Consider the following 276375-nt stretch of genomic DNA (forward strand, 5'->3'; position numbering starts at 1 on the left):
AAATAGTCTTTTCTCTTGCTAGAGGCTCACCAAAAGTAACAGGATTATATCAAAGTGCTATGAGGCAATTAATCTGAATCCCTGCGAAAAAACATAATCTTAAAGATTGACATAACCTTCAAAATATTGTACATGAAAAAAACCACCTACCCTTGATTTTCATTTGCTTCATTCATATACAATTATTCATCAATTATTAACAGCCTTATCCATATAAGTCTACGCAAAAGTACCACTGAATTAAGTGGATTTACTCTTCCACATATATAGATTTTAACCTCTCAATACAATGCAAACCAATGATTTGAAAACTGGTAAAATCAAACATTGTTTTTAAAATTATTTGTTGAAAACATTTCTATACTACTTTTTGTTGAAATATATATCAGAATGATTTACTATTAAAAATTACAAATATAACAATAAACTAAAACAAAGCAGTAAAAACATACAGTAATACATTTTATTAAATAAACACTGATAACCAGTAACATAATAGAAAAATGTAAAAATTGTAGAAAAAAAGTCACAATGGCAATAAGCACATTATCAGGTGGCTTTGAAGAATAAGAATTCAAGGCCTGGCATTGTAAGACAGTAAGATGGCTCCAAACTTATTGGGAAGGGATGTCAAAGTTAGGGTGGTATCACCCATGAAAAAGCCTGATTCCAAATAGCCACTAACTGCATGTTCTCTGAAGATGACCTTAAATTATGGGTTGGAAAATATAGCAAGAAAACAAAACACAGCTTTCCTTCCAAGACTGTGGTCCAAAGCCATTAGGGCACAATAGGATGGGAACACAAAGCGATCACAACACAAATCCTGCAATTTAAGTACTTATATTCAGATATCAGAGCTCGAGTACACATGGGCAAAGTACACACTGTGACGTCATGTTCACATCTTCCCATCACTGTGATTTGCTTCACACAAGCCCGACCCTGATTGCTTTATATGTTATGCAAACCCAGAAACTGTCATCCGTTCAATAAATAAGCTGTATGTCAGGATGAGTGAAAACACGGCCGTTTTCAAGAAAACGTGAACATCTTAATTATTTCTTCTTCCTTCTGTTATACTGCCAGTCCTGTCCTGAGAGCAATCCTGGACTAGGAACTGCTGTACTTCTACCAATACGGTGTGTCTCAGTAGCTTTTTTTTTTACAATACACAATATTTCTCCCAACACAACAATGTGGATTCAAAATGAATCAGGCCGTCCTTTCTGCAGACAAACGGTCCTTCCGAGCGTGCAATTACGGTTGCCCTGCCAATTGTCAATTGCTAATCACAATCACAGAGACGGCAGCAATGCTCGGCAGCAATGCACAAAACTCCGCCACAGCCTCAGGGCAGTTGGAGGGTGGGGAAGCCCGATACATCTGGAAGAGGTCAGGTTGGGAAGAATATGAGAATAAGCCCACTCGTTGGAAAAACTAGGATCTTCTGAGGTGTTAATCCGTCATTTTTTCTAGCTAATTTCCAAATTCAGAGCCCGAAGGGCGCGAAGCAAACCAATTGCCGGCCTCACTGTGAGTAAAGGGAGCGAGGCGGGGTCGAGGAGGCGGCCGTCGTCTGGAGTGAAAGAGCGCATGCGTCTTCCCAGTCCGCTCAATCATGGCTGCTTTGCGGGCGGTTCCTGGCTTCCTTCTCTCGAGAGTTCTGCTGAGAGGTTGCCGCTCGTTTAGCAGCAGCGGCCCCCGGACCCGTCCCGTCACCGTGCCCGAGCGTATCGAAGAGAAGCGTCGCGCTGCGTTGCTCGGAGGCGGCCAAGCTCGCATAGACGCGCAGCACAAGCGGGTGAGCGAGCGCCTCCTTTCCCCTTCGCTGCAGGCGAGCGAAGCCCTTGCGTGGCCAGTGGCAGCTGGCTGCTCCTTGGCGTGCCGTGTCAGTGATTTCCGAGGCAATGTCTGGCCAGGGCTCAGAGGATGCCACTTGGGGGATCATTGAAAAGTCATGATCCATAGTCGTCCCTCCCACCCACCGACCCCGCCGCAATTCCTCCTGCCATCCAGCCGAGGTAGAAAAGAATCCGACGGCTTCGATCGCCGCAGCCGCGGACTTCTCCACCGCGGTGTCAGGGTCTTCTCTCTCGTTTCTTTCTATTTAATGAAAACTGCAGATGCCAGAAAGCAGATCGCCCCCGTCTATTCCTTCGCTGCAGTTACCAGTTTGTGGAGCTAGTGTGGGAAGGTCAGGAAGAGGTCTAAAGAGGCCACCTTCCACCTTTCTCATGCTGTGTTTACAAAATTCCAATCTCTAAATCTAGCAGTTATTGAGGTGTTTGTAATCTTAACCGAATAGAGCTTCAGTTATCCATCAGACTTCATCTTTCCTTTCTCAGAATTAATGCAACACAGACAACCGATAGCTTGCTTGGTAAGGCTAGAGAGAATCTTCTGAACACCCTGTATTATGCTTCTAGTTTATTTTGGAACAGGAGGTATATATTGTTGGAAGTGCAATAAAAATTAAATTTAATTAGTTACATATTGTAATGGCTACTAACATTATTGACTTTTAACAGTTTTTCATGCAAGACACATAAGATTATTTAATCATTTTAGCCAAACAAAATCTTGTTGATTGAAGAAAAAAACTTTCTGACTAACAGGTGCTGGTCACAGACTGGCTTTTGTGATCAGATGTGTCTGGCAGATCATTCCTTGAGATAGAATGGATGTATGTAACACTAAACTATGATTTGCCCCTACCTACATAAACACCTTTTGGGCCTTCCTGTTTCCTCAACTCCTGGTGTTCTCCTCTTTTTTGAACGTGAATGAGAAGTACCTGAGTAAGGCAAAGTGTGTTTACTACTCTTAGTGCGCAAGTACTTAATTTGTCATCTCTTTTCTTCTCTCTTTCTCCTGTGAGGGATGCAAAAGGACAGAAGCTGTAGGATTTTCCATACCGGCCTAAACTTATTGCAAATGAAGCTGGCTAAAGAAAAATGCCTGTCCAAATGTTAACTTCTTCCTCTTCTTTGATCATAATAACATTGTAACTTTCTATCTGGGTTATTCTTACTATGTCCCCAGATCAATAGATGTCCTGCTTCTTTACTTTTGTCATCTGTGCTGGAAGAACACACACCAATTGCTTTTCTTTGTGTGGGAGGTTCTTTGAGGAGATGTGGTACTCATTGACATTTTGTACAGGCCCTTTTTATTGTGGGTTCACATTTTTCTGTCTGATGCATCCATTGATAGGTAAACAAACAAACAAAAGAACCTCCAATAATTTTACTGTTGTCATTAGCTAGAAAGAAAACAAGCAAAATTTGTGTTAATTTCACCTGGTCAAAATAAAAAAAAAAACTTGATTTCACTGTTCCATCAGTGAACATGTAATAAATAAATCTGGCCCTAAATTCTGACAGACTTTGATTCTTTTTCTACCAAACTAATAATTAGCCGGTGGGAATGAAAATAACAAAAAACAACTGGGAGCAAAGATGAAGAAGAGAAGTAAGTGGGAAAAAACTTGAAAGGTTCACTTTAAACACTCCACCTATTACATAAAGAAAAAGAAATCACGTTACTAGTCAAGGTCTCTTCAGAAGGGCACAGCAGCCTGTGAAAAATTGCAGTGAAAGGCACTGACCAGTGATTGGAGGGGAGGAGTCATTCCTGCTGTAGCATACAATAGCCTGTTAGAATGGAAGTGCTTGCCTACAGCAAAATGAAGTGCAATGTATGAAATGCACAGCAATCTTGGAGAGGTACAAACTGTGTGTACCAGGAAAAGACAGATGGAAATTGCTTTTTTCGTGGATTTGGGATGATTAGAGAATGACACAATGCATTTCTGGTTTTGAGAAATGAATGGGGCAACTTGGTTGTGCAAATTAGCACTCTATCCAGTGTTTCCAGTGTTTCCAAATATTGATTTTAAAAAATGTCCTTTAAAATATTGGTTTTTTAAAAAAATGTTCTTACCTGAGAAAAGGAAAAAAAAGGAAGTCACTATCTTCAAGATATGGCAAAGGAGTCTAGGATGTTGCCAATAATTGCTGTTCCTGGTACAACACCTTTACTGTGCTAGATCTTTTTTTTTAAATTGTTCAGAAAGATTAAGTCAATTTTTCTTTGAATTACTTTTAACTTTAACAGACTACATAGACACCTAAATGTTATATCTTGGCAATAGCAACTGGCTTTGCATTCCACCTTCTGGGATGCTTCTTTAAACCTTTTAAGTCAGGCCTATAACTCTGGGATTTCTTGATGGATTGCCATCCCAATCCAACCCTATTTGGATTTTCAAGATCAGTCAGAGTTGGTTAGGTGCCACCATCCACTGTAATATGGAGCTTGCAAGAGGATGGGAAGATGTGAAGATGTAGTCTTTGCATTAATTTCAATTTTGACTGTACCATCTGTTTTCTTCCAGTATATTTAAAGAAACTATATGAGTTGTCTGACTGGATATTAACCAATGTGGAGGGCAGCCAATGATTTGCCATGTGTCTAGTATGTCATGAATGGATCAGCATAAGAACAGATTAAAATACTTTGCACACATTCTTTCTGTATTCCTTAGATTTAGTCTGCCACATAATGCATTATGTGATATAGCAATAGCAATAGTACTTAATATACTGCTTCATAGTGCTTTACAGCTCTTAAAATTAGTGAGATTTCTTATTTTGGCTGGCTTTTTGTACTTAACCATTCTATTGTATCATGTGAGAAAAGTAACTATCATGTTTTTTACAGAACAAATTGAATGAGACTTTAAATTGAGGGTCGCTATTGAGTGCATATTTGTTTTTTTTTTCCCATATTTTTTTATTATTAACATATAAAAAAAAATTAACATACATAACATACATGAATCATAATATATAATATATAGCAATACAGAATACAAACAATCAACGAGTGCTCCCCCACCCCTCGGGATCATTCCTGCTTCCAGAATCTTAAGGCTTCTTCTGGTGGTGGTATCCCTCTTCCTCCAGAAAACACATATATTAGGAACTGTTTCCAGATTCCATTGAATTCGTTTACCTTCATTATGCCCCTCCTTACTTTAATATTGCAAGTCAATTTCTCATTTATGGCAATATCCCATACTTCCTTGTACCATTCTTCTAAACTATAAACCCCTTGTGTCTTCCAGTTCCTAGAAATCATTAACCTTGCTGCGGTCAACAAATTTATTATCAATTCTTTAGTCTCTTTTTTACATTTTATATCTTCCAATAGTGAAAGTAATGCTACCTTTGGTGCCTCTTCTACCTTTATTCCTACAATTTCTTCTATCTCCTTAAACACCATCTTCCACAATTTTTGCACAAATTTACAATCCCACCACATATGTAAATACGTTCCTTTTTCCCCACAACCTCTCCAACAGTTATCTGAATAGTGCTGATTCATATTGCTTAATCTAACCGGAGTTAAGTACCACCTCCATACCATTTTGTAGTAATTCTCTTTTATTCTTACTGACATATTTCTCAACACTCTTTGTTGCCAAATTTTGTCCCAACTCTGTTGCCCTATTTGTATCTTCAAATCGGTTTCCCATATCATCTTTCCTAAATTTCCCCTCTCCTCTTCCTCCAACAATATTTTATGATTCCGCTCATTAAGCCTTTTATCCCTTTATTTTCTTCCTTTACAGTTTGATTTTTTTCAATTAATTCCTCAAACCTCGTTAACTCTCTACACTCTCCATTTTCTCTTATCCAATTTTTAGTCCATTGTTCCACTTGGCTATAATATAACCAAGACAACCGTTTTCCTCCTAGAACCTCTTCCAATTCCCCACGTATCCTCATTCTTCCTAACCATTCCCTTAATTTCATTTTATTTTTCTCTTTTAGAATTTCATTGTCTTTATTCTTCAAATTCCCTGGGAACTTTTCCAAAATTACTACCAGTGATAATGGAGAGTTCTTCAGAAGCAACCTCCCTTTATATTTACTCCAAATTTCCCAATGAAACTTCAGGAGAGGGTTGCTTATGTTCTCAGCCCATTTCTTTCCACCTTCCATAAAAAATATATTTTCCAACTTCCATTCTAATTTGGTTTTAATTTTAGATTTATCTTCCAACCATTCCAATTCCCCTATTCCTAAAATTGCCTCTATAACATGTCTAAGCCTGTTAGCAACATAATATAATTTAATATTTGAGAGTCCTAAACCCCCTTTTTTTTGGCTTAGATACCACTTATTTTTATTTATCCTCGCTTTCTTATTCCCATTACAATAGTTGTTCAGTATATTCTGCCAACTCTTTAACTCTAATTCTGATATTTTTATTGGTAGCATCCTAAAAGCAAAATTGATCTTTGCTTAAATCTTCATTTTTACTAAGGCAGTTCTTCCAAACCATGATAAATTCAACCTTTTATATTTATTCAAACTTTCCAAAATCTCCTTCTTTAAGCTGCCTAGATTTTCCTTTTCTAACTTCTCCAAATTTTTTGTAATTCTAACTCCCAGGTATTTAATATGATCTTTAATTCTCATTTCGCTTTGCTTCCCTTCCCAATCCTTCTCTTCCCTTTTAGTGTAATTAAACAGCATCAACTCAGATTTTGACCAATTTATTCTTAATCCAATTATTTCTTCAAATTCTTTTAGATGCCATCCAATTCTTTCCATCTTATCCACTATATTCTTAACTGTTAACAATGTATCATCAGAAACATATTTAGTTTTATTTTACCTATCCCTTCTATCTCCCCATCATCTCTTAATGCATTGGCCAATAGTTCCATAACCAATACAAATAGGACAGGTGAGAATGGGCACCCTTGCCTCGTTCCTCTGGCGAATTGTATCTTGTCTGTAACTCCATCATTCACTACCACTAAGGCAGAATTCCGAGAGTATAATTGATCTATTACACCTTTAAATTTATTTCCAAATCCCATTCTGTCTATTACCATCTTTAATGCTTGCCAACTCACACAATCGAAGGCCTTAAAGATATCTAACGCTAATATCCCCGCTTTAAGCTTTAGATTTTTGATCTCGTGAATTACATTTAACACTCTTCCAACCAAATTATGCATTTGACGGCCCATTACAAATCCACATTGATCTTCCCTTATATAATTACCTATAAAATTATTCATTCTTCTTGCTAAAATAGTTGAAAAATTTTTTGCATCTTGATTTATTAATGATATTGGTCTGTACGAGTCAGGGAGCGTCGGATCCTTATCTGGTTTAAGTATTAATATTATTAACGACTGCTCCTATGATTCTGGAATCTTTTCCCCTTCTAATATTGCATTATACAGCTTTAATAATTTCGGTACTAATAATGTTTTAAATGTTTTATAGAATTCTGTTCCTAATCCGTCTACCCCAGGTGATTTACCCACCTTTAAACTTTCAATTACTTCTGCATTTTCCCTTTGCGATATACTCCTTTCCATTAATTCTTTATGCTCCGTTTCCACAGCCCTTTTTATATATTTCCCAATATAAGCTTCCATTCTATCCTTCTTAACCTCCTTACCCTTGTACAACTCTTGATAAAATTCCTGGAATATTTTTAACTTTCCTTTCATTGTACTACAATAATTCCCCAATTTATCTTTCACTATACCTATTCAATTTTTAGCTTTCTCCTTTTGTGTGAGCCTGGCAAGCATCTTAGAATTTTTATTGCTATTTTCAAAAAATTCTCTTTTCATATATATTAAATTATTCTGAACTTCCTCTAAATTTTTATTCTCTAATTCTTTTTTTTTAGCTTGTAATTCTATTAATTTCTGTTTATTTCTTGTATGCCAGTACTCTTTTTCCAATTTCTTAATCTGTTCCTCTAATTTTTCCCGTAATGCAGTTTCTTGCCTTTTAACACTACAGGCTTCCCTAATACATATTCCCCGTGTCACCGCCTTCATGGTGTCCCACACCATTCTCGTTGCTATTTCTCCTTTTTCATTAATTTTTCACAATTCTGATATCTCCTTTTGCATTTTCTCAACCACTTTCTCATTTTTAAGAATCCTTGTAGTCACCTTCCATCTAACCACTTCTCTATAGTCTTTTTTTACCATAAAGTCTAAACTAACCACTGCATGATCTGTTACTTTAATTACTCCCACTTCCATTCTAGTCAGCTTAGTTGCCATATCCCTAGAAACAAAAACATAATCAATTCTAGAATAGGATTTATAGGTTGGGGAATAATATGTGAAACCGGGTTCCCCACCTTTAAGAAAATGCCACCCATCCACATAATCTTTTTCTTTTATTAATTTATTTAAAATGGTGATATTATTCCTCCTTTCAGCACTTGTGGGATTGGTCCTGTCCAATCTATTATTCATAACCATATTAAAATCTCCACCTAAAATAACATGTCCTTCTTTAAATTCTTTTATTACTTTAAACAATTCTAAAAAAAATTCTCTATGTCCCGCATTTGGGGCATAAACATTAACCAACGTATATTTTGTACTTTCAATTTGACCTTTAATCATAATAAATCTACCCTGCCCATCTTTTTTTATACTCTCCATAATAAATCCAGTTCTTTTAGAAATCAATATGGCCACCCCATTTTTTTTTTTAAGTCCCCAGTGACTTTTCATAATGGAGCGACCACTTCAGACGCACTTCATTTACTCCCTCCTTATCCTGGTGAGTTTCCTGCAAGAAAATGATGTCAGATCTTTCCTTGTTTAACAATTGTTCGATTCTTCTCCTTTTCACTACTGCCCCCAAACCTTTGACATTGAGTGTTGTAATTATTATAGTTTTATCCATATTCAGCACATACAAATTCTTTGCGATCCCTTGTGCACTTTAACTGAAACCAGCATATAAGAAAACACAGATACTATGCTTAGCTTTTGAGTTTTCAATCTGGAAAACATTTATATAAATATGCTGTTATGTTAAGAACAAGGCTGTTTAATGATTTTTCTTGTTTTTTAGGGAAAGTTGACAGCCAGAGAACGTGTGCTATTGTTATTGGACCCTGACAGTTTTGTAGAATATGACATGTTTGTGGAACACAGATGTTCAGATTTTGGAATGGAGTCTGAGAAAAACAAGGTATTGAATATTTTGTTTGTTTGTTTGTTTAAATTCCAGGACTCTTTGTGAGTGGGAAACAATGGTTGATTTAGTGCCCTGATTCTGATCTCTTTGCAAATGGAGCTATCTCCTTTCTCTATGCATTTGAAATAATTCTCTAGATATTTGATAGATTTAATGAGAGATATTTAGAAGAATAATTTTTCCCACCACTAAACATTCTGTTTTACTCATTCCATAATTTGCTGGGTTCATAATAAAATAGAACTGTTAAAGCATCAAGGTATAGTATATACTGTACATTATATAGTTGCTTACTTTGGTTTACATAAGTTATGTCAGTTTATGAATTATACTTCGTTTTGTTTTGCAGTATCCTGGGGACAGTGTGGTTACTGGCCAGGGTAGAATAAATGGCAGACTGACTTATGTCTTCAGTCAGGTATTATTGTTTGATTTATGAATTATGAATATATTGAAGTGTTGTTTTTGTGATTTCTCCATTTTGACCAGTAAAGTATTGCTTTTGCACCAAATGTACTGCTTTTACTCCCACATTTTATGCAGAATGCTATAAAAAGAAATAATCTTACAAATTCAGCTATTTAGGGTTTGATCTAGCTCTGTCTAATGGAATTAGCATGTCTCTTCCGTCTAAACATATTTACATATAGGCTATTTTGATATTTGTATTTTAAAACATTTTATTTTGATCTTAATTTTTTAGGACTTTACTGTGTTTGGGGGAAGTTTATCTGGCGCACATGCTCAAAAGATCTGCAAGGTAAGTTTATAGGCAGTGCAGGTGGTCTGTCAAAGATTTCAGTCAGTTGCTATATAGTTTAAATATATAAGCATTCTAACATCATTATATAAATATTTTTGGTCATCCTTCGCAGATTACAGTAATTCAGCTGTTAAAACTGTGGGTGTTCCACTTATGGGATGTGTGCTGAGTAGCTCTTTTGTTGGGTGGGAGAGACGAATCAAAGACCTTTTGGTTTTTTTTAAAGGTTTGAAAAAATCATTTTAATTTATGTATGGTTGTGATCCTGTGATCTTTTATTTTACTATACTATGTAGTGCTTATTAATAGTTTAGCAAAGCATGACATTAAAACGCAAAGTAAAAATATCACTATTGAATTAATTCAATATATATAACCCTTTTTTCTGTCCCATCCCTGGTAAAATAAGCGCTTAAATTTGATAAAATTACTGTCAAAACACATTTTTTGTAGTTTTTGTTGTGGTGAGGTTTGCTGCTTTCCTCATTGCTTAAGATAAGTGGAATGGAAAGTGCTCAATGCAGATGTACTAGATTAAACTATGATGTCAAAATTATTTTTTCTTATAAACTCTGCAGAGAGTAAGATTGAAGGAAAAAAAATCCTGTAATAATGAATCATAGATATATGTTTATTTCTAATATTAGTTAATACATATTAATTATAACTGTCTTGATTGCTTACATTATAGAACTCCCAATGCCTAGTAAGTATTCAGATATGTAGAAATATATGTATTACATGTCAAAAGCTAACTGAATATTTAAAAAATTATGAATCTCTTTTGACTCAAGCTTGAATATATCCACATAATATTCTTGGCAACATAGATGCAGTAGCACAGGTTAGTAATGTAGAAGTTGGACAAGTTCTTGTTCAACCATGAAATTCACCAAATGACTTTGAGGAAGGCAAGTCACTATGTCTCAGTGCAGCCTATTTTACAGGACTGCTGTGAGGATAATCTGAGATAGAGTTCTGTGTGTATTGCCTTGCTTTCCTAGAGCTGGGATATAAAGTAATAACTCATGTTACCAGGTGTTCATGAAAGATGGACAAACCAGTAGTTAATAAGAAAGAGAGACTCAACTTAGATTCTCATTATAAACAAAAGGTTATTTTACACAAAGATTGACTGTCTAATTCGATAAGCTATGTGGATGATTTATCTACATTGTCTGTAGTGATATACCACTCATGTGCTTGCTTTCCCAGATTATGGATCAGGCTGTTATGGTTGGTGCTCCTGTTATTGGGCTGAATGATTCAGGAGGGGCCCGTATTCAAGAAGGAGTGGAATCCTTGGCTGGTTATGCTGACATTTTTCTAGTGAGAAATCTTTCGGTTAAATACGTGATGACCCAACAAATGATTATATGTATAGTATTTTCATCTTATAGTTTAGTAACCACTTTAAATATTTGGAAAAAAGGCACTTAAAGGAAACATCATTGATTCAGTCTTTCCTTTCCTGCTGTTTTCAGGTTTTATGCAAAAAGGAGGGGTTGATGTCATGATCCAGGGACAAGATGAAAATCTTCTTTCTCTTCGTGATTTACTATTAGGGAGAGGTAAGCAGCTTAATGTCTTCCAAATGTTTTGTGCTACAACTCCCATAATAATTTACTGTTGCCTGTAGCACTTGGCACTTATGGTGGTTCAAAACATCTGCAGGCATCAAGTTGCCTATCTTTGTGTTACAAAGTTTCAAGTGGCATTGTTAGAAGTGACAAAAGAGGTCTCCTGAAATAAGTACGTTACTTAAGCATTCATCTAGTTTAGAGAAAGTTATAAAATATTCTTGGTGATATTATCTCACTCAGTTGTTTTTGATAATACTGTTAAAAAATCCCTCCCCCTTCATCAATATTTTATTTATATGTGAGAATATATTTACATTTATTTTTTCTTTATCATTTTTAAAAGACAAAAAGAAAACAAGAAAAGGAAAAAATAAGATAGAAATACAATATCAGGTGGACAAAGAAATGATTGAAATTATATAGTGCTCAATATATTGTTGATGGAAAATTAACCATAATGCAGGGTACATTAAATTATTTTTACAACAAGAAAAAGGATTTTTGAATCTCTGGGTTGAGTGCCAAAGTAAAACTCTTGTTATTTTGTTATTTTTCACTGTTTTACTAAGAATAGAAAAAAAAAAGTAGAATGAAGAAAAACTATAAAAACAGGAAAACATTTAATTTCTAATTTCCCCTTTGTTGTATTCTGTCCGATGTACAATATTTATAAACAATTTTTTTTGTTTTAGTTCTTTGGTCAATATTTGGTGAATATGGATTGATACTTAATGCGTTTTCACTGTTTCCTTTTATTTGTATTCTTCTCCTTATAATTAAGTGCCCAGCAAGAAGGAAATGGCTACAACCATCATCATTCACGTATAAGCCAGGCCAGAAAAAAGAAAAAAGTATGAATGAATGACTGAATCAAATATCAGTGACAGATGCATTCTTTTCCTTACTGGAAAAACTATCAGGAGGCAAAGGGGCAGAAGAGCTACAAGGCTTTTCATTTGCATCTGTCTATAGCAGCTGTCAGATGTAGCATCTATTATGCATGAAGCAGTCAGGATATGTAGAAGCTTGTTGAGTGGCAACGACACAAACTGGCTCATAAGTGTGGATTCTTAAAATAGGGTATGAGAAATTATGATCATGCTTAGCGATTGAATCAAAAGTCCAAATAGATCTGGTTTATTTTCTTTCTATAGAATTCATCTTCCTATACACTCACTCTTTTATCTCTACTTGTTTATTGTAATATTGTTAAAATCTAATAATATGATTTTCTGCAATATGAATTTCAGAAAGATGGTTGGCAAATATAAAAGATAGTTGGAAGCTGTGTAACATAAAGATATAAAAGACAATTTCTTTTACAGAGAAATGTTTTATGTTCTGGAGTAGTGCCACAGATTTCTCTTATAATGGGTCCTTGTGCAGGAGGTGCTGTCTACTCTCCTGCTTTAACAGATTTCACATTTATGGTTAAGGTAAGGATGCAGTGTTAATTGCCATTAGCTGTATTCTAAAACATATTAAGCTGTGAGCTTCAGTAAACATATTGAAGCTTGATTCTTAAGAGATATAATCAGGATTCTGCTGTTCAAGTTGGCTGATGGAGACTTCTAGGCAAATCATGCTGAATATGAATGAATAGGAGAACTATAAAATGAAACAAGCTTGGCTTTTTACGTTTTAAAATCAAGGAAAACTAGAAACAGGAGACTGAGTTTTAGTCCTATCTTAAACATGAAAGTCGGGTGGGTGACTTGAGTCATTTACTCTCAGCCTAAACCACATAATCTTTCTTCTCTGTTTCCAGGGTTGTTAAAGGAAAATAGAAGAAGGAAGGAGTATGATTGCCACCTTGAGTTGCTTATAAAGTAAAAATAGTAGGAGAATTGGAAGCCATACTTAATGATTTTTTACTGGCTATGGGTTGCAGTGTGCAGAATGATGTAGTCCAGTGCTCCATGACCTACAAATAGTTGGGGCCAGGATTCTTGCTGCAGAAATATTCTTATTTCATTTATTTAACTGTATGAAATGTACATTCACTTACACCAAAACTATTATTTATAAAATGAAGGGAAACAAAAATCAGTAGCACAGAGGTAGGGCACAGATTACCCACCTATATTGTGTGGCATGAAAAGGATACCAGTGTTCCCTGGGTCGTTTCCTAGGGCAGCAGAACAGAAAAAAGATGAGGCTGCAGACTGAATGGGCCTAATTTTGTTCAAAAGCTATCAGTTCTCACTAGCGCCTCTAAGTACCCAGCATAAACAAAATATTTTAGGCTGCAACTGTAAGGCATTCAGCTTCACATACTGTATTCTTACTGTAATCTTTCTTTTTAGTGCTATGACGCATTTGCTCAGAACTATAAATTGCCATTGATCAGAAATTATAGGAAGGATGTTCAAATTCAGAACTTACCTAAAATCTTATCTAAAATTTATTTTATACTTTTTTGTAGTTTTCAAATATTTTGAGAACTTTTTGTTAAAAATTAGAGATAATGTAAACTTACGTGTTATTTGAATACACATTATTTTTTCCATTAAGTTTTCCTTTTTTGTAGATACTTGGAATATTGGATTTTGCACCTCATTCTTTTCCATTTGTTTTTTCTAGGATACATCCTATCTATTTATAACTGGTCCTGATGTAGTCAAATCAGTTACCAATGAAGATGTAACTCAGGAACAACTTGGGGGTGCGAAGACACATACTGCAGTATCAGGTCAGAATTGGCTAATTTATTTACCATTACTAATTCTGTGGTGTTATGACATTATAAATTCATGAGTTTTGGAAAAATAAATTTATTCAGGATAAACTAAGATTAAGTGAAGATTCTTCAGAATGTTTGCTTATTTTTTTTTTATTTGGGCCACTGTATGAATTTTGCTTTGATTATGTATTCATGAATTGCTGCCTTATATGGAAGGGAAGTCCACTTTTTTCTCTGTACCATGTCTGCATTCGTAATTTTTTAGCTATTTATCTTATACTATTGAATGGCATCCTTTACTAGTTAAAAAGTAATTTTCAAGTTTCCCATTTTCCATGAGGGAGAGGATTCCTGTTCTTCAATAATGATAAATATTAAAGTTTCTTTTCATTTTTTGTTCTTTATGAATAGAGAGTAGTTAAAAAAGGAGAATTCAAAGCATAGGAAAGTTTTTTCTCTGTGTTGGAGAATCCATTTGAAGCATTTAGAATATTCCTGAAGGTATCCTTTTATTAGACAATAATAATATTCATTTATCATGTAATTCATGCTACAACATCCAACCCGTGCCTTCTAGGTTCTGACAAAAGTCATTTGGTTGGAATTCTAGAAAACTTATTCAAACATTTTTGAAGCGGTTGAAGAATCTTTGAAGTTATTTATTTATTTATTTATTTATTTATTTATTTATTTATAAAATTTGTATGCCACCCTATCTCCAAGGACTCAGGGCGGTTCATAACAACAATCGACCAAGCAGCTGTTAAAATCAACAAATATACACAAAAATATGAAAAGTTTTAAAAATTTTAAAATATACTACCCCATCAGTCCAGGCTGGGGGACATAAATAGCCAGGTTTTCAATTCATGGCGGAAGGTGTGAAGGTCAGGGGCCAACCGGAGCCCCAAGGGAAGTTGATTCCAAAGGGTGGGGGCGCTCACAGAGAAAGCTCTACCCCTGGGGGTCGCCAGCCAACATTGTCTAGCCGACGGCACCCTGAGTAGGCCCTCTCTGTGAGAACGCACCGGGCGATGGGAAGTTGACACTGGTTTGCTTTCAAAATTTGTCAAAAGAAATCGTGTTTCATGTTTTAGATTCATTTTGGTTGCACATTGCTCTTTGGTCATTGCAGGTATTTTTAAAATAGTATTGTAATTGGTTTTTTTTTAATTTGAATTTTGTTCTTTTTCTTTGTTACAGGGGTTGCACATTGTGCTTTTGAAAATGACATAGATGCTTTGCTCAATCTTAGGGAATTTTTTAATTTCCTACCACTTAGTAACAAGGAGTCAGCTCCTGTCAGAGAATGCCATGACCCTAGGTAAGTAAGTACATTTTGCATGTAAAAATATTCTGACACTCAGAGAAGTGTTGTTTCTTTATTCATTTTGAGAATGACATTTTTAGGCAGCCCCATTATCTTAAGTGGTGGGATGAATAACTGCCAGATATTGTAGGAACTGTTCCAAAGGGATGATGGCCATAAAGCTAAAAAGTAAAAATTCAAATTCTTATTTTTACAGCAATAGAACAGTGTGTTTATCACATTGTTGCTGATATGATGTGCCTAACTACTTTATTTTTTCTTAATTCTAGGCTTTTGTTGATAGTTGTTTTTTTAGTTGATTTTGTTGGAGAGTTATTAATTGTTAGATAATGGTTGGAAATATAAATATCCAGATTCTCAGTAATATTGGGAGGATGAGTATGTACTAATTTAATATTCCACATTCAGTTTTGTGGAATGATAGATGAATAGTTAACTTAATCCTCTCAATAGTACAAATCAATGATTAAATTTATTGAAATTATCCTTGATTATACTTATGAATTACAGGAATACTTTTTTCTCATAGTATATTGTAAATGTTTTTTCATTCCATTTCTTTAAAGTAACCGCTTGGTACATGAGTTGGATGCAATTGTCCCAATGGAATCAACCAAAGCTTATGACATGTTGGATATTGTACATGCGGTAAGATTTATGCATCATGTGGCAGTAGTGTGGAAAAGGGATATGGCCTTTCTTTTTTTTTTTGGCATTTTCAAATGATTTGGTAGTATAAATTATAGCTGATACTGTGTGATATAAATAAAATATGCTTCTGTCTTTATTTTACTGCATGTATAATATATAGCAAAGGCTATATTAAAGTGCATATGAAGATTTCCATGATATTTCCATGATATTTAAATGATATCGTACTAAAATGAACATACCCTTTTGAGGGGTGGAATCTAGGGCTGTGTGTTGATCTTTCTTCAACATTTTTTTTTAAATTAAAACATTTTTATGTAACTGAAGAGAACATGCTTGAGGCATGGTTATTGAGAAAGGGATGGGAGAACTTTTTGTTTCTCTCTTAGAACAATTAAACTAGGAATCATCCTTTAATGCTGATTGGAGAGAAATTTACAAGACAAAACACTGCCTGACACAGCATAGAGTGGCTTCCAAGCTTGCCTGGCAATAAGTGGATCCTGTTGACTTTCAGTCAGTCAATTGTATCTCATAATTTGTCCTCTTTGAAATTATTCCCCTTTGTTTAATTGTTATTTCTGGACTGCATAAACATCCAAATAATAAGCCTGTTTCTAAAAACTGCTTTCTCTGTGTCCTTGACTGATCTAGGCTCTTATATCTACTGATAGGTAGAATGGCAAGTTTGATACCAATGAAACTGTATTTATCAATGTCTTTGAATCTCTGCCCAAGTGTGAGGAACAAGTTATTTTACAAAAGCTATATAGACTTATGGGAACTTTGCTAGCAGTTGTTGGCACAACTGAACCACTTTGACTTTGTATCACCTAAAACTTTGTGTCATCTTTTCCCATGAGATGAGTTGAATGGAATAATCCATGTTACGGAATGTCTTAAATCTTGTTGGGCCCACCTGTACTGTGCCTTATTCTTCAATTTTGGATGTTCCTATATAAATACATTGGGCTACTTTCCAAATTCAAAGGGCATCAAACTCTACAATAATTGAGACAGTTCCATTTGTAAGCTCGTGCGTCTTTCAGATCTGTCACTGCAAAGGAAATTCCTGATATAGCATTACCTGCCATAATTGGAGATCCCAAAGGTTTTACCAGATTATTAGTTTATTTATCACATGTAAAAACCAATAAATATATAAATCATTATAAAATATTTTAAAAATCATCATTAAAAAACTTTTAAAATCTGAAATATACAAACTGCACAGATAGTGTAAATATCTACTACAATGGAGCCATATATGAATGTCTCCAGTTCTCTGACATCCCACGGCCTGAAGACCTAGTTGGGGTTCTAGGTATCATCTTCTAAGATAATAATTCAGGGTCCATTCTTTCTTGCAATAATTCTGGCTGTAAAATGAAGAATTTAATTGTGTCCATTTTGGAATATAGTAGCATTATAGGGGGTTTTTTGATCCAAGAAATGTGGGCTATAGATGACATATTTCTAGCTGAGTAATTTCACTATATATTTGAAGCATTACTCGGTGTAAAAAATGGAAGCATAATGATCGCCACAAAATTTAAATTTAACAATTCCACAATTCCATTTTTTCCTCTGCTTCCTATTCAGATTTGCTAAAGCTCACTTTTATTCTTTGAATAGTCCCTCAAAAATTCATGAAATTTGGTGTTGGAGAAGACTCCTGAGAATATCATGGAATGGTCAAGAAAGCAAACAAATGGATCCTAGAAAAATCAGTCCAGAATTCTCAAGGTTGCAAGTCACAAGGATCAAATTATTGCATTTTGGACACATTATGTGAAGACTTAGCTCTCTTGAGAAGTCTATAATACTGGGGAAGGTGGAAAGAAAAGGAAAAAAGGATCACCAGCAGTAAGGTGAATGAACTCAATCATAGTGATAGTGGAAAATCTAAAAGACTACTGGTAGTTGAAGACAAATTAGCGGGTGCTAAGAGCTTTGATAACACTTAATCATCTATCATATTTATCAAAATACAACTCTATTAGTATGGAGGAACAAGGTAATTTCAACACACTGCTGTTTTTCAGTGTTTGAAAAATTACAGGAATTTTAAATTGCTAGAAATATTTTAAAATAGAGATGATTAAATACATTTTGAAATCATTATCAAAGTAATAGCTGCCAAAAATTTAAGGATCTTTATAAATGTTTGCTTGTAGTAATGTATAGAGGAACACTGAGAACAGAATATTGAAAAATATTTTTAAAATCTTGGTTTTTTTTTTATTCTGATATCAAGAAAAGCACATTTCATTATTTTGCTGAATTATTTGAATCTAATTTATGCAGGTTGTTGATGAGAGGGAATTCTTTGAAATTATGCCTTCCTATGCCAGAAACCTGATTGTTGGATTTGCTAGAATGAATGGAAGAACTGTTGGGATAGTTGGTAACCAGCCTAAAGTAGCTTCAGGTATGATTCTGGCAGCTCTGTTTCTAAGAAATGAAATTAGAAAACTTCCAATTTCTGCAAGCTGGATGGGAAATTGTTCCCAAAATATGTTGGGAGTTGTGCTCAGTCCCTATTCTTTCTTTCTATAGGCAAGGAGTCAAGATGGGATTTTATTTAACCAGTTCTTTTTTTAAAAAAATTGATAATGTTAACTTCCATCAGATTTTCATTAGTTGTGTTTTAACTGTCTTGAATTTCTTCTAACATGAATTACCCTTAAAATAATCATCACCCAAGTTTTTTTTGGCATAGCTCATGGTTGGTTCAATATTTTCCATATGATTGTTTAGCATACAGAAATTGCTTTATATCTTCATTTAATGATCTTTTCTAAATACTCTTGATATTTGATATTTATATTAATGTAATATTGAATTATAGGTAGTCCTGATTTAGTGACTATAGTTGAGACCAGCAACTCAGTGATTTAGTAAAATAGCAACTGTGCTTACGACCTTACTCCAGCTTCCTTTGCTTGTGAAGATTGTAAATGCAACCTAATAGCCTAGTTACTTTTTCATTACTGTCATAACTGTGAAAATTGCTAAAAAGGCAGATGCTAAATGAGGACTACCAATATATTAATAATTGAAGCAGAAAAATACTGACACTTTGGCACAAATGTTTAGAGTATTTGAGTTTCCTAACAAATTATTTTATTCATACACTATGAATAGTAATAGCTAGCGGCTTCTTCTGACCAATATATTTTATTGGTTTAACTTTGGTAGCAAAGAATGTGTGTTCAGAACCCAGACATTGATAAACCTAATTATTTGGAAATGAATTATATTAGGGTCAACATTTCAGTCATTTCATCTGAATACATAGTAATGGCTAAAACTGCCAACAAAAACATGAATAAACTTACAAAGCTGAACTAGAACCAGAAAGCTAACTAAATATCTGATAGCAGGAAATATTGATATTTAGCATTAATAATACTGAGTCCATTGAAGTTGGGCAGCTATAACAAATTTGAATAAATGAATGTATAATTAAAATTCCTAGATAAAAATAGCACAGTACATATACCGCTTCACAGTGCTTTACAGCCCTCTAAGTGGTTTACAGATTCAGCATATTACCCCCAACAACCTGGGTCCTTATTTTACCAACCTCGGAAGAATGGAAGGCTGAGTCAACCTTGAGCCTGGTGAGATTTGAACTATCAAATTGCCGGCAGTCAGCAGTAGCAGCTTGCAGTACTGCATTCTAACCATTGCGCCACCGCTGATTAGTGGTTCAAAGATCAATACTACTTAGTGTTTGGTACTGAAATAGAGGATATTTGTTTACATGTTATACACCTAAAATTTAACAGGCTGTGTGTAGAAGTTTGTTTATTCAAATAGTTATTGTAAAAAGTGTGTATGCTACTCAGCAAATTCATTGCTTAAGCATTTTTGTAAACAAGCAGACAATTTTGTGCCATGATCACTGACATATGGCATTTTTAAAATACTCTGAAATGATATTTTACAATATTTCCCTTCTTTTTTGAAAATTAGGCTGCTTGGACATAAATTCTTCTGTGAAAGGAGCCCGTTTTGTTCGCTTCTGTGATGCTTTCAACATTCCTATAATCACATTTGTAGATGTGCCTGGATTTTTACCAGGTAAATTGTTCTGCATCTCCCTTGTTATCTAATTGATTTAATTGAAAGTCTTATATTTAAGAAATAGATTTACCTTCTCTTGTAATTGCGGAGATAAACACATATTTTAAAATTTATAAGCAACATATTGATTCTTTGCTGGAGCAATGTGAAATTTTCTACGTTCGTAATACAAAAGGATTTGCCTCTTTATTCTTCTGAACTGCTTTTTTTCATTATTTCATAAAGAAATAATTAATTTAATATTTATTATATGTCAAAGATTTATCTGTATACTATATTTCTATGAAGGCCTTATATGCAGAATTCTGTTCTAATTTTATAAACTAGTAAAGAATGAACACCTGCATATAACTTTTCATTTTATTATTGACATGTTTTTGCTAAGGCAGAAGAAGAGACTGGACTGCCTTTTTATGAGGCAGTGGAAATAGATATTTTTGTTATGGGGAGGGCCTTTATTTAATCAATTTTGGTAGAGGAAAAGGCCCCAGTGGATGTAGAGGACTAAGGTGAGTGGAACAAAGACATGCCCATAGCTAAGGTCAAATGTTGCTGACTGTCCTGGCTGGAAGTTTGAATACTGGAGAGGGAATGGGCAAGAAAGACCAGAATAAAAACAATTAAGAAAGCTCTTAAAATAATTCTGGATGGGAGAGTTCTCTTCCTCACCAGTGTACAGTGTACAGGAAGGAATTCTCCTATGTAAATATCCAGAATTATTTAATAAAGCCTTGCTAATTGCTTTTATTTTTGTGTCTCTCATCCAATTCTTCACCAGAATCCTAATCTATATTGTAACCAGCAACTCTTAAGAATTTCTGGTAGGATACTTTACTATATTCTGCAAAAAATAATTCAGGAGGGCAGCAGGTCGCCCATCCCAGAATTTTAATAACAATATTTATTGAACATGTCACTGTTGAATCCTATATTAAAAGAGCTGCCCAAAAAACTTCCTTTTCAGTGTAGATCTGTTAATCTTATGTAAAAGTATGGAAATGCAATTATGCATTCCATTTATGTTATAGTAACTTTAATAATAGCTGTGACTTCAATTCCTGTTGTTTTTAGGGACTGCTCAGGAATATGGGGGAATTATACGTCATGGTGCAAAGTTGCTTTTTGCTTTTGCAGAAGCAACTGTACCAAAAATCACTGTTATCACGAGGAAGGTAGGTTATTTATATATTTGACTGCTCAACTCACTATAAGGCTGGGTGTTACAGAGGTTAACATAACCACGGCAGGTGGTTCTTTGGTTATCTGTCTACTTGCATATATTATTGTTGTGCCCAGTAGAGTTTTATTAGAACATTCTAGAGGTGACCTCTTAGGCAGGATCTGGAATAGTCACCCCTCACTGCACGTTCTGAAATCTACAGTACTTCAGTTCCTTCACATGACATCATGGTCCATCTCCAAGACAGTACACTAGGCCTGTATGGTGAATAAGAACTTACGAATGAATAAATAATTTCTGGAAGTATGACAGAAAAGTTCTTACAAAAGGCTATTGTGGTAGGAAGAGAGAGATCAGAGGTGAATAAACTGAGAAGTGTCTGATAGTTGTTGAAAACATTCATTTAAATCCTGATGCTACAATGGTAAAAATAAGAACAAATAAAAAGCTGGCTCTGGGATATATGCTGCAAGGAATAGAAGATTGACAAAATAAGACTACCAAAATATTTAACTGTAAAACCAGCATTTACTTATTCCTATCTGTCATGTACAGAAACTAGTATATTCTGCTGTTATAAAAACACTTAACCTATCTCAAAAATATCTACATTAGAAAAAATGTTCCTTGTGGCCTTTCTATTTCAAGGTTCTATTGTGTCAAACAGTGCACTGGGATACAAAACTTCTGCTTCCTAGTTATAATTCAAGGGTTTCATGCAACAGGATCTTTATATCATCTTAAGCCTATTAAATATTTCACTATTGACTTAATTACTAATGCAGCCACTGTCCTGAGTATTGTTCTGTATAGTGCTTCCTTGCTTCATACTTTATGTCAAATGTATTGGGTACCTTGTATAATGATATTTGTGAATAGAGGAATGGAAGATGAATGCATTTCAGAAAATTGGGGTAAATGAGAGAAATTAATAATATTTGAATAGGTATTAGTGAAAATAGTCTCATATTATTTATGTATGTGTTCATTATTTATTTGTACCTGCCATAAAACATAAGGGTTGAATCATGGCAGTTTGTGACTGTTACCCTATTTCTTGTTCTAGGCTTATGGTGGGGCCTATGATGTCATGAGTTCAAAGCATCTACGAGGAGATGCAAATTATGCTTGGCCAACGGCAGAGGTAGCAGTAATGGGCGCTAAGGTAGATATGTTTCCCTGCAGCCTTACAGCAAATTGTCTTTCTTCCCTTTCCCACTTAGACAACTTATCTACTTTGCATGTGGGAATTGTTCCTGCTGAAGATTTCAAGAAGCTGAATTTTAGCAATTTTATATTATTGTCTGTTTTCTTAGGGAGCTGTCCAGATCATTTTTAGAGGAAAGGGGGCACATGCAGAAGCAGAATACGTAGAAAAGTTTGCAAATCCATTTCCCGCTGCAATCCGAGGTATGTGTCTTTAAGAATTTTACTGAAAATTTGAAATTTATTTCAAATTTATTAACCATCTTTTTCTTTAGCGAACAAGACCTAGTTCTTATAATGGTTGCTTTTCAACTACCTTTTCTTAGCTTAACATTTATCATTTGACAATCCTCTATTGAAGGCTTGTAATGGCTTCTCCTTTCTTAATAATAATCCTTTCAATATTACATCTGGATGCAGAAATCCTAGGGAACTTAACTACCAGCAATATTTCCTTCTGGGACTGACCTATATTAGTTATTCCATGTGTCACAGGATGTTGGGCATCTATAACATCCATTGTGCTTTTGCTGAACTCTAGCTATGTCTGCCTTGGCAGCCTTATTATGCAGAAATAATGCTGATATTGCTTTTTAGTTCTGACTGGAGAATACTGGACATCTCCAAATGTTCACTGAATTCAGACATTTTTCTAGAATGTGCCAAATGAACCCCTGATACTGCCTAATTAATTGGAACTCTTAATTAATGCTTACTTGCTTTATTGTAGACACAGACCAGAATTCAACAAGTTAACATTATATGAAACAAATTAGAGTTTGGTAATGCAATCAGAGCGAATAGAGACAGATCATACTGGTCTGATAATAGCAGCTAAATATAGTCAGTCAATATTGCCTTGGTAGTTGTTAAGTAAGGAGTTGTAAGGTAGAACCTTATGCTTTCAAAAAAATATAATATGACCAGCCATTTATTTATTTATTTTATTTATTTATTAATTTAATTTGTATACTGCCCTTCTCCCAAAGGGACTCAGGGCGGTGAACAGCCAAAATTAAAATACATACATAGCCATGGGCTATGTATTCAACAGAACCTCCTCCCCAGAGGCATAATCTTAGCCCACGAGCAATTTTTACACCTTCCTTCAAGAGCTGTTGTAGGGAGAACAGTGTTAATTAATACTCTGGTTTATATGCTGCTTCAATATTGGATGTATAAATTAGTCAGCATATGGACTTTCATACAGACTTTCCTAAAGTCCATGACTAGAGGATATTCAGAAATTTGATTTAGTAATGTGTTCATAGATCATAAGTACCATAACAATTATGCACTTATAAGGTATAATGGTTACTGACTCCAGAGTCTGCTTAAACTGATCTGTCAGTAAAACAGATGATACAGCCCAAATTGAATTGGGATTTCAAACCTCCTAGAGGTTTGAAAAAGTTGTATGTATTTATAAAGAAAAACCTGTTTTCAATGTTGCTCTTTCAGATATGGAGAGAAAAGAAAGTGAATAGTTTAAACAATCTCTCTTCCAGTTACAGGAAGTAATTATCCAGTTATATTTTTAGGGAGGAAATGATAAGTCCTATGCCTGCATATTAGTTAATTAAAATTTAAAAAAAAAATTAAAAATTAAAATTCCAGGCACATCAAACCATTTTCTTATGACACTCAGTATCAAATAATCGAGGAATAACCTTTTTTCTCCCCCAGTTATAAAGATATTCTTTATATTTATTAGTCCATAATTATGAAGGATTGATCCCTGTAGATTAAGATCAAAAGTCTGTAGACATATATACTTAAAACCGCAACTGAAATAAACTATTCTGAAATGTGTTAACAGGATTTATAGATGACATCATTCAACCTTCAACAACCCGACTTCGCATTTGCCGTGATTTGGAAGTGCTGGCAAGCAAACAACAATCCAATCCTTGGAAAAAGCATGCCAACATGCCACTCTGAATCTGCTTCAAGTTAACTTAAATTTGATGGAAGGAAATTGGTGCACTCCTGCCATATTTATTGATTCAAATTTTGTGATATTTTAGGTGGGCAAAAATCTATTTAGAATGAGGTGCTATAAGATTTTAGTCCATTAGAAGGGCTTATATTTAAGTTGTTTCGTATTCACAAATTCATTAACACAGAAGTATATTGTGAAATAAAACATAGTACTTTTAAGTAAAATATCAGGAATTATTCTAAGGGTGATTGAAAAAAATAATTGTGAAAAGCAGGATATGAATTAGAAAGAAAACACTGGTCTTGCATTCATCACAGGCTTTTAAAGTATATGGTACTATGCGACATAAACCTCCAATTGGTAGCAAAACACTTAGCCCTGCTGAATGTAGTGTGTCGCAAACATTGTGATTAAATACATTATAGTTAATTTACATTTCTCAAGATTCCTATGCAGTACAGTCATTCTGAAATTATGTGTGTGTTCAGTTTGAAGGGGTCTATCATATTCATCGAAAGTTTTTCAAAAAGCAAAACTCTTGAAAAAACGTTTGAAAAAACTTTGAAAAATGCCAACAGATGACCTCACTCAGTGATTATACATGTATGTTAAATGGAATCAAGAAAAAAGCTGAAGCTTGTGGCAGCCTGCAAAACAAAAGCCTAGGGCTGAATCTCTACTTGCCTTCTCAACAACAAAGGAAACTGGATATGGAGGAAGAGAAACACTAGACACCATGCCTCTTGCTCCCAACCTCCTCAAAGTCCAAAAACATACCATGATTGATGGGGGTGAGCCACAGAAAACACCAGATTTTGAGCCGTCTGTGACAAAGACTAATGACAATATCTCCCAAGTCCAAATCCCATCACGATTGCATGGAGACAAAAACCAGGCCTAATGTATGATCTTTTTGTGAGTCAGTCTGTCAACAATCTCAGACAGGTCTATGGTTGCCATGAACTCCCGAACTACCCTCAACTCCAGGCAAAGCAAAGGCAGGGTGAAGTTCCCCATAAGCCTGAAGAATACCACTAAGAAGCCTGCCAGAGTCCAGCAGTTCAGACAGGGAAGCTGCTGCATAACAAGAAGGCTGGTACACAAGTGACTATCTCATCAGATTCCAATGGCCCAATTTTACAAATAGTGTGTCATCCCTGGAAGCCACCATCTCAAGATGTTATTATGTTCAAGAATGGATAGAACAGGATCTCTTAAGGCAACAAGATCTGTTCAAAAAAAGAATAGTACCAAGCAAAGTGCTTTGCACACACAAAAGATAAAGCCCACTATTACAGTAATTGTTTCCAACATTTTCTTTAAGCATTAGAAGTACAGTAAATGTCCATTATAAACATTTTAGAGAAAAGCTATACAAATGGGTATTTACTACGGCTATCTAAGAGAGGTTTTTTTTTTTACACATAGTGAATTAATCAAAGGTGTGTGTGAATATTTTAATGCTCCTGACCATTTCCACATATGGGGTGAAAATGCAACAATTTTGCTTCTATGTGATGTAAAGCACCTTCGTATGTATATAACTATGGCATTTTTAAGGCCCAGCTGATCAATTTACGAACCAACTAAAACATCATGTAAGAATGGAATGAGTTCTCACAAATAATTGAGAACGCAACACAGTATCCCAAAGCCAACACATCTGTTAAAAAGTCTGCATTTTATGCAGATGAAAAATGTATTCCAGAATATGAAATGTATTAAATGTATTTTATTTTTTCATAAAATACTAGTATTGCCACATATGTTTTGATGAAAACAGGATAATTAAACCACCTGCAAGTACAGCGATCTCATTCAAGGTGCATTAAACTAATCTTAGAAAAAATCAACAGCTAACAGGGAATCTCTATCGATTGGTGGCCATATTTACAACTGCAATCAAGATACAAGAAAGACATGGAAGAATACGGAATTGACACGGAACCAAAACAATTAGATAAAATTGTTGATAGGCCCTGAAGGAAAGTTAATATCCAAAATATACAATTATCTATTAGAATTTGATAGAATAGAGGAGGTGGTGAAAGAACCAATGATTGCATGGGCTAAAAACATAGGGCATGATATAGATTTAGACAATTGGGAAAGAATTTGGAACAAAAATTACACTATAACAAAATCTGCTGCTGACAAGGAAAATCAGTACAAAATGCTCTACTGCTGGCACTTAGCCCCAGCAAGGCTGGCTAAAATGTATTTGAATCTAAGCCCAAAATGTTGGAAATGTAACCATCGTCAAGGTACTTTTTTTTCATGCTTGGTGGCTATGTCTTGAAGCGGAAAAGTTCTGGACTAAGATACAAGGATGGATACAAGAGCTAATAAAATGTCAAAATAGAATTAAACCCGGAAACATTTCTCCTGGGAATACTTAAAACAAAATTTGATAGAAAGATAAGATATTTGATTCTACATATATTAACAGTGGCAAGAATTGTGTTCGCGCAATACTGGAAGGAACACAATACACCACCAGAGGGATTGATCATTCAGAAGATATATGAATGTGCCAAAATGGGTAAACTGACTCTAGAATTAAAAGAAAAAGATGATTCGGAATTTTATGCGATTTGGGAAAAATGGTACATCTGGATAGATAATAGAAATAAAAATTGGAAATATACATAAGGCTATTGAGATTAGATACTGAATGTATATAAATGTATATATTGTATGGAATGTTGATCTGAAGTATATGAAATTGACACAGACTGTTGATTATGTATTAGAGTTGTCTAAAAGAAAATTGTAATAAAAATATTTCAAAAAAAAAATAATAATCAACAGCTGGGATGCCAAAACAATATTAAAAGAACAGAACAATTCAGGCTGATGCAGGTAGAGATTGTCATTCCAATCAGATCACAATTATAATTCCAGGACAAAAAATAGTAACTTTGTACTTTACTAATACTTACTGAATCAACTGAGATTCACTCATCAAAATATCAAAGATTACATTTTCATGATACACCTAGCCATTGCTGCACCAGATTTCAAGGCTCACATAATATGCCAGGCTAAAATATGCTAGGTTAATTTATGGTTCAGTATATCCTGTGAAGACGAAATCTTATTAGTGTATAGGACAGAACTGCTACAAAAGTGATGTAAGAGCTTACAAAGCCTTTCTGAAGTCTAATACAAATTGCTCCACTTTTAATCAGCTGGAAGAGATCGGCAGAGACAGCAGAAATGTCATGAAAGTCTGAATTTTTTGTTCATTTAATTGTCCAAATTGTATACTTCTTTATTCAATTCATATTTTACTTTTCTGCCCTGAATCAGACTTAAGGTATTGGTAATAGAAAATGTAATTTTACCACCTTCTCAAAATAAATCTGTTATGTTTTGTTTATTCACTCTTCCCTATACTGGTAATTTCAAGAGATGTTGGACTTAAACCAAGAATTCCCACCCAGCAAATACTTATTCTCACTGATTTGTACTTTTGCAGAATTCAAAATTTTCATTACTTTTTGCCATTATATATATTAATACCAAAATTTGAATACAATTAAAGCACACTATCCATATTTTAAATCTTGTGTGCAGTTAGTGCAGAACCATCTGACATATATCATTAAAAACAGATAAAACAAAATATATTCTTTCTTCTTCCAAACTGATCCTATTTTCCCCAAAATAAGACATCCCCTGATAATAAGCCCAATCAGGCTTTTGAGCACATGGCAATAAGGCCAAAAGCTTATTTCAGGGTTCAAAAAAATGTAAGAGGGGGTCTTATTTTTGGGGAAACACGGTAAGCGATTGCCCATTGTTTTTCAATGTATTTCTTATGGATTGAAAATAGAACTAAGAAAATAATATAAAATTTTCAGCCAAAGAATTACAAAGGCAGACTTTTTCAACGGAAAATATAATAACTCTTATCTACCTTTCATCATTGCTGAGAACATTATTTTCAGCCTTTAAACTAAATTCTTTCTGAGCCTTGTAAAAGTTATATTGACTCAGCCTTTTTATAATCCAATTTGAACATGTTCATATGAAGGAGAGAATCTAGATAAGTTTCTTATTTCTCTTACAGACAAAAATATAATTAAACTTTTAGTTTCTTAAGATTCTAAATTAACAGTTGGCACTGACAATGAATATTCATTCAACAATAATTTTTCTAACCTTGTATCCTCCAGATATGGACAAAACTAGAATTTCCAATCAGCATGATGTACTTTCAAGTATTTTTTCTGTAAATCTATAGAATTTGCAATTTTGGCAAAACTCCTGAACTAGGGCAGTGGAATGTCAGATCTTTAGGACACGGCAGAACTAAAGAATAATTACAGAATACTAGAACCCTTTTGTAAAAATACATGAATCTTACACCATAAAAGCGAGAAGTTTGTTCCTCTAGTGAAAATGTCAATTTCCTGAAAAGCTAGATCACACTGATGTCTCAATTCATGGACTATCACTGTGGTCCTAGAAAACCAAAACCAAGAGCTGGAAAGTTGGTGGTTCATATGGATGTACAGATAGCCAAGTTACAGGTAAGCAGTTTATTATTTTCATCAAGATTTCTCTGCATCAAAAATATGGGAGAGTAAATAGAGTGAGGAAAAGGAGTTCAATTAAGATATCATGAACAATAAGGCAGCATTCCTAAACTCTGCATTTAGTTTGAACATCTAGTTGGTTTTAGTTTACAAAATGGCAGTATCAGGATAGGGGATAACCCCAATGAATGCAGTCAACATAACTGTTGCTCTAGTGCTGTGATGGCGAACCTATGGCATGTGTGCCATGCAGAGTCCTTTCTGTGGGCACACCAGCCGTCGCTCCAGCCGAGCTCCAGTGCACATGTGCATGCACCTCCCGCCAGCCAGAGGGTCTGCTGTGCATGTGGAGGACATGTGCACGCATGCGCAGGGACACGTGCACACATTGCATTTTGGGGGTTTGAGTGTGCTCCCCCTCCCGCACCCCGTTTTGGGCCTGGAAGCCTTCTGCACCAACCTGGAAGCCAAACCGGGGCTCTGGGGCGCCGCACAAGGCCCCCAGCACCACATTTTGGCTTCCAGGTTGGTGCAGGCCCAAAATGGGCCATGGGGGGCCTCATGTGGTGTCCCCGTTTGGCTTCTAGGCTGGTACAGGAGGCTTCTGGAAGCCTCCTGCACCAACCTGGAAGCCAGAACGGGGCACGGGGTGTGTGACGCATGCGTGGGGGGGCAGGGTGCATGCATAGAGGATGCACATGCATGGGGTGGGGGCGCATGTGTGGGGGCAGGCATTTTGGGGGTTTAGGCACGCCCGCACTTTGGGCACTTGGCACCAAAAAGGTTAACCATCACTGCTCTAATGGAACAGGCATGAACATGGATGGTACTCGGAACTATGCAGATAAAACAATGTAACAATAGTAATAGTAGCAACAATCTAATGAGTAACATAGTAACAGGGAGTCCATAATAACACCTCTTAAGCCTGTCCTGGCTAACATGGAAATCGGAAACTAGGCTATGTTAGTACAAACTAGAATATAAAAATAAGAATGTGGCTATAAGATAACCTTGCCTTCATGCCATGATATAGAGTGAGCCATTTCTAAAGCTACATAATTCACTATCACATCATATAAATATAAAGGTGTTAAAATTACCACTTTCGAAGATAAAAAAATAGAACAAAACGTTACCTGAGGATTTGAAAGATGTGGCATTAGCACAACAGAAAAGCTCCACCAAGCAGCAATTTTTGTTCAATTATACACACAATCATTTGTACAAAAAAAATCATTTTTTAAAAAAGTTGACAATTCTAAAATCAAATCAATTGACTATGATGAAACTGGTACTTTTCTTTTAATGGCAGAGAGGCCATTTGCTGTACAAAAATGGGATTGGATAGATACAATGCTGGCTGAATCAAGGTATAAATATGGGATGGGAGGAATTATACTTGGCAACAGTACGCATGAAGAATATCTACAGATAGTGGAAAATCAGCTGAACATGAACCAAACTTCTGATGGCCTGCTATTCTTCTCCCACTCCCTCAAAAAAGGAAATACAACCCCAGGCACTATCAACAAAAATATAATGAAAAGCATGAAAATCACTCTTCTATATGCTGCATCAGAATCTTCCAAGAACATTGTATCCAGTTTGGGGTACCATAAAGTCCATAAACAAGCCACAGTACCTTTACAGGAAAATAATTATTATAACCTAACTCTGAGGGTGGTCAAAAGTTAAATACCAAAAGATAAAAATGTAGTCGATCATTCAATCAAAAATTAATAAAGGGAATGAACCAAATAACTTAAAAGATGGAATAAATATGGAAAACTCTGGAAGAACAATGGTCTACTTATTACCTAAAAGGGATTTCTTACAATGTTACTATATGATCTGGCTTTTAATAAGGAAATACTTCCTGTGAAAACTGAGCTACAGAATGTTCCAGAGCAATAGTATGCCCAAATTCCACATCTGTGATACAGAGGGATCATAAACATTTTTTGTTTTCACTGAAAAAGAAAACAATATTATATTTTCCTAGAAATGGGCATGCAGTAACATAAGTAATCATGACAAGTGCAATGAATCCAGCTTTTCAAGCTTCACTATAAGATTTTTTTTAAATGGAAGGCAAACGGAGGAGAAAGCACTAGTTTGAAATGCTTTTGTGGAAAGGACTCTACTGGACATATGATTTTGAGGAGTTTATTAAAGGAAAAGTGAAGCATCAGTTTTAAATTGTACAAAAGGAAAAAAACCCTCATGTTGTAAATGTACAATTTACAGAATTACTAGCAAAACCAATCAAGGAGACACATTTAAAAAAACCCTACTGACTGAAAACTAAACTGGAAACCCATTGGAGGTAACTTGCTTGCAAACAGCTTTTGTTTCACAGAATTCTGTAATGATCAATGACATTTCAGTTTTTCATCTTAAGGGTGATGGGGCGCAAGACTTGCCTATGTTGGGTTCAAACCAAGGACAGCATGATTCTGCCCATCAAACTGAAGGGCTACTTGCAATAATTTTTACCACTTTTTCAAGAGAACTTGTACTTTGTCCTGAAGCACCAGCCCAGTGACGTTAGCAACTTTAAAATTTCTAAACAGCTACATTAAAGGAATGGCTGAATTAGTGGGTCAAATGTTTTTGGTAATCATAATTTTGAGACAAGTACAAATATTAGAGGTAAAAGTCTCAACTGCTAAATGAAAGTAGCATTATTTGATCTTAAAACTTTAAGTTTTAACAGATATGCATTAAATATAATTTAAATTCATTAAAGGACCTTTTAAAAAGAGAGAAGACTACAGTTGTTTTGCACTTGTTATATAAAAGCACTTCTACAGTGGATGTATCAAATATGAGTTAAGGTCAGCTTCTGAGTTTCTTACATTCAAATTCCCCCAAAAGAGGAAAAAAGAGATTATTAGTCTGGCCTCATTTTAACAGATGTTCTTATTAGCTGGAGCTACGCTCACAAGAAGTGAAGAAAAAATCCTTTAACTACATTACCAGCTACCAGGAAGAATTGTAATATTTAAGCAGAATAAAAGACCAGATCACTGAACACCATGGAAAATTTCTTAGAACAATGATTCAGCTTATTACTTTTTGGATTGAACTGCTTAAAGATCATATAGTAATTACTCTTAATAATGCACAGTTAACACTGAGACTGTAGCTGTATTCCATTGTAAGCTTAAAACGTCACCATCTAAATACAATTTCTATGCAGCACATACAATAAATCTAATTGGCAAAATTAATTTACAAAAATAGCACAAAAGGATATTTACGGCATGGAAAGATAAACACTTCTCTATGGTACAGTTAAAATTGCTTTGAAAATGTAAGTGTCCTGTCCCGCTCCTGTCCCACCCGCACCCCCACTTTTCCCTTTGTGATTTATGCTTCATAAGAAAGTTGCTGCTTTTGTACCTCAGGTCTGATGAGGAGTGAAATAGGTAGTAGAAACAGCAAATAGATTACTGTAGAACCACTGGTTTATTTTACTGAGAATATTTTATTTGCTGGTATAAGTTGCTAAAAATGCACAGAACAAGTACCAATAGAAAATGTGCTGTTTGTGTGTTCCCCTAGTGCTATATAAAATGAATGTTACACAGCATCTGTTGGAAAAGTGGCTTCATGGACATCTCTTATTTTTATGCCCCATTATAAATAAAAATAAATCTTCTCAGAAGTATAAAATCTGTTTTTTTTTTCTTTTCAGAATCTGACTTTTTGGCAGAGATGCACACATCTGACTTCTAACATCTTTTGTAAGACTGTTCCGCTCTCAATGGTCAGAGAAGATCTAGAAGTGTACCATACTGCTAGTCATATTCAGTGTGTTTAACAACACTTCTCCAACCAGGATGGCTTGCTGATTAGCATCGCTGCTGGTCAATGGCTGACAGGCATAAATTTAATAAAAATGGCTAGCTTCTAAAACATAAAAAGGCAAATGTTAAAACATTTTGAAGTTGTACAGCAGAAAAATAAAGTTAAAAAGTTTTGTTTTCATTCAATGTTTTCTGAAAACATATGTAGAACTGTATAGTCTTAATTTAAAAGCTTCTCCCTATCCAAGAAAAAAACTTGTATTAGGACTGTCAAGGACAGAGAAAATAAATGATTTGTAGGTCAGCCTTTCTGAGTTGACTGATTGGCCAATATTTGTTTCATTCAGAAGCTCCTCTTCTCTGTCATTACAAAAAGGAAATGACCTTAATCATTTGGTTAAAAATCAAACCAAATCACATCAAAATGTGGTTTTAATATTAGCTATCACAGTATATAGGCCTTGAGCTCTAAAGAACAGAGTTCCAAATTTGTATAATGTCTTCACCAGATTTTAGAACATTGGCATTCCAAATCCCTAGAAAATACAATGGAAAATAAAGTTAGGCTGTAGAAAATTATTCATTAAATCACAAATAATATTGTTCAAAAGCTTACTGAATCATCTTCAATGATAGCTGCAGAATCAAAAAAATCTGGCCTCAATTCAGCTCTTTCCCGTCGGTTCCTTGAAGGAGGCTGTAAAGAAAGTCTTTGTCAGTTGAGTTTAGGCATATACATTTATATTTGTACCAATCCTTTATACAGATCATTTTAAACTAAAAAAGATGAAAGAAGTTGTGAGAATTCAAACCCATGATTTTATATTATAAGCTTTAAAGGTTCCAAGGCTGAAATAACAACATGAAAAACACCTATCTATATATTGGTTGACAGGCCCATAAGAAAATAATTGTTTCAATAATTATTTCTCACCCACTTCACATTATAGCAGGATACTTAGACAGTGCTATTTATATGATTTTAAGTTTTTTAGTTTTAGTGGTAGCCACATTTTTAACAAAAAAAAAAAATTGTAATGATAAAATTACTGACCAAATCAATAACCATGGTATCTTCGAATTCTTCATTCATATCCTCGAGCTGACCTCGGGAAGACATCATTACATCTTCAAAGATGGGCTCAGCATCATCCTCCATGAGACCCCGCCTTGTTGGGAGACAGGAGAAATACAAAAAGATGAATAATGAATAACAAAGTCTGACATACCAGATTTATTTACTTATTTACTTATGCTAAGGGAAATTCCTTTCTCTCCTTCCTTTTATGCTGGTTTTCAAATCTGCTAAAGAGGGTCTTTGACTCCCTGAAAAAGAATTAGCATGGGAAGATGTATAGAAGGAAAATAGACAGCTCATCCATCAGTCATGTTTATTCTGCTGAGAAACTACTGAACATAATACTCTTGAATATTTTTAAATATATCAGTAGATATTGACTGAAGGACATTTATTTATTTATTTATTTATTTATTTATTTATTTATTTATTTATTTATTTATTTATTTATTTATTTATTTATTTTTATTATTATACTGCCCTTCTCCCGAAGGACTCGGGGTGGTGAACAGCCAGCAGAAAAAATACAGAAAATACAAAAATTAAAACAATATTAAAAACCAATTAAATTAATTTGGCCCACAGTTAAAACACCCCCATACTAAAAACCCATAATTTAGCAATTTAAAATTAAAACAATTTAAAAATATGGTCAGGTCAGCCCAGCTTGATGAAACAAAAACGTCTTTAAGGCATTACATTTACATTTACATTTTATTAAATTTGTATACCGCCCTACTCCCGAAGGACTCAGGGCGGTGAACAGCTATAAAATAAAACATATAGATACAAAATTTAAAATAGAGATAAAACTAATTAAATAAATTTGGCTGAACCATTTTAAAACCCCAATAAATTAAAACCAAATTTAAAATTTCCATTTAAAAAGAGGAAAAATTTAGGTCAGGCCAGCTTGATGAAATAGGAACGTCTTAAGCGCGCGACGGAAGGTACGCAGATCCGGAATCCTCCGTATCTCTGGGGGGAGCTCGTTCCAGATCATAGGTGCCCCTACAGAGAATGCTCTCCCCCTGGGGGCCGCCAGTCGACATTGTTTGGCCGACGGCACTCGGAGGAGCCCCTCTCTATGGGAGCGTACTGGTCGGTGGGAGGCTATTGGTGGCAGCAGGCGGTCTCGTAAATAGCCAGGTCCTAAGCCATGGAGTGCTCTGAAAGTGATGACCAAAACCTTGAAGCGCACTCGGAAGACCACCGGGAGCCAGTGCAGCTCGCGCAGGAGAGGCGTTACATGGGAGCGCCACGTCGCTCCCATCACCACCCGCGCGGCCGCACTCTGCGCCAGTTGGAGCCTCCAAGTGCTCCTCAAGGGGAGCCCCATGTAGAGAGCATTACAATAGTCCAAACGGGAGGTGACGAGGGCATGAGTGACCGTGCGTAACGAGTCCCGATCCAGAAAGGGACGCAACTGGCGGATCAGGCGGACCTGATGAAAAATCCTCCCGGTCACGGCCGTCAAGTGCTCTTCTAAAGACAGCCGTGAATCCAGGAGGACACCCAAGTTGCGAGCCCTTTCCGTGGGGGCCAATGCTTCGCCCCCAATAGTCAGCGATGGCACCAGCTGACTATATCGGGACGTCGGAAAACACAGCCACTTGGTCTTGGATGGGTTGAGCCTGAGCCTGTTTCTCCCCATCCAGATCCGTACGGCCTCCAGGCAGTGAGACATCACTTCAAGGGCATCGTTGGGGTAGTCTGGGGTGGAGATGTACAGCTGGGTGTCGTCAGCGTACTGATGGTACTCCACCCCAAAACCACGGATGATCTCGCCCAGTGGCTTCACATAAATGTTGAACAAAAGGGGCGAGAGGACCGATCCTTGTGGCACCCCACATATAAGGGGCCTCGGGGTCGACCTCTGCCCCCCTGTCAACACAGACTGCGACCGGTCGGAGAGAAAGGAGGAAAACCACCGTAATACAGTGCCTCCCACCCCCAACTCTTCCAACCAGTGCAGCTTGATACCATGGTCGATGGTATCAAAAGGCATGGCGGAAAGTGTGCAGATCTGGGATCCGCCATATCTCCGGGGGCAACTCGTTCCAGAGGGTCGGTGCCCCCACAGAGAAGGCTCTCCCCCTGGGGGCTGCCAGCCGACATTGTTTGGTCGACGGAACCCTGAGGAGCCCCTCTCTGTGGGAGCGTACTGGTCGGTGGGAGGCTACTGGCGGCAGAAGGCGGTCTCGTAAATACCTGGGCCCTAAGCCATATTGGAAAGCTTGGTTTTTGTTTTTGTTTTTTTTGCTTTAATTTAATTGTTACTGTCACTGTCCCCATAAGCTACTTTTAGTTTAGTGGTTACGGTTCTGGATTTTAAACTGGGAGACTACTCTATTTTCTCCCAGAATAGCCTCTTACTGTGGAGGAAATAATGGACCCAAAAAGTTTTACTTGTATGAAAGATCAAAAACACACTCCCTCACTTGGCCTTTAAATATAGTACCTAAATTCCTAGGGAAATTAGTTATTTAGCTTCATGAATTTCTCAGCTACAAATTTCTAATGAGAGTTAGAATTGTTCAGATTCTTGGAGCTGTAAAGGCTTATTCTTAATTCTGCTTATGTCACATTCAAAACACTTAGGGGATTTTTAAAAAAATTGGTTTGGGGGTGGTGGTCTTGTTCTGAACTCAGAACACAGTTCCCATTATAGGCATATCCTAACTTAGAAATTCTATTTTCAGTGCAATTTAGACTTGCTTTGATATTTAAAATTTGTTTTAAGTAAATACTTTATATTATAAATACTTTGTATTTTTATATTTTAAACTTTATATGTATAAATATTCAAATATTTGTAAATATTTGTAATAATATTTAGACAAATATTTTGTTCCACAAGATGCAGATATTTCATAATTTTGGCTAGCGTGCTCCAGAATCAAGGTATTAAAGACAATCCGAAATATATGTTGTTTCATACAGTACAAATTAGAGAAATATTTATCCATTAATTGTTAAAATAATAAGACACTTAAATGTATTCCTGGCTCCTACTGAATACTTACACTGTATGTCTCACACCACTTCTTCCTTTCATGTAGTTCATTCCCGTCCTGTCCTTTCGACTTAAATCTTCCAATTTCTGCTGACCCAACCAAGATATTTGCATCTGAGGACTTAAGAGTAAATTTAGAAAATCATAATATGAAGATTTAATTTTAACATTATTTTAATGTTACCTCACAATGAAAAACTATTTAGTTGTTTCAGAATAGGATCAGGGATCTTATACTTACATCCTTATGCTTGTAACTCATTGAATAAACTAAACAAACAAACTAAACAAATCACTATATTGTTTTAATTATTTGAGAGTAAGTAGGGAGGATAACCACATGTAAGTGCTCCTTTGGGATAACAGACTGGTTATAGTAATGTAATGAGCTAAGTGTAAATACTGAAATCTGCTAATTTTTATCATCACTAAATATTAAGTAATTTGTCTGAATTTGACATCTGAGAATTGGTTATAGTTTTTTAAAAGATCATCTGTGAATATAGAGATACTGTATACAGTATTTGCACCTGTGCAATATCTTCTTTGGAAAATTCTACAGTTTAAGGACTGTTTTCGCAGGATTTCTGCTGCCATGTAATATACATAAAGACATAAAGGCTTACTCCTCATGTCATTGACCATCTTTGGTGGTAGTTCCTTTGACCACTGTCATGGATCTACTACCCCCAGGCCCCTCTCCAAATGTGATTTCAGAGGAAGAGGGAAAGCTTGACTCTGCAGAGGAAATTGTGGAGCCGAGTATTGGTCAGGATTGGGATTCAGAGAATGCTAGCCTAATAAAGCAGCCTCAGCTGGGTTGATCGGATGAGCAATAGGCTAAGGTTGAGTGAGGTGAGCCACAGCTGCAACAAGTTGGCAAGGAAGCTCCTCCTCCTGATCCAAGGACACATAGAGCAGAGAGGAGACAAATACAATACTGGTCAACTAGACTACTCATGGAGAGACAACCTCATCTCTCATGAAGGGCTGCACTGGCATTGCCTACTCATAAAAGCACTGGCTGTCCAAATGCTTAACTGTAGGATCAAAAAACCGCAGAAACCTCTTAACTGGTGCATGAAAAGTAGCACTGTTCTCATAATATTAGTCCTGATAATAATAAAATAAGGTTTTCATAATGCTTATGGAGATGAAGAATGAAAAAACATGAATCCCACATGAGCAAGCACAGCAAATAAGAACTGTTTCCATGCAAGCATTCTGTGTGGATGGCTTTCTGATCAAAATAAACATTTGTTTTATTTTATCCCAATGCCATTAGATTTTCTTGGCAGACAGGTTGAATGTAGTGAGATCTGGATAACAAAATTAGAATAAAATTTGGCTCAATAAGAGATTGGGAATAACTGGGAGATGCTGGTAATGATGTTGGGACAGACCTACTATAGAAGTAAACCAAGGTAGGCATGGCCACTGTGAAGAATGAGGATATGCACTTCAATCAGTTTTGATATTGTATAATTAGAAGAAAAAATGGAAGCAGTGCCTTTCCACTTCTACAGAAATACATCTGGTAGAGAACGTATACCATAAACATCTCTACTGTAACACTTCATGCAATGGTGATTATGTGGTGATTAATGGGATAGTTATGATCCAGGAATTCCTAGGGATATGGATCAACACCGGGCCGCGGCATGCCAGAAACCAGGCCATGCAAACAAGCAAAACCCGATCCGTGGGATGCAGGCAGCATGTGAAACAAAAAAACCCTCTCTCCTGTCCCTGCTGCCCAAAATGTTGGGGGCTGCTGCACTAAATATTCTGCTTGTAAACATACAAATCTATCTATGTAGCAGTGGTTTAAACTTTTGTATTGTATGTAGAGGACAATCTGTGTTTTCATTAAAGAAACCCTCAACCTCAAATAGAAGAGCTTCGCACTAGCCTCTTGATTTAATCATGAAGATTGGAACTACATGTCTCCAAAGAGTTATGATTACTGATATCCTCTGACTTTCATGCCTGTCAGTATTAATTTGTTGCTTTGCCACTGCAGGCCTAAGGCATAAATATATAGCCAATTTCTCTGCTATCATCTAGCAACTATAGAAAAAGTAATCAATTTTTCCCTGGGGAAGTGCTGGTAGTCAGCCAATTACAATTAGTAATTTTTATCTGTGCAGTATGTCAATCTCATTATCCCCATTCTATCGCCTCCTTATTTACAGACACTATGTGTGAGATTTTCTTGGGATTTTGCTAGCTCCATAATACTGGAATTTGCTATCAGATGGAGGACCAAATATTTACACTGATCCCTAACATGATGAAAAGTTTCAATGACACAGAGATGGTTCATTAAATATTAGTCAACTTAAAAGTGCAGGCATGATAAGCGTATAAGGCAAGATCCTGCAGTTCCTGATTATCTATAGCCAAGCATATTAGCTAGTTGAACTCCTATCTTCACTTACTGGAGAAGCTGTAAAGGAACCTTTTGAAACAAAGTATGAAATGTCAGATTCATAATACCTCTCACTGAAGAATTTCTAGGAATTGGTACCAGTAGCTAGGTGAGAAATATCCTTATGGGGACAGGGAATTAAGATAGCTGTGAGCATATATAGAAAAATCTGTCTTTGGTTCACCTTTAGAATGCACTCTAGAATACAGGTGACATATGGAAGACATATGGTCTTATCCTAGTCTGGGCCTCCTCTGTTGGGTGGGAGACTAATGTAGTAGAGAAAGAAATTTGGCAACTATGATATCAATAGATAGCACTGATTGGTTGTTGTTGTTAAGTTGTGTCCAACTCTTCAGCTCCCGTGTCTTCCCCTGTCTCCTGGAATTAATTACAATGGAAATGTTTCTTTTCTTGTAGTGGTCTTAAAGGTGGCAATAGGTACCAGTAGCTAGAAGGGGATGTTTTCAACTATGGGTGCCTCTGGAAAATGAAATGATATCTAATTGCTCTAGTTTTATTTTTAAAATAGCAGTCCCCAACATTTCTAGGCTGTTGCCTGGGGGTTGGGGACCCCGTTTTAAAACATTCTGAACTTCACAGAATGACTGCATTTGAATAATTACACTTTCCTAAATCTAAGATATTTTTGTTGAAATCTTAATTTCAGCAGTATTTTAATATTAATTTCCTATTATTGAAGAAATATTTCATTGGTACATACTTGTTTAAAAAATCTTGTTCAGATCCAGGTTCTGACTCATGCTCTGGTATTTGCTCTCCAATTTGTCGAGTGTTTTCTCTCAACACTGTTGATGTGAGCTGAGGTGTTTGTAGAGCACCTGGGGTCTGGATGGTGTCATTTCTATTCAGCCACGAGCCTTCAAGATTCTCATCTGATATATAACAATAAATTATTATAGTAAGCAATTTTGTACAATTATGTGGTTAACAGTATATAGATTGGAACAGATTTTTTTTTTAAAAAAGTCAAACTCTAATTTTCTATTTAATTTAACATTAAGATGAATTTATGTAGCAACTTTTCCAGATTTTATTCCAATAAACACATCAACCTTAATTTATTATTGGTTAATTAATAAAGCAAGCAACTAATGAAATGCAATTCCAACAGGAAAAAGCTTATTAAATATAATGCAGCATACACACATACACACACTGCATTCAGAAAGTATTCAGACCCCCTTCACTTCTGTTAATTTTTTTTGTTGCAGCCTGATTCTATAGTAGTTGAAATTCATTTTTTTCCTCATTAATCTACACTCAGTACCCATTATGACAAAGTGAAAACAGAATTTTAGATATAGGGTGTGTGTGTCTGAATACTTTCTGAATGCACTGTAGGTGTGGGTATTATATATGTGTGTGTGTGTGTATATGTGTGTGTGTGTATGCCTAAATCCATAATTAGAAAATAATCTCCCAACAAAATAAATGAGAGTTAATGTGAGGGAAGAGAAACTGGAAGTTGCTTGGACAAACTGAAGAATGTGGAGTAACACTAGAGGGAAGTACGGTGGTTGGTGGAATATTAGAGAATGTGGAAGCGAATACAACAGGATGACAGCTGAAAAAATAATGAAAGAATGATATTATACGGCAAAAGAAAAATGTGGAATGATTTTATTGGAAATGAATGAAGAAGGCTGAAGAAGAGTTCCAGCAAATGAAAAAGAATTAAAAATAAAACTATGGAAGAGAAGAATTAGTTTATTATGCATGCCTGAAAAAATATTTAGCAGAATTCTAACTGAAAGCACGTTGAAGATACATAGCAAATGCAGCAAGTAATTGAGAAATGTAAATGTGAGAAGCAAAGTTTATTGTATATTTCTTCATTTTACAAAAATATGAAAAAGTGAAAAGATCTGAATTATGCAAAGCTTTGAATTATATTCATGCTTTGCATGAATATGGAATTGAAATTTGGTTGCTTATGTAAAAATGCAGTGTATCATGGACATACATCATGTTTTAAAGTAAATATAATGCTTAATGAATAGTTCAGCAGGAAGCATTAAAAGAAAGATCTTGGGGCTGTTTAATATATTTTGGAATAAATATTTAAGAAATATTTGTGATGACATCAGACCATTTTAGTTGGAGATGTGAATATGGGTGCATTTCTGCATGCAGATGCTGCTCCCTTGTATGAGAATCTGAATGATTTGTATTGAATGTTAAAACATATTTTACTTAAAGAGTGAATAATTGATGTAAGTAGATTAATTTGTGTACCTTTGTAAAATTTTTATAAAGCATGGGAAAATGTATGCAGAAATGTTGTGCAATGAGCTCTGTGGATGGTAATATGTAGCATATTGTCTGTTGTGAAGAATAAATACATCTGACAGCTGTAATTAGGGGGACCTTTTGTCAGGTTCGCCTGATTCGCCAGTTGCGGCCCTTTCTTGATCGGGATTCCCTGTGCACAGTCACTCATGCCCTCGTCACCTCTCGCCTTGACTACTGCAACGCTCTCTACATGGGGCTCCCCTTGAAGAAAACCCAGAGGCTCCAACTGGTCCAGAATGCAGCAGCGCGGGTAGTGATGGGAGCAGCATGGCACTCCCATGTAACACCGCTCCTGCGCGAGCTGCACTGGCTCCCAGTGGTCTTCTGGGTGCGCTTCAAGGTGTTGGTTATCACCTTTAAAGCGCTCCATGGCATCGGGCCTAGCTATCTTCGAGACCACCTGCTGCTACCGATGACCTCCCATCGTCCCGTGCGCTCCCACAGAGAGGGCCTCCTCAGGGTGCCATCAGCCAATCAATGTAGGCTGGTGACTCCCAGGGGGAGGGCCTTCTCTGTGGGGGCACCTACCCTCTGGAATCAGTTGCCCCCAGAGATAAGGAGAATCCAAGACCTTAGTGCCTTCCGCCGTGCCCTTAAAACCCACTTTTTCCAGCAAGCCGGGCTGGCTTAAGAAGAAATTTTAAATGTTTTAATTGGTTTGTATTTTTAATTTTGGGCCAAATTTATATATTTTAATTGTTTTTAATATTTGTATTTCATGTTTTTTCATTCTGGCTGTACACCGCCCTGAGTCCTCAGGGAGAAGGGCGGTATATAAATTTAAAAATAAAAATAAAAAATAAATAAATATTATTTAAAATAAATAAACACTGTTGGATAAAAAAGCATATTTCTGCCCACCTTGGAATGCTGAAAGAAGCATTGGTATTATAGGAGAAAAATAACTGCAATAGAAATGGGTTAATTAAAAACTATGTGAGGTCAAGAAGAGTTAAGATCTCAAAATAATAATAATAATAATAATAATAATAATAATAATAATAATAATAATCAGGCAATGAATGAATGTTAATTGAATAATAAAATGGGTTTGGTTACATGGGTTGAAGAGATTAGGATCAAATTGGGAAATCCAAAAATTCCAGACATGGCTAGATAGAATTTATAAGATACTCAAAAGAGAAAAAAGTGAAATGTTTTAAGCACAGAAAGCAATATATGAGTCTGTATGCATGTGGTAGAAACAAACATGGTTTTTTCAAGGCTAGAAATGAATGAAGAATAAACGTTATTGGTAGTAAATTACTTGCACTTAGGTTTTCTTTTCCAATTTTAATTGTTTTTACTGCTTACTCCTTTTCCATATTCTGCATTACACTTTATGCTAAAAGGCAATATCCTAATGTATCTTCTGCATAATTTAACTGCAAAGAACTACTAAGATCACAAATCTGTCTATAGTCCTTGACTTGCAACCATTTGTTTAGTGACTGTTCAAAACTCTTAACGGCACTAAAAAAAATTAATCGTGACACATTTACCACCGTTGCAGCATCTCCATGGTCACATGATGAAAATTCAGGCACTTGGCAACTCGCTCGTATTTATGATGATGCGACCGTCTAACAAGCAAAGTCAATGGGGAAGCCAGATTCACTTTACAACTATGTTACTAGCTTAACAGCTGCAATGATTCACTTAACAACTGTGGCAAGAAAGGTCATAAATTGGTGCAAAACTCATGTAACAACCATCTCATTTAGCAACAGAAATTTTGGGCTTGATTGTGGTCATGAGTCAAGGACTACCTGTATTGTTTTATTTCTGTCCGAGAAAAGCATTAATGAAATAATATTTCACTCTGTTGTTAAGATACACTGGTTCAAAAACAAATGTTAGCTTAATTTTCAGAAACTATTTGAACCAAATAAAATCATGAATAAGTCATTTTATTTAACATTCTGACTACAATACATAATCTTTAAAGGCACATTTACCTTCAACTCTTTTCTTATGAAGAGGAGGTCGACCTTTCTTATTTCGGACAGAAGAAGTTTTGCTACTGCTGCTTCCACTATTCACGGACATCCTATCGTCCTCACCACCTGTCACTAATGAATTTCTATAGGAAATCAATGGAAGCCATACATCTTCCCTCCTTTCCATCATTTGTTCTGTTAGGAATTTCTCCAAATATGTGTGACTGGGTAGGAAAAGAGAAAGAGAGAAGAGTATAAACAAATGACTAAAATAGCTAGCTATAGCTACAATGTAACTTCTATTTTAAATAGTTATTAGTTCCTTGCATTAGGATTATCTATAATCTATACTCCTGATTTAAGAGTTAGATCTGCTCTGATTTTCTAGGGGGCTAGAAATATAACTCAATTATTTGTGGATAAAAATATATTCATCAGACACTACATACATGCTATTTATTTTCAAGGCTAACATTATAGCAGCTTAACGAAACATATTAATTTACATAAGAATTGATTGAATAAAACTATTAAATCTAAATGATCAAGAAATATGAAATTAAATGGACATGTACGTATTAAAAGATGTATTCCAGAAGAACACTCTAAAGCCTTCAGAACACAATTGCAAATGACTCTATTTCAAGACCACAGAAGTGAAAGCTCAGATTTTTTAAAAAAGTCCTCCAGGTCTTTTTTTAACTCAACAAATTAAAATAGGATAACAGTATGAGAAAATAACTTCACACATATTGCACTGTATGCTCTCATAGTATAAAATGAATTTAGATCAGTAAATAGTGGTACGATATAACAAGGAATATCACATATATTTCTATTTTTGGGGGAGGGGAGGGAATGAAAAATAAATTGCAGAAATTTTACATCTATAACATGAGTAACATGAAAAATGATCTGGAAAGTACAGTCACAGAGTGATTTTATATACTTTCTTTTCCCATATGTCTGGATAAATTATAACAATAGAAATTATAACAAGCATAATTATTTTCTTCTAACATATAGTTTTATATGTCTCTAGATTTATTTATTATATTTATATGGCTGCCCATCTCACAAATGAGTCTGGCCAGTGTACAACAGATTTATTGAATGCTACAAGGCTTGACAAAGCCATAGGTGAAAATGCTTTTTTTTAAAAAAAAATATTTTCTGTCTAAGCAGCTACAAATGATTTTGTTTTCTTTGTAATATTTTTTTGTAGCAACTATTTTTAACACAAAATATACAGCACACATAACAGGCTAAATATAAGGAAAATTCATAATGTAAAATTTGATCTACAAAGACAGAGTCATGGAGGGGAAAAGATGGCATGTTTTTCTTATGCTAATAACCCCATATCTTAAGTTCTTTAGCAAAAGGGTTTTTTTCTTGCCAATAGACTTGTTGGGAAGACGGCTTTTCTCCCAATTTAAAAGACAATCCTCGATGCCAATTTAAAAGACAATCCTCAATGCCAACACTTTCTTAAATAAATTTATAAAAATTGTAATTACTGTAGATGTACAATTAAACCAGACTTTTTACTTCGCATATCATTTATCAATAAAGTTGCTTACAATCAGCAAAATGTATTACTTACACAGTTTTCTTGTCCTGTCGTAATAATTTAGATGAAAATTCACTAAGTACTTCCAGGAAAGCAAGGTTAGGAGGTGGATATTCCTGTCCTTTTTGATTTTGATATTTAAATGCAAATTCTATGCCATCTCTGTAATAAGATATTAAGAACTAAATAACTGTGTCAAATGTTGTAAACTCTATACAAACTTCAAATAAAATACCAGGTGCAGTGAAAAAGGAAGGATGATTCAATGCATCACTATCCATATTCAATATAACATCCTAACATGCTACTACAAAGTTCAGGAAAGTTTCAACAACTGAATGGATTTTTAATTATATGTCAAAAAGTTAAGATTTAATGAAAAATTATTGATTTATCAGCAACCAAACAAACAAATGGCTGTCTTCAATATTAGAAATGTGGTGTGACCACAGATTTACAATCCTGGATTAAGTATCTGTGCTAGGTTTCACTTGATGAACTGGTTTTCCATAGATCTAAATGGACAGACTATTCAACATTATTTTTTGTAATCATGGTTAAATTACATGTTTAAATATCAGGGGGAAATTATTTTCACTAAATGTAATATATATTTTCATTGTATCCTCTTCCTCTTCCTGTTTTTGGTTTTTTCTTTTTAAATTTTTTTTTATAATTTTTCTTTTTAAATATTAAAACAATTTTAAAGCATTTATTACTTACACTAGAGGTCATACACATGTGATAAATAATATCCAGTGATTGCTATTTATGAATCATTTCTTCAAATTGCTTAGAACAATATACAATACAGAATGATGTTTAGAAAATGTGACTAATATTTAAACAATAAACTTTTATAACTATTTATTACAAAAGCCTAATTATTCTCTTAAGCACCAATGCAATCCCTCCCCTCTCTCACTCACACACTTAATAACACAACGTGTAGTGTTACTGGGCATATTTATACCCTATTTTAAAAAAGGCATTACTTGACTTCAACATATTCCTTGCCACTCACTTGTGTAACGTGGCTACGGCTTCTCTTGTCTTTATCTGGTCCAGACCAAAGGTAAGAGCAAAACGACGGGCCAGCTCCTTAATACCACTGACATGGGCAGATGTCCTGTCCAAGTTAGGACCTTGCTCTTGAACAAGCTCATTAAATAGCTGCAGAAAGAACTGAAAGTTCAAATCTTTACAGATATAGTGGCACATTCTATATCAATATTTAGGGCTTAGAACTGTGGTTTCCAACAGATCTTAGAAAAAAAACAAATGAATAATGGAAACTATCTGATAAACTTACCATATATATATATATATATATATATATATATATATATATATATATATATATATATATATATATATATATATATATATACATATATATATATATATATATATACATATATATATATATATATATATATATATATATATATATATATATATAAATTTTCTTATATGTATATGTATAGTCTACCCTTTTATGTGGAGATTAGTATGCAGGGCAGACTATTATAATGTTTGATTGCATTAATAACAATGTGTGATTTTTAGATTTTTCTTAATTAAGAGGCTTTCAGGTATTCCCTCAACATCATTTGTAAAATATGGACCTACATTTCAGTAAATGTTTATTAACAAGACTTGGATTGCCTTTGTTTTGTTAAAGAAGCCTCTCCGCCTTTTTTCTGATTCAGTTATACTCAGCAATGGGATTCAGTCATACTACCAAGTAACGGTTACTTGGTAGTAACTAGTATTTCCATCTTTCTCCCAAAGAGTAGTAATAACACTATTTGTAATATCGTTTTTCTCAATCTTCTTTAAAAAAAGAAAAAAAACGGGGAATCTTATCTAAGCTTGCAATGCAACAAGTTTTTAACTCATAACACTGACCCAAGTACTATATAATAAAATTATTTAAATTCGATAGTAAATATGCATCCTGAAGCTAATAGTTGGAGCACACTGTTTTTCTATTTTAACTGTATTGTATGAATTGTACAGCCTTTTTGTTCACATATATTTTGTCAAAATAAATCTATGATTAATTAAATTAATGTATTCCGAATGAGAATAAAGTGATTAAGATCCTGGGCTAGCATTGGAGAGATCCAGGTTATAGTTTAGTTCTAGGTGATACTGGGCCAGTCATTCTTAGTACAGCCTACCTCATAGAGTGGTTGTTATGGAGAAAAATAGCAGAATGTTGCCTTGAGCTCCTATAAGGAAGGGGGTGCTATAAATTAACAAATAAATAAAATATTTTTATGATGTAGTCCTGAACTGATCAAAATGACAATTTTTAATTGTTCTAGATTATTCAAATCAGAAATTCTGTAATAGTTTATAAATATTCATATTAAACTTTATCCTATGGTCACATGATAGCAACAGAATATATGAAGAAAGTTATTTGTATACAAGACACATTTAAGAATTAGTGGGGGCTAAATATTTTTACCTGCTGTAAACTGAGAATGAGAGTTTTTGCACATTGAATTTTATCGATTTGTCTTGTTTTACTCAATGTCTCCTTAATGATATCTCCATAGTCATTGTAGTACTAAAAGCAAGAAAAGAGCATATTTTAATTAACAATGCATTTAATTTTTATTGACTATCTTTTTCATAATCAATCTTTGATGTGAGGTTTTAGATTATTTTATCTAATAAACCATCCCTCCTACACTAGAATTAATAAATGCTAATTTTGAATAGTATTAAGCTGAATAGTTTTATACTGCCAACTGAATTTCTCTTTGTACAAAAGGAGAAGATTTTATGTATATAGAAAACCTCTATTTCATTATACTTCCATGCAAAGACCTAGGATCCAACCCGAAGTCAAGATAACTGCCATGCAGAAATAGTATGGTGGAATGCTAGTGTTAAAAAATAATGATCACTAACATAAAGAAATAAATCCAGTTACACCCAGTAGTACCTTAGTTAAGGGCCCAGGTTTGAAACTACCGCTGGCACAAAGCCAGCTGGGCAACTTTGGACCAATTATTCTTTTTCAACCCTAAGAAGAAGGCAATGGCAAATCATTTCTGATGATCTTGCCAGAAAAAGATTTGTTTAGGCAATTGTCAGGAATGAGGATCGACTCCAAGGCACAAAACAAGAATCATAAAGTAATATTTTTCATTTGTAGTGTTACAGAAATAATTCAATTGTAAATATTTTGGACAAAGTACTCAAGAACATTTAATAGGGAAAACATTATTCACTGGGAAAGAGTTAAAATTATAGACATATTTATAATGGAAGTTTTGCATTGGAAACTTTTCAATGATTCCTTCCTACTTAGTGCAGTTTTGAATACTTTATTTTATTTTGTTTGAGAGTATCTCTTCAACTCCAGCCAGAGTTAAGTAAATGGAGGATCATTTAAAAATGTATGCCTGACTTTTCATCAAAATGAAGTTAGCCTTAGATATATCCATATATTTTGGCAAACCTGATTTATTAGGACAAAGTAACAGAGCACAGAAACATACCTTCATGTAATGCTTGAAGATATCAGCTGCCGCATGCATGTCTACAATATCATAAATTATAAGTTTGCTAAAGGCAGCCAAAAGATTCCTTCTCTTGTGTAAAGCTTCAATTTTATTAGCTTCATCTTCTTCATCTCCCTCTAAACAATAAATGAAATAAAATAAAATATAGTTGCTTTTTAATGTCATTATTTCTCATTTACCTAATTGATACATTCTACAGTTCTCTAAAATATGATGGGATAGTTATGTTGTGATAGTTGTCAACTAGCAACAAGAGAAAGTTGCTAAAAATACCATACTGAAGTGTTCCTGGCCAAGATTTGATTGGCAGAATTTTTTCTAGATACTCAATTACATTTAGTCTCCCTGCCCCCTTTGCTCCTGAAACTACAGATAGTCCTCGAGGTACGAACCTAATGGAGCCTGTCCATAAGGTATGTAAGTAAAAAAATGCATTAAATGAATCAGACTCAATTTTACGATTTTTTAAAATTAAATTCATTATTATGAATTTAGCCATTATTATCATTAAATGGCTTGTTAAATGAATGAAGATCTGATTTACTATTTCCTCTGATTCATTAATTGATCACTGTTATGGTTAACAGAACTTTCCTGCCACCATCTAACGGCTGTTTCCAGTGCCGCAGAGGAACTAAATTGCCTCCAAGCAGGCTCGCAGAGCTCTCAGTTTGCAGTTGCTTTTTTAAAAAAACCATTTCCTGCTAGTCAAATTTCTTTAGACAGCTATCCAGAGTGGGATGAGGCGGTAGTTTACCCAACTCTCCATTTGCAGTTGCTTAAAAAAAAAAAAACTACTTGCCACTAATTAGCTTAAGAGTTTCCAGCCAGGCACCCAGAGGGAGATGGGGGAAGGATTTACATAACTCTTGGCTTGCAACAGTAACAAATGGGAGGGACCTTGAGGTCATCTAGTCTAACCCACTGCTTTCACAAGAGAGTATTTCTGATAAATGCCTATCCAGTCTCTTCTTATCTTCCAGTGATGGGGCACACACAACTTCTGGACGCAATTTAAATTTAAAACCTACAAATTACAATAATATACACTATCTCCAAAATAAAAGCAAGGAAACAGAATGTTATAGAATGCTTTATGTAGATGCTAGCTAGTATTTCTACAAGCAGTTTCCAGGCAAATGCAAACAAACTTTATCTTTGCAAAGTACTGTACTTACAACACAATTGTTTGCAAAATATAGTACTTAAAAAGCAAAGCAGTTCCCAAAGTGTTTACAAACAATACAGTGCTATAAAATAACAAAAAAAGAATACTTAAAAATACTTACAGAAGCAATTCTAGCACTCAATTCTAGCACTAGACCTTAAGCACACACAGCACCCCCCCCCAAAAAAAAACAAAACAAAACCAAACTCGCACTGCCTGCAAAAATCACGAGATCTTGTTTGGCTGTGACCAGGGACAAAAAAAGAAAAAACCTGCTGGCTTCAGGAAATTTTATGTCATAACCAGGGGTGGGTTCTACTTACCTTTACTACAGGTTCGCATCGTGCTCTCTCTCTCTTTCTGCGCATGCGCAAAAGCTTCTGTGCATGCGCAGATCACTTCTGATGAAGTCCAGGTCAGTGGGCGGAGCCTCCCACCAGTTTTACTACCGGTTCTTGCGAACCGGCCCGAACCAGGGGCAACCCACCACTGGTCATAACCCTGAACGGCACAGTCAAGTCAGAGTTAAAAATGACAACCAGCAGTGTCATTTTTGCAGCAGTGACTGAATGCAAGTCACATGGCTACAGAGGCCTCTTTTTCATTGCAGTTTTGAATTTCTAATGTAAGTACCCTTTCTGAACAAACTTCTTGTGAAAATTCACAAATGAACCTTCGTATCTGGGGGATTATCTGTACCAACTAGTCTTCTTTAGTTACTAGCTATACTTGGGTTTCACAGTGTGTTGGGGAGGGATAAGAGAGATGTTACCATTGACTGTTATTTTTTTCTCCTAAACATTTATTATCTTTCAGAAATGCTATGAACTTACTTTAACTGTTTTACTGTTTCTCTTTTTGTGCATGAGATAGTATCATTTGAAGAGATCAGCTTATTATTGCTATTTGTATTACAGTTGATCACTCAATCGAGAGATGTTTGGCATTTTTATCCACCTATCAAGTCTCCTTTCTAAGGACCTGGGTTAGGCAAATGTTGTTGTCTGAAGGTATTAAAGGTATAGTCACAGGACCGTAAGATGTTCCAAGCAAAGCTGCCTTCTGCAATTGTTGGAGATTTTGGGACTATTTATAAGTACACATCAAAATAACTAATACTTGCCCATGCTCTGGTTCTCATCATCCTGGTCAATGAAGACATGGTCCATTACAAAGCTAAGGAGTTCAGTCTGGAGACCTGAATCTGGATTAAACACCAAAGGTTGAAGACCTTCTCTGCCTCCACTCATCAGCTGATGGCTAAAAATCATCAAGAGATCACAGAGCAGCATAAAAGCCTGAAATACAAAAACAATTTAATCAATTATGTTACACATGTCAAAAATGTTCAGGTATATAACATTCTAATGTAAACCTGTATGTGTTTATGTTTTTACCATTTAAGAATTTTAGGAACTTATGGATAATTTTTAATAATTGTGCATAATTGAACTCTACTCTGTTAGGTGCAGACAGCTGGACTGGTGAGGCTGGGTGTCAGGAGGTCCAGAGTATCACAGCATTTTCAAATAGCTTCTGGAATGTCAGAGAGGCAAAGCTATTTGTTGGTTTGGAGGAGGTGAGAGTTGGTTTGATCTAAAGTTGCTGCTTTTGTTGGAGCAGCAGAAGCTTTGGGTGAGGCAGCCTTGTAAGTGGCTTACTGGTTGTTTGGTGATGGCCACAACTCTGCCTGTCATCTTCTGAGGATTCTTTTGCAATGCAGCAGCAGCAATTCTGGCCTGTTTCTCCTAGGCAGCAATTACAGTGACAATGATAGTGAGGACTGGGCTATAACTGCATTTCTGGGTTGTTATTATATCATATTAATATTATGTATAGCTAAAAGTCTGTAGAGATTCTCAGTCATCCAGGTAATGGTTGTCCCGATAATGGATGACTGAGAATTTCTACAGACTTTTAGCTATACAATTTGGGATGAACACCCTTTGAATGGTGTGGGAGTAGGAATGGATTTCCAGAGGAAAAATTGCAGATTACAGGAACCAGGAGCACTACTCAGGTGACCCTGAGGACACAGATAAATGTGCTTCAGTGACCCTCTAAAAGGATGCAGATTACCAGCTGTCTGCAAAGAATATAAATCCTTCCATTCCCCACTATCCTGTCAGAGCTGAAGAAGCTTCTTGAATGAGAAGCAAAACGTCTTCAAAAGAAAAAACAAGAAAGTCCAGTTGCCTCCTGAAAAAGCACCTTTGGGACAACCATGACCTGGATGACCGAGAATCTCTACAGACTTTTTTTGTTCTTGTTTTTTTCCCTCAAAAATGCTTAATAAAAACATAAATTTTATTTTATTTTATAAGGGCCGCAATGGCACAGTGATTAGAATGCAGTATTGCAGGTTACTTCTGCTGCTCAGCGGCTGCCAGCAGTTTGGCAGATTGAATCTCATCGGGCTCAAGGTTGACTCAGTCTTCCATCCTTCCGTGGTCGGTAAAATAAGGACCCAGATTGTTGGGGGCAATATGACTCTGTAAACCACTTAGAGAGGGCTGTAAAGCACTATGAAGCGGTATATAAGTCTAAGTGCTATTGCTATTGCTAGAATTTAAAAAAATAGAGATACTGATGGTGCAATTATTAAATTAAAGGATCTTGACCTATATGTTACATCCTGCAATTATTTCCAGGAATAATTCTTTAAGTAGTCTGGACCAAAATTAAAATCGGTAAAAGATAAATTACTGAATTCATTACATTCTAATCAGCTTTTTGGGATTCCTCTTCCTTTCTCAGAAAGGTCACTGGGACCAAGAAATGTCTAGGAAAAGCAGCAAGTCTATTTGCTTTTTTATACTTTTTATATACCGTCATCCAATAACAACAACAACAACAAAAAAGCAATACAGTATATTCTGGAAATGAATCTGTATCTCTTTAAAGAGTTCATTTCTATCTTAGCTCATAATTGTAATAAAGATGAAATACAAAAACAAAAGCATTTACATCTTTTCTTCCTCATAATCTTTTCTCCATGTGTTTTCAAATAGATATCGTAGGCAGTTATTACAACCTCTATGGCAGCACTCATGCAATAGTATTTTAAAATCAGTTTATTACTATTCTTAATGAAGAACATTTTTATAACTAAGAGAAACATTTCAGCAAGTATACTTGTAGGGGTAAATTTATAAAAAATATAAGCAAAGTTTTAAAAAGTATGGTGAGTAAATTACTCAAGTTTTAATATCAGAAATGTTTAAAATCACAAATCTCATCCAGCAAAGTATATACGCAAACATTATATTATGTACTCAAAAGAGTGCTTATGGAAGTTAAGGGGAAAGTAAATGATCTCTACCCTGCAATCAGAAAGAGATATAGTATTAGTAGTTATTAGCAAAAAGTTTCAATTAAATTTTTGTTTGCATATTTCATTGGTAATAGAAACCAGAAGTAAAATATAGGAAAACTAATATGAAAACATAATTAGAAATAAACTCTGGAACTTTATTGACTTCCAATAACTAGCCAGACCTCAATTTTAATTCAGAATGAAACCATATTAATTATGTGGCTAATTACATGTAGCCTTCATAAAAGGCTCCCAGAATAGGCAAAATTAAATTAGAAGAAATATTAAGTATACAAACCATCTAAATTGATCAAGAAGGCTTAGTATTTAATTTTTGTAGGAAATAAGATATATAACAGTTTGTAAAATATTGTCATATTTTATGTATTTAATTGATTTCTGTTACCTGTTCTTTTACTGGAGTGTTGACATTTGACAGACACTGTTGGCAGACAGCCAGAAATGATTTGACTGTTTTCCTTAATACCAATAAATCTTCCTAGAGGAAACATATGAACAATTATCTGGTTTTCAGTATCAGTCAACATTTTCAGGAATAGACAGAGAGAAAAAGTACTGTGTAATAATAGCTGCAGATGGCGCCTCTAAATTGGCTCACAATATCACAATTTAAATAATAAAATCCAAGAATAAAATAGACCCGCAGTAAGCAGATTTGGAAAGTGATGGGACAGAGTTGCTGCAATACACAGTTTTAAAGTTGTGTTTCAGTGCCTAACAAGGGAATATTTAAGAGATTTTTTTTCCTATTATGAAATGATAATACCAAGCGAAAGAAAATACCAAGAAAAAATAAAATAAAATAGACACATAAACCTAAACAATATACTATTAATATAAATCACCCCAATAAATCACTTATTCATATAATCAATAACAATTTATCAAAATATACATTAAAATGTCTATTCTTATAGGACATAAAAGAGATACCATGCCCAAAAAGAAATATATTATGCCCATTTTTAATTAGTAGAAAATAATTTCAAAACTAGAAACATTAAACATTTCTGAATCAAGACTATGATATCTGGTTAACAGTACTTTTCCAACCTCTCAATAAAACTCCCTTGTCGAATCTATATGCCCAATATAAACAACCTTCCTCAAAAAGAGTCATTAACAACTTGAAAAGTCTATCTATATATTTATCAATATATCTTACAATATAATTCCAAAATGAAACCAAAACCAGACATGACCAAATCATATTATTCAATGAACAGGTAGTACTCAACTAATAGTAATTGTTCAAAGTTACGATGGTGCTGAAAAAAATCGACTTATGACTGATCCCCAAAGTTATGGCTATTGCAGTGCCCCCCATACTCATGTAATCAAAACTTGGGCACTTGGCAGCCTGCCTATACTATCTTCCCCCTTCTCTGCTCTTTCTGGTGCCCTACCAGAAAACATCAAAAGGGGAGGGGGGGGAGAAGTAAACATACAGGTAGCCCTCAACTTACAGTCATTCATTTATTGACTGTTTAAAGTTGCAACAGCATTGAAAAAAAATGACTTATAACCAGTGTTCACAACTACAGCCATTATAGTGATCCTCCAATCACATGATCTGGGTGGTTGGAAACTAGCTCTCATTTGCAATAGTAGCAGCGTCCTAGGGTCACATGACTGCCATTTTCAATCTTTTCAGCTGGCTTTTGACAAGCTACATCAATAGGGAAGTCAGCAGGGAGGGTCACAAGTCATGATCATGTGATGTCTCACTTAATGACAACTGTGGCTAAAAGGTCATAAAATCAGGTATGGTCAATGACTGCACCACTTAACAAATTTTCTGGTCCCAATTGTGATCACACATCAAGGACTACTTACTTTTCAACAATATCTAGAAAAGCAGTATTAGCATTTAAGAAAACAGAATGGATTTTGCGAGTATAAAATAATAAGGAAAAACAATGTATCTGGAAAAAAAGTTTTCCATAATTTGTGGGAGTCAAGCATTTTTCTACATATTTTTATTCACATAAAGATATAATTTCAAAATCCATACACTAAAAATGTGATTCTGCCATGGCAATTGTTTTTCATTTCCAGAGAGTTAGACCACAAGGAAACATGTGATATAAGAACTTCAGCTAATGAATCATGTACATATTACTAAAGTTTAACAATAAAATGTTTTTCAAATGATTATTCTTCTATTCTAGTTATGTTAATTATATATACAAATGTATATATGCAGGTTGGATGAAGAAAAATAAATAACTATTCCCACTGGATGTAAGTGGGAACCAAGATATTCAGATAAGAAGCTAGACATGAGGGATGCAATGTTACAGCAGACTTAGGTGGAAATACATTAATACTTGTTAAAATGCAAGAAAAATCCCAGCTCAAATTATATAGAATTACTATTCTATATAATTGCAGCCATGACCCTTGAAAGCTCTAGTGAAAAACATGTAACCTATGCTTAGGGGGGTCATTGAAAAGCAAAATGTATTACAGGTAGTCCTTGACTTATGACCACATTTGAGACCAATGTTTCTATTGCTAAGCAACATGGTTATTAAGTAAGTCACTGCAGTTATTAAGTGAATCATGCAGTCGTTAAGTGAATCCAACTTCCCTCATTCACTTTGCTTTTTGGAAGCTGGCTTGGAAGGTCGCAAATGGCCACGTGATCCCGGAATGCTGCAACTGTCGTAAAATACATGCTGGTTGCCAAATTTCATCATGTGACCATGGGAAAGCTGCAACAGTTCCAAGTGCAAGAATTGGTCTTAAGTCACTTTTTTCAGTGCTGTTGTAACTTTGAACAGTTGACTGCAAATTGGGCATTACCTGTATACAGTAAATATTCTCTTGTTGATGCCAGAAGTAGGGCATTTATGAAAGAATGTAGGACAATCAACTCAACTATCTCCCAGTGTTAGAAGTACTGTGATCCATAGTATCTTACTTTTGAAGGAGATCCTTCTGTAATTTTTACCAGCTGCCAGAGAATTGAATAATGGGAACACTGAAGAGCCTGAACCACTATCTGAAACAAAATTCACAGCAGACAAATAAGTATGAAATTTGTACAGTTTGCAGCAATTATGTACTATTGTTTGCAAACAACGTATTTAGAGGATTTTAAGACTCTGCAAAGGATCAGTTTATTAATTCTTGAGATGGAGGACAAATAATAGCTACAATCAATTGAAATTTTAATTGCATGGTTTAAAGCCAGGAAAGCTCAAATACAGTCTAAGCATCTCAAATTAAAAATGTATGGTATGGTTTAAAGTAGCTCGTTCCAAACTTCAAACTATTTATTTCGATAGCATGCATCTAATTTGTTACAGCACAATAAAATGAAACATGAAAATTATGTTTTGCTTAACAGCATGACAATTTCTCTTTACTTTTATTTTTCTCCTTATTTTTTAAACTTAAAAAAAAAATCTTTAAAAATAAAAGGAGACAAGAAATCTTATCAGGTGCCAAGGGAACTGTGTGTAAGCACCAAGTTGCTAATGAAAATTACACTGTTTTCCATGGATTAAAATAGCCACATTTCTATTTAGCAATAAAGCCAATATGAAGCACTATGGGCCACACCTTATCATTTAGCCTAACCAGTGGTGGGTTTCAAATTTTTTTACTACCGGTTCTGTGGGCATGGCTTGGTGGGCGTGGCATGGCTTGGTAGGCATGGCAGGGGAAGGATACTGTAAAATCTCCATTCCCTCCCCAGTCCAGGGGGAGGTTACTGCAAAATCCCCATTTCTTCCCGATCAGCTGGGACTTGGGAGGCAGAGAATAGATGGGGGCGGGGCCAGTCAGAATTTTTACTACTGGTTCTCTGAACTACTCAAAATTTCCACTACTGGTTCTCCAGAACTGGTCAGAACCTGCTGAAACCCATCTCTGAGCCTAACCCACTCATAAAATCATTGTGAAGGTAAAATTATGGGAGAGATAAAGAACTTTATACTTTTGCAGTCCTCAAATGAAGATAGGATATGAATGTAAGGAACATTAATTAAAAACATCTCGCCTTTATTACTTTTATAAATAACTCAAAGCAGTGAACATACCTAAGACTCCTTCCTCCTCCTATTTTCCTCACAATAACCCTGTGAAGTGGTTTGGGCTGAGACAGAGAGAGAGAGAGAGAGTGGGTGGCTCAAAGTCACCCAGCTGGCTTTTATGCCTAATGTAGGACTAGAACGCACAGTCTCCTGGTTTCTAGCCTGGTGCCTTAATCGCTTAAGTCCAACTCAATTTAATGAACTTTTGGTAACCACGAAATTCATTCATTCATTCATTCATTCATTCATTCATTCATTCATTCATCTGCCCAGTCATCTCAATTGTCAAAGCAACTTTAATAGTATTGTAGTACTATTAAAATAAGATTAAAAAGAGGAAAAGCAGCAGTATATATATAAAAAATCACATATACAGCTTTACTGGGGAACAGCCAAATCCATTTCATATTGTATTATATGAATACAGCAGTACACGTTACTTATTATTTACCTGTTCTGGCATAGCTCCATGTTCAATTCCAGTCCTCAATAACCTGTAGCAGTTACTGAACAAATCCCATTTTGTAAGGTCATGAGCGCTTTGAGAGAAATTAAAAATGCATTAAACAAACAAACAAACAAACATATATAGCAAAGATTGAACAAATGCAATAATAAAATCACTGTTATAATTAGGAGTTTAAGTACAACATATAAACTATATGATTTCTTAAACTATGGAATTCCTTCCTACATCTTGCATAAAGTAGCTGTTTTTTATATAGATAGATAGAGATAGATAGATATAGACACACACACATTCTAAGTTTATCTCTATCTATCTATTCTAACAATAGAAACCTTCCAATCTTGCTTAATTTTTTGCTTATTTTTTCATGGTAGTATAAATGACTGACCATTTTAAAATAACTATAAAACTTCATAAAGCCACATACTTGTGAAATGATGTTAATCTCTTTAAAGTAGAAAGAACATTGTATACATCATCATCATCAGCTTCTTCTCCCTGGAAATAGAACAAACTGGATCATAGGCTGAGCAATTTATATATTACACTTATGTTTAAGAGTGTAGATTCCTACCTATGTATAGTAATGGCTGTTGAGAATTTGTATCAATTTGTATTTCAGAAACTAAACTCAAAAGAGTTTACAAAATCTCAAACTGATTCTCAAATCCAGGCCTTGCTGGAGAAGTGGCCTAGCATGACACCTTGCCATTTTTAAAAATTTCGCCAAAGTTACCATTTCTAAATATTCCAATATCCTACTATTACACAGATCCTAATGATCAACAGGATTTTTGAACTACATGTCTCATATATACATACCTTCAGGATTCAGCACTGAACCCTAAGTAAAGTTCTCCTATGTATTGTTACATGACTGATCAATTTAAATATAGATCAAATCTGCCTAATACAAGTATGCATGAAAAAACTGTATGTGCTTGATAGGAATTAAGAAATCAGATCATATATGACAATACATATATGACTAGCTAATACTCCTAGAAAATAAATTCTCATTTCATTCTAAGGTGCACAAATTAACTCTTTCTGATTTTGAAAAAGAAAAGAAAATAACGTAATTTGTATCAAGTGTGGAGTAACCTCAGGAAATATTGAAATATTGAAGAAAATAATAAATTGAATATTAATACTAAAATAGAATAGAACAGAATAACAGAGTTGGAAGGGATCTTGGAGGTTTTCTAGTCCAATCCCCTGCTTAGGCAGGAAACCCTACACCACTTGAGACAAATGGTTATCCAATCTCTTCTTAAAAACTTCCAGTGTTGGAGCATTCACAAGCTCTGGAGGCAAGTTGTTCCACTGATTAATTGTTTTAAAATGGAGAATCACTGATTAAAATTGATTTAAAAAAAGAAATATGGGCTTGTTTGGAAGATTATGTATATTATTGGAGATAAATTGTAATTGTAACGTAATACTTTTACATTCTTTGTTCACTTATAAAATCGATATATAAAGGGCTAAATTATACAAACAATTTAGTATTGGTATTATTCCTATCTACTCAGGAGTAGATAATTACAAAATGTATTTAAAGGTTAATTGAATTCTAATTCTGAAATAAAAGTTTGTGTTACATGAATCTTTCTCTCTCCAAATAAAGGGGTTCTATGTACAAGTAGCCTTCATTTAATGACCATTCATTTAGCAACTGTTCAAAGTTACAATGGTGCTGAAAAAAATGACTTATGACTGGACTTCACACTTAATGACTGTTGCACATCCCCAGTTACATGATCGTGATTTGGGCACTTGGTAACCATTATACATTTATGATAGTCACAGCATCCTACAGTCATGTGACTGCTATTTGCAATCTTCTCAGCTGGCTTCTGAGAAGTGAACTCAACAGGGAAGCCTAACGGTTGCAAGTAGTGGTCATATAATGTCTCTTATAACATGGGTGATTCGCTTAACAACTGCAGCAAAAAAAAGGTTTTAAAATCAGATGCAGTCTGTGATACCAAACTTAAAAACAGCAATAGCAATAGCACTTATATACTGCTTCAAAGTGCTTTACAGCCCTCTCTAAGCGGTTTATAGAGTCAGCATATTGCCCCCAACAATTTGGGTCCTCATTTTACCCACCTCGGGAGGATGGAAGGCTGAGTCAACCGTGAGCCTGGTGAGATCTGAACTGCCAAATTGCAGGCAGCTGGCAGTCAGCAGAAGCAGCTTGCAGTACTGCACTCTAACCACTGCGCCAACGTGGCTCATATCACTGCTTAACGACAATTTTTCCTGTCCTGTCAAACTATCCAAATTTGAAACAATGCATCTATTAGAAGTATGGTCAGAGTTCTTGACTATACAGAAGACTTCTCTTCCACTTTCAAACTTAATGGAAGCAATAACTGTGTGAGGAACTAATTTTCTTATATCACCTCACTTTAGAATCACAATATCATTAATAGCAATAGCACTTAGACTTATATATCACTTCATAGTGCTTTACAACACTCTGAACAGTTTACAGTCAGTATATTGCCTCCAACAATCTGGGTCCTCATTTTACCAATCTGGGTCCTCGTTTCGGAAGGATGGAAGGCTGAGTCAACCTTGAGCCGGTCAGGATCAAACTCCTGGCAATGGGCAGTGTTAGCCTGAAATACTGCTTTCTAATCACTGTGCCATCACGGCCAACTGTTAGGAACTAATTTCCTTGCATCACTTCACTTTATAATCACAATATCTTTAAACAGAAAAAGATCTTTCTATTGTTCTCTGTGGTAAACATATTCATGTGGTTTTCCACCCACCTCTGTCTAGGCCTCTTATATACCACCAATACAATAGAAATTTAGTTCTCATTTGATGTTCTGGGATGCAAACAAAAAAAAATTAAACAATTAAAATAATGTTCTGGTACTAACGTGTAGGCAGATATTTTATTCTAGGGAAAACAGGATACAAGCAAACCTCATTTAATAGATCCTCCACAGAATGGTTGAACCGATCTACAAATTCATCAATGAGCTGGCTGTGAGCTATGTCAACCCTGTTCTGAATGGTATATTCTTCACTGCACAGAATGCTGTATGTTTTACTGCAGGCTTCAAGAACATCTGATTCCACATGCTTCTCTACAACAAATTTAATCTGTTTCAACAAAGCATCCAAATGCTGTGGAACAAAGAGAAATTTTGGTCATTTCTTGAATTTTCTAACTTAAACATGACAACAGAGCACAGAAATATAAAATTCAAAATAATTACAAAACCTTCAACATATATTGATGCCAGGAAACACACACACACACACACACACACACACACACACACACACACACACACAATGTGATGACAGGAAACATAACAATTGTGCTTTTAGTTCAGATTCTTCATATTGCCATGTAATTTATATTCACAATAAAACTCGAACTCCTTTATATATTTATAAAATTGAATCTATTTAAATAAATACTGTATTAAATTATTCCAAGGAGTCAGAAGACTGGAAGAATAATGACATAGCACATAGCACCATGTGTATGGTACATGTGTCTCTGTGTGTCCGTTCAGTTGCGTCTAATTCTTTGTGACTGCCTGGACAAATCCCTTCAATTGTCAGATTATTTTTCCATTTTGGTGTACTATACCTTCTCCATTCTTCCTGTACTGTAAATTTCTAAGTCAAAATATTGAGGAATTTGAAGAAGATTTGCCACCTTCTCTGCATCAGCAGAATACTAGCAATAGAAAAAAATGAAAATTAATATACAAATTAGAAAAAGAATCATACAACTATTATTACTGAATCACATTCTATTGACATACCTTTGATAGGAGCATCGGAAGTGCAATAATAAAGTGTTCTGTTAGCTTGTTCCGGTCATCTATCTGAGTTTTTCTTTCTTTTGCTGTTAAAACCTGAAAAATAGGGGGACTATCACATCATAAACAACTGTAATATAAATATTGTCAATCAAGATATAAATTGTGGCTTTTTTATATAGCAGCCTAATTAATCTGCAAATTAATATGCTGGTTTTTAATAGGCACTACTATTATAACCCAAATTGAAAGAAAAATTTTCTCACTGACGATGCTGCAATAAGAAAGAATATAAGTAGTCCTCAGTTAATGACAATAATTGGACTGGCAACTCCATCACTAAATGACATCATAAAATGTGACATCACGTGACCACACTATGTTATGATGGCAGTTCTGGTGGCAGTTATTAAGCAAATCCTATGCAGCTGTTAAGTGTGATGTCAGGTTATCGCCATTTGTGACCTTCTGCCAGTTTCGCCATTGAATTTACTTGATGGAATCCAGCAGTGAAGTTTACAAATGGCAATCACATGACCATGGGATACTACATCTATCATAATTGTGAGCCAATTGCCAAGCTCCCAAATTATGATAGCATGACTTGGGATTCTGCTATAGAGGCAACTTTGAGAACTAGTCATAAACCTCCTTATTAACATTGTTGTTACTTTGAACAGTCATTGAATAAATGGTTATTAGCCAAGGACTACCTGTACAGTTATTTAAGTACAAAGCAGTGGTGGGTTGCTCCCGGTTCGCATCGGTTCGCAAGAACTGGTAGTAAAAATTTGTAGTAGTTCAGAGAACTGGTAATAACATTGGCTGGCCACACCCCCGAACCAGTCCATGGCCTGGTCGCCGCTCGCTTACCCCGCCCACCTCATCAGAGGCTTTTTTTTTTTTTTTAACTTTTAAAAGCATTTTTTCTACAACCTCTTCGGCCGAAAAAATGCTTTTAAAAGTAAAAAAAAAAAAAAAGCCTCTGATGATCGCGCGGCTCAGCTGGGATCGTCAGAGGCTTTTAAAAGCATTTTTTTCTGCAACTTCTTCGGCCGAAGAGGTTGTAGGAAAAAAATGCTTTTAAAAGCCTCTGGCAATACCAGCTGAGTTGCCTGATCATCAGAGGCTTCTAAAAGCATTTTTTTCTGCAACCTCTTTAAAAAAAAAAAAAAAAAGTTGACCACGCCCACTCAGTCACATTACCCCCAACTAGCCACGCCCACAGAACCGGTAGTAAAAAATTTTTAGAACCCACCCCTGGTACAAAGTATTTAACATATTTGACAGATTTTCTAGCATCTTAAGCCATTTTGTTATAAAAATGTGTGCCTCCCAAAAGTCCTTTGAGTATATCTCCAAATGTTTGAGATGTGCACCTCCACATCCTCATTATGAGTGCTCATCAAGGCAAACATTTTATGTTCTGAACATGATTACAAAAATATCTGAATTGTCACTGTTCTAGAAAACAATCCAAATAATTTGCATTTTATAAAAAAGTCCTTACAAAATAGAATATTGAACTCAAATATCATTTGTGATAAATGTTTTCCAATCACTTTTTCCCTATTGAGGTATTATTAAAAATCACTGAAAAAACATGCATACAAAAAGTCCAAGAGAAAAGTAACAAAAAAACCTTACTCTCTTGCCAGTTCCTCTGCCCACTGGAGGGTGTGCTTCTGCAGCTTGTCGAATTGTACATACCATTAACTCTATAAGTGCACTTTCCTGACGATCAGACATCGCTACAGAGATAAAGAATATAGATGGACTAATGAAATGTGGCAACTAATCTATGCAAATAATACTACAATTTTTGGCTCAATATTTTAAACAACAAATCACTTTATCTTCTAAAACCTGTAGCAGTAATAGTAGTAGCCATATCACTGAAAATAAGAAAACCACGTTTTTTTTAAAGTGTTTGTTCCAAGTCACTAAAGCACTGAATACATTGACTTCACATTTATGACTGTCATGATTTCATCATGATTTGGGTGCTTGGCAACTGGATGTATTTACAATAGTTGCATTATCCCTGGGACACATGATCATCACTTGCAACCTTCTCAGCCAGCTTCCGACAAGGAAACTCAATGGAGAAAGCCAGATTTCACTTAACAACCCTGTGATTCGCTTATCCATGACGAAAGGTTTAAGACTTGCACACAGTCATGTGATGACTTTACAGGGTAAAATGCTATCTATGAATTGTTTTATTAATTAATTAATTTTATCTGAGTTACACAAAATGTACATATTGCTGATATATTTTTTCACATGCCCATAATGTTTGACAGAAGTTTTTTCCAAAATGCTTATCTCTTATGTAAATATTAAAATTCTTTGTAAAACAATGATTATTTCTTTTAACTTTAACTTATCATTCAATGGAATTTATCAGAGACTTTTCAATAACGCTGCAGACCAGATCTTAACATGCCATCTAGCCACTGAAATGTTATCCATTTATTTCCACTGCTTAGCAATGACTAATTGGGCTAAGTAAACTGAATACATTTTGTAGTTAATTTATCAATGGCTTACCACTATAGTTTTTTAAAAATACTTTAGTCCAAGCTGACTAAATTAAATTGAAATCTCAAGTGCTCTTCCAATATTTTAAAGATTTTTAAAAGAGTCTATTTTATTTGGTTTTATTTAAGTTTCTATGTAATATGTACAAATTTTTTATGAGTCTTATATTTATTTTATTTATAATTAAATTTGTTTGCTGCCCATCTCACTTTGAAGTGACTCTGAAAGGCTTACAACATTAAAAGTAATAAAACCTTAAAAGATAAATACAAGGGATCATATCTATTGCAAGATAACTCTACTTATATATATATAATATTGAAGTGGTTACTTTGATTTTAAATAATATGAACTTACATCATTCTTCAACTTCTGATAAGATGACAATGTGCTAAAATGTCGTGCAATCCTACAAAGAAGTATCTCCCTTTTTCCTTTTCTCCTTCAATCGAACACACTCCGCTCAGAGGTCAAACTCTCATTCTTGGCTCAGCTTTTGGTAGAGCTACTCTAGGGGGTCTACCTGAGGTGTAGAGTGAGAAATTATCCACCTTCCCTTTTCAGATATAGATTTTATTGGCTGAAACTCCAATTTAAATATGAAATACACAACAAGGGCTTTCAAATTCTGAAATTCCATATGCTGTGTGAGATATGACAGTTTAGAGATTCTGGTGACATTATAAGTAATAAACTGCCATATTTCAGAATACGCTGATAAAAAGTTTGTAAGTTAAAAGGCTGCAGTTTTAGTTGCCCAAGATATAACAAAAATTCCCTTTTCTATAATAATAATCATAAACAATGGCAAAATGCTTTAAGGACCTGTTTAAGTTAAATGCTAAATTAAATGCTAAAACAGCTTAGTGTAAACTTTTAAGATATAAATACTTACAATATTTGAAACCTGATGTAACTGGATTTCTGCTGAAGTTTTATACTGATAAAATACAAAATATAAGTAGCCAGGAATGTAAAAGCTTTGCAATGTGAGGGAAAGAATCTTATACTACTGACTTTCAAAGTGTTTCTTTTTGATATTCTCGGTCCCCCTCGTCCCAATTATATGATAGCCTCAATGCTGCTTGCCTTTAGAAAACCCATTAAGATTTGGCTTTTTCTTCTGGCATTTGGGTTTAATTGAGTAGAATTTGTTTCTGGTTGTTTTAATTAATTTTATAATTAATTAAATTTTGGTTTACCATTTTATATATTAGAAGAGTTTTTTTTAAAAAAAGATAATGTATGGTTATTTTTTTGCTAATGTTTATTTTTGTTGTTGTACGCTGTCCAGAGTCACATTGATTGATTTGGATGGATGCCGGTAAATGCAATAAATACATGAATGTGGATTTGAATATTAGTAAAAAGCTAAATTCTGACTAAGACTCTTAAGTTAATTACAATTACTTTCCATCGTTGATTTTAATGGGACCAAAACATTATAAACTGAAAGCAGAGATTAAATAAGCAGTCCACTACATTTCACTGCCTTAAATGGAAGAGACTAGACAGTGCTATGTTGTTTTAATCAAATAAGTAAACCTGATGAGTACCTTCTTCCCCTTGGACAGGTTCTTCTAGTAGCAATTCTGTCATGCATTCCCAGTCTTTTAACAATTCTTGAGAGCTTTCCCATAAACTGTCCACCAAATAAGCAGCATGTTCATGTAACTAAAAATTAAAAGCAAGCAAAATTCTTTATAGACATGTTCACAGACCTACTTGTAGTATTATTTGCAGCATTATGTAAGAATATGTAAAAAAAAAATGGGAAGGAATTTGAGTCTTATTCAGAGAGGGTAAAATGTTGAGCTGTTACAGAAAAGATATTTGAGTCTTGGGAAGGTACAAAACATTAAAAACGAAGTCAAAGCGACTCTGCCTTGGTTGGATTAGTTGTAAATTAAAATGGAGAGAGGCTCGGACACAGTGGTGAAATCTAAAATTTGTTACTACCGGTTCTGTGGGTGTGGCTTGGTGGTGGGGGGTAATGTGACTGGGTGGGCATGGCCAATTTTTTTTTTTACTTTTAAAACAATTTTTTCTACAACCTCTTCAGCGAAGAGATTGTAAAAAAATGCTTTCAAAAGGCTCTGACGATCCCAGCAGAGACTTTTTTTCTTTTAAATGCTTCTGATGATCAGGCAACTCAGCTTGGATCGTCAGAGGCATTTAAAAGAAAAAAAAGGGTTTTTTTCTTTTCAATGTGTCTGACGATCCAAGCTGAGCCACGCGATCATCACAGGCTTTTTAAAAAAACTTTTCGGCCAAAGAGGTTGTAGAAAAAATGCTTTTAAAAGTAAAAAAAAAAAAAAAAGCCTCTGATGATTGTGCGGCTCAGCTGGGCATGGGGGTGGGGGCAGGGATTTTTGCTACCAGTTCTCCAAACCACCCGCCTCCATCGCTACCGGATCGGGCGATCTGGTCCTAACTGGGAGCATTTCACCCCTGCTCTGACATCTTTTCAAGATTCTATTATTGTTCCGTAACCACATTAAAATACATTTCAAGTATCATTCTCAAGCTTACTAACAAGTTCAGTTTGATCTTCATCTCTTTGTAGACTGATAGTACAATTTTAATTTCAGATTGTCTCAGTTTTGCAAAATATACAATACTCCACTTTCAGATGAAATACAAATCTACTTAGTTTTCAATCCATGAAGAGATTTCTTTTCTTTAAAAAATGTGGTAATTAATTTAAATGGTCATTACAATACAAATTAAAGATTATATTTTTGAATAATTTAGCAGTTGTAATATAGTACTATAATCATATCCTAAGATAATTTTAAAAAATATTCATATCTGCTACCTTCGTGATTTAGCACCTTATCATATTTTGTAACCGCATAAATTTAAGTCAGATATCTGAAAATGCATTTGATGCTGCACTAAAGAATCGTGGGTAATGTAATACCAGAAAGTGAATTCAATTTATTGGCATATAATAAAAGGCTGTAAAAAGTAACAGAAAAACATATTCAGTTTTAAAGTCGCTTTTTAATTAGTAGGACATGCATTATATCAGAAAAAAATACAGATTTAATTGTAAAAAATCTAAAGAAAGATCATTTCCTCTCTTGCTTTCTATACAGTATTTAACATGATCTTGCATAACCCTGTTAACACACATGCATAGTTCTAATTTATATTTTTTTTCCAATAGCATTATAATTAATAAGGTGACTTACTATATTTCAGTGGTCTGTTCAAGTTTGTAATATGTTCATTATAAAAAACTTGTTTATTTCAAGTTACAAAGTATGAAAAGTCTTAAGATTATTTAAGATTTAAAACCAAGTTGCAAACAAAAAGTTTTATTTAAACATTTTCACTTGTAGTTTAAACTTATAGTTTAAAATGATGTTATTTTATAATAATGAAATTAAACTGGTGACTTCCAATATTTGTAGTAATTCTGGAGATCAAAATATACTCAGATTTTACCATAAGGCTTATTCTCTGATAACAGATTTTTAGCCACAATAAATAGATTTAAATAGAACTAGAAATAAATGGGAATAGGAATAGGAATAGGAATAGGAATGGGAATGGGAATGGGGATGGGGATGGGGATGAGGAGAAGAGAAGAGAAGAGAAGAGAAGAGAAGAGAAGAGAAGAGAAGAGAAGAGAAGAGAAGAGAAGAGAAGAGAAGATACTGGCCAAGTGTGATGGGACACACAAGGAATTTGTCTAAAATAATGCTAATTGAAAAAAGTTGTTAAAACTGATCAGTTTAAATAAAATTGAACATAAATTAATTTTACCTCACTTTCAAGAAAGAAAAGAACCAGCATCCTAATCAGATTTCCATTTGGACTATTCCGTCCTCTCCTCTTGGCTAGTGCTTCCTCTGCTTGAGGATCGTGCCGACTAAATAGTCTATAAAAAGAGAACACCTTTTATTTTAATATTTTTTGTCCATTTTTAATGCAATGCTCTAGCAACAAATGTATTTCTTCATTTGAGTCAACAAAGGGAGGTATTTGCTAGCACATAAAGATTTTTCTCCAGTCAAATAAAGATAATATGCAAATATCACCCAAACCACACTTTTTTTTTTTTTTTTTTTGGCTTATGGAACTTAAAATGTGGAACACTACTCATGGTTAAAATTACAAATGATGAGAATCTTAATACTGCTCTGCTAATTCCCCATAAAAGACACTTTATAAAAGTAATATAAAAAAGATGTGCAAAGAAGAGAAAGAAAGACTTGGTGAAAAATTGAAAAATAATTTATAAATACTCCATCTGGAATATTAAAATGGTGGTCCAGTTTGAAATTGTAAATATTTTAATGATATTTTACAGAAGGAAATATAAAACAAAATGTGAAGATCAAGATGAAGATAGACGTAATACTTCTTGGTCTATCAGAATGTTAAGTTTACAGAATATAAAATGTGACTTATATCACTTATTGGCTATAAGCAATATCACAGCCTTCCTTTGGGAGAAAATTCAAAGTAAAACACAAGGGAAATTAACAAACTCTTTGGGTTTAGTTGGGTTTTTTTTTTTTTTTTTGGCTTTCAACAGCCTTTTGAAAAGTGTTCTAATACATCCTGACTAACATTAATGGGTATTCTTGGGTTCATCCTATGGCAAACAGATTAGATGTATGTTTATCTTATCAAATGTGGAATTGTAATAATACAAATGTGACAGGGTAAAGACTAAAATACTAAAACTATTTTGGTTCTTCCCAGGACTATGCCTCATTATTCTTTATTTCATTATCTCATTATTCTTGGGTCATTGAGATATTTTCTGAACTTAATCCTCTGAACTATATATAAAATAAAGAGTCCCTTGGGAGTTGGGCGGCATAGAAATGCAACAAAATAAATAAATAAATAAATAAATAAACTGGAAGTGGTTTCTAGTGGTCTAGACATTCTTTTCTGAACCACCACCACATCTGAAACCATATTATACCATATTCCCACTCAGAAACCCTGAATAATGAAATAATTCACAATAGTAAAGAGTAATTTATAAAATAAAGATCACATTCCAAACTTTTAGAGTCCTTTATTTAGAATGTTGTTCCTATAGATTAAAACAAGGTAAATCAGTGAATAAAATATGACAAATTTGCACAGACATATTATATGTGCAAACACAAATCAGCCATCAATAGGCAGAATGCGAGGAGATCTTTAATCATTCATTGTTGGTTTAATTGACGGGTCCTTACTCTATAAACTAACAAAGATGAACAATTTGTAAATCCATAAAAGGTTGCTGAAGAGTACAGAAAATCAGCATTCAATGATTCAAATCTGCCAGTGAAAAGTATATGATCATGATAATCACCATCACCCACATCACTACTACATCATCATCACAGAGCAGTTAACAGATATGATTAATGAGGATTATAAGTAATCCTGGTTTGGTGATCACAATTGGGACAGGCAACTTGGTTGTTCAACAAATGGGTACTAATTGAACTGACTCTGCTTATGATCTTACTTTATCTTTTTTAAACTTTCCAGGATTGTAGATGTAAGGATTAGTTACAAAGTTACTTTTTAAATCACATAACTGTGAATAGTTGTTAAAGGAGGATTAACTGTAATGTTTTTATTCTGGGATTCATAACTAGCATTTCAAATAGCAAGCATTCCACTTGTCATAATCTGTAGTATAAAGGTACATTAAAAATGCTGTGGAACTGTTAGTAGTTAATAATGGTTTTTTTAACCAATAATAAATAAGTAACAAAATGATATCTTTTATATCTTTGCTTTCTTATGTTTTGTTCATATGGGGAAAGTGTTGCAAATTGTGATTCTAATTTCCCAATTTATAAATGATAAATACAAACAAATGTTTTGCTGAATGGATATGTTGTCCCAGATCAAAGACTTTAAAAAAAGTCCTCTGAATTCACCATACTAAAAAAAGATGTTGGAAAAAGTTCAGAGAAGAGCAACTAAGATGATCAAAGGCTTGGAGACTATAACATATGAACGACTGCAGGATTTGGGTTTGGCTAGTCTAAAGAAAAGAAGAATTAGGGGCAACATGATAGTAGTATTCCAGTATTTGAGAGGCTGCCACAAAGAAGAGGGGGTCAAATTATTTTACAAAGCACCAGAGGGTAGGCAAGAAACAATGGTTGGAAACTAACCAAAGAGAGAAGCAACCTGGACTTAAGGAGAAACTTCCTAACAGTGAGGACAATTAACCAGTGGAATAGCTTGCCTTCAGAAATCGTGGGCACTCCATCACTGGAGGTTTTTAAGAAGAAACTAGACAGTCACTTATCTGAAATAGTATAGGTTCTCCTGGTTAAGCAGGGGGCTGGACTAGAAGACCTCCGAAGTCCCTTCCAGCTCTATTCTATTCTATTCTATTCTATTCTATTCTATTCTATTCTATTCTATTCTATTCTATTCTATTCTATTCTATTCTACTCTACTCTACTCTACTCTACTCTACTCTACTCTACTCTACTCTACTCACTGCTCTTGGAAATCTGTAACCAATTCAGAGACTGGAATATCTTTATTATTACAGTAGTGGAAACCATATTGTGTATCAATTGCAATTTCTAGCCAGCCATTTGTGAAGCAAGTTACTATCATCTCAGCATTTATTGATATGGCACAGTTGCTCTTAACAGAGTCTCATAGTCTGGATATCACCACAAATGGTGCTGCATCCTAGTTAGGGTAAATAACCTGAATTAATCCATTTTGGGCTGAGTCCAGGACAACTCTCAATTCTAGATCTGCTTTTCAGAAAGAGGGCAATTCTATCCAGGGCTATCACTGGGACTGTTAATGAGTCAAGGGAGTTCAACTGTGCATATAAAGGGTCTCACTCAAAACTAACTATTTAATACGAAGCAACATCTATATATTGCATCTCTAAGGTGATATGTCAAACAAAAACTAACCTGAAAACAAACAGCTTTAAACAATGGTTAGCCACTGAAACATTAATATTCAGACAGTGAATACAGGCTTACTTTTTGTGAAGGAATTCCCCTGCTGCTACAGCAACAGGCCGATGTGCCGAATATACCAAATGATAAACATTCTCACAGTCTTCATTGGACAAAGCTTCTTCACTTCCACTGAATGAAGAAATAACACATTAAGTTCAAGAAAACTATTCAATGTTACCATCCTTGTTAAGTTACCCTGAGAATAAATAGTATCTTCAAAATTAAAGTAGGCCTCATGAAAAATTGACAGGCTTTAGTCCAGGTTTTTATATGGACAGCAGGCATTGAAATATGCCATGCATATTACACTAAAAGTATATTCCAAGCAAAAATTATTATGAGACCATAATACTTTATTTATCCATATGTAAATCCAAGTATACAATCAAAGATACTCATTAATCCAAAATGATCATGAAAGATGCTCTTCTATTAATGAAAGAGCATTGAAGCCTGTGCAGGTTCTCATTACTAGAAAGAAAAGAACTGATTTTCATCAATTTTCTATTACTTCCAGAGTCCTTCAAACTATTTCCCATATTACTTAGTTTGCGAGAGATTTTTAGGGCTGTTATAGGATGCATGTCCATCTAAAATTGTTCTTCCCTGAAGCAGGAATTAGGCACATCATTTCCATGAACTGAGCTCTGTTCAAGCATTGTCTGGATCCAGAGTACTTCAGAGTATATTTTTACAAAATGAACCCGAGTTTGCTTTCCTAAATAAATATTGTTCTATGAAGAGAACATTCTGTATGCCATTTATATGCAAGTGAACCGGAAGTATCCAATGAATTCAGAAAATAAATCTGTCTGACCTGAGACTAAAATTTTAAACTACATCAAAATATATGCTGTAACTAACATCTCATTTTAGTTTTAAATTAAGATCATGTAATATATATATTTGTGATGTGGGTTACCAACATAAAACACTCCTTAAACCTGTCTAGTGATGAACATCCATGAATGAACAAAGCTCATATAGAACCTGGGGTTATTATTCCAATATCAAGCCTCAACAAGGGAAAAATTGTTATGAATTGCAGATATCATAGCAAATAATTTTGAAAACTAATGAAAAACTAATTTTATCTTAACACCTTTCTCTAAAGTATGAAGTTGTAAAAAGCTGATGGGAGTAAAGTACAGCAGAGGTACAAAAACCTCTGGGGTAGTCTCCCAAATTTGATCTACCATAATTGAAGGGTGGCCTGTAGACACAATTATGTCGAGTACCATAAATTGAATTAACTTTTCCAGTCAGTACTACTCAACTAAATGAGTGTAAAAAAACCTAAATACTAGAGGCTTTGCCCAACTTTGGTTTGATTATGAACGATGAGACTAGGAAGGAATTAATCACTGCTTTAAAAAATACAAAGTCAGTATCACGTAATTTTGCCTTCTTGGTGTAAGAATACAGGTTTGTTTTCACATCTGAACACACAACTCCTCCATCCCTTCTCCCCCACCAGCCTTTCTTTCTCTTCTTTTTTTACAACAGCAACCGACTTAAAAATATGTTGTTAAACAACTTAGGCATGGCAAAGCTCAAGGCAATTACTTTTATCAATATTGAAATTATTTGGGGTAACCTAGATTGATGGATTTTTGTCCTATCTCCTTACTTATATTTACAGACAATAAGGCACTGATTCCAAAGGAGAGTTCCAATGTTTAAAAAAGATAACTAAATAGTTTCCTTAGCAAATTGCATGCTAACCATTTTCATAATAAACTGTCCAATTGGGTTGAATCAGAAAACAGGCAAGCAGGTTCTAGTGCCCAGTCTTAGATCACTTTTATTTTTTTAGCATCTGACAAAAAATATACTTTTAGGCCAGGATCTGTACTACCAGCAGCTTTTATTGATTTCAGATTTGCTTTTGACTATCTTTTAGATAAAAATTACAGCAGATATGTCAGGCAAGGATGCATCTTGGTGGCAATACGGTTCTATCTATATTATGATCAAGATTGAATAATCAAGCTCTGATCTTTCAAAATTGAAGGACAGACCAAGCCTTTGGTGAGAAAGTGAGACCCTTCCCTCAATTCCATCTGTATATCATACTTGGCCATATTTTTTCTTTTTTCTTTTCCTTTCATTTTATTCTTAATGGAACTATAATTTGATTGTTGTGAATCAATGAGAGTTGGTTAGAGTACAAGTTTTATTATGATGGTTGGATGCATACTCAGCCAGATGTTTATAGACTGGATTTGGCATTTTTATCCACCTATTGAGTCCTCCCCAAAGAACTGGGATAAGCAGATCTTGTTGTTTAACAATAAAGGTATTGTTTCAGGATATAAGATATACCAAGTAAAGCTGCCTTTTACAATTGATTTACACTAGTGGCCAAAATTGTGGAAAACTTTTGGGAAAAATGTATTTTTGAGGTTTGATGACTAATAATATCACTTTTTTTGGGAGTAGTACCATAAAATTAGATATCAATGGAAAGATAATTTAATCAAGAATGTAATACTTTTTAACCTTTGTTTGAGAGATAAAAGTGGCTTTTTAATGGAATTCTAGATTTTAGGCCAAATTCCTGCAGTCTGCGTCGAACAGTCCTCGCACTCAACTTCACATTGCATTGCACCATTTCATCTTGTACACACCCAGATGATTTTCTTCTGTCACATAGGCACAGTCTCTTAATTCTTCTATCATCACTTGCTCTTGTGCACCTTTTCCTGCCTTTACCAGTGTGGTTTTGTAGTGACTGAGTCTCCTTATACCTCTTCAAAAACTTAGAAATGCCACCTTTGGTTAAATTTCCACCAATTTTTCTTCTAATTTCTTTATAACTGTAGCCTTGCTCACTTAATCATACTATTTTACATCGCTTTCTGGGCGATCAGTCAACTCTTTGCACCATTACTTTAATTTTATTACGTTTTACAAGTTCACTAAATGAAAGAACACAAAAAAACGCAACCAACTTGATAGTGATCACATAACATACTGACAAATGCCCTCTTCTCAGCTTCAATATATGACATCAATAAATCCTATATGATCTGATTGGCTCATTGCCAAAACAAGATGACACCTGATTGGCTCTCTAAACACTCATGCTCATTGGCTACAATCAGATGAAGGAAAGCTGCCTGATATCAACCTAAGCAAGTTGTGCTTCCTTTTTTCTGGTTATTTGGCTATAGCTTTTCATAGAATACAGATAATTGAACAAACTTTGTTGAATTACATTCTTGATTAAATTATCTTTCCACTGATATATAATTTTATGATACTACTAAAAGAAAGTGGTTATTAAACCTCAAAAATACACTTTTCCCAAAAGGTTTCCACAATTTTGGCCACTACTGTATAGTGATTTTGTCAGTGTCAATGGTGTTCAAGTGGTGCTCCAGTTGTTTTGGGATTGCACTCAAGGTGCCTATTCTTATTGGTACTACCTTTGCTTTCTTTTGCTACAGTCATTCTATTTCTATTTACAGGTCTTTACATTCTATTGTCTTCTCCAGTTCTTTCTCCTACTCTGGAGTCACCAGGTACTGCCATGTCTATTATCCAGATTTTTTGTCTTTCTTATCAATAATTGTTAAGTCTAGGGTGTTAAGTGTCAAGTGCCTGTCTATTCTGTTCTGTTCTATTCAAAAATCCCAGAGCACTTTACTGTCTTCATTTTCTATTGCTCTATTTTGTGGTCCCACAGTTCTTGCTTGAAGGCAAGTGGCATTTCTTGCAATACCCAATGCACCACTGTTGCTACTTTGTTATACTGTTATTTATATTCAGTCTGTGCTTGCAGCAGATATGTAGGTGGTCCACTGTTTATTTAGCTTCTGTTGCAGAGGAGGCATTTCTATTCTTCGTTTGGCCTTTCTTGTCAGCTAGATTGGTATGGAATACTCTCTGGTATTCGGTAAACTTTCATCATTACTAGCTTCAGTGCATTTTCTTTACTGTATCTTTCATATATTCTTCCAATTGCCTTTTCTCTTCAACTGTCTGGTGCTCTTGAAACATTACATGCCCATCTATTTTCCTTGGTAAGTAGAGTCTGTCAGTATTGCTGCAAAGATGAAAGGAATGATTCATTGTCATTATTTTTCTGGTCTTCCTATCCAGGACTTTTACTTCTGCTTCAGTCCAGTCCATTATTCCAGATGTATATTTAATGATCGGAATTTCTCAGGTGTTAATCACCTTGATGGTATTTCTGTCATTGGGTTCAGACTTTGAGATCTTCTTCACTCTTCTATGTATTCACTACTTACCTTCTTCTTAAGTATGTTTTATGTGGTCAGCCTGAAGGATGCCCAGGTATTTGTAATAATATTCTTCATTCAGATTATTGATGTTATGTTTATATGGTATAATGATTCCCTTCTGGCAAGCACCAAAGCCAGAAATCAGCGAGATCTGTTTTGCTTGTTCCTGTGGCTGGGCAGCCTGGCTATGGTTGGTTTGGCTCTCAGGCTGGTGAAGAACCTGTGGGTGAAGCCAAATGAATCACTCTGGAAAGGGGAGTGGGGAGCAAAGAGAAGCTGTCTGGATGGCCCTGGTCACCATCTGTCAGCCTCTGACCTTCGCACCACTGGGCCTGCTCCCCAAAATGCTTGTGTTACTGGGCCAACTTCAGACCCTGGGGCAGTTTAGTGAGGACAGTGTTCCTTCACCACTGCTGAGGCGCGCACCACCCTTTGTATTGAAATAGGAGCTGGAACACTGTTAAAGCCTGGGGCCCCTCTTACAACACTTGAAGACCAGTAGCTGTTCTCATCTTCAGCTCCAGCATTTCAGGAGGGCTGCTTCTCCACCACACAATTGGGACATCATCTCCCAGCCCCTCTTAGCAAAAGGCTGCCCTCCTTCAGGTGGTTAAATCATACAACGGCGAGGGTAGCAGCAGTTGGGGCGGATCACGGTGGCAGTTCCCCGCAGCCCCAGCGTTCCAGGCAGAAGAGGCCACTCTGGAAGGACGAGGCCAGGGACAGTGGGAAGGCCTCTTCCAACTGGAGCCTGGTGTGATGAAGATGTATTCTGCCCACCCACTCACTTCATTCTGCACACTCTGCTCACCCGCTTACTCACCATATCCCATGTGTTCTGCTCTCCCTCCAGCCGCCCAAGTGGTTCATCCTCTCTCTACACCTCTGCCCTCCCGCTTGCTCGGCTCTGCATCCAGTCATCCATGCAGTCCATCTTCTCACTGCACCCCCTTGCGCTTTGCCCACCCACTTGCTTGCCGCACCCTGCACATGTTGTCACCTGCTTGCTCTCCCAGCTCTCCCTCTGGCCACTTGCTGCAAGCTGTCCCCGTGGCAAATTGGTGTGTCAAGTTGTCCTGTGGCAAGTTGGAAGCAGAGAGCTGGCAGCAGCAGATTGGCCATGGCAAGTTGTCCCATTCTGTGGTGGCATATATGTTTAAACTAAACTCCATTGCAACATCTTGGCTGCATATTTGGACACTGTTGAGAAGTGATTCCATTTCAATGGTGTTTTTTTCCATTCGGCTTCAAATTTGTTCATGTAAATGTCATGGGATAGTATGGCAGATATTTTTGATATTTGCCATGGCCTGACTTATTCAATATTCTTGAACAGGAATATAACAAATGAATCAATACAATGACAAATACTGTAGTAGTGGTGATTTAATTTTAACCTCCAGTTATCACCATTGACCAGCAAATGTGTCTTCCATTGTGTTCCAGGTCAGAGGATATGATATGGTGTCTTACTTTTTTTTAACGTCAGAAAAAAATGAAGAAAAGCTGATTGGTTTTCTTCAGCATTGCACATGATGTGTAATAGAGCTAAATGCAGATGTGCTGCTGTGGTAGATTAAAGGGATCTAAGGAGAATAGTAGACTGCCCCCCTCCCATTAAGCATAGATACTTGACAAATGGTTCCTCATTAGAAATTGGAAGTCAGGGTTATGTCCAAAATGAATACAAGTTTATTTCATGCTACCTCTAAACAATAATCTGAACTACTATTGGGCAAGGCAAATTGGCAGTATATAAGAGTCAACGGAATTCAAGGAGGGCTGGACGTAGATCTCCTATGGGCATGAAGAAACTCTAACTGATGATGCACTTGACCTCTCACTCAAGCTCAGCCTGGTCATGTCCCACACTCAACTTTAAAGTATTTTGCTAATGCTTCTCTGCATGCACATCATACATTTGTATAAAATACAGGTGTCAGGAAGAAGAATTAAGGTTGCATTCTCACTAAGCAAAGCATGTGGAATCACAGAATAGAGTAGGGAAAGTGTCAGGAATATGAATATGAATATATAATATATATGCAAAAAATTAAAACCTTGGGTGTTTTCCCACGTCATGTTAAATAAGTTAGTTAAAATGTTTAAAATTCTGGTTAAAATCCTAGCTTAAAATCTTCCAAAAATCCTTACAGAGCACTCTGCAAGGTCCTCTAAAACCTTAGCTAAAATCCTACCAGTACCTTAAAAGTTTTTTCTTTCTAGCAACGTTTCGACAGGCTCACAACCCTGTCATCTTCAGGCTCTTGTTTAGTTTAGAAGCTATGGGTGTGTTGCGAGGTCGGAGCTGTCGCTTTTCTATGTTTGCTGCTGCTGACGTATGCTGGTTAGCCTGTAACTCTGTGTCCTGATTGGAGGACAGCAGTTTTTCTTCTTGCTTCCTCATCCTGGCTGTTTGGCTACGTGTTACAGGCCTAGCTTTCTCAGGTTCTCTATTATTATCTGTCTGCTGTAGAGGGGAAAGGATTCTGGTAGGCATCCCAGCACCCTTGATTGTTAGTTGAGATCTCAGCCTGTCTTCTGGCTCAATCCTCTCTCTCTCCCTATTGCTAGCCACCTTCTGCAAAGAGGGAAGAATTCTGGCAGGCCTTACAACACCACTGGTTGCTTGTTGGAATCTCTGCCTCTCTTCTGATGTTAACACGCGAGTTTCTCTCAGTGCAGGTCCCCAAATACTTGATAACCTAGAGGCGTCGTCTCGTCTGTTCATATTCTGCGGCCTCTTTTCAATTTCGATGGCCTCCCTGATTATTCTTTTGTTGAGATGTTCCTCTTTCGCCACTGTTCTGGTTTTATTAAAATCAATATTGTGTCCCGTGGCCTTCATGTGTTGTACCAAAGAAGAAGTTTGCTCTTCTTTCCTCACTGCATTTTTATGTTCTTCTAAACGTACACTTATTCGTCTATTTGTCTGTCCAATATAAGATGACTGACAGGAGGTACATGGCACTTCGTATATCCCCTGGTTTTCCAACTCAATTTTATCCTTAGGGTTTCTCACCATCATCGATATTTTTCTATATGTACGGGAACACTGTTTTTATTTTTTGTTTCTGTAATATCTTACTAATTTTGTCGGTGGTCCCTTTTATATAGGGCAGGATGGCAGTTCCCATATTCTGTTCTTCTTCTTGGGTTTTGCTCTGTCCTACTGTCCCTTGCTGGATTATAGTTCTAATTCTATTTTCGTGGAACCCATTTTCCATTAATACTTCTGTGAGGGTCTTAAGCTCTGTTTGTACATGTGCCTCATCTGCTAGACGTTTAGTTCTAGTGATTAAAGTTTTTGCCACTGAACTTATTTGTGAGGGATGATGGTGTGAGTGTGCGTTCAGGTAACGATTTGTATGTGGCTTCTTTTGGTAAACACTGTGTCCTGATGGCACCCTAGGACACAGTGTTTAACAAAAGAAGCCACATACAAATCGTTACCTGAACGCACACTCACACCATCATTCCTCACAAATAATTTTAATTTTTTGCATATACACGCCCGCGAAAACTTAAGAAGACACACATATATATATATAGCCCCTACGAAGAAGTAAGAAAATTGATATATATATATATATATATATATATATATATATATATATATATATATATGTTTATGTAAGTTTATAATATATATATATATATGTTTTATTAGTTTTTTATTTTTAAATATACATCAATATCAATACATGAACAGTGTGGCCCCTGGGTATAATTCATTTTGATACAAATATTAATAATGATAATCATAATAATTATATTAATCAAACATATAATCCTAGTATTAATATACATGGTTTTTTAAAAGTAATTATTCAATATTTCAATATTCCATTTTAATGCCAATAAGGTTGTAAGAATACTTATTTATTTATTTATTTATTTATTTATTTATTTATTTATTTATTTATTTATTTATTTATTTATTTATTAATTATATTTCTATACCGCCTTTCTCCCGTAGGACTCAAGGCGGTGTACAGTCAAGAAAAATATAGACACAAAACATCATAAAATTGCTAATTAAAATTATTACTTAGTTTGGTCAATTAAATAAAACCCAGAATTAGATAACATTTAAAAAATTATTCACATGTTCGTATGTTTAGCCCCGCCTGTTGGAACATCAGGGTCTTGAGGGCACGGCGGAAAGCACGGAGATCAGGGATATTCCGTATCTCCGGGGGCAGTTCATTCCAAAGGGTTGGAGCCCCCACAGAGAAGGCCCTCTCCCTGGGAGTCGCCAGTCGACATAATTTGACTGACAGTACCCTGAGTAGTCCCTCCCTGTGAGAATGAACTGGTCGGTGGGAGGCTATTGGTGGCAAAAGACGGTCTCGTAGGTACCCAGGTCCTAAGCCATGGAGCGCTTTAAAGGTGATAACTAACACCTTGAATCGCACCCGGAAGACCACCGGGAGCCAGTGCAGCTCGTGTAGGAGAGGTGTTACATGGGCGTAACGAGCTGCGCCCATAATCACCCACACAGCTACGTTCTGGACCAGTTGGAGCCTCCGGGTGCTTTTCAAGGGGAGCCCCATGTAGAGAGCATTACAGTAGTCCATACGGGAGGTAACTAGGGCATGAGTGACCGTGCGCAAGGCGTCCCGATCCAGAAAGGGACGCAACTGGCGGATCAGGCGAACCTGATAAAAGGCACCCCTGGCCACGGCCGTCAAATGATCTTCCAAAGATAACCGTGAATCCAGGAGGACACCCAAGTTGCGGGCCCTCTCTGTGGGGAGCAAGATCTCATCCCCTATTGTCAGTGATGGTACCAGCTGACTATACCGGGACGCCGGAAGCCACAGCCACTCGGTCTTAGAGGGGTTGAGTCTGACCTTGTTTCTCCCCATCCAGATCCGCACGGCCTCCAGGCAACGGGACATCACAGCAAGGGCATCATTGGGGTGGTCTGGGGTGGAGATGTATAGCTGTGTGTCATCAGCATACTGATGAACACTCACCCCAAAACCACGGATGATCTCGCCTAGCGGTTTTACATAAATGTTGAACAGAAGGGGTGAGAGGACTGACCCTTGCGGCACCCCACAAATAAGGTGCCTCGAGGTCGACCTCTGCCCCCCTGCCAACACAAACTGCAAACGGTCAGAGAGGAAGGAGGAGAACCACCGAAGCACGGTGCCCCCTGTTCCTAACCCCTCCAGCCGGTGCAGTAAGATATCATGGTCGATGGTATCAAAAGCCGCTGAGAGATCTAATAGGACCAGGATAGAGGAGCAACCTCTGTCCCGAGCCCTCCAGAGATCATCCACCAATGCGACCAATGCCGTTTCCGTGCTGTATCGTGACCTGAAGCCCGACTGGAACGGATCCAGATAGACAACTTCATCCAGGTATCGGGGTAGTTGTTGCGCCACCACACTCTCAACAACCTTCACAACAAAGCGAAGATTGGAGACTGGACGATAATTTGATAATATAGCCGGGTCCAGGGAAGGCTTCTTGAGGAGGGACTTCACAATCGCCTCTTTCAAGGTGGCGGGAAAGACACCCTCACTCAGAGAAGCATTTATAATCCCCTGGAGCCAGCCTCGTGTAACCTCCCGGGAGGCCAGTACCAACCAAGAGGGACACGGGTCCAATAAACATGTGGCAGCGTTAAGCTTGCCCAGAATCCTGTCCATGTCCTCAGGAGCCAAAGAGTCAAACTCTTCCCAGATAACGCTCTCAAGACCTGCCCCCATCTCCTCCCCTGGATCTACCCAATCGGAGTCCAGGCCTTCCCGAATCTGAGCGACTTTATCATGCAGGAATTGTACAAAATCCTCAGCTCGACCCTTTAAGGGATCTTCCCGTACCCCCACCTGAAGTAGGGAGCGGGTCACCCTAAGTAGCGCAGCTGGGCGGTTCTCTGCAGATGCAATAAGAGTGGAGAAGTAGCTAGACTTCACCGCTCTTATCGCCACTAGGTAGGTCTTAATATAAGATCTCACCTGTGTTCGGTCAGATTCAGATCGGCTTGTCCTCCAATCGCTCTCCGGGCGTCTTTTCCAACGCTTCATCTCTCTCAGCTCCTCGGAAAACCAAGGAGCTAGACGAGATCGGCATCGGGTCAGAGGCCCCAAAGGCACAACGCGGTCCAAGGCCCCAGTAGCCGCCCTGTACCAGGCAACCACCAGGTCCTCAGTCGAGTTGTGAGCCAGAGTCTCAGGAAGTGGCCCAAGCTCCATCAGGAGCCTTTCGGGGTCCATCAGGCGCCTGGGACGGAACCATTTGGTTGGTTCCGTCTCCCTGCGGTGGGTGGAAGTGACTTGAAAGTCCATGTGAAGGAGAGAATGATCAGACCATGACAAGGGCTTGATGTCTATATCCCCTATTCTTAGATCATTCAGCCACTGATCAGAGACAAAAATCAAGTCCAGAGTGTGATTCCCCAAGTGGGTGGGGCCTTGAACTACCTGGGACAGGTCCATGGCCGTCATGGAAGCCATGAACTCCCGAGCCGTCTCCGACATCTCACCAGCGGATGGCAGGTTAAAATCCCCCATAACAATAAGTCTGGGGGTTTCCACCGCCACCCCGGCTATAATGTCGAGCAGCTCAGGCAGGACCGTTGTTACGTGGCAGGGAGCCAGGTACGCAATCAGTAGGCCCATCTGAATCCCCCGACCCCACTTCACAAAGAGGGACTCACATCCGGCTATCTGAGGTAATGCCATCCTTCCCCCTCTAATCTTTTCCATCAAATTATTACTTATATTCTATTATATAAAAAGAAAAAAATATATCTGCTAATATTCCTCCTATTTCTTATTTCTACCTCTATTCTAACTTCTAATCAGATCACTATTGCTAATCCTAATATTAATACACATGTTTATATAAGGCATAGCCCTTCATTATTTAGTTGTTCAAAGTCACAATACGCCATTCAAGTACCCTTTTTCAACCTCCAATCTTTCCATCTAACTATTGCTTCATATGAAGGTTTGTATTCTTATTTCTATCTCTATTCAAATTTCTAATCAGACAAGCATTATATTAGAATATATATATAACTCCATCATCTCTCGCCCGTTTTAATACTTCAATTCTTATTCGTTTTTTGGCTTGCCTCCTATACTCCTCTCTTGGATCTTTATCTCTATCAATATCTCTATCTTCACCATTCAGACTGAATATTTCTCTCACCTCTATCCTCCTAAACTGCCAGGTCTCAAGAATATCCTTTGAAAAGTATACTCCCGGTTATCCAATTCCATTTTTAAATCTCTTAAAGTGTTTTTCCCTTGGTTTATTTCATCAATCATTATTATCTTTATCATCTTCTTCCCATCTTCTTGCTTTGTTTGCTGGTTTGCTGTCTTTCTGCTATCTCCTCTCTTTCCTGGACTCTTTGACCTTTGTTCACCACCAGTTGTAGCATATTTTCTATTTTCCCATATATGCCTTGCATTAGGTACTTTATCTCTCTGATTCTTTTCCATAGTACCCCTAATCTTTGAAACATCAACGCCATTTCTCTTGAAATCTCACTCCTTTTCCCCCTGATGGAGCATCTTAATTTAATAAGTCCTGCTCTTACTCAAGTCCAAAAGCAATATATTCCAATCCAATGTTACTCCTCAGAAAGTTCAGTAATCATAGTCCTTTATATCTCAGGATTATTAATCAATTCCATTTAAGTAGTCCAGGAAGCTTCTGCAGGTCAAAAATAACTTTGCTTTACTTAAAAAGTCTTCCTTATTCTCATAATAGAGTCTCCAGTAATCATAAAGTAACTAGTTATAGAATAGTAAGTGTCACCACAATCCTCCAAATGAATGTTATTTATTTCTCTCATCAAAAAGTTTTTTCTAAACTTGTAGGGATCTGGTATATTCCATTCACCAGTAGATGGCACTGGTATATTCCATTCACCAGCTTAGGTTTTAGCATTGTTTCAAGTCTTATAGATTTAATTAATCCAAATTTAGTTCAGTTTATGGAAGCAAAGTCAAGTAAATTCAAATAGATAGTCCAGCATTTTTAATGCCTTTCCAAAACAACGCCTGCCCAATTTAAAAGTCCAATTTTCTGTTTTAAAGGGTATTTAGCTTTTGTTCCCTTAGTTCCTTTCTTTTGGGTCTAGGATTTTTCTCTCTATGGTAGTTCACCACTTTAAAAAATAGTTCTAGGCGTTTCTTTTCCTGGATTTTCCTTTCTTATTTTCTTTAAAGTTAGGGCCTAAATAAAAAGGAATCTTCTCACCCAGCTCCAATCACTGTTCATCTGCACTTCTCCTGCACGTTTCTGTTGCCTCAGCTGTCCCAGCTTTGTGGCAGCCACGATGGCTGCTTCTTCTCGTTGAGGGAGAGGGAAGAAGCCCTAAGTCCAGCAGGAGAGTGCTGCTCTCCCTGAACTACAGGGCGCCCCTCTTTTCTTCATCACCTCTACAGGGTGGCTTTAGCTCCTTTTGGAGCCCTCCAACAGGAAGAACTCGGCATGGGAACGCGGAGACTTGCTCATGTCCGATACCGCTGTAACGTCAGCCGGAATCCTGGGAATATATATATATATATATATATATATATATATATATATATATATATATATATATATTCCTAATGTTCTCAGTGATCCTTAGTTATGCTAAAAAGTGGTATCTAAAGGCTAAATGAGCAAATAGAATTGAAAAATTAGTGTAGTACAAATATAATTCAAGAAGTGCATCAATGTGTAAATAAAGCAATGAACCATCTTTGGTCACATGATGGAGAATGTACTGTTAGCATAAAATATTGCTGCTGAATGGAAATTCTACTATGTTAAAACATACTTACTGAAGTATAAGTGTGACTAACCGAATGGCTTCTACTGCAACATCATATTCTTTATCAAGTGTCATTGATACAATGCGATCCTGAAATGATAGAATGTAACATGTTTCCAGAAGAAATTGGAATCATAATATACACACATTTAATAAGCAACTTCTTCCAAAACAATGCATGAAATATTCCTATATAATGTATTACATGAAATAATGCTTAAAAAAACTCTTATATATGGCAGAAGAAATAAAAAACATCATAGGTGATGTCCACATAACCCAGGGGTCTGCAACCTTAAACACAAAAAGCTATTTGGACCCGTTTCCCACAGAAAAGAAAACACCGGGAGCCACAAAAACCTTCCTGTGCCTGACTATTTCTTGAGCAGCCACAAAACTAGCATATGTAGTTGAATTAAACATTCTGTTTTCTTCTGAAATTTTTCTTTTCTTGGATTTATCCATGGTTATTGAGCTTTTCAACCGGGGGTTGAAAAGCTCAATAAATCACGTGCTGGCTGGTGTCACACACCGGTGGTTGTGACGCATATTTTGAATGACAGGGAGCTGCAGCAGAGGGGTGAAAGAGCCACATGCGGCTCCAGAGCCACAGGTGTATGTTACTCAGTATTCAGTATGAAATTATTCAAAAATAAATACAATATATCCTATAAACTTTCTGTGTAGATTTTACATAATGATCTTAGCAAGTGGTGAAGAACCCCTTGTCTAATAATCACATGGAATATATTTTCTCTACAGATATATTTCACAAATAGTCAGGCCCCTGTTTTTAAGTTGGTCTTTTAATTTTAATAATTAAATTAATACAGATTTGTTTTAATTATATTACATTACATTAGATTTTAATTTGCAATGTATTATGCTTTAGCTCCAAACCTGAAAGAATGCTTAGGGGTTATTGCATGTATGTACCTGGCTGACTTGTGGGCACCTCCCTAAATAAACTTAATCGTTTCTTGGTTTTACATAATTGCCACTCAATTCCAGGAAAATAAATATATAAATTGGTTCCATCAATTCACCAATGTATGCTACAAAACACTCTTATTATATTATGTCAATGTCTATTTAACTCCAAAATGTATTTTTTTAGATTTCAGATCCCTACTTTTTATTGTGTTGATTTTTTAATTAATTCTTATATATATTGCTGTTGTCACTATGTCATCTGGGGATGTAAAATACACATGGTAGTACTAATATTATAATTTTATATCACTTTTAAAAAACAGAATGTTTTAAAAGATAACATATACTTTATAAATTTAACATTAATTTTTTTCTAATACAAATAAAGTAAGCAGTTAAAATCACTCTATGTAAATTTAGAATATAATCCCACATTAATCAGGAAGAGCCTGTAGTACAGTGGACTAAAGCACTGTTATTAACAGATTAACATCTGATGCTTGCAATTACTGCAAATTCAAATCTCACCAGGCTCAAGGTTGACTCAGCCTTCCATCCTTTCAAAGGTAGGTGAAATGAGGACCCAGATTGTGGGGGCAATAAACTGACTTTGTATAAATATACAAAAGTATGAAGGCTATTGCTTAATGCATTGTAAGCCGCCCTGAGTCTCCGGAGAATGGCGGCATATAAATTAAAGCAAAAAAAAAAAAAAAATCAAGTTAATTAGAATTTGTCTTTTAACTCTATGTAAAAACAGATAACAAGGGCTTTGTAGTTACTGCTCTCCCCCTTAAAATTGGACATTTTACAGATTTTCTTGTCAAATATATGAACAAAATCTCTTTGAACTAAACAGTTTTAGTTATAGTGAAAGAAAAAATTAAATTAATATAGTTCTTTAAAAGTAATGAGCTGTGTTTTTGAACAAAGTAGCCATTTGCTTTATGCCATAGTACTATAGATATAAATAGATATAAAAAGGTTAGGACAGAAGTCCAGGTCATGGTTGTCCCAAAGGTGGTTTTTTCAAGAGGCAACTGGACTTTCTTGTTTTTCTTTGAAGACGAATCCTTCCATTCCCTACCATCCAGTCAGAGCTGAAGAAGCTTCTTGGATGAGAAGCAAAACGTCTTCAAAGAAAAACCAGAAAGTCTAGTTGCCTCTTGAAAAAAGCACGCTTTGGGAAAAATGTAAGTTTAAACCACATCTGAAACAAATTATAGTGTGGAATATGTCTATAGTAATGCTAATTCTAGCCCTACTATGGAAATGTTAGGTTGTATGAGGATTCTTCCAAAACTTACTAAAATGAACCTTTTCTCTGTGGAATAATGTTTTTCACATATTCAATGCAAGTATAACTTTATAAATTTTATAAATTTTCATGGTCCTGAATCATTATAGAGGACAGAAATTCATAAATCGGTGGGAAACAAATACAAATGCTTACATAGGATCCACAAAATTACTTATGAAGAGGCTCCTGTCTCCACAAGTTCAAATAAAAGAATCTGCACAATTTCAGATAAGGGGTTGATTTAGTTGCTCAATGCAAATGAATCCTTTTGCAGATGGCTGACTCATTTAAATGTTGTTACACCCAATTGTGTGGGAACTACTCATAGAAGAGGTTTATATGGTGTGGGTAATGTTTACATTTAAAACTGTGGTCTAACCTGAAAAATGAAGAAAACCTAGAAATCACCATCTATATACTAAAGGAACAGGAGAAATATTGGCATGACATAAACCGGAGATTTTTCCCAGTCCAATCACACTGTCTAAACCAACTTATTCTCCCAATAAAGAGACTGGTTCCTATTGGTTGAAATGAAAAGCACCCGGGTATTCTGATCATTATATAATGGGAAGAACACACACAAATGGGATATAGAGTATTAAACATAAATAGGATTACTCAATAAACGATCATCTAAACAGGTGATTTCTGATTGTACAGATAGTGATTAAGAAATAGCAATTCCATGAAGGATGCATATTCAGTGTCCGATGATTCAGTGAAAAATCAATCTCTGTCCATCTGGTTGGGTCATTTAAATTATATGCCTAGCTGCCATTCAGAGAAAAGAAGCTTTCATGCAGCTAGAAATGTTACAGTTCAATTTTGAGAATGTGGTAATAAAAACTGTTGTGCAAAGATTATAGGTGAAACAGTGAAGTGTTCTGAAGGTAACTTCACATGCTGTAAATCAGAGTTCCACAACCTTTCTGGGTTGGCAGCCCAGAGCAGGGGTGGGGGGGCCACTCATCCTCCCCGGTTGTGAATAGGCCATGGCCCGGTAGTGGGCTGCAGCCCACAGGTTGGGGACCCCTGCTGTAGATGGTTTGTTAGAGTTAATGACCCAAACAAACAAACTAAAAGGTAGGAAACGACAGGCCAAAAACATTTAAAGAAAGCACAATCTCAACTGATCACATCTTCTATACAACTACTAATTTATTTTTCAGACTTGTGCCTGAATACTCCCAACAAACCCAGACAGAGTTTAGTTTATGTCATTGTAGCAATTCATATGTATACATTTGATCACTGATAATTATTATTTATATAGTTCATAAGCTTTAGAAATCTATCAATATATCAAAGAAATTTTCTCAAAGAAAACATATTCCACATTTGCAGCATAGCACATTATACTATGTATTAGTCAAAAAATATTGGTTATATTTTAAAAGATTTACTGCCATAAAAGGTTCTTTTCAGCAACCAGAATGATCATTTATATTTAAGTTAACTTCTTAGCATTTTATAACTCTTACCCTTACCTTAAATCTATTTGTAAATAGCTCCAATTTGGGGAACAATTCTCTGTTGGTATACAAACTTTGCAAAGCTTTCAGACATTTCAACCTCACTTCACCTTGCTAAATTAAAAAAAAATATTAAAATTTACTTTGTATAATAAAATACAGTAGAAAAGCATGTATCAGCATTTTAATAAATTATTTTCAGTAATATTTTGTAACACAAAATTATCTTTTTTATTTATTAGTTGTCTTTTTATTAAATATTTGGAATGATTTGCAACAGTAGAACACAAGCCTTTACAGTGACAGTATGTGTCTGAAAATAATGACATCACCAATAACAATTTTGGCTTGGATTCAGAAAAGGTTTTGTTCCCACTACACTGGCTTTCAAATTTTTATATTTTAATATAAACAAATAAACCTCTGAACAAAATTTTCCTTGCATGCACCCTGTCAGCTGCTAGAGTCATAATTTTAAAACAAGAAGGATAAGTAATAGGGATAAAAAGGCAGCAATGTTACTTTCCAAATAGCTGATTTGGTATAGTATGATAAGCTACTTATTTTGGATGAATAGAAATAAAGTCCCCTTTCTGATTTTGGATTTAAAAAGAAGACAAAATCTTCAAGGGAACCCCCCCCCACCCCCCAAGATCTGAATCCTCTAGGAAAAGTGATTTGACACACAGAGATAGTACTGTCCAAATTGTCTGCTGATCAAGATTTAGAACTTTAATTGGACTATAAATAACCTCAGCAGAAAGCAACATCATAGGTTTTCAGATCAGTACTATAATCTAAAAGAAAAATATTATTTAAGTTCTTTCAAAAAGCATTATACCTTTTATAGAGAATAAATTATAAACAAGTACAAATTTTAGTTGCACTCGCAATTAAATATTTGTTTCTGTTTATCAAGGACTGTTGTAACACACTGCTAACTACAGACAGGAATAATCTAGTTCCTTTCAATGTAGCAACATTGATATTTTGTTTAAATAGGATGAACAGATATACACAAAATGCATTACTTCAGTTGTATGAAGATGTTTTCATATATTGAATAAGGGAGAAAAAAAGTAGACGGAAGAATTTGCAGCAGACATAAGCTTATCAATAATGGTTATATATAAATGAACCAAAAATGGATTTGATAGACTATATCGCTGAAAAAGTGAGAAAGCAATATTCTCTTTCACATCAAAAATTAAAATAGCATTATTTACAGAAATGCAGCACTTACTCTGTCATGAAGTGTCCAACCAACATATTTTAAATAACTATCATTCAGGAAGGCATCACTGTACATTTTCATCCACACTCCAATTTCTTCAATACAAACAGCTCTAATCTCAGCAATAGCATCACTATATAAAAAAAAGGGTGAAAATGTATTTTTAGTTTTGTGCATAGAATTACAGTAATGTGATGCTTATTTTTTTCTTAGCATTTTTCTCCTTTAAATGATACTGGTATTTGTCCTTTATTGTCTCTAATGCTAATCAGCAAGGACGATTTGAAACTAGTTATTTCATGTAGGTGATTTAAAGCATTCAAGAATGAAGAATTTACAGTTCTATAAAGTACTTGTACCCTTTCCTCGAATGCACAGCAGGCAATCCATAAGTCCCATGTCAGAGCATTTTTTTAAAAAAATCCATCTTTTCCATGACGTTTTAAGCATATCCCTTAGTCTCCATATCCTGCTTTCGCAGGAGCCGTATACATAATACTCCCTGCTCAAACTTTCTCCACAATAGCAACTTTGGGGGGGAAGGGGCGTCCTGGGTTAAGAGGAAATGATTGGCCCAAAGCCATCATGATGTTTCCATGACAATAGGTGGATTTGAACCTGGGCCTCCCTGACTGTAATCCAACAATTTAAAATACAATTTTAACTATTTTACTACACAGTCTCATAAAATGTCAATGCCTGGAGTTTTTATTCCATCTATTTGATAAATTTTAAGCAGGACAGGGGAAATATTATTTTTAATTGCTAATAAGGATTCACAATGTCTTTTTACTCTTACCGGTATCTATGGACAAATATTCCTTTGAAAATGGAATTCATCATATTTTCAATTTCATCCTGATTCTCTTGCAACTGAAATACAATTAAATATGCTTACTTTAATTCTTTTATTTACACACATAAATAAATTACTGCCCTGGGGCACATCAACACAGTTAATAACATTTTTTCATAATCAAGACTGACTATAAACATGAAATACTTATTATTCATCACCTTGTAGGAAGTTAGCACCCACCCCTCTCCTAGAAGAATGAAATATTCTAGGAAATATTAAAAAGGTAGAATATTATACCTCCCTGGATGAGAAAAGGAGAAACATGCTCTTGGAAAAGCAGCCCCCACCTTTGTTAATAACCCCAGAATGACTGGTGCCAATCTATCTACAAGACAAAAGACTGGGCCATCTTATTTACAAAAGACCTTCAGCTCCAGGGTGATAGGATTAGCCCTCACTCAAGATCCAAACCAGGACAAAGCCATTAAGCCATAATAGAATTGCCCAAAGCCCCTTCATTACATCACCCAGCAAGATTCAACCAAGCCTGGGACTCAAGACAACCTACAAAACTACCCCTGCATGGCCCCATGGGAGTCTGACAACCAATCAGAATACGTTTCTTTCACAGGAACAGGAAGCAAGTTCAAAGCTCAAGAGAGGGTATAAAGCTCTCTCTCTCTCTCACCCACCCACACACACCCATGTGCTCAATTGCCCAGGACCTCAAACCATGTCCTGTCCACCATTAAACCATCTTTCCAAACAGCTTCCATGTTTCCAGTGTCTTTCTCCCTACTTGGAACTTGAAGACCCAGATGGACATTTTTTCCAACAACCTAAATGTCACGGCTACAGTAGATTAAATTCATTTTTAAAAGTATTTTATTGAAAATGTTAATTACAATAGTAAAAGAAAATATGAGCTAACTTCAAAAAGAAGAGAGAGTAAAGGAAAAAGAATAAAAGCTATATAGAAAGAAAAAGAAAAGAAAAGAAAAAAGAAATATTTAAAAAAGTTACTTTCAATTTTCATCATAAATACAAACTTATAATTCATCTCTCCCTTATAAAGTATATATTTTCCCCGTGACCCATATTTTATCCATATGCAAGTCTAAAAATCATCGTGCCCAACTCTGAATTATCTATGGTATTTTGGCTACTTACATCTTTTTTTCTGTCTGCATCTATCACTTGCCCTCTTCCCCACCCCTCCCAGTAAAAAATAATCAGTGATCCAAATCAATAATTTTGAAATAATTACCTCTATAGCTTATTTATAAGACAATTTTAAATATTCAAAGAAATTTTAAGATTCAAAAGAGTATAAAACTTCAAACAAAAAACTTAATTAAATATTATTTTAAAGAAAATGTAAGTATATTTCACTACAAAAAGATAAATAGCTTTAGTTTAATCTATCAGAATTGGAAATGCATTATTTTGTATATGGCATTTTATAATATTGCCACACTAAAAGTCAAGTGTTATGTGAAATGTTAATAGCATTGTATTTTATGGCTGTTGAACCTGCCTTCTATTGAATTTGTGAAATGGAATTTTTTAGATGATAGATACAATGCTTTTTCTGTTAAATTTGCAGATTAAAGATCTTCCATTTCATAACATTTTTTATTCCAGATCACAAAAAAAAACCCTTTCTTCCATATATGACAGAAAACATTCCATTTTCATGGAAACCAAACTTTTGTGAGTGTGTGGCCCATTTTCAGTAGAACTCCCAGTGGGGAAAGAAAATCACCAATGCCAGCTTGCTCTTCTTTCAATTTTTGGCTAGAAACTAAATACAATATTGAGTAGAGTTAAATAACTGATTAATAATTGGGGCAATATCTCAAAATGGAAAAAGAGATACTTAGATCCTACCTAATTACATCATTATACTATTTGTCATTTGATTGATAAATAGTTACCTATATCCTAGATAACTTGATAGAATATTTAAATTAATTTGAGAAATGCATTAAGGGACCATTTCCGTTCTACAATCTCACTCAAATGAATCTATCTGACACAATCTTGCATTCCATTGATGTCATATTGTGTAGTATTTGAAAGGTCAGCTCATGGGTTGTAAACTGATTGTGTGTTTTTTTCCCCCCCTCCCGTTCAATAGTGCCTACTTCTTGGAGACTGCCAGGACAAGTTCCTGCAGTTGGACCTCATGAATTTTGCAAATCCATAAGTGATTTGTCTTACGGCTCAGAGAAACTTCTTGCCTGAGGCCTCCCTACTGGATTTGTGCTTAAGGCAGAACTAGAACTCATGGTCCCCAAGTTTCTAGCCTGATTCCTGAAATACTACACGATACTATCATCAGGTGAGTAGGAATCTGGTAATGGATGTGATAAGTATTTGAGATGAAATGATTTCTTAACAATTTCACTGTGCCTGTCTGTCCCATCAAATCAACCCAAAGCTTTGGGATAGCAATATTTGGGGGGCTATTCCAATGCTAAAAGTCTAGCAGTTATGTGAATTCAATACACAAGAAACCAGCCAAAATATAATTCAAAATGACTTGAACAAAGGTAATCAATAACACTCTCCAATATCCTTGCATCCTCCTCCCCTCTTGCCTGATCTATGCACACATATTTGTGTACTGCCCATGTAAAATATTTAACAAAAATGTAAATGGATGAAGGATAATATTTTGGCAACCCAGACAGACTATGATTACCGTATTTTTCGGAGTATAAGATGCTCCGGAGTATAAGACGCACATTAGTTTTTTGGGAAAAAAACAAGGGGAAAAAAATCTGCCTCTGCCTAACAGCATCCATTAGTATTTATCTGGCTAGCGTCCTTGCAGCAAACAGCAAACAGCCTGGTCAGCATCAGCACGTTATCTCAGTCTGATTCAGCATGAGAAGCTGATTGGCGGTTGGATCGGCCTCCAGGAATACTGCCAATCAGCTGTTCCAGGCTGTGGGGATCGCCACAGCCCATTGCCCCCTCCATCGGTCGTGTTTTCGGCCTCCATGCATCACATTTTCTGCTGGTTCCAGGAGGCAGGGATTGCCACCGTCGCCACCATTCCACGCTGCCGGGAACCGGCCAAAAATGAGATGCACAGAGGCCAAAAATGGGGTGTGCAGAGGCTGAAAACGTGACGCACAGAGGCCACGATCGACGGTGATGTGCTATGTCGATCCCTGCAACAGGTCTAAAATGGAGCATGTGTGGAGGCCGAAATCACAACACGTGGAGGATGAAAATGGCTGAAGGGTGGGGGCCAGCGGGTGGACGGGTCTTCGGCAACATTCGGTGTATAAGACGCACCACAATTTTCACCCACTGTTAGGGGGGGAGTGCATTTTATACTCCGGAAAGTATGGTAATTACTATCTTATCCTTAAAGACCTGGCTGTTCTCCTAGGCCTTGAGATTGAGTGAATGGAATCCTTTGTTAGATATATTTGTCACATACTGCGTATGTTTTGAAGTTAGTTCTCTGGATTTGCTATTTGTTTATTTTCCTTGCTGCACTTTTTATTTATCTTATTGTATGCACATTTTTATATTGCTCACTGTGTAGGGATGGTTTGGAATTAGTCACTGCCCAAGTCCAATTAAATACATAAATTTCTCCCTCAACTAGCCAAAATGAAAGAAAAAATACAAAGCAATGTTCACTGTTATTATGCTGAGTAAATAAACAAGATTTTATTTTAAAATGGTAACACTGAACTATATAGATGAGTGTTTACCTATCTGAAGTGTTATGTCAATATGTAAAATCTTGAAAATCTAAATTATTAATATATTATAACTTCATGAACTACATATCATGCAGCTTTATACCATCTAATTACAAGGATTGTTTTAATTCTTATTCATTACAAAAATGCTACGGTATTTCTGTTAAATATTAACCAATATGGAATGATACAAGGATCATTTATTTAAATGATGCTTGAAAACTGATTGAATTTCATTTATATTAAAGGGACAGTTTATATTAAAGGGACAGACTTATGGTCATGGGGGATTTCAACCTGCCGTCCGTGGGTGAGACGTCTGAGGTGGCTCAGGAGTTCATGGCTTCCATGACGGCTATGGATCTGACCCAGCTAATTCATGGCCCTACGCACATGGGGGGAAACACACTGGACTTGATTTTTGTCTCTGGACAGTGGCTGAGTGATCTCGAGATAGGGGACATAGCCATCGAGCCCTTGTCATGGTCGGATCACTCTCTCCTTCGCCTTGATCTTCGAACCGCTGCTCCCCGCCGCAGGGAGGCAGAACCGATAAGATGGTACCGCCCCAGGCGCCTGATGGAACCTGATAGGTTCCAGACGGAGCTTGGGCCAATGCCTGAGGTCCTGGCTCACGCCTCGACTGGAGACTTAGTGGCCGCCTGGGATAGGGCGGCCGCTGGAGCTCTGGATCGAGTCGTGCCTTTGCGGCCTCTGACCCGGCGCCGATCTCACCTGGCTCCTTGGTTTACCGAGGAGCTGAGGGAGATGAAGCGCCGGAAAAGACGCCTAGAGAGTAGTTGGAGGGCCAGTCGCACTGAATCTGACCGGACACTGGTAAGATCTCATATTAAGAATTACCTAGTGGCGATAAAAGCAGCGAAACGTACTCATCTTGCTGCTCTTATTGCGTCATCAGATAACCGCCCGGCCGCCCTGTTTAGGGTGACCCGCTCCCTGCTCCACCAGGAAGCGAGGGAGGACCCCTTGGAGGGAAGAGCCGAGGACTTTGTTCAGTATCTGTATGACAAAATCACTCAGATTCGGGAAGATCTGGACTCCGACTGGGTAGATCCAGTGGGGATGACGGAGGCAGGTCCTGAGAATGTTATCTGGGATGAGTTTGACTCTGTGACCCCTGAGGACGTGGACAGGATTCTGGGTAGACTGAATGCGACCACTGTTTGTTGGACCCGTGTCCCTCCTGGTTAGTGCTGGCTTCCCGGGAGGTGACGCGAGGCTGGCTCCAGGGGATTATAAATGCTTCATTGAGTGAGGGTGTCTTTCCCGCCGCCTTGAAAGAGGCGGTGGTGAGACCTCTCCTCAAGAAGCCTTCCCTGGATCCGGCAATATTGGCCAATTATCGTCCAGTCTCCAACCTTCGCTTTGTTGCGAAGGTTGTCGAGAGTGTGGTGGCACGACAGTTTCCCCGGTACCTGGATGAAACGACGTATCTAGATCCGTTCCAGTCGGGCTTCAGGCCTGGATACAGCACGGAAACGGCATTGGTCGCGTTGGTGGATGATCTCTGGAGGGCTCGGGACAGAGGTTGTTCCTCTGTCCTGGTCCTATTAGATCTCTCAGCGGCTTTTGATACCATCGACCATGGTATCATGCTGCACCGGTTGGAAGGGTTGGGGGTGGGAGGCACCGTACTACGGTGGTTCTCCTCCTTTCTCTCCGACCGGTCGCAGTCTGTGTTGACAGGGGGGCAGAGGTCGACCCCGAGGCCCCTTATATGTGGGGTGCCACAAGGATCGGTCCTCTCGCCCCTTTTGTTCAACATTTATGTGAAGCCGCTGGGCGAGATCATCCGTGGTTTCGGGGTGGAGTACCATCAGTACGCTGACGACACCCAGCTGTACATCTCCACCCCAGACCACCCCAACGATGCCCTTGAAGTGATGTCCCGGTGCCTGGAGGCCGTACGGATCTGGATGGGGAGAAACGGGCTCAGACTCAACCCATCCAAGACCGAGTGGCTGTGGTTTCCGACGTCCCGATATAGTCAGCTGGTGCCATCGCTGACTATTGGGGGCGAAGCATTGGCCCCCACGGAGAGGGCTCGCAACTTGGGTGTCCTCCTGGATTCACGGCTGTCTTTAGAAGAGCACTTGACGGCCGTGACCGGGAGGATTTTTCATCAGGTTCGCCTGATCCGCCAGTTGCGTCCCTTTCTGGATCGGGACTCGTTACGCACGGTCACTCATGCCCTCGTCACCTCCCGTCTGGACTACTGTAACGCTCTCTACATGGGGCTCCCCTTGAGGAGCACTCGGAGGCTCCAACTGGCGCAGAGTGCAGCTGCGCGGGTGGTGATGGGAGCGACGTGGCGCTCCCATGTAACGCCCCTCCTGCGCGAGCTGCACTGGCTCCCGGTGGTCTTCCGAGTGCGCTTCAAGGTTTTGGTTATCACCTTTAGAGCGCTCCATGGCTTAGGACCTGGTTATCTACGGGACCGCCTGCTACCACCAATAGCCTCCCACCGACCAGTACGCTCCCATAGAGAGGGGCTCCTCCGGGTGCCGTCGGCCAAACAATGTCGACTGGCGGCCCCCAGGGGGAGAGCCTTCTCTGTGGGGGCACCTACTATCTGGAACGAGCTCCCCCCGAGATACGGAGGATCTGCGTACCTTCCGTCGCACGCTTAAGACGTTCCTATTCCAGCAAGCCGGCCTGACCTAAACTTCTCCGCTTTTAAATGGGAATTTTAAATTTGGTTTTAAATTATTGGGGTTTTAAATATGGTTCAGCCAAATTTATTTAATTTGTTTTATCTCTATTTTAAATTTTGTATTTTCATGTTTTATTTTTATGGCTGTTCACCGCCCTGAGTCCTTCGGGAGTAGGGCGGTATACAAATTCAATTAAAATAAAAAAAAATATATATGCAAAAATCAATTTTATAGTTTTACAGTTTTATAGTTTTGGACCTGCTGGTCTGAACTGTAAAGATACCGTGAATTGTATCTTTTCTGAATTGCCTTTTAAAGGTGAAAAACTATGACAGTCACTCTGAACAGTCATTTACCTCTTTCCGTTTTTGAAGAAGCAGCTCCAATCTTTCATTAGCTCTTTTACCAATCATTTTGTTTCTTTCAGCTTCATACTGTCTTTGTGTATTATCCTGATGAATACTCAGGTTTAAGGCAACATTCACAAGAGCAGTCATAAGCTTCATAGCTAGGAAAAATACAAACAAAATTAGTTCTCCTTTTCCATGCTCAAATGCATTTTTGAAACAATTATCTGCTTAATAATAACTAGAAGCCGAAGATTCTGATCTATTTGTGTTGAGGTAAAATACGGATGTTACTTTCAGAATCTGTAATTATGCCTTACTCATAACAGTATATCAATTAATTTAAAATCAAGAGACAACTTCTTGGCAATTCCTATGTATAATATTAGAAGGGTTGCAGTTTTCCACAGATCCAATATGGAAATCAGAGATGGCTTATTATTGTCTGCCAAGTAGTTTAGTATGTAATCTTGAAAGCTTATATCCAATAGTTCTGACGGCAAACCCCCCCAGAATTTTCTAATATGGATCCCATTAAAAATGTAGTCATTAGTAACAAATAATAAAGATATCAGAACTGTTCAAGATTCATCAGAATCCATGCAGGGCTTTAGTTTATGCAAGTCCTAATTGCATCTATACAACCTGCATTTCTGCTTTATCTTAGGTTTTGACAGAGAGCTATACTCAAATTCAAGGAAATATGAGTACTGTACAATATTCTAAAGTCTCTGATTGCCATGCATGGATGAGAGAGAAAGAAAGGGATGGGGCTGCACGTACAACTTTCTTCTCTATTCAATCTGCCTAATATTAATATGGATATTGTTATTTTACATTCTGATCATCAGCAATTCTTTTCCAGAATGAATCTAACCATTAATTTCAATGGATATTAATAAGATTAGGAAAGTTAATTCATTTCATTTATTTCATTTCTAAAAAAAGTGAGAGTGGGGGAAAAAAAGAAATATATTTCTTTGAATGCAATGGAGCAAATTTTCATTTGGACTTCCTCACAAAATAAAGGACAAGTTGACTTCGTCCAAACTACTTTAATTTAAAATTTAATTAAATTTACATTACTTTACATTTTACATTGATTTCATGAGTTCCAATCCAATTTACCTTATTTGCAGAGTGTTGTCATTTGTAGTAATTTATATAATTTGCATTACACAAAAATATATTTATATTCAATAGACATTAAGAAATAACAGACAAACCATCTCCCCAAGTGGTACACCAGTAACAGACTAGTCCATAATTAAAACAAAGTATGTTTGTATATTAAAAAGTTTCCTCAGTTTGTTTGTACAATTTCATATAAAAAATATAATACAGGACATATTTATAAAGAGAGGTATTATATTTTATGGCTTTTGTAATTCTTTTGTAGGAAAATGGATTAAAAATAAATTATATGCAAAAAATATTTTACAACACCTTTCCCCCCCCAAAACCAGTTCCCCCAAGCATTTGTGCAAGTGTACTGTTTCAAACCAGAACAATTATACATTCTTTCTGAACTATTCACATATGAAAATATATATTCATATCCTCTGAATAAATTGTTCCAAAGATAAAAAAAATATCAATAACAACACACAGATTTATCATAATGTAATGATTATTTTGTATGCTTTGTCTACCTACCAGCAAGTGTACTGGTATGTCTGAAAGCTCGAACCTGCGAATCTGACAAACCAGTCAGCAATGAGATCACTGTGTCCATCATATATTCATCATAGATGATGCTATATTGACATTGTCGTATTAGTACTCCTATGAATTCACAAAAATTTGATCTGAATTTTTTCCACTGTGGTCCAGGCATTGTAAGTGGATAATCGCCACTGTCCTGCAGAAAAACCAAGCACATACTATCTTTACAAAAAACATGCTGAAGATTCTGTCAACTTCTTTTCTAATTAAAATATGAAGTTTTAGTGCAGCTTAAATTTTATCTGAATGATCAAAAACATGGTAATTTCAAAAAAAGCTACAATGTGTTGATAATCAGGAAAATAAAAGTGATGAACATGAGGCTTATTTTTTAAAAAACAGAGACAAATGGAGAAATGTGCAAAATATTATATATGAAACAACCTCTGGTGGTCTGTGTCCAGAACATAACATGCTTCTCTAGATGTGAAATTTGTATTTCAGATAGAAGTATTCCAGTATGGGAAAAATAGAAAATGGCACTGCAATCAACAACAGCAAAGGAAACAGAGAAAGGAAGTCAGTGGAAAGGTTTGGGAAGGACAAGTGAACTAACTGGATATGTTATGTTTGACTTCCAAGGGTGGAGTTGCCAAAGAGTTCAGGAAACACTGATGTCACACCATCCCCACCCTTGAATTCAAGTGTGGCATATCCAACCAGTCTATCTGCCCCTTCCTCTGATGTTCCCAGCACTGCTGGAATATTCTGCTCTTGAATTGAAGGATAATGGTACCATAAATTCTTTAAAAATATATTAATTATATAAATAAGTCAATTAAGCTAAAACAACTAAGAGGCGGTAAATAATAAAGACACCAGGAAGACTTTTGGGCATACAGGTACACAGGTCAAGGGAAGAAGAATGAGAGAGAGCATCAAACTTATCCTTCGCGTTCTAAATGACCTCTGCAGGGATGTGTGTGTGTGTGTGTTTGTATGTGCTGAGGTAGCTGGCTAGCTGAAGCTTATAGCAACCAAAATTTTGAAGGTTTTGGTGAGGCTAAATTGCAACCTAAATTACAATCTAAATTACAATTTTCTTCAAGCACAAAACAAAAATATTCTACTTTATTGAGATCTGTTATATGAAGAGACAAGATAGAAATAGTATTATTTCCAATTCAATTCTACTGCGTTTCATCTGATATTTTGATTTTCATATCTAACCTTAGTTTCACTGTTTATGTTTTTATAATTTCCAAGAGCTCAGTTATTGTATATTTTAAGTGTCAGGTAAAACACTTGACATGCCTCTATATTTTAGTTGGCTACATTACCGCAATACACTCTATATGGAGGTACCTATTCAGGTCATAAGGCTTCAATTAGCTAGAAAGCAGTAGCCCAGTTAGTAGCTCACATTTGCTACTTATAAAGCCACACATAGCTTAATAAAAAGGTAATTGTAGGATCTTTTACATAACTGAAATAGATCCAACTGATTTATGTCTTGGAAAAATATGTGGGCAATTCAAATTAGTTAATTTCACAAGGAAAAAAAACCAGTAAAGTACAAGAAAAGAAAAAGAGTAGGATAGTTGGCCACAGAAATGCTTTGAAATTTACCAGAATCTGGCAGGGAACAATCAATGTTAGGATTTAAAGAGATGGGTAAAAACAGTAAATGGTTAGATTTGTTTAGAAGAACGCTGGACTGATATTAGGACTTAAGGGTCTTCAGAGCTAAACATTAAAGAAGTGCTTTGGAACATGCCAGAGCACTTGTGTAGTAGCTGTCTGTATATATTTAAATAAAATATGACTTCCTTTGATCATATGTGAACTATGTAGAGCAGCTGTATAATCCCAGGAAAAGATATTGTGATGATGTTATCCATTCAGTCGTGTCCAACTCTTGGAGATTCTATGGGCCAGGTCTCTCCATATTTTCCAATCTTGTACTACTTCTTTGAGTGGTTCTATGCTCGGGCTGGTGTCAGCTTTGATGGTGGGAAAAAACAAAGCTGTTTTAAATATTTGCAAAGAGGTTCTATGTAAGAACCTTCATGTGTTTTGAAGCACCTATTTGTGCTCATACTGAAAGCAAAGTACTGCCTCAACAGATAGGAGAAAATCATAAGAAAATGGAAAATCAGATACATTATTATCAGGATGGCAAGAGTAAGATTCATAGTGTTTCACAAAGAAAGAGAGAAAATATACCCTATATAAGGGAGAAAAAAAGTTTGATGATTAGCTGAATATTCTGAATCGCGAAGGAAAAAGAGACAAAAATTTCATGTCCGATTAAATAGTTGACAATGACAAATAAGCAATAATCTGTGGCAAAGGATAGTAAACAAGGAGAGTGATCTGTGATGTTTGATTTTGGACATGTGAGCTTCAGACAACTCTGAAATTTTCAAGCAAATTTATCAGAAAAGCACTTGAACGTAAGACACTGCCTGAGTGAGAGGTCGAATTGAATATATCAGCATTTATTTTTATTTTAAAAAATTAGGTTACCCAGGAATAATCTGTCTGGATGTGGGTACCCTTCAAATATTTCAGAACTGTGATATTAATGTTGAAACAACAATAATAAAATATATTCATAAATAAAACCAGTACTTCCTTAACTCAAAGAAAAAATCATCAGCACAGATAAAGAAATAACAGTAGATGACCAGATAAAACAGGCACCAGTAGACAGAAGAGAATTGTTTTCAGTGGGATATTGAAAGAAGAATGATAACTGATAGGAATAAACTGCATCCTAATAGTTCCAGTAAGACACCAAATTGGGATCTACCAAACAGCCTACTATGGGTATACCGCCTACAATGCTTAACTTGTTTTTTGCCAAATTTCCCAAGTCCTCTGCAAGCAAGCAAATCAATTTCCCTTTAAGAAAGGACTAGTCCAGTGATGGCTAACCTTTTTGCCGTCGCGTGCCAAAAGCGAGGGGAGTGAGGAGGGGGTCGCTCGCATGCATGCCCACACCCATAATTCAATGCCCCCCGCCCCCCGTGCATGTGCGCACAACCCCCCCGTGCTCCCCTTGCTTATGGTATGATGAGCCCGCTAGGCCTGTTTTTTCGCCCTCCCCAGGCTCCAGAGGCTTTCTAGGAGCCTGGGGAGGGCAAAAACAGCCTTCCCCACTCTCCCAGAGGCCCTCCGGAGGCCAGAAACAGCCCGTTTTCTGACTTCCAGTGGTCCCAGAAGGCCCGAAAATCAGCTAGCCAGCGCGCGCATGATGAGCTAGGGCAACGTTCGCGTGCCCACAGATATGGCTCCGCGTGCCACTTGTGGCACGCGTGCCATAGGTTCGCCATGAGGGGACTAGTCTTTTCCTTAAGATTATTGCTTGAAAATGAGAGAAGTCTGTGTCAGAAAAGTAAAAAGAAGATAGCAATAAGGGAGAGAATGGATAGTTGGCCCACCATGTGCTTTTAGCCCTCTTCACCACTGGTATACAGTATGTCATTTGACAGATCACTTTTGAAATAAAATCCTTGCTAGAACAAAACTTCCCCACTTCTGTAATAGAACAAGAAGGTAATATTTGATCAGTGGTGGGTTGCTACCGCTTCGGGAGGACCGGTAGCGGTAATTTGGGCTGATTTGCCGAACCGTTAGTAATCGCTGGCTGGCCACGCCCCCGAACCAGTCCCCGCTTGCTCGCCCCTGCCACCTGCTGCTCACTCGCCCCGCCCCTCTCCACCCAGTCACTTCTCACTTATACTGTGTGGATCCTTGCTTGCAGCTTGCCTGCCTGAAGCACTGCGTCCCAACTGAGTGGCCCTGATCTGTCTGCCAGGTAAGCCTGCGACTTGTGGCCTACCTAGCTGCCCCTGACCCCTCCCTCCCTCCCAGCCTGCCTCCCCTACTCCCTTCCCCGCAGCCCTGCCATGCTTCCTTGCCTTCCACGCAGCCTTCCCAGTATCCCCATGGCCAGCTTGCGAAGGCAGGCAAGCGGGCCTGGCCACAAGGACCACCGGGAAGGCAGCTGTGGCTGACTTGGGATGGAAACATGGAGAAACGTGCGGCGAAGAAACTGCCTTTTCCTCTCTGACTTCTGTTAGCAGAGAGAAAGAAGAGGCAGAGGTAGCAACGGCAGCGGAAGGCAAAGAGCCGATCGCAGCCGGCATGCTTACCCAGCGGGCTCCCTTCGCATGGTTCACTTCAGCGCCGCCAAATACACACACTAGGAGGCCTCCTTTGAGAGACTTTTTTTCTTCCTCCTCCTGCAGCCACCTCGAGCACTTTGCGGTGCGGAGTACGCACATCCCGAGGTTTGGGGAGGGAAGGGGGGCGCATTAAAGAAAGGTAAAAGGGAAGCGGGGTTGGGTGGGACTTGGTCTCCCCCTCACGATCCTCTTCCAGGCCAGATGGTTCCTCCTTTCAACCTCAGGACAAATATCTGGTCCTGCACTTGACTTGGCCAGATAGCGCCCCCCCCAGCACCCTCCCACCTGTCCTTCCTTCTCCTGACAGGCTTCGGTGATTTGTCGTGGGAGCCCTTAGCACACCTGCTCCCTTCCCGAGATTATTTGGCCACGCTTATGCGCTACGGGGGCTGGGTGGTTTTCTGGACTGTGCTGCCCTGAGAGTTGGCCTTCTGATGTTTGAAAAGTGTGTGTGTAGGTCCTCGCTGTGAAATCGGCCCCCAAAGCAGATGAAAGGAGTCTCGGAGGGGAGGCCGACGCAGCCCTTTGGTCGCCGGGGTTACCCAGCCACTAAGCCACTGCTGGACTAAGGTCTGCCTTTCGCCCGGGAATGGGGTTGCCTTCCCCGGTGCTTGGCTCTCGGGTGAAATTCCGGGGGGGCACAGCAGCGATCGGAGGGGCTGTTGGCTGGATCAAGTGACCCAGAGGGCTGCGGAGACTGAAGGCCGGGGCAGTTTGTTGCTCAGGCCGAGAAGCGACGTGGGAGAGAGCCATCTTTGCTGTCCGAGGAACTCTGGGAGTTGAAATCCACAAGTCTAAAAGTTGCCAAGGTTGGAGATCCCTGCCCTAGGAGCAAAGTGGTGGGTTTTGCTGGCATTTCAGGAAAAAGGGGAGGGAGAGAGGGAAGGAGAAAAGAGAGAGAGAGAAAAGAAAAAAAGAAAGACAAAGAAAGAAAAAGAGAAAGAAAGAAAGAGGAAGGGAGAGACAAAAAAGAAAGAAAGAAAGAAAGAAAGAAAGAAAGAAAGAAAGAAAGAAAGAAAGAAAGAAAGAAAGAAAGAGGGAGAGAGAGAAAAGAGAGAGAGAAAGAAAGAAAAAGAGAAAGACGGAAAGAGGAAGGGAGAGAGAGACAAAGAAAGAAAGAAAGAAGAAAGGAGAGAGAGAAAGAAAGAAGAAAGAAAGAGGAAGGAAGGGGGGGGGAAGAGAGAGAGAAAGTAGAGGAAGGAAGGACCACAAACCCTGGTACTAGACGTGGGTTCAGAAGACGCTTTGAAACAGGACAGCAATCTAGGGCTGGAAGGGACCTTGGAGGCCATCTAGTCCAACCCCCTGCTCCAGCAGGAAACCTTATATTGTCTGGATTATTTTGGTGCCTCTAACAGAGAGGAAAATTGCCAGAAAGGAGAAGGAGTTTACTAGGACAAGGCTGCCATGAAGAGGAAGGCAGAGATAGTCCTTGACTTATGACCACAATTGAGCCCAAAATTTTGGTTCCTAAGCAAGAGCGTTGTTGTTAAGTGAGTTTCACCACATTTTACTCAATCTATGACTACTCCTGTCTCTAACAGTCATGTGCAAGCTAGGGAAGAACATCTGAAGATGTGTTTAATGTTCTAAATGTACCGAAGTTATAGTTAAATGTGTGGCAGAAAGTGGACTCTGGGTGTGTTTCTCCAAATGTAGTGAGTGAGGTTGAGTATAGTTTTAGGAGAGCTGTGTGTGTGTGTGTGTGTGTGTAGATACACATACAATATATATAGTAGATAATGTATCTTTTCGTGTGCCTATACACACTCTATACTATGTAATATGTATGTACACATATGGCATACATACATAGGATTAAATAGTATATTTTGGATGTTAAGTAGTAGTAAATAAACAGACAGGGAAAATGTATCTTGTTGAGGCCGTTGAGGCGAGGAGAGGCCAGGCACCCTAACACTAGACCTGAGTGACGTCAAGTTGGCCTTGCCCACCCAGTCACATGAACACAAAGACAGGACCACCCAGTCACATGACCATCAAACCATGCCCACCATCACATGACCAGTGGTGGGATTCAGCCAGTTCGCACCACTTCGGGAGAACCGGTTGTTAATATTCTGAGCAGTTTGGCACACTGGTTGTTGGAAGAAATCATTAGGGCAGAGAACCGGTTGTTAAATTACCTGAATCCCACCACTGCACATGACCATCAAGCCACGTCCACAAAATAAGCCACGCCCACAGAACCGTAGCATAAATTTTTGGAACCTACCACTGTATTTGATGTGTTATCCTACAAAAATATACACTTTAGTCTCAGAGGATAAGGATAGTACCTCAATGGGTTGTTTTAAAAACACATTTTAAAACAGCGGCAGGGTCTTCTTTAAGACAAGACAAGATAAGCAACTTTGATGAGTGGTGGCAGTGGTATAGAAATGTCACAGAGTGCCTCTAGCAAAACAAAATATAGGGGCCTTCATGCAATCTATGTATGTTTACTGAAAAATAAATAAGCTAACTATATAGAAATTAATGAGACTATACTAAATCTTACACATTACATCATTAAAGTTATTTTCAAAATATTTGAATTAATTTGTGTTCACAACTTTCGGTTTATTATGTAAGAAAATACTGTAAGTATGATACAATAAATACATATTTTATATACCAAATACGTAGTCTGCAATTTTAATTACAGAAGTCCTTGATATATTCTTTAATTGCTGCCAGAATAGTATAGAATAATAACTTTATTGTCACTTTGAATGTACACTGATCGGCATACATTAAAATGAAATTTCATTGCATACAGCTCTCAAAGGTCTTTATTTCTTCAAAATAATGCTTGAATTTCCTTTCCCACTCCTAAATTTTGTTCCTCTTTTAATATTCTACAAATACAAAGTATTTGTATTGTCAGGTGCAATACAGGGTTAGGGTAGAGTGAAACTAGTTTAATTTCAAGCAATTTAAAAAAAACCTACTGAAATTTAAGTTTAAATATTTGTCACTGAAATCAGTCTGACATCAAAGTTCTGTGCCAGTCAATATATCTGGATAACAAATGCTCACTTCTCTTTAAGAGTTTGTTCTTTTTTCTTTTTTTTACTTACAAGGATGTATAATTATGTTTTCATACAATATACCTCCTTAAATAATTTGATCACACAATAACATTCCCTATGTGTCCAATTTTAGTGAAGCTTAAAACATATTTTGTGTATGTCCAGTACTATACCTCATCAAATTCTTCAGTCATTTTCCTGATAATTTCTGCATTTTGCATGTTTCTAAACATTTCAATCCGCACAGTTCCTGAAATAAAGTATAAACATATTTTATAATATTTAAATATATCTTTATTTTGAACACACACAAACATGTTAAAGAACATAATGGCAAATGAGTAAACATATAAGATTTTCTTTCTCTATTTACATTTAGCGGTCAATTATAAAATTTGATGTTATTGCTCTGTTTTTCTAGAAGAGACTGATAGTTCCTGACCAAAGAGCAGATGGCAGCTGTGACCAGGCCTTTGTAAATCTATTTTTGTGTGCCAACTGCATTCATTCCTGAACCATGCCTTAATAACACTGCCCTTGAAAACTACCTGCAAACTTTATTTGATCCAGAATGTAGCAATGTGAATATGACAAGAATTGTTTGAGTTAAGTGAAAACACTTTTGTTACAGAATGCAATAAATTATATTGTGGACTTATTTGTTTTATTTAACAAACGGATCATTGCCCATCTTAATCATATAACTCTTGTGGCTAAAATGGATAAAAATAAAAACATAATAAAAAGTATCAAAAAAAAAGTAAATTATGTTAATGATAAGTACAAAAAAAGAATTTTGGTGCAATGATGAAATGAAAGACACCGTGGATGAGAAAAAATGTGTAAAATGTATAAAAATGTATTAAATGGATAAAAATGAATGTGACATGAGTATGTAAGATAGCTACAAAAATATAGGAGGAGGGATTTAAATTTAAAAGAGGAGGGAATTGAACTTGAATGGTGAGCATATCTCCAAGTACAATCAAAATATACGAAGGATAAAAAAGATTGGGGCATAAAAACAGCGTTAACAGAATTTGATAAAATTTTTATTAAGAACAGACAAGAAGGCAATAAGGAAAATATATCATTATTTATTGGAACAAGACAAGTTAGAAGAACAGGTAAAAGAAACTAGGATAATTTGGAGCAAATATTTTGGCTATAATATTGATCCAGACAAGTGGCAGGATCTTTGGGAAAGAAACATATAAATTACCTTAGCTACTACATACAAAGAAAATTTGTACAAGATGTTTTATAGGTGGCATCTCCCACCCACAAGATTAGCAAAAATAAGCAAAAAACATTTGTCGATGTGTTGGAAGTGTGAGGCAGTGCCAGGGACCTTTTATCACATGTGGTGGGAGTGCCCATAAGCCGAAAAATTCTGGCACCAGGTAAGACAATGGATAGAGGAGATACTAATGCAAAATATAGAAGCAAAACCGGAATTCTTTCTACTGGGTATTATTGAGGGCAAATACAACAAGAGCACAATTTACCTAATGTTACACATTCTAACAGCAGCAAGACTAGCTTTTGCACAAAAATGGAAAAACAAAGAGACCCCCACAGAAGAAGAAGTGTTAGCTAAAATATTAATTTGCACGGAAATGGACAGACTGACCTTGGAACTTAAAGATAAGAATGAATCAGAGTATTATGAAATCTGGAACAAATTTTATGATTGGCTGACAAGGAGGAGAAATGCTATGATATAAGACCATTGACAAGTAAAATGCTTGAAAGTTTTTATACTAATTTGTTATGATAGATACAATTGAATTAGATATCAAAATAATCTATATGGATGAAAGAATATTTGTATTTGAAATGTGATAATTAGTGTAAATATGTATAGAGATAAAGAAGTGTATTAATTATATGACAAAATTCAATGAAAATGTTTAAACTGGAGATGTCACGCTATGTCCATTGTTTTTAATTTGTATTATAAATAAAAAACTTTTTATATATAAAAAAAGGAATGAAATTATCCATTGTTTATAAGGAATGTTTATTATGATGTAAGAACTTTCTTATTGAATACTGATAACCCTGGTATGCAGAGGATGCTGTTGGCTAAGAATGAATTGTAGGGAAATTTTGTCTGCCTTGCACAACAATGATGTGGATTGAATATGTATGGACTGCAAAAAGGAGTGGTTCTTTTCCATTTTATTTTCTCTATCAAACATGATTGCAAATTATGGGAAATTAGAGCAAGTAGACAAATATATGTTGCTGGTACAATGTTTATCAATGATAGGAAAATGAATGAATATTAAGATGTGAAAATACTGGCAGAAAGGTGGTAAATCTGTTCTATTTGTCAAGAGAAGCAAAAATAACTGCATGTGATTCCAGCCAATCTGTCATATTGATGTGAAAGATAAGAATGTCAGGAGAAACAAAAATGCAGTGAGAATAAATTGCTTAAGAATTATTAATAACAAAATCAAAGCTATAGTTAGGAATAAATGGTACTACAAGTCATCGTCAACTTATTTGTTTAGTGACTGCTTGAAGTTACTACGGCACTGGAAAAAGTGACATGACTGTTTTTTACTTATGATCATTATAGTATCCTTGTGGTCACAGGTTTATGACAGTTGCAGTGTCCTAGAGTCATGTGATCACCTTTTTCAACCTTCTGACAAGCAAAGTCAATGAGGAAGCCAGACTCACTTAATAACCATATTACTAACTTAACAACTGCAGTGATTCACTATGGCAAGAAAGGGTGTAAAATGGGGCAAAACTTACTTAACTCTCTTGCATAGCAGTGGAGATTTTGTAAATAAATGTGGAAAACAAACTAAAGTTTGGGAAAAACAAAAGTTGGGGTTAACCTATTTTGGCTATATCAGCAGGGGGAAAAAAGATGAAAAGTTATATGGTTTAACCGCTAATCGTAGGATAATCCTGGTAGGATTGAAACAGCTGATAAAAGGAGACAGTACTAAGTGTCAAAATTCTGTAAATTATTAAAAAAAAGTTTTGTGAACAAAATTTCTAATTTATGAAAAATTAGTCATGCCAGATCAACCTCATTGTTTTTATGGAATGACCAATTTAGTTGACCATGAAAATGTAAGAGACATAACATATCCTGATTTCAGTATAAGTGTTTGACAGTTTTCATGAAAGTTCAGTAGCCTGGATCATACTACCATTAGATGGACGCAGAGCTCGCTGAACAATTATACCACCAAATGACTGTCCATCAATGGCTCTTCAGCATCCAATGGGAAACAGAGTATTGCATGGTTCCATTTTAGACAATATGCTGTTAAACATATTTTTACATGATCTGGGTGAGGGGGTAATAAAATAGGATTATATAATTTTCAGATGACACAGTGGTAGGGGAATAGCAGGCATGTAAAAGAACAGATAACACAGCCTCCAGGTACCAGGATAAGATGGTTATGATATTGCTTAATTTGCAAATGGTAGAGATTTACAACTGGATATCATCAACATGTTTCACCCCAAGGAAACAAAAGTGTTTATCCCATAGACTCATGTAGATGTCAAAAAGGAAAGGACAAAGCACAACTCTGTAGCACCCTACCTAGTAGTAGAGGCTGAAGGCGGGACCTCTCCTACCCAATCATCTTTGACTGGAATTGACCCTGAGGGAAAGAGGTGAACCAGCTGAATACTGTGCCACCCACCTCCAGTCCTCTGAGCTGATCCAGAAGGATACCATAGTAAACAGTATTGAAAGTCACCAAAAGGACTTTTTCAATACAAAGTTTAGCTTTGTCCAATATTGTGGGTCCAGCGAAATCTTTTTAAGAAGAAAGCAAATAGCAGTCTCTTTAAGAGACGAAGGAATAACCCCGTCACTCAAAGAAGAATTAACACTACCAGAACCCACTAACATTCCTCAGGCTACTTTAACTAGCCAGGAGGGACATGGATCTAAAAAGTAGGTGGTTGCAGTCACAGTCCTAAGAACCCTGTTCACTTCCTCAGGTACAACAGGTTCAAACCAGATAACCAGGCAAGACTCTTCTCTAGGCATCTCCTCTGGACCTGCGACAAAGCCAGTGTCCAACTGGGAATGAAACTGAGTGACATTATCTGACAGATGTTATGCAAATTCTTCTGCATGCCCCTGTAAGAGGATCGTAATGCCCCTTATCCAGAGGGCCTATGTCACCCAAAACAGGACTGTGGATGCATTAAGGATGAAATACTGGTGCTTCATGGCCCTTGCTGCCACAAGATAAGCCTTAATAGCAGCTCTAACCTGCATTTGGTTGAGTTTGTTGAGCACTAATGGAACTCAAGAGGTCTCTTCTCCCATTTCAGCTCCCTCTTCTGTAAACCACAGAGGGTGACAGAATCCTCCAGAGGAAAGAATTTACACAGGTATAATCCAATCTAAGGTCTCAGCTGCCCCATTATTTCAAGCGGCAACCAAAGCCTCAGATGGACCATACGGCAAACCAAAATGGATAACCCCCAACTCCCTATGAAGCGGCTCAGGGTCCATCAGTTGCTGGAGGTGGACCAATCTAATGATCCAACTTCTATGCAATAGGAGGTGACACAAGAGGAACCTATGGTAATCAAGGAGAGAACTGTCCATGACAAAAGAAACACCAAAAGCTCCCCCAGTTTCAGATCACATTGCCAATGATTCGAAAGAACATCAGATCTGGAGGGTGAATATTATCTTGAATTGAGCTTGAATGACCTAAAATAGGACCATGGCTAAGATAGGACCATAAACTCCCAAGCCACCTCAGATTCCACTCAGAAGCAAGGCAGTGCCCCAGAACTGTAAGTCTGGGGAACTCCAGTGCCAATCTAGAAATGGTGTCAAGGAACTCAGGCAGGGAAGATTGTTATGCAACAGGGAGGTTGGTACAAGAGCAACAATCTCCACTGATCCCTACAGCCCAGTTTAAGAAACAAGATCTCACAACTAGTGTCCTGCAAAGCAGGGCTCTGGAACGCCTTAAGAATTTCCTTAATAACAAATAACATACCCTGACTCCTGCCCTGGAATCTGGTGGAAACTCAGCTGGGCAGATTTCGGAAAGGGCAACCCCCGCTTTCAGAACTCAGCCAGGTCTTGGTAACACATGCTAGGTCAGCCTTCGTCCACAATCAAATCACAGATGAGGGGAGCCTAATTACAAATCAACCTGACATTCAGTAGGAGCAACCAGAGGCAAGGGTTGCATAAAAGTGGCAAGAAAACTTTTAAAGTAACATTTTATGTGATTTTTTTTTTAAAAATATTCTATTTGCATTATGATTTCCCAACTCTTCCCCTCCCCAGGTCCATTTCTTTTTCAATTATTACAGGTACAATCTCTACATAGTAAAAGTTAAGCATGACATCTTTCTGCAAATTGAAATATATATTACATAGTTTTCTGGAGATTCAAAAAAGGAAAATAGCAAAATGATAGGTACAAAAATTTAGATACACTTTCTATCAGTCTTTTTAACATATCTTTGACAGAAATTAACAGTTTCCAAGTATTGCCTATAAAGTCTAATTGTGACTGATTCTAGGGAGTGCTGCTCATTTCCGATTCTCAGCCAAAGTATCTGAGAGACACTTTCTGAGAGACAATTTCATCATCATGTGGCCAGCCTTAAAATACAGACCACAGTAACCTTCCTGCTGAAGCAGTACCTATTTATCTACTTCATTTGCATGCTTTTAAACTGCTATTTGGCAGGAGTTGGGGCAAGTAATGGGAGCTCATCTTGCCATATGGCACTCAGGTCTTGAATCCAAGTTGGCTGTTGGCTTTCCAGCTAACTAACTGAAAGCCCAGCATCTTAACTGCTGAACCATCAATAATCTTTTAATTCTTGCTTTTGGAATCTTCTCCCATTTTCCTAATTCAGAAATATTTTAGATTTCTTTGTACATAACTAACTTTGTGGCTTAGTCAATACACACATAGGATAATAGTATATTATAATTGAAATCACAGATACCACTAGCTTATTGAATGCAATGGATACATAAGTGGCAAAAAGGAGTAGTAGTAGTAGTAGTAGTAGTAGTAGTAGTAGTAGTAGTTGTTTATTGGCTTGTTCTTGATTTCTTTAAGAACCATACCAAAAACACTAACTAAGCCAGAGAGGAGAATCCCCAAAATTCTCTTGTACAGATAAGAGTTACTGAGTATATGATTATATGACAACTAGGGTGTGTTGGTTTTTTTGCTTTTATATATTCAAAAATTAGATTTCTTTAGTTTCAATATTCTCCTATATATTAGATTGGAACTGGTGCATGAAACTTTTTCAAAGTTACTTTCTTTGCACTTAGATTTACATTTGGATAAAAGATTACTCTAAACAAACTTGCTTGGAACATAGGCTGAGATGTATATCTACATAATTGCAACAAAAGGTTGTATTCTTTGCAACTTCTCATTTCCAGAGACAATATTAATTAATTAATATTAATTTTTGAGTTAATTTACTGAGCTACTTGTGAGACTAATTTACTTCAGTGAAATGACTTTTGTTGTACATTATATTAGGTAATATTATGACAGTTGTTAAATACTGTAAGAAGCAAGACAAACAAGAAATAAGGGAAAGTGAAGAAACTAAAATCACATTGATTTGTTTATAACAGAAAAGACTAAGGATCAAGTTTAAATGACAAACAGAAATGGCAAAGGCACTGTAAAGAGGTTAAGATGAATTTATGGGAAAATTTGTAAAAAATAAATAAATAAATACAGATTTTCTATATTTAGTCTTATTTTGATCTTGCCATGTTTATACTATTTTGTTTAGAAAATCGTATCTCCAGAATTAATGGAAGAACTTTTGATAAATATCGTTTCAAACACTGAATATCAATTAAGATATTTAGATTAATCCTGGTTCATTATTTAGAGTCAAATGCTGCAATTTATTTTAACAAAGATTATCTGCATTTCAAAGCTAAAGAAGCACAGTGATCTTTTCATACATTTAAAAAGTGTCCTAATTTTAGTTCTAACAAATGTATCCTTTATATCAGGATAAATAATATGGTTCCAGAATATAATGTGAAAGGATATGTTGGATGTTATATTAGAAATTACTAGTTCATAATTCCTGCAACAATAATAGTATGTTACTTTTAAAAAAGTCTTTCCATTTTAAAAAGTAGGGATGACATCATAGAAGTGTTTCTTTTCCCTAATGTTCTTCAAATACTGTCATTTTATTTATTTTATTGCACATATAATTTTTAGATTTTTGAAGCAGTCATTTTTTAATTGTAAACAAGTTTTCTAATTCACATTATACATGTAAGGAATACATAGAACCAGAGTAGTTTTATAATACTTTTACGCCTTTTACCTCGGCATCCTGAACAGTGGATGAAGAAGTTGATTAAATCCAGCAGTGCTATATCCCTGTCTTGCTTATACAATTCAATCCAGTCATCTACCACGGACTGTAAAAAAGAGAAAGAACAGTCAAATATTCAAGACAGAATTCAACGCTTCATCATACTACATATAAATAACACTCAATTTTCACCAGTGATTTCAAATATGTGTTAAATCTCATTCTGTGATTTATTAAATATATCATAGATAAACAGCCAGGAGTTTATTACCAGAATTTCTGAAAAATCCTGACTGAGTAGGAAAATAAATACCATAAAATAGTACCTTCAACACTCTTCTGTAGCAATGTGTTTCAAAAAGATGACATAATTAACTGAGGTGAATGGTTCTTTTAACATCAGTGCAGATAGTCCTCAACTTACAATCATTTGTTCAGTGATCATTTGAAATTATAGTGCTGAACAAAAAAACTTATAACCTATGCCTCAAGTTATGGCTGTTGCAGTTTATGCAGTTTATGCCCCCCTGGAGACATTCTATCAACCTGCTCACACTTATGATTTACATACTCTTCTATCTGGCTATCTCCCTCCCCAATCTGTGCCTATTTGGGCCTTACCATCCTGCCTTGCTGGGAGAAGCTGGCTTACTGGGGTTGGTAGTCAACCTACCTTTTAGCCTCTTGCAACCAGAAGATGGGGAGACAACTAGCACTGACCAGGGAGGAAGGTTAGTGTTCTAACCATTGATGGTGTTTGCAAAAGAATGAAGCCAGCTGGCAGTCAACAGACTGCAGGCCTCTCCTAGTTCTTGGCTTGACTTTGGAAATGAAGGAAGCCAAAAGAAAAAAAAACTTTGCAAAGGCAGCGAGGGTTCAGCATGTGAAGACATGGCAGATGGTGAGTCCTTAAAGGGAGTCAGCTAGGTAACAAAAAGTTGAGCTCTCATAGCCATTGCCAAGTATTTTGTTCGGCTCTCCACAAAAACCACCCTCTGAAGGATTTTGTTTCCTTCATCCTCCTCTTTTTTAAATTAAATTCCCAGGATATTCTTTTTTTTTCTACTCTTCAGCCTGCCAGTCACTCATTAATCTAAGCCATTTACAGATTTTGTCACCCTCTTTCCAGTGTGTATAATAAATTTAACAAATTAAGTTAAATTTACTTGAGAAGCAATCAAGGCTTCTCATGGCTTGTTTGGAAGCCTTGGAGCCTCTTCAACACAGGATTGGAGCACTTGGCTCTAATCTAGCTGGACTCTTCCTCTGCTGGGCTGTTTTTTGTTTTGTAAAACTTTTTGCTGCTTCCCTGCGTTCTTTTCAGACCCAGCTGGGTTGTAGGCCTCCCAGGGCTCTCCACCCAAGCACTTTGTATTCTGATTAATGACCTGTGTAGTCACTTAACAATCACACTTCAGAAAGCCAGGATGCTGTTGTAAAGTCAAGTCAGGTCACGTGGTAACTTGACTTAAAACCATAATTTGGGGTTCAACTGTAGTTGCAAGCCAAGGACTATCTGTACCTAAGGTGTACTAGATTTTATGTGCTTTGCAATACAACCAGTCCTCTACTTACAACCATTCATCCAGCAACAATTCATATTTATGACAGTGCCTAAAAATGAACTTCTGACCCGTACTTGAAGCCACTGCAGCACCCCCACACTCACGTGATTAAAATTCAGGCCCTTGGCAGCCCACCCATACTAATGACTATAAGGGGCATTGCAATTCTCCCCACCCTCCTATCTCCCCTTCAATCCTCCAATCTATGCATGCCCCATTACTTCTCAAATAGTGCACCTGTTCTCACAAGACCTTAGGAAAACCAGACGTTTCTGGTAGGAATTTGAGAATGGGACATGTAATTTGGACAAGGTATGGGGCACGCAGCTTAGAGAATGGTGCAAGGTGGTCTGCTGTAGCTAGCAGCTGCCTTGCATATAGCCAAATGTGTTTCTTGATCAGCAGAAGAAAAACAATTAAGATCAGATAGGTGCAGCTGAGGCTTCTATGGGCAGCTGTTGGTTTGTGCTAATCTGCACACAGCCTGCACATGGTCTCCTATGGCTTCTTTCATCTTCCTCCAGCACCTCGTACTCCTTACCTGGAGCTCCCTCTGCTTAACAACACACAACACACAATGGTAACTGAGACTGAAATGATGGAGGTTACTAAGTGACACAGTGACAAGACATTTTGCTTTACAACTGCATCATTTAGAGATGAGTACCAATTGTGGTCATAAATCAACAACTTCCTATACTAGATTCTCCCTTGAATTAATCAAAGGCTTCAAATAAATATAGTTGGCAATATCTTGCAGCTAGGTATTAATCCTTCCAGGTAGACCAGTGCTGGAGAGGCAAGGTGAGGATCGAAAAATGTGTAGAGATGTGTCACAATGAGGGAGGCATGGTGGGACTCGAAAAGGAAAACGGGAGGTGTGTGAGGAAGGTGTGCCAGGTGTGTACAGGGAGAGAGTATGTGGGAGTGCATAAGGGTGCGGGGGAGGTGTGGTAAGATTCGGGGAGAGTGTGCAGGGATGTGTGTGAGGGAGACATGGCAAAGTTTATGGAGGGTGCATCAGTGGCAGGGGAGGCAAGGCGATTCTCGGGGAGAGGTACAAGAGAGGCATGACAAGGGTCAGTGAGATGATGTGGCAAAACTAAGAGCGGGTATACAAGGCTACCTAAATAGGGGAGGAGACGAGGAAAGACCTAGGGAAGGTAGGTGGTCGTGACAAGTGGCTGGTGTGATGTGAGTACAGAGAGGCTGGGCAGGGTGCACAGGTGGGGGAAAGAGATCAGAGATTTGCCACCTTCCCCATTGACTTTCTGGGGAAGCCAGCAGGGAAGTTCACAAATGGCATTCATGTGATGGGCACTGGAACCAACTTTAAGTGCAAACCAGTTGCCAAGAAACCAGCTTACAACCATCTGATCACAGGGATACTGGGATAGCCAACATTCAAAGGACCATTCGTTCAGTACCATCTTAATTTTAAAAAATCATGTTTTCATGTGTTTTATAGTTTTAATATGTCATTTTAACTTTTGATTGGGAGCTGCCCAGAGTTGATTAAAAGATGGGGGAGGGGTGCTATATACGTCAAGGACTACCCCATAAAGCAGCATTCTAGTATTGTATTTCCTATGGTGTCCTGACCTGTGACCCAAAGAAGTAAACGCTCTACTATTACTATTTGGTGAGGCATCACACCTTCACATTTGTGAAGATGGCATCTGCTCTTTGGAGCACTCACTTTACTGAAGTATTATTACAGCACCAACAGCAAATGGATTTACAACTCTCAAATAAGAAATCTTTCCAATGCTATGATACAACTAATACAACATTTAGTCCAAGGTCTGCACAGTAAGGTGACTTTTGTTTTGAATCTACTGAAAAAAGGGGTTAGACAAATGGGCACTGCAATAACTGAATCATTTATTATTGGACAGTTTTCATGCATTTTTCAAAAAAAGCTGCATTTGATAATTTAATCAAAAGACCAATAGTCCCAAAGGTCCTTTTTCAAGAGGCAACTGAACTTTCTAGTTTTTCTTTGAAGACGTTTCGCTTCTCATCCTATTCTTGGAAGTTTCTTGGATGAGAAGCAAAATGTCTTCAAAGAAAAACCAGAAACTCCAGTTGCCTCTTGAAATGACCATGACCTGGATGACTGAGAATCTCCATAGATAAAAGACCAATAGGAAATTGTCACCATGTTTAACAGAAAATCAAGATTTTTGCAACTTTAAACATGCTTAATCATATAATTTCTTAATACATATTTTCAAGTATTTCTACTTCTCACTGTTTATCATTTCCTGATCAATTTACTAAACCTCATTGCCACACAGAAAATATTTTACTGATGTTTTTGGGGAGGAGAAGCAACCACATTGCCTCATTGTCAGTATAACTTTACAATCAACTTGAAGCTAGGAGTCCAGACTCCAATAAGTGATCCATAATAAATTATCCATAATTTGAAGAAAGGATTTATTTGCCCTTCTAAATCCCCAGCCTTTGTATCCATATTGTTCATCACTACTAATTCATCAAAGATAATTCTTTGAGGAATGTGTATGGTTCCTATAATGTAACCGTTAAATATCACTCCCCAATGCCTTTCTTTTCAGATCTGCTGGCTGGCTTCAGGAGACACTCATTTTCAAAATTGGAGTTACTTATAATTAAATCAGAATGAAAGAAGACCATGGATATTTAATTTCATTTGATATGAGATATGGCAATTTTTAATACAAAGTAATACCTTTTTGCTTAATTGTGGGAAGATCCTTTTCAGATTCAAGTATGAAATATTTTCTGATATGTGTAAATATTTGTGTACATACTGATCTTTTTCAGAAGGTTCATGTCAGCACAGTCAAATATGTGTTACAGTGACTCTGTAAACATAGAATTTTTGCTAAGTTGGAAAAGTGAGATTATTTTGTCTCTTTTACTGGATTTCTACAGAAGGAATACAAATGGATTTCATTGAAAGCACCTATAAATTAAGGGTGTCTAGCATTTCTGAGCTTCACAAATTCTTATAAAAAGCTCATTCCTAATTTTCATTTCTACTGGTGCCCTTGTACAGGACACAAGGATTGTCTCAAAGAAAGAACCCATGTTCAAATGGTCTAACGAAGAGCAAGCAGTTTCAGAAAGTGAAAGTCCTTTTCTATTCACAGTTGTTCCTTAAACATCACTCCCATCCTTTTGTGATGCAAACAGATGCCTCAGATTTTGCATTAGGAACTGTTCTCCTTGCAGCAAAAGAGATCTCCTGCTGTGTGTATTGTATTCCTAATTGCTTCTCCCAGCTGAACAGAACTAAGATAATAAAGGGTTGCTTGCAATAAAAATTGTGTTCTAGCTGTGGCAGCACAGATTACAAGAATTTGGAAAATTTTGCAAAAGGCATACTCTTTGCAAAATATTTCATCAGATCAGATGGACACAACTGGTCTTCCATTTCAGTTTTTATATCATTTATATGCATGCCTCACCAAATAAATTACCAGGTGCACTATAATATAAGCTAAACATCAATTTCCATACTTATCCCTCCTTATATAATCCTGCAGCCAAGCAACTGTGCCCTCCCCAAAATTACATTCTCCAAAAGACTTAAGGACAGGGAAACAGGTTGTGAATCTGTTATATCGAATTACCGGTAAAGTGCAAGACCAGGAAGCATATGTTAAGGTTCAGATGGATGACCTTCAGTGAGATCACTGAGTCTTCATCTTTCTGTATAAATGATGGGTGGTTGTTCCATAATGAACATTTATCTATTCCCTTTTCTTTAAGGGGAGAGGTACTGTATCTATGTCATGAAGGATGTTTCATGTTATCATATATATTGCCAGGTAAAGATTGTTCAGGGAAAACTGGTTGGTTTGCTTCTCCAATTGTACCTCGGGATTCCATGTCACTAGATTTTATCACCCTCGTTTCCCATTTTCAGGGATTTACATCCATTTTGTGGTAGTGGATTTATTACACTATTTCATTCCATATAGGCCTTCCTTTGCCTCAGGTAACTGCAACTTTATTTTAGACCATGCTTTCAGTTAAAAGGACTTTTACAGAAAGTGAATTAATTATGATACACAGGGGAATTAATTATGGAATAGATAAAACCTACAAATCAATTGTAGCTGGCTATTGAGTGGTCCGCATTTTCTTGGAGTCAGAAAATAACATACTTTTGAGAACATAAAAAGCTCAGTTGGATGACACTGCAGATATAGTAATAAAAATCCTCTTTGCCACCATTAACATCCCAGAGTAGGATTGCAACTAGACTCACTTGACTGACTATATTCAGTCAGACCTGTTTGCTATCACATGCGTTTCATTCATCACTGCACTCATTTCATCACCCAAGCTTTTGGTAAAACAGGAGCGCTGGTTTCATTCTGCTAAAACAAAAAATAATATGCAAAAAAAGCATTTCTGTCAACTATCCAGCCAATTTTTCCATGCAGGAACAAAACATATTCAAAGAAATCACCATTAAGATGACAAGGAAAAAAATGCAAAAGAATGAAAGCCATTTCTTCCAGCAAATCACTTTGTCTAAGATACACAAATGTGGGTGTGTGTATGCATGCACACACGCATACAGAGGCTGAGTTTTATCATGTCATTCAAATTTTCATCTGACATTTATAGTGTGTTCATTTATTGGATTTCTATGGCATCCCACCAAAAAATATTTTGCATAAACTTGGCATTAAAGGTAGGATATAAAATACAGTTAACACAAGTTCCCAAAGGCAACAATGATTTTACCTGCATAGCACTTTTGCCCATCTTCACAACATCAAACAAAGTAACAGGATCCCCTTCTCCATTCTGCTGAGGATGGCCATTAGCTCTTCCTCGACCTGTTCCTCTAATTCCAGTTTCAGAGCGAAACTTGTCTCCTGGAGTCTTTCGAGGCTTCTTATTGGCAGACTGGGAGATAGAAGATCAGGAGAGACAGCCTTGAGACTCTTACATCATACTTAATATATTATGCTTTTACAAATGATAGTTTTAAAGAACAGTAAAAAATTCTGTTTCAAGTCTCAACATATAAATCAACAGATTTCAATACAATTTTTACAGTAACATTAGTCTTATCTAAAGTGTAGAAGACTTCAATAAATGTTTGATGCATTTCGATGTATTTTATATTTTATTTCCTAAAATATAAAAAATAGTTTTAAAAAAGAAATCCAAAGCATTGATTACACATGGTGTAATCCAAAATTTAACAGAGGCACTAAACCAGTAATAGAGGTATAACATTTTTGTATGGGGAGGGGGAGGAGAGAATTACAGTTTACAAGATTTACTGTATTTTTCGGAGTATAAGATGCACTTCCCCCTCCCAAAAGTGAGTGAAAATTTCAGTGTGTCTTATAGACTGAATTTGGGCTCCCGAACCCTACGTGTGTCGCGTTTTTGCCCTCCCCAGCCTACAGAAGCATTCTGCAGTTCTCTGCACGGCGTTTTTGCTAAAAACGGGTGTGTTTTTGGGCTCCCATGCGTTGCATTTTTGCCCTCCCCAGCCCCCAGAAGCACTCTGCAGTATTCTGCACGGCCCAGTTTTGCTAAAAATGGGTGTTTTTGGGCTCCCGAACCCCCCCGCGCATAGCATTTTCGCCCTCCCCAGTCCCCAGAAGCACTCTGCAGTGCTCCGCATGGCCTGTTTCTCCCAAACCCTCTATGTGTCATGTTTTTGCCCTCCCCGGCCCCCAGAAGCACTCTGCAGGCCAAAAATGGGCACGTTTTTGACAAAAATGGGATGCACAAGGGTTCGGGGGCCTGCAAGTGCTTCTAGGGGCCGGGGAGGGTGAAAATGGGATGCACGGAGGCCAAAAACAATTTTTTTCTTATTTTCTTCCTCTAAATCTAGGTGCGTCTTATAGTCCAGTATGTCTTATAGTCCAAAAAATATGGTACTTAACATTTAGTTAAAAGGCTCTAATGTTAGCTCGCACACATACACACATGTGCACACACACACATACTGCAACTCCAACATTCTTTGAGGAAGAACACCTCATAGCCATGCCTAGCCAAGTGAGCAGGTAAGTAAAATTAGTTCTAAGCTCTGTAAATCAACTGCAGACTCATATCCAGAAGAGCACAGTAACAAAGCTAATTTATGAAGAGAAGGCAGAAATTTGTTGACTATGACAAAGCAGAGAGTATGATATGCCGCTTGAGAAGCAGCTACTATTGCTTACTTATTGTTATACCAGAAGTCATTATTAAGAAACTTTGGAGAAACAGATCAGCCAAAGATGATTATATTAAGTTGAGAGCCAGTTTTTTCTAGTGGTTAAGGGACTAGGCTAGAAAGTGGGAGACTGAGTTCAAGTCCTGCTTTAGCCACGAAAGCCAGATGGGTAATTTTGGGCCAGTTCACCTCTTCCAGGCCACCTCAAATTTAGTTGCTAAATTTGGGGAACAAAGGCAGCAGCTTCCAGATACTTTTCAAAGGTAGCCCCATGTACAGCACATTGAAGTAGCTCAAATGAGAGATAACCAAGACATAAATGACTGAGAAAGGATTCCCAAACCAGGAAAGGGTACAACTTGCACACAAAGTTCAGCAAAGGCCTTTCTAGGCATGGCTGCCACCTGCTCCTACAGCAGGAGTCATGAGTCCAGGAGAAATTCCAAATCACACATCTGATTCATCTGGGGTTGTGCAATCCCATCCAAGACCAAAGATGGCAATCATCAAGATAATAGAGATTTGAGGACATTTCTACAGTAACTGCAATCCTCTGGAACACACTACCTCAAAAGTTACATTAAGCCCTCTCCTTTATATTTCACAAGACAGTATGAACAATACCATTTTACAATTTCTTCTGTCCTGCCTGTATTTGTTCATGTTGGATAAGTATCAAAGTTATCATTTTAATTTTTTTAATTTTGTGTTTTGTTCATGCTTTGATCACCAACCAATCTTAATTAAGGAGATTTACAAATACTATAAACAAATGAATTAACTGTCTAGTTAAATCAATTATATTAACATGTATATATGATTGGTCCTGAGTCAGCTACTTAATTACTGTAATTACTGTACATGTCTCACATTTCCTGCACCTGTAGCAACAGCAAAAAATATAACACATATAAAATAACAGTTGTAATTTGTAGTTATAATGTACAGGTGTAATGTAACATTAAAATTTCAGAAATACATAAGACAGCAGAGAATTAACTTATTTAAGCCAAATACTAGTAATAGTTTTACTAAAAACCTATTTACCTGCATATAACAGATGAAAAATGGGAATAGCTATTGAGTAGCTTCCTGTTATGCATGCTCTGTATAATCAGGCATGGACTTCATTCTGAATCAGTGGAAGTTTTCAAGCATTCTTCAAAAGCAACTTCATGTATGAAATGCAATTAAAGTATGTTCCGTGTTACTGTACTGATATCACTGCTGACTATGATCTCCCTGATTCAGGATTGAATAAAGGAATATTTTGACCCGTATTAAGTTAAAGATTGTGAGCATCATAAGCACGGTTAATATACAAATATTGTGAAAGGGCTATTGTCATCATGCCTCCAAAGTAACCAATGAATAGCCAGCAAGTTCCATCAGAAATCTATAGCCAAATCAGTGCTAGACAAGAGAGCAAAGATCAGGGTTCTGATCCTATCAAGTAATTTCCACACCAGGTAATCCTGTTAAGCAGTCATAATTCAAGGCATATAATACTAACCGATCACATACATTCACAGAAATAAGGTAGTCTCAAGCAGACTAGCGAAAAGGCTGAAGTAATTACTGTAAAGTATTATTGTTTCATGCAACCATTCCCATTCAGTTTGGTGGAGTGCTTTAAGGTACTGTATGCCTCAATGTACAAAAGCACAATATTGTCTCAATGTCTCCAATGAAAGCCTTAATGAAAATAAGCTGATTGCACAAAAGACCACCCCAACAACACTGACAGACAAGCCACCAGAATATAAACTGACAGCAAACTGCACTCCTTACTAGCACTCATGATGTTACTTAGTTTGGGTAATGAAACATCTGCAAGAAAATGAGCAAGCTGAGAGAGCACCAAGGAACAAGGAAAAAAAAACTAAAGCATAATTTGCAAGAGACAGAAGATAGTCAGTCCTCACTTATCAACTGCCTCATTCAGCAACTGTTTAAAGTTATGATGATTCTGAAAAAGTAGGCTTATGGCTAACAACTAACAACCACCTCAGTTGGTCCCCAGTGTCCCCATAGCAATGCAATCACCATTTGCAATCTTCATAGCTGGCTTCCATCAAGCAAAGTCAATGGGGAAGCTGGCAGGAAATTACTAATCATCTGATATTGCATTTAATGACCTGTGAATTCCTTAATGAGCACAGCAAAACTGATGTTATGATGTTATAAGTCAGGTGTGGACAGATGACATTTCATTCATTCATGTAGTGATGATGTTGCTGGTTCCAATAGTGATTAGCAAGAGAAAACTACCTGTACAAACAAGAACTTTTTCTGTACAAAGGTAAACATTGGAATCATTAAGAATAATTATTATAAATGCAGGGATTTAGATGGAATACATTTTCCACCAAGCTGCTAAAATTGTTGAGTCCTTGGTGCTCTTTGAGCTTGGTTCTTTGCTTTCATTACCCAACCGAGTAACATTGTCCAGTGCTAGTGAATGGAATTTGCTGCCAGTTTATTTACAGTAGCTTGCCCTGCCTGTTTCGTGGCAGTGTGGTTTCTTCCTAATGGTTCCTTGATTGGAATATTATTTTCTGCCTGATTGCCTCATTTTGATCCTTGTTTATTAATGTTGGCTGCTAGAAGGAATTTATTCTAGTCTTATTTCCTAAGTTTTTTATTGTCTCTTTTGAATGGTGTGCAAATGTGGTTTATCTCTACGTACCGATTCTTCCACTGTTTAAATTTTTACTTCAATACACAAAAACATCTCACCTTTTAATATATCTAGCAATAGAGTTTCTATACGTATAAAGTACAAATATTTATCTAGGAAGGTAGTTGTATGTATTTGATATTACAGCAATGAGTACTGTGTGCTATCATAGAAAAGAAGAGCATGATTAATGATTTTTTTCTAAAATTTCTGCTCCATATCTGATTTAAAGATTAAGCAGCAAGATGGGGAAACAGTGCCTTTGAAATTGCTCATTGACAATTGGATGTCTGACCTTTGGACCATGTATGCATTTGATCAGCCCACTTTCAACTGTAACAAGTGACAAGTAACATATTTCTATTCAGATTACAATACAGCAATAATTTGATTTAAAAGACTCCCATGCAGCAGACTGTGAATGCAATAAAAAGCTGTCCACAATTCCTCTTGGAATAAGAGAAGCCTACTGTATCCAAAATAGTTCAGATGGGGCAATAACATTCTCCTTAATTTATCACATTCATACTCTGTACAATCACATCTCACTTAAAAAAACTGCAAGTGACCTAAGCATTTAAATAAAATATCCATGCCATGAACTACCATAAAGCAAACAAATGAATAATTAAAAACAACTGTGTTATGTAAATAGGTTTGTTTGGCGGGAAGTTCGAATTAACTGACCCTCAGCTGATTGGCTGACCACTACGGGTATATAAAGGGAGCTGGCTCCTTGGGTTAGTTGCTGGAGTCTCACTATACAATAAAGAGCTGTTGTCACTGACTACTCTGGCTTGCTGCGTCCTCATTCACCCAACTTAACACTGGCGACGAGGATGGGATTTTGAGGCCAGAAGCAGAGGAGAGCTGAAGCCACACTCGAGAAAAAGAGCTGAAGCCACGTTCCGAGAGGGGACCGGAGACCGCAACTGAATACAGCCAGGCGAGCGAGCGGAGCACAGGAGAATCCCGAAACGATGTCTGCCTACACCCCGCCAGCGCCTTTCGACCCTAAGGAAGAGAAGTGGGGATCCTACATGTCCCGGTTCGAGTGCTTCATGGTGGCAAACGACATGCAAGGGCTACCGGACGTTCGAAAGAAAGCCCTGTTCCTGAGCCACTGCGGGCCAAGGGTCTTCGACACAGCCGAAGCATTGTCGGAGCCGAATTCGGTCCACAACATTTCCTGGTCGACGCTACAGACCCTGCTAAAAGACCACTATGCACCAACGCCATCCAAGTACGTCCAGCGCTATGATTTCCGGCAACGGCTCCAGCAGGAGGGCGAATCGATCAGCGAGTACGTCGCTGCCCTGCGTAAGGCCGCAACCCAGTGTGAGTACCGAGACCTGGATGAGATGCTCCTAGAGCAACTAATTTGCGGAGTGAGAGATAGCCGGCTCCAGAGAAGACTGCTCGCGAGGTCAAACCTGACCCTACACATCGCCCTGGACGAGGCAAGAGTGCAAGAATCGTCAGTAAAGGCTGCAGAGAAACTAAAGAGCTCCCACCTAACCAGGACAATGCAGAAGATGGCGCCAGTGCACCGAGAGGCCGTAAGCACCGCGAGCGAGGGGGAGTTTGAAGAAGAGGTCTACCGCACCGAGCAGTCCCGCACAGCCCGGAGGGAGCCCAGAGACGGATGCGCCAGCTGCGGAGGGTCCCACTCACGACAAAACTGTAAATTCAGGGACGCCGTTTGCCGTTCCTGTGAGAAAAGGGACCACATCGCTCGGGTCTGTAGATCCAAGACACACCAGAGCTACAAACCACGTGGCCAAACCTTCCAATCCAAGCCAGCGCCACACCGTAGGCCCAACAAAGATGGCGGCAGCCGGAAGGGCGCAAAATTTGAAAACACTGGGGCCTACACAATACGCATCGCACAGACCTGCACCTCGCCCGGAGAAAAAACCTACACAACGGTCGAAATCGAGGGACGAGAGTGCCAGGTGGAGATCGACACGGGATCGCCGATATCCATCATGTCTTGGGAGAACCTAAAGAAAGTCATCCCCAGCGTACACAAGCGACAGCTCCAGCCACAGCAACACAGACTGAAAGACTACCAGGGGAACCGCATACCCGTCGAAGGAAGAGGCGAGTTCCAAGTACAGTACGGGGAGTTTACCGAGAAACTGCCCCTCACCATCGTCAGCGACAACCTCCCAAGCCTCCTGGGCATGGACTGGTTTAGAGCCCTAGGCATGGGATTCACCGGAGTAAGGAACGTTCGAAGCACCCTGAAAGAGGACCTGATGCAAGAGTTCCAGGACGTGTTCGACGAAAGGCTTGGCAAGTATGTGGGGACCCCGATTTCGTTTAACCTCAACCCCAATATTGAACCCATCCGTTTAAAGCCTAGGCGGGTACCGTTCGCCCTGAAGCCCAAAATTGACATTGAACTGGACAAATTAATCAAACAAGAGGTGCTCGTTCCAGTCGACCACGCCAAATGGGAGACCCCAATTGTGACACCGGTAAAGCCGGACAGATCAGTGCGCATATGCGCTGATTATAAATGCACAATTAATAAGGCCCTGCAGCAGAGCGCCTATCCAGTGCCCATCGTTCACCATTTATTGCACTCCCTGGGCCCCGGCAAGATCTTCGCAAAACTCGATCTCGCGCAGGCGTACCAGCAACTGCCGGTAGATGGCGCTACCGCAGAGGCACAGACTATCGTAACCCACAGATGGGCCTTCAAGTGCACCTGCCTGCAATTCGGAGTAAGCATAGCCCCCGGACTGTTCCAAAGTACCATGGAGCGGCTACTACAGGAATCCCCGGGGTGGTGCCCTATTTTGATGACGTGCTCATTACCGCCAAAAATGAGCAGCAGTTAAGGGAAAGGCTGAGGGAGGTCCTAAGGAAATTCAGGGACGCAGGACTCAGAGTAAAAAGAAACAAATGCATGATCGCAGTCCCCTCAGTCGAATTCCTAGGATACAGGGTAGATGGCACAGGCATACACCCCACAGAGAGCAAGATCAGAGCAATCAAAGAAGCACTCACCCCCATAGACAAGGCAGAATTACAGGCCTTCCTGGGACTATTAAACTTTTACGCCATTTTCCTTAAAGACAAGGCAACAGTGGCAGAACCCCTACATAGACTGTTAACCAAGAAAGCCATTTGGAAATGGGGGAAGGCTGAAGACAGGGCATTCGCCGGCATTAAAAAACTGCTATCAGCTGAAAGCTTTCTAATACAGTACAATGCAACGCTTCCCCTTGTTTTAGCTTGTGACGCGTCCCCGTTCGGGGTGGGAGCCGTCCTGAGCCATAGACTCCCGAATGGCCTAGAAGCGCCCATCGCATACTACTCCCGAACTCTGTCAAGCGCCTAGTCAGCTCGACAAGGAGGCCCTCGCCGCCGTTTCGGGAGTAAAGAAATTCCACGAGTACTTGTTCGGGAGAGACTTTGAGCTAATCACCAACCATCGACCGCTCCTGGGTCTCCTCGCGGGAGATCGGCCCACACCGGCAGCACTATCACCCAGGATAACACGCTGGGCCATTTTCCTCGCAGCATACTCCTATCGCCTGGTACATCGACCAGGGGTGGACATGGGCAACGCTGACGCACTCAGCTGATGCCCACTACCCGACAGCCTAGAAGACCCCACACCCGGCATCCCCATCTTGCTGATAGACGTTTTGGACTCCGGGCCCATAACATCAGCCGAGGTTGCGAGAGCCTCCACCAAAGACCACGTGATCTGGACAGTCGCAAGTTGGGTCATGAGGGGGTGGCCAGAAAAGATTGGGAGCGGGGAATTTAAACCGTTCGCGGGAAAACGGGACAAATTGACAATGCAAGGGGGTTGTTTACTATAGGGCGATCGGTTGTTTTTCCCTTGCGGCTATGGGAAAAAGTTTTAACATTGTTGCATGAGGGGCACCCTGGGATTGTAAGAATGAAGGGGCTAGTCAGGAGCTATGTCTGGTGGCCCAGCATGGATACAGACATTACTGAGTGGGTGGGGAGATGCCAGCCCTGCCAAGAGTCCAGATCAGATCCACCAACGGCACCCATGAGGGAGTGGGAAAGACCCCAGGGACCCTGGTCCAGGATACACATTGACTTTGCTGGCCCATTTCACGGACAGACCTTCATGGTCGTTGTAGATGCATTCTCCAAATGGTTGGAGATCAAGCTAATGAAGGCCACTACCACCGATGCAACCATCAGGGAGCTAAGACAGTTATTCGCCACCCATGGGTTACCGGACATCCTAGTGTCAGATAACGGGCCACAATTCACCGCGACACAATTCGAGGGTTACTTAGCGGGACTAGGGATCAGACATGTCTTTTCAGCCCCGTTTCATCCAGCTAGTAACGGACAGGCTGAGAGATTTGTGAGGTCAGCAAAGGAGGCCCTTTCACGCTTAAGCCCCAGAGACTGGCAGGAAAGGGTAGACAAGTTCCTAATAGCTCAGCACTCCACACTCTGTACAGCCACAGGCCAAAGCCCGGCAGAACTATTAATGGGGCGGAAACTCCGAGGAATACTAGATAGGCTCAATCCCAATTACTCCCCAGAGGCTTTCAAGGGGGGGAGAGGAAGCTTAGAGAGTTCACCATAGGAACACCAGTGCACGCTAGAAACTATGGACAAGGCCCACTCTGGGAGGCCGGGACAATCACAGAAATCACGGGGCCCAAATCATACAGGGTAGACATGGGGGACGGGAGAGTTTGGCGCAGACATATTGACCAACTAAGAAAACGAGCAATCGCAGACACCGACGACAAATTCGACGACCCAATCCCTGACCATGACTACCAACCAGAAACACAAACTACAAGCCCGGATAGAGCGGAGGACTTAGCTGAGGATTCTGGTATCCAGCGCCGCCCCATCGAGGTAGTCCAAACCGCCGGAGAAGTCGCCGCCCACGAGGAAGTCCCGGAGGCCTCATTGGCGGAGCAGAGAGAAACAAAAAGTCCCTCCAACCTGCTCGACGCCGCCCCTCCGACTGAACTGCGCAGGTCAACTAGGACTCGCACACGCCCTAGTCACCTGAGAGACTTTGTATGCAAATAATACCCCAAGTGACTTCTGGGAGGGGAGGAGTGTTATGTAAATAGGTTTGTTTGGCGGGAAGTTCGAATTAACTGACCCTCAGCTGATTGGCTGACCACTACGGCTGTAAGGTATATAAAGGGAGCTGGCTCCCTGGGTTAGTTGCTGGAGTCTCACTATACAATAAAGAGCTGTTGTCACTGACTACTCTGGCTTGCTACGTCCTCATTCACCCAATTTAACAAACTGTGTTGTCCTGTCTCTTTCAATAGGCCATCTGGGATGATTCACTTTTGAGTGTTTATGGAAGGCTAGGATATTGGGGCATAATTTAATTTATAAGAGGAAACTCTTCCATAAAACAAGTGTTGTTGTTATTGATAAGCATTTCTTTTATGGAAAGAAGCTATGAGCTTCCATCTGAGCCCCAACCCAATATCTTGCAGAGGTGACAGATTATCAACAATTTCTCCTGGAATGCTCAGTCAAATTGGTCCTGCAAGTATCTCAGTGTCAGATTATGCAGGGCTTTATAACAAAACAACCAGTACTTTATTGCAGCTGGAAGCCAACAAATATCCAATGGAAGACTTGGACTACAGGTGTAATATCTTCATAGTAATGAGTGCCACCTACTAGTTGGGTTGCTGCACAGGTGAAATTCAGCTGGCTCGCCGAATCGTTAGTAAATTGCTTAGGCCGTTTGGAGAACCAGTTAAAAATAAAGTGCAAGAGGTTTCTCTCTTTCTCTCTCCCTCTCCCCCCTTCAGTTAATAGCTCCACTTAACAGTTGCAGCTGGAATGCAGCTGATACACACTGAATCAGGTAAATAAACAACAAAGTGACAGGATTAGGGCAGGGAAACCCATCAATCACCCATCTAGGGATGGATTAACCTCTTCCCTTCAGGAAGGAGGACAAGATTACAAACATTTTCATTATAAAGAATATTAAATAACACTTCTGTGATCAGCTGATACTCCCTGGAGTCCCCCAAGACCTTTTATAGCTCCTGCAGTGTTGGCTACTTCTTGTTTCTTCCTGGGGGAAAAGATACAGGAGGGGACAATGATGCAGCTTAATCATACAGGCCATGAATTTAATGCATGTGTGGTCCAGCCAGCTGTATTGCTTCTGCTGTGAAGCACCCAATTTAGAACATAGAATAATAGAGTTGGAAGGGTTAATGGCTTTTGGCAGCACGCCCAGTCTTTCAATTAGCCTGAGCAGCTGCTCTTAGTTTCCCTCTCAGCTGCTGTGTTTGCTTTGGGGTTGAATTTTTTTTTAAAAAGGGGAATGGCTGTTTTAAGTTTTCTGCATTGTTTTAGTGGTTCCTGGCACTGTGCTTTTGGAGTGTACTTCCCTCACTCTTTTTGAAAGCCTCTAGTCATGGAATACCCAGAACTTCTGAAGGCAAGCTATTCCATTGGATGATTGGTCTCACCCTTAGGAAATTTCTCCTTAGTCCTAGGTTGCTTCTCTCTTTGGTTAGTTTCCATCCATTGTTTTTTGTCGTGCCTTTTGGTGCTTTGGAAAATAGATTGACTCCCTCATTTTTGTAGGAGCCCCTCAAATTTCCTGACAGAACAATTAATCAGTGGAACAACTTGTCTCCAGAAGTTGTAAATGCTCCAACACTGGAAGATTTTAAGAAGAGATTGGATAATCATTTCTCTGAAATGGTATAGGGTTTCCTGCCTAAGCAGGAGGTTGGACTAGAAGATCTCCAAGGTCTTTTCCAACTCTGTTATTCTATTCTATTCTAAATATTGGAACTGTGCTATTTTATTGTGAGTTGGACTAAAGAGAAATTTCCTAAGGGTGAGACCAATCAAGTTGGCCATGCCCACCCAGTCACATGACCCATTTCCCACAGAAAACACCGGAAGCCACAAAACCTGGGCAGGTGTGGCTTGGGTGTGTATGTGTGTCATGTGATTGGGTGGGAGTGACATTGAGTTGGCCATGCCCATCCACCGTCACATGACCACCAAGCCACGCCCACAGAACCGGTAGGGAAAATTTTGGATTTCACCACTGGGTTGCTGTATCCTGGGCCAACAGAAATTTCTCAATGGTCTTCAAACACACTGGTTTTCAACAGAACATACTGCACCAGATGTGGGGGAAGAAGGATTTTTTTCTCTTTTGTTTAGGTGTGTGACATGCAAGCCAGAGTCAAGGCAATTTCCAAATTTTTAACACACCAAGCCCAAAAGGTTGCCATCACTGTTCTAGGATATGGTTAAATGCAGCAAAAGTTACCAAAAGACACAATGTGGCACAACTAAGGATGAATCTTTATTATAGCTAAGCTACTTGAAGCAATTGATTGCTGTCTACCAATGTAAGGGTACTAACTCCTCAAACCTGGAAGAGCCTGTAGTACAGTGGACTAATATCAGATTAATATCTGCTGCTTGCAATTACTGCAAGTTCAAATCTCACCAGGCTCAAGGTTGACTCAGCCTTCCATCCTTTCAAAGGTAGGTAAAATGAGGACCCAGATTGGGGGGGCAATAAGCTGACTTTGTATAAATATACAAAAGTATGAAGGTTATTGTAAGCCGCCCTGAGTCTCTGGAGAAGGGCGGCATATAAATTAAAGCAAAAAAACAAAACAAAAACCAACTCCTCTTGTACCAAAACCCCAGAGTGTGCTTCATCTCTAATTCTACCTCTAGTGAACATGTGGATGTTAGCCTGAAACCAGTTCATTTCCAGTACAACTGGAAAAATGAAAGGGGAAACCAAATACAGTAGTTGAAGGACTTCTTGGATGTTAGACCATGGTGAATTGTACTGATTCACTGTACTCCTGGAGCATAAGAACTAGCCATCAGTTGTTCCAAGGCAGAAAGTCTTAGCAGATAAGACATATCTGTAAACAATACAGGATTCAATTCAGTTTCCAGTAGCATTAATGAACATATGAACAATGAGCATATACTTGGATTTTGCTGTTTGCATTGGCAATGTCACTGGAATATTTAAATGTTAATGAGTAGTTCTATTAGTTTGGGCTCTCTTATTTCCCAGTTGCCCTGGGAAATGGGGCTGCCTTATTTACTGCCATACATGATTGGGAAAATACCTCTTTACAATGATGGTAGTTTGCTGGTGCTGGGAGGATGGGGCTCACTCATCAGTACCTCAGCCAATATAAACAAACTCTATGCATTCTGATTTAACATCTCATGAGCAATAGAGAAACAGATTTTTTCTATTTCTCAGCCGCATAAATACAACATATAAGTTATCAATGTATGGGAAAAGGCATAAAAAAGTGAAACCAAACATTTCCCTTTCTGTCTACACTTGTTTGCAGCTCTTCCATTTATGCCAAAGAAGATAAATACGACATTTCTGAGATGTTTTGACAAAGTAGTTAATCCTTTATTTAACCAGACAAGGTCTCTCTAAACAAGTCAATCAACCTGTCTGATTCCAGTTCACACCTTATGCCAACAGTTGAATTCTGTAATACAGGTAGTCCTTGAGTTACAACAGTTCACTTAGCAACTATTCAAAATTACAACAACTCTTATAAAGTGCCGGTCCCAAAATTATGAATGTTACAGCACTACAGCAGTCATTTGTCCTTACCACTGACCACAAAGACACTGCAACAGACCCCCTGCCTATTCCCCCTTCCCCCACATTCTGCCCTGCCAGGTCTCCACAGGTGTTGGGCCTTCTTTGCTAACTCACCAGGTTCCACATGCTCATCCTCAACCTGTCATTGATTGCTCACTTACCTTTCAAAGATCTCCAGAGCTCCAGAACAGGTTGGGCAACATGGCGGAAAGTGGCCATCTTTTTCTTAGACGTGGCAAAGCTTTTTTTCTTAGATCTCACATTCTTACCATGCTTGTTTTTGTGCAGAGGACAAAACTGTCTGTAAGAACGTAAGATTGATCATGTCCCTACAGGTCGCACCTGAGCAGTGCCTCGAGGGCACTATGCGTGCTGCTGGTTCTAGTGAGCTGCTTCAGGGATTGTGGCGCAAAGGGGCAGCAACAGCCAATCAATGCAGGGCATTTTTCGTGTTGGTTTTGGTAGGAGGAGAAGGCAGGACTGCATGGCTGTTGGGTGGCCAACCAGGATGGCAGCGGGAGAGCTGAGACAAAGCAGTGGTGCCATTGCTGGGGATACCTGAGCTCCTCACAGCAAACCAGATCAGTGCAGCCACCAGGTGCTGCACCTGGGAGCCCTGCAATGTCTGCACTTATCCGCCCCCTGCAGTGTCCTGGGTGCCAGAACCCAGGATGCACTCCCTAGTGGCGGCCAGAAAGCAAGGCGTGTGGAGTAGCTAGTGCACCAAGTTCTCCATCTCTCCATGGCCAATTAGCAAGGTACAGGTGCCAAACCTCCATCTTCCTCCAGCCAAAACCAATCTCAGATGGAAGCTGTTGCTGAGAGCTCTGCTGCTTGGTATTCAACAGGATGAGGACTGGTTAATGGAGATAGGGAAAACTGGTCCATCCAGATAACCACCTGATGATGATATTGGTGCAAGGTATTGGTCAAAGGACAGCAGAATTCATTGGAGGTTGGTTGACATTGTTTTGATTCTTGTGCAGCATGCAAAAAACCATAGCACAAACTACCCAGACACTCAACACATTAAGCTATATTTGTGGCAAGTTAGAATGAAGCCACTTAATGCAGTTGATTGTCCTCTTTTAGTAGAAACATGTGCTCTCTTCTCATATCAACTAATAACTTTAAATCCAGCACTTTCCCCATCTTTCCCACAGTTTAACAGATACCTTGCCTTGCATTTCCCAGGCTTGGTGCTAGATAGTTTGTTTACCAAATATACATCCTGAGAAACTCAGGTTTCCAATGTATCTCCTACAAATGGGATGGACATCTACATTTAGAAAGAAGAGGAAATTGCGTAACTTTTATTTTAAAGGTGTAGAAGTTAAGAGTATCCCAGTTTCTTTCAAACAGTATGTCTTTGAGGTCTAATTGCCCTTGTAAACAGTCCTACCCCATTTTTTCTTTGTTCTATTGAAATTTAATATTTTTCTTAAGGCATAATGTGTTTACTATTGTGTGTTTCATAAACTCTAAAGGCTATTAGAAACAGATATCTTTGCTGATATCTTAAAGCCTTTTTAGGGGGTGGGGGACAAAGGCATCTTTATTATTTTTTCCTTTCTTCTACGGAGGCAAAAAAGTGGCAGCAAAAACTACCAGTTAATACCACTATATCATCCTAGGCTGTCTTAGTATATATGAAAAAATCATGGTGATTATAGACCTTTACAAATGTGTAAAACAAGAGATATCTATTGACAGCTTACATCCCAGGTGTCAAACCCATGACAGTGTCACGTTACATATTGGGACTTTTTTCCCCTTCACTAAACCGGGTGTGGCCAGTGTGTGATGCATACAGTCCATGGGCTGGGAGTTTGACAACCCTGGCTTACATCAAAGCTAAAATTTAAAATAATGGAAAACATTTTCTACATGTTCCTATGCATAATTATTTCCACATTAGCACCTGTAACTATAATCTTAGTTCCAATCTTATTCCCAAAGAGTAATTCCTCATTTAATTTAACTAAAAGGTGCCTAAAATCATTTAATGTTTGCAATTTTAGCTGCAGAATAATTCTAAATAAATGTGATGGTTGTGTATTTTTGAAAAGCTGGCAATGTATAAACAGCATTTGTTCTCTAAACAAGAACTTGAAATATCATATTGTTATATTTTATTAATGAAATAGTAGCTGTATACTCCTATCTTAAGTAGTAATGTAAAAATTAAACTGCTGCCAACTTAAATGAGCCAACAAGTAATAAACTGGTACCTGAAACGGACGTTGGCTTATCTGAACGTCCCTTTTCAGCTCGCTGTGACGACAATCCACACATGGGTATTCACTTCTTGCTTTGCTAGAGACTGAGTGTAAACAATTTTTTCCGTTGGTGTAGCCACGCCCCCTGCTCCTGCTCTTCAGTCTTTTCACGAAGGCATAAGCAGTAGAACTTGTCAGAAACGACCATCCAGAAGAACCCGACTCCAGTCTGGAACAGGCACAAATGAACAGTCCCCTGGAAATCTGCAGGAGAAACACAAGGAACAACCGCCCCGGCCCAAGAGCAAGAAGGCCAAAGGAAGGGTTGGATTGTCGTTGCAGCGAGCTGAAAAGGGACATTCAGGTAAGCCAACATCCATTTTCCAGTCTCGCTGCTCCAACAATCTACGCATGGAATATACCCAAGCTCAATGACACTGGGTGGGGGCCTGACTGCTCCCATGGCCGTGGGTAGAGATTACACTTTGTAAAATCCGTCTTCCAAATGACACCTCAGCAGAGGCATAAATGTCTAATCTGTAATGCTTTACAAAAGAGGATAACGATGACCAGGAGACCGCCCTGCAAGTGTCTTCCACCGATGCTTGGGTAGCCCAAGCAGCTGTAGTGGCTGCACTGCAAGAAGAATGTGGTAAAACTCGTCCTGGCATAGGCTTGGCCTTGAGTTCATAGGCTTTAGAGATACAGGCTTTCAGCCACCTGCCCACAGTAGATGTCAACACCTTCATCCCCACAGAAGCTGGATGGAATGACACCAACAATGCTTCAGAACGAGGCCGTCCTCGCAATGTACCGTCAGAGGGCCCTGCGAACATCCAAAGTGTGCCACCGTGCTTCCTGTGGATTGCGAGGATCAGGGCAGAAGTCAGGCAAGATGAGTTCTTGAGCCCAATGAAAGTGGGAATTAAACTTAGGTAAAAAGGCAAAATCCAGGCAAGTACCACACGATTGGAATGAAAGATGCATAGATCTTTTCGAATAGAAAGAGCCGCCAGTTCGGAGATACGTCATGCAGATATAATTGCCAATAGAAAGGTGACCTTCAATGACAAGAAACGTAACCTGACAGAGCCTAGAGGCTCAAAAGGTGTATCTGTCAATGCCTGGAGAACCAATGTGACCGGGAGGATCTTTCATCAGGTTCGCCTGATCCGCCAGTTGCGTCCCTTTCTGGATCGGGACTCCCTACACACAGTCACTCATGCCCTCGTTACCTCCCGCCTGGACTATTGTAACGCTCTCTACATGGGGCTCCTCTTGAGGAGCACCCGGAGTCTCCAACTGGCGCAGGGTGCGGCCGCGCGGGGGGTTATGGGAGCAACATGGCGCTCCCGTGTGACACCTCTCCTGCGCGAGCTGCACTGGCTCCCGGTGGTCTTCCGGGTGCACTTCAAGGTTTTGGTTACCACCTTTAGAGCGCTCCATGGCTTAGGACCTGGCTACTTACGGGACCGCCTACTACCACAAACAGCCTCCCACCGGCCGGTACGCTCTCATAGAGAGGGGCTCCTCCAGGTGCCGTCAGCCAAACAATGTCGACTGGCGGCCACTAGGGGGAGGGCCTTCTCTGTGGGGGCACCTACTATCTGGAATGAGCTCCCCCCGGAGATACGGAGGATCCCGGATCTGCGCACTTTCCGCCGTGCTTTGAAGACACTCCTATTCCAGCAGGCTGGCCTGGCCTAATTTTTTCCCCTTCTTTTAAATTTTTAAACTCAAATTTTAATTTGTTTTAAATTATTGGGAGTTTTAAATTGTCTCGGGCAAAAATTATTTAATTAGGTTTTAATCATGTTTTAACTTTCGTATTTATGTGTTTTATTTCGTGCCTGTTCACCGCCCTGAGTCCTTCGGGAGTAGGGCGGTATACAAATTTAATGAAATGAAATGAAATGAAATGAAATGAAATGAAATGAAATGTGAGGTTCCAAGTTGGGTAGCGGTGTACCACCGATGGACGAAGATTAGTAGCCCCTTGGAGAAAGGAATGAATCCTTGGATGGTGAGACAAGGCCTGGTACGTGTCACAAGCAAGCACAATGGATAAGGCCGCAACTTGACGATGGAGTGTAGTCAGTGCCAACTCTTTATCTATGCCTGCTTGGAGGAATTCAAGTATGTCCGACACTGATGCCGACATTGGATCAATGTGAGACTTGGAGTAGACAGAAGTTGGCCAAGAAGCTTCATAAATCCTAGTGGTAGACGCCCTCCTGGATGCCGGAATGGTGTCTATCACCTTTCCTGAGAGATTGTCCCTCCTCAAAAGGATCCTCTCAAGTGCCAGACAGTCAGTTGGAGCTACTCGGGCTCTGGGTGGACAATGACCCCCTGGCTGAGAGACACCCTTTCCAGAGAGATTCTCCAAGGCTGGGACACGGATAAAGTTACTAGGTCAGCGAACCATGACCGGCGCGGCCAATGAGGCGCTACCAGAAGAATCTCTGCCTGTTCAGAAATCAGTTTCCGGAGAACTCGCGGTATGAGGGGAATCAGCGGGAATGCATATAGGAGTCCCTCTGGCCATCTGCAATGAAGGGCGTTGCAACCCTCCACTCTTGGACACAGGAACCACGAGAAAAATCTCAGTAGTTGTGTATTTTCGGGTCGAGCGAAGAGGTCTAGAACTGGTTTGCCGAACATTAGAGACAACTCCAGAAATAGTTGAGGATGAAGTTGCCACTCTTAGGGATCTAGGTGGGCCCTGCTCAGTCAGTCCGCTTGAAGATTTGATGAACCGGAAATGTGTTCCGCCATCACTGATAAGAACGTGTCTCTCTGCCCAGCTATCAATCGGTCTGCTTCTTCCATTAGCTGCTTGGATCGGGTGCCTCCCTGCTAGTTTATATGGGTCTTCGTTGCCATATTGTCTGTTAGGATCAAGATGTGCCAACCGGCCACCTTGGCCCGAAAGTAACGAAGAGCCAGCCTCACTGCCCATAGCTCCAGCCAACTGATGCTGTGGCGACGTTCCTCTGGAGATCACTGTCCCTGCGCCACCTGATATAACAGATGTGCCCCCCAGCCGGTAGAGACTCACATCTGAAGTTAAAGTGATGCAGTCGGGTTCCTGGAAGACACACCCATTCTGCAATGCTGCTTACTTCCACCAACGGAGAGACAAACAAACTCGAGATGGAACTGGCACTCTTGACCTGGAGGTGCTGCGTCCCTGTTTTAGGAACGGCAGGAGGAACTACTGAAGTGGGCGAGAATGACGACGAGCCCATGGTACAATTGAGAGACAGGAGATCATCTTCCCTAACAATTGAGAGAGTAGAAGCAATGGGACCAACTGCTGTGACAATATTTGTGACACCATCTCTGTTATGCTGTGCTGGCGATTGGGCGACAGATGAACTTGGCCCTTGACTGAATCTATCACCGTGCCCAGGTGAAGGATGCGTGTGGTAGGGTGTAGATGACTCTTTGCTAGGTTGATTGTGACCCATGACTCTGAAGTGCCTGGGTCACCCTGCTGGCGACTGTCACTGCCTGCAATGGATTGGACGACATAATCAGGATGTCGTCCAGATAGCAGAGGATCTGAACCGGAACCATGTGAATAGCTGCTGGTATCGCTGCCAGAAGCTTTGTGAATATCTGCGGAGTTGACGAAAGTCCAAATGGCATGGCCCGGTATTGGTAATGGCAATTCACATATGCGAACCAAAGATACTTCTGATGTTGTGGGTGGATTGGTACATGCAGGTAAGCCTCCTTGAGATCCACCGACTGCGAAAGGATCGCCTAGACTGGGTTTGGCGTCTGCCACGATCCCTGAAGGTTGCTCAGTCAGATGATTGATTAAATCCTTGGGAATAAGGCCGCTGAAAGTAGGACCCCACAGGTCCAGAGTCATAACAAAAGGACTGCCGCTGCGAATAGGGAGCATATCTGTGGTCCGGTTCCTTTGAGAAGAAGATAAGACTTTACGTTTATCTTGTCCCTCTACTAATACTGGCTTGAATGCGTCCCTGAAGAGGTTAGACCCCTTAAATGGTGCCGACAAGAGCTTCCATTTTGATTTCGTGTCCGCTTTCCAATGGCAGAGCCATAGCAGTCTACGTGAAGTGACCTTAGAGGCCACTGCTCGAGACGCAAACTTCACTGCGTCCAGAGTTGTGTCCGCCGAATACTCAGTAGCGGCTATTAACTTATTAACGTCTTGGAGGAGGCACGCCGCCTCAGGAGGTAGCTGGCTCTGTAATTGCCGCAGCCAAATCAGCGATACTCTATTAAAGAATGAAGCGGAGGAAGCCACCCAGATAGCCCAAGCCTGGTGAGCTTTCCTGAGAGACATCTCTGACTTCCCATCTTCCATTCTGAGACCCTCCATGATGTCATTGGATAGAACCGCCGATGAAGTAAGACTAGCTATCTACAGAAGGCAGTTGTAACAACCCATCCAGAGTTGGGGCAGCACAGTAAAGCTTTTTATCATGAGTGTTAGGCCCTGCTAGCGAGCCAGGCTGATTCCAAGGTTTTTGGATCACCTCTGAAAACAGAGCTGGGCACGGAATAAAGTCCTGCTCGGTTTTAGGTACTCTAAACAAACCACCATGAGGGTTAGATGAGCCAGATCTTGGGTCGAGGAAGTACCCTCAACACCCATATTTGTGGCTAATTTAGCTTTGTGTAACAACGATCTAAACATTGAAGGGCGAAATAGGCCAGAAAATGCTGGTGTATCCGGCGCCATCCCTTCATCTTCAGAAAGTTCAAAGTCCCCCTGATAATCCTCTTCTAGGATAGAACCATCACTGTGGGAAGAAGTAAGGTCAGGGACATTAGACACCTGTAATGGGACCTGAGGTCTAAACATAATTCATTGGGTTGTAAATGGATGCCCAGTTGGATGGTAGCAGCCAAAATCTTAGAAATAGCCTCTGATATTACAGATTGAACATCCATACTCTGACCAGCCTGTTGCCCATCACCCGCACGGAGCCCTGCTGCGGTAGGAGTGAAGGTAGCCTCTGGGCCCCGGCAGTTAGCTCCAGATGCCATGGGTACATCTGTCAATTGAGCATAAGATACGCCAAAGTCATGTCCTGTGCCATCCCCACTGATTGTCTTTGGTGAACTATAGTCTCGCCAGATGTTCCAGGATCCACCTTATCCTGGGCGACTAATACATCCTCAGTTACCGATTCACCCAAATGCCCAGAAGCCTGTCGTTTGGCTTTGTCAAACTGATGCTCCAACGCCTTATGGCGCCTTTCTGCATCCTTATCTTTCCCAGATGCTCTTCTGGAAGTCCCAGAAGAAGATGATGACTTAGCCTTGGTCAAATTACATGAGGCAACAACTTTGGACCGTTTGGAACTCAAGTGGTTAGATTTATGCCCCTTGGGAGGAAATGGGCTCATGTTCTATGTCCGAAGACAGGGCTTGATAGTCTGGTAGAGCAAGGACTGTGTAATAGAAATGGGGTATTGGTAATACCTGGCCAATGAGGCCAATGCCACTTATCACTCTGATAACACAAATCCTTTGTAATAAACAGTTGCAGTAGCTACTTTTAGTCCCAAGCAGCTGGAACCAGAGTCACTTTAATGCACGTGAGTCAAACCTATCCTTCCTCGCTGTGAAGGCCCCCTCAGCATTGTTAAGGCAGAAGACCAGCAGGAACTCCGTGTGGGAGAAGGTAGGACCACTGAAGCCCACACCGCTTCACAAGGCTAGGCTTTAATGTAAGTCCCAGAGCCTGAGGCAACTCATTAAGGCGCGAGACTTCAAAAGCCTCCAAATGCGCCATCGCGGCCAAAGTGTAAACAAAATGGCGGGTGCGAGCGGGAAACTGCTCCTCAGCGCCGCCGCAGCCTGCCAAAGTGTCAAAATGGCATGAAGGCTTAAACTGCCTTCCCAGTGCCGCGAAGGGAGTCCCTGGATGCAGAGTTTGCCCCAGCAGTGACTCCAGAGCTGCTGCTAAGGATAGGGCTGCGGGGGTGGTGGTGGTTGTGTCGGCAAGCCGGGGAACCAGCTCACCACCAGCGGCACTCAAAAACACCTTCAGAGCTGCCCCAAAGGGAACAGACCTCCGGAAAACTGCTTGCTGTGAAGTCCTGGGTGGTGGAAGCGACTTGGAGGCCCAGGCACACTAATCACACCGCCAGCAGCTGAGGGACTGTTGGAGATCCCCTATAAATCCACATTGCGCAGCCCTTCCTGTTAAGTCCAAACAACTAATTCCAAGTGATCATAATAAGAAAAATAATAAAAGTAGAAATCCACAAAAAAACAACAGAAATAAACCTTAAGAAAAAACTGACAATGTCAGAGAAATCTAACTCAAGTCTCTTCAGCTAGACTGAGTGAAAAGACTGAAAAGCAGGAGCAGGGGGCGTGGCTACACCAACGGAAAAAATTGTTTACACTCAGTCTCTAGCAAAGCAATAAGTGAATACCCATGTGTGGATTGTCGGAACAGCGAGACTGGAAAACAAGTAATTCTTGCTGAATCCTTTGCAAGCATGACTATGGAAAATAGTAAAAATAGTAAAAGCAAAACACCAATTCTGAAGTCACCATATATTGCTTATGTTACCATCTTCTGAAATGCTGACAGAATTTAATAAAATACAAACAACATACAAAGGTTTATGTTTATGTTTATGTTTATGTTTATGTTTATGTTTATTAGATTTCTATACCGCCCTTCTCCCAAAGGACTCAGGGCAGTGTACAGCCATATTAAAACACATATAAATTTACAAAATTTAAAACAATTTAAAATTGAATATATAAAAATTTGACCCATAGATTAAAATACACATACACCCATTCTAAAATTCATATTAGGCCAGGCCGGCTTGTTGGAACAAGAGGGTCTTCAAGGTGCAGCGAAAGGTACGCAGGTCGGGGATGAGACAAATCTCAAGGGGCAGCTCATTCCAGAGGGCTGGCGCCCCCACAGAGAAGGTTCTCCCCCTGGGTGTCGCCAGTCGGCATTGTCTGGCCGACGGCACCCTGACAAGCCCCTCTCTATGGGAGCCTATTGGCTGGTGGGAGGCTGTTGCTGGCAGCAGGCGGTCTCGTATATACCCCGGTCCTAAGCCATGGAGCGCTTTAAAGGTGGTGACCAACACCTTGAATCGCACTCGAAAGACCACCGGGAGCCAGTGCAGCTCACGCAGGAGGGGTGTTATGTGGGTGCGCCGAGTCGCCCCCATAACCACCCGCGTGGCCGCACTCTGCACCAGTTGGAGCCTCCGAGCGCTCTTCAAGGGGAGCCCCATGTAGAGAGTGTTACAGTAGTCCAGACGGGACGTGACAAGGGCATGAGTGACCATGCGCAGGGCATCCTGGTCCAGAAAGGGACGCAACTGGTGTATCAGGCGAACCTGATAAAAAGCTCCCCTGGCAACGGCCGTCATATGATCTTCCAAGGACAGCCGTGCATCCAGGAGAACACTCAAGTTGCGAACCCTCTCTGAGGGGGACAAGATCTCATCCCCAATAGTCAGCGATGGAGCCAGCTGACTATACCGGGACGCCGGAAACCACAGCCACTCGGTCTTGGAGGGGTTGAGTCTGAGCTTGTTCCTCCCCATCCAGATCCGCACGGCCTCCAGGCATCAGGACATCACATCAAGGGCATCATTGGGGTGGTCTGGGGTGGAGATGTACAGCTAAGTATCATCAGCGTACTGATGAAAGGTTGAGATTACAAATTATGTGTTATATGATTCTTAGACTTTGAATGGGAAGAAGAGAATTGATTTGCAACAAATTGATTTGCACCCTCATATTTCAATGAAAATGAACAGTAGTGTTAATATAGTGTACAAAACATAATAAAAGCATAATAGAAATAGTATGAATCATTGGTAAATATAATATGAATTTTAAGAATAGTGTAACAAAATCTTGGAAAGAGAATATATCCTTCATCCCAACAGCAAGGTAGATTTTCCTCAAATCACCAATATGCATCACTTTTTCTATAAGGTGGGCACTTTTGTACAAGGGATGTAAGGATCACCATGCATGTGCTCAATTTACTAATTTGAAAGCAACATAATCAATTTGCAAAGACCTTCCGGGTATAGGAACTGTAGATCTGAGATGCATACCAATCCACCATGGTTAGATCTTTTAAGATCACTATATTTCAAAATCATTTAATGTGAGCTGGGATAGAGGGAAGTAGACCAGGCATTTTTCATTTGGGCAATCAATACATTTAGGCTATGACTAAATATATTTAATTTTATTATAATTTACTAGCTGCCAACTCTGGTGTACTCTGGGGAATATACAAAACTGGGGAAATGTAAAAACAACCAAATATACTAAATCAGACAGCCCAGACTAAAATAATATAATAGACAGCAAAAAACACAAAACAGGGGCCATTCAACAACTAATAAATATCAACCATAGGCTTACGACCAGAGTCAGTTTTCAAAGTTTTCCAGAACCCCAAGAGAGAAGGTATTATCCTCAAGTGTGGGGTTTTGCTGTTACAGAGGATGGGGGCCACAACAAAGACATGTGCTTCCTAGGTCCTACAAGATGGCAATGTTTAATGGACAGGACCTGGAGCTTACCTTTTCTGAACAGGAAGAAACAGAATTTCTTACCACAGGTCTGGAGATGATCCTGTGGTCCAACCTCCCAAGTAGGAAGTGGGTCACCCTAAATGGAACCACCATGGGACTAGTAGTAGCAGTCATAATAAGGGTGGATATTTCACCACCCTTATAGACATGATCTAGACCTGAATATGGGTTCTTACTTATATTCAGTCCATTTCACACATGCGCCTTCTCCAGTGACACTTTAGGCATTGCTTCTGGTGTTTCATCTCTTGGAGCTCTTTGGAAAACCAAGGAGAACCCCAATTCGCCACCCAGGATGAATCCAGTCCAGGGCCCTTGTCACATGCCTATTTGAGGCTTATATAAGGCCACAGCTAAAGTGCCTGACAGCTCCTTGGGCAAAACATGTATGTATGTACGTACGTACGTATGTACGTAGGTATGTACATATCTGTGTATGGATGGAACATCACTGTGCAATATTAAGTCAACCAAATCCATGTAAGCAGCAGTCTACTACACTTGACAGGACCTGAAGTGCAGATGTACAAACAGGCCTCAGAGAAATAATGAGACAATATATAGTGACAGGGTGTAACACACAGGCAGGAAAGCATCTATTGAATGTTACAACCAAGTATTGGCATTGTGTCTAGGAAGTTCTGTACAATGAATAGGCTGACCATTTCAAGTCCAGATGGGAAATTCCTCAGAAGGTTGTAGAGAATAACAGGACTAAAATCCTGTGGGACTTCCAGAACCAAATGGACAGGAAAGTATTAGCCAATCAACCAGACATCATGATAGTAGACCAGGACTAGAAGAAAGTGGTGGTGATAGATTTAGGGTGCCAAGTGAGAGCAATATCAGGAAGAAAGAGTATGAAAAGCTGGAGAAGTATCAGGGCCTGAAGGACCCAAGACTGAGGAAGATACATACCACCCAAAGAAGTGAGAAGGAAATTTGCTGGCTTTCGCCTTTAAAGCCCTTCATGGTTTGGGGCTGGGACCATGTTACTTATGGAACCATCTATCTCCAGTTGTTTCTACCTATCCTATCTGATCTGACAGGAAGGGGTATTATCAGCTGGGAGTATTGGCTGATGAGGCCCAGAAGAAGAGCCTTTTCTGCCATGGTACCCACCCTTTGGAATATCTTTAGATTGGCCCTATTCCTGCTAACTTTTTTTTAAGGCCACATATATATGTGAACCCATACACACACAAACACACAATTTTGTTTCCGAAGAATCTAATGTTCCTGTCAGGCAAGAAGATTATAAAGACACATTTAAAGTGAGTTATCTGCAGGAAAAATCCACTAGGTTTCATATGTCCATAAACTGTGTAGCAGTAAAACATTAATAAGCATATCAGTATCTGTTTGCCCATGAAGATGCTGGGGGGAGGGGGGAAATTATCATACTGGGAAACCTGCCAAAAATGTAGAAAAAAAGGAAGTGAATGATGAAAGCTAAAGAAACGGAAAAATAATTTAGGGCAAAAATTTAAAGCAGCAAGGGAAGAATAAAATTAAAGGCTTAGCTGTTTTACTAGAGTGTCAGATTCTGCACACTTTACAGATTGATTACCCAGTGGTTCTTTTTTAAACTCAGAGTTAGGGCCAAATACAGCTCCTCTGGGAATGATTTCTGCAGCACTGGAATTAGGCAGAAGATCCTCTCGTGCATGTCAGATAAATAAACCTCTGGTAGTGAAGGTATTTTCAGAAAGGCATCTCTTACAGATCTTGAGCCAGTTTGTATCAGGAAAGAATTCCTCAGAATAATAGGCCTTATATCTCTTAGGATATCTTAAAGATCAACATTAAATTATGCCTGGTAAACAAGTCAATTAAGTGCAGAGCTTTTAGACAACATCATATCATAATCATCACCATTATCATAATCTGGCAAAGCACTCAGAATCCTGGTGGGTTTATAAAACAATAACATGCAATAGAAAATCCACAGTAAATAAACATGATTACAGTAAACAATCACTATATTTTTTATTTCATAAGAAATAAACAATCACTATAACACCACAAAAACCACAAACTTGTTGAATCTATTAATAGCAGTTATCAAAAGCAAGCAAAAAATTAAACACTATAACAATGACAAAAAATTACATTCCAAAAGCTCAGTGGAAAAGTTCAGACTTCACTAGCTCTGAGAAGACCATTATTGGCACTGTTCCAAAGAAATATGATCGATAAGTAAGGCTTTCTAATTTCAGCCTTCTGGGCATTACCAGGAGCTACTCCTAGATGGATCTTCTGAGACAGTTTGATACCTAAATCCTGACTAAGAAGAGTACAGACAATCCATTTCCTTTAGTGTGTTCTGCAACTATATGCTTAACAATTCCCCCCCCCCAAAAAGGAGTAGATGATAGCTGACAATTTTGTTGACTTTTAAGAAGATGAAACTGAAGTTTCAAGACTTCTGGCACTGACATCTACAGAGAAGCATTAACCAAATTCTGTAGGTCACACTAACTCATCCAAGAGCTAGGAGGAGCATGGATCAAATACATACGTGATATGGGTCATGCCACAGAAAATCCTACTTAATTCTTCAATTTACAGGCCAAAAGGAACTCCAGATAACAAAGTCTGACAACTCTCTAGTCACATCTGATTCTTTCTAGGAGTCAAAACTCTGCAAATCCATGTACAATCAAAGGCAAAACATGTGGTCTTGGTCCATGTCTCCAAGGAAATAATTTACTAGTCTAAACAATCATTTGTCAACAAGCCATCAACATACCGTACTTTTCGGAGTATAAGACGCACCCTCCCCAAAAGTGGATTAAAATTGTGGTGCATCTTATACACTGAATGTTTTTTTTTTTTTTTTTTTTTTTTAATTTGATTTATATGCCGCCCTTCTCCGGAGACTCAGGGCGGCTTACAGTGCGTTAAGCAATAGCCTTCATACTTTTGTATATTTATACAAAGTCAGCTTATTGCCCCCACAAACTGGGTCCTCATTTAACCTACCTTAGAAAGGATGGAAGGCTGAGTCAACCTTGAGCCTTGGAGAGATTCGAACCAGCAGTAAATTGCAGGCAGCTGTGTTAATAACAGGGTGCTTTAAACCACTGTTGCCGAAGCCCCACCCACCCCCACCCTTCGTCTGTTTTTGGCCTCTGCGCGTCACGCTTTCAGCCTCCGCACGCTTCATTTTAGACCTATTCCAGGTTGCGTGGATTGCCACAGCACATCACCGCCTCCACATGTTGCGCTTTTGGCCTCTGCACATTGCATTTTTGGCCTCTGTGCCTCACATTTTTGGCCGGTTCCAGGCGGCAGACAGAGGCAGCCAAAAATGCGACACACAGAGACGGCGATGGGCTGTGGCGATCCCTTCAGCTTAGAACAGCTGATTGGCGGTATTCCGGGAGGCCGATCCAACCGCCAATCAGCTGCTCACGCTGAATCAGATTGTGATAACGTGCTGAAGCTAACCAGGCCTGTTTGCTGTTTGCTGCAAGGACACTAGTCAGATGAATACTGATGGATTATGGTAGGCAGAGGCAGAATTCTTTTTTTTTTCTTGTTTTCTTCCCCAAAAACTACCATATTTTCCGGCGTAGAAGACGACTTTTTAACACATGAAAATCTTCTCTAAAGTCGGGGGTCGTCTTATACGCCGGGTGTCATTCTCCTGCAACGAGGCAGACCAGCCCGAAAGGCTCTGACGAGCCTTAAATGGCTCTGACGATCCAAGCCCTGACGATCTGCTAATCAGGCAACTCAGCTGGGATCGCAGAGCCATGGAGAAGGAAAAAAGTTTTCCCCCTCCAGATTGCTTACCTTAGCTGCTTGCCTTGCTTCACTTGCCTTGCTTCGCTTGCCTGAACCCATTCCATCAGCAAGCAACTCCCTGCCTGCAATCAAGCAGGCAGGGAGTTGTGGACTTCAACTCCCAGAATTCCTCAGCCAGCAAAACAAAGCTGGCTGAGGAATTCTGGGAGTTGAAGTCTACAAGTCTTAAAGTTGCCAAGGTTGGAAACCCCTGTTCTATTGGGTAAGTTTTTTTCCCCTTTGGGAGCTTTAAAAAAAATAGTTAATTGGGGTTTTTTTTAGTTGTTCTTTTTTAGACCTAGCCATTTAAAGTTTAGGAAGTTTTAAATTTAGCTTTCATATAAAAATAAAAATAAAATAAAATAAAATAACATTTGTGCAGCTTTCTGAGATTTAGTATATTTTTGTAGTGTTTCACTTTAACTACACAAACACACAAAATCTCACAAAGCTGTATGTGGAATTTTGTGTGTGTAAAGTGTGAAAGTTGGGTTTTTGGGCTTTTTGTGGCTGTGTGAGGTTCCTGCTTGTTTCAGGGGCCATTTTAGGTCTAGCACAGCTGCTTTTACATTGTGGGTGAGCCAGTTGTGTTATGTTGTGTTGTGTTGTGTTGTGTGTGTGTAAAGTGTGAAAGTTGTTTTTTTGGGCTTTTTGTGGCTGTGTGAGGTTCCTGCTTGTTGCAGGGGCCATTTTAGGTCTAGCACAGCTGCTTTTACATTGTGGGTGAGCCAGTTGATGTTTTTTAATTTTTATTTGATGTGCGTTGGAAGAGGGGTAGTCTTATACTGCAAGTATAGCCCAAATCCTATATTTTAACAGGAAAATTCGGGGGTCGTCTTATATGCCCAGTCTTATACGCCGGAAAATATGGTAATATGCGTCTTATACTCCAAAAAATATGGTAATTGGGAAGAGAAATAATGACATTTTGCCTTTCTTATTGCCACCATAAATTCAGTTTTGGAACATATCCTTATGTACATGGTTAGTCAGATTCCCCTTTGAACTTTCTTCACCCTTTTCTAGGCTTTTTTGACACTTCGTCACCTGGAACTTTCCCTGTGTGGTAATTTATTTGTTATTATTAATTTATATATACAAACTGTAACTTCTAGACATTTTCCAAGGGCAATTCCATGTATAGTGTTTTGTAAAACTTATGAATAATTTTCAGAAGCCCTAAATAGTCACATATTTATATAGTCACATAACAAGGAGCTGCTGATACAGCTCTAGAGAGGAATTATTGAGTCTGTCATCTGCACCTCTATAACTGTCTGGTTTGGTTCTGCAGCCCAACAAGACAGACACAGACTTCAGAGAATAATTAGAACTGCAGAAAAAAACAATTGGTACCAACCTGCCTTCCATTGAGGACCTGTATACTGCACGAGTCAAAAAGAGGGTTGTGAAAATATTTACAGACCCTCGCATCCTGGACATAAACTGTTTCAACTCCTACCCTCAAAGCGACGCTATAGAGCACTGAACACCAGAACAACTAAACACAAGAACAGTTTTTTCTCAAACGCCATCACTCTGCTAAACAAATAATTCCCTCAACACTGTCAAACTAGTTACTAAGTCTGCACTACTATTAATCTTCTCATAGTTCCTATCACTCATCTCCTCCCACTTATGACTGTATCACTGTAACCTTGTTGCTTGTATCCTTATGATTTATATTGTTTCCTAATATGATTTGATTGCTTATTCGTACCTTATGACTATCATTAAGTGATGTACCTTATGATTCTTGATGAATGTATCTTTTCTTTTATGCACACTGAGAGCATATGCACCAAGAGAAATTCCTTGTGTGTCCAATCACACTGGCCAATACAGAATTCTATTCTATTCTATTTTATTGGAACACTAGCCATCCATACAGTGCCCCACAAAGTCACCACCTGTGAACCTAATAAGAGTTGAAGATCAAGAATTATTTCCATATAGTGAACTTGCTATTTTAGGAGAAGTACAATCCTATTCAAAGAAAGAAATTTTCCAAATTTACTTTTCTACATGCCGGAATATCTCTGCTTATCTGGATTTAATTTTGGATATTTTTCTCCTCCAGCCCTTTATTAAACTGACACATTCTTCAATGATACTGATTGCTCCAAGCATGATAAAAAGTAACAGATGATATCCCCCACCAAACTGCAAATGATATTCCTCTGTGTAGGAACCAAATGACAGAAGACAATGAATTCAGTGAATGCAAGAAGAAGCCATAAAGGATAAGTTTAAAGGGAGTCCCTCTTAATTGGTATGCTATAAACTTGGCTGAGGATGTACATTTATAAGTTATGTTTTTAGCTCTAGCATTAAATATACTTTTCTCTATTGCATAATGTTCCTATTCTTGAATTTGCCAAGAATTATATGAGGTTTCATATTTGCCAGCAATTTTATATATCTGCCAAAGAACATTATGGACAAGGAGGAACATCATTAGTTTCATTACACCCTGTAGTAGCTAAACAGTAATCCTTCAGGACATTGTTAATATGAGCTTACAGGGTGGATCACACAAGAGAAGTCAAATGATGCCACTAGCCAATGGTATTAGAAGCTCTTCAGGGGACCAGAAACTTAAGAGCTATATTCCTTTGTTCCAAATTATCAACTACCAAAGCAATTATAGTAGTCTTAGTATGACATCCTGGCTGAAAACCTGTTTGAAATCAGTCCCGATATTCAGTATCATTGTGTATCTGAAATTGAAACTGTTTTTAGATAATCTTTCCGAGAAATCCATTATTTAAGAATTGCTATTTATGTAAAAGGAACCGTCCCAGGGTGGGTTGGGGTGGGGTGGCAGAAAAAGTCCATGCAATGGTCAGTCCCACACCCAATAAATATATGCACCTCTTGTATATATCTGTATGCCATATTCCACACACAACTCCAAAGAACTATTTAAATGTTTAAATATTTCTTTACATATTTAAAGAGAAAGCAATAATTTAAGAACTCATTAAAATTAATTGCCTGTAAACTAATATATCTCATTTCTAAATTAAACTGATCTCTATCTGCCTATAATACCCATTATTTCAAACTCAAATTACTGTCACAGAACAAAGCAGGCAAAGAATGTATTTCTTTCAGAAGCAGAAATGGCTCAATAAAAGAAAAAGAACTGCTTGGGCTTCTGAAGGACACATGCACCTAGATGAAGGCTCTGAGTGGAAGCTGAAGGAGGTTGATATACAGTATATATAAAAAGTCTACACAACCCTGTTAAAGTGCCAGATTTTTGAGATGTAAAAAAAACCCCTTCTGTACATTTTTCCTGATACCTTCCAGTAATGAGATCCTTTTGATGCTTTGTAAGCTCTTTGCAGACCATGGCTTTTTCTGTGACAGGCAACTGAGTATTGTCAGAAAAATCCTATTAGAACAGCTGAACTTTATATGGGCTTGATCAGAGTCACTTTAATTGATGGCAAATATGTACTGACTATTATTTTAACATCTGCTTGAATGTGATTGGTTAATTCTGAACATCACATCGCTATTTATAAGAAAATGTGCAAGCTTATGCAGCCAATTATTGTATGTTTATTGTTATTTTCCACCCTACAAGATTTTAGTTTGTTTTTCAATTGACAGCTTATATGTTATATTTAAGATAGAAAAAAATCTGTTTTATCTTGGTCTGATTTTTTTTTTACATCTCAAATACCTGGCATTTTAACAGGTGCATACACTTTTTATATCTTAGCGGGTAGTGGTAAGAGGCTACTTTTGATATGGTGCAAATATTTATTCCTCCTTTTGAATGAGAAATATAAGGGATAATTTATCAAAGCCACTCAATATATACAGTTTAATAGGGGTATAGGTATATTTAGGCTTCTAAATACCCTGGGTGAAAAGTTAGTTGATACATATAGGAGAGGTAATTGGGTTATTATTATTTAGATTTTTATCCTGCCATTATTTTATACGTAACTCAACAGTAATAGCAATAGCGCTTAAAATTATATACCGCTCAAGATAGCAAACATACCAAATACTCTTTCCTCCTTCTATTTTCCCCACAGTAAGAACCCTGTGAGGTAGGTTGGGCTGAGAAAGAGTGATTGACCAAAAGTCACTCTTTGACTTAGAGTGACTTATAGTCACTCAGCTGACTACATGCTTCAGATGAGACTAGAATTCAATCTCCTGGTTTCTAGGCTATCAGTTTAAGGTAGAGCCAACAGTAAGCCAATTGGATAATAAGATGTGAGAGGTGGCCTTTTGTTCTAGGGGAAGATGTGGACGTGGGGGAGGGGTATGTCCGAGAGGAGAGGTGCAGGCAGTAATATCACAGTGTTGTGGTAGGTAAGGGACAGGGAGAGACATGGTGGTAAGTAGACTGGCTACTTTTGAGGAACGATATCTTGGTACGTTATACTATTCATGGTCACTACTGCCACATAGCTCTAATCCTAATCATTGAAGAGCTGAGCCACAATGATGGCAGGATATTGGTTTTTGTTTCAGGGCAGCACCAACATGATCAGGGGTTGAGCTGTTACTCCCAGTCTCTTGCATGGTCAATCACTTTCTGATGGCCTTAAAGTACGCTGCAACACTTTCCTATTGCATAGGAAGAATAACTTTTTAATCACTCTATTTAGGTGCTTGATAGAAACTGTTGGGTTCCAGAGACAACTTTGGGCTGTTCCTAAGGCTCTGATGAATGGCCTGATTCATGATTCAGACCTTGCTCACTTCCTGGAACAAAGAAATAGCAACTGCCTCAGGATAGATTTTGCCTGCCTGATTCTTACATGGATCCTAGAAAGTTCTCTAATTTCAGAGGTGGTAAGAGATAAACTGGCAGTACATATGCCTATAGCACTACTGAAAGAGAGGAGAGAATAATATCAATCAAACATGGGTAAAAGCTTTTACGGATCGTCTTTGATTTACAACCACAATTGGCACCAGATCCTCTGTCGCTAAGCGATGTGGTCATTGAACTGCACCGAATTTTGCCACAGTCGTTAAGCAAATTATCACAGTTGTTAAATGAATCCTCCTTCTCCCATTGACTTTGTGTGTCAGAAGCCAGCTGGGAAGACTGCAAATGGTGATCATGTGACCCTGTGATACTGCAACTATCATAAATGCATGCTGGGTGCCTGATGACCAAATTCTGATCACGTGAACACAGGGACACTGCAACAGTTGTTAAGTACAAGGGCCAGCCATACACCGCTTATTTCAAAGCCATTGCAAATGGTTGCTAAACAAATGGTTGTAAGTCAGGGACTACCTGTGTTAAGAATTATCTAATGGTGATAAGAGCAGCAAAACACAATTATTTTCATCAGCAGAAGCTCTTACTGCTTCTGCTGATGGCCATCAAGGTGATCCAGCACTTCCTAGTAGACTGTTTTGAGGAAAACCTGAGAACATGAGATTATTTGGGGCATCAGATAAAGTCACTCTGATCTGCCCTGAGTTGAACTCTTATTGTGCATGTCTTTTTGAGTTGGCTAAGACATGCTCCAGCATAGTTATTTGGAAGAGATTACATCTATTGGTTATCAAGGAAGTGGGGAGAATACTCAGACCTATAAGTGCAGTCATTGTGCATTGAATCTATGTTCCTTCTGGATGGTGAGCCCCACACCATATGGTGTGTGCTTACACATAGATGGCAAGCATCTTCAAGGGAGTTTCACCTGCTCTTAAAAGAATGGTGGACCACTCCTACACTTCAAAAAACCATTACTAGAACCAAAATTTGGACAATTTTTGTCCTGTCTCCAGATTCCCTGTTTTAGGTAAGGCCTTTAAGTAGGTGGGCAGCCTGCACAATTAAAGCACTCCGAATAAAGCAGATATCCGGACTCTTGTCAGTTTGGATTCCCATCGGGATATTGCAGATGGACTGTGGTAGGATCAGAAAGGGAGGATACATCCATTCCAGCCCTCAATGATCTCTCAATAGCCTGCTATAGCACTGAGCTCTACCATCGATCATGTTATCTTTGAGTTTTTTTGTTATTTTACAGTGAATGATGTTAGCATTAACTAGATTTAGCTGTATTTCATTTCCTTTTTTCTTGATGTATGACAGAACACATTATCAAACTATTGCTACAAATGAAACAATGCTGCTTTCCCCTTGGCACAAAACAGCCACATATTTCTTGATATCAAGAGTAAATGTTCCAATGTTTAACTGTACCTACAGCAACAAGATTGTTGTTTACAACTTATTAAACACTTTTGAGATATTCGGTATAGATGAAATTAGGTAACACCAGAAACAAATAAAATAGGTAATGTAACAGAAAAAATGAAGTGTTACTGCAAAAAAAAAGTAATATTAGATTTCTAATAGATCTAACTGTTTGAACCAGGGGTGAAATCTAAAATTTGTTACTACCGGTTCTGTGGGCGTGGCTTGGTGGGGGGGTGTAATGTGGGCGTGGCCTTTTTTTTTTTTTTTTTTTTTTTTACTTTTAAAACCCATTTTTTTCTACAACCTCTTCGGCTAAGAGATTGTAAAAAAAATGCTTTCAAAAGACTCTGACGATCTAAGCTGAGTTCCCTGATCGGCAGGGGCTTTTTTAAAAAGCCTCTGCCGATCAGGAAATTCATCTTGGATCGTCAGAGCATTTAAAAGAAAAAAAGGGTTTTTTCTTTTAAATGCTCTGACAATCTGCCGATTAACTCAGTGGGATCGTCAGAGCATTTAAAAGAAAAAAACCTTTTTTTTTCCTTTTAAATGCCTTTGACGAGCCGCGCAATCATCAGAGGCTTTTTTTTTTAACTTTTAAAAGCATTTTTTCGGCCGAAGTTGTAGAAAAAATGCTTTTAAAAGTAAAAAAAAAAGCGCCTCTGATGATTGTGCGGCTCAGCTGGGCATGGGGGAGGGGAGGGCGGCGCAGGGATTTTTGCTACCAGTTCTCCAAACCACCCGCCTCCATCGCTACCAGATCGGACAATCCGGTCCGAACCAGGAGCATTTCACCCCTGGTTTGAACCCAAAAAGAGACAACCTAGCACAGGGGTGTCAAACTCAAGGCCTGGGGGCTTGCAGGATGCTTAGATCTGGCCCATGGGGCTGCCCTGGAAACAGCAAAGGACGGTGCCTCTGCCAATGAAAACAGAGCTTGGGAGGGCTGCTCTCCCGAGTTCTGTTTTTGCTGGCAGAAGGTTGCAGGAGGCCGTCGCAGCCGAAAATGGAGATCACAAGCTCATTTTCGCTGGCAGAGTACTCAGGCCACCACAGGCGCACCCGACACGAGTGATGTCGAGCTGGCCATGCCCACCCTGGCCACTCCCATCCCACTCCACCCCCCCCAAGGTCAAACACAACCCTGATTCGGCCCTTAATGAAATTGAATTTGACACCCCTGACCTAGCAGCCAGTATTTATGAGAAACTATTGTTAACTTTGGGGTTTTCTTACTATACTGTAGTTAGACATGTTCTATTAAATCTTGGATCTCAAAATAAATTACCAATGAGTGTTCTCTCTCCTTTTAAATAGTTATACTGTAGAGGACATGATGGACACAAGGCATATGGACATGATGGAAGTAAGATAAACAAATGGTTTGTAATGATATAAAAGTAATGTGGATTTACTACTGTAGATTTAGTCAGATTTCCTTTTCTTTACTCTTATATCCTGCTTTTTATTTCTTAGCTTAATTACAATTTACTGTTTTAATCTGCTTTGCAGAAATTGTTTATCCTGAAAACTAATAATGATTTTGTAGAATGTATGTAGCAGTAAATGTCAAGGATGATTTCTTCTTTTAAATTTGGAGAGCAAAAAAAATCCTAATTCTATAAATTTATAGTCCCAATCTGTTTGAAAGTTTGAAACTATGAAGGTGTGAGGCAGAGTATACATTTCTGCTATGTGCAGGTGATGCTATGCTTTAGAAATAAAATAAAAATTTATATTGTTATTTTTTTTTCTCAAGCTTGGTGGCACGCATGATCATTCTATATAATGGATGAATTAGAGTTTATTATGAATAATAATTTTGACATGTTTAGAAATTGGTATTTTAGATTATGTTCTCTTTTATTTATAAAGTTTTTATAAATAACTAAGTTTTCTCAACTGATGAATCCCCAATTTCAATTCAAATAAAAGAAAGTCTGGACAAGTGTCTATAATTTCCTTGAGCAGTTGTGATAAAACAAATATTACAGATAAATTTAACTCTGAACTTGATACATATATTTAACAAGTTGTTCTAATTTTTATTCCTTCACATTACTTTAGTTGTACTTCTAAGTCATAGATTTTGTTTTATAGGTAGTTGCAGGAACCAGAATTTCAGAAAAGTTCAAATTGATTCACTGAAATTCTAACCAGCAGGACTGCTTTCACGTATCAGAAATTGTTTGGAAGAAGTTTAATGGAACTTGCAAAAGCATAGTACTTACCTAAAGCTTGAAAAGAAAGCTATGCATATTTTAAAGAAGAGCAAGTGCTATGCTTGTCTAAGATCTAAATCCCTTTTTACAAATAATTTTCAAAGCATGCACAGCCCCACTAGCATATAAATTCTTTCTTCAGGAATCAGTTTCAATTCCTGCATTAATGTTATAAAATAAATATGGAAATTACTTGATCATAGATATAATTTGACCCTTGGACTATGAATAGCTCATATCATGAAATAATTTCTTTAAAATATAGTAGTGGGAGAATCTGTTTGGGGAAAACTGTATTATTCCATGTATTGTTACTTTGGGCTGACTGAGTTCTGATAGAACAATGTTTATAACTTATGAAGAATTTTCCAACATATTTGTTGATAGCTCTTTTAATGAAACTTCAGTTACTTAATGATGCTATAGCTGCTTCTGATATTCCATATTTGGTAGAGATTTTGGAAAAATAAGTAGAGTTCTAAGCCTGTAATTTGTTTTTATAAGATGAAGAAATTTGATAAAAATTTATAGCCTGAATGTCCTATTTTAAGAAGCAACAGAAAATTGTTTTTAAAATGTAAAAACATTTTACATTTTTATTTACTTATTATTACCTTAACACGAATAATGCCTTAAAAAGTGCTTAGTAAGAGTTGGTTATAATTAATTTCTTGTCAGAATTTCAATTCAAGTGTAGAAATATTCACTTAGATGATTTGGCCTTGCCGTTCCCACATTTGGATTAACTCCATAAGCCTGTTACTGTGAATTTAGATTACTAAGTAATATGGACATACATATCCTTTTTGGCTATAATCTCCATTATTTGGAATCTATTGAGGTTTGTGAAATATAGAGGATGATTTTTGTTATTAATATATAACACTTTACAGAAGAATTACAATGTAATACTGGCAGAACAAGAAACAACCTGATTTGGAGTACTGATAATGTGTTGCTTATTAACATATGAACTGAGGAGCTGCTATATTTTGTTTTGGGTTTGTTTATTTAACAGAGTTAAAGAAGACGGCTTTTAAGCAATTTCATGACTTTTTTTAATGATAAAAAATAATTAAATCCTCATTTTTTAAATTGCATATTGTATCAGATCATTAACACAATTTCATGCAAACATATAAATTTGATATTTATTTAAAATAGAATCAGTCATCACAAATCAGTTACAGAAGAGGCAGTGAGGAGCTGGAATAGAGATTGATCTTTCTCCATACTGTTTTCCTTTACAATTCCCAAGACATGTGAATGAGTTATATATTGATATTTTAGCCCTGACCTACCTCATAATACATGGGGCTTATGATGTTGCTCACGCCTGGGCAAAAACAATAACCAGTAAATATTTTTTAAAAATGGAATATGAAAAGTCAATTCTTCTTACAAGTTCGTTAACTGTTGTAATAATAATGATGGCATGCCACTTGTACAATACACAATGCAAATCTTCAAATAGGTAGCAGCATCAACAATTGCTAATGTTTAAATTAAGAAAATGAAATCTTAACAGGTATTCAGAGGAAAAAAATAGCATACTGGAGGTCTACCAGGGCGACCACGTTTTCTTTTCCCCTTCAGTTGCGTTTCTTCCAATTCACTACCAACATCTGAATGTGCAGTAGTTTCATTTGTAGAATCTCTGAAAGAAAATGTCAATTAAAAATAAATTAGTAAGTAGATAAAACAAATAAAAGCAGTAATATTTAGTGCTAATACAAATGATAGACATTATAAATTGAAACTTAATTCAGTAAATTGAGACTACCCACTACATGCTCTCAAATTCTCTCCACTCATAAAATTACTAATATGAAGACCGTATAGTCAGCAGTTCTATTTTGTTATCTTGCTGAATTTTAATATCCAGTAACCATCACCACTGACAATAATGCCTTGACTTCAAGGGAATTGGAATCCAACATCTGGAGAGCTATAAATTTTCAAGACCCGAATCTAAGCAAATAAAAGATCTGTAAATGGATTATTTATTAATTGATTTAATTAATTATTAGATTAATAATGATTAGGACTATCATCCTAGAGGTATTTTTTTCAGACATTTATGTAGCTGGCCATCTTATATCAAACTTTCAGAGACCCCCATCAACAATTAAACATCAATAAAAAACATAATATATCTATTAAAACCATAAATATTAAAAACCAAAGTTAAGCTTTCAACATCCTTTTTAAATCCTCTCATCCACCTCAGCGCTATTCCAGTGCTAAGAATAGTGCCCACCCAATCAGATTTGATAAGATGAAGTAGATGTCCTTAGGCTCCACACATATTCTGGCCCTGTGCCATATACAATAAATGCTGGACTTCCTGTTGGGGGTTTCATTCCTATCATATATATGAGCCTTTCAAAAATGATATATACAGTAGTTTTAGTAGTGATTTCATTTTCAAATCATAATAACAATGCGGTTCTTTTAGAAATGGAGATGCCATTTACAACTTGTCACAAGCAAATAGTTACATTCAGTTTATATAACATTCAAAGGATAACAAAACTTTTAGCAAGAAAATAAGAACCAAAAAGTGAAAAGATACAAAGCAAAAGCTTTGATACATCCATTCTTGCACACACACTTTTCTTGCTGAATTTGACAGATTTTGTATATATGTATAGAAGTCCCAATCAAAAGTCATTAAGAAATATGTTAAGGTGTATTGTTTTTGTTTTCTATAGAAGTGGGTTAGGAAAAGTCCTTTAAGTCTACAGCCTTCTATTAATGGTACTGCAAATATATATAGAAATGAGAAAGCTTCTTACTTTCATCCTATGAGGTCATTTAACTAAAAATTCTTTAATCTGACAGCAGCTATCCAGCATTACAGATACCTATTTCCTTTAAGTCCTCTTTAACTAATGTTTCTAGGGATTCCACTTGCTACTTTTACAACTACTTTATTATGGCAGTGGTCCCCAACCTTTTTGGAACCAGGGACCAGTTTCATGGAAGACTATTTTTCCAAAGACTGTGTGTGTGTTTGGGGGACCCTCAAACAATTGCTAAGTGACAAGTCATAAGCAAGGACTTCCTGTGTATGAAACCAATTCTTTTTTTTTTATTAACAGAGAAAATGATAAGGAAGAGTGTAAATGTCTTTGCATATAAAATTAGTACTGCATCACAAAATTAGTACATTGATCTGCCAGCTGCTGTATAAGGCAACTAATTCTCACAATTCTATGCAACTAGTGCTAAAATGGATCTGCTAAGGGAAGTAGTACCATAATAGCTGGATCAAACCATCCAAAGAAATATTTCTTGTAAAAAAAAAATTATGTTGCCTGCTATCCTATTGCTTTTCCAAAAGGCCCTGAAATCATAGTTTTGTCAATGGGCCACAAATGGAGACAGAGCCCATCAACTAGATGATTTGATTATGTTGTTGCTGACATGGAGGTAAAAGGTAGGTTTTTTAAATGGTGGATTTATATGGTGGATTTTTTAAATATTGTAGGTCACTGGAATCACCTTTGCGGACAACTATATAGATTTCTTTAACAAATAAAAATAAAGAAATGTATAAAACATACGCTATCTCATACAAGGTATTGTAACAACTAAATCACTTAAAGTTGTTAATGGAACACTGTGCAGTAAACCATGTCCACATCAAATATCTATGGAGATTCTCTATCATCCAGGTCATGGTTGTCCCAAAGGTGCTTTTTCAAGAGGCAACTGAACTTTGTTTTTCTTTGATGTTTTGCTTCTCATCCAAGAAGCTTCTTCAGCTTCTTGGGACAATCATGACTGGATGACTGAAAATCTCCATAGACATTTAGCTATGTACAGAGCTGAAGAAGCTTCTTGGATGAGAAGTGAAACATCTTCAAAGAAAAACAAGAAAGTCCAGTTAGCTTTTGAAAAAGCACTTTTGGGACATGTTCACATTACTTTTTTTTGTCATCAGTCTCTTCTCCAGATTTAAAACTTCCTTAAGTTTTGCTGATGCATTTTCAAACTTATTTTTATGAAGATAAAGGTGAACAATACCAAGATAAGGTTAGAAATGGAAAGAGATTTCAGTGTCTAGTAACATATGCTGTGAATTTTCTGCAGAATCACATACATTGGTCTATTGCAAAGCAATGTCCCTCCGGATTCTGTAATAGAGAAAAAATTTATGCAAAAGAACCAGACACAAGCTTGACAAGGACAAAGCACTATCAGAAGGTTTCAACCTACCAGAACACTCTGCTGCAGACCTCAAAGTGATCATTTTGGAGAAGCAAAACTTTAACAGCAACTTTGAGCACATATATTAAGGTCTCAACAAATAGCTTTTTAACACGTTACAATAATTAATAACTAAGGTACTTGTAAGCCATTTTACATATAACTTGTATTTGCACAATCAATCTAGCTTGCCCCATACCAATCTACATCAAGGTACTCATTCTATGAATCTGACAAAATGAATTGCAGCTCACAATTTTTTTACTAAATAAAATTTAGTAGCCAGAAAATATGTTACCAACTCTTTCTGATCAAAAGTTTTTATATTTTTATAGAAATTATATTAAGCATATTACAGAATGTTTATACAATTATACAAAGCACATTGATGTGTGTGTGTGTGTGTGTGTGTGTGTGTGTGTGTGTGTGTGTGTGTAGTTAATATTTCGGGTTTCTTCCCGTGTAATTGTGGATATATCCCTAAAAGGGTAGAAGCGATGTTTCGACAGAATCCCATCTGCCATCATCAGGCTTATATATATATGTTTGTGATTATATTGTGAGGTTTAAAAGTGGTACTGTTAAAACATACATGTAAAAAGATTGTGGATGTGTTGGTTCTTGTTGGTTCTCATCATATGAGCAGAATTGTGCCCAGCATTACAGTAGTAAGCTGTTGCAATTTTAACCTGAACCTCATATTAACCACATTCAAAGTTACAAACTTTTTTTACAGTGATCATTAATCAACTGCCATAGTGGTTAAATTAATTTATTCTCCCAAATAGCCATTCCCCCCACCCACCCACCCACAACTGAAATGTCAGAATCTGGCAAAAAGCATCGCAAATGATGGTTATGTGTGGGATGGTATAAACAGCAATAAAGATTCCTGCCCTCTGGAACATCATGCCTTCTGATGTAAAAGCCATGCTTTTAGTCTTCTGAAAGAGCCTGAAGACCTGTCTCTGCCAACTGGTCTGGGGCACCAATGGGGGTGTATCATCAATCTGTAGGTGAGTAATGGATTAAGATTAGAACCCACCTCCTCCCTGTATGAATCTTGCTCCCTTACTTTCCATCTTTGTTAATTTTTAAATCAATTTTAGTGTTCTTATTTATTGTTTTAATGTTTCATATTGTTGCTTTTATTGATTGTAAGCCATTTAGAGTTGCCTCTAGACAAGATGGGTCGTGTGTGTGTGTGTGTGTGTGTGTGAGGGCATCGAAACTCCAAAGCAGTTGCAAGTAGCTCTGGGAATTTCGATTCAACATAACTTCAAATGGTTCTGCATACATCCTCATGTAATATCCTTCATGCCGTTTTTCTTTAATGTAAGCAATATTATGGAAAGCATAGGAAAACAGTAAATAGTGGTAAGAAAAAAGGCGTGGAAAAAATAAAATATAATTAAATCTTGTTTATATCAGTATATCTTATACCTCTCCATATTTTTCAATCTTTGTAAACCTGTACTTGCTTTCACCAAGCTCATACAATGATACATACATATTACACTACTTTTAATTTTTGAGTTTCTCTCCTCTCACTTTTCAGGATATCAGCTCCATCTAACTTTCTTGGCCTTTCCCTACTTCTGAACCTATTCAGTATTCTTCATATATTTACAGTGAAATTTGGGGTATCCAGAAAATGGCACACTGAGAGATGAGGTGATTTTTTTTCATCCTGCTGACAAACAGCTAACTTTGTTGTCAAAACCAATTCTTTGGCAGTATGTTCTTCAGGTCATGAACCGGAGTAACTTGGAATAATGACATGATGACCCTCAGATGTTGGTATACTTGCCTGGGAATAGAATCCAGCGGACTGCAATTATTATAATAATTTATTATAATTTTATTTCTATACCGCCCTTCTCCTGCGGGACTCAGGGCGGTGTACAGCCAAGATAAAACATTGCATATAAAATTTAAAAACAATTTAAAAAACAATTAAATAATTTTGGCCCAAGATATTAAAAACAACCCAATTAAAACCAAATTCAATTAAAACTGAGAGGATGGGATCAAGCCAGCCCAGCTAGATGGAATAGGTGTGTTTTCAGGGCCCGACGAAAAGTCCGGAGGTCTGACATCGTGCGTATCTCAAGGGGTAGGTCATTCCAGAGGGCGGGTGCTGCCACAGAGAAGGCTCTCCCCCTGGGGGTCGCCAGCCGACACTGTCTGGCCGACGGCACCCTGAGGAGGCCCTCTCTGTGCGAGCGAACCCGTCGGTGGGAGGCTATTGGCGGCAGAAGGCGGTCTCGCAGATAACCCGGCCCTAAGCCATGGAGCGCTTTAAAGGTGGCCACCAACACCTTGAAGCGCACCCGGAAGACCACAGGAAGCCAATGCAGCTCGCGCAGGAGAGGTGTCATATGTGAGTGCCCCGTCGCTCCCATAATCCCCCGCGCAGCCGCATTCTGGACTAACTGTAGCCTCCGGGTGCACCCCAAGGGGAGCCCCATGTAGAGAGCATTGCAGTAGTCCAGGCGGGAAGTGACAAGGGCTTGAGTGACCATGCGTAGGGAGTCCCGATCCAGAAAGGGGCGCAACTGGCGTATCAGGCGAACCTGATAAAAAGCCCCCCTGGCCACGGCCGTCATGTGCTCTTCTAAAGACAGCCGTGGATCCAGGAGGACGCCTAAGTTGCGAGCCCTCTCCGTGGGGGCCAGTGATTCGCCCCCAATAGCCAGCGATGGCACCAGCTGGCTATATCGGGACGCCGGAAGCCACAGCCACTCTGTCTTGGAAGGGTTGAGTCGGAGCCTGTTTCTCCCCATCCAGGCCCGCACAGCCTCCAGACACTGGAACATCACTTCAAGGGCATCGTTGGGGTGGCCTGGGGTGGAGATGTACAGCTGAGTATTGTCAGCGTACTGATGGAACTCCACCCCAAAGCCACGGATGATCTCACCCAGCAGCTTTACATTAATGTTGAAAAGGAGGGGCGAGAGGACCGACCATTGTGGCACCCCACATGCAAGGCGCCTCGGGGTCGGCCGCTGCCACCCTGTCAACACAGATTGCGACCGGTCAGAGAGGTAGGAGGAGAACCACCGCAGAACAGTGCCCCCCACCCCCAGCCCCTTCAACCGGTGCAACATGATACTATGGTCGATAGTATCAAAAGCCGCTGAGAGATCTAACAGGACCAGGATAGAGGAGCAACCCCTATCCCGAGCCCTCCAGAGATCATCCACCAACGCTACCAATGCAGTTTCCGTGCTGTACCCAGGTCGGAAGCCGGACTGGAGCGGGTCTAGACAGACAGCTTCATCCAGGTACCGGGGAAGCTGCCGCGCCACCACACTCTCAACAACCTTCGCAACAAAGCGAAGGTTGGAGACTGGACGATAGTTAGCCAATACAGCCAGATCCAGAGAGGGCTTCTTGAGGAGGGGCCTCACCACCGCTTCTTTCAAAGCGGCCAGCAGGAGCCCCTCTTGGTAAACCCAATCAGAGGTCTGGTTTTCACCTTTTCCAATCGTCATTTCTTTAGGCACACCCCGGTTTTAGCATCATGTTTTAAAGCTTACTTTTGTCTTGACCTACATTTTTAACTATTAAACATATGGCTGAATGCTGATTTATCTCATAGCTCCTTGTTGGATTATGGATTTTTTCATATTGTTTCATTTTGGATTTAAACACCACTCTCTTTTGCTGCATGGAACTCAACAGCATGAACACTTTTCCATTGGTAGTGAAAGTGATTGGATTTCATTTACATTTCTACCAATTTCTATTTAAGGATTTGGTATTTCATTTATTCTTAAAATAACTTTGTTGTTTTACTCTATTTTGGTGTATATATATATATATATATATATATATATATATATATATATATATATATATATATATATTGGTATATATATCTCTGGTCTTTTTCTTTTTTATTTCCTTTTAAAAGAAACAGGAACTACCCCCTTTTTTATTTATTGTCCACTGTGGGAATTATTATCTTTTGTTCTTATTCTGTTACGGAACATTTATTCTCTTTGTCCTTGAGATGAAATTGCTTATGTTTTGCTGAGGAAGTTTGGTCATAAAAGGAATTGGGACTATATTAAAATTATAGCAGTAATAAATGAAACTCTGAACACTATACACTATACTTTCTTTATAATGCCCCCCCCCAAAGACAAAAAGGCCCATGTTTTTCAATTTACAAATCAAATGACAAATCAGAATTTAATTTATCATTAATAGATTTGAAAGAGAAGTTTTGTTTGAGAATTGTAGAGTTCCTAGAGGAGACTGAAACGGGCATCAATGTAAAAGATTTAATCACAATGGAGATGATGGTTGATGGACTGAATCTTCTTAGAAAAGCTGAAGGAAATTGTGAGATAGACTTAATATATGCAAAGAGAAAACAACTGTTAAGGGATGCTTTGATTTGATTCATGAGAAAACCTATTGAACAACAAGTGATGCAAAGAACTCTCACTGAAACCTATGACTTTGAGGAGTGAGATGCAAGTATTTGGAAACAACCCAGTTATAATTTCAAGGGAAAGTTTTATTATCAAAAATCAATCAAGGATATTTGATCCTGGACAGATCATGATTGCAGTGGGTTATTGGGAGAAAAAGTGGCTGGAGTGGAAACAACTTGTGAACTTCCCTGTCAGCTTTCCTATTGATTTTGTTTCTGGGAAGCTTGCAAATTGTGATTACGTGACTATGAGACACAGCTGTTATAAATGCAACAGTGGTGGGTTGCTACTAGTTCGCCCCGGATTGGGGGAACTGGTAGCGGCAGCGGGAGGCTCCACCCACCCACCTGGAAAAGTTGTGCACGCGCGCACCCACGAGCAAACCAATAGCAACGGGATTTGAAACCCACTACTGAAGTGCAAGTTGGTTGCCAAGCACCTAGATCATGATCATGTGACCATGGGGATGCTAAGATAGCCAGAACTTTAAGGATTGGTTATTATGATAGTTATAACCATAATAATTCCAAATGCTTGCTGAATGAGCAGTCATTAACCAAAAACTACCTATACTAAATAGGGACATGGTGGCTCAGTGGCTAATATGCTGAGCTTGTCGATTGAAAGGTCGGCAGTTTAGCGGTTTGAATCCCTAGTGCCACATAATGTGGTGAGCTCCCGTTACTTGTCCCAGCTTCTGCCAACCTAGCAGTTCGAAAGCACGTAAAAATGCAAGTAGAAAAATAGGGACCACCTTTGGTAGGAAGGTAACAGTGTTCCATGCGCCTTTGGTGTTTAGTCATGCCAGCCACATGACCACAGCTCTTTGGCTTTGAAACTGAGATAAGCACCGCCCCCTGGAGTCGGGAATGACTAGCACATATGTGCGAGGGGAACCTTTACCTTTATCTTACCTATACTAATCACTCACTCTTCTTTCAAATCTATATTATCCATTTTTTTCTTGGCTCTATCCTTGTTTTACCAGATCCATTTCTTAACATTATCCATTCTCAGTGTATTAAACTTAATTATACATTAAGTAAAGAGTTAACTTAATTCTCACTTTTATACAACAATTTGGGCAGAAGCAAATTGTTATACACAGCTATTTTTTATTCTTTAAACAAATACTCAATAATCACAACAGACCATATACTGCTCACTAGATTTCTATAATCATTTATATGATACCATTTGTAATAATTTATAACAATGTGTAAATTTATTTTTCCACATGAAATAACTTCAATTCTATATTTACATAAGATATTTCATAATTCAAACCTAGTTTTCACACACTAACACAAAAAGTTTACATTTGTAGATTTCTTAATGATCTGCTGAAAAACAAATTTTGGCCTGTAGGTTTCCTGTCCAAATTAAAGTCACAATACATTTCCCAAATTTATATAACACCTCTTCTATCTTTCAGTTAGAATTCTATCAAATAGCCTCCAGAATATATTTTAACAAACAATCCCAAACACATTTAGCAGCAATTATCTCGTTAGCATTTCATTTGTACAACAGAACAGTAACAGTAACAGCTTTCCAGTCATGAACAAATGCAATACATTAAATAATTCATTATAACCACTCCATATAATAACTATTTTTACAACTGTACACTGACACTGGATATTCAAGCAGCTTTACCGTAAGTGTCTTTGCACTTATGAATTTTCTTCAATCAATTTTACCTGAAAATTAACATTTATAACATTTACTTTGAATTACACCTCTTTACTGTTATAATACTGATAAGTGTCTAAAGTACTTTTTCCAGTACTCACTTTACTCTGCTAGAGTAGACTTCTTTACACCTTTTCATCCATTTCCCTTTTTAAAATTTTTTATCTAATTAATTTTGTATTTTCTCTAGCTCTTTTAATTGCAACCATTTCTTGCTCTGTTTTCCTCCATCTAAACCATTATTTCATTCCCATTTTTGAAGCAATCATTCTATGTTCTCTTTCCTCTCCATCACAACCCCTTTTAATTTACCAGGTATCTTTTTAATGCTTCATATTAGCATAAATCCACACACTTCAGTGGTATTCTGTAACCTAATTCTTTTCACGCTATTCCACGCTGTTCCAAAATATTGCAACATCCTTTTTCCTCATGTCCATCCCTTCATTCATCTGGCTGAAAATTTATTTTCTATTAATTTAAATGTAACATATACCTTTTCTTCTTGCTATTATTCCTTTTTCACTTTTGCTTTATTTTTTTACTTCTGCCATGTCCATTTTTTGTAAGATTCACTCTTGACATTACCTGTCCTACATTCAGAACCTATTTTGCTTGTATTTTTCACTAATCCTTTTCAACTTAAACAATCAAATTAATTATGTTTTTATATTCCCTTTTATATTCCTTTGCCATGCACACACACAGGCTTACATTTACAATATGTAAACAGGAAGAAACAGGCATTTTTCTAAGCAGATATTCATCAAACCATCAAAATTCTCACTCATTCTTGGGGCTCCAGATCTTTTCTTCCGTCTCTCATTTTCATCCATCCATTCCTATTGCCTGACAGAATAACTTTTCCTACATGTCCCATATGTTCAGAATGTTTCATAATTTCCCCCATAAGTCATTAATGGTTCTTTCACTATCATGCTTCACTGAAGCATAACATGAAACTATCACAAACCTATGAATTTCTACTTTTATAGACAGACACAACAATGTAATGATGCCAGTTGATACTGCAACCATAAACTTTAGCTTTCTGTTCGTAATTAAAACCTACATGTTTATTTTCCTGCCTTCATTCAGCATTTATTCACATCTATTTACCTCCCTTTCCTTTCTCTTAATTTCACAAACATGGAACATATGTATTTTCATGTCAATGTATTTGTTAATTCTCGTTTTTCCCAATTTACATCATTTATTGCAATCTCCTGTATTCATCTGCCTTTTTCAGCAGATCAGACAGGGTCCTCTCCTTCCAGGTTCCATGCCTACAATATTATATGATTGCCATTTGATGGGGCTTTGGAAGGGGGCTATTTCCAACAGCTTCGCCCACACTTTGGAACTCCCTTCCCATAGAGATTCAGTCGGCCCCATCCTTTCTGGGCTTTAGGAAAGCTGTCAAACCCATCTGTTCTGTCTAGCACAGGAGAAGGGGAGGCTCAGACTGAAAATCGGATTCACAAGAGCACATTTCTGGTTTTCCTTCCTGATTTATCTTTTTTATGTACAGTGGCTATAAAAAGCCTACGCAACCCTGTCGAAATGCCAGGTTTTTGAGAGGTAAAAAAAATCAGACCAAGATAAATCACTTCAGAATTCCTCCCATCTTTATGACATAAGTTGTATTACAATTCTTTGAAAATAAAATAAAATCTTTTAAGGGGAAAATAGCAATAAAAACGTAAAATAATGTGGTTACGTACATACACACACCCTTAAACAAATACTTTATTGAAGCACCTTTTGATTTTATGATAACATTCAGTCTTTTGGGGTAGAAGCCTCTTAGCATGGCACATCTTGCCTTGGGAATCTTTACCCACTCTTCCTTGCATAAATGCTCCAAAAATGTCAGACTGAGAGGGCATCTTCTGTGCACAGCCTGCTTTAGGTCATCCCACAGATTTTCAGTTGGATTCAGATGCAGCTCTGGCTGAGCCATTCCAAAACTTTGATCTTCTTCCGGTTAAACCATTTTTGGTTGATTTGGAGACATACTTTGGATTGTCACGTTGAAAGGTGAAAATCCTCTTCATCTTCAGCATTTTAGCAGAAGCTTGAAAGTTTTGTGCCAAAACTGACTGATATTTGGAACTGTTTCTAATTCCCTCCACTTTGACTAACGCACCAGTTCCAGCTGCAGAAAAGCAGCCCCAAAGCACAATGCTGCTACCACGATGCTACACTGTGGGTATGGTGCACTTTTCGTGATGTGTGGTGTTGTTTTTGCACCAAACATACTTTTTGAAACTATGGCCAAAACTTTCTGGTCTCATTAAATCATAACACATTTTCCCACATGCTTTTGTCAGATTTAATGAAGGTTTTTGCAAAATGAAACCTGGCTTGGAAGTTTTTCTTTGTAAGAAAAGGGTTCTGTTTTGCCATCCTACCTCACAGCCCAGACATATGAAGAATACAGGAGATTGTTATCACATATAGTACATGACCATAGCTTTCGGCAGCTCCTTTAATATTGCTGTATACCTCTTGGTGACTTCTCTGTTTTCTTCTTGTTTTTTTCACCAATTTTGAGGGATATTCAGTTCTTGGTAATGTCACTGTTGTGCGGTATTTTCTTCATTTGTTGCTGACTGTCTTCACTGTGTTCTATGGTATATCCCAGTGATGGTGAACCTTTTCGGCACCAAGTGTCCAAATCGGAACGCACACACACATGCATGCATGTGTGCGCGCATGCCGGAACGCCAGAAACACGAAAACCAGCTGGTTTTTGGGTTTCCAGCACTCCGGCATGCATAAAGACCAACTAACCAGCGTGTATGTGTGTGCCAGAAACCCAAAGATCAGGTAGCCTGTGCGTGCATGCGCATCAGCCAGGTGGTCTTCGGGTTTCCAGCACTCCGGTGAGCACGAAGACCAGTTAGCCAGTGCACATGCATGTGCAGGAAACCCAAAGATCAGGTGGCCTGTGCGTGCATGCGCATCGGCCAGCTGGTTTTCGGGTTTCCAGTGCTCCAGTGAGCATGAAGACCAGCTGGCCAGCAGGTATGTGCGCAGCAGAACCCAAGGCACAGCTGGCAACAGCGCACGTGCCCAGAGAGGGCTCTGCGTGCCACCTCTGGCTCACGTGCCATAAGTTCGCCATCTTGGGTATATCCAATGCCTTGAAGATTTTTTGTATCATTTTCCTTACTGATAACTTTCAACAATGAGATCCCTTTAATTAATTAATACTAGATTCCAGGACCCTTTTCCACCATCAAATTAAAACGCTAATGACCATCTTGAGCTGGCATACTAGCAATACCAGTTAACTAATAACATTTTATTTTATTTATATCTCACCTTTATTTATTTTTTTACACATAACTGCAGGCATTCAACACGCTTTCCTCCTATTTTCTCCACAACAAGAACCCTGTGAAGTGAGTTGTTCCCCCCCCCCGCATGCCCAGCTGAGCCGCATAATCATCAGAGGCTTTTTTTTTACTTTTAAAAGCATTTTTTCTACAACCTCTTTGGCCAAAAAATGCTTTTAAAAGGAAAAAAAAAGCCTCTGATGATCGCGCGGCTCAGCTGGGATCGTCAAAGGCTTTTAAAAGAAAAAAACCCTTTTTTTCTTTTAAATGCCTCTGATGATCCGAGCTGAGTATGGAGATTCCTACATCTTTTGTGTATATCAATGCCTCTTCTTTCAGTTTATTTATTTATAGGGCCTATAGACCATTTCAATTCATTGATTCCAGGTGGCATGCAACTTCCCAAAATATTACTTCCCAACAGTAATTCTACTGCCACCAACAGACTGCTTTACAGCACAGAGTTCTATATATATTCAAGGTCTAACATACAGAACTCCTATTCAAATTTCAATCTGGAAATTCAGGGCCAAAGCATACTGGAGAATATAAAATTTATGGTCCTAACACCTAGCACTGTTTAAGACAATATACATTCCCAATAAGGTATCACTGTTACTTTATGCTTTTTAAATTGTTGTTTGCTAGTCAGAGTCACAACTTTGAGATTAGAGGCTATTTAAATTTAAATTAAAAAAAAACAGTCCTTGCTTAGTGACCACAATTAGGGCTGATAACTCCATCACTATGAGGAAAAACATATGACCATGATGGGCTTATGACCTCATTTCCCATTCAGTTTTTAAGCACAGAGCTGTGTCATTAAATTAAGTATCATGCAACTTTATTTCCACCTTCTCTACTGAACTCTGCTTGTCGCAAGGAAGTTGCAAAACACACAAATGGGGATCGCATGACTATAGGATGCTACAACTATCATAAATGTGCTCCAGTTGCAAAGCACCCAAGTAACGATCATATGACAATTCTAAAGGCAATTGAACACAAAAGATTTTTGTGTTTTTGGTTATTTTACACTGTCATAACTTCAAATGATTGCTAAATGAGGCAACTAATATGTGAGAATTAGTTGAATGATTAGAGTTAGGATAAATCAGCTATTCTGATTCTAGAATAGAATAGAATAGAATAGAATAGAATAGAATAGAATAGAATAGAATAGAATAGAATAGAATAGAATAGAATAGAATAGAATAGAATAGAATAGAACAGCATTTATCCCAAAGGTGCTTTTTCATGAGGCAACTGGACTTTCTGATTTTTCTTTGAAAAAGTTTCGCTTTTCATCCAAGAACCTTCTTCAGCCCTGATTGGATAGTAGGGAATGGAAGGATTCGTCTTCAAAGAAAAACCAGAAAGTCCAGTTGCCTCTTGAAAAAAGCACCCTTGGGACAACCATGACCTGGATGACTGAGAATCTCCATAGACAACAGCATTTACAAATTCAAAAAGAATTTAGAAAACAAGAAATGCTGACTGTGTTTGGATTAGAGATGTACCCTAAATGTTTTGACATATCCATCGATCCATCCTTTCTGAGAGGAGGTATGAGAATTAAGTTCAGCACTGTCTTCTTTAGAGTATATACGAATTTTAGATTATTAATACTAACTCAGAACATTACTTATAAAAAAGTTTTGATAGTAGATAAAAATAAATATACCAACAAATTGAATTAAGATGCTGGTGACTAGATTTATGCAGTTTTCTTGGCAATGTTTTGGATGCAGTTTGCCACTTTCTTCTTTTGCGATATCTATACTTATTTAGATATTTGAGGCTCCGTTTTAATAAAATTTCTCATTAAAAAAGTCAAAGCATTTACGATTATTTTTAATCTAGCCAACAGTTTTGGAATTTGAGTTTGTCTCCGATCCATGATGCAGCCTTGACTTTGGTTACCATCTGAGATTAGTCAAGGTCAGCCAGGCATTGCTACTAGCTTAGTTTATCTACACAGTCATAGGTTATTCACTAAAATCCAATATTTGATGGTGCAGAAATAGTTGCACTGATTTTATTTCTCTTCCTAGTTAAATATTCATTTTTTTTATTATTATTTTTTTAAATTTGATTTATATGCCGCCCTTCTCCGGAGACTCAGGGCGGCTTACAATGCGTTAAGCAATAGCCTTCATTCTTTTGTATATTTTATACAAAGTCAGCTTATTGCCCCCACAAACTGGGTCCTCATTTCACCTACCTTAGAAAGGATGGAAGGCTGAGTCAACCTTGAGCCTTGGAGAGATTCGAACCAGCAGAAATTGCAGGCAGCTGTGTTAATAACAGGCAGCTGTGTTAATAACAGGGTGCACTAAACCCCTGTACTATCAAGGCTCTTAATCAATTAATAGATTAAATTAAATGATCAATTAAGATTAAAAAGTAAAAAAAAACATGCATATGAAATAGATGCAATAGTCTGCTTCACCAAAATAAAGAGTCAAAATCAGATAGTCATAAAATTTGACATTTTAAAAAGAAAAGTCCCTAAATTACCTGCAAGACAGAGAAAAAACATTCTAAATTTTAGTGTTGCCTGTTTATCTAACATGCCTCATTCACTTTGCATCATTCAGTTGAATTATTCCATCCCGATATAAGGTACAGCCAATTATCCATACATTTATTGCACACCTCTACAATAAAATATTTTTGTATATCTTTATTTTAGGAAGAAAAGTTATAGCAATAATCCTTTCTTGACATTCATCTTACAAAGCTTCTTGGTCATTCTGTCACATGGAGCATTCAGTCATTACTGACTGCTGCCCTGGAATTGCAAAGCTCATTTTAGCCTCATCCACAGCAATTCTGACCTCATCCAGTGGTCAAAGGAAGAAATATAAATGGCTATTCAACTAACTCTTCCAGGAAGAGAACACCCTGCTTAAAATGTATATAAATGCCAGCAAAATAATCATCACATCTTCCTAGTCTTGAAGTCTGTCCTTTCTTTCTCCCTTGTATATTTTCTCTTTTTAGACTACAAGGCAGAGGGGAAAAACCCTACATTTTACAGTTATTGTGAGCCATTTGAAATTCAGTACTAACGCACCCATGCAGACACACACACACACACACAGCTTAGAGATTTCTAATGAAAATATGAAGGAACTGCAAGAAAGGCATGGAGTACTTAACTCGAGCACTGAATGCTTACATTCTTCACAATCTGCATGTATAGTCTACATTGAAAGAATGGGAACATTTTCACCAGCAATGCACATTATTTTATTCATATTCATTTTAATTTTCTTTCTGCAGGCTAAAATTGATATAAACAATTACTGAAATAATCAAATAATTCAAAATAATAGCAATTTCAATGAACAATGGCTACAGAATTTATTATGGTCTTTTTAATGCAATAATGACATTTTTTAATGGTAACAGGAAATATTTGCTTATTAAGTCTTCAGAACAACTATTAGTTGTAGAATGTACGTCGTAAATTCTCTCACAAAGACAATGTATCATCTCAAATTATAACCAAACACTGGGACAAAACTGACAATGAGGGTTGACCATGTCATCTGAAAGAAATTTTTCTCTGCCAAGAATCATAGATAAAAAAAATTCTTATTCTACCTTTGAGAAAATTTCATTGTCAGAATACAGAAGAAAGAACATTGAGTTTTGCTATCCTAGATCTAATCCTTATGTAAATGTTGAATGACTTAAAAAAGTGAAAGCAATTGAAAGTGACATCCTTTAGTTTGAGATATTCAGAATATTACTTATGAAAAGTAAAAAGGGGAAAAGAAATAAAGAAATATCTGGCTTGTATACTAGATTTCATAGGAGCATATTTTAATGAAAGGCAGGTCAGAAACAATGCCTTGAAATCTGAAAGTGGTAATTATCTAGGAAAGATGGAAAAAACAACAACTAAAGGCTTAATTGCAAACAATTCTTAATAGAACAAAAAATGGGAGACATATAAATGTAGTCAATTGTTCTGCCCCAGCTCCGGATCCCAAGGAGTGTGACACACACCAAGCTCCAAAAACTCTGTTTATTACAAACAGACCCCTTTCAAAATGCAGGCTTTCAGTGCAAATGTCCTTATCAGCCTGCTATAATGTACAAAGAATAAACTAAGTCCGACAAAGGTTGACAACCAGCCCAGAAACCAAGATGTGATAAGAAACTCACTCTCCAAAATGCTCTCCGTAATAATTAAACGTTGTTAAGTCATTGTGCGACTTAAATAGGCTAAGCGAGTGGCCAATTAGCCCCAAGCCTTACCCTCGAGGAGACGTCCTCCTCCTGAGTAGCCACTCCTGCCTTTTGGCAGCCCTGCATGCTCGAGCATTGAGGAGAGGCTCCTCCACTTCACTCTCTGCACTTGAAGGAGCCTCTGGAGGTTCTGAAGGCCCTGGCTGAGTCTTTGCCTCTGGCACCACTTCCTCTTGAGCTTCCTCACTGTCCGACGCAAGCGCCGGCTGCACAGGCTGCTGGCGCGACACCACACCAGCCTCCTCCTCGTCGGGATCTGCCACAAGCTGCGCAGGCCGCTGGCGGGCCACAACATCAATTGTTGAAAAAAGAAGAGACAGGGAGGCATTTAAGCAAAGAAAAAAGGGGTGGTGGTAATCAGAAACGGAAACTGTAGGGAGTGTTAAAACTCAGAACAAACTGAATCTTGTAATAATGCTCAACACAAGAAAAAAGGCTTTTTGGAGGTGTATTAGAAACAAAAGAAAAGGCAAAAAGACTTTCATCTCTTTTGTGAGGAAAATAAATGTGAACTACAATGGAGAGAAGGATGAACATCTTAACTTGTATTTTATGTCTTTCTCTTCTCAGAAAGAAAACAAAACCTTAGCTAGCCATCATTGTGCCACTAGTGGAAGGAGGGAGCTGTAGTTCAGGTTAAACAATGAGAGGGTGAAAGAACAGAGTTAATTTCAAAGAGTTCAAGTCAGATGAATAACATCCAGCACACTGAAGAAAATAATGAAAATTAATGCAGAACAATAATCTTTCAGAATTTCTGGAGAATCGGTAAGATTCCTGAAAATTGCGAGGATTCAAAAAACTACAAATTTGTCACCTTTACATCTATATTGGGCAAATCATCTTTTTCAAGATTACTGAACATGTATTTCTTAGCACTTGGATAGGAACAAGAACCAGCATACAGCATTTGAGTCTAATCTGATCTCCTTTTTTTTTTTACAAGAGTGAAAAACTTAATAGACAAGGGTAATGCTGTGAGCATACTGTATCTTGCCTTCAGCAAACCATCTGACAAAATCTCTTAATATCCTCATTCATAAAATGATAAAATATTATCTAAGTCAGGGGCCCCCAAACCCCAGTCCATGGAGCGGCACATGCCAGAAACTGGTCCACGCAAACAAGCGAAGCCCCATCCTTGGGATGCAGGCAGCATGTGAAACCACACCCCCTCTGATCCGCAGAAAAACCTCTCCCCAGAACTGGTCCCGGGCCCCAAAATGTTGGGGGCCACTGATCTAGATGATACAACTGCTAGATAACATTAACTGAATTATCACCTCAAAATATATTCATAAATGGCTTAATATCAGCTTGGAGAAAAATATTGAGTGGAATGCCACAGGACTTCATCTTGAGCAATGTATTGTTCAGCATTTTAATGGATGAAGGGGTTGAGAAGATGATTATCAATTTTTCAGATGATAGAAATATAAACCCCAGTGGCAATTAATGCTCAGAGCTAAAAGATTACAAATACGATTTAACAATGGGCCAAAATGAATGGGGTGAAATTTAATGAGTAATGTAAAGTCTTGTATCATAGGAGGAAAAAATGAGAAAAAAACACAAAAGTTTCGGATCACGGATAGTTTGGCTTTGCAAAAGTACAAATGAAAAATAACAATGTTCTTTCAGTAACAAAGGTCCAAAGGTCACTTCCCCGCTGCCCTGAAAGAGGCGGTGGTGAGGCCTCTCCTCAAGAAGCCGTCCCTGGATCCAGCAATATTGGCTAACTATCGTCCTGTCTCCAACCTTCGCTTCATTGCGAAGGTTGTTGAGAGTGTGGTCGCGCAACAGTTTCCACAATTCCTGGAGGAAACATCCTATCTAGATCCGTTCCAGTCGGATTTCAGGTCTGGGCACAGCACGGAAACGGCATTGGTCGCGTTGGTTGATGATCTCTGGAGGGCTCGGGACAGGGGTTATTCCTCTGTTCTGGTCCTATTAGATCTCTCAGCGGCTTTTGATACCATCGACCATGGTATCATGCTGCACCGGCTGGAAGAGTTGGGGGTGGGAGGCACCGTGTTACGGTGGTTCTCCTCCTTTCTCTCCGACCGGTCGCAGTTTGTGTTGGCAGGGGGGCAGAGGTCGACCTCGAGGCCTCTCATTTGTGGAGTGCCGCAGGGATCGGTCCTCTCGCCCCTTCTGTTCAACATTTATGTGAAGCCGCTGGGCGAGATCATCCGTGGCTTTGGGGTGAGATACCACCAGTACGCTGATGACACCCAGCTGTACATCTCCACCCCAGGCCACCCCAACGATGCCCTTGAAGTGATGTCCCAGTGCCTGGAGGCTGTGCGGATCTGGATGGGGAGGAACAGGCTCAGGCTCAACCCTTCCAAGACTGAGTGGCTGTGGCTCCCGGCATCCCGATATAGTCAGTTGACTCCATCACTGACTATTGGGGGCGAGTCTTTGGCCCCCACTGAAAGGGCTCGCAATCTGGGAGTCCTCCTGGATAGGCAGCTGTCTTTGGAGGAACATCTGACGGCTGTTACCAGGGGGACCTTTTATCAGGTTCGCCTGATTCGCCAGTTGCGGCCCTTTCTTGATCGGGATTCCTTGTGCACAGTCACTCACGCCCTCGTCACCTCTCGCCTTGACTACTGTAATGCTCTCTACATGGGGCTCCCCTTGAAGAGCACCCGGAGGCTCCAGCTGGTCCAGAATGCAGCAGCGCGGGTAGTGATGGGAGCAACATGGCGCTCCCATGTAACACCGCTCCTGCGCGAGCTGCACTGGCTCCCGGTGGTCTTCCGGGTGCGCTTCAAGGTGTTGGTTATCACCTTTAAAGCGCTCCATGGCATAGGGCCTAGCTATCTCCGAGACCGCCTGCTGCTACCGATGACCTCCCATCGACCCGTGCGCTTCCACAGAGAGGGCCTCCTCAGGGTGCCATCAGCCAAACAATGTAGGCTGGTGGCCCCCAGGGGGAGGGCCTTCTCTGTGGGGGCTCCCACCCTCTGGAATCAGTTGCCCCCGGAGATAAGAAGAATCCAGGACCTCAATGCCTTCCGTCGTTCCCTGAAAACCTATCTTTTTCAGCAAGCCGGGTTGGCTTAAGAAGAAATTTTTAAAATTTTTAAATTCTTTTAATTAGTCTGTGATTCTTAATTTTTGGGCCAAAATTTATATATATTTTTAAATGTTTTAATATTTGTATTCTATGTTTTTTATCTTGGCTGTACACCGCCCTGAGTCCTCAGGGAGAAGGGCGGTATATAAATTGGAAATTAAATTAAATTAAATTAAAAACAAGTTCCTGCCATTAACTCTTGGCAAAATAGAGGTCTTCCAATTTTAACAGCAAATCAACTCCTTTATCACCTTTACTTATTTTATGTCAATAGAAAACTGCTGTTTGATTTTCCTTGTAGTATGAACTTTCCTAGTCATATCCCACACATGAAATTTACATTACCAGAAATTTGAAATACATTGTATATACAATGCAATAAATTTATGCTTGCCTAGAACAAAAGACACAGAAGATAAAAAAGAGATCTTCAAAGAAAATAATGCCAGGGCAGGATTAGAATGTACAGTCTATGTTCTAACATCAAGGTAATTGACAATCACATTAAACAGAATATCAATACAGATTAGATTCATTAGCTTTTTTGGCTAACTAGTTCTTAGTACCTGCTTTTTTTGCCCTTAGCAATTACTTTACTAATCTTATACCAGGTTTTTTATTAAATTTTATGGAAATCTGTACTTCAGAAAATGAAAAATACAAGATGGGAAAGTATATATCTGTCTAGCACTGAATTTCATTAAAATTCAACTAACTGAATATGAATCTAATTATGAAAATGTCAACTTGACAGAATTCAAAATTAGCATAATATAACTAACCATTATCCAGCTGATGTATTGTATATTTAAACTGGTGAGTTCTAGTCCTCCCTTAGGCATGAGGTTAGCTGGATGATTCAGGGATGGTCACTCTTTCTCAGCTCAGGGAAGAAGGTAATGGCAAACCATTGCTGAAAATGCTTCCAAGAAAAATAGGGGGGCTTCCCCAAGTTGTCACCAAGAATCAACACTGAGTCGTAAAGACAATAGCAAACAAACCCCCTCCCCCCCAAAAAAAACCCTAGGCCCTGGTGATTTGTTTATGTCTAATTTGTCTATAAGGCCTACCATTTCTTTCCTCATCACCTTTTATTTATTTGTAAAATTTACCAGCTGCCCATCTTATCAACAGCAGCTTACAGTATTATATGGCTCAAGTTCATCCAATTTCCTTCCTGGAACAGGATCTATTTGAAATATATAGTGGGGAATAAGAAGGTGTGGCATCCAGTGTCCTGTTTGACTTTTAAATTGTATGACTCTTTTATTTGATTGATTGTTTTACTTTGTAAAACTTCTAGTAAGTCTGGGAAACGTAGCTGAAAGGGATCAAGACATAGAAGGAATGGCAGAACCCGGGGACAGAGTTAAAAGAGGGATCAGCATACAATCCCTATGTAGCCACACACGGATTAAGTCCATCTCCCCCCACACACACCCAGAATTCCATTGCCCCTTACCTAACTTCAAGCAGGTGCTGACACTTAGTTGAGAAGATTCCTGTGCATAGGCTTTAACAATAAATCAGTTTAATTAGATCTTCATGTGTGAACCCCATCCTACGTGGCAGACAGAAAATGCCAATGCTACATAATAATCTTTATGGTATAAGCAGATTTAGATACTATTTGATCTAATTATGTCTGGCCGTAATTCTTTAAATTGTCCCTGTACGCGTTAATCTATTCCTTTATGTTGCTGCACAGTCTTATGTAGAAATATACTTTTAACTACTAAATATTTATTTATTTACCAACTGATATAGAGATGCTTCCTAAGTAAGTTTGCCCTGCAGGTCTTTCAGTCCTGGAACAGATGGCTGGTTCTGTGGTCTGAATCCACCGGGGATTATACATGTGCAATGACTGTATGATTAGAGAACTGCTATCTGGATTATGAGGCAAAAATTCTAATACTACTTCTCTTCTTTGCTTTTTTTGTTACCTTTGCTGTTGATATTAGTTTAATCAACATTCTACACATTTAGGATTCAACCCCCCACCTCCCATTTTCTATCTTAGTAATTTTTTTTATTACTCCTTTTTAGGAGGATAGTTTTGGCTTGGGTTTTTTGCTTGTTAAGTTCTTATATATTTCTCAATTACAAAATACTTATTTTTCTCAACACAATAGACTCCTTTAATATAGGATGTTATCAGTTTTACATGCGTATTTTCTCCTAATATGGCACTGACTATGTGATGTGCTAATGACATCTATTCTTTCTACGCTTTTATCTGTCAACAATGGAAGTGATTGTAGATCATCTCTCTTATTTTTGAGCATTTCAGATTCCTGTTTCCAGGGATCCTTTCAGTATCCACATAGACAGTATGTATTGAATATACTACTGTGGTTCATGCTGCTGAAACTGAAAGCAAATTACTTTCAAACCAACTTATGTAAGAATTCTAAATTTGTAATGCCAAATCAGGATTTCTTTCAATATTTTTTTTTATATAAGCCAGGAACAAAGTCTAATCAATATTGTAGAAGGGAAAAGCAATTGTGATTTGTTTTAATATTAGTTTTCTCCAAGTGCTCAGAGGAAATGGGAAAGCAGAGAAGCAAGAAAAGAATAAACCAGGATACCGGTTTTAAAAATATTAAAACAGTTAAAATAATTCATTACTCATCTAACTATAGTTTTGCTGTTAAGAAAAAAAAAATTTTCATGCAATACATTCTTAATCATATAAAGGCAGAAGCAAACTACTGAATCCAGCTTTAGTAAATCATATAACTGGAAGCAGAATAATTCTGAGAGTTTTTATACATATTTTCTATAAATCTGGGAAATCTGGACCTGGTATAGGCAAATGTGGATGTTTGATAATGTTACAGATATCATTGCCAAGATGTAAGCTGTTTCAAGTAAAGCTGCCTTCTGCAATTAACTGATGATACATTTGTTAATGTTCAAGTGGTGCTTGAGTTTTTTGGGGATTGCATCCAAGGATCCTATTAATATTCGTATTACCTTTGCTTTCTTTTATGACAAGCTGTTCTATTTCTATTTGCAGGTCTTTGTATTTTATTATCTTCTCCAGTTCTTTTTCTATTCTGCTGTTTCCAGGTATTGTCACCTCTATTATCTAGAATTTTTTATCTTTCTTATTGACAATTTGGCAGGTTTAAATTCTCTCTGTTTGAATTCTAAAGTCCCAGAGCACTTTAGCATCTTCATTTTCTATCACTTTCTCTATTTTAATGAACTCACCAGTTCTTGCTTGCCAGCAAATGATATTTCTTGCAGATTTTCCAATGCACCATTGTTGCTACTTTATCATCCCATTGTTGTCAGCCAACAGTCTTAACTCGTATAGCCCATTTTTCACCAGATGCCTAGGAACTCCAACACCTACTGCTGTCCTTGATGACCCTCATAACAACCGAGCCAGTATGTGTTTCTGTAATTTACATCTCACCATATTTTTTATGGCAGAAACACTCTTTGTCTGACTCATCTGATGAGACCTGTCCAATATATATATATCATCATCCTCATAGCACGCAAGACTCACAACTACAGCAAGGTGAGATTTGTTTTTTAAAGGCTGTTTTAGTCCAGGCTGTCTATCTAGTTTTATATTTTAATTTTATTAATATTTTTTGGGGTTTTACCCATAGTCCATTTGAAATGGACAGCTCAGCAAATCATCATCATCATCATCATTATTATTATTATCATTTCAGGCATTCCCATCAAAACATGTATTTTATCATCTCGATAGAAATGCTTATTAGCTGAAATGATAAGCAAGTTAAAGATGTTACTATTTATTACTATTTGTCCAAATTCTTCCCAGTAAGTGACACATATTCAGATTAAGGTTCAATGTGCATGTAGTATTAAATATCAGATTCTATTACTTAGCACAGTATCCTACAGATACTAATTTGAAGTTGAATTAACTCTTAATAACATTTGTTTTATCACAATTAAAGGGGCGTTGGTCCTACCTGAGCGCTCCTTCTCATGGTGCTGGAAGAGAGAATCTAGGAATGGGTGTTGCTCTCTCTTCTGCCTGGAGATCGAGCCTGTCATCATTTTTTGGTGACCACCTCCTTGCCTGGTGACCTCTCCAGTTCAGCGAAGGCGTAGCAATGATGAGGCTTGAAATCTGTGAAAACATTAGCCCCTCCTGGACTATGGACCAGACAGTCGCCAGGGTGGGTCTGGATTCTCTCCCCCAGCATCATGAGAAGGAGCGTTCAGGTAGGACCAACACCGCTTTTCCACTGCGCTGGGAAGAGAGATTTGAGGAATGGATTACCCAAGCCGGCCTTATTTATGGGTGGGAAGCAGTCTAGTCCTCAGTACCCCCTTCAGTATGGACCATCTGGAGTTCTCGCCGTCCAAAGGCCACTTCAGCCAAAACGAAGGTGTCCAACTTGTAATGTCTGATGAAGGGGGATGGAGAGGACCATGTCACTGCTCGGCAGACCTCCTCAATTGAAGCCTGCATCGCCCATGCTGCTGTCATGGCTGTGCTCCTGGTGGAATAGGCTGTGACATTCCGAGGCACCAGTAGAGTCTGAAGCTTGTAGGCCTTGGCAATGCATGTCCAAATCCGCCCCACAGTCGATGGAGTGACCTTTTGACCCAATGTTGAGGCTGGAAAGAAACAAAGAGGTACTCCGTCCTCCTCAGGGGGCAAGTCCTTTTAACATAAATGTGGAGAGCTTTCCTCACATCCAGCATTTCTTCACCAGGGCGTGTTTTGGCCCCAGACAGAAGTCAGGCAGGATCAATTCCTGGGCCCTATGGAACCAGGAATTCATCTTGGGGATGAAGAAGGGGTCCAACCGCAGGACCACCCTGTCAGGGTGGAATATGCGTATGTCTTTCCTCACAGAAAGGGCTGCCAGTTCTGAAATCTGCCTGGCCCTCGAAGGGTCCCCTGGTAAGGGCATTCAAAACCTTCGTCAGATTCCAGGTAGGGTATCTATGGATCCCAGGAGGCCTCAAGTTGATAGCACCCCTGAGGAACCTGAGCACGGTAGGATGTTTAGTGAGAGATTTCAGACTCCCACATGACAAGACCGAAGACAGTGCTGCCACGCCACCTGTTTTTGGATAGTATTAGGTGTTAACCCTTTGTCCAATCCTTCCTGGAGGATTTGAGCCACGGACATCGAAGACGGATCAGTGTTCGTCCTGGAACACCAGGTGCAAAAGGCTCTCTAGGTAGCATCATATACCCTGTTGGTAGATGGCCTCCTAGAAGCCTAGATGGTCCAGATGACCCTGGAGGAAAGGTTGTCTTGACTCAGGACCCTCCGCTCAAGTGCCAGACAGTCAACTGGAGCCACTGTGGATCCGGATAGATCAGAGCCCCCTGGCTGAGGGACATCCTGTCCTGATGTATCCTCCAGGGCCGGCCCACCAAGTAGGTTGCCCAGGTCAGCAAACCATAGTCTCCTGGGCCAATGGGGAGCTAAGAGTAATATCTCCGCCCTTTCCGTCAACACCCTGCTGATCACCACTGGAATTAGCGGGAGGGGAGGAAAGGCATACAGAAGCCCCTGGGGCCAGGGAGTATGGAAGGCATCGACCCCCTCCGCCCCTGGTGATGCAAATCTGAAGAACCTTGGCAGTTGAGTTTTGCCAGGTGTCACAAATAGGTCTAGGACTGGAGCGCCAAAGCGGGTGGGGTGCAGGCGCCATTCTGTATGGTCCACTGTCGCTCTGCTGAGGCAGCCTGCATATTCCGCACCCCTGAAATATGTTCTGCCCTTATGGACAGAAGGTGTGTCTCTGCCCAGAGGCCCAGATGTTCAACCTCCTGCATGAGGGACCTTGAGTGGGTACTCCCTTGGCGGTTGATGTGGGCCTTGGTGGCCACCTTGTCCGTTAATACCAGAACATGTTGCCTAGCCATAGTACTCTGGAAACGCCTGAGAGCCAGGTGTATTGCCCTGAGCTCCAACCAATTGATATTGTGGCTCAGGTCTGTCTGAGTCAACCAGTCTTGGGCTATCAATGACTGGAGATAGGCCCCCCAGCCGAAGATGCTGGCATCCGTCGCGAGGTTCAGACAGTCAGGTTCTTTGAACCTGAGACAATGGTGGATGTGGATCCACCATTGGAAGGACCGCAGTACCTTCTGTGGAACCCTGACCTTGACAGTTAAATGGCTCCTGCCAGCCCTTTGGTAAAGCAGGAAGAACCATTGTAGGGTCCTGGCATGAAGTCGTACTCACGGTACAATGGAAATACAGGATACCATCTTGCCCAGCAGTTGGGACAGGAGAGCCAGAGATACTGTACTTTCATTCTGGATGGGCCTCATTAAGATCCGCAAGCTGTCTCGCCTCTCCAGTGAAAGGGAGACCACGCACAGCAAAGTGTCTATGACTACCTGCAGATGGAGCAACCAGGTGGTCGGAGAGAAATGGCTTTTCTTGGTGTTGATTGAAAAGCCATGGTCCTGGAATACCTTGATCGTTTTCTGTAGATCTTCCTCTGCCTGGGGCTCGGAGGAGGATTGGATCAGTATGTCATCTAGGTAACACTGGATCCTGATCGGTAGAGCCCACAGGTGGACCACCAATGCTGCCAACACCTTTGTGAATACCCTTGGTGCTGATGATAGGATGAAGGGTAATGTCTTGTATTGGTAGTGTTTATCTGCATAAGAGAACCGGAGGTAGTGCTGGTGAGAAGGCAGGAAAAGTACATGCAGGTACGCCTCCATCAAGTCTATGGAGGTGAGGAAGTCGCCCCCTTGGATGCTCTCCAGGATTGACTGGAGGGATTGCATCTTGAAATGTTTGTAGGTGAGGTATTCGTTTAGCCTCTTCAAATCTAGAATTGCTCTCAACCCCCCCCCCAAGTTTTTTGGGATCATGAACAAGATCGAATAAAATCCCTGCCCTATTTAGCCCTGAGGGACCGGTTGGATGGCCTGGATATCCAGGAAATGCTGAACAGCCATCTCCATCAGGCATCTTTTCATTGCGTCCCTTGACACAGGGCAGCGGATAAAGAAATTTGGGGGTGCGGAGAGAAACTCGAGCGCTAAACCAAACCTCACCGTGTTGAGTACCCAATTGTCTGATATTGTAGCCTCCCAATGATGTGCATAGAGGCTTTGTCGGCCATCGATGGGAGGGTCGGCCTTTCAGTCATCGAGAGCAGCCGTAGGGATGACTTCCTGCTCCACGAAAGGGTCACTTATTCAAAAATGGTTGACGGTTCTGAAATGCAGGCCTGTTTGGTTGTCTGTCTTGCTTGCCGGGGTACAGTCTCTGGGACTGGTGGTAGTTGAGTCTTGTGTCCAGAGTCCGAAAGGGCTGCCTCTGGAAATAAGGTGAGGGACATCGGTCCCCCCAATGGTAAATGGAAGGCATGGTCTTACCCATCCTTGGTATAAACAAGGATGGGTTCCAGGGCCTCCCCGAACAACTTGCTTCTCGTAAAGGGAGCAGATGCCAGCTTCCACTTGTTCTTATTGTCAGTTTGCCAACGGCGAAGCCACAGCAAGCGACGAGCTGTTACATAAGACGCAATAGATCTGGATGAGAATTTTAATGCAGTCAGAATGGCATCGGCTGAGAACTCAGCAGCAGCCACCAATTTATTTACATCTTGATAAAGCCTGACATCCTCTGGGGGAACCCTTGCTTGCATCTGGCGAAGCCAGAGCAAGGAAGCTCGGTTGAAAAGGGATGCGGATATAGTGGCCTTTACCGCCCAGGCTGTCGCCTGGTGAGCTCTGTGAAGAGCCAATTCCACCTTCTTGTCATCTGCCTTGAGGCAATCCATGGCATTGGTAGGCACAGTTGATTGCAAGGCTGCCACCAGACTATCTACAGTTGACGTTTGCAATGCCTCTGAGTGGTCTGCGCCCACATTATACAGTCTCTTTTCTTTTTCCAGTTGGGGGAGGCCCCACCCCTGGATGGGCCCATTGACTCTGGACAACGTCCAGAAAGACTTTGGGGGATGGAATTACGTTCTCAACAGTCGGCTCAGAAAAGAGCGTATGACCGGTATCCATTGTACTTGGGCCTGGGTCCATCCCCTCATCCTCTGAAAGAGCCATAAAGTCATCCTCCTCTCCAGAGGAGTCCCCGCTCCAAATGGAATGGGCTTGGAAGGGAAGGATCTGAGGTTCTAACCAGGATCCCTGTGCCATGGGTGGCAAGTGCTGGGCCTGGTACTGCTGAAAACTTGGAGGAGGTTGACTCCTTTGCTGCAGATCTGCAGCTATTCCCTGCATTATTGCCTGGGAAATAATCATTTGTAAATGGTCAGACAGTTCTGACCCAATGGCTTCCCCTTGGCAGAACCCCGCCGCAGTTGGGGTAAAGGTGGCCTCAGGTGCTGGCCTTCACCTCAAAAGAGGAATTTGGCCCTCTGTTCCTATGTCAGACAGGGTGGAAGCTGTAATAGAAAAAGCCTCATTTCTCTCCACTGATTCTCTATGAATAGGAGAAAGCAGCTCTCTAGCACCATCTGGTGACCAGGTGCGGTAGTGAATAGGCTGAAAGAGGCTTGTACCTTTACAAATTCCCAATGGTCATTCTTCTGATGGGCGGGGGATAACAGGTCCTCCTGAATGAGGGCTTCCCGCGCTCTGGCTCTTTGTCACCTTTTCGGCTTTGGTCAGCTCCCGTTCAATGGCCCTTTAGCGCCTCTGGGTGTCTTTTTCGGCCTATAAGTGGCTGCCTTATAGTTCCGGTCTTTTGCTCGTTTTCCAGCCAATCCTTGGCTGGAGGAGCTCTGACTGCAGCTTGGGGAAGCAATAGGTAAAGCCGTACTGTCCCCTTCCTCAGATTTTTGGCTGGTAGAAGGCACCAAAGTAACCATTTTCCACCGTGTTGATGCAGATCCAACCTGCAATGGATGACAGCTGCTGCGGCTTGCCGGTGTGCTGATTGCGCTAGCCGCTACCAGTATGTCCAGGCGAATCTGGACAGGGACTAAGTCCCCTCCGCTGTCCATGTGGATAATGCCAGGGGCCATGGCTTGTGTTTGAAGCTGATTTGAACAGAATCCCTTCTCCACTTGAGGCGGGAATGGCAGGGACCTCGGCTTTGCATTAGCCGGAGGGGCGGCTAACCAGCGGATCGGTTAGCTGACCTGATTGCTTCAGCAATTCCCAATCAATTTTCCTCCTTCTGCTCACGGTTCGGAGAGAATCCAGGAATCAATGTTGATAAGCAGTTGTTTAGAACATCTCTTCTGGCTGAAGACCAAGCAGAACTGGGGAGGTTATCAGGCAAGGAGGCATCACCAAAAAATGATGACAGGCTCGGTCTCCAGGAAGAAGAGAGAGCAACACCCATTCCTGGATTCTCTCTCACCAGAGCAATGGAGAATATACCCATTTTTACTTTTGTTTAAAACTCTTCACAGAAAAGTCATGAGCAGTAGCAATATTTTACTAATAGCTACATTTTAATAAAGCTTTATAAAATCAACTCACATGTCTAGTGCGATTCATAATCCTGCCAACAGTTTTGACGTTTTAAATTTCAGTCTCTCTATAATAATCTATTTAAATTAAGAGCATCTAAATATCTAAGATACTTTTAATTTATTTTGAATTATTTCATACTTTATAGTAAAAGGTTCAATATAAACAATAAAAATAAGAATATTAGATATTTGTAATGTAGCATAATAAAAACCGAGCAACTCAAAACACATTTGGTTTATTTCCATGCTTATAGCTACCAAATGTTTACGATAACTTGTTTTGCTTCACCCAGTTGACAACCAGTTCCATCCATTTAACAATCCTAAATCTACTTACGAAATAACCACAATGTTTTTTTTATTAGGAATAATTCCAGAAAACCTCAATGAAGACAATCACAGTTCACCAAGCTATATATTGACAGCTACAAGAACAAATCAGGCACAACATTGAGAAAAATTAAACTTTGGCAATGATACAAGATTGGGAGACCAAACTTGGAGTATATGTAGCAATGGCAGTATTCATTCAAATAGAAGCCTAACTATTGTAAATTCAAGCAGGAATGACTCCCTTATGTATGACACATTACTCAACAAGGCAAATTCAGACAATTCGAATACAGTTTTTAGGAAAACAATAACCAAATCAACCAAAAACAGTAATGAAATTAAACAAATACAACTAATAACCTCCAATGTTTAGTGTGATCAGCAGTTGGGGAAATAAATGAAGGGAATGGGAAGTATCAAAAGTTTTCTTTCATATTTTTACTTATATTTCGCTAGCGATTGTTTATATTCTACATTGCTTTCCTATCTTTATTATCTTCAGTATTGTGCAATTTCTATTTAAATAATATTTATGAAATAACAAAGTTTAAACAGCTAATTTCAGGTTAGAAAAAACTCACAAAATATTTATTAAAATTCAGATCTATTTTTGGTGATATATTAAGCTTTAACTTTTTCTCCCCAAAGATAGCATGTTTCAGGTTGATATATAAACATATCTTTTTACTTTTACTGTATGACCTCAGAAGATCATTGTCTTAAATCAATAAAATACTGCCAATTCTTAGAACTTTGTTCTAAAGTTATACTTAAAGAGATTCCTTAAAAACAGTTGTTCAGGATATATTTTATCATAATGTACATTTCTGCCTGTATCTGTATGAGGGGATACAATTACCAAAAACATTCATTTCAAAAATCAGCATGTAGATCATGCTCATATTAAAATAGTTTTTAAAAAAGATTCCATTACTGGAATAAGAAAAAGGAGATTTGAATATCATTTTTACATTACATTTCCAAAGATTAATTTCAACCTCATAATGCTTATAAAACTGTAATCAAATATATAAATATGCTGTAGCAAATCCCTTATTTTTTCACAAGGATATCCTTGATCACCAATAATTTACCATATGGATTGCTGTGATTTACTTATAAAATTAATACTCACTGTAACACTGGTAACTCTGAAGTAATCATTTTGTTGCACACTATGGCCTGCTAATGTAACCAAAAAGGTATCTTGTAGAGGTATCTATTTGTCAATGTCTTCGTAACTGTTTTCAAATCCAACCTATAAATAAAACAAAAATTAATTAAACACAGTTCTGAATTAAATATAAGATCCAAAACAACCAAAATTTTAAAAATCAGGAGGAGAAAGGTTTCTCAATCAGAATGACTTGGTGTTTGGAGTATTCAAAATCAAAAAGAAGCATTTAAGTCAATTTAGATTACAATCCAGTCAAACAATGTAATTATAATTTATAGTCATGTGAAAAAGACACCCTCTTTGAATTCTATGGTTTTACATATCAGGACATAGTAAAAATCATCTATCTGGTCCTTAGCAGTTCTTAAAAGTAGGTACTTGCAACCTCAGATGAACAACATATGACATATTGCACCATGTCATCATTTATTTTACAAAAAGAAAGACAAAATGGAGAAACCATGTGTGAAAAACTAAGTACACCCTTACTGCTTCCATAGGTATGAAGAGGTTAAGTAGCAGTCAGGTACTGATAATCAAGTTCAACTGATCATCAGCAAGTGTGACTACCGCTATAAAAGTCGAAGTTTTGATGTTTGCTGGTCTCCAGCATTGAGGTGTGTGTTAACACAATACCAAAGGGTAAAGACATCAGCAATGATTTTGGAGAAGCAATCACTGCTGACCAACAATCTGGAAAGGGTTATAGGCCAATTTAAAGCGCATTATTCTACAGTGAGGAAGATTATTCATAAGTGGAAAACATTCAAGACAGTTACCAATCTTTCCAGAAGTGTACATCCCAGCAAATTCACCCCAAACTCAAACCATGCAATGCTCAAAGAAATTCCATAACATCCAAGAGCTACTTCTCAGACTCTACAAGCCTCAGAGTTAGCATGCTATATGTCAAAGTTCATGACAGTAAATCAGAAAAAGACTAAACGAGTATGGTTTGTTTGAAGAGTTGCCAGGAGAAATCCTCATCTCTCTAAAAGGAACATGGCAGCACGGTTTGATTTGCAAGGTTGCAGCTGAACAAATCACAAGATTTCTGGAACACTGTCCTTTGGACCAATGAGACCAAAGTGGAGAAGTTTGACCATAATGCACAGTGCTATGTTTGATGAAAACCAAGCACAGCATATCAGCACAAACATCTGATATCAACTGTCAAGCATGGTGGTAGTAGGGTGATGATTTGGGCTTGTTTTGCAGCCACAGGACCTGGGCATCTTGCAGTCATTGAGTCAACCATGAACTCCTCTGTATACCAAGGTATTCTAGAGTCAAATGTGACGCCATCTGTCTGACAGCTAAAGCTTGGCCAACAATGGCTCATGCATCAGGACAATGATGCCAAGCAAACCACCAAATCTACAACACAATAGCTGAAAATGAAAAGAATAGAGGAGTTGCACTGGCCCAGTCAATATCCAGGAAGCTGTGCAAATGCCCACAAACCTCAACAAACCGAATCAATGTTGTAAAGAAGAATGGGCTAAAATTCCCCTACAACAATGTGAAAAAATGATAAAGTCATACAGAAAAGGGGCGTTGGTCCTACCTGATACGCTCCTTCTCAGGGTTCGTGGAAAATCATCCAGGAATGGGTAATACTCTGCTTCTCTGCTTGGAGACCGAGTCGATCTTTCTTGGCCATGCCTCCTCCCCAGTTCGATGAGAGCGTAGCAATGATGAGGCTCAGAAAAACGTGCAAAAACAGAAGCCCCACCCAGACTATGGACAAGATGGTCACCAAGGTGGGGCTGGATGATCTTCCCCAAGCACTGAGAAGGAGTATATCAGGTAGGACCAATGCCCCTTTTCCATTGTGTCGGGGAAGATAATCCAGGAATGGGACATACCAAAGCCGGTCAGTAATACGGGAGGGCAGCAGTCTGGTCCTAAGTCCCGCACTGCGTGAGCCCACTCAAGGATCCACCTGCTTCAAGGCAGACCCAGCCGAATGGGAAAGACCAAACAGGTTTACAAACCTCCCTGACAAAGCACCGTGCGAGCCCGCTCGAGGACTCACCTGGCCAAGGCTGACACAGCCAACAGGAGAAGACCAAACAGCTTGACAAACCTCCATGACAAAGTACCATGTGTCCCGCACCACTGGTGTGGTCACACGGCCAGTGACAAAGCCAAAAACCAGAAGCTGCGGAAGGACCTGAAGTCCGGGGGCAAGGCTTGTCCAGCTGACTCCAACCGTCCACAGTCGATGGGCCGACAGTGGCACTACAAGGTATATCTGTAAGGAAGAAGCTGTTCCACCCAAGGGAAGAAGACCCCAGTAGGACTGGTGGGACAGAGCAGATCGCAGCCAAAGGTTGGCTGAACGGAACTCCAGAAGCCGCAACGAAAATGTTCGCAGGCTGTATCCAGCGCCAGACCAAGCCAGCAATATGCTGATGAAAGGCCGGGAACTCCCCCCTGAACGGATGCATAGCCCTCACAAGGAGGATTCAGCAAAGGAAAAAAAGTGGAGGGAAGGTGGAGAGTGTCCACCGAGGGCAATAGCCCTAAAGCCAACTGGCGTACTTAACTGAAAGCACTTGTGCGTTACTGTCGTGGTTGGTAGACCTTTTCTGTCCTGAGGATCTTGGCCTCACCTGCCGTTGAATTGTTATCATGGTGGAGCCCACGGCCACCGAAAGCGCCCTCCTTTCCAGTGCCAGGCAGACTGGAGCCTCACTGGCATGGTCTGCTACTCCGAACTAAGTCTGGGTAGAGGCCGTGTGACACCAAGGGCCCCATGCGGGTATGGACTCACACCGTTGGCAAGTTTAAGGGGTGCGGAAGATATGCCGGGAAGGCTGATTCTGTTCCTGGGCCAGCAGTGGCCAAGGCCCTGTGGCGACTGGGCGGAGAGAGGATAGAAACGACCACACGGTAGGGAGTTGGGTAGGACCCGTATATATGGGTTTTGGGAACAAGGGAGCCAAATCAGACCCATCTATGAGTCCCACTCTGACTGAAGGAATGTGCCCATGTCAGGAATGCCAAGAAAGTCTCCTTTAACTGTGCCTAGGTGTCCTAGAGTGAGGGAGAATTAAGCCCTTCAAACGTTTCATAGGTAATAGCCTGAGGAATTAATGTTAGAGGACACCTATAGGCCAGGCATAGCTTCCTTGTGGAAGGAGACCTCCACTCTGGGTGACGGCTGCATATAAGAGACCGGGATCCTCCCGGAATCAGGTTCATTAATCCAGAACTGATAACTGCAATTGCAACCTAAAGGAAACAGAATGTCCCATTTAATCTTAGGAAGGTCTGCTATCTTATGCCCCCGGAGTTCAGGTGCGATGAAGGACAGGCGCAGCAGGTTAAATGCACTGCCAGGCAGATACAGCGCCCTTCTGGATGGAGAGCGTTCTTAGACCATCCCTGACATCCCTTACAAGGTACACATATTGGGATTGCATTATACCAACCCCCATCATAATCCTCAAAAATCCCTGCCCGAGGCGGCCTTCTTGATACCCTCCTGGGCTGGAGTCTGAAGCACTCTCAACGATGACAAGGGTTCTGAGTGCTGTTGGGGTTTTATGCCCACAGAAGCCTGTGACCTACGGTGGACAGGGAATAGTAGACTGAACCTGTCAGCGATTATTGTCCCTTTTAAGGGGACTGAATTGAAGGAGCAGCTGTTGGATAAGCGCAAATGGCTCCAAGACTGCCCAAAGTCAATTGGAATGCTGCCCAAAGTTGCATGCCAGTAAGGACTGTTATAACTGGCCGATTATTTGACGAGGCGCCGCCTATGTAATGGTTAAAAAAGGGTGCCAATTTTGCCACCGTTTTCGGAGAGGGTAATCTATCCTGCCTGCGATCCCCCGTTGCAGCTCCCATGGCGCTAAGCGTCATGGCCGCACTACAGCTGTGAAATCCAGCCAACTGGCTCCTGATGCGCTTGCCCTGGTGCTGGACTCGTATGCCTCTTAGCCCTCTGATATAAGGCAGACTGGCCCCAACTCAATGGAATGCTCCCGCAGGGCGCTGGCACTGCTCTTGGGGAAGCTAGGCATACCAGATTGAAAGGGACTTTCCTTCTGCAGCTGCAATGGTGCTGGTGGTGCCCTTGAGGAAACTAGGCAGACTGGCTCAGAAGGAGCTCTCCTGCTGCGGGTGCCCTGGCATTGGGCGTGGTCATTGAATTTAAAGGCAGACCATTTGGAGAGAGTGTCTCAAATGAGCTCTCCTGCCGTTGCTGTAATAATGCTGGACACAGCCTTTGATGGGGATCCATCCCCTTTAAGAGGCAGACTGGCTTTAAGGAGCTCTCTTACCATGGCTGTTGGTGCAGTAAACACAGCCTTTGAAGTTGCTATGCAGGCTGGCTCAAAGGGCACTAGCATAGACAATGGAGGTAATGGGCAGACTGCCTGAAAGGGAGCTCACCTGCCGTGGCTGGAATGGCACGTTATCGCATCACTTTTGTGAATCGCCAGGAAAGTAGCCACCCTCTCAAATGAGCCCTACTGTCGCTCCTGCAATGCCACTCGGCCACCCCCGTTACCTGTATAGATGGGCAGACTGGCTCATGTGAGTACTCTTGCCGTAGCCGCCCTAGCGCTAAGCGTCGACGCCACTGAAGTTTGCGGATAAGGCAGACTAGCTCGAATAGAGCACTCCTGCCGCAGCTGTGATAGCGCTGGGCGCGGCCCTGCTCACAAAACTGAAAGGCCCTCCATTGTGGCTGTATGGAGCCGAGTGCTGTTGCTGCTTCTTTCAGTGCAAACAGGCTGCCTGGCTCTCAAAGACCACTCCTGCAGCAGCGATAATGGCACCAAATTCCTCAGCTGCTACCCACTGCGATTCAGGCAGACTGGCTCTTCATGAGCACTCCTGCCGCAGCTCTTGAATGCGCCACCACACTTGCCGCTGTCGGTGTGCCTGGATGATACCAGGCAGAGACTGAGTCCCTCTTTGCATTCTCAGAGTCATGCCAGGGGCAGCCCGCCGAAGGCCATGCCCCCTCTGCTGAGCGCAGGATCGGCAGGGACCTTGGCTGATAATCAAGCCGGCAGGGAGGGTTACCGGCGGACCAGTAACCTTCAATATTGCTTCCAGCGATCTTCGAGCCTTGCTCGGTAAGAATATTTCTGTTGTTTTGATTGTAGTAACTAAGCCTCATTTTTCTCAGTCTCACTCGTTGGAAGACCGAGCGAACTGGGGAGGACCCAGGCAGAGAGGAGGCATGGCCAAGAAAGACTGACTCAGTCTCCAAGCAGAGAAGCAGAGTATTACCCATTCCTGGATGATCTTCCCCGACACAATGGAAAACTATTATGTTAAGTTATTGCTGCTAAAGGGGGTTCTACAAGCAATTGAATCATTAGGTGTACTTAGTTTTTCACACATGGCTTCTCCATTTTGTCTTTCTTTTTGTAAAATAAATGACGACATGGTGCAGTATGTCATGTGTTGTTCATCTGAGGTTGTATTTACCTACTTTTAAGAACTGGCTAAGGACCAGATGATTATATCCTGATACATAAAACCATAGAACTCAAAGAGGGTGTACTTTCTCTTTCACATGACATCAGTATAATATAACTTAGACATTATTTCATGTGCAACTATTTAATTCATTTATTATTTCCCAGCTGTCTATTCAGTTACAGCAATGAAGATGGCTAAGTTATTTAAATGTGGAATCTAACACCACCACCACCCGCTAAAGAAATAAGTTAAAAGCTATGCAAACAATAATTAAAAGCATGACAAAGGAAATGAGTAATGCTTGTTCTCCTAAAGGGAAAAAAACACAACTGGAGTCAAACACAACTCCAAAGAGAATGCCCTAGTCAGTTTTGGAGTAGTATATATGTATATGTGAAGAGAGTGCAGAAGCCAGGTGAGTCACAGAACACCTAAAATTGTGTATGTCACTGCATTCTGGATCCGTTGCAGTTTCTGGATGATCTTCAAAAGCAGACCCATGTAAACATTTTGGGTTTTGCGGCCCAGTGGGGGATGGTTTCACGAGAGAAGCAGGCAAGCACACATGTACACACAGCTCCATTTGTGCAAGTTTGTGGGCAGGCACACCCACCTCTCACGCAAATAGAGCATACACACGTTCAGCTGCTGCTTGCTCAAGTGGGGATGGTGTGTGCACATGCTCAGCCACCACTTCCAAACTGCCCAAGGACCAATAGTGGGCCACGGCCTGGGGCTTGGAGTCCCCTGGACTAAGGCATGCGTGACTGTGATTAAGGCCACCCAGTTCAAGGATAACCCTATCATCAGCTCTTTAAGCAGGAGCCATAAGTCCAAATGGACCCCCAAATTGCACACCAGATTTGTAGAAAAGAATGTTACCCAACCAGAGTAAGGGGTGTCAACTCTCCTGACAACCAGGGGGAGGGCAATCACTCTGTCTTGCTAGGGTTGACTCACGACTGGTTTCTCTCCATCCAGGCCCTTACAGCCTTCAGGCACTGATTATTTCCTTATGTCTGATCTTTAGGATATAGAATAGGACCGGAAGCATAATATACACATAGAAAGAAACCATATTTTTTAAAAAGAACAACAAAACATTTTGAGAAAAAATCTAGGAGGAATAGCAAAAATCCACGAAGTAATAATCAAATACGCTTGGTATATACAGAATGATAATTACTGATGGGAACTAATGAGGGAAGAGAATGGAATGATGTATCTGCAATTCTGAAAAAGGAACACTCAACACTATAATATGCATAAAATAATTCTAAACTTCATATCATTGAAACAATTATAGAAAGTTCACAAATATAAATCAATTGCACTCCCCAGAACAGTGGGGTTAGGGACAGAGAAAGGATGGATTTGCTTGCTTGACGTCTTTTCTTCTTGTCTAGCAGAAACATCTCTCTTGCAGCAGGATAACTAAACTTTTGCCCAACTTTTCTGCTTTCCATCTCATAGGTTGTCCTAGGCTCTCCAGCCTCAACCAAGCTTTGTCAGTCCATATATCATAGTGACACTTGCAATGCCCACTACACCCTTGGGAAGAGGAGGTTGTACCTGGAAGGAAGCACTGTTTGATGTGAGATCTCAAGAAATGACTGCATGGTATAACCAAGTAAGTCCTGAAGAGCTGGGCCAAATTATACATATTCCAGCCTAACTGTGGCCTAGCAACCTCATCCTACAAAGTATTTTTTATGGGCTGCAGAAATTGCTTTAAAGGTGTAATTTACAGCCCACTGGCTCTAAATTTGAGATCTCTGTTACATCTAACTGCAGGTGTCATAACTAATGTCTGCCTTATTGGAAATGAACGAAGAATGTCAGTCCCCTCATCCTCCAAACATAACATAACCAGAACTTTTTGAATTGTGGATAATCTAATTCAAAATATACTTTAAAAAAAAAAAGCATCAACAGAATATGCAAGCTGAATGAAGATAAAATGGATTTTTAATTATTAATAAAATATTCAAAAACTAGGTATATGTATAATTATTATCTGACCTTCCAATTACAACCCATATACCATACATAGGGTTTGGGAACTTCTATATTTAAATGAACAATTCTGCTAATCTACAATTTATCAGAAACCAATGCTATCACACTGAAATTATAGTAATTTCTTTTGTTTGCAGTATGAATTCTACTTGGAACTAACCATCTATTTTATAGCTTCTATATTTCTCTTTTCTTCATCAGGCATATTAGTGTGCATTAACAGCCAGATCATATATATACAACATTGCTTGTGACCTACTAGAAAGTTGCTATAGCAACCACTGCTTTCAGCAATACATGTTATGCATTTTAAGTACCATCAGAGTGAGTATAACATGCCTGTCATTAACCAGCATAGCTTATAATAGCTCAAAATGAAATATTCACCAAAAGGAAGTATAGTTTGCAGGTAGTAAAACCTAACTTAGTATCTAACTTAAATTATCTTAAGAATATCTAACCTAGAATCAAAAATAAAACAATTTATAGAATATAAAAGCCACTTGTGATTGAATATCAACTAGTAGTGAAATTAGAAACTGCAGGTAAACAGCTTGAATTTGAACTCTTAAAGGAAAATAACTACAATGGTAGTATACTACAAATAATAGTAAATTGCAATTTAATACTTATTGACAAATATGAATAAGTTCATGCAAGGTCATATCCATATACAACAGTAAATACACACACGGAAGAATTAGCCTTTACAAATTGTTAAGCTTACATGCTCACTCTTCCCATGTGACCAGCAAACAGAATAATACTGGGCATTTGTGCATTCTAGCAGATTCCAGGCTTTCTTAATAAAACTCTAGTTTATTAAACTACAAGAACGACCTAATATTTGTAGTTGGCTATATGTAGTAATATTTTTGCTAACCATGAGAAAAGAGATGGAAAAAGCTGTGCTCAAGCTTGACATCTCACTTAGAATCATTTCTATATATAATCATAAATAATAATTTAAAAATATAAACATATTAATTAGTACTATAATAGGAGTTGGGAGTGGCATTTTACTGCCACAATTACATTTAACAACTGTCAAATTGTTGCCATTTGACAACTGCTCAAAATGAATCTTGAGCCCTCTCTCTAGCTCCAAGGAAACTGATGCACCTAATCTTTTCATGTCTAAGGAAGAACAATGAAGATCCTTAATACTCTGAGTTTGGTTGCTTTCTTACAGATGTTTCATTACCCAGACTAGATAACATCATCTGTGGGGGAATGGAGTTTGCTCTCAATTTATATTATAGTACAGAGGTGTCAAACTCGCAGCATCACGTGACTTATCAGGACTTTTTTTCCCTTTCACTAAACTGGGCGTGGGCGTGGCCAGCGTGTGACGCAGGCCGTGAGTTTAACAGCCCTGTTATAGTGGCTTGCCCTGTCAGTGTCAATAGCAGTGGTGTTTGGGCCACTTATTGTTTAGCTTGTTTGGCAGTTCCTTGATTGGGGTATTGTTTACTTCTTGATTGTTGGTCTGATGTTAATCTTGTATTATTCTATGCCCATAAGAATGTTGATTGCTGGTGGGGAGGTGTATTGGTCTTTGTGTTCTCTTTTTGGTTTGTTGATTGTCTGTTTTGCACAATATGTAGATGTTTATGTCTATGTGATTACTGATGGCCAATTTGTCAAAATGCCAGGCTTTTTCGAATTCTCTAGTGTTTTGGGAGTTGATTTGGTCTAGGATGCTCACAGCTTCCCAGTTGAAAGTATGGTTAATCTGTCCATATGTTGTGAAAGTTTTCATCATGTTTTCTGACAGCTAGTTGGTGCTCATTAATGCATTCCCAAGGCTTCAGGCATTTGGGCCTTCCAGTGAAGAAAAGGTTCTTCAACTTTTAGTACTGTCCCAATATGGACATGGTGCACAATTAGGGGTCTTTATCAGGCCCAAAGAACCAAGAACAACATCTGGAGTGGCATCTGAGTAATTTCTTGTTGTTTGCATACAAAAGAATCTTACAAAACTAAAGCAATTATCTGCATGACTATAGTTATTTCTTGCAAACTGTGGGGGGTGGGGGTGGGGGGGTGTTCCCATCTTATTTTTTTCCTGTCTACCAGACATTCCAAATTGTGCTGTCTCTTAGCCCTCTGGGAAAGAGTTCTTTCCTTTTGCCACTCCACCAAGTTCTCTTGGTTTCACAACTCTTGCTAGAAGAGCAGATGGCAGCCTTGGTTAGGAGGGCCTTTGCACAGCTTCAGGTACTGCACCAGTTGTATTCATTCCTGGCCTGGGAGACTTTGCTCACAGTCATTATTTATTATTTATTTATTTATTTATTTATTTATTTATTTATTTATTTATTTATTTATTTATTTTATTCGGCTTATATGCCGCCCTATCTCACAATGGACTCAGGGCGGCTCACAACAATAAAACACAAGCCACAATATAAAATAAAGACTAAAATATAAAACAATTTAAAATTAACCCTTAAAACCAATTAAAACCCCATCATCAGTCCAGGTCAAGGGATTTGAAAAGCCAAGTTTTTAATTCCCAGCGGAAGGTGCGAAGGTCAGGAGCCTCATGACCTCTCATTTGGATTATTGCAATGCTGTGGTGGATTGTAGTCTAGAGGCTTCCCAGAGGGCAAAAAGGCAGAGAAGTTTGGAAAGTCTAGTAGGCAGGATGAGAGTTAAGGTGGCCTCTGCCTAGCAGTTGGTAAGATTATATCTATAATTACGCAAATACTGGCTTTAGTCTGGCTAGAAGAATAATGAAGAAACTACACAGGAATAACTCCACGAGTTACTCCTTGGAGTTTGCCATCAATCTTCCCAGTAAGGAAGAAAAGTTTAAGAATGGCAACGGATCTGCAGGAAGCATTCCCCCCCCCCCCCCGTTTCAGACTACATTCCACCACAAACATGGGGCTGCCCCTGAAAAGCACTTGAAAGCTTTAACTTGTGCAAAATGTCTGGGGCCTCAAGTATACAAAGGGCCCCATTTTCTGCTCATATTGACACTTAGGAGGGCATTAGAATGAATAATGGAGTGAAACAAGATTGCATCTTGGTCCCTACATTATTTAACATCTATCTTCGTGATCTGGAGATGAAACTACTTCAGGTTGAGGGCCATTGTCTAACACTGGGTAAAAGGAATATTTGTGCTTTGTTATATGCAGATGAAGCTGTTCTTCTTTCATTTATTAGATTGGGCCTGAAATACCTTCTTGAGGCACTAGCTAAGTATTGCTGAGAAAATCAATTATCCAGAGTCCTAAGCTATGTTCCAAATTCTGTTAGTCTGTTGGAAACTGGGTAATGCCCTTTGATAACAAAAGTTTGGTTAAGCACTATAAAGTTTTTGTTACAGATGTTTTTTAAAACAAGGAAGGAAATCCCAAATGAATCCTTTGTCGATATGTGGTTCAAACAAGTAATTCAAACGATTAATCAAATTTGCACTGATCGAAATTATTTATTCTCTAGGGATATGACATTAGCAATTCATTGTATCAAAGATAAATCAGTACAGGAATTAATAGCTAAAATCAAAGTATCATGTTCATCTGCAACATTTCAAAATAGAAATGTTCAACTCCCTAAATATCTCAATAGCTTATATTTTAGTAAATATAGACTAGCCTTTTCAAAAGTCAGACTAAATGAGTTTTGATCGAATATGCTATATAGTAGATTTTTAAAAATTCCCATCTCTCAAAGATTAGTCTCTATAATGGTACTAATCCTGAAACGGATCCTATTTTATTGCACTGTGAATTTTGTAAGAGTCTTCAGCAGGAAGTTATCTGACCTATTTTAAAATCTAAACCAGCATATAAAAATTTTACTTGCACATGAAAATCCTAAGATTACAGTGGCAGCAGCCAGATTTTTAACTATAGCTATAAAAACAAGGCTTTAATAACAAATCAATGAGCTGGGGCTTTTAAGTCAATTATGTAATATTTATTAAATATTTACTTGTTAAACTGCTTTATCCAGTGTCAAGTTATATTATGTTAGTAACTTACTCTTACACCTTCTGAATATAAATAAAATTGATATAATTTTTCTTAGCTGCCATATATATTTATTTTTGTACTACATTGTAATGTTTTGTTTTTATAACTGTCATGAGCAAATATATAAATTAAATAAATGTAAAATATTTATTTCATATATATAGTATTGTATTTAATATTTAAATATTGTACACATGCATAAAAATGAAATTATATCCAAATAATTTAGTAATATCAACTGATCAGAAGGGAAAGAAAATAATATTGCGAAAGCATCAAGGGTTTTTTTTTTTTTGCATTTACTAGACATTATTTTGTCTAATGGATAAGTGGGTTTTGAAGCTACTAAATTGAATTTACAGATATTTTAATTACAATTAACCTTTTTTAAAAACGTGCCTTTAATTCTAGGCCAGCCTTTTTGCAAATTAACTTATTTTGTGCCATCAAGTCAGTGTGGACTCTGAGCAACAACACACATAGATTTTCTCCATAGAAATCTGTCCCTAACCTGCTCTTTCATCAATATTCCCATCACCACTGTAATTAAATCCATCCACTCTGCTGATGGTCTTCCTCTTCTTTTTCCTTCCACCTTTTCCAGCATCAAGAGCATATTCCAACAGAGTTTGGTCTTTGCATAATGTGTCCAAAGTAGGATTATCTGAGCCTCACCATTTTGGCCTTAAATTGGATCTGTTGATTCATTCAATGCTGTAAAACACGGTGAAGCAGTATATAAGTATAAGTGCTATCGCTATTGCTATTTACTGGTTGTCCATCATATTCTCCAACATCAAGTTCGTTGCAAAAACCCTTATTTATATAGGAGGCATTTTGAGATGATTTGATACTTTGACAAAATGAATTAATTCTCCCCAGACAAAAAGAGAGACCACAAAAAATACAGGAATAATGAATGATGTTAAAAATAACAATTGATATATGTTAATTTTGAGGCTGGGAAGGATGGTGGAGTATGGTTGGAGATTTGAGCAGTTTACTTCCCCTGCAATTTTTACACATGCATTGCTGGAAAAATCATCTTATGCAGTATAATGTTTCACATATGAAATACTTCAGCATGAAGTATGAATTAGTTTGCTACAAACTACTAGTAGCTTTGTAAGAGGGATGACAAGTTATGAAAAAAAAATCTGAAGAAAATGTAAAAAGTACAATGTTAATATACAATAGCCAAGGTTTTAAAACAATGAGTAAGCTTTAAACATGGGCTAGAATCCTACACTTGGAGAGAAATAAAAGAATAACTTAATATAGCTCTGTATTGTAATTATCTTTAACAAATGAGTCAACTCTACAGTGCAATGAATAACCTAGAAAAGCATGCTATGTTATTGCTCCTGATTCATGTTTGCCTGTATCACACATAATACTCAGGTACCTTGGAATAGATTAGAGACTATAGTTTTAAAAAGATGTTTACATCCATATTATTTATTCAGCAGCCAATGACAATGATTATCTCAGAATGAATAATTAAAGATGGAGAATTAAAATTAAATAGCCAAAACTAAAAACACAAAATATTAGAAATACTACTGTAAAATCACAATGAAACAAAGACTGGTTTAAAACAAAATAACTTCTATTCATTTTTATCAATTATTCTTCAAGGTTTTCCAGTAGGCTAGCAAAATGAATCTGTTTAACACCTTACAAACTACTCTAGGAAAAAGGTGCATAGATGCATTAGTGCTGTGCACATTTTGAAAATGATTTGGAGTAAGACTCTTTAGACTTCACACAAGCATAGCATTTCTGCTTATTAAAGCATGAAACCTTTTTTCAGGTTTCAATATAAGCCTGAAAAATGATGTTGCTTTATTCTACTGAAAACTCAAAATAAATGTGTGTTATTGTTTCTCTTAAAGCAATGGAATCTTCCTATGAGACATCAAACACTTGTTCCAAATAATTGTCAAAGCATACACGTTCTATTATGGACTGGAGGGAAGGGATCATAATCTGATGAGTCAGAGATGAATTAATTATAGAAGTAGCCAAAAACATTGTTGTCTATATATAGTAATCTCTCATAAATCAGGCACTGTAACAAAAGCTCTCTTCATAATTTCTGTTTAACATATAGCCTAAATTAGGAAGTATGGGCTACCTTTATGTAATTTGTGTTCTTCTGCTCCTATTTTCTTTTAACCAGAAATTTCTATTGCAGCCTTGTTACCATAAATACAAGTACAGGATAACATCACAAAAATTACATGACAATGGTCATGTAATATTCCTCTGACAAATGTGCAGGCAACTTCTTTTTAAACTTTCTTGCTTAAGAGACCGCCAGAGAAAGTAATATACAAGAAAGACATATGTTACAATTAATTTAGCTCTCATTTGCTGTGGATTATAGCCTTAATGACAAACCATGAAAAGTGGAAAACCAACTCTCCCTATACAGCTATTCAGCTGCAATATAACTGCTGAAGCAACACTCTTCTTTTTCCTTGCTAAGGCATCTCTGAAAACATGAAATTCTTATCTCTGATTCAGAATATTATCCTTGTTGAAGCAAGGTTTTGATCCACATAGTACAACAGAAAAGATTGTCACTTAATCTATCTGTTGGTTTCAAGGGGCTTGAGGCAGCATTTCTTCGTGGCACCTGCAGCCCTGATGTTCAAATAAAGTCCTACAGGACATGGAAACTGCTGAGGCTGCTGAAGGCCCAAGGCCACTACTTCAACCCCAGCCCTACCATCACAGATTGGGGGGAAGCAAAAGATAACCCAGTAGGGAGCTGCAGCATTCTGCCATCCTAACAGCAGACAGGCTGCCAAATGCCTGAATTTTAATCACCTGACAGTAGGGATGCTGCAATGGCTATAACTTCAGGCATAGGTGGTAGGTCCATTTTTCTGCAGCACTATCATAACAGTTGCCGAATGAATGGTTGTAAATTGAGGATTACCTGTATAAAGAAGATTATTTTTGATACATTATTAGAAGAACTTTAAACTAAGACCATGAGCAGCATTTTTCATTTGCATAATTCTTTGTAATGAGAACAGTATGTTGTTAAAGTTTGGAATTTTAAAGAGTTGGAATATATACTAAAAAAAAAAAAAAAATACAGTGCAGCAGATAAGCTATTACGATTTTCCCCATCTCCCAAACAGTAATATTTAAGTAACTATGCTAGGAAAAAATAAAAACATAGTATTAATTCCATATCACACAGCAATGGTTTAAAAATGAATAAAAATATTAATTAAACTGATATACTCAAACACAAAAAAAATATTTAAAAGTTTTTTTTCCTTGCACTCTGGTAAATGAACATTTGACATACACGTATCTCAAACTTCTGCACATAATATAATCAGAACTATGCATTAGTTTTAAATGAAGCTAACACACCAATAATATGCTCTCTGGATTATAGTTTTCAAAAATAGTATGTACCATTAGGCACTATTAAGGCAATGAAGCAGATGGAACTATATACATATACATACATATATGTATACAAACACTCAGCAAGTTGTTATTTTCTTGTATGTAAATCATACTCAAAGTTCACAACACACTATGTGTAGTTTCACAATACAAAACTAATCACAGGGGAAAATGCTTTAATAAAGCAGAACCGAAGAACTAAGTATCTGCTGAAAATAATGAATACCAGCTCCATTTTTCAAGCAGTACAATTTACATAACACAGATCGGAATGTAAATGCATAGAATTCATAAATCTATAATAAACCCAACTTTACTGTATAAACTTCTACAAGCTACAAAGAAGTGTTCTGCATAATTCCAAATGAATGTTTTCCTTCAGTTGGCATTTCCCCCAAAGACAACCATGAATATAAGTTGTTTTCTCCTGCTCAAGGGAATTTCAGACATTAAATAGCAATAGCAATAGCACTTAGACTTATATACCGCTTCACAGTGCTTTACAGCCTCTCTAACTGGTTTACAGTCTCAGCATATTGCTCCCAACAATCTGGGTCCTCATTTTACCGACCTCGGAAGGATGGAAGGCTGAGTCAACCTTGAGCCGGTAAGACCCGAACTGCCAAACTACTGGCAGCCGGTGATCAGCAGAATAGCCTGCAGTACTGCATTCTAACCACTGCGCCACAGCAGCTCTATATTAAAAATAATAAACCCATTCAAAAATTACTTGCGCTGTTCAATTTTTTCTCCTTGTCAATCTAAATGAATGCTCCTCTCCAATGAAAGTATATACACATACAGTTGCAAGAAAAAGTATGTGAACCCCTTGGGATTACGTGGAGTTGTGCATGAATTGGTCATAAAATGTGCTCTTAACTTTATCTAAGTCACAACAATAGAAAAACACAGTCTGCTTAAAATACTACTACACAAACATTAGATGTTGCCATGGTTTAATTGAACATAACATGTAAACATTCACAATGCAGGGAGGAAAAAGTATGTGAACCTTTGGACTTAATAACTGGTTGGCCCTCCTTTGGCAGCAATAACCTCAACCAAACGTTTCCTGTAGTTGCAAATCAGACCTGCACAACGATCTGGAGTAATTTTGGACCACTCCTCTTCACAAAACTGTTTCAGTGTAGCAATATTCTTGGGATGTCTGGTGTGAATTGCTCTCTTAAGGTCATGCCACAGCATTTCAATCGGGTTGAGGTCAGGACTCTGACTGGGCCACTCCAGAATGCATATTCTCTGCTGTTGAAGCCATTTTTTTGTTGAATTACTTGTATGCTTTGGGTCATTGTCCTGTTGCATCATCCTCTGCGGAGCTTCAGTTGGCGGACAGATGGTCATATGTTTTCCTGCAAAATGTCTTGATAAAACTCTGGAATTCATTTTCCCATCAATGACAACAATCCGTCCAGGCCCTGAGGCAGCAAAGCAGCCCCAAACCATGATGCTCCCTCCACCATGTTTTACAGTGGGGATGAGGTTTTGATGTTGGTATGCTGTGCCTTTTTTTCTCCACACATAGTGTTGTGTGTTCTTCCCAAACAATTCAATTTTGGTTTCATCTGTCCACAGTATATTTTGCCAGTAGTGCTGTGGAACATCCAGATGATCTTTTGGAAACTTCAAAAGTGCTGCAATATTTTTTTTGGACAGCAATGGCTTCCTCCGTGGTGTCCTCCCATGTACTCCATTCTTGTTTAATGTTTTCCTTATTGTAGATGTGTCAACAAAAATGTTAGCATGTGCCAGAGATTTCTGTAGGTCTTTAGCTGACACTCTAGGATTCTTCTTTACCTCATGAAGCATTCTGCACTGTGCTCTTGCAGTCATTTTTACAGGACGACCACGCCTAGGGAGAGTAGCAACAGTGCTAAACTTTCTCCATTTATAGACAGTCTATCTTACCATGGACACATGAACATCAAGACTTTTGGAGATACTTTTGTAACCCTTTCCAGCTTCATGCAAGTCAACAATTCTTGATCGTAGGTCTTCTGAGAGCTCTTTTCTATGAGCCATGGTTCACATCAGACAATGCTTCTTGAAACCAGTAAACCCAAAACAGGTGTGTGTTTTTAAAGGGCAGGACAGCTGTCAGCAACACATCCAATATCAGCACACTGATTGGAGTCAAGGTTGGCTCACTCCTGGCTCCAATTAGCTCTTGGAGACGTCATTAGGCTAGGGGCTCACATACTTTTTCCTCCCTGCACTGTGAATGTTTACATGTTATGTTCAATTAAACCATGGCAACATATGTTTGTGTAGTATTATTTTAAGCAGACTGTGTTTTTCTATTGTTGTGACTTAGATGAAGTTCAGAGCACATTTTATGACCAATTCATGCAAAACTCCACGTAATCCCAAGGGGTTCACATACTTTTTCTTGCAACTGTAGCTGCCAGGAATACTAAAAAAAATATATGGGTAAGATCAGATTAAAAAAAGGGTATCCATCAAATTATTTTTTGAGTAAAATTAAATTGCTTAATTAAATAAGTTACCTTGTATATAATAAAAATAATTGATCCTAAGTTACATATAGCAATCAATCATTTTTTCTCATGCTTGCAAATTACTTTCACATGCAAAAGTATACAAGTATGTGTAAGGACACTTTCTCCCTCCCTTCAAGTAGTAAGAAAAAAGTAAAAACAGAATGAAGAAAGAATGAGGGAAAAACACAGCTGGACAGGGAAGAAAATAAAGGAGAAACAGGTATCCTGTTGTAAATTGTGGAAATAGTTAAATTAATCAGCTAAGCAGCAGCACCCAAACAGGATAATCTTTAAAGGCACCAATGCTTTGCAGTCACTTGTGCGTCTTATTCAATTCTTTTTACCAGAATTTTAATTTCCAATTCTTACCAATAAGTTCCTGTACATTTTGAAATTACTCTGCTATGAACTTTATCAACTTTATTCAACTACTGGCATATATGCTGACATGGTTCAGATTTCAACTTAATAAAATTCATTCCACACTTTCCTTCCTCTTTGCACTTTGATAAATCAGAATAATGCCGGATGTTCAAATATCACATACAGGCCAGTATGTGAAAGCAGGATATAGCATGCAAACATAGCAATAAATAATAATTTTCCTGGGGTCTTAAATTAAAAATGCATGTTTGCATTTTTGACATTTTTGTCAAATGACATTTTTATTGCAGCTTAAAAAAGAAACGCAAACACACAAAAAAGATTATTTCAATATATTTATTGTACTTCTATGTCATCTTCTCATAATTCACCAAAATGGTATTTTTGAAAGTATTTTAAAGGTTATATTAAATTATAACATATTAATAAAGAATGTCTTTGAAAAAAGATCCATATCACAAAAAATTGACATTTTAGCCTCAAAAATTTTCCAAATTTTTCCCTTCCTAAATAAAACTATTTTTAACTTCCAGAATTCTAATATTCCTACTCTAATTACATATATCGGTACTTCCAAAAAGAGAAGTAGCCTTCCACTGGCTAACAAACTTATTTTCCGTAAATTAAAGAAATTCAATCCTTAGTTCCTTGCCATTTGATTTTATTTACAGGGGGAATATAAATGCAATCAAAAATGAATTTATAAACAGACTAATGGCATAACATTAGTACTGCTGAAGCCTAGTGTTTTCTGAAAATTATTATTCACAATTATTAGGCAAGTGAATATTTTGACAGTATCATCATTTTTCTGCATATTTTCCACCTCCAAGCTATATAAACTTGAATGCTTTAGTAGATATAAGCAGATCAGATGATGTGTACTTGGGAAATGAGAGATGTGTGTGGCCTAAGGAGATGAACACTGTATCAAGGTGTGCATAATTATTAGGCAGCTTCTTTTTCTCAGGCAAAATGGGCTAAAGAAGAGATTTAACTGACTCTGAAAAGTCAAAAATTTTAAAAAGTCTTTCAGAGGGATGCAGTACTCTTGAAATTGCTAAGATATTGGGGCATTATCACAGAACCATCAAACGTTTTGTTGCAAATAGGCAACAGAGTCGCAAGCAATATGTTGAGAAAAAAGCATGCATGTTAACTGCCAAAGATTTGAGAAGAATCAAACATGAAGCTACCAGGAGCTGATTATCCTCCAGTGCTGTCATATTTATTTTTTTTATTTTTTTTTTTATTTTATTTTGAATTTGTATACCGCCCTTCTCCCTGAGGACTCAGGGCGGTGAACAGCCAAATAAAAACATCAAATACAAATATTAAAATACAGTTAAAAATATATATAGATTTGGCCCCATTAATTAAAACAATAAACAAAACAATTAAAAACACTTAAAAAGAATTAGGCCAGCCCGGCTTGTTGGAAAAAGAAGGTTTTAAGGGCTCGGCGGAAGGCACTGATATTCCAGAACTGCAAGCTATCTGGAGTGCCTCAAAGTACAAGGTATTCAGTGCTCAGAGACGTGGCCAAGGTAAGGAAGGCTGAAATTCAACTACCAGTGAACAAGACACATAAGTTGGAATAGCAAGACTGGGCCAAGAAATATCTAAAAACAGATTCAAAGATTGATGGGATGAAAGAGACTTCACGGACCAGATGGATGGGCCTGTGGCTGGATCAATAACGGGCACAGAGCCCCACTTTGACTCAGATGCCAGCCAAGTGTAGGTGCTGGTACTGGTATGTGCTGGTATTATTAAAGATGAGCTAGTTGGACTTTTTGGATTGAAGATGGACTCAAAATGAACTCCCAAACCTACTGCCAGTTTTTAGAAGACACTTTCAAGCAGTGGTACAGGAAAAAGTCTGCATTTTTCAAGACCATGATTTTTATGCAGAACAATGCAGGACAATGCTCCATCAAAGTACTCCACTGAGTTAAGGCCAGTAAAGGCCTTAAAAATGAAAGAATAATGACATGGCCCCCTTCCTCACCTGACCTAAATGAGAACTTGTGGGTCCTTCTTAAATGGGAGATTTACGATGAAGGAAAAGGGGCGTTGGTCTTACCTGATACGCTCCAATCCAAAGAATGGGTTAATTCCACCTTTCTGTCCAGAGACTGAGTCTTTTTAAACTTTGTAGCCACGTCTCTCACATACCAAAGCCAGCTTGCCCTAAGGGTGGGCCGCGGTCTGATCCCGAGTCTCCAGGTCTGAGTGTACCTTTTGGAGAACCCATCTGCCGAAGGCCGCTTCAGCCAAAGCAAAAGTGTCCAGCTTGTAGTGTCTGATGAATGGGGACGGTGAGGACCAGGTCTTACAGACTTCCTCAAGGGAGGCCTGTGTCACCCATGCTGCCGTAGTGGCCACGCTCATGGTAGAGTGGGCAGTCACTCACTGGGGCAACAGAAGAACATGAAGCTCATATGCTTTGGCAATGCATGTGTCAGCGTTCCAAATTAGGCTCTCTTCCAGCGCTGACATAACAAGATGAACTTTTGCCTAGTTTTGTATGTACAGATAGTGTTTCCTGGGAGACGAGGGTGGGGGCTACATTCCTGTGAAAAGAACGTGCCGGGAGGTAGAGATGGATTTGCATGATGGCCAATGGGACATTGGGGTTGGAGAACGGAAGAGGAGGGGGTTGGAAGGAGGGGCCAGTTTGGCTGCAAAAATGAAATCAGGATTGTCGGTTTTTTATGTTCTTAAATAAAAATGTTTCATTAGAGAGATTGCGCTTGAAAATGAAACTCATTTAAGATAGCACCGAAACCTGACAGCATGCCCTTATCCACCGACCCACTGTCGATGCCGTGACCTTGTTACCCAATGTAGAAGGCTGGAATGACACGAATAGAGACTGTTTTCCTGAAAGCTGTTCTTTTGATGTAGATTCGGAGGACCCTCCTGACATCCAAGGTATGCCATTTCTTTTCTAAGGCATGAGTTGGGCCCGGACAGAAGTCTGGCAAAATGATTTCCTGTACCTTGTGAAACAAGGAATTAACCTTGGGGAGAAAGGAGGGATCCAGCCGCAGAACCACCCTGTTTGAATGAAATACACACAGGCCCCCCCTTAGCCTAAGCGCTCCATGGCTTAGGGCCGGGGTATCTACGAGACCGCCTTCTACCACCAATAGCCTCCCACTGGCCAGTACGCTCGCACAGAGAGGGCCTCCTCAGGGTGCCGTCCACCAGACAGTGTCGGCTGGCGACCCCCAGGGGGAGAGCCTTCTCTGTGGTGGCGCCCGCCCTCTGGAACAACCTCCCCCCAGAGATACGTACAATACCAGACCTCTGGACTTTTCGTCAGGCCCTGAAAACTTATTTATTTCACCTAGCCGGGCTGGCTTGATCGCAGTGTTTTTGGTTAAATTTAACTGATTTTAATTGGGTTTGTTTTAAATTGCGGCCAAAAATACTTAATTATTTTAAACTGTTTTTAAATTTTGTATGTTCTGTCTTTATTCTGGCTGTTCACTGCCCTGAGTCCTGCTGGAGAAGGGCAGTATACAAATTAAAACAAATAAAATAAATGGCGAGGACCACCAGTTCCGAAATCCGTCTAACTGAGGTAATAGCCACAAGGAAGGCTACCTTGCAGGTGAAGAAATGCAGGCTGGCCATCCGTAACGGCTCGAAGGGAGCCAAGGAGACTGCCTGCAGGCCCTTGGGCAAGCCTCAGCTGGGATATCTGTGTACCACCAGTGGCTTTAAGTTGGTTGCTCCCTTAATGAAGCTGCGTACAATAGGGTGCTGTGTGAGGGACTCCAGATCCCCACATGACAACACCAGCGACAGAGCTGCCACCTGTCTGCATATGGTGTTGGGGGATAGGCCCCTGTCCAGCCCATCCTGAAGAAATTCCAGGATCTGGGCAATGGATACAGAGGTGGGATTAATGCTGTCCTTGGAGCACCAGCTATAGAAGGTCTTTCAAGTCGAGTCATAGATTCTGTTGGTTGATGGCCTCCTACAGCCTGGATTGTCCGGATCACCCTGGTTGAGAACTTGTGATGTCTCAGAACCCTCCGCTCAAATGCCATACGGTCAGTTGGAGCCATTGTGGTTCTGGGTTGAGTAGGGCTCCCTGACTGAGGGATATTCTGTCCTGAGGAATCCTCCATGGCCTGGATTTAGACAGACTGACCAAATCTGCAAACCACGGTTGTCTGGCCCAGTGTGGAACCAGGACCAATAACTCTGCCTTCTCCGCCAACACCTTCCTGATTACCCCTGGGATCAGGGGAAGAGGGGGAAAGGCATATAAGAGACCTCGAGGCCATGGAGTGCGGAGTGCATTGGTCCCCTCCGCCCCCAGTGTTGCAAACCTGGAGTAAAATCTTATCAATTGACTGTTTAATGGGATAGCAAACAGGTCCTTCGGGAGTAGAACTGTATATAAATCAAATATAAATCAAATAATAATAAATCAAATAAAAGCAAACAGGTCCTGGACCGGAATCCCAAACCATTCTGAGAGCTCTCTGAACAGGTCTGGATGCAGTCGCCACTGAGTGCTTGACTGTGGTCTTGCTGAGCCAGTCTGCCTGTATATTTGTTGGCCCCGAGATGTATTCTGCCCTGATGGAGAGAAGATGCTTCTCTGCCCAGAGACCCAATTCCTTTGCCTCTCGCACGAGGGGTCTGGAATGGGTGCCCCCTTGACGACTGATGTGGGCCTTGCCGGCTACCTTGTCCGTCAGAATGAGAACGTGATGGCCAGAGATCTTTTTCCTGGAATGATATGAGGGCCAGATGGACTGCCCTGAGCTCCAGCCAGTTGATGTTGTTTGTCAGATCATTCTGTGATCACTGTCCCTGTGCCATCTGTGATTGAAAGTGAGCTCCCCAACCAAAGAGACTGGCATCTGTGGTGATAGTCAGGGGGCTGGACTCCTTGAAGCCACATCCCTTTGTCATGGACCGTGACATCTACTACTGGAAGGAGTGGAATACCTTGTGTGGAACCCAAATTTTGGTGGGTGAGTTGCTCTTGCCGGACCTTTGGAAGGGTAGGAGGAACCACTGCAAGGTCCTGACATGTAGCCGTGACCAGGAAACGATTGCAACGCAAGATACCATCTTGCCCAGAAACTGTGAGAGAAGGACCAGTGGAACTGACTGGATCGCTTGGATCCGATATGCCAATGCTTTTATGCTGTCCTGATGTTCCTGCGATAGGTAGATCTCACATAATGAGGTATCTATGATTACCCCCAGGTGTGGTAAATGGGTGAAAGGAGTCAGATGACTCTTCTCGTAATTGATTGAAAATCCATAATTCTGAAGGACCCAGATTGTAATTTGCAGGTCCTCTGCCATCCAAAGTTGGGAGGAGGACTGGATTAAGACGTCGTCCAGGTAACACTGGACGTAGATTGGGATCGCCCTGACGTGGGCTGCCAGTGCCACCAGTATTTTGGTGAAAACCTTGGGTGCTGAAGACGGTAGGGCTCCGTACTGATAGTGCTGTCCTGCGTAGTACAACCAGATGAACCGGTGGTGGGACAGTAGGATAGACACTTGACGGTATGCCTCCATCAGATCTATAGATGTTAAGAAGTTTCCTCCTGGATGCTCTCCAGGATGGACTGAAGAGACTGCATCTTGAACCTCTTGTAGATCAGATGGTTGTTTAACCTTTTTAGATCCAGAATCGCTCTCCATCACCACCACCCCGAGGACTTTGGGACTACAAATAGGATGGAGTAGAATCCCTGCCCGTTGGTCCGCCGGCTGGATAGCCTGAATGTCCAATAGGCGTGGATTGCTGCCTCCATGAGACCCCTTTTTGTGTTGTTTCTTGATATGGGGCAATGTATGAAGAATCTCGGGGTGTGTGGAGAGAAATTCAAGCGTGAGGCCTAGTCTCACTGTGTTTAGGACCCAGGTGTTTGTTTTGGTTGCTTCCCATTGATTTGCAAATAGCCCTAGGCGGCCACCAATGGGAGAGTTGGACCTGGGGTTACTTTTAGCGACAGAAGGGTCAACCTCCAGAGCTACAAAATGGTCTCTTATTCTGGGATTGTTGTCTGTTTCTATCCTGAAATCAGGTTCTATCCGGATTGGCGATCAGCTCTGTGTGGGCATGTCCTCTGGGAGTAGCCCAATCCTGTGTCTGTTGGCCGAAAGGAAGGCCTGCAAAAATAAGGTGGGGGCATTGTTCCGCTTGCCTGTATAGGGAAGGCAGGAGCTTTCGCCTGCCTTTGGTTTCCACTAAGATGGGCTCTAAGGCCTTCCCAAACAGCTTGCCATAGTTGAAGGGTGCAGAGCCTAGCCTTCATTTATATTTTGTGTCCACCTGCCAGTGGTGAAGCCACAGTAGATGGCGGCCCGTTACCAATGATGCAATAGCCCTGGAAGCAAATTTGGCTACATCTAGGGTGGTATCAGCCAAAAATTCCGTCGCTATCAATTTGTTGATGTCCTGTTGGAGGCATTGGTCATCAGGTGAAGCTCTCATTTGCATCTGGTGAAACCAGAGTAAGGAGACTCTATTGAAGAAGAAAGCGATAGTTGTTGCCTTTGCTGCCCAGCCACCACCTGATAAGCCCTTCGAAGGGTCAGTTCAGCCCTTCTATCCTCTGTCTTCAGAGCGTCCGCCGTGTCTTGAGACAGGAGAGTAAAGAATCTTAAGGCTGCCACAGGATCAGCGAATTCTGGAAGAACATTATAACATTTCTTGTCATTCCCACTTGGGTTTGCCTAAGTTGCTGGGTGAACCAGACCACATCATGGAACAATTGGGGTGAAGGGATCTTCTCACTTTCCGCTGTTGGCTCTGTAAAGAGGAACTCATTTGAATCTGGTAACCCCAATGCTGGCCCTGATGTACTTGACTCAGCTCCCATGTGAGCTGTGATCTTGGCTTTAAACAGGAGGGATTTAAAGAGGGCTGGGGGAAAAAGTCCTGTGAAAGCCGGGAGGGGCCAGGAACTAACCCTTCATCCTCTGAGAGTATTAGCTCTCTCTGGTCTTTCTCTCCTGAAAACCAATCCCTACTCTGTAGGGATGAAGTGGGGGAGTGAGGGTCCCTAAGGTTCGCCAAGTCTGCATGAAGCTGAGATGTCAGGTATTGACTGTGCTCTAGGGATGAGTCTGATGCCTCAGAATCAGTTTGATTTCCTTGTTGCAATGCTGCAGCAATCCCCTGCATTATGGAGATCAGGAGTTTTATTTGCTCAGAAATCTCCAGTCCTTGGTTCTCTCCTGGGCAGAGCCCTGGTGCTTTGAGGGTAAATGTAGCCTCTGGGGCAGATTGCCTCTTTTTTAAACTAATCTCCCAATGATTCGCTGCTGGAAGTATTTGACTGTGGCACAAAGGATCCTCCTTGCTGCCTTTTATGAAAGGTAGCAGTAGAGATTGTTCTCTGGTGACCTCTGGTGACAGAGTCTGGGAGCTCAGTGTCTCCTGTTTCCTGGTTAGATCAGGCAATGAATGGAAAGTGATGGCATCTCCCCTGGGAAGATTTGTCTATCTTCACTGCTCAGTTTGCCTCTCAGCCTTAAGAGATCTCTTTCTCCAGCTTTTTGGCGTCTTCAGCATTAGAGACTTTTCCGGAATGCAGGGCTTTTGCCCTTATTTGGGCAGCCACTCTACTACTGCCCGCTCTTGATGCTGAGGGACCTCTCTGGTTAAAATGGGACTGTACTGGGGGGGAGGTCTTTCTTTCCCACTCACGTGAGCCACTTCATGGTTCTCTGAGGCAGCAGTATCCTCCATCCTTTGTTTCTCCTGCTGTATTGGAGGCTTTCCGGTCCCTTTCTGGGGAGGCGCCAGGGCGTCTGCCGCTGAAAAGCCCGACAAATGTCAGCTCTGTTTGAATAAGCTGGAAGATGGCAGGGGCGCTGGACGGAACAAAGATGCTAGCCACATTGCTCTATCAGCTGTGCCGGTTAGAGAGTTGTTGCAGTGGCTGTGCCAATCAAACGGGAAGCCAACCGAGTTGTCATGGCGGCTGTGCTGATCAAACGGGGAGCCAGCCAGACCGTTGCAGCGGCTGTGCTGGTCAGACCAGGGTAGCCAGCTGAGTTGTTGGGGTGGCTCATTTTCTGAAAAACAGCTGATCACTGCAGTGGCAGTATCGTGAATCTGCTGCATTGCTCACCCGAAAACTATGCTACTCTCCGAAAGGCAAATGATTTGTTACTAAACCTGTGCTATTCTCACGCCAAACAGCTGGTTGCAGCGGTGACTGTATTACTATTCTGAAAACCTTGTTGTTGCCGAAAAACCACTGAGAATCCAAAGAATTTAACTCTGTCTTTTTGCTCTGAGGAGCTCTTCTTAAGATGCGTCTCTCTTGGGCTTAGACTGAGTCAAAACTGGGACACAATCAACAGAGGCATGGCTGCAAAGTTTAAAAGGACTCAGTCTCTGGGCAGAACGGTGTAGTTAACCTATTCTTTGTATTCTCTGCTCAACACACTGGAGAATAGTACATCTCTCTGAACAGTTTTTGGGAGGCTGTGATTGCTGCTGCACAAAAAATTAATCATCAACAGATCAAGAAACTGACAGACTCCATGAATGGAAAGCTTATGGCTTTTATTGAAAAGAAAGGTAGCTATATTGGTCACTGGTTTGTTTTTGTTTTTTTGAAATATCAGAAATGTTAATTATTATCAATATAACATTATTTCCGGTGGTAAATGATATCAGAGGGGAGGGAGGACATATGTTGATCAGTGATGAAAATACAGGTAGTCCCCAACTTACAACAGTTCACTTAATGATCGTTCAAAGTTACAATGTCACTGGAAAAAGTGACTCATGACTATTTTTCAGTTACAATATTTGCAGCCTCCCCATGATCATGTGATCAAAATTCATATGCTTGGCAACTGGTTCATATTTATAACCTTCCTGTGTCTCAAGTCATGGGATCTCCTGTTGCGATCTTTTGAAAAGCAAAGTCAATAGGGAAGCAGATTCACTTAACAACCCAATTACTAACTTTTCAATGATTCACTTAACTGTAGCCGGAAATGTTGTAAAATGGGGCAAACTCACTTAACAAATGTTGAGAAATTTTGGGCTCAATTATGATCTAAGTCGAGGACTACCTGTAATAATTATTAAAGTTGAGTCAATTGATTACAGGTAATCCTAAATATACCACCACAATTGAGGTCCCAATTTCTATGCTAAGCAAGACAGTTGTTAAAAGTGAATTTTGCTCCATTATACAATCTTTCTTGAAACAGTTATTAAGTGAATCACTGGATTTAAGTTAATAACATGGTTGTTAAGTGAATATGGTTTCCCCAATGATTTTGTTTGTCAGAAGGTTGCAAAAGGAAATCACATGACCCCAGGACACAACAACCATAATAAATACATGCCAACTACTAAGTAGCTGAATTCTGATCAGGTGACCATGGACATGCTGCAGTCATAAATGTGAAATATAGTCATAAGTTGCTTTTTTTCAGTGCCATTGTCACTTCAGTTACTAAATGAATGGTTGTAAGTCAAGGACTACCTGTACCATAAAATCTATTACAGGAAGCTCTTCAATAGAGAATCAATAATTATTTAACATTCTATGCAATGAGTGAAAATAATGATGATGATGATATAAAATGCTTAACAGAAGTTTATGCATTAAACTTCCAGTGTGGAAAATGGCAGTTTAGATGCCTCTAATGATTTCGGAGACCACATCCCAGTTCCTTTTCCTTCCTGCACAACAGGGGAAATTCTTTCTTCCTTAAAGACTGAAGGAGGAATTAACCCATCTGAGTCTCAAATTGTAGCTGCTTATAAGTAGATTGTGGAAACTGAGGTTTCCTCAATCACCCTGTGAGTTGAAGTCGAGGAGAACTGAAGATCTTCAGCAAGCCCACAGCTGCAACATAACCAAAACTATGGACACTAGAACCAGCATTACTCATTTTTAAATCACCTTTTGTATTTATTCTTCTGTACAGTTAATGAAAGTCTTTCTTTGAATCAGATAAGTATCTCTCTTTGAAGTTTTTTTTAATTTCTTGAGCTGTGTTCAAGAGCGCAAGACATTGGAAATCCTTATAGGCATTTGCCTAATCCACAAAAATTTGGGAATAAGAGACTAAAAACAGATTGAAAGATGAAAACTTCGCACTACAGAATTACAATCTGAAGCTTTATATTGGCATTCCCTGTTTTTTTAATTAATCTTGCCACCAATTGGTTAGATTTATAAACAAAGAGTTGCTATTATTTTTTTTTACTAACAGAGTGCTAGACACCATGGCTATATTTAAGAGATACCAGATCTGGAGATGAGCAGCATATTTCATTTCCCTCATTAAAGTGTTGTGTGATGATTTAGGTAAAACATTAACACAATCTTTAGAAGTTAACTTTGAGACTTTGAGGAAAAAACTGGACTGGACAAGATTTCAGGGAAAATTAAACAAGTTGGACTTCCGCTGGCACCGCTGCAGCTCCTTTGTGAGCTCTTACTCCCGGGATCTGTAAAACCGCCAAAACAGCGTAAATCAACCGTCTTGGCGGCTGGAACTTCCCCCTCGGGCAAAGAGGGGGAGGTGAACGCTCAGGTGAATAGGGTAGAGCCCCCCAAAACCTCCAGGATTAATCCTGGAGGTGCAGAGGGTGAGGGCTCCCCAAACGCCTGGAAAGCAGCTCCAGACTCGGGATTCCGTCTCTGACGGATCAAGGCGCCCGCGACCATCCCTGCGAAACAAGTGATTTCAAGGATCGATCTTTACGCAGGCAGAACAAAACAGGAGAGGTTCTCGCAAGTATTTTTCTTTCCTTTAACTCTGATGAATAATGAGTCCTTTCATATTCGAATGAAAGTTTTAAAGAGATCCAAAATGGCGCTGATAGAGAACAAAAGTCTAAGAAGAAAGTGATTGTTAAAGCTTGTTTGCGCTTGTTAAGGTCATTATAGCTGTCAGTACTTTGAAGCTTTGCTGAATGAAGTTTGCAGCATAAGAAAAGATGGCGGAGGCAAAGATTTTTGAAGAGAATGGAGGTTTCTCAGCACATAATTCAGCAAGTGTACAAATACTGACAGTAGATTTTTGGGAAGCATGGCAAACATCATTTATGGAAAGACTGGATGAGATCTTTGAGAAGTTTATTACTCTAATTGATAACAAAGATCTAATGTTGAAAGAGGAGGAAGAACAAGTAATTCAAGCAAAAACGCCTGAGGAACATGGAAAGGATATTTTCCAAACTATGAATAAACTGATGGGCTTGAAGGAGGTTAATCCGGAGATATGGAGAGAGATCTATCCAGAGGTCTTGATGCAGATGAGAGGAAAAGTGCTGGGAGAAGCTTGGATTTTCAAGATATCAAGAAGGATTAAAAATGGAACATTACAATTTCTTTATAAAAATGGACTTTTAATCCTAATTAAAGAGGTGTGTTTCTTAAAAGCAACTACTTTGCGAGCTGCACAGGATTGGAAGATAAAATTACAGTTGAATACACAAAAGCTTGTAAAAATAAAAGATGGTGGAATAAAGCGGAAGAAGAAGGGTCGGAAAAAAACCAGAGGGAAATGGAAGTGGAAGAACTTTATTCCTCTTTGTTAGGCAGGATAACATGGTGAATGATTGTATTGGTATTCAAGATTTTAAATTTTTTTTTTTTTACTTATGATTGGATGTTTCAACTGCTATATAAATGTGAATTTTTACCTATGATTAGATGCATTATAAAAACGGATTTTTATGATTTAAAGTTGATCTTAGGTTAAAGAAATTTTCTTTTGGAAATTTAAGGTTATATACATTAATGTTATTCTGTGGAGGTGATTGTATTGGTATTCAAGACATGATTAATTTTTATTAAGGATATGATTTGTTTGGTTTTGGAAAAAATTTTATTTATGACTGGATGTTTCAACTTGTTAAGGATATATGGTTATGATTGGAGGATTATATCTAAAAATTACTTTAAGTAATGGATTAAAAGAGAAACTTTCTTTTGGATGTTAAATTTAAGGTTATAGATCTCTCAATATATTTTCAAGGGCTTTAAATTGTTTATTGTTGAATTAACTGGGATTAACTACCTTTAAACAAGAAAAGTTATATTTTGTTTTGAACAAGGAAAGTACAAGTGATAGATAAATCTATAGATAACTAGTTTGTGGGGGGTTTTATTAAGGTTTGTTAAATGTTTTTACCCTGCATTTGTTCTGGGAAGTCCGGGGAGGGGGGTGGGGGTTGGGATAGGAGGGGGGAAGGGGGGGAAATATAAACAAGTTAATGATAGCATGGAGAAAGGGCTGAATAATTTGGCTATATCGGAAGTCCAAAAGAAGGAATTCTGTTTGAGGTTTAGGGCCATTCCAGAGGACTCTTTTGAAACTATAAGGGAAAAGCCTGTTAACTGATTTATTGAGCTGGAAAAAAGAACAGATGGAGGGAGATCTGGAAAAGGTCTATTGCATAAATTACAGTTTTGTTGCAATGACACAAATAGCAAGATATATTTTGGTACATTTTCTAAAGAAAAGAATAAGGGATCAGGTTCTGCAATGTTATTTTGAGGCAAGATTGAAGATTGATAATGCTGATGTAATTGTTTTAAAGGAGATTTCTATTAGGATCCTATGCAAGAGAGAAGATTACTTTTTTCTTACAAATATTCTGAAGCGGAGAAGGATTCCATTTCACTGGTATAAGCTGGAGGGAATAATTTTTACTTTTGAACCTCAAAGATATAGACTGTCTAAAAAGCTAAAGATTTTCTGAAAAAATTTAAGGAGGAATTGGACCAAACAGACTGCTGACAAAGATTCACAAAGACTCTTATTGACCAAAGATACTGAGAAAGAGGACTTTACTTTGAGAGCCACAGCTAAGAACTTGAATTGGATTACAAAATTTTAAGATGAAATATAAAATTTAAGAAATTGGATTTTTTAAATTTGTATCAGATTTTTTTTAGTTTAAATTGGATGTTTTATATTTTTATCAAATTTATTTTAATAAAATGCTTTTGGAGTAAAAATCTATCTAAAGATAGTTTTCTGTTTAAGATACATTAATAATTTAGTTTATTCAGCATGAAATGGAGGTTATGTAGCATGAGGCTGTATATTCTGTATATTCAATTAATCCAAGCTTGCAAGCTAAACAGGAAACTTTTGTTTACAAATTATATTAAAGATTCTAACTACCAGCAAGAATGATTCCTTACCTTTAAAGAGCACCTGCATTTCAGATCCATCATAGCAGCGGCTGTTAGCAGGCATCTGCTTACCTGCTACCTGCCATGTCCCTCACCTTGTTGTGTCACTGCCGCATCACCAGCCGTCCCATGAAAATGAATGGGACTTGGTGAGTCAATAGCAGGTCAGAGGAGAAGCCGCTGTGGGACAGAGTTGCTCTTTAAAAATTATGATTCAAATCAAGTTGAATTAAATCAAGCCTTTTTACTAGTGATTTAAATCGTGATTAATATCGAGTTGATTTAAATCGTATCTATCCTGTATCATACCCTATCAATTTGATATTTAAGAGATAATCTACAACTTTTAAATGGAGATTAACTGAAGAGTTATTACAAAAAGACTGGGTGGTGTATTATTGCAGGAAGAAACTAGTTGAATTCTTTGACAATAACCTAAATAACAGACAGAATTAAAGACCGTTTGGGATGCCAGTAAAAACTGATGAGATATTTTTTTTATTCAACATAACTGAGAGGAAAAAATACAGGTTATTTGAGTTGAAATTATTAAGAAAGATTTACAAAATACACCTACAGATACAACTATTATTTGTTGTTGTTGTTAGTTGCGAAGTCATGTCCGACCCATCACGACCCCATGGACAATGTTCCTCCAGGCCTTCCTGTCCTCTACCATCCTCTGGAGTCAATTTAAGATCATGCCTACTGCTTCAGTGACTCCATCCAGCCACCTCATTCTCTGCCGTCCCCTTCTTCTTTTGCCCTCAATTTTTCCCAGCATTAGGTTCTTCTCCAGTGAGTCCTTCCTTCTCATTAGGTGGCCAAAATATTTGAGTTTCATCTTCAGGATCTGGCCTTCTAATGAGCAGTCAGGGTTGATCTCCTCTAGGACTGACTTGTTGCAGTCCAAGGGACTCGCAGGAGTCTTCTCCAGCACCATAGTTCAAAGGCCTCATTTCTTTGGCGTTCAGCCTTTCTTATGGTCCAAATTACATTGCAACTGGGAAAACCATAGCCTTGACTATACGCACTTTTGTTGGCAGGGTGATATCTCTGCTTTTTAGTATGCGCTCTAGGTTTGCCATAGCTTTCCTCCCCAGGAGCAAGAGTCTTTTAATTTCTTGGCTGCAGTACCCATTTGCGGTGATCTTGGAGCCCAGGAAAAAAAAATCTGTCACTACCTTCATTTCTTCCCCATATATTTGCCAGGAAATTGAGAGGGCTGGATGCCATGATCTTAGTTTTCTTAATGTTAAGTTTCAAGCCAACTTTTGCACTCTCCTTCTTCACCCACATTAAGAGGACTTTTAGTTCCTCTTCACTTTCTGCCATCCGAGTGGTATCATCTACATATCTGAGGTTGTTGATATTTCTCCCAGCAATATTAATTCCAACTTTTGATTCACCTAGCCCCGCCTTTCTCATTATGTGCTCTGCATATAAGTTAAATAGGCAGGGTGACAGTATACAGCCTTGCCGGACTCTTTTCCCAATTTTGAACCAAACAGTGGTTCCGTGTCCAGTTCTCACTGTTGTTTCTTGACCCGCATATAGGTTTCTCAAGAGACAAATAAGATGGTCTGGTACTCCCATCTCTTTAGGAATATGCCACAATTTGTTGTGATCCACACAATCAAAGGCTTTAGCATAGTCAATGAAGCAGAAATAGATGTTTTTCTGGAACTCCCTAGCTTTCTCCATGATCCAGCCTATGTTGGCAATTTGATCTCTAGTTCCTCTGCCTCTTCGAAATCCTGCCTGTACTAGCTTTACTAGCATGTGAAATGACTGCAATGGTGCGATAGTTTGAACATTCTTTGGCATTGCCTTTCTTTGGAATTGGAATGTAAACTGACCTTTTCCAATCCTGTGGCTACTGTTGTTTTCCAAAATTGCTGGCAAATTGAGTGTAGGACTTTTACTGCATTGTCTTTTAAGATTTTGAATAGCTCAGCTGGAATACTGTCTCGTCCACTAGCTTTGTTGTTGCTCAGATTTCCTAAGGCCCATTTGACTTCATATTCTAGGATGTCTGGCTGAAGATCAGTGACCACCCCATCGTGGTTATCAGGGATGTTAAGCTCGTTCTTGTATAGTTCTTTTGTGTAATTTTTCCACCTCTTCTTAATTTCTTCTGCCTCTGTTAGGTCCCTGCCATTTTGGTCCTTTATCATGCCCATCTTTGCATGAAACTTTCCCTTCATATCTCCAATTTTCTTGAAGAGATCTCTGGTCCTCCCTATTCTCTAGAATTCTGCATTCAACTGGGTGTATCTTTCTCTTTCTCCCTTGCGTTTGCTTCCCTTCTTTCCTCAGCTATTTGCAAAGCTTCATCAGACAACCATTTTGCTTTCTTGCATTTCTTTTTCTTTGAGATGGTTTTAGTTGCTACCTCTTGTATAATGTTGCGAACCTCTGTCCATAGTTCTTTAGGCACTCTATCTATCAGATATAATTCCTTAAATCTATTTGTCACCTCTACCGTATATTCATCAGGGATATGATTTAGTTCATACCTGAGTGGTCTAGTGCTTTTCCCTACTTTCTTCAATTTAAGTCTAAATTTTGCAACAAGAAGCTCATGAACTGAGCCACAGTCAGCTCCTGGTCTTGTTTTTACTGACTGTATCTTTACTGACTGTATCCATCTTTGGCTGCAGAGCACATAGTCCATCTGATTTCTGTGTTGACCGTCTGATGATGTCCATGTGTAGAGTCGTCTCTTGGGTTGTTGGAAAAGAGAGTTTGCTATGACCATCATATTATCTTGACAGAATTCTATCAGCCTGTGCCGTTTCATTTTGTATTCCAAGCCCAAACTTGCCTGTTATTCCAGTTATCTTTTGGCTTCCTACTTTAGCATTCCAATCCCCCATGATAAGGACATCATTTTTTGGTGTTAATTCTATAAGGTGCTGTAGGGCTTCATAGAACTGGTCAATTTCATCCTCTTCAGCACCAGTGACTGGAGCATAGACTTGGATTACTGTGATATTGAATGGTTTGCCTTGGATTCAAACTGAGATCATTCTGTCATTTTGGGGATTGAATCCCAGTATTGCTTTTCCTACTCTTTTATTGATTATGAAGGCTACTCCATTTCTTCTGAGGGATTCTTGCCCGCAATAGTACACCTGATGGTCATATGAATTAAATTCACCCATTCCTGTCCATTTTAGTTCGCTGATTCCTAAAATGTCGATGTTGTCTTGTCATCTCTTGTTTGACCATGTCCAGCTTGCCTTGATTCATGGATCTTACATTCCAGGTTCCTATGAAGAAAAAATCTTTACAGCATCAGACTTTCCTTTTACCACCAGATGCATCCATCTGGTGGTAAGCGTCCTTTTGGCTTTGAACCAGTCGCTTCACTCTTTCTGGCTCTACTAGTACTAGCCCTCTGCTCTTCCCCACTAGCATATTGGACACCTTCCGATCTGAGGGGCTCATCTTCCAGCGTCATATCTTTTTTCTTTTGGTACCGTCCATGGGGTTTACATGGCAAAGATACTGGAGTGGGTTGCCATTTCCTTCTCCAGTGGATCACATTTTGTCAGAACTCCCTGCTATGACCTGTCCGTCTTGGGTGTCCCTGCACGGAATATCTCATAGCTTCATTGAGCTACACAAGCCCTTTCGCCACGACAAGGTAGTAATACATGAAGGGGACAACTATTATACACTAAATTAAACTCCTACAACAGCAATTATCTATGCTAACAGTAAGAAAAATAAAGACAAAGTTGAAATATATGAAAGAAGAATTCTGATTCTGAGAATAAATCTGGGAAATAGTTGACATATAAACTGATAAAGGAAGAAAAAAGAAAACGATATCAAAAATTCAATGATGTACATTAGTGGATTTTTTTTACTGTTACTCTAATTTGTATAAAACATAAGATATTTTCCCAGAAAAAGAACTAATAAATATCTTGAACAAAATTTACCAAAATTTTCACAATCCCAAAGACAAATTATGAATAGTGTTATATCAATTATGGAGCTATAAAAACATTAAAACAGGGGAACATCAGGATCCAACAGATTATCAGATTTTACATAAATATTTTGAATATTTATATTCAATATATTTAAAATTCTGGAACATATGGATATGGTGAGAATTTTCTTATGGAATTAAGTTGATATATACCTCTCAAAGGGCTTGAATTATAGTTAATGACTAAACCATGTGATTAATTCTCAGAAGGGGATAAGACAAAGTTTGTCCCTTGTCTCTTTTGTTATTTATTTTGATTCTTCAAGTTTTGAATAGAGATATCAGGAAAGATGAGACAATGGGTTTAAAAATAAAATGAGACTCTTAAACTGAGTTTTTTTGAATGATCTCATTTTGATGGTACAGGTCTCTCTAAAACAGGGGTGTCAAACTTGATTTCATTGAGGGCCACATCAGGGTTGTGTTTGACCTCAGGGGAAGCATGGCTAGCTCGACATCACTTGTGTTGGGGGCACCTGTGATAAAGATTAATGTTTTATTGAAAACATTATTTTTTATTTCAGACAATACCTATAACTGATGACTGACATACTATTAAAGTGATAGCAAAAATATATTTCTATATTTATTTGGCAAAGCAAGAAATTGAGAATTAACATTAAATGATATTAAAGAAAGAGGGAAGGGTTAGGATTATAAAATTTGAAACTGTATTTTAAAGCTTGTTGTTTAGCTTGGATAAGAGACTGAGTGACTTTGAGAAATAGATTGAAAATTAGAAGGATATGACTTAAGATTTGTATGACATAATTATCTGTGATGAGATAAATCCTGCCCTTCTAGCAATTCAAAAACATGCAAATGCTAGTAGATAAATAGGTACAACTTTGGTGGAAAGGTAACAGCGTTCCGGCATCTCAGCATATAGTCCTGCTGGCCACATAAACATGGAAATGTCTTCGGACAACACTGGCTCCCTTGGCTAAGAAACAGAGATGAGTACCACCCTCTAGAGTCAGAAATGACTGGATAGGGGAAATCTTTACCTTTATGATAAATTCAAGGTGATTTTAAAAACCATTTTATTAGAGATCCCAGATTGAGAATGTGGGATAAGGCAAAACTGTCTCCTAAAATCCCTTTATGGTTGTCACCCTAAGAAGCATTTCTCAGAAGGAAAATAATAGTTAAACAAAAATGGTTAACCTATGCTGATTTGCTGAACTTTAACTTAACTTAAATTTAACTTAAAAATAAAATAAAACTTGTGAGTTAGATTTTACATGCCATATGTTTTCCTGCATTCAACTAATGGAAATGTTTAATTTGGATAAGAACAACTATGAATTTGAAAAGGGTAAAACTAAATTTTATGTGGAATTCTGGTCAAATTATGACCGTATTATTAAGATGTGTAAACTTATTGAAAATAAAAAATAATAGAGGATGAACAAATTAAAGACTGCATGATAAAATGGGCAAAATTTAGATAAAATATACATTGAACAAATGGGAGAAATATAGAAGAAAGGGATGAAATTTACATTGAATTATAATTTTAAAAAGGATTTTCATAAAATGATGTATCATTGGTATGTGGCACTAGATAAATTGTATAATGTATAAGAGAATTTCAAATATTTGTTGGAAATGTAATCAAACTTAATTCCTTAGCTGAGCATCTAGACTTATGACACTCAATATGAATGATGAGGGATGAATGCTATTCCAAAGGCAACCTCTTATCTGCAACACATTTTGACCTAGTCAGTCATTCAACTGAGCAAAATAGAATGGAAAAAATCCCTTGCAGTTTGTGAGGTACTCAAGCTGGTTGATAATGCATTTGTAGTGTCAGCAGCAAGTAAATTGTTCTGAGATACATCCACTGTCTCCTCCTTAGTTTAGACTACTCAACTAAGTCAAGTAAGATACATTGGCTGAGATGGGGCTTTGGTCTTACCTGATATGTTCCTTCTCGTTGGGTGGAGATAGCATCCAGGAATGGGTTGTCCTTGTCTGCTAGCTGATTGGACTGAGTCTGTCAGAGCTGTAAGGACATGCCTCCTTACCAATGGTCCCCAGCTTTTGGCGAAGGCAGTGTGACATATCGACATGTCTCACTGCTAATGGTATCCACCTCTGGACTCGGGACCAGACAGTCCCCAGGGTGGGACTGGATGTTATCTCCACCCAATGAGAAGGAGCGTATCAGGTAAGACCAACGCCCCTTCTCCTGAGTCCGGGGACTCCAGAGTCCCCTGATCAGGGTGGACCCTCTGGAGGACTCGCCTGCCAAAGGCTGCTTCAGCCAAAGTGAAGGAGTCCAACTTATAATGTTTAATGAAAGGGGATGGAGAGGACCATGTAGCTGCACGACAAACCTCCTCAAGAGAGGCCTGTGTAGCCCATGCCGCTGCTGTGGCTGCGCTACTTGTGGAATGGGCCGTCACCTGCCAAGGCAAAGGAAGAGCCTGTAGCTCATATGCCTTGGTGATGCACGCCCGTATCCACCGGCCCATGGTCGACTGAGTGACCTTGTTGCCCAGGGTAGAGGGCTGGAAGGACACAAAGAGGGACTCAGTCTTCCTGAACGAGGAAGTCCTCTTAATGTACATGCGGAGGGCCTTCCTCATGTCCAAAGTGTGCCACTTCTTCTCCAGGGCATGTACAGGACTCGGGCAGAACTCTGGCAGTATGAATTCCGGAGCCCAATGGAACCAGGAATTCACCTTGGGAACAAAGGAGATTTCTATCCGCAAGACTACCCTGTCAGGGTGGAAAATACAGAGGTCCTTCCAGACAGAAAGGGCCGCCAATTCTGAAATCCGTCTATCAATGTGATGGCTACCAGGAAGGCCACTTTGCAGGTTAGGAAATGCAGTGTGACCGATCTCAGTGGTTCGAAGAATCTGGGCAGTTGTGTGTTGTCATGAGTGGTGAACAGGTTCATGGCTGTCAGTCCGAAACAATCCATCAGCTCCTCAAATAATGTCGGGTGCAGGCGCCACTCTGAGTGGTTGACTGTGGTCCTGCTGAGCCAGTCCGCTCGCACATTTGTCACTCCTGAAATGTGCTCTGCCCTGAAGGACAAGTGTCTCTCCACTCAGAGGCCTAGTTGTTCGGCCTCTTGCATGAGGGATCTGGAATGGGTGCCTCCTTGGTGGTTTATATGGGTCTTGGTGGCCACATTGTCTGTCAGGATTAAGACGTGTCTATTCAACACCACGTTCTGGAACCGCCTGAGGGCCAGGTGAACTGCCCTGAGTTCCAGCCAGTTTATATTGTGGCCCAGGTCTGCCTGTGTCCACCACCCCTGAACCATCCTGGACTGGAGATGGGCCCCCCAACCAAAGAGGCTGGCATCGGTAGTAACAATCAGGCGGTTTGGTTCCTTGAACAGACTCCCTACTGAGAGTGCCTGGGAAGTCCACCACCGGAAGGAGCGGATCACTCCCGATGGAAACCTGACCTTGGCCGGTGAATTGCTCCCGCCTGACTGTTGGTAATGTAGGAGAAACCACTGTAGGGATCTGGCGTGCAGGCGTGCCCAAGGCACAATGGAAATGCATGAGACCATCTTGCCCAAGAGCTGGGAGATAAGGGCCAGGAGCACTGTACAATCCCTTCTGACTTGACTTGCCAAGTCCCTTAGGCTCATCTGTCGCTCCTGGGAGAGGTACACCTTGCACGACAGTGTCTATGAGTGCTCCTAGATGGAGCAAACTGTTTGTCGGTATCTACGGTTTGGCTCGTCTGTTTATTGAGAACTCGTGGTCCTGTAGCACCTGGATTGTGATCCGCAGGTCCTCTCTTACCTGGGCCGGAGGAGGACTGTATCAGGATATTGTACAGGTAACACTGGACACACACAGGAAGAACTCAGAGATGTCTGGCCAACGCCGCTAAATGCTTTGTGAACGTCCTGGGTGCCGACAATAAGCCGAAGGGCAGGGCTCTGTACTGTAGTGTCAGCCAGCGTAATGGAAGTGAAGAAATTGTTTGTGTGCCGGTAAGATGGGAGCGTGCAGGTAAGTTTCTGTCAGGTCTATTGACATGAGGAACTCGTCCTCTCTGACACTGTCCAGAATGGACTGGAGTGAATGCATCTTGAACCGCCTGTAGATTAGTAGACGATTCAGCCTTTTCAGGTCCAGAATTTCCCTCACACAGATACCACCACCACCCCGAAGTCTTTGGGATTACAAAGAGGATGGAATAGAATCCCATCCCCTGCTAGTCCTCTGGAACCGGCTGGATTGCATGAATATCCAACAGATGTTGAATAGCGGTTTCCATGAGGACCCTCTTCAATTTGTCACTTGAAATGGGCAATGAATGAAAAACCTCAGGGGTGTGGAGAGGAACTCTAGGAAGAGTTCCTCTCCTTCTTACCGTCTCCAGGATCCAGGCATCTGTGATGTACTCCCAACGCTTGGTAAATAGAGCCAGCTGGCCCCCATTGGGAGGATTGGCCCCGAAGTCACCTTGAGGTAGAAAGGAACGACCTCCTCCACCCCAAAAGGGCCGCTTGTGGTGGAACTGCTGCCTCTTCCCACCAGACCTGTCCTATTGTTCCTATCTAGGGAAGTGAGGCCTCTGTGGACGCGGAAATCCAGATCCGTTGTCCACCACTCAGAAGGATGAGCGGCAAAAATAAGGTAAGGGACGGTAATCCGTTCAACTGGAGAGGGATGGTGTTGTGGTCCATCATCAGTCTGCGGAGCTGGCAGCAGACTCGGACAGTGAAGAGGCTGGGGAGGATCATGGGCCAGTCCTGGAGTCTGGGGAAGGCTCGGACAAGGGCTCTGTGTCGGAGGCAGAGAAAGGGCCATCTGGGATGTATGTGCTGCCTCCGGAGCTTCCAAAGTCAGACCTCAGCGAGGCAGAGGAACAGGGGGAGCCTGTTCCCAGTGAGCGCATACGCAGAGCTGCCAGAAGGTAAGAACAGTTAAACCAAAAGGGACAACTCAGGAGTAGGGCTTGGAGATGATTGGCCCCTCCCATAAGACTTAAAAGAGGAGCAAAGGCATGTGGGCCTTTGCAGGAAGCAATGTTGTTAATTCTGTGCAGTTTAAAGTCTGAATCTCTGTTTGATTCTCGACTCCGTGTGGCTTTGTCAATTAGGTCTTTGGCAGCCTATCAAGGGAGATAAAGGTGGGTGATTATCAGCCTTAACCCAAAGGACTTTTTACAACTATTTGGGACTCATCTGTAAATGAACAGAATTCACAGCTGTTAAAATAAAACAGTTTTTTGGGACTACTTGTGTGTTTTACTGACTCAGGAAGCCTAGGTCAGAATAGATGGCAACGTTTTCCATTTGTCTCTTGACTCTACCAGAATAGGGTCCAAAGTGTCTCCAACAACCTGTCCCCTGTGAATGGGGCCGAGGCAAGCCTCCACTTATGTTTAGCATCCACCTGCCACTGGTGTACCACAGGAGCCGGCAGGTTGCCACAGATGAGGTGACTGCCCTGGATGCAAACCTTGCCGTGTTAAGCATGGCATCTGCGGAAAATTCCATAACTGTCATGACTTTATTGATGTCTTGGTGAGATCATGTCCCCAGTCAGAATCCTCTCCTGCAACTGCCGCAACCAGAGCAGGGAAGCCCTATTAAAAAAGGGAAGCAGCCATGGATGCTTTGACAGCGCAGGCAGCCACCTGATGGGCCTTTCTTAGTGACTACTCTGCCCTCGTCCTCAGCCCTGAGGGCATCCTCCGACTCACCGGCTAAGACCGAAGGAGTTGCTAATGCTGCCAATGGGGCATCTACCACTGGCACCTGAAGTGCCTTGGTGAGGTCAGGTCCCATATTGTAAAACCCCTTGTCCATATTACTGGAGTTGGGTTCTGCCCCTGGAGAGGCCCACTGCCTCTGTACCACATTGAGAAACAGCTTGGATGAGGGGATCACTTCAGCCTCTGTGGCTGGTTCGAAGGAGAGTGATTCCATAGGATCATCTGATTCTGAGGCTGGATCTGGGGTTGCTGGGTTATTTCCCAGGTGGGCCATATTTTTTGTTTTAAAAAGCAGTGACTTAAATAAAGAAGGGCAGAAGAGCCCTGTAAATGTTAGGTGATCTGGCATTAAGCGGTCATCTTCGGAAAATTCCAGGTCTTTTTGGATCTCTTCCTCAGAGAGTGATGATTGACTCTGCCTGGAAGGAGCTGGGGAGTGTGGTCCCTGGGGGGGGCAGAAATTCCCCTGAAAAATGGCCCGTTTTATGTTGCCCTAGGTACATGGGAAATTCCAATTGCACTGAAGCAGCCCTCTGGCTTTGCTGTAAGCCAGCTGCTATTCCCTGCCTGATTGCCTCAGAAATTATGGCCCCCATACTGGAGGGTAATTGAGGCTCTTGGCTTCCCCCTGGACTGCCACCGTGGGGGTGAAGGTTGCCTCTACAGAATACATTAAGAGGCTAACCTCAAATAATTTTTTTCCTGAAATCCCATTTTTGTCAACAGTCTAAGATTCATTTTCTGCCTGTGGGACTTTCAAATAGCTTGTCCTAGGGGAGTTCTATGAAATGAGATCAGCCTTTGCATCTTAGAAGAATGCATAACCCAACTTCTCATATTCCTTTCAGCTAACATTTCTCCAAGAGCAAAAGATACCAGACTTCCAGCATAAGAAACGAATTGTTGCTTCAATATAGTTTCTCTAATAGCAAGAAACTCTTTGGCTTGTTTCTCTACAAATCAATTCTAAATGACTGACTGCTGTTGGAGGGCAGAGGACAAAATCAAGCTTACATTACTCCAAAATGGGGTACCACAAAGCTGTTTTCTCCCATTTCTCTCTTCCAGTTAAACCCAATGAAAGAAAGCAACAGTTAGTTCAGGATGAGGTATTATTAGGTGCAGATGTCACCCAGCTGTATATCTCTGCCCAGGGCTAAGCAGGAGATGCAGTGTACATACAAACCAATCAAGACGGAACAGCTATTGTTTCAGAGGTTAAATAATTCTACAGTGACTAACTTTAGCTCTAACAATCCTTAAATCCAAGAGAACTTTGCAGAGCTTCACTCAATGCACAAATTATATCCTATTCTGGAACAGGATGTACCAGTCACTAATATCTTTATCCATCTGTACTTGGATTATCACAATATCCAGAAACTTCAGCTGGCACAAAATGTGACCACTTGTGCGCTCACCAGACAATTGTGGAACTGTCACCTAATTTCATTGCTGCAGGAACTGAACTGTTTACCAAGTTTTTTCCCCAAGTGCAATTCAAAGTGCTAGACATTACTTACAATTCTTACATGGCTTGGAGAAGAAGTCAAGATCTGTCTCTGCAGTCACCAGGTAGCTGCAGGAAGGCCAGGAGAAAAAGCACTTTATTGTACTTGCGCAGCACTTGCCCCTCACCTGGAGCAGAGTGAGGAGTTGAAGTGACAGTTTGAGGACATCAAATAAGGTTACATTGGTTTGGCCCTCCACAACAGTCCTAGTTTCTCACATGGCCCCTTGGAAAAATTAATTGCCCACCCCGACCTATTACCACACAATTAAAAGATTTTGTTTGGTCTGGAAGGGTTTTTTTATTCAAATACCACAAAATAATTTCACCATTTAAGTATTTCAACATTTCACTTATTAACATAGTAGTTTAACATATATAACCTTCCAATCAAAATACATAAAACAATTCCAACATTTAATTATTTCTCCACCATTCATATACATACCGTACCTTTTTTGTAAACCATTCTCTTCCATTTTAGTAGCATTCTATACCAAAATTTAAAGACATTTTATTTCGGTTTTACAACTAGATTGTCATTATTTGTGCACTTAAATCTACACTTTCCAATGCATTTTTTAAGTACATAAGAGATACAATTCTAATTGTACCACTAATCATATATTCATATCACTATTTTGTATTCTGCAGTTCTTTCATACTTGACTGAATTTGAAAGATGGATTCCCATCCTAACAAAAGTCTTCCCTTCCTCACATACCTACATCAAACTTTTTTTCCCAAATAAGACACAATCCCCTAACATATAAACTGAGCTCACATAGTTAAAATTATGGTCCATAAATCTCAATCTATGAGTTTACACAACATGGATTAATATAGTATTTATTCAAGATTCTGATTATTATATTTAAAGCCCTATATAGTACAAAGTCAGGGTACTTGCATGACTCTGAGGGGTATATGCTTGTCCTATTAAGGTTAGATAAGGTGGTAATTATGATGAGCTACCTAGAATCATCATATAAAATAGGTGGTCATATAAGTTCTGTAAATAAAAAGAAATATATGAATGCAATGTTACAGTCCCCACCAACAACCTAAAGCCTAACTGGTATTTCACTGTTGCTTCTTCAAGTTACTTGTTCAATAAGACTTACAGTAATAAACACAGGCAATCAAAATGCTGTTTCAAGTATGACACACCTTCTTCTCACTCATCATGTTCTCATTGTAGCACATGCATCCACACTGATCAAAGTGATTTGCTATAACTTCTATTCTACCAAATTTTAATCTATAAAAGAAAACAACTTTCAATAAACATATATTAACCTTAAAACTCCTTTCTTAAAAGTGGCCCCCAGATCTGATTAAGGATTTGGTTCACTATCTTGAATTATAACGGGACCCATATGTAATATTCCACACACAAAACTAAGACCTTCTTGGTTCTATAATGATTCCCCAGTTCAAAGAACAGTGGGACTCAATGATTCAGGCAAAAAAGCAAAAAGAAAAGTAGAATTCTTTACATCAGTTGTGGTATCTATATAGTGAGAGAGTTAAAGAGCAACATGTGATCTTTCTCATCCACAAATAGAAACCAGAAAGGTCTCTCCTGCTATTTCGTTGTATAAGAACTTTTCCTTATTATAAGAAAGCCCTTCTAAAAAAATATCTTTTCTCTGTTTTAAGGCTGGGGCCTTTTGACTCCTGAATTGCTATTCAGTCACGGCTAAAAATGTCAGTTTCTTCTCATTAGCCCTTTCTCTGCAGGAACCAAGCTATCTACGGTATAAAAGCTGACTAGTTAGAAATACACCATAGTATGCAGATGGCTTTTTACCAGATGCAATCTTCTTTTCACGTTTCACTCAGATGTCAAGTATTACAAAGTCCCATCCACTTTAGGTCTTAAAAATTGTTGCTCAGTCTCATTTATTTGAATTTGCTATAGAACATTTGTTACAGATAGAGATCCTATAAACCTTACAGCTCTGCCAAGGAACATTTATGATTTATCTTCTGAAAATGAAATATACTTATCTGACAAAATTAACTATGTTGGACAACCATAAATGACAGTCACTTTGATGTACTGATTAAGTTGCTGGTCTAGAAACCAAGAAACTGTCAACTATAATTCTAGGTCTGCCTTAAGCATGAGAGCCAGCTGGACAACACTGGATCAGTCACTATCTCTCAGTCCATCCCAACTCATACGGTGATTGTTGTACGGAAAATAGGAGGCAGAAATATTAGATAGGTTCACTTCCTTGAGTTATATAAAAAAAGGGGGATAAAAATTATCATTAATGGTAGTATTTAGTATCTTTATTAAAACAGGAAGCATTTAGAAATCAATATTACATCAACCAGGCTACTGGCCTATATATTGTCTAAACCAGGCATATCCAATCTGCAACCCATAGGCCAAATAAGGCCCTAGATAGTTAATAAAATGCCTCACAAGATAATAAAAAATATAAAAAATAAAGGTTGTTATATAATGTACATTAACTATGTTACACATTTTATACGTGGCCTGGGGTTGTGGCTTCCCTATAGCCTTGTGACTTTGCACCATGCTACTGGCTGCATATTCATGCTGAGCTGCACCCAGGGTTTCGTGCAATTCCAGAACCAAGGTATGCCAAGAAACACCTCAGCCACTTTGTAGCAAGCAATCCCAGTGTGTGTAAATGTGGGGCTTGGAGGTACCTAAACAACATGGTTTAGGAACAGATATCCCAATCTCAATTATGGGTGTAAATCAAGAACTACTTGCATAATCCAAAAAAAGCAGTGAATATAAATGAGTTCTCTAGATTTTCAAACATGGGTCCTTTCAATACATTTGGTCCTCGATTTACAATCATAATCGGGATCAGAATTTTCCCTCAGCAAGGGAAAATTTCCCTAAGCAAAGCAGTTGAGTCACACTTGATTTTACGACTTTTGTCATGGATGTTAAGCAAATCAGATATTTAGTGAATCATGCTGTTGTTAAGAGAACTCAGCTTTCACCACTGACTTTAATTGTTGCAAATCAGTTAAGTAGGTAGCAAATGGAAATCATATGACTCCAGGACACTGCAACCATAAAAAACATTTGCTGGTTGCCAAGCGCCCACATTTTTATTATGTGACCACGGCAATGCTAGAACAATTTAAGTGCAAGGACTAGTCATAAATCAATTTTTTTCAGTGCTGTTGTAACTTCTAACAATCACTAAACAAAAGGTTGTAAGTCAAAGATTTTTCCTTTTTAGAAATGGAAAACTGAACCTGAGATTAAATTTGAGATTGTTATGAGCAGATCATAGCTTTGCTACTGAGCCATGACAGTCCCCGCCAAAAAAAATCATTAAAAATGAAGGAATAGGAAAGCACTTAAATTATGCACAACAATGTATTTAAATCCTATTCTATGGTTCACAGCTGCTAATAACAATTTTCCCCTAAGAGTTAATAAATCCGTTTTCTAAATGTTCACATATCATTTGAAATGGCAGGTGTGGAAAAGCCCAGTCTGCAATCTGTAAAAGAATTATGATGAAATAAATGTAGAGAGGCAGTGCAAATTTATTTAAAAGTAAGTGCCACTATGGCTTCAAAATAACAGCTTGATCCAAAAAATATCTTCAGCAAGAGCAAGCTATACTGAAATGAAGTGATATCTAATTTTCCCACTAATATAAGTCACCTAGTATTCAGATACATTTTAACACGAACATGGGTCTCCTATAAACTAGAACGAAAACTTGGTAATATATTTATTTACTGTCACTTAATTACTCCATTAAGGGGACATGGTGGCTCAGTGGCCAAGACCCTGAGTTTGTCAATCAAAAGGTCGGCAGTTCAGCAGTTCGAATCCCCAGTGCTGCGTAACGGGGTGAGCTTCTGTTACTTGTCCCAGCTTCTGCCAACCTAGCAGTTCGAAAGCACATAAAAAATGCAAGTAGAAAAATAGGGACCACCTTTGGTGGGAAGGTAACAGCGTTCTGTGCGCCTTTGGTGTTTAGTCATGCCGGTCACATGACCACAGAGACATCTTTGCATAGCGTTGGCTCTTCGGCTCTGAAACAGAGATGAGCACCACCCCCTAGAGTCTGGAACGACTAATACATATGTGCAAGAGGAAACTTTACCTTTACCTTTAATTATTCCATTAACCAACCATTAATTAAATATTATTTTCCAGAGGTATATTTTTCATACCTTTCACTTTACAAAGAAAATGTTTGTTCTTCAAAATAGAAGGATTTTTCAATTTCTCAGTAATTAAAAAATAGTATAGCAAAGTCTTAAATGTAGTATCACCTTATATGGATTTCTGAGCAACTGCAGCTTAACTGTAACCACTTTCTCCAAATTAGGATACATTTTCAATCTAGTCTAGTCTAGTCTAGTCTAGAGCCAGGGTGGATAAAAATTGATGCTTTTTTTAAAAAAAGCAAAAAAATCAGATTTTTAAAATTTAAATCGGATTTTCTTATTTAAATTGGATTTTTTTATTTTTATCTAATTTATTTTAATAAAGTGCTTCTGGAGTAAAAACCTATCTAAATATAGTTTTCTATTTAAGATACATTAATAATTTAGTTTATTCAGTATGAAATGGAGCTTAGTTATGTAGCATGAGGCTGTATATTCTGCAATATTGGGACTGTTGGTGAGTCAACAGCGGGTCAGAGGAGGACCCACTGCGGGACAGAGTTGACAGTTGCTCTTTAAAAATTATGATTTAAATCAAGTTGATTTAAATCAAGTTTATGAAATCATAAACTTGATTTAAGTCAAATCTACCGTCTAGAGCAGTGATCCCCAACCCCCGGTCCGCGGACCGGTGCCGGGCCGTGGAGTACCTGGCACCGGGCCGCGCAGCGGCCGGGGGACATGAACGCTGCAGCGCAAAGGCTCCTGGGCCGTGCGCAAAAGCTCCTGGGCCGTGCGCAAAGGCTCCAGGGAAGAGAGCCCCGCGCAGGTACGCACGTGTGGCCCAAAGCCCCCACCCCTGCGCGCGCTCAGCGGGCCACGGTAAAATTATCAAAGGCTGATTGGTCCGCGGCGATAAAAAGGTTGGGGACCACTGGTCTAGAGCATAGCATAGCATATAGTACAGCATCGCATCGCATCACACTATATACCCACATCTCTCCCCTCCAAACCCGTTTTTAATTTGTTTTAATGTTTATAATTCTAATCTGTTTTTATATTTATAACTGTTATAAATTATAACAATTTTAATTTTTTTATCTTGCTGTAAACCGCTCAAAGTCACTTAGAACTGTGAGATGGGCGACAAATTTCATATAAATACACAGCATTACCAGCGTTCAGATCACTTGTGGAATATAAAGCAAGCATTTTTGCAGTTATAATGAATAGACATTAATTTAACTGAAAAAAGGGACTTTTATATGTTAAATTCAAAATGTGAGCTGTATGTTATGTAGTGGTGGGAGAACAGGGGGAATCAAATTCAAACTGTACTCAGATATCAAACTCTCTAGATGACTGTAATATACATCTGGAAAATTGTTGTATACTATTCTGCTTTTAGAATTGGTGAAGCCTCATAAACACAATCGTGAATTCTCTGAACAACATGAAATATAATTTCATTAAGTGTTTATTGTAAGATAACCTGTGATTCATTATACTGTATGTTATACTGATCAAACCTTCATTGGCTCCTGCAATACATATGCTTTAAGCAACTAAGAATTATAGTACCTCAGGGCAAAAGTAGAGAACCTGTGAACTTGCTCTCCTATCTGTGCCTATCAATCAGTGTTGCAGCAAAGCAAGGCAAAATTATACCAACATATTTGGGAAAAGGAAAGGGAGCTTGCATTAGCATTCTTTGTCCTAAAAATAGAACTATTCCATGCAACGTTTATGATGGATTTGCCAGAAAGACAAATTCATATGTACTTTGTTCTACAAGACAGAAAAGATAGAAAACACTACCAGAATGATTGTCATGGATGATCACCATACACTAATTGCAAAGATTCCATAGAAATTTGCAGAAGTAAAAAGCAGTGAAGGAAAAATGGTTGAGGACAGAATGGCAACAACAAATTACAGTTGTCCTCAACTTACAACCATATTTGGGACCAGAATTTCCATTGCTAAGCAAGGTGGTTGTGAACTTTGCTTAGTCGCTCCCGATTTTATGACCTTTTTGCTCCAATTGTTAAATGAACCACTGTAGCTGTTAAATGAAACTTGCAACGGAAAAATATAGCCCAGTAGCCTTTTGAAAAGGCGCCTTTGAGGCAACCATGACCTGCATGACTGAGAATCTGCATAGACACTTAGCCAGACACTTTGGGATGAACATCCTTCGAATGATGTGGGAGTATGAATGGGTTTCCAGAAAACTTGCACTGCAAAGAAATATAATCCTTCCTCCCCCTCCTCCCATCATGTCAGAACTAATCCTTCCATTCCCCCCCTCCTCATCCAGTCAGAACTGATGAAGTTTCTTGGATGAAAAGTGAAATTTCTTCTTCCTGAAGGGGGAACAAAACATAGTCCAGTTGTCTTTTGAGACAACCATGACCTGGATGACTGTGAATCTCCATTATCATTTGCAGTTGTTAAGCAAATCCAATTTCCAATCTGGGTTAGTCATCAGGACCAGAGGTTTAATATTCCAAGCTTTCGGGCTCATGCTGGAGCCCATTCTCAGAAAATCTTTTTATACCAGAATGTAGGCATTCTGATGGAGAGACATTCCCTGAGGATGGACTCAAGCACGAGTCCAAAAGTTTGGAAGACTAAACCTCTGGTCCTGGTGACAGACCCAGAATGGATCCTGGAACACGTATATTTGTTTTCATTCATAAAATCCAACCTCCCCCACTGAATTTGCTCAGAAGCCAGCTGGGAAGATTTCAAATGGCCATCACATACCCTGGACACTACAATCATCATAAATACATGCTAGTTGCCAAACAACCAAATTTTGATCATGTAACCATGGGGATACTGCAATGGTTGTAATCATGTGACCACAGGCACAACTTTGAGAACCAGCCGCCTTGTTCAATGCCATTATGACTTTCAATGGTTCCTGAATGAATGGTCATTAACTAAGGAGTACCTGTAATCCATAAGAAGCAGTATCTTCAGACCAAAATAACAGAGATTAACTGAATATTTATTTACTTCCCATCATTGGGAATTTCTATTTATGCATAACTATTTTTTTAATTTAAATGCAGTAGCCCAATTAATATAACATTAAACAATCCATACTTTATAAATTCCAATGAACAAATTCATATAGCACACCTAAGACTCAATCATACAAATTATACTATGATTTTGTGCAAAACATGAACTCATACTGTACTAATTTTAATCTATCCATCCCTCTCTCTGTCTTTCTCTTTCATCTAGGAACTTCTCTGCTTTTCTTATGGAAAACCTTAAATTATATTCTCCTATAAATACTATGTTTATCATAACTGTGTATACTGAGCTTGAGTATCATTATGGACCTTGTACAAAAACTTACTTTTCATAAAATAACAATTCTTTTGTATAAAAAAATCTTATATCCCAAGCCAGAGTACACTGAAACAGAGAATACAATGTGAAATCAAAACATATTTATGGAACTTAATTTTCAACAACTTAACATTTGAGGCTAAAGGCAACTTAAGGTCCTTCAAATATATTAGATAAGCTACAAACCACAGAAAGCCTGAATGCTGATAATGCATATAGGCATCACATTTCAAAACATCTGGAAGGAATGTTGCTGTTTTCTTTTAACTTTTGGCCCAAAATTACGTTCATGTAAATCATTTACATATAGAAATCTACAGGGGGAAAAAAGATTTAGGAAAATATTTTTTTAACCTTATACTTTTCCCTCCCTACACAGGTAGACTTCATATACTGACTGCCTTGTGCAACAACTGTTCAAAGTTATGGGAAAAAACCCTCTGGGATCAAGGCATATTACATATAAATTCAATAGAAATCTAAGACTTGTCTGCAAAAGTTTAAAGGTTAATATTACATAGACTTGTTTATACACACATTTCATTTAACTACCAGTTTCATGCTATTGTTTTGTTATATGGTCAAATCTCTTTTCTCTCTTTACCACTCCCACTTTCTGCTGGTTACTTTCTCAGCCTGAATTACTTCTGCTTTCAGAATTTCCTGGGTACAAAAGTCACTGCTGAGAATTTTGGGAATTGAAAACTGCATACTTGGATGAGGCTGGAAAAAGTGAAATGGCCAACAAAATAAGTGACTGGGTTATTGATACATATAAAACTGTAAGAATTGCAAATCTAAATTGTATATTAAAATAATGTATTTTAAAACGGTAACATTGGAATAATTATAAAAGGAATATATTGTACAATGACTGACCTTCATTGCTGTATCTCTAGTTCAGAAAGTGAGGAGAAAAAAAGTGGAATCCACTATTAGTGAAAGTGTAATACATTCAATGAAACCAAAGTGAAACTTTTTGGCACAACTCAAGAAAAACTTAAAATCATTCCAATTCATATGCAATTTTTTTAAAAAATGAATATATTTCAATTGGCATTATAATGATTTTTGCATCTTCAAGACAAATAATTAGTAACCACCATAAATCTTTCTTAGCCACCTCTATTGATATCAAAAGAATACTGATATTAAGCCTGAAAGTGGTTTTGCAACTTTCTTAAATGTGTATTGACTGTCCAGGTATGCAGTCCTACAATTCCTGGTTGTCCCAACCTTAAATAACTAGTTCAAAATCAGCTGAGCACAATATTACAAACAATTCAAAAACTTCAGCTCAATACTATATGTTGCTACCACACTTTTAGAAAGATGTAAAATCAGTAATATATATCCTTGGACTTCCCAGTCCTTGCTGCATGTCAACTCCCATCATCCCTGGCTATAAACTACTATATATTTTTTGTAGTTTAAAAATACAGGTGACTTACAACTTTTTGTTCAGTGACCGTTCAGTTACAATGGCACTGAAAAAAGTGACTAGTGACTATTTTTCATACTTACAACTATTGCAGCACTGGCCATGACCATCTGATCAAAATTCAGATGCTTGGCAACTGGCATGTATTTATGACAGGTGTGATTTACTAATACAGTATGTATATGTATGTGTGTGTGAGAGAGAATCTTTAATGCTTAAAGCAGTTTGCAATTAAGTAATTTGAATAATTGCCTGCATCTAAGGGATTCTGTCTGGACCTTAAAAATAATTTCAAAGAACCTTCTCTTTTAATACCCCGTTTTCCCCAAAATAAGAAATCCCCTGATAATAATCCCAATCAGGTTTTTGAGCGCATGGCAATAAGGCCAAGCGTTTATTTCAGGCTTCAAAAAAATATAAAACAGGGTCTTATTTTCGGGGAAACACAGTAGTGGCTCCTTTATTCCTAGAATATTTTCCCTGGGCATAGAATTATTTTCCCAAGGATCTATAATAAACCCATTCTTTACAGGACAATTTTAAACTGAGCACCAAAGCTTGTTTGCTTTATTTAGAATTTTCCTAAAAGGTTTTATGCTAACAGCTAATGATCCTATCAACTTTTCAAATTTTTATAGCTATTTTAATGTTTTAATGTTTTTAAAATTACCAGATGTAAGCCACCATATGAGGACTTTGTTATCACAAATAGGATATTTTAACAAGCACATAATAGTATAATCCTATGCCTGCCTATTTACAAATTAGTCTTATTAATCAAAATCTCCAATGCTACTGATAGCATTTAAATAAGTTATATTTTAAATTATCGATAAATCCTAAGAAAATAACTAAGTCAATCATATTGAGTTCAATTATTTATTTTCCTAAGACAGTGGTGCAACACTAAATATGTTTTTCAAACATATTATCCATCCATAATATAAATTATCCATCCTGTATTCTTGAAAAAGTCATCACACCATAACATGAAAAGTTAGAATTTATTATTCCAAAGTAAAAAGCTATTCTTCCAAGAAAATTAAGTCAACCTGAACAAAATTATTCATTATTATGTAAACAATTTGCATTTTATTACTATTTAGGGACATAGTATTTGTTTTAATAGCTTAGTTACATGACTTTAATGGAACAAGAAATGTATTAATTATTACGCTTTTCAGTGTAATCTCACTAATTGCTACTCATAATAATACTGTCACAAGCAATGTGTTTTTCAAACATACTGAGCTATTAGCAGTATTTAACAATTTAGTCTTTGGAAAAAAAATCACATCAATTACATCAATTCTTTTTTTGTCAAAACTCTGGAAATCTTAGCCAGTTGATGTGATTACTTGAGGGAAATAACTTCACTATCTTCTAAGCTCATAAACTACAATAAAGGTAATCGAAAAATTGCTTATCAAAATAATTTCAGACAATATCAATATATTTATCTACCAATAATGTATCCGATTAAAGTATGAATAAGAAATCTCTGACACGTTTCTTGAATCATAATTCCAGTTTAATCTCAGCCAAGGGCCATGCTGTTAATGTGAAAGTCTGTCTTGTGTACACACTAGCATTTTTTTAAAAAAAGTTTGTTTAGAGTATATATCAAAGACCTCGAAAACAAAGTTTCTTCAATCAGCTTCTCACCTCATCAGCTTTTCCAAGTCTTGTGCAATATTAAAAATGGTATCCTGTAGTTATCACTGAAGTTAAGGGAGAGAATTGTTTTTCTTCCTATAACTTGTACTGCTGCTGCTGATAGGATTCATTTATTGCTTGCTATCTCATCATCACTCATTTACTCTCTTTGCTATGGTGTCTGTAGGAGAATCTAAGAACATTCTTAAGTCAAAAAGAGCCACAGTCTATACCTATGAAAGCCCTAAGCAAAAAGTTCAGACACTTTTTGTCATGGCCACTGAGCAAGCACTCATTTCTCAAAACATTCAGGAACTCTTAACTTTGCTAGGAGTAACCCCACTGCCTACTACAGTGATTTGTCCCTGAAAGCTTTTAAAAAACTAATACCTCCAACCTTTCCCCTAGACCTTAGGAGACCATAGGGGAGCTTTTACTTCCAAAGTCAAAACCTCAATCTTAACATTTTAGGTAACTCGTCAAATTCCATCAGCCAGGCCCCCCCTCCGCCCCCAAAAAAGGGTCACCGCCACCCCCGAATGGCCTCCCGCTTTCCGCCTTTTCTCCGGCACGGTGATGCTTTCACGTTCCTGGCAATAAGAAATGGAGCCGCCGGTTTATTTGGTCGCCCCCGAGTACCCCACTATTTGGTAACCCCTCCTTCCCGAGTCCTCCTTCCCGCCACCGCTACATAAGGCGGGGAGGGAGCGAAGATGGCACGGGAGTCCCTTTCGCTCAGCGCCGCCGCCCGGCCAAGACGAAGCAAGAAATGAATACTCGGGCGAAGGCAGGCCCTGCATGGGGGCGGGCACACAGCGGCGGGCTCCCGGCCCAGAAGAGGTGCCGCCAGGGCCAGCGAGGAGAGGCAGCCCGTGGGGCCGCCGCCCTTCCATTGTCGCCCGGGTCCACGGGGAAGTAAAAGGGCAGGGCCAGGGAGGGAACGGAGCTGCCGAGGAGCGGTCTCCTCAGGCGAGAGACGCCCGGCCGACCGTTCCCTCCCTCCACCTCTGACTCCCGCCCGCTGGCCCGGCTCGAGTGTGTGAACAAGGGAGTGAGCGAGCGAGCGAGCGAGAGAGGGCCCGCTGCCCCCGCCCCTCACGCCTCCATCTTGGATCTCAGCCTCGGAGCCCTCCCCCTCCCTCCGCCCGCGCTAACTCTTTTACCTCAGCTGAGGCAGCGCCCCCGGGAATCCTACGGTGCCACGGGAGATGGGTCCAGGCGGGCCGGGGCCAAGCCGGGCCGGAACGAACAGGCGGTGGTGCTGGGGGCCGCACCTCAGTAGAGCTGCAATCCTAAACCGCCATCTGGCGGCATTTCCTACCCGCCAATGGCGCAGCCGCCGCCACCGCCAACCAAACCCAGCGCGCCTCCTGCCGACCGCGTCCAAATATTACATACCGGAGCCCCGCCCGTCACTAAAGGCGCCCAAAACAGCTTTCGCGCGAAAATAGACGCGCAAGCGCAATTCTTTTCTGTCCCCAAGCACTCACCGTACACTTTTTTTCTGCGCGCGCAACAACTCGACCTCTGGACGGAAGTGGTTTACGTGACACTTCCGTTTTTCCAGGGGTAGCTTTTTGTTTCGCCATTTTTGTTGTTGTTGTTGACTTTTGGGTAAATGACGCGCGAGTGAAAGCTTTCCCTTGTAATTTTTATGCTACGTTGTCGTTCACTAGGTCAACCGCAGAGGGAGCTATAAGCTTGATGACCTCAAAAACAGAAGATAACTATAAATGTAGTGTAACTTTCAGTTACAGTGCTTATTTAAAAAATAGTTTGCTTTTAACACAATGGTTTGGGTATAAAAATTATTAAAGAACCGCTATTATGCCCGGAATACATTTTGGGTAAAGGTAAAATTTAGTGATGAAAAACATTTATAATGTATATCTTAGCTGCCTTCTGAAGGCAACTTAAAATAAAATATCTGAAAGCCACTTCAGCATAGCCTCTCCATGAAAAACATGTAAATAACTGGAAAATACAGCAGTTGCAGTGTGTAAAATCAATCAAAGAGGAGAGCTATGTAATACTGTTCCAAAAATCAAAGCCCCGTTTCAATTAAAATAAGAAAACTATACATAGTTGTAAAGGTTTCATTTGAAAGAGACCAAATATAAAATTATTCAAAAAAAAACAAAAAACCTGTCAACAGGGATTTCTGAAATATACTTTTTTTCATTTTGAATATTGCTAAAAGACTGAATAACTTTAAAAATGGGACTATGTAAACTATGTAAGCTCTGATGCTATGATGCATCAGAGTCAATATTTTTTAAAGTGCCCTAAGAAATGTACTGTACAGTACAGTACAGTAAATCTATACAGTTAGTAAAAACAAGATCACTGTGGCTCATGAGCTTCTCGTTGCAAAATTTAGGCTTAAATTAAATCCTACAAGCTTGGCTCCAGCAGAACTACCAGAAGTACAGGCAGGATTTCAAAGAGGCAGAGGAAGTAGAGATCAAATTGCCAACATAGGCTGGATCATGGAGAAAGCTAGGGAGTTCCAGAAAAACATCTATTTCTGCTTCATTGACTATGCTAAAGCCTTTGATTGTGTGGATCACAACAAATTGTGGCAAGTTCTTAAAGAGATGGGAGTATCAGACCATCTTACTTGTCTCTTGAGAAACCTATATCCGGGTCAAGAAGCAACAGTGAGAACTGGACACGGAACCACTGTTTGGTTCAAAATTGGGAAAGGAGTCTGGCAAGGCTGTATACTTTCACCCTGCCTATTTAACTTATATGCAGAGCACATAATGAGAAATACGGGGCTAGATGACTCAAAAGTTGAAATTAAGATTGCTGGGAGAAATATCAACAACCTCAGATATGCAGATGATACCACTCCAATGGCAGAAAGTGAAGAGGAACTAAAGAGCCTCTTGATGTGGGTGAAGAAGGAGAGGGCAAAAGTTGGCTTGAAACTCAATATTAAGAAAACTGAGATCATGGCATCCAGCCCTCTCAATTCCTGGCAAATATATGGGGAAGAAATGAAGGTAGTGACAGATTTTATTTTCCTGGGCTCCAAGATCATTGCAGATGGGTACTGCAGCCAAGAAATTAAAAGACGCTTGCTCCTGGGGAGGAAAGCTATGGCAACTCTAGACAGCATACTAAAAAGCAGAGATATCACCCTGCCAACAAAAGTGTGTATAGTCAAGGCTATGGTTTTCCCAGTTGCAATGTATGGCTGTGAAAGTTGGACCATAAGAAAGGCTGAGCGCCAAAGAATTGAGGCCTTTGAACTATGATGTTAGAGAAGACTCCTGCGAGTCCCTTGGACTGCAAGGCGATCAAACCTGTCAGTCCTAGAAGAGATCAGGAAGGCCTGGAGGAACATTGTCCATGGGGTCGCGATGGGTCGGACATGACTTCGCAACTAACAACAATAAAGAAATGTAAGAATCCAAGCCAAGATACTGTATATCTGGCTGTGGTTCCCGGCATCCCGATATAGTCAGTTGACTCCATCACTGACTATTGGGGGCAAGTCTTTAGCCCCCGCGGAAAGGGCACGCAATCTGGGAGTCCTCCTGGATACACAACTGTCCTTGGAGGAACATCTGACGGCTATAGCCAGGGGGACCTTTTGTCAGGTTCGCCTGATTCGCCAGTTGCGGCCCTTTCTTGATTGGGATTCCCTGTGCACAGTCACTCACACCCTCGTCACCTTGTGCCTGGACTACTGCAACGCTCTCTACATGGGGCTCCCCTTGAGGAGTACCCGGAGGCTCCAACTGGTCCAGAATGTGGCCGCGCGGGTAATCACGGGAGCCGCCTGGCGCTCCCATACAACACCTCTCCTGCGTGAGCTGCACTGGCTCCCAGTGGTCTTCCGGGTGCGCTTCAAGGTGTTGGTTACCACCTTTAAAGCGCTCCATGGCATAGGACCTAGTTATCTTCGAGACCTCCTGCTGCTACCGATGACCTCCCACCGACCTGTGCGCTCCCACAGAGAGGGCCTCCTTGGGGTGCCATCAGCCAAACAATGTAGGCTGGTGACCCCCAGGGGGAGGGCCTTCTCTGTGGGGGCACCTACCCTCTGGAATCAGCTGCCCCCAGAGATAAGGAGAATCCAAGACCTCGGTGCCTTCCGCCGTGCCCTTAAAACCTTCTTTTTCCAGCAAGCCGGGCTGGCTTAACATATTTTTTAACATATTTTTAATTTTTAATGGGTTTGTTATCTTAAACTGGGGCCAAATTAATATATATCCTTTTAATTGTTTTTTAATGTTTGTATTGTATGTTTTTATCTGGATGTACACCGCCCTGAGTCTTTCGAGAGAAGGTGCAGTATATAAATTTGAAATAAAATAAATAAAATAAAATAAAATATCGTGTCTCTAGTGCATATTACATCCTGAATCTAGGGGGGTGGAATAGACTAATATTTTGACACTGATTCGGTATCTGGAGAAATGTCTGATGATAACTGTAATTTAAAAGTTTTCAGATAACAAGCTCAATAAAGCAATTTACATTCTCATAACAGTATATTGTTAAATTTAGTGTAGACACAAACAAAGTGCCTAGAAAACTTTTGAGAAATGGGGGAAATTCCAGGGATGAAACTTTAGAAAAGGTAATGAATGTTATCACTATCCCTAATAATCAGATCATACATTTATTGGTGACTAGAAGCCTCTTAAGAACATTTTGCAAAAAATGAAACAAAGGACTTGTACAGTGTTGATGATTAAATAGAAAGAAGAGTAATATAACTTTACAAAGAGAAGTTGAAATATAAATTTCATATAAAATTGATAATTAACTGCTGTGAAGAATATCAAAAGCCATTTCTTTATATCTTTTTTCTTTCTATTTTTCTTCAACATTTTTTCTTGCATTTTTCTTTTTTATTTCTTACTTTACATTAGTTCGTGTTAGTTTTTATATTCTTCAAACATTATAGTAAAAATTATATACATATGAGATAACATTTGAAGCAAATCATTGATGATATTAACAATCAAATCCAGAGCTCTCTTTATCATTAGGCAAAGTAAAACAGTTTACTACACTTGAGTGTTTTTCTTGAGAGAACAATAGAGAGGTATTTGCAAGGACTTTTGCTTTAGAGTCAAAATTATATGGCAAACACTTGGAAAGCAACACATTAGTAGCAAAACAACTTAGACTATGACTGGCTATTGGATTCATTGCTTTATTGATGGTTTGTTGACTGTAACTGAGCACAGAAATTTTTCTCATGATGATCTGTCCTTAACCCGCTCCTTCAGATCTTCCAATGATATACTCATTGCCACTGTAACTCAACCTATCCACCTTTGTTGGTCATCCTCTTTCTTTCCACCTTTTCTAGCATTAGAACCTTGTCTAGGAACTGTTTGCATAATGTATCTGAAGTAGGATCATTGGAATCTGTGAATGTTAAGCCTTAAATAAGAACTCTAGTTGATTATTTGATTATCCATTTGTTAGTTTTCTTGGCTGCTCACAGTATTCTCAGACATCTTCTCCAACACCAAAGTTCAAAAGCATCAATACTCTTCCTATCTTGCTTTGCCTACCCAACTTTGGTTTCCATAGAACGTCATAGGGAGGACCGTTCCCTGCAAAATGTTGATCTTTGTAAGTATAGATACAACATGGCATGTAAGTATCTTTTTCAAGGCCTTCATGGCTACCCTACCTAGTGCTAGTTTGTGAAATATTTCTTGCTTGTTCCTTTATTGTTGACGATTGATCTAGTGCAGGGGTGTCAAACTGGCAGCCCGCGGGCTGGATGGGTCACGAGCAGGCCACACCCACCCAGGCTCCACAAAGGCAAAAAACGTTGCGATCCATCACCTGACGTGATTGAGTTTGACACCCATGTGGCAGCTCCGGGTCGGTCGACACGCCAGAAATTGGCGAAGATGTTTATTATACATATCTATCGACATGGTATTCCCCAAAGGATAATCTCGGACAGAGGGGTACAGTTCACCGCCAAGTTCTGGTGGAAGCTCTTAGAGAGGGTGGGGACCAAACAGGGCCTAAGCTCCACCTTCCATCCAGCCACCAATTCTACGGGCCAATTCTATGGTGGAGAGGTACTTGCGTTATTATGTGAACCATCAACAAACGGATTGGGCTGACCTACTCCCTTTCGCGGAGGTGGCATATAACCACACAGTACACAGCAGTACTTGCTTCACCCCATTCCATGTGGCTATGGGAAGGGAGTTCGTGCCAATACCCGGGTGCCCCCAGAATGCCACAGAGGACCCAGACATATGGGAGTGGATGGCACGAGCGCAGCAAGTGTGTAAGACTGTTACGGAGGCGTTGCAGCACACCGCCGAAAGGTATAAGCAGCAGGCTGATAAAACCTGGCGGCCCCAGGCCCCATTTCACATATGTCAACGTGTATTCCTATCCACCAAATACCTGAACCTACACCTCCCATGCAGGAAGCTAGGTCCTAAGTTCATTGGGCCTTTCCCAATAGTATGGGTGATTAACCCTGCGTCAGTGCAGCTCCAGTTATCTCTCCTGCTGGGGAAAGCACACCCCGTCTTCCACTGCAGACTACTTTACCCGGCTCACTCATCCCCCCTCAGGGAGCCGACCCCTCTGCCACCCCCGCCTCTCAAGGTGGAAGGTGAACAACACTATGAAGTGGAAAAGGTACTGGACGCCCAGTGGCACAGAGGAAAATTACAGTATCTTTTTCTGTGGAGGGGATATCCCCTCTCTGAGGACTCCTGGGTACCTGAAAGGGACATACAAGCCCCCCGGCTGGTCGCTAAGTTTCACAGGAAACATCCAGGGAAACCAGGCAGGTCTACATCTCCACTAACCTCTACTCACCATGTTCTTTCTGTTATAGATGCCGCCCCCATGGTAGAGGGGCTGCATGTCAGCTCCAGCATGCTGACCAGCCTGGAGCTGCCATTCGGCGGGGAAGCCGCCACACAGGATTGCCAGCCCACTGCCAGCCCAGCAGCCATCACAGCGCCAGCCAAGCCACCCTCCGGACCCCAGGAGCAGCCTGCCATGCTGCCTTGTGAACACCCACCTTGTCCAGCGGCAGAACAGCAGCGGAATCCCTCCAGGAAGCCAGTCATGCAACAGAGAAGCTGCACGGCCACCGAACAGCTGAGAGACGGTCACACAGCGATGGCATCTTCTCCTGATCTATGGAGATTCTCACTTATCAGGTCTTGGTTGTCCCAAAGGTGCTGCTCTGACCCAGCTCCCCAAACAGGACAAACCCTCTGACATGAACTCAAAAGATTCCTTTATTAGGAATGCTGACAGCCCTGGCAAAAAGTTTCTCTCGCAGACTAACAAGTCCATCTGGCCAGAAGATGAATAGTTGTCTGCCACACCTATTCATCTCTGGCCCCTGCCTTTTATCCCCAGAGCTAGGGTGGGGCCTTGCTAGCAGCAGTGGCTCTTCCTTCCCCAAGATCGGCCCATGACTTTCCACTGCTCTCCTCTTCTCTGCCTTCTGTGCAGCCGCACATCGGGCACTGGACCCAGCTGTTCCTTCTCTTCTTCATCAACCACCTCCAGACCTGGGAGCTTTGACTCTCCATCTGAGGGCTGATAGATGGATCAGGCTCCGCCTCTGTCCTCTCTGCCAGCTCCATTCCCTCTTCCCCCTCGAGTTCCCAGGTTGCCCTGATGCTGACCCTGACTCCCACACCTCCTCCTCCTCTGATTTGGCTGTGGGAGGGACCGGTGTCCAACAGGCCACAACAGGTGCTTTTTCAAGAGGCAACTGGACTTTGGTATACCAACCATTACATCTCCACCTTTTCTACTCTCCAGAAGTCTTTCCTCTTTAAGTTTTCAGCTTTCTCCTACTCCTTGCTAGCTAGCACAGCTGCTGTCCTCTGCTGAAGGAAAAAAAATCTAATCTCTCTACTCTCCAGATCTGCTATTGGTGAAAAAGAACAACATATCTGGCTGGTTGTATATGGGAAGGATAGCAGAGAGCCATGGGGAACTACTTACTATCACATATGCTCATTATGTTTCCTCCTTTAAGCCAAATGAATCCAAACATAAGGAGTATAAAATTTGTTACACTTTGCTACATTAGATTATAGGCAACACAGAAATCAATATTTAATATTATTCATTAAAAATTAATATAATAGTAATTAAGAAACCGTGAGTTTTAGTTCTGTCTTAGCTATGAAAGCCAACTGAGTAACCTTGGGCCAATCACTCTCTCAATCCAACCCACCTCATAGGGTTGTTGTTGTCGGGAAATAGGAGGAATAAGTTGTGTTAGATATGTTTGCTGCCTTGAGTAAGTTGTAAAAATGATAAAGGTGGATATAAATAAATAAAATAAATTACCTAATTATTGTTAGTATTGTTTTCTGCCAACCCAAGATAGTCATTAGCATTTTAACTTGATGACAGAAAAGGGTCCTGGAATCCAGTATATTTAAAACCAACATGATGAAACAGGGAAAGCAAACTAGAATATGTTTTTACCATGTTAACTATTCTTTTTTTACATGAAAATACACTAAAGTGCCAATAGGTGTTACAGATGATGAATATACTGTTTCAGTGGTGAAATCCACATTTTTTTACTACTGGTTCTGTGGGCGTGGCTTGGTGGGTGTGGTGTGGCTTGGTGGGTGTGGTTTGGTGGGCATGGCAGGGGAAGGATATTGCAAAATCTCCATTCCCACCCCACTCTGGGGCCAGCCAGTGGTGGTATTTGCCTGCAGTACTGCATTCTAACCACTCAGCCACCACGGCTCCACTCAAGTGGCCCCAAATGCTTGGTTGAAAAGCCAAGTGTTAATGGCTATCCTAAAGGTAAGCAGAGTTGGAGAAGATTGTAGCAGAGAACAAAGGCAGCCACTGAAAAGGCACACTTCCCATGTCCCATAAGGTGACAAAATCTAAAAGAGGGAACTTGAAGCATGATCTTCTTTTGGGAGGGAGTGGGGCAGGCAAATATTCTTGGAGAAAAGGCGGTCCCACAAGTAATCTGATCTTATGCCACATATGTTTTTAAAGGTGATAACAGCACCACCTGTTATGTAGAACGAAGAAACACGTTGAGGTGGCTTGGTGTATGTTGACATGCGAGTAAAGCACCACATTGAAATAGGCGAAATTTACATCTCAGACTTAAAACTTTCAAGAAGAGACTGGACTGCCATTTGTCAGAAATGCGTAGTAGGGTCTCCTGCTTGGGCGGGGGGTTGGACTAGATGACCTACAAGGTCCCTTCTAACTCTGTTAATCTGAAAAAACAATGTTGTATTATTTATTTATACACCCAACACCCAAAAAGGTGTGAAACAAGCAGAAAAGCAATGGGTGAGGATATGCTCCCCTCACCATTAGTAATAAATCTAAGCACCTTGCAAAGGAGGCTCGGTTTATCCAGGATGACTGCTTCTAATGACAACCCTAGTATTTTTCAGCGATTTATAATCATCTGCCAAATTTAAGATTAACATGTTAGTTGTTTTATGGAAATAGAATTATTTATTGGCCAAGCATGATTGGACACAAATGAAAACATAACACATCTTTTCAGATTTTATTGCATTTGTTCTTGTAACTCAGTTTATTCTTTTTATCTTAAGCCACTTTGGACACATACCAGTATTTCCAGACAAAATGTAACCTGTTTCTATTCTCACTTGCCTATGCACTGACATTGAAGTTATGAAGGATGTAGACGTTTGGGTGTTGTACAGGGATCTAGAATTCATTCTTTTGAAGAGTGATAATCAGATTAATAGAATAATTCCTGGGATCAACACAGAAGTGCATGAATTTCTCCATACTGAGAGGCAAGGGCACTCTGTCCATGTTCAAAGAGGTATTATCATGCACTCAAACCTTCCATCCTTAATAATCAAGATACAGATTGAAGCCGCAGTTCTGGACATCAGACTTTTGAGGCTCTTTTGCTAGAGCGAATCGGAGAACGAGGCGGCCTCTCTTATTTTTCCGAATAGCGGAGCAAAGCTCAGCGGAGGCCCCGAGAGGGCGCAACCCAGGGCGGAACCCCACCCCGCTTGCTCTCTCGGCGGCCGTAGTGTTCAAGAGGACGCGAAGGGGGTGGGTGCGATGAGGTAGAGAATGGCCGCGCATGCGCAGTACCGAACCTAAGCGGCCGCGGTGATGGCTGCGCAGTGACGGTTGGATCTAACGGTTGCTATTGACATTGGAGCTGGGCGTGTGGTGGATGGCTCTTGCGCGGAGGGCGGCTAAGACGGACAAAGCCGTTAGCTCTGCGGAAGAGGCGCAGGGAATCCGTGGTAATATGGACGCGCCGAAACTCTAGGCGGAGCAGCCTCCCCCGCCCCTACCAGAGCCGGGCCCAGGCCGTCTCCCTGCGCCGGGCTCGCGGATCCTGCCACCGCCCCCCCCCCGATGCGGGGCCTCCCCTCTGCCTGAGGCGCCCGGGGAGGGCGAGGGAGCAAGGCCGGCATGGCCGGCCGCCTGGAGTGATCCGCGGAGGGCCGCCGCTGGTAGCAAGGAAGAGCTGCGGCGGTGGCAGTGGCGGGGGCGGGAGGGGGGAGAGCAGGCAAGTGGAGAAAAGCAGGCCCGGCCCTGGCTGTGACGGCGCGTCGATGCGGGGCTAGGAGCTCAGCCGCCCCTCGGCTTGCCCTGCCTGGGCGCGGAGCCGCGCTTTCTTCTCAGCCCGGAGCCGTTGGCCTCAGCGTCTGCGATGAACCCGGTGAATGCTACAGCCTTGTACATCTCCGCCAGTCGCCTGGTACTCAGCTACGGCCCCGGGGAAGATCCGCAGTGCCTGGCCGAGATCGGCAAGCTGCTGCCCTACTTCCGGCAGTCGCTCTCCTGCTGCGTGTGTGGTGAGTGAGGCGCTTTCTATTGTTCTGGGCCGCGGGCGAGCCGGCACCCTCCTTCGCCCTCCTTCCCTCCCTCCCTCCTTGTCTCCGTCAGTCCGTCCGTCTAGCTTGCTCTCGCCTCCCCTGTTACACCCACTGAAATGGGCAGGGAGCAATGCCGCCGCGCCGCCTTTTCGGGCAAACCTCGCCAGCCGAGAGACGCATGCCCTCCGGTCTTCTTCGTCTTCTTCCTCCTCGGGGGAGTTTTGAAAGTTGCCTTCTCTTTTGTCGGGTTTTACCAACTGCTTCGCAACTGGACTTGCTTGCCCTTTTGAGAAGATTTTGTAAATGGAAACTGGTCTGGATTTTCACGATGCCATAAAACAAAACTACATGCTTAGCAAAACTACGGCGTTAACAAACTCAGCCCGTGTGTTTCGTGTTAATAGGTAAAAATAGGTTAATGGAATAAATTGTGATTAAGTTACCTATGGATATATATGCGTGGATACATCCATTGCCTGCAAGCCAAGCAATATTCTAGCAACAATTTTAAAATGTACAACTGAAATGCTATTATTTAAATCCTTCGGTATGGTTGATTTCTGAAATCATTGGGAGTAGCTAACTTTTTCATAATAAACCTTCAAAATTGCTGTTCTACAAGAAAACTTAGGTTAATGCATTTTTTGATGCAGCCTTCCTTGCATTTGTAATATCTCAAAAATTTTAAGTGCATATCTTTACTTAATTACAAATAAATGTTGTATGTGACTCCTATGTATTATGTTAAACCAAGAATATGAAGTAGAACAACAGATTAGGAACAGTAATGTTCAGAAAATTATTTCAACTTTGTAAGACAATTTGCACTGAATTTTAAGGGCAGTTATCTGATGATTCAGAAAGAATGATGTAAATGGGTGAACCACAGTTTAAACCCTTTGCTACATAATTTTATATATTGAAAGGTGTTTAATATTGTATGATTATATTTTGGCTTTGTTTTCTTTTCCTGTATACTGCCCAGATTAATTTAGAGTTAGAATTCCTATATAAATTCATTAAATAAATATTTATAATGATTTGAAATTATAGTATGAGATTTTGTTCATAGTAAAAGTTTAAATTTATTTAAAATGTACATTATTTGTACTATGACTAAAATTATTTATGTAAATTTATTAATTTAAAGTTTGTGTTGTCAGTATCACAACTTTATGAAGAGGCAACTTAATGAAGACCCATCTGGATGGGTCAGTCTTTCTGTCTCTTGAGCCCTAGGAGAAAAGCAGTGGCAAACTATATCCAAAAATGTTTCCAAGAGAACTGCAGGGATTTTTCCAGCAAGTCACCAGGAGTTAAGACTAACTTGAAGGCATTTCTGTATTTCCTTTATTTGTTGCTTTAAGCTTGGAATCCCCATGATTGGGCAGTAAACAAATCTTAGTTATAATAATATAAAATTGTACACTCTACATATTACTTTTAAGGAATTTTATATAAGTGAATAGAATAATATTTGGACATAATACATAGTGTAAAAAAGAATAAGGTCACCCCAGTATATTATGCACCCTGCTTATTTTAGTACTTAGCAAAAGAAAAGAAAACGAACACATTTTAGAGTATTGAGATTGTTATTATAAAGATTGTAGACATCTGCTGAATCAACTTGCAGAATGTAAACATTAAATTCTACTGAATAGTGAAACATTGTAATATTTTTTTCAATGTTAATATGTCATTTCGTGTCATGGCTATTGCATTTTAAAATTAGCAATACTTGAATTAATTATTGAAGTAAAATACAAAATAGCTTGCTTTCAGGTTGAATTCAGGCTGGTAATGACTTCTGAAGCTCTACACTAAGAGGACAGATTATTTGAGAGACCACTTCTCTCTTACATCTACTTATCCCATCAGGGCTGGAAGAAGAGCCTTTACTACTGCAGCACCTATGGCTTGAAACATCATTCTCCCTCTCCCATAGGTTATACAGGTAGTCCTCAACTTACAACCATTCATTTAATGATCATTCAATGTTACAATGGCATTTAAAAAAAGCGATTTATGACCATTTTTCACACTTGCAAACATCCCCATGATCACATAATCAAGATTCAGATGCTTGGCAACTGACTCATATTTATAATGGTTGCAGTGTTTCAGGATCATTTTGCGACCTTCTGACAATCAAAGTCAATGGGGAAGCCAAGTTCATTTAACAACTGTGTGTTACCATGTTTCCCTGAAAATAAGACCCTGCCTTATATTTTTTGAACCCTGAAATAAGCGCTTGGCCTTATTGCCATGCGCTCAAAAGCCCGATTGGGCTTATTATCATGGGATATCTTATTTTGGAGGAAACAGGGTACTAACTTAATGGCAGTGATTCACTTAACAACTGTAAGTTGTAAAATGGGACAAAATTTACTTCTTGCTTACCAAAAGAAATTTTGGGTTCAATTGTTATAAGTCGAGGACTACCTATAGTGGCCCTGAGCCTGCTGGCCTTTCAGAAGGCTCTCAAAACATACTTCGTCATACTGACTAGAAATCAAATGGTGATGAAATGGAGCTGGTTGTATTGTCAATCATTTTATGGATTGTACTCTATTACAAATTAAATTTTAATTAGTTTTTAGTGGTTTTTATCTGGGTTGTTTATTTCTAACTATTGTTTTTAAGTGTATGAGTCACATATTTGAGATGGTCAGCTTTATAAACTGAATGAATGGATGCATAAATAATGTAAGTTTTGCATTGCTTTTTTATATATTGGATTTTCCATCTCTATCACCTTTTTGAATTCCTGTTTTTAAAAGAATTATCACTTATGTTGAAAGGGACAATTTAACTTTTATTTTGGTTTGTTTTTTTTAAAGCTTGCATCTGAGTGTCACAACCAGATATTTGTTACTATAGAAGTACCTCATAGCTGCTTGGCATCTCTGATAGAGATCCTTAATTTTGCTTAGTCCTGATTTTCCCAATCTCTCTTGTAATAGAATAACATAAGATTCCCCTTTAAAACTAGTTATAAATGAAATAAACCATTAATTTTAACATATCTGTAGTAAGCAGATTTCTCATATAGTGGACAAAATTTCCATTTGGGCATTACCTCAAAATAAAACATTTGTTGTATATGAAATAATCCGGATGGTGTGTATAAACTGTCATTGGTCATTTGCATTAGTTTTATTATTTGTATAATTGATCCAAATACTTATATTTTGGACTGAATTAATATTTTTTAAATGTATTGTCAGCCGCCTTGAGTCTTTGGAGAGGGGCGGCATATAAATTAAATTAATTAAATTAAATTAATTAAATTTACTTACATCCATCTCCCTGAATGTTCATTAAGCTGAGGTTTACTGTATAAAATAAATAATTGTTCATTTGCTTTTCTTTTTTTTTAGTACCCATAATTGTTTTTGAGGTTGGTTTGTGGATCAATATATTCTGCAAACCTGGACAGTTATTTTAACTCATTTTTAAAAAAACACAGTCGATATACCACTGTAGCTGTGGCAGGTGTCTCTATTCATTGAATGTCCTTGAACCTTAAACAGATGTGATAGTAAAAGGGCAAGAAAAGTCTTGTATTGTAATGGTAGCTTTTAGGTTAGCAAGCTAACCAAAATCCAGATGTGCTTTTTTCTCATAGTTCCTGACATTCCTTTCTTATAACCTTATATAGAAAGCAGATTTTAGAAAACAGCACCTTTCGTTCTGGAGCCAAACTCTTAAGTGTCTTTTTAGAACAATCTTTATTTGCCTATAATTTCATGCTTGCATGTTAGCCCATAGAGCCAAGAGCCTTGGTGGCGCAGCAGACTAAAGTGCTGTTAAGTAGCACCAGCTGCCTGCAATTACTGCAGGTTTGAATCTCACCAGGCTCAAGGTTGACTCAGCCTTCCATCCTTCCGAGGTAGGTAAAATGAGGACCCGGATTGTGGGGGCAATAAGCTGACTTTGTATAAAAAAGAACACTGTTTAGGGGGGGGGGCGAAAGCCCTACTAAGCAGGTATATACAAAGTATGAAGGCTATTGCTTAACACTTTGTAAGCTGCCCTGAGTCTCCGGAGAAGGGCGGGATATAAATTGAACCAATAAATAAATAAAGAAATAAATATAAACTTCAATTTGAGGTCATGAATTTTCTGACCAATACTGTATTCAGTCTGATCTACAACCCATAAAGTCAGTAGAATTCAGTGCTTAAGTTAAATTATTTGCAGTGATGGTTAGAGTCTTCTATTTTATAATTCCTGGAAAAAAGTTAAGATGTAAAAGCTGTATTGCATACTACTGTTGGAAGAAATATCCATCTGGTTCAGTTCCAAGCTGGGAGAAAGACACTGGAAACATGGAGGCTGATTGGAAAGATTGTTTAATGATGAAGCAGAACCACATGGAATTGAGAGTGGGGGTATTTATACCTTTTCTTGGGCTTTGAACTTGAGCTTCCTATTCAAAGAACATGTATTCTATTGGCTATTATCAGATTCCCAGGGTGCCATGTACAAATCCGAGGAGTTTGTCTGAGTTAATTTTTGTTGAAGTTTAGGCTGAAGCAGTGAAGGGGCTTGTTGGGCAATTCCTATTGTGGCTGAGGGCTAACCCTACCTTTGTTCAGACCTTGCTGCAAGGTATTTGCTTATGAATAGAGCTACCTATCTCTTTATCTCTTAAGCACTGACATCTGCTGTGGCCTATTAAGAAAGGCCTATTAAGAAGGTTATTAAGAGTGAGTCTGCTTCCTGCCTTAAAAAAACATGTTTCTCCATTTCTCATCCAGGCAAATACAATATTCTGACTTTTTAAATATTTCCTAAAATATTTCATTCTTCTAGGAGAAGAGTAGGTGCTAACTTTCTACACTACTTTTACAAAAAAAGTTGTTTTTTATTTCTGTAAGTATAACTGCTTTAGTTCAGTTTAGATATTGAATTTTATATTCTTGACAAGCTCAGGCATTTCTAGGGAGTTAATTGTGTTGAACACAGTAGCATTTAGTTTCATGAGTAGGATTGTGTAGTGTTAATGACCCAAAACATTGTTATTTCGACAGCTCATACTCACACTTCAGTCTGTCTATGTTGCTTATGTCTCTTTGCTTATGCACTCCAGTTCTTCTTCTTCCCCAATCTTTCTGCTCCCAACAATTGAGAACAGATTTCTTAATAAAAATAAGAGAAAAAATAAAAAGTGAATATTGCTTAAATTCATGCATTAGCAAATACTCTTGACACCTTGCCTTAGAATCTACATAAATTGTGGTTTTAGTAGCCTCTTTAGGAAAAGTGTTTTACAAGTATGTGTTTGTTCTTTGAATTCAGGAACAAGGGAAAAAGGTGAATGTCCTTTTTTAAATACTGAGATTGTTTAGTTTAAACAGAGAAGATTGTAATATTTTAATATTTTAGTTGTGATAAAATTTTATAACCCAGAAAGAAGGCACCTATTCTTTTGACCTCCCACCTGATAGTAAACAAAGAAGGTATAAGTCATATAGTATCATTTTGGTTTCATGTTTTGAATATATTATTCCTGCTACTGATTTTACCTCAGAGGTTCTGCTATTTTCATTTGGTTTTATATATTATATGTTTATTCTGTCAAATATCCAAAGAATTGTGGATAATGAGTATATGAGGATGCATGTTCATGTTCCTTGTCCAATTCTTGGCAATACTTATACAACAACTGAATTAAATGAGAAAAAATGTTGCAATACTGTTGATTCTGACTAATACAGGATTTAGACTAAAGTTTGCACTTTGATTTGGACTAGTGGTTACTGTGGCTTAAATGTGTGTTATCATTTCTTGTTTTTTATGGTTTTTATGCTGATGTTAGTTATTAGCCGCTGAGAATTCTGAATTTGAGATGTGCAGCCTTTGAATTGAAATAAATCAAGAAGCAAATAATTATATTTTGTTTGAGCAGAATCTGTGGGGGAAAAAACCAATACCAGCTGTATGGGCTACTAATGACACAGTCATTAGTACCTTACTGAGGCCAGGTTGGTTATGCCACTCTAGTTTATTTTCAGGAAGAAAAACTGCCAATCTAATAAATTACTCATTTATAAATAGATAACAGATAAATAATCTATTTAATGAATATGTAATGATTGAGTAAAAGAGATATTGGTGTGCTTCTCTAAACATTTTTTTTAATAACAATTTACACTGAACAAAATCTGAAAAGAGACACTGTTAACACTGCAAGTTATCAAACCAAAAAAGTGCTAATCCTTTGGTACCTAAGATGCATGGAAATTTGGATGCAGTTGGTGCTTAACCTTTATGAATTCAAGAATGACATTTGTGAAACAGCAATGTTATTAATCAAAATTCAGATTTGTATAGCTACCCATCTAAAACAATTCTGGGCATTGTACATCAATTAAATAAACAACAGATATTAAATAATAAAAATAGAAATCTACATTAAAAATAAATATTATAAAAACAAATATAAAAATCCTGGGCAGAGAAATGATAAGAATGGCCACCTCAACAATCCAGCCATCTAAGCATGTCTCCAATTTTCTGGGAGCCTCAGGCCTGATAACATAACCAGGTCTTGAGGGACTTCTGAAGCGCCAAAAGGAATGGAGCTAATCTGATTTCAGCAGGAAGCAATAGTTGCTTATGTTCTCCTCTTTGATGAGTCTAAAAACCAATACAAATATTTTTGTTCTGTATCAGGTGAATTTTTAACTTCAGAGCACAGCCTAAAGAAAAATGCCTTAGTAATTACAGTTCCATGTAATGAGAAAGGGAGAGAACTTTAACAAATATAATGTACCCTTAGTGTTCCATTGTTTTCAATATCAATTAAAAACTATAGCTCAAATATGTATTGACCAATTCATAATAATAAATCTGATAAAAAACTAATTTATGAAATTAAGAACATACCCTTACAGTAAATATACTTCAAATTAAAAGATATTTTATTTTTTAATTTAAAATTTAAACAAGAAGATTTGGAAGATGTGCATAGTTCTGATGCTCTGTGAACAATGCATTTGTTTTTGTGTCTTATTTATTCCACCCAATTGTGTATCTTCAGGAAGGTTGCCTGTATAGAAAAATACTGTTTTTCAAAAAGGAATATTTGGAATCTGGAAAAAATAAAATTTCTCCAGATTATATGTTCATTAATAATGTGACTTGTTAATACCATCAAATGTTACTGAACTGAAATAGTTTAATAATAATAGAGAAATAGGGAAGAATTCCTACATACCAACAGAAAGATGGATTATCCATTATATTAAATGTGTAATTACAATCATTGCAAATAAAGGTGGCACACACTTTTAGTAAATCCAAGGGAATAAATTACCTTTTCACAGTGGCATGTCACATGTTGGAAGACTTTGTCACTGGGGCATTATTGTTCATTGAGCCTTCCTTTATCAGAGGATCCACATGAAATGCTGATAATGTTCAGTCGCAATATGCAAGAATTTAGAACAAGCAAAAGGGAGCAAACTGTTTTTCACAGAAGTGTAAACTAATCAATTGCCTCCAGAGATAAGGAGAATCCAAGACCTCGGTGCCTTCCGCCGTGCCCTTAAAACCTTCCTTTTCCAGCAAGCCGGGCTGGCCTAATTTTTTTTAAGTGTTTTTAAGTGTTTTGTTTATTGTTTTTAATTAATGGGGCCAAATTTATATATGTATATTTTAACTGTATTTTAATATTTGTACTTGATGTTTTTACTTGGCTGTTCACCGCCCTGAGTCCTCAGGGAGAAGGGCGGTATACAAATTCAAAATAAAATAAAAATAAATAAAAAATAAACATGAGTTTACATGGATCTACCCATACATTTTTAATGGTATGATACAGAAGTAGTTTGCATTTCCTTTTTCTGGGATATATACATCCCAGTCTGGTCTGTATACGTCACCTTTACACATAGTTCCCTCTCTACTACTGTGCTACAGGTAGTCCTTGGTTAACTATAGTAATTGGGACTGGAATTTCCACTACAAGCCATGCAATCATAAAGCATGATGTCATGTACTCGCATTATTTAATATTGACAATCATAGCAGTCACCGTTGCCATCATTAACCAAATCTCACTGATTGTTACACAAGGACTCTCCTCAATCCAAGTCATTCATTAGTGCAGTAACAATAACAGTAACAGTAACAGAGCTGGAAGGGACCTTGCAGGCTTATTTTTTTAATGGATTGGATAAAGTTTATTTTTGTTAGAAAACTGAACTATTCCCTTATATTATGCACATACTAATGTCTACTCTCAGTTTGCTTCTTATTGGAAATTTCTCTCATGTAATATTTTCATTTTCATCTGTTTTATTTTGTGCCATATCTAGCCATAACACAAGTAGCATTTTCTGCTATAACCTCTGAGGAAGTATTTAAACATTTTGGCTTGCAAGTATTAATTTGCATTTGTTTGTGTATTCAAAGACATATTTTAAGACAAATTCAGAATTTAACTCAGACATAATAGTTCTTGTTATCTGTAAAATATGTTAAAGCTTTTCTCTAAGATCTAACTAAATGTTGTATTTACCTGAGGTTTCCCTATGGATAATCGGAAGACTTCTTACCAATAGTCATTAAAAATTATGGATAGAACATGTTTACTTTCTAAGTGAACCTACTGACTATTGTTCATCATTTCTCTTATTATTAGTTACCTTCTGAGTGGGGTCAATGAAACATGTTCTCTGTATAGCGAGATGACAATAATTTATTCCCCCATCGATATTTTCAGCATTGGGGATTCTCTGTGTCCAGAATGGGCATAGATAATAGCTCAGTAGTTAAGTAGTATGTGCAATGCATGGCCAGTTTCTCTGTTTCAGCTTTATACTTTATATTTGAAGTATTGGAAAGCTCCATAGGAATATTAATATTTTAAATATGTGTGTGCATGCATAGCCACCCTTCCACACATATATTCAATTTGGCCATTTTAAAAAAATGTTATAGTATAGAATACATACCTTTTCTTTCTTGGTGGTTAATCTTGAATGACAAATGTTTTGCTTCTGCTGCTTTGATTTAATTTGTGAATTCTTCCCAATTTCTTATAAATAGGAATATTATAAATGTCTTCAAAATTCATACTTCACTAAAAACCTGAAGTATATCACATGCCTATTTAGTATTTATTTATTAAACTTAAGATTTTAATTATTTTTTAAAAGTTTAAACTAAGGTTTATATCACATAATTAACCAGAGAACATATTGGAGAGCCTTGTGTCATTCAATCCAGAACAACTGTCATATGCCATTATGGAAGTGTAGAAATTCTTGTATCTTGCTCTAATATTACAAATACTCAAGCACTGATAGTGAAGTTGAAAGTATATGCTGTCATAAGTTGATGATACGATAATTGTTGCTATTAGCCTGATCAGCTAAAACATACAGCCGTGGCATTACATAAACTTTCAAGTTGTTGAAAAACAAATTTTAAATTACTTTTGAGTTTTTATACTCTCCTTGTTTTTCCTCTTAGGAAATCTTCTGCAAGATCCAATTGCACCCACCAACTCTACATGTCAACATTATGTCTGCAAATCCTGTAAAGGCAAGAAGATGATGATGAAACCATCATGTAGTTGGTGCAAAGACTATGAGCAGTTTGAAGAAAATAAACAGTTAAGCATTCTGGTGAATTGTTATAAAAAACTATGTGAGTATATAACACAGACGCCATTAGGACGAGATATTAAGCAAGCTGTGGACAGTTCCCCAGATCTTTTGACTTTGCTTAAAGATGGCACCCCTGTCAGTGTTGACACAGAAAAAGCATCTGATGAATCCTTGGCATTGTGTTTGATCCATTCCCCTTCACCTTCAACTTCAGAGTATGCTAATGAGCCTCCAACAAGTTGTTCTATACCTGAAAGCACCTATGATTGTGATGTAAAAGGCTCCACTGTTAATGGTCTGCCCAGTTGTAATGGGCTCTCAGTAGATAAACTTGGAGTAAATATGCCATCTCCTGAACATGCAAATACAGTCAATGTATGTAATCCTGGACAATACATAAAAACTGAAGATATTTCTAGCAGTCTTCAGCCTATGTGTGACATAGTTTCCCCTGGTGACTTGTGTGCGACCGGCATTGATATTCATAGTTTCAGTGAAGACATCAAACCTGGTGACCCTCTTTTACTCAGTGTTGAGGAAGTACTCCGGAGTTTGGACTCTAATGCAGGAGTATGTAGCCCTAATCTACAGCACAGCTTGGAAACCAATTTAACGAATGGTCCATTTTTGCAGCTTTCTCCCCCACCAACTAGCCACAATGTGTATATATCAGTGGATGCTTCACCTCATGGTATTTCATGTACAGCTGCAACACCTAAGGTAGCAAAATTAAACAGAAAGCGATCACGATCAGAAAGTGACAGTGAAAAGCTTCAGCATATTCCAATTTCTAGCATTCTTTGTGGCCCAACATTGGGAGCTTCAGCTCCAGTAATGATGAAACAAGAATCAAAGATGTCTCTGCAGTCAATAGCAACTGTACCTAATGGAGGTACTGCTCCTAAAATAGGTAAAACTGTACTGTTACCAAATAAAAGCATGAAAAAAAATATAGACCATACCACCAAGAAATCTCATCCAAAATCTAAATCAGGAATGCTAAAAAAGTCAAAAGAAAAAAATCCTAGCAGTCATGTTGTGCCAGGAAGTCCAACAAAAACTGTGTACAAAAAGGCACAAGAGAAAAAGGGGTGCAAATGTGGCCGAGCTACACAAAATCCAAGTGTTCTTACATGTCGTGGCCAGCGCTGCCCTTGCTACTCGAATCGCAAAGCCTGTTTAGACTGCATATGCCGTGGCTGCCAAAATTCATATATGGCTAATGGGGAAAAGAAATTGGAGGCATTTGCAGTGCCAGAAAAGGCCTTGGAGCAGACTAGGCTTACTTTGGGCATTAATGTGACCAGCATTGCTGTGCGCAATGCCAGCACAAGTACGAGTGTAATTAATATGACAGGGTCACCAGTAACGACATTTTTAGCTGCCAGTACAAACGATGATAAGAACTTGGATGAAGCTATGGACATGAGATATGACTGCTGAGTCTTTCTTTCTTTCTCCCCTCCTTTGGTAAGGGGACTGCTACAATTTGAAGGCAGCTATGGTTCTCTTTAACTTGCCGGAGCTCCTGCATATAGATCACTTGTATCAAGTGTTTTCATTGCTATGTTGTGTGTTAGTGTCAGGGAAATAGTTTGCTGGTAATTGCGGAATTATCCCAAAACTGTCTTTAGTTCTTACAACATCTCATAGTTTGAGATCAAATGCTAATGTAAATGATTTTTTAATACAGAACTACTTTTTTGGCATATACTGACCTTGTTGTACCAATTCATGCTTTGTGCTTAATCAGAAATTGATTTAATATACTGAAATTATTTCTAGTCAGTCCATCACAGTTGTGCTAATTTATGATGTATCCATGTTCAGTATCATCATTGGAAGAAAAATGACATGCTAAACTAATAAAAACTTCAACAGCCAATCTTGTAATACCACATTATTTGTGGATAGGGAAGTTAATAATTCAGCACCAAAACTTTGTTCAGAAATAAAAGATATTACTATAATTTTCCAACTACTGTATGCTGACCTGAAACCAAGAAATGATCATATTGGACTTTAGCTTCAGTTGATATCACCCAAGACGTTCAAAAGCTTGATCATCTTTTGGAAAAGAAAAAGTTGGCATTCCTGTTTTTTAATTTCATACTTTTTTTTACAGATTGATGTCATTAATCTGTGTCATGCTATGTCATAAACTTAACATCATCGGGATATTTTTGCTGAGTTCATTATGAAATAGATACTGTATTTTTTTAACTTTTATGCTAGTTGGATGAAAATAAAAATGGTTTAAGTCTTATGCCAAAGTTATTGAGACATCATTATATTTTAGATTTTAAAATCTGACTATCAGCACATTCTTGCAGTTTAAGGCATATAACACTGTCAAAACATAGTTTTCACTTGAAACTAACATATCTCTTCCAAGATTAAGCCCTTGGTTTTCCTCAATTTATATTTGCAGTTTTGTTTTTGCCTAGTTGGAACCAGGATACACAAGGTGAAATGTGGCAGGCCCCTGGATTAAATCCTACCGTGCAAGGGTAGAATATGTCAAGAATGGAGGTTTTCTTAGTTGATAACCTTAAAGAGCTGATAGAAACCCTGCTGATTATGCGGGATTTTGAAATTAATTCTAAGTTAAGTTGGAAAAGTCAACCCACATTGATAGTATGTTAATTCATATCAATTTTACTTGTACCAGGATTGGTGTCTAATACTTAATTTTTTATTTTGCATAAAGTATGGGCTGACTAGAATAGAAAATATTGGGTTGTATCCAATTAAATCTGTTCCTTACAACCCTTAGGAAGGAGGGGAAGACTGTTGGACAGGAAATGTCCTATTGCACAAGTCAAAGGTTTCTTTTGCAACACTGGATTTTGCCCTTTTTGTTATCTTGCTTTATAAAGGACTATGTGTTGATTTACAGCAATATTTCAGCAGCTGTTGTAAAAAGACATTATACCCTAGATTCTTAAACACCTTTATGTTTGCCATCTAATTGTTAACTGGTTAACATTGCTAATGAACTGTAACATTAGATATGTTGGATTTGGCACAAAGCATGTACAATGATGGTTACTAGGTCTAAAAATAAGACAAAAGTTTTGGATACTGGTTGGGTGATGTCTCTTTTTTCTTCTATAGTGTACCAGGTGTCATTTTATGTCAATGTGAGCAAATAATTATTTTGTTGACTTTCAGATTTGTTTTTCCCCTGTCTTTTCTGTGGGTGGGGCAGGGTGTGGGGGAGGGTTAAAGCCATAGGAAGAAGAATGTGATGTAAGTGTTCAGTATGTTTTTTTTTTGTTTCTGTTTTGCAAGAAGAGTTGAAAAATATTTTTGATAATGAGAGTAAATGGTGGAAAATGCTCTTTAGTATTCCTGTCTTTTTTTTGCAGCTAATCTCTTGAATTTTACATTTAATTTGTAATTTAATATGTCCTATTAAAATTATATCAGTTGAATATGAATATGATTTTTATGTGGACCAAATAGGATATACCATGATTTATTTTCCATGTTTGAGTCATAACTTTCTAAAGCAAAACTTTTTCTTTCAGTATCTTAAGAAGGCTAATCAAATCAGAAGTCTGGAAAACTATCCTCACATATATGGTGCTATGGAAAGTTAATGGAAGTAGCCATTAAACTTTTTCTTTCTTTCTAAACATTTCTGATGGTTCAGTTATGAAGCTTTACTGTGTTATAAATATGCCTTTTCTCCATACAGAATAATTTCGGTATTTTTCAGACGTACTAAATAGCATTCTGTTAACTAGTTATTTAAATATTCCTTGGAATTCTTTATTTGTTATTCTGTATCTTTGACGGTTAATTCAAGTTTGTTTTAATGAAACAAATTTTCTTCTTCACTGCCATGGAATCTGAGGTAATAAATGTCAGTCCTAAAACTGAATTTTGTAAAAGAACATAAAACATTTTTTTTAAAAAAAAAATTGATTTATATGCCGCCCTTCTCTGGAGACTCAGGGCGTCTTACAATGCGTTAAGCAATAGCCTTTATACTTTTGTATATTTTTATACAAAGTCAGCTTATTGCCCCCATAAACTGGGTCCTCAATTTAACCACCTTAGAAAGGATGGAAGGCTGAGTCAACCTTGAGCCTGGTGCTCAGAATACTTTTTTAAAGATGTCTGGGCTCAATTTAATGAAATCATTATACAAGCTACTATACTAGCCACAAAAGTTTATCAAAAGTAATAGTTTGGAATCCCTATATTCTAACTTTTCTTTGTTCTTTTGGTTACTGTAAAACATAATTTTAGAGAAGGAAATTACATCAATGTTTTTTGCATTCTCTAATCTTTTCCTTCATTGTTGTTGCCTCTTAGTCTGATTGAATGAAAATATCTTTTATACTTTACTAAAAAAAAACAAGGGAACTTTTTTTGCAACCTTTGCTAAATGTAGCTGTTGCTATGATTGCTTCATACACAATTTTCTTTCAGAACAAATTTTTTAGTAGAAAAATGTGTAAAGTGTTGTCCAAATGTTTGTCACATAGTCACTGTTTTGAGCATTCACAGAACAATAAAAAATTGCGCTAAAACCGAAAAATAAATGTGGAAAAATAACTTGCACATTTAAGTTCTAGTTGGTGGTTATATGTTGTCTAAAAATAATTGAAAATAGTGATTCCACAAATTCTGGATTCAGATGTTGGTACATATTTATAAAATCCGTAAGTAGAGTTTCATAGGAAATTGAACAAATTAAAGTAAGGGAGGGACACTTGACTTTTTTCCTCTGGAATCTTGCTTTGTAAGCATTGTTTCATTTTTCAAAAATGGAAGCAAATTTATGTAATTTTGAAAGGTTAGATTTGTAGTTTCAGTGGGTGAATGTTCCAGTTGCAGGGTCTAATCTCCTTCACTTGCAAAGTTTCTATAATTTTTTTTGAAACCTAGCAGCATGCAGCGATCTCTGCTTTTCCTTCATGGGATGATGTTCTACTAGTATTAATGTAGTTCTTACTGATTAAATGTTGTGAAGAATGGGTATGTGATTGGAGTTGCTTTCTAAAAACTCATGGTTTAGGTTCTGATGTATTTCTTTCAAAATTCAACTTCAGTATCTCTTCAATGATGTGGCTAAAGTCATTAGTTTTCATAAGGGTTGCTGTAGGACTACCGTTTCTAAAGAAAATTGTAGATGGTGAATTGAATAAAAATGTGATTGTCTTTTCTTATAATGAATGCTGTAAAGCTGAATGGTGTATACATTTTGCCCAGATGGTACCTATTTAAAATCAACTACAGGGAAGATCACACTTCCAATATGTTTGGCTCGTTAAAGACCGTAACTGATTAATCAGTTGTACAACATTTTGAATGCTCTTATTGTGCAATCATATTTTGTAATTACTCAGTATAATTCTATTTTATAACCTTTTAAAATTATTTCATATACATATTAAATATAAAACTGTTGTTCACAACACAAATATCGCAAAGTATGTGATTCTGGTACTGATATAGATGTTTAGAGAAAATTACAAAAGAGATACATACCTTATAACTTACAGTTTTTCAAAAGGAGAGTAAGTGCATCTTTTTCTAGCTGCTTTAATTATTATTGCATTGGTTAAACTCACACAAAGGCGTGGGGGAGTTTGCAAATTTTATTTCTTATTAATTTTACAGCTATTTCTGTTAACCACTATATATATTCCTTGAGATTAATATATCAGACTAAATCTGATCTTGTATCTTGGACATAAATTCTAATTTTAATGAGAAAACTCCAAGAACTCTTGTCTAAAGTAAGATGGGAAAATCATAAAATCATAGAGTTAGAAGCAACAATTTAGTCTATTTTAACAGTCGACCTCCTTCCAAGTACTGTATTGAAATCCAAAGCCAAGTTCTGTACTATGTGCTTATCCAGCCTGTGTTGTGAATGGGAATTAATTGCAGCCTTTGGTAAGTGGTTCATTGTCAAACCGATATTACTGTTAGGAAGAACTAACATTTGAAATCTGACTTCCAGTTCTCAACCTTTTTCTGTATGATACTTTCAGGTACTTGAAAACTGCTATTATGTCTCAACCTACTCATATTTTCTTTGGACTAATGATCAGTTTCTTCAGACACTCCTTGTTAGACTTAATTTCTAGCAGACTGAACATGCTTGTTACCTATACAGGTAGTCCATGACTTAGAACCATTTGTTTAGTGATTGAAGTTACAATGGCACTGAAAAAGTGACTTATGACCAGTTTTCACACTTATGAACATTGCAGAATCCCCATGGTCACATGATCAAAATTCGTGTTCTTGGCAATTGGCATGTATTTACGACAATTGTACTGTCCCTGAGTCACGTGATCACCATTTGTAACCGTCCCAGCCAGCTTCCAACAAGCAAAGTCAATGAGGGAAGTCTGATTCGCTTAATGACCACATCATTCACTTAACTCTGGCAAAAAGTCATAAAGTAGGGGGAAACTCAACAATTACCTTGCTTAGCAAAACACATTTGGTCATAAGTCAAAGACTATCTGAATCTTTCTTAAAATATGTTTAATGGGTTGAATTGAACTTAATATTTGAAATAGCGTTTAACCAATACTAAATATATTATATTTGGAAATAATATTTTTACTGCTACAGACTGTATTATATCAATACATTTTCATTTTTAGCAATGTTACCAAACTGCCAACTCAAGTTCATTTTATGATTCAGTTTATTATTCGCAATATTCTTTTTACAAGTGCTAAACCAACACAGGTACACCTATCTTATATTAATGTATATTATTTCTTTCCCCCATGTTCATAATTATTTTTGGAGGTTTCCTATAGTTTCCATTCATTTATCTAACCTATCAAGATTATAGAAATGGGATCTGAAGCTCAAAACAAAATAAATGAGGTGGAATTTTAAAAAGATCTTGGGAACACAGAAGAGACAGACAATTCAGGGAAGAAACAGCCATTACAGAAGAGAGATCATAGGGGAAAAAAGACTCAAGTAACTCTGCTTTAACCACATTCAGCATAAGTTTTTGAGAGAATTTGATAGGCTTTCAAGATTCTGTTACACTACCCTTGTCAGCGTTCCAGAAAAACCCAAACTCCACGTAAAGATGCGGAAGCAAACATTTTTCCAAAGTTCTCTTTACTAGAATAGGCAAACTGGCACATCTGGGAAAACCCAAATCTGAAAAGCCCGGGTTTTCCTTCAGTAAATCAAAACTCCCAAAACCATCCCCTTTCCCCCCACTCAATCACATGCTCCAATCAATGTCCGTTCCATCTCAAGCCAGTTCCCTGACCACTCCTCCTCACAGATGCTGGATCACTCTGACCTTGACCGACAGGAAGAATGCTATTATGTCTACTAACAACCCCTCTACTTAATCCCCCCTCCTACTTTCCCACACATGAGAAGGTGGCAGCATTGAAGCTTCCGGCCTAATATGGCTCCCAAAGCTGATAACCCTATTATCAACAAGTGATTCTTATTCCTGAATTTGCCAGATTTGGATCAAAAGAGATGGAATAAAAGGTTAGCAAGAAAGAGAATGAAAGGATTCCTTTTTAACTTTTAAGTACTGTAAATAAAAACAAAATAAGTGATGGAGGAAATAAAAATATAGGGATGCTCAAAACACGGCTTCTTAAAGGAACCTTTAGTAGAAGAATATACAAGAAAAGCTGCTAAGCAACCTATACAATGGTGATGGTTCCCATTTTGAATCAGCTTTGACTTAAAAAGGGCTGCAAATTTCATTAAAAAAACTGTGACAGTACTTGTACAGAAACAGTATTCCCTAGAAATAGGAAATTCGAGAAATAACCAAACAAAGTTCTCAAGAGAATAGATGGAATATTGAGAAGTTTGGTTTGGCAAGGAGAAAACTGATTCTGAAGCAACACAAATCCATTATCATCCTTTCTCAATCCACACAAAGGGTATTGAAAAAATTGCTCTTGCCCATCTACATCTCTCCAGTTTGGATCCTCTAAGCTAAACGAAATAATTTGTTTATTTTCTCAATGTTATTGGTAGTATGAAGAGACAAATCTGGAAATAATTCTGATACAGCACAAACGCCTATGTAGAAGTGTCTGAAGATTGATTTGATTTTTTAAAAAAGCATGTAAAGCAGAGACTTAACACACCATACAGCTATGGTGGTTTAATTTTTCTTCTTGAAAAAAATGGAAAAGCAGGGTGAGAATATTTTAAATATATTTGAAAATATACTCCAAGTTCATCCAGGTTTTAAATATATGTGTATTGTTTTCAAGTATCCAAAGAACTTCATATACATTACCTAGTTGTAATCCTTACAACAATCCTATAAAATCAATATTACTTGTATTTTGCAGGGTTGTATGGGGAGTGATTTTAAGGCTGAGAGAGTGTTGCTTGAATAAGTAATTCATGGAAGACTCTAACCTTTCTCATTTACTGCTGAACTACAACATATTGTATGTGTTTAATGCTTTAACCAAAATCTTTTCTTAAAATCAAAAATTATCAAGTGAACAAGAAGTGGCACAATAGGAGACCACAGAACTTTTAAATTATCAGAAAATTTTAAAGACCCTTTCCCTATAAAGAATATTGCTATAATCAGGAAGATAAGCCCATTTTGTTTACTATTTAAAAAGAACCTGGTCACTGTTGCTACTCAGTTAAGAATCAGGAGCTCTTGCAGACTCCAGATATTGCTCCTTAGAGAATAGAGTGAATTGCATTTTCTGCTTCCCCTAAATTGCTCATCATCCTCATTTATATAATGTTTGATTTGTCTTTATTTTAATTATTAATCTTATCCAGCATCTCATACTGTTTAGGGAAAGTATTGCTTCTCTTGAATTTGATGGAAATTAAAAATGTATCTGCCTTTTGTCAGTGTTGATAATCTATACTTTAAACCAAGAAATGGTTTGACTCCACACTGTACTTTATGCCATAATGTAATTGGTTTGCTTTGGGCTTAGCATAACTAAGGGTTATAAACCCAGTTATTGGGATTTGTGAAATATCATTTATGGCATAATATGATGTTTGACCCAGTCAGTTGTAGTTTATATGATAGAGCAAGGATAAAGCCAGAATCAAATTGAACTATGATTTAATGCACTGTATGAATCAAGTTTCACCAATGGTTTATTAATGAAATTTTAAATGTATTAATTACAGGCAATAATCCAAGTTAGATTCAATTACAGACTAGTGCTATGGCTGTGTTTTCGTGATGAACTTGTATGTAGTTGATTTAGCCATGTTATATGTATTTAGCCTGATTTTTGGGATTTGCACATGTAATACACAGTATACTTGCACACATATGCTAAGGAATATGATGATTTAACCTCATGGCACTTACAAAAGAGGCTGTATATCCTCATACTATACTTTCCATGCTGCTTTTTGGTATTCTAGCCCCATACATTATTTCAGAGAAAATCTGTCACTAATTTTCAAGAACAGTTGCACCTTCTCAGGCTTTTCTCAATAATATACCCTAATGAGGAGCATGTTAAAGTCATGCTCCCCATTAAGGGAGCTAATTCAAGAAGTAGATTCAAGCCTTTTATTACGTATATCAAGGTCAGTGAATTATCGGTAGTGAAAGACAAAGTGAGGGAAAACAACAAATTTGGGGAAGTTGTGATTGCTTCAGTACCACTAGGCTTCTGACTAAATTAAGCAGAAATTTGTCCAGCAGTCCACAGTTACCTTTGTTCCCCCTGCCCGCCCAGCAAAGTGGCAGGCAGTTCCGCAGGTCAGCTGATGGAGATGAGGAGTGATTCCCAATACTTCCTGCCAGCTTCCCAAATGAAAAGCCAATGGAAAATCTGGCAGAACGTTGCTCCTGATCCCACTGCTACACCCATGTGGCTGGTGGCCCAACAGGTAAGTGGCGATTGTGTACTTCAAAATTGAGGTTAAAATCTAAAATCTCTTAATAGCGATGTGTGGTGAGGGAAGGACAAGGGAGTGATTTGGATGTCTGCTGGCAAGGTAAGGCTATCTGGAGAGCACTGGTGGTTGATGGGTGAACCCTCTTTCTCCATGGAGGGAGGAGGCTTTTGGGACACACTGGGATGGGGAGTGTAGATACAGTTTTTCTTGCAGTCTGCAGCTCTCTTTGTTCCCCTCAGCAAAGTGGCTGGCAGTTCTGTAGATCAGCCAAGGAGGAGGAAGAGTGATTTCTGACGATCCCTGCCAGCTTTCTACAAGCAGCAGCAATGGCAAAGCCAGTTGGAAGTTACTCCCACACCCACTGCTTTTTTGCTCACCCATTAGTCATTCCATTGTTTCCACTCTCCCCCCCCCAGCAAAGTGGCAGGCAGTTCCACAGGTCAGTTGAAGAAGAAGAGTGATTTCGGACACTTTTTGCCAGCTTTCCACAAGCAAATCAATGGGGAAGCTGAAAGGAAGTTACTCTCACTCCCACTGCTGCATTGTCAGCTGGCAGCATTTGGCTGCTTTAGAACAGAGGCTGAACTCTGAAATCTCTTTAATGACACTGGATAGCAAGAGAAGGATGAAGGAGCAACTTGGATGCTTACTGGTAAGGTAGAGTTAGCTGGTGGGTGTCAATGGTCAATGGGTGAGCCCTCTTTCTCCCTGGAGAGAGGAAGCTCTTGGGGTGCTCCGAGATGAGGAATGCAGATGCAGTTTTCCTCACTGATGTCGCTCACTCTCCAACTCCCCCACCCCCACTGATGGTCATTCTGTTTCTCTGTTTAGATATGGAAATATCTCAAATGTTTAGATACTCCCCTCTATCAAATGTTGCAGATTTTTATTCAACTGATTTAAAATGGCACTATATTCTGTCACACACATATTAAAACCTTATTCGTTTCTCTTCAGAAATATGTCCAGTTCAATGAGAATTAGTTCTGGGTAAGTGTGAATTCTATTTTGCCTCTCTAGATATTTCTCCATCTCCATAATTCCTATTATGAAATGCAGTACAAATAACATCCACTAGTTTTAAAAATATATTTTAATTGCAAAAGAAAAAGTACAAAGTAAAATAGCTAAGGCAAAGCCATTCCCAACATAAGTCAATTTTAACAAGTTTCATAACTTTTTTCTACCTCTTAGCATATCTATAAATTTTAACATTTAACAAAGCATATATGAATAAGCATGAATTACAAGGATTTGTCCTTGTTTAGTTTTATAATCCCTACTGTTCATTAAAATATCTTAATTAAACTTAATATACTTTGATTTTAAACATGCAGAACAAATTTTTTGGCATTGTACTTAGTCTTCGAAAGCTATGTAATATGTTCTAAAGCTATCTTAGAACAGTTTTCATGTTAAAATTGGAGAATTATGTCAAATTATCTCCATCTATTATTTTTATTAATAGACTTAATACTGCTTGGAATAGTTTAGCTTGGTCTAAATCTTTTGCTCAATACTGCCTCTCTGTGGCAATCTCTCCCTCCCCTCCCCCATCGCCCAAGAAAATATGTGGTTGCTCTATTAAAAAATAAACCATGGATAAAACTTGATATCTATTATAATATACTTTTTTTAAAAATAAAACAAGCAATCCCATTTCAATCAATGAAAAGCATTTTGCTCAATAAGAAAAGCTACTGTACATATTATTATTAACCAAATACTGCTTGAGCTCTTTACTGAAAGGAATATCTAGTAATGTACCTAACTGAACCATTTTAACCCCTTTCTTATGAGGTAGGTATTATTATTTCTGTCTTTAGGCAGAAAGATTAACCTACAGCATCTCATAAAAGCAAAAAAACCACTTTTTCATGCTATTGAATATAATATCTTAAGGTACCCTAGTAAAACAACATTTCTGTCAATATATGTTTTTGGCTTCAAGTGTAATAATGCTACTAACAATGGTCTCTGGTATTTGATAGGGTTTAAGACAACAAGATAATGTTGACAAATCTACACATTTGTCTTTAACATAAATAAAGGGATTTGGGGAGTGATAAAGGGATGCCTTTAAAATCAAAAGTTTAGAGCATCCCTGTAATAGGAACATTACAATAGAAATCACATTGCTAGTAAAATAAGTTTGGGACATCCAAGGGTTTTGAGAAATATAAGCAAATTGTACTTAAGAGTGTATTTGAATTCTCCCTAAAGCAATTTTCTTCAAATAAACTATATATTTCAAAATAGATTAGATGACTAATTATTAGAATACTTTTAAAAGTAAAAGCTATAAAAGGTTTGCAGGAGCTTGGTTCACCATGCAGGCCAAACTGAATTCAGTATACAGCAGTGTTCATTCCAGTTTGAACCATGCCAGTCACTTCTATTAAAAAAACAGTCACTTTACCAGTGTTTTTTAAATAATAAATTAAGGTGTATTATCAATTTCTGCACCATATGTGAAACTGTTAAGTCAAAATGTGTGCAATCTGTTAGATACTTAGTGTTAAACTGTAAAACTATCATAAATACATTGAGACTACATCAAATATACTAGGGAAATGGGCACTAAATAGTTTCCCTAACAGTTGGATGGTGTTAAAGGGCACATTTATGGAACACAAAATTCAAATTATAAGAGTTTGAAGAAAATGCATCCAAATCAAAATAATGTATATTAATATACTGTTATGTTTAGATGGTGAAACAGTTTTGGTTGGCATGGGAACAAAATATAACTGTTGTAAGCTTTCACATGCTTCAAGCAGAGAGGTGCTATGTTATTAAAAACATACTAAGTCCTGCCATAGTTCAAGAAAACAAAACATGTCAGGAAGCTAGGAGAAATCCCTTAAATCATCTGGCAAAGATTGGAAGCAACCCACATATTGACCCTTGGCTTCTAGTCTTGAGCTGCAGAGTACACTCTCCCTCACCCCCCCAAAAATAAACAGATTCTCCAAAGGAGTCCTTCACAATAATATGTGATGCGCTGTTGTATTTTGTTACCACCCCAGTGAAAACACCAAGGGAGCCCTAGATTTTAAGCATAGGGAGTTTTTGTTCACTGTCTTTCTCTATTTCAACAAGACTCTTATGGAAAAAGAAGCAGTAGAAATACATGTAAGGAGTACAAGGGCAAGAAGTTTCTCTGGACTCCATAAAACTCATTGAAAGGATTGATTGAAGCCTTATTCAGAGGCAACTTTTTTCAAAAGCAGCCTTTGATAAATCTGCTATTCTTGTATAAACTATAGGCTGAGAGATCTATTATTAGATTATTTACATAAAGTGGGTCCCGTATACTGTAATTCTCCTATAACTGATTACTCCCTTTATTTTTAACATTCATTGGCTCATATTCAAAAGGAGCTAAAAATAAGAGCTTGATTTTTTCCCCCTCTGTGCTATAGAGAAAACTTTATTTGCTATACTTTTATTTGCTATTGCTTCAGAAATACATATGAGGAGAATTTAATGCTTTTCCCCCCCACAGCACCTAATAGCCAGGGTGGATCCTACATGTTAAATGCTAAATTTATTTGATCACTTTTTCCTCTTTTTTTGTACATTATTTTTTCTTCTTTTGTTATTGTTATTGTTGAATGTATGCTTTTGTTTTGTTTCATTTTGTTTGTTTTTGTTTTGTATTGTACTTTTTATTAGAAGAATAAATATTTTTTAAAAAGTACTTTTTCTAGTTCTAGAATGCTTCTGATTATTTTTTATTTTTACAAATAACTAAAGGTGGCAAACATATCTAACACACCTTCTTCCTTCAATTTTCCCCACAATAACAATCCTGGGAGGTGGGTTGGGCTGAAAGTGATTGATCCAAAGTCACCCAGTTGGCTTTCATGGCTAAAGCAGGACTTGATTATAACAAATAGAATATTTTTTAAATTGCAGATCTTTTATAACAGGTATGTTCAAGGCTGGCTATTAGCAATCCTTGGAGGAAAAAACATTTTTAAAGTGCACACAGCACTGTTAAAAATAATAGTTCTATGATAATCATACCAGGATAAAATTTATTGTGCAAGAGACTAAACTCTAGGTGCAATAGACCAATAAGGTGCAATAGACTAAGTCTTTGAAACAAAATTTTCTTACAACTATATAGGATTTTATTGAAAAATATTTGGTAGTGTAAAAAAACGTAGTGGAATTTATCTTATGGGATAGATCCTTCCAAATGAATATTATATAAATTAATTAGTAATGGTCCTCCAGGCTTTCAGACTATGGCTTTCTTAAAAAGAAAGGAGCCTTGGTAGTACAGTGGTTTAAAGCACCCTGTTATTAACACAGCTGCCTGCAATTACTGCAGGTTCGAATCTTACCAGGCTCAAGGTTGACTCAGCCTTCCATCCTTTCTAAGGTAGGTAAATTGAGGACTCAGTTTGTGGGGGCAATAAGCTGACTTTGTATAAATATACAAAAGTATGAAGGCTATTGCTTAACGCATTGTAAGCTGCCCTGAGTCCCCGGAGAAGGGCGGCATATAAATCAAATAAAAAAAAAAAAAAAAACTAGCTGGAATCTGCTGGATACTGAATTTGATATTTTCCTCTATAATTGCTTTGAATCTTTCCCACACAGAAAATTAATAATCTACTTGGGGCTACGGGGCAAAACTTTCATAGACAATCATATTCTACATCAATAAGCTAGATAAATACTAATATTGACTCTATTCACAGTTGTCTCATGGCATTTAAAAGGAATCCTGAAGCTCAACTCTACTTAATCTTTTAGCATGCAAGTTAAAGTGTAAAGGATAAGTTAGACTGACTATAATGCTGCTACTACAGTATCATCATCACCATCGTCTACCCAGAATTCCCAAGATATGATATATATATATATATATATACATACATACATACATACATACATACATACATACATACATATTTGTTTTCTCAGGTTTTCGCGGGTGTTTGTATGTAGGTCTTTGGTTATTCGGGTCTTCTCCCACGTAAAATTGGAAGTGTCTTGGCGACGTTTCGACGAAGTCTTCGTCGAAACGTCGCCATGACACTTCCAATTTTACGTGGGAGAAGACCCGAATAACCAAAGACCTACATATATACATATATATATATATATATATATATATATATATATATATATATGTGTGTATCTTTTTTTTTTTTTTCATAGGCTTTTATGTGCATATTCTTTCTAGCCAGGTTTTACCTATGTAAACTTAGTTGTTCTTCAGCCCTAGGTTCTGTGAAATCTCATTCACAAGTTCTTGGGCCCTTTTTCTGCTGACAAACTGCAACTCTGTGTTGCTTCTCCCAGGAAGAACCTAGGGCTGAAGAACAACTAAGTTTACATAGGTAAAACCTGGCTAGAAAGAATATGCATATATATATATATATATATATATATATATATATATATATATATATATATATACACACACACACACACACACACACACACACACACACACCACACATATATATATACATATATATATATATATATACATATATATATATACATATATACAAAGATACACACGCATAGAAAAAATAAACTCTTTTAGTGTATTTTTACAATGCACAATCATTAGTATTGTGTTATCAGAAAGAAGCTAAGCACTTAGGAATTGAACATTATAATCCCCAACTTGTTCAGTTTGCCCAAAGTATGCTCATATTCAATCACTTAAATTAAACTTTAAAAATGAATGCAAAAAATATCTTTCAGAGGAAATTGTGCTTAAACTGTTCCACAATCATATGAGAAATGGACAAAAATTTATCACTAATCCTTTCAGAACACAGAAAATTCCTTATACACATTGGCAGTAAATCTGCTGCAAAAGAATTTTCAAACAGCTATGTTCTAGTGGTGGTGAACCAGGTGCCTTTGAAAAGCATCCATTAAAAAACTAACCTGCAGGACTGAACAAAAAAGTCTTTTCATAAAAAATCTTCTCATTTGCAATTCACATATAAAATCACTTAAGGTGTGTTTGTTGTGGACTATCATATTTTCTCGGTTCCTGAACTGAATCATTTCATCATCAGGAACAATTGCTTATCCGCAATATTAAACTACAATATTCTCTTTGTTGTGTGTAATGTTAATGCATGCTGATTGGATAATTATACACCAGGTTTTTGTCAACTCTTGGAAACCACATAGATTTTTCCACGATGATCTGTCCTTTAACCTACTCATTCAGGTCTTCCAATAATGCACCTATCACTATTGTAACTAAGTCCATCCATCTTGCTGCTGGTATCTTATTTCCTTCCATCTTTCACAGCATTTGCATCTTCTCTAGA

The 276375-nt window shown here is 38.6% G+C and overlaps 3 protein-coding genes across 10 annotated transcripts; 2 read left to right on the plus strand and 1 right to left on the minus strand.

Annotated features, from left to right (window-relative positions):
• Positions 1-1606: 1606 nt before the first annotated feature.
• PCCB (propionyl-CoA carboxylase subunit beta) lies at positions 1607-27859 on the plus strand. The gene is made up of 15 exons (XM_070945294.1): positions 1607-1804; positions 8922-9041; positions 9397-9465; positions 9751-9807; positions 11026-11139; positions 12719-12829; positions 13977-14085; positions 15280-15400; positions 15973-16054; positions 18365-18488; positions 20039-20146; positions 21221-21321; positions 22396-22494; positions 22646-22739; positions 24355-27859. The coding sequence occupies exons 1-15, from the start codon at positions 1622-1624 to the stop codon at positions 24474-24476; spliced, it is 1614 nt and encodes a 537-aa protein (XP_070801395.1). The 5' UTR covers positions 1607-1621; the 3' UTR covers positions 24477-27859.
• A 3317-nt stretch (positions 27860-31176) lies between these two features.
• Positions 31177-241071, minus strand: STAG1 (STAG1 cohesin complex component). 8 transcript variants are annotated; one of them, XM_070946334.1, is made up of 36 exons: positions 240867-241071; positions 237486-237501; positions 229132-229178; positions 186865-186987; positions 156469-156571; positions 119151-119315; positions 112846-112942; positions 105666-105742; positions 98256-98460; positions 96609-96760; positions 89850-89923; positions 89060-89183; positions 87832-87930; positions 84119-84198; positions 71089-71196; positions 67871-67985; positions 65653-65770; positions 63200-63303; positions 61556-61648; positions 61378-61467; positions 60699-60902; positions 58180-58250; positions 57735-57822; positions 56167-56247; positions 53626-53718; positions 51027-51201; positions 48712-48851; positions 47670-47771; positions 46215-46363; positions 45224-45352; positions 43636-43841; positions 40086-40257; positions 36941-37051; positions 33891-34005; positions 33453-33533; positions 31177-33372 (listed from the first exon to the last, which is right to left on the minus strand). In XM_070946334.1, exons 4-36 carry the CDS (start codon positions 186891-186893, stop codon positions 33349-33351), a joined length of 3774 nt encoding a protein of 1257 aa, XP_070802435.1. In that variant the 5' UTR covers positions 186894-186987; positions 229132-229178; positions 237486-237501; positions 240867-241071; the 3' UTR covers positions 31177-33348. The 8 variants fall into 8 exon arrangements, with proteins under 8 accessions (XP_070802435.1, XP_070802436.1, XP_070802432.1 ...); XM_070946335.1 differs by having other exon boundaries at positions 229123-229178; XM_070946331.1 differs by lacking the exon at positions 229132-229178 and adding an exon at positions 239352-239443.
• A 9179-nt stretch (positions 241072-250250) lies between these two features.
• On the plus strand, positions 250251-263613 carry MSL2 (MSL complex subunit 2). The gene is made up of 2 exons (XM_070946037.1): positions 250251-250529; positions 260040-263613. Exons 1-2 carry the CDS (start codon positions 250385-250387, stop codon positions 261617-261619), a joined length of 1725 nt encoding a protein of 574 aa, XP_070802138.1. The 5' UTR covers positions 250251-250384; the 3' UTR covers positions 261620-263613.
• Positions 263614-276375: the final 12762 nt, after the last annotated feature.

Source organism: Pituophis catenifer, unplaced genomic scaffold (assembly GCF_029215685.1).
Source record: "Pituophis catenifer annectens isolate HBS135680 unplaced genomic scaffold, rPitCat1.0.hap2 SCAF_6, whole genome shotgun sequence".
NCBI lineage: Eukaryota > Metazoa > Chordata > Lepidosauria > Squamata > Colubridae > Pituophis > Pituophis catenifer.

What these genes read in the sequence shown, in the direction of transcription:
- PCCB (XM_070945294.1), top strand. Translation starts at nt 1,622, where the DNA reads ATGGCTGCTTTGCGGGCGGTTCCTGGCTTCCTTCTCTCGAGAGTTCTG. An exon ending in TAGACGCGCAGCACAAGCGG is followed by an intron (nt 1,805 to 8,921) that starts GTGAGCGAGCGC and finishes CTTGTTTTTTAG; the next exon opens with GGAAAGTTGACAGCCAGAGA. An exon ending in ATGCTCAAAAGATCTGCAAG is followed by an intron (nt 9,808 to 11,025) that starts GTAAGTTTATAG and finishes TTGCTTTCCCAG; the next exon opens with ATTATGGATCAGGCTGTTAT.
- STAG1 (XM_070946333.1), bottom strand. Translation starts at nt 186,893, where the DNA reads ATGATTACTTCAGAGTTACCAGTGTTACA. An exon ending in TTCTTCAAAAACGGAAAGAG is followed by an intron (nt 89,924 to 96,608) that starts GTAAATGACTGT and finishes ATTGTATTTCAG; the next exon opens with TTGCAAGAGAATCAGGATGA. An exon ending in TCATAAGAAAAGAGTTGAAG is followed by an intron (nt 40,258 to 43,635) that starts GTAAATGTGCCT and finishes GTTATATATCAG; the next exon opens with ATGAGAATCTTGAAGGCTCG.
- MSL2 (XM_070946037.1), top strand. Translation starts at nt 250,385, where the DNA reads ATGAACCCGGTGAATGCTACAGCCTTGTACATCTCCGCCAGTCGCCTG. An exon ending in GCTCTCCTGCTGCGTGTGTG is followed by an intron (nt 250,530 to 260,039) that starts GTGAGTGAGGCG and finishes TTTTCCTCTTAG; the next exon opens with GAAATCTTCTGCAAGATCCA.